The sequence below is a fragment of the Gouania willdenowi genome, chromosome 7 (assembly GCF_900634775.1).
Source record: "Gouania willdenowi chromosome 7, fGouWil2.1, whole genome shotgun sequence".
Classification (NCBI taxonomy): domain Eukaryota; kingdom Metazoa; phylum Chordata; class Actinopteri; order Blenniiformes; family Gobiesocidae; genus Gouania; species Gouania willdenowi.
The window spans coordinates 18,717,195-18,982,952 of NC_041050.1; the positions used below are offsets into that span (position 1 = coordinate 18,717,195).

The 265,758-nt window shown below is 38.8% G+C and overlaps 2 protein-coding genes across 2 annotated transcripts; one reads left to right on the top strand and one right to left on the bottom strand.

The window, feature by feature from the left end:
* Positions 1-27,520: 27,520 nt before the first annotated feature.
* On the bottom strand, positions 27,521-170,012 carry cpne9 (copine family member IX). The gene is made up of 21 exons (XM_028453402.1): positions 169,933-170,012; positions 162,034-162,074; positions 119,798-119,844; positions 115,568-115,671; positions 113,905-113,944; positions 113,770-113,772; positions 112,496-112,572; positions 74,152-74,215; positions 73,436-73,539; positions 73,016-73,120; positions 69,625-69,666; positions 69,095-69,170; positions 67,282-67,335; positions 67,003-67,064; positions 66,666-66,712; positions 60,743-60,924; positions 59,165-59,292; positions 47,807-47,909; positions 45,038-45,095; positions 41,007-41,080; positions 27,521-29,293 (listed from the first exon to the last, which is right to left on the bottom strand). Exons 1-21 carry the CDS (start codon positions 170,010-170,012, stop codon positions 29,111-29,113), a joined length of 1,674 nt encoding a protein of 557 aa, XP_028309203.1. The 3' UTR covers positions 27,521-29,110.
* Positions 170,013-213,169: 43,157 nt separating this feature from the next.
* On the top strand, positions 213,170-259,453 carry lhfpl4a (LHFPL tetraspan subfamily member 4a). The gene is made up of 4 exons (XM_028453932.1): positions 213,170-214,346; positions 248,070-248,306; positions 255,515-255,531; positions 255,951-259,453. Exons 1-4 carry the CDS (start codon positions 213,938-213,940, stop codon positions 256,002-256,004), a joined length of 717 nt encoding a protein of 238 aa, XP_028309733.1. The 5' UTR covers positions 213,170-213,937; the 3' UTR covers positions 256,005-259,453.
* The last annotated feature ends 6,305 nt before the right edge of the window (positions 259,454-265,758 follow it).

Genomic DNA, 265,758 nt, shown 5'->3' on the forward strand with positions numbered 1-265,758 from the left:
TTAACTGAATGTCTACTGACAGAAGTGTTTCCTTTTAGTGGGTGAATATTCCTGACACACATTGATGGTGTTGGTGTTATGACCGCCGCCGCTTCCTTTCTGACAAGATAGTCCCTCTAAATTGGTCCTTAATTTTTGCCACTAAAGGACACATTTTTCCCCATTATAAGAGATGTAAAAAATACAATATCTCATCTACCTATATCTACCTATAAAAGCAAGAATGTTCTGTGTGCATGCGCGTGTGTGTGTGTGTGTGTGTATGGAGCGAATATCTCCCCGACCTCAAACTTTGTCAACGGCTTCCAAATACCCCAAGTTTTTCGTGATCCCAAACTTCCTTTAAATCGCGGGTCACGTAGTTCACTTCCTTTTTCGTCTCCATCACTGTGCCATACTATCGTCAGCGTGTCAAACACGGGGGGTCTCTAAATAGATCATTTGAAACCGTCAGCCACTGGTGAGTCTTTTGCCGATAAGTTTCCCATTGTTTAAACCATTAAACTGTTTGTGTAAGTTTTCACTAATGCGCTGTTTCACTAGAGTCCATATTGAACTCAACCCATTCAATACTCCATCTGGAAAACTGCGGATTCTCTGTGGTGCCGCACATGGAAGCTAAGGTCTGACCACTCGATTTGAAAGGTAAACAATAGTTTTTGTTTTTTTGAAAAAAAGACAGCCAACTTGTAGATAATACTTTAATTTTCTCACTCATTCATGTAGTTTGGAGCTTTACATTTTGTTTTGCACAGTTTTGTTACTTTTCTGATTGGCGCTAATGGCTATGGAGTTTGGTCATCAGCGTCTCAAACATTTAATGGGAGCAAGCACACATACACGCACACACGCCCTCACCATACATTAGGTATTTATAATAAACATATACTAAATGAGTCAAATTTAAAAAAAAAAAAAAAAAAAAACTACACAATATTTATACAAAAAGTACACAAAACGACAACAGAAATGTACAAATATATACAAAAGGCTCCAAAAACACACAACGTGGCACCAAAAAAACATACATCACAGAAAAATACACCAAATAACAACAAAAATATGAAATTGACTCAAAATACACAAAATTAAATATTTATACAAAAAACACACAAAATGACAACAGAAATGCACAAAACCACACAAAAAAAAAAATACAAAAATACACATAATTACTCCAAAAAACATACATTACAGAAAAATACACAAAACGAAAAATATTTAAAAATGAGTAAAAAACAACAAACACATTTATCATGCTCATGTCCCATAGAATTAAACCAGGGAAATTGCTGCACGCTATTTTACCTTGCACCCGCAAATATACACCTTTATAACACTACAGAGTATGTACACCTTTTTTGCACATCCAACCTTCAAACACATAATCATATTGCCATAATTGACAACTCTATTTAAGCTCCATGCACGTGAATACATACTTAAGACAGGCACTGGACTAGTTTATCTAAATATCTAAAAGAAGATTCCACGAAACTTAAAAATGTTAAGACAGCCGTTTACCGTAATCATTAGAGGTGAACAATCAAAATGAACATAACGATAATGATATTTAGGGCATCTTCAATAAACAAGATGTTATGGTGCTATAGTTATGGTAATAGGAAACAGTATTGACTCAATGGCCTAATCAAGCTGTTACTGATAACCCCCTACCCAAATTTAAGATCATGCGGTTTTTTGTTTTTTTTTCTTTTCAAATGATTAAAGAAGCTGATTAGATTTTTTAAACAAAGATGTTTTGTGCTTGAATAAATGCAGGAATTTGCACTTAACATTTGATTGAAGGCAAAACAAAAAACCTGGAAAACCTCAACCTTTTAGTCATCATGAAATGTCATCATAAAATAAAGCAATAAATCACATTGTACATTTTAGTTTTCTGGAATTTTTTTTACACCCTAAAACTTAAATTGTAAAATAATTAATGATAAAATTATCAACTTTTTCATAATAAACAAAAATCAGGATAGACTGTCACGTGGAATAAAAATAGAATAAACCCATATCACTTTTAAAGCGATAAGCCACCATCACAATTATGCACTTTAGATCAGTGGTTTCCAAACGTCTTATGCTGTCCCCCTTTGAAGAATGAAAAATTCTCAGCCCACACCCATTAAAAACAAAATTTCAAAAAAATGGGGAAATAAAGTGTAACCTTTCTTGAAAAAAACAAAAACTTGGACTATTCTTCTTCAGCGCTCATAAAAATAACAAGGGTTAGGGTGAGGTGTTAGGGCTAACCCTGACCACACAACAATAGAAATAAACCAACTCTGAATAATAATATCCAACTCCAAATAAATAAACAAATAAATGAATAAACAAATAAATAATTAAATAAACAAACAAACAAACAAACAAACAAACAAACAAACAAACAAACAAACAAACAAATAAATAAATAAATAAATAAATAAATAAATAAATAAATAAATAAATAAATAAATAAATAAATAAATACCCTATACTAGCTTTATTGTGACTAAATACTGATTAAGAGGTCTATTCTCCCGTCTGGACTTAAGCACTTTTTTGGGCTTGCAGTTACGCACTTCTCTTCTACGCGTATTCTCCGGTCCAGGCTGCTGACATGCCCACCACGCGTAAGGAGCCAAAAAGCGCGTATGTGTGAATGAAGGCGGGCTGAAGGAAAGGCGGCCATGATGTCACTTTTCTGGGGCTGTCTAGAAATCACGGAACATGGAGTTTTCCCAACGCTTCTAAATGTCAGTGAAATCCGTGAAAATGATAAAGTTCACTTTTAATTTGAAACGCCTTCATTAATAAGCAATATAACAGGTTGATTTGATCAGATCATTGATCAGATTATTGCAGTGTGATTGAGTCACAGTTAAAATCTCTCTCCTTGATCATCATCATCATCATCATCACTGTAAAGCATGACTAAGTTTGATGCGCTGGAGATATGAGGAAATAACGTGGCCTCAGAGCGTCCTGCTTTAATACAGAGGGATGTTTGCAGTCAAACAGAACTATTGGCTTCCATAATACGCAGTTTTAAATATCAATAGTTTAAAGCGACCTGAGCTGAGCCTCATTAAAATATGTGTTAACTGTATATATATATATATATATATGTGTGTGTGTGTGTAGGTATATACTTATGTAAATATACAGTGTATATAAATGATGTAGATATATGTTTATAATTGCCCCCTGTACTGATACCTGTGTGTATATGTATGTTCGTAAATGCTCCCTGTACAGACATCTGTATGTAAATATTTCCAGCAATCAATGAATAGTAAAATGATTAATCAAAATCAAACAAATGTAAATGTTTGTCATTTTTATTCAGAAAATACACCTGTCACATTCACGCTCCAGGATCAAGTTATATATTCATATAACCAGATTGTTTCCAGAATAAATAATGTTAATTTTTCAATATTTATCCACACAATAAGTGATACATACATTGGTAGCTGTAAAATCTCTTAAAAACATTAGAAAATGACATCAAATATAATCATCAAATTCAAAGTTACATACATTGTTTTGATGCCCATTTGTTTCACAAATATATGAATGTGTGTGTGAATGGGTTAATAAAAAATAATCACTCTTATGTCTTTGGAGAAAAAGCACTTTATTAACTTTGGTCTGTTCACTTGCATTAGTTTACAGGACAGCTTTGCCTTTACCAATATGGCGGACACGCTGACGTGTCGGAGCAACGGACCAACCCGCTCAATGAGGAGTCAATGTATTCATGTCTTCGGCTTATGCCCCAAGGTGTGTAATTGTTCTAAAAAGTCATTTTAATGTGATGAAGTGTGTTTGTTCTTGGGGTTCTTTAACCAGCGACGGATTCGTTTCAAGAATGATTTCTGTTTTGAAGCTTCCTTCTCATGCACTTGTTGTTGCAAGTTATGTAAGGCGTCTTGTGTTTGAGTGAGGGTGGCATTCAGGGCGGATATGTTAATATTTTTGGCCTGAAGTTTCCTCTTTGCTTTATCCAGTTCTGTCTGTAATTGCACCAGCTTTTGTTGGGTCTCGCTGTTATTATTGGAGTGAGTTTCCACTAATTTTTCATTCTCCTCCACCAGTTGGTTGCATCGCTCTTTCTGGGTTTTTAAGTCACTTTCTGTCTTCTTGAAAGTGTCCTTCATTTCTAAAATGTGAAGATGCATCCGTTTTAATTCATGATTATTGTCGCTGATGATCTTCACTTTATTGTTGATCATTTCAGACAAATCAGCTTTTTCTGTAGCCCACTGCGTCTTCTGAGCCTGGAATTTGTCATGTAGCTCCTCCAGTGAAAGTTGGAGGCTGGTTTTTTCTTGACTCTGGCTCAGAAGTTTGGTGTTGATTTGTGCTTCTCGAAGCAGGTTGTCCTCCAACTGCTTGTTTGTCTCCTCTAATTGTTTTTTTGACTCCTCCTGTAAAAGTTTGAGGTTGGAGATTTTCTTGTTCTGCTCTTTAATGATCCAGTTGGTTTCCTTTTCAGTGTTTAGCATCTTTTCCAGTTTCTTTTTATTGATGCTGTCGGTTTCATTTTTTGCCTGATCCACTAAATCTTGAAGGTCATTGATTTGATTCTTCAAGTCTTGAATCATGGAATTTGATTCTTTCTCCCGATTAAGCATCATTTTTCGCTCTTTTTCCCATTGGTCGTTTTGTTTTTGATCCTGTTTTGAAAGAGCAAGTTTAAGGTTGGTGATTTCCTTATCTTTATCTTCCACTATGGACATGTGACGCTGCTGTACACATCGGATACAGCCTGGATAAGCTCGGTCCAAAATTTGTTTGCATTTAGCCATGTTTGGTTTTTTCTTCCAGCATGGTGAAGCTTTCAGAGCCACTTGAGCAGCAGCAGCAGCAGCAGAATGTTTTCCACTGGCTGGTTTCTTTGTGTTAAGCTTCTGAGGAGGCTTGCAGTAGGCTGAAGCCCTCTTGTCTCTGTTGTATGAGGGCTCAGGTTCATCCAATTTGGGACGACCCCTATTCCCCAAAGCTTGGTTTGGTTTAGCCATATGGTGGAATGTAGCCTCGATGTTTTCGTCAGATGAGGAGGATCCATCACTGTCAAAATCATCAGCAAAAGTAACTTTCTTTGTTTTTTTCTCCATTTCTAATGATCCACTGCTAAGTAGATTATTTGAAGCAAAGAACTCAAGTATTTCAAGCTTTAGAAGTCTGTGTCTGCAGTGAATAGAATCCAAGTTCACAGTGAAAGGAAGTGGCTTTGAACTCCTGTTTTAGAATGTGACCTGTGACATCATTGCCTTTCATCATCTTTGGGTTGTCACATTTTAGAACCCAGTATTTTATTCATTGCAATAAAAAAAAAGGGCTGATGACGTCATCGGGAGCTGGTGACACATCAAAGGACTCAGTAGCACACTAAGTGTGCCATGGTAACGCGGTATTGCTAACTACCATACTTACATTTTTTTTTTTTTTTTTTTTAATATTATTAATTTTTTTATTTTACATTTTTTGTAATCTGAAGTAGATGGTACCAAGATTCCCACCCTCCAGTACAGTAGGTGGTGATATGCACCTATTCAAGTTCCTTGTGACACGCCATGAACCAAGAAAGAAACAAACATTTATTAAACTAATTTTATCATTATAATGTTGTGGGAAAGAGCACAAGCAGAACCAAACCACCAGAGATCACATTCATTTTCACCAGAAATGACCAAAAACATGTCAGGCTGTCATTAGAAAGGCTTATTTATTGAAACATAAAAGTGAAAAAACACTCCATCATCACTTTTTATATTCACAGTTAACAAATGTTGGGAACTTAGGAAACAGAGAAAACTCAACACTTTAGACTAACCGTGTCTGTTTCATAGTGTTGTGGTGGTCAAGACTTGTCTTGGTCTCGAGACCATATTTTAAAGGTCTTGGTCTTGTCTCGGTCTCTGAAGCATTTTGACTCGGTCTTGTCTCGGACTCGGGATTTTCCGTCAAGACCGTTCGAGACCAGCACTAATTCCTGCTATTTTTAAACTTTTTGATAATGTGATAGTAACACGGAGAAGAACGGGATAAAACAATACTTTATTCTTTATTTAATCCACCCCGTATAATGACCACAACCTTCCTTAATGTGACTGAGTGACGTGTGTGACACTCATACGTGTGTGGCTACGTGTCAGTTTGGACCGCGGAGCGCAAGGGAGATATGAACTAATCACCGGTAAAAATCCCAGTAAAACTCCAGAAAACAATCACCAGTAATAAATATTATCTCCCTGGTAAAGACAGTAGCTCTAACAACAGGTAAAATGATAAACTGATGATATTACAGCCTGTGAAGTACGGGGGACGCACTTACTCCGCCTCTGGGTCCTAGTGCCAGCCGACGGTAAGCCTGTTCCGTTTACCGTGTTTACTGAGGTCCGTGTGTGTTTAATAAATCCGTGTGTGTCCGTGTGAAAGTCCGCATGTTTATGCATCTGTCCATCCACTCTTTTCATTTTATCCATGTCTTTTAAGGCTTTATTACATAATGTCGGCTCTAGTCCGGGCCGCCGCCATCTTGGATTATGTCGTCACCAGCGCGTCATCGCCGCAGAGTTGCACAAGCCAGAATGAGTCAAATAACTGTAAAGAGGTCTTATATTAGTCTATTTTCTTTTTAAAGTGGTGTTTTTTTTTGTGGCTTTAGACTCCAATTACATATATGTATATAATATGTTCCCCACAATATAAACAGGTTCACAATATAATTATTTTTATAGTTTCTGTTTCCACTGTATCCAGAATAATAATAATAATTCTCAACAATAACTATTGATTAATTTGTTACATGACTGTTCCAGGGTTTGAGTTTGTTTTATTTAGTTTCACATCTACCTGTAGCTCTATGTTTTTTACACTGATGACAACTTGTTTGTAGTTTTATTTCAGAAAGTTTCACTTTTACAGTTACAGTTGGAAACCTTTGTTAATTAAATATCCTAGTTATATTACAGCAACCAAATTAAACTATATCAACTAAGTGAATTAATAAAAATAACCTGTGTAAAGGCTTTTTCAAATAAAAAAAATATCTTATGAAATCTGTGACCTGTTGACCTGCACAACTGAAAGAATCAGAATCAAGAATCATTATTTCTTGGCAGAAATACTTTTAAACACTTGCTGTACATTCAGCTGACATAAAAATATTGTTTTCAAATATGTAGAATAATTGTGAATTTATCAGTAGCAGTAGTAGTTTTAATATTTTAGTTAATTTTTTGCAGGCACCTTTTTTGTCCGTCAAATGTATTTAAAATAAACTAAAATTAAAGAGAGATGTTATTTAACTGTTGAACCTTGTCATAATTTTATTTATTTATATATTTTTTTAAATTGAAAAAAAATAATGTTTATGGTCTTGGTCTTGACTCGGTCTCGGCTCCCGAAAGTCTTGGTCTTGTCTTGGTCTCGGTGCATTCTGGTCTCGGGCAAGTCTTGGTCTCGGATAGTGCGGTCTTGAACACAACACTACTGTTTCACATCACTACTCACTTAGTTTAGTCTCTGCGAAAGTACAACACACTTGTTTCTTTGGAGAAGGTTTTTATGTAGTTTTTCATCATGTGTGTGAATGGCTTTCAGTCACAGCTTCTTGTAAATCATGGATGTGGTTCCACACGGTGCTACACACCCTGCTTACAAAAACTAAAACACAGCACTAAACACTTGAGGCTTGGATAAAACATGCATCATGTTTAAAGACTCCAGATTTTAGCTCTTTCAACCCAATCATATTGCACTTATCAAAGTTTGGAGGTGCAGGGACCAACCTGACCACAGCTATGTGCTTGTTTACTCAGCACCAGCAGCATCTATTCACCCAAAGAGACACATCCTAATGACACGAGGGTGAGACTTTTTCTGGAAATTATATTTAAGTTGCTCTGAAAACTTGTGACAAGTCCTGGAAGTCATGTGTGAGATGATCCCTAAAGGAAGGGAAAATCTCCACACATTGAATAAAAATCATGTTGAGCCTGAATCCTATGGAGGACGAGGAGTGCCACAAATAAATACCTCCAAAACCAAGCAGACTGTCCTTGCCATCGCCACACTGCTGGCCAGGTGTCTCATTCTGCTTAACTGGAAACTATCTCACCCTCCATTCCATCAGAGGTGGGTTAAAGATCTCTTACTGTCAATTAAACTGGAGAAACTAAGATTATTTTTTTTTTTTTTTTTTTTAAAAACATTGTTATTTATGTTATTTTTTTATCTACTGTGTATTGTTTATATGCTCTTTGTATTATTGATATGTCTTTGACCGTTACGCACTAATAACTGCTCTCCGAGGGATGTTACAGGAGGGTGGGAAGATGGAGGGAAGGAATGATTTGTGGCGAAAAACCAAAAACCAAAAGAAAGTTCTTTCTCTTTTTAACGTTTGCATTACACCTTATTGTATTGTTATCTGTGAAACTGCTTCCAATAAAAAGAGTCATTACAAAAGAAAACAGTGCGAGGGGTTTTCTGTCCGTCATCCATACTCTGCAGTGAGAACTTCAGACAGGAGAACTTTGACAGGACAGGTCAGACAGTCTGGATCAGATCTGGAGCTGTTCCCTCAGTCTTTAGTTTCCCACCTCATCTCCACAGATGTGTGAAACGTATGTTATGTGTGTAACATATTTATTGTGTTTGACATGGGTTAGGGTTATAGGGTTACCCCTAACCCATATAACAGTTTGTGGCCCATTCTTATCTGCATATGACAGCTTATTTAACTCTGTAGTGGATCAAACTGTGACTTTACGTTGGACATAGTGTGAAAATAATTGAATCACTGTGACCAACGTGGACAGAGTTTTAATTAATCACGCAGCTGCTGCTACGTGACGCAAGAGTCTGTGTGGCCTCAAATGTAACTAAGTCCATATTTCTAGTGCAATATAATGTTTCACCTTATCGGGGCGCTGCACTTATTCCAGGGTTAGAAGCGCGTAAGAGGAATAGGACTTACGCACACCGGAGAATGCGCGTAAAGCCAGATTTGAATGGAAACGCCCACATTTCAGGGACGCCCACAGTGCGTAACTGGGATGAAGGCGCGCAGTGACTGACTTAAGTACAGGGGGAGAATAGCACGCAGCCAAAAACAGCATCGCAGCGTGGCTTTTTGGACTTACGCACATGGGAGAATAGAGCCATTAGACATTTGTCACCACAGGCTTGTGCTGTCCTTAAAATGCATGCTTCCTGACTTTCATTGAAGCAAAGACATTTAAGATCCTCATAGAACGGTGCTTTCCCACTTCATAATAATTACAGGTAAAAGCAAGTCCAGAGTGACCATCTTGCCCAATGGATGACCTACAGCAGGTTTCGATAAGTTCTGCTGAGGAAACAGTGACAAGAAGCCGTAGGCCATTCTCAAAGCCATCCACATAATATGGGGCACAGTTCCTCTGAATGCTTTTTGTGGATGAAGCATCATTTCTCCTGTCTACAGTCATATCATCAGAAGGAAAAGCAAGGCAAATGTTTTATTTCTTCATTATGACCATTAATGTCACTTTTGTCTCCAGTGCTTAATGTTGTTGCATTGGCTCAGAGTCCTGATATTTCCTGGAGGTTCTGAAGAGGCCTCAGATTTGATGTCTGGAGCTACACAATTTTTTAAAATTGTGACTGCAAAGACAAAATAAATCATGGTGACTATATTTTGGCTAATGCAGAAATTCATGATCTATTTTTTAATCATTTAACTCTTTGTGCAGTGTTCATTTAAAGCATACTGTGCCAAATGATTAAACCAATGCACTGCAGTACATAAAAAAATGTTAATGAGGGAGAGCAATTAGAGGAAAACGCCACTGTACAATAACAGAACAGACATCTGCACAACACCAACATGACGCACCCAGTTTTACCGGTTTAATCATAACAAAATGTTTCTGATGTCACTCACTTCAGAAGGTCAGTCCTATTACATGCTACATAGTTATTTCGTTTTGGCCAACTTTCAGAAGCAAACACTAAAGCGTATGGAAATACCAGCTAACTAGCCTCCGAGGCTAGCTGAGCTAACTTGCGGGACAGCATTTTTTTCTGATAATTGCTCTGTATTTGCTCTTTATTTCTCTCCAAATCCCAAGGTAAACATCTTACCTTTATCTTTAGACAATCTTTTTCACTCAGTCTTCTTTTACCTGTATTTTTTTTACTCCACGTGGATAACTCCACAGTATTGCCTCATGACAGGGCTTTGGGATGTTATTAAACCTTTATTTAAAGCATATTAATGATACAAATAAGTAGGTGTCATTTCCCTCAGATGAGGCTCTATTCTCTATGACATTTTTTATCTACAGTTTGACTATAGAGAGAAAGGCCTATGTCCAGGACAGAGGCTTTAGTGTCTAACTCTGCTGTTATGGCCATGCCAAGCTCTGCAGAAAATATCATGCCTCCAGTCCTGCATCTGTTGTACTAATCCAAACCATTAACAGACACAGAGAACAAAGCACTGCCTTGATTCAAACTCCAAAACAGGAGTATTATGTATCCCCTCCGTTTGCTGTCTGCTCCGATTTAAAAAAAAAAAATGGTCTGCTTCAGGTTGAAGGAGCCAAGTTGTAATTTCAAGGACCTGAAAATTTGTCTCAGTCTATTTAGAGATTCCAGTAACGAGAGGAGACGAGAGATTATTGAATGAGTACACAGAGTATTTTTCAACTTTTTTGGAGATTTGATTGAGTTAAAGAGAATGGACTGAATTGAGGGACATTACAATGTATTCAGGAGGCCTGCACTGGCAGCAGTAAAACTACTTATGAGGCTTTTTGTTGAAGATTTCAAATGATGCAAAACAGGTTTGGTTAAGTCTTGTAGAAAGTACATTTAAAAAGTTAAATAATTTGGAACATTGACATTATAAAACAGTATTCTGACTTGGCTTCGAACAATACATAAAACATTAGAACCAAGACATTTCTATAGATATTTCAGAGTATTTCATTCATATAATTCCTTTATTTTTATTTAAGATTTTGTTTAGACATAGGCCTGATATGTAATTTAGAAAGTCTTGCTGAAATACTGAGAAATTGGTTAGTGTAAAATAAGGCCTAATATAAAGCCGTTGAATAAGTTGTGGATGATGTTCTTAGATCACCATGTTCTATTCCAGTAAAAATATTTATTTCTAGGTCTGTCTCTCTAAAGTGTTTATTAAACTGGTTTTAAAGTTGTTAAACCGATTATTAAAGTGTCACTCTTCAGCCCTGGCTCAAGTTTGTTGGGCTCTTCAGTTGCCAATTGACACAAATGAATTGAGATGAAGAAAACTCAACAGTAAAGTGTCTTTTTCAATACCCTCCTATGTTGTTTTGTGCTAAATTGTGGAAAAAAGTAATAGCCTAATTGAGATGCCTGTAAACCCTTGCATTTGTGTTCATTCATAACTCCTAGCTTCAATTGTTACCTGAGTGTTTTCAAATTGAAGAGTATATTAAAGGATTGTATGCAAACCTTATGCCCAAGCACAAAAATAGTTAGGAATTTGTCTATTGATACTAATCTATGTTCAGATTGTGTGCTAATCTATGGTAAATGGTGTGTTAAGTTAAGGTTTCATTTATTCAGACAAGGTTTTTCAGGAATTTTTTTATCTTATGAAATATTTCAACTGTCAACTGCCAGTCCTTCGTCAGAGGAGTTTTACTGATCGCCTTTGAAGATTCCTTTGAAGTTTCACTTAGCTTTCTATCTAATAGTTTCAAGCAAGGTTCATTTTGTCTTCTTTTTTAACAGTATGTTAAAATTAGGTTCGTTTATTCAGACAAGGATTTTCAGGTAATGTTAATCTCCTGACATGTTTCGACTGTCAACTGCCAGTCTTCGTCAGAGGAGTTCTGCTGATTGCCTTTGATGGTTCCTTTGAAGTTTCACTTGACTTCCATGTAATAGTTCGAGCAAGATTCATTTTGTCTCCTTTTTTAATAGTATGTTAAGATGAGGTTTTGTTTATTCAGACAAGGTTTTTCAGGTAATGTTTATCTCCTGACATGTTTCGACTGTTAACTGCCAGTCTTCGTCAGAGGAGTTCTGCTGATCGCCTTTGATGGTTAACATACTGTTAAAAGAAGACAAATGAATCTTGCTGGAACTATGGTAATGGTCTGGCACAACCTAGGTAATTTGTTTTACAAAGCATCATTTGACTTGTAAGAAAATAGTCCTTTACAAAAGGAGTCTCACCTAAACTGTTAATTTTCATGACTTTAGTTTAACCAGACTTTCGTGTTTTTTAGCTGCTAAAGGGCAGCGTTAAGCTAACTAGGCTCCAGCTATCAGCTACTCAGCATACAAACTGGGCAACAAGATTTAATTTTCCTCTAAAGCCATAAACAAAGAATCACATCTGATACTCGCTAAAACTTTCCCTTCACAGGTGTGTGAGTCATCCCCTCAAGAGAGTGACATGACGCTGGTGTACACAGCCTGTGATTGTGCTGAAGTTGGCCATGTTTCTTTTTGGTTCATGTCTCACTCGACAGCACCTCTCAGCTGTGGCTGCATAAAATCAACACAAATCGGTTTTATGAAGCTGTACAGTGGCGAGGAAAGTGGAAAAACAGAAAGCCTGTTATGTTTTTGGCCATATGTGCCTGTTTTTGTCTCCCTCTTGTGGCTCTTTGTTTTTTCTTTTAGGCTTGGTCCTGGTGGGGCGTGGACTCCGAGCAGGCACACCTGGTTCCAATTTACTCATCACTGCAATACAAAAGCCTCAGACTCACCTCCACTCATCGTTGGATTGTTCGTCTATCTGGCGGTACTTCTGCTCTAGAGATATCCTGAAGTCTAATGCCTTTTGCCAAGTTTTATTTTTTTGATTCTGGACTTTATATCCTCTAGTACCTGAGCCTGCTCTGGAGCCACTCCCAGGATCAAGCAAGCCAAGACGACACTTTTTGTTAAATAAATTCACGTCGACCCACACTTTGGGTGTTGTTTGTTTATGGTCCAACTTAACAACCCTAACAAAGGCTACATTTTGTTTGGTGCTTTACAGAGTATTTTATGTTGACATAATTAAGTCTTAGTTATTTACTTAGCATTTGTTGTGCTATAGTGCTTTGAATGGAGGACTGTCATCATATTACTCCATCACTCTTGCTAAGCCACTGAGCCAGGTTTTACTTCAAATTTAAGGAAACTACTTTGAATCGAGCTCAAAAGCCACTTAGGCTTTGTCCAAAACCAGCACTTAAAGCAATTTTTCACACAAAGAAAATTACACACAATCTCTCAATGTCTTGTTAGAGTGAACCAGGTTGCTAAAATGTCAAGTTTTTGTTGATTTTTTTTTCCCTTGAAACTTGAAGGCTTCATTTATATTTGCCGTAAGTTTCCCTGAGCTCAGCCTCTTTGACCTATTACCCAAAGTTCCACAAAACCGGGTTTGTTCAAGTCCCTTTAAAAAGCACACGTCGTTGCCAGATGTTCCTTGTTCCTTTCCACATAGTCATAAAAAAACATGTTAAGAAAAAGAAAGTCAAATGACATCAAAATCTGCTGTTGATGTCCAGAGCTGCTGTAGAGTGAGGGGGTGGTGTTTCTTTAAACTGAAATCATCATTAGGAGAAAGCTGGCTAAAGCGATTCGTGTTTTTTTTTAAAATTGTGTCACTTTCTGAACTGCTCTCAGTCCTACTTTTTTCCTGTTTATAAATTACGCCTTCCTGCTGAAAGAAAGTCCTCAGACTGTTGTGTTTACAGTTCGAGCAGAGCTTTTTAGGCAATTTATATTAGCAAATAATTTATTGTTCTAAGCGACCCCATCATTCTGCAGTGGTTATGCAACTCTTCAATACATAATTATTCATTTTAAGAACTTTATTTGTACACAAAGAGTTTACAGTACCCTGTCCATTTCAAACAGTAATAAAGTACATTTACCTAAGTACTGTATGTACTACTTTTGAGTTGGGGTGTGATTTTTTGGGTGCCGATTTTAAATCGATTTTTTATTTTAAAAAGATAAAAATAATAAATATATATATATAATCAATATTTTTGTGTATTTGTGCAATATTTCAGTGGTTACAATGCTTACATTGTGTTGTAACGGTTATTTGATGCACTTGATTTTATGATGGCGGTGTGAAATGCCTGCAACATTTATGTATGTACAGGTACAGGTATTCTCACTTACAGTTGTTACAACACCGTCATTATGTTGTTATGGGTTACTTTGAGACTTCTACACTGTAGTTTCAGTGAAAATAAACTTGTTGCACTTTATTTTATGATGGCACTGTGTAACACTGCATTTTCTTTTTTCAGTTAAAATGTGCAAAAACACTAGTGATAAATAATAAATAGGATGTTTTTGAAGCAAGTAGTTTTGACTCAATTTGTCCTCTGAATGATCAATATCTTCTGATGAACATATACAAGCAACTTCATTTTTCTTTTCTAACGTTTATTTTGACATTACTGGGTAGAATATCGCAATAAAGCAATATATCATGATAGTATCGTATTGTGATACGTAACGTAATGCAACATCCTTGCCAATACTCAGCCCTACTTTTGAGTATCTATACTTTACTTGAGTATTTGTTTTTTTAATCACTTTCACTCTACTACAGTTGAAAGAAAACATTGTACTTTTGACAATCATTTCAGCAGAAATGGAACCTGAGCAGGACAAAGATACTCTGCCTAAGCATCGTGAACCTTGACTAAGGTCCATGTTTGAATTTGTTTTAATACAAAACATTGATTTATATTATAAAACAAGCATTTAATAATTCTTGCAAACATCAAGTCTGGGTAGTTAAACACTCTGAACAGTGTATTTTTAGTCACATACTGTTTACAAATAGCTCTTGATGCTCAAATATGACTACAAAAAAAAACAAAAATTTGTTTTTTTGTGATACTATTACAGTTGTTGGTTAGATTGTTACTTGTATAAATCTCTTATGTTTAATTTTGAGGATATTGAACCATCCTTCTCTCATTCTGTGAATAATTGTGACTTGGTTGGTTTGATGTGATTTCTAAACAAAAACCTAAACATACTGTATATGGTATTTAAAGCTGCTGGGGACAATAACCAAACTGGACCTGTACCTTGTCTAGGAAAGAAACGGAAGAAATCATGGCAAGAATGAAGTAAAAACACTTCTGAAAGAAGTTTTTTTTATTTCTTATATATTTTCCTTCAAAGTTTAAAGTTAAATCAGTGTATTCTTGATGGAAATTGTGATGACGAAAATTTTGTTCGAGAATACTTTCCATTTTCATGAAACATTTATGTAAATACTTCACTACTTTAACTTATGTTATATTTTAACAGATGCTGGAGTTTTTGACAAGGGAGTATCTGTATTTCCAGTGAAGTAATAATGTTTTGAGTTCTTCTTCCATCTCTGCCCAAATCAGCTAAATATTTACTCTAACGCTGATTGACATAAACAACACAACCACATGGAAAGGTAAAGTTAGCTGTGGCAGAAAGCTTTGAGTGTGAGGAACAGAAAGACAGACACAGCATGGATGGAGTTAATGAGCCAGGAAAAAATGCTGATGAATGCAAAACAACAGAGAAGCAAGACAAATTCCTTCTTTGACCTTATTTAAAATTTATATGGAGAGTTTAAATCATTATAGAAATTACATTTATATTTGATGTTACTGAAAATACAAAGTAATCTAAATTGGTGACCACCAATCTGATTTTATTTTCTTTTTTCCGATGGGCTCTATGTGGCGGTACAAACGACCAGACATAGGCAACTGGCGGCCCAGGGGCCACATGTGGCCCTTGGTCTAATTTGGTTCGGCCCCATAAAAAACAAATCCCCAAAAATTGTGTTTCAAGAAGTTGGAAGGAATAAAATGCCTAACATAATAGACAAAATAACTCTCAAAACAACATAATGTATTCATGAAATACACAAAATGACTCAAAACACAAAATTACTGTAATGCTCAGATCAATCATTATTCTAAATGCTGACAAAAATGTTCATAATGTAGCCCTCAGATCAGATACAATCACGTTTTTGTGGAAACAGAGAGAACATCACTCCCATTCACTCCTTCAGGCAGTAAATAAATTCAATTTAACTTAACAACAGTACATGCTCAGAAAACATGCAAATTCCACACAGAGGACTATAGTGTTTCATTTTCTCTTTTAATTGCCGCTCCCTTTCTAGTTTAAAGGTAAAATTATGCAGCTGATATCTATTATAATGTGGATATATTTTACACTTAAAGCAGTTCTAGCCCATTTAATTTAAGAACATTCTGAGGCCACTTGAATTACCCGAGACAACTTCATCCAGCTAAAAGATGCCAGAGTCATCAGTAAATATAGGTTTGACAAAAAAGTGATTAGTACATATGGCATGTCCAGCAAAACACCTCCATCACACTGCCTCTGGCCTCTTGTCTTCCAGCTTTAGTGTTTCTGCATGGTTTTTGTTTCTGCATGGCCTCCCATTTGCAGATAAAAGCAGCAATAAACAACATGTAGGAATTAATTTGACTACAGATCACCCTGTGTGGCCTAGAATGTGGCTTCTGAAGCTAAGTAGCCTACTGTGAAATAATAACCTTTGTCAGCAGTTTCAGACACTTCAGCTCACCTGTTAGTTAAACTGTTAACCTAATAATGGAGCTTTAACTTTACTTTATTTCATTTTATATAGTGCTAAATAGGTGCATTGTACACTTGTTGACAAAAAGGACTATTTAGATAACTTCCTTCAAATGATGCAGGTGTTGACTAAATATTATTGCTAAATAATCACATTAAGACAGTGGAGATGATAGCAGACTTCAGGAAGAACCCAGCCCCCCTCACCCCCCTCACCCTGGGAGACTCTACAGTGAGCTCTGTGGAGTACTTCTGCTTCCTGGGGACCATCATCACTCAGGACCTCAAGTGGGAGCTGATGTTCAGCTCCCACATCAAAAAAGCTCAGCAGAGGATGTACTTCATGCGCAGCTGAAGAAGTTCAGTCTGCCAACAAAGATGATGGTGAACTTCTACAGCTCCATCATCCAGTCCATCCTCTGCTCCTCCATCACCATCTGGTACACTGAAGCTACGGCCAAGGACAAGGCCAGACTGCAGCGTATCATCCACTCTGCAGAGAAGGTCATCGGCTGCAATCTGCCCTCCCTCCAGGACCTGTACGCCTCCAGGCTTTTGAGTCGTGCAGGAAAGATTGTGGCCGACCCCTCCAACCCCGGTCATAAACTGTTTCAATCTCTCCCTTCTGGAAGGAGGTTTCGGTCCATCAGGACCAGAACCTCCAGACACAAAAACAGCTTCTTTCCCTCTGCCACCATCCACATGAACACACACCCCAGGGCACCCACTGAACCCCCCCCCCCACACCACCCGATCACCACCTCCATGATGACATTATCTGCTGCACTGTATATATATATATATATATATATATATATATATATATATATACACTGTATATTTATATTCATCCTATATTCTCTATCTATCCTTTATTTATCCCTCATCCTTTATATTTATCATCATTATTATTATTATTGTTGCTGGGTTGTTCTTTGTTTTTTTTATTTTTTTTTTGTTGTTTGTTTTGTGCACCAACTACCAAGACAAATTCCTTGTACTGTCCTTAAAACGTACATGGCCATTAAAAACATTTCTGATCTGATTCTGATTATTAATCGCAAACCAAGAACGTAACAACAAACATCTCTCTAGTCATTGTACCCACCACAGCACAGTGGTTTAAAGCTTCAAGGTTAATAAGCTTCCATGCTTTAAAATAATTATTTTTTTCCCTAATTAAACCAACAGTTTAAAGAATAGCTGCTGTTAGTGTTGTATAGGTTTTTGATGTGCATATTACAAAATAAAAACTGCCAATAATAATATGATTAAAAACTGTCAGCAGCATTATTCTGATTAATCATTATTATTGTTTTTGCTATAAGTCTAGTATAATGGTATGAAGTATTCAATTGACCCTATTCTTAAATGTATTAATTGTTGTTTATATACTGTATATATAACTAACTAAAGCAATGTCAAAGCATTCAGAATTCCAAATGTCTTTACAAACAAAATGTCTGGTCACATTATGACATTACAAAGATAATGAGGTTTGATTGTATTCATGTTGTGTGAACATTTGGATTACATGTTACTTACCCCTGTGATATTCCATCTACTAGTTCTAACAAACCCTTTTGGTGCAACTTAGACACAACCATCAGTGTTGTAATCCTGGGTTTATTGGGTGTTTTGTGTCTCACAACAGACACCCCTCGCCCAGGTGACCCAGTCGGGGTTGATCAGGGCCCCGGCTTGTGTCTAGGTAGCTTATATGTCCCACTTATCCCCCCGCATGATCCACAGCCCTCTTAACGCCTTTCGGTCTTCTGCCGCGTCAGTAATGTCTCTGATTCTTTCCTGTTTCTGCAGTCCCTTCACTCCCAACATCTTGAGTGCCTTGATGAGAGACTGGCCGACAACCCTCTGCACCCGACCTCGAGGGTTGCATCGTGTCCTCCATTCCCATGCTTCAGCATTTGTCTGCCAGCTCCTCATATTTGGCCCCTCTAACTCTTGAAGGTCTCCTCCATCCCAGGGAACAGTCAGCTCCAGCAGGACCACTTGCCTCGTTGTTTCAGACACCAGGACTATGTCTGGCCTGAGTGTGGTCACCGCAATGTTCTCTGGGAACTTGAGCTGTTTAATAATAATAATAATAATAATAATAATAATAATAATAATAATAATAATAATAATAATAATAATAATAATAATAATAATAATACATTACATTACATTACAACTAGTAAAACAGTTTAAAACCAAAAGAAATGAGGCATAAAAAGGCTACGGAAAGGCCTTTGTAAAAAGGTGAGTCTTTAGGCTACGTTTAAAAGAATCCACAGTCTGTGGAGCTCTCAGATGGCCAGGGAGAGCATTCCACAGACTGGGAGCAGAAGGCTCGAGCACCCATGCTGTACAGCTTGGTTCTGGGATCTTCAGGAGGAGAGCTTTGCTGGAACGAAGGTTGCATGAGGAGGTCTGGGGGATAAGAAGTTCCTTTAGGAAGGCTGGGGCATTTTCGTATACACACTGGTGGGTGAGGATGGAGATCTTATATTCAATCCTTTGTTCCAGAGGAAGCCAGTGCAATGATTTCAGATGGGGGTGATATGATATTACATTTGCGGCACCCCATCAGGATCCTAGCAGCACTGTTCTGGATGTATTAAGTTTGCAAATGCTCTTGCTAGGGATCCCAATGAGGAGAGCATTACAATAGTCCTAGCCTGGAGGAGACAAAGGCGTGTACCAGTTTTTCAGCGATGGGCAGAGAAGTGTGGGCGGAGTTTAGCGAGGGTTCCTCAGGTGGTAGAAGGAGTTTTTGCACAGCTGCTTGATGGTGTCAAGAGTGGAATTTCCTGACCAACAAAGGTGATAGAGGTTATGGGGATGTTTGAACCTGATGTGGTGTGCTGACCAGCATGGCTGGTGATGAAGATGATGAAAGGGCTGTAGGGGGTGATGGCTCCACCCTGATGTAGAGTTGCGTGTCATTGGCATAGCAATGGAATGACATGCCATGCCTGCTGATTACATGGCTAGGGGAGCATGTATAAGGTGAGTAAAAGCGAGCCAAGGACAGATCCCTGGGGGAACACCACAGGTGGCCGGCAGGGGTAGAGGATTTATGGGCCACCAAGGGAGACACACTCAGTCTGACCAGCCAGATCTGACTGGAACCAGCTCAGGATCAGGTCGCGAAAACCAACGTGGATTGCAGATGATCCAGGAGGATGGCATGATCCACTGTGTCAAATGCTGCTGATAGGTCAAGGAAGACAAGAAGGGATGAACATCCAGCATCCGCCACCATCAGCAGGTTGTTGGTGACCCTTACTAGGGCTGTCTCGCTGTTGTGAGCTGACCGAAACCCAGACTGAAACTTCTCAAAAAAGTAGCTGTCTTTGAGGTGGGTTTGGAGTTGTGCAGCAACTACCTTCTCGAGGACCTTGGAGAGGAACAGGAGGTTGGAGATGGGCCTGTAGCTACTGAGGGCTTCTGGGTCCAGAGTGGGTTTTGTCAGGAGGGGAGTGATGATAGCAGTTTTGAGAGCTGATGGAACAAAGCCAGCCTGTAAGGAGAGTTTTATGACACTGGTGATGAGGGGAGCAATGGCACGGATGTTAGCCTTCACCAGGGTTGTGGGAAAAGGATCCAGGGCACAGGTAGAGCTCTTCATCCTTCCAATGATACGCTCAACCTCGTGCTGTGTGGTGATACAAAAACCACTGAGAGGCTGGAGGACTTCGACCTGTGGAACGACAGCTGGAGCAGAAGAAGTATGAGAGTCATGGAGGAGAGAGTGAATGCATCAACCTTAGCTCTGAAAAAAGACATTAAGTCATTGCACTGCTTCTCTGTGGTCTCTTCGCATGCCTGTGTTTGGGGTTTCAGGAGGTTGTGTATAGTTGAGAAGAGCTGTTTGAAATTGTCAGGGTTGTTACTGATGAGATTGGAACTGAACAGGGACCGTGAGTCCTTAAGGGCTTTGGAGTGGCCTTTTGGTGTTCTCTGTAGGCTACTCTGTGCACGGTGAGTCCTGAAGCCAAGAGACGCCGCTCCAGGACACGACCGGCCACTTCATTTTCCTCAGCTCACTGGTGAACCGGGGGGCAGAGCGTGAAAATGTTACCGTCTTGGTCTTCACAGGGGCATGGACATCCAGGAGGCCGCTCAGGGTTGTGTTGTAGAAGCTTACTGAGTCACTGGTTGTTGAGAGGGTCGAAGGGGAGAGTTGTTGGAGGTCCAAGGCCAAATGCATCCTAGTTGATGTTCTTGATGTTCCTGGAGCAGATTTGGCGCTTGGGTTTTGAATGGGGGGAAGGAAATGCATCTCCATAGACACAGCCATATGGTCCGACATGCCCAGGTCGTACACCAGGAGGTTGGTAATAGGGGCAGCAGAGTCAGTAATGACTAGGTTGAGGGTGTGCCCCCTGGAGTTTGTAGGGACGTCCACATGTGTTAAGTTGACAGTACTGCCCAGCAATTCCCTAGGTCGACCTTTAGCTAGCCCTAACCCTAACCCATTGCTGGTACCAGATCTTTAATATTATTTACCCTTGTGGTATTCCCATTACCACTGTTGGTGTTTGAAAATCAGTGTTACCTGTGGTAATATTTGTATAATATGAGTCAGTATGTTTGTGTGGTTTTGCACGTGTAACTATAATCTATTTCGTAATTAGGTATTTTTGAGAAAAATGAATAGGAAGCAGCTATTTTGTTAATATTAATTCTTAGATAGATTGGGGGTGGGGTTCAATAAGTTTTACTTCTCCCCACTCCATTTCAAGAATCAGTGTATACGGGATATTATTGTGCAGCCTATCCTTTGTTTTTTTCTTGGCACCATATTTGCTTGAAATAAAAAATGAAATGAATGAATGAATATATAGGCCCACACAACTTTGAATAAATCCTTTCGAGCTTGTATCCATCTGCAACCTATTTTTTGCACATATAAATGAATCAAAGTGTGGTGACTTATTATTTTCCGGGTTTTCGGTTATTTTGTCAGGTCACAGTAGAAGTTGCAGTTTTGATATTGTTAATTGGAATGTTTGTATTTTTATATTAGTGTCCCTCTTTGATATGTCCTCCTTATTTCCTCTGTGTTACACCTCACAGAAGCGTAAACTAGAGCAGCCTGTGCGGTACGCCATTAATTATTTGAAACCAATATTAATCATGCACAAAACTCTCCATTTGTTGAAACGTATTAAGGGGAAATGGCTGTATTTAAGCTTTTGCTGTTTTTATAAGAATCTGGTCACTTTATTTTTTTTCTACCTGGACTGTACATCAAGGAGGAAAACCATAACTACTTGACTAGACTTGCTCTTACTGGAAGTCTGACTCTTTCCCCAAATATAACCTGTTATTTACAGAGGTAATGGAATTTTCTCCCCTTACAAATTAAACATGAAAACAGTGGGTGTGCTTTCAACCATATTAAACTTATTCCTACTATTATGGCGTGTTAGCACAGCATTAACATCTGTGGTAAGATGGTAGGATAGTTTTTTGTACTTGGCATCGTTTTTAATATTTTGTGTACCTTCAGTTTAACACATACTACTGGATGGATGGAAGGATGGATGGATGGATGGATGGATCACTTCAAACAGATAAAGCTAGGTGTGTATATGTATTTATACAGGTCCACTGTTGGAAACTATGCCATAAATGAACTACAGTAGCATTAATAACCAATTTTTGCTTTGTTTTTTTTTTTTTCATTTTGTTAACTTACTTTTTACAATGATTTTGTAATTCACTGTCGGCTGCACACAATAATACAACAGGACATTTTCCATGTTGAACAGGTAGGCCTAGCCCACATATTAACATAATTTTAGTGAAGAGGTAAATATTTTTGCACTGTTGGCTCTAGAATATCTGATTTCAATTGAAACAAAAGAAATACAGTATATACATTTGGTTAAACATGGGTTTTTATTTTATTTTATATTATTTTATATTCAACAAAACAACATTGCCCATTTAGTTTTTCTGTGCTTCCTACATGTAAACTATTGTTTCAGTAGTAATCTGTAATACTGATTACTATTGGTACAGATATTGGTGGTGGTAGTAGTAATAATGTATAATAAAAATGTATATATAAAAGTCAAAGTCATCATAGATTACCTTGAACGTCCAAGGTCCAACATTTTGGATTTCAAAACATGGTAATCCTAGTTAGTTAAACAAATGGTCAACATTCCATTTTATATAATTGCTATTTTAAAAGTTTAATTTCACTTTGCTAGATAATATTTATTTAGCTCCACAGCTGAGCCATTTTATATGATCTGTGTATGACGACTGCACAGATGTATATAGTCCTGTAGCCAGCAGGGGGCAGAATAATATCAAGTTATATTTGCTTCCCTTGGTTTCTGCAGTTCCAATTTATATCCCATTATGAACAAAAACAGATCCAGAAAAATACAGGGAAGACAGTGTTTTTCGAGAAATCTTAGAACTTCTGATGATGTGCGATTATGTTGTCTGTCTTGTGTTGGCCATGAGGGCCATCGACCATTATGTGAACGCGTTTTTTAAAATTTATGATTAATCTATCTTGCTTTTCTTTTGGAATGTAACAGATTGTTGACTCACCTCAGATCATCGTAATCAACCTGGTGCTTGATCAAACTTTGGCAAGGCATAGGTCCATATGAGTCATATGGACCCATGGACTGTTCTAGTTTGAAGTAATGGAAAGTCCACGCACAAAGACAATTTTTCTTTGAAAAATATAATGATGATGATGACGGTTTAATTTTAGACTGCCAGAAGATGTTCGTCTCTGTGCTCTTGAATAGGAAATATTGTTCTTTATTATGTTATTGTTCATTTTATTTTTATTCCTATTGAGTTGAATATATATATATATATATATCTATATATAATATATATATTATATATATTATAATAAGACAGAAAAACAGACAGACCCACTCACTCTAGGAAGTGCACTTGAAAGCAAAAGGTCTATGGATCGAATCCACCATGGACCACCTTTCTAATTTCGTCCTTTTAAGTATGTCTAGAAAGTTGTAAAAATGTTCATTCTGCACCCGCCAGAGACGTCATCTCAACTTCAGGCCATCACGTCATTTCAACATTGGCTTGGTATTCCAGACATCCCAAAAAAATTTCAAACATTGACAAAATACAGTATTAAAATACAATTTAATAACAGCATTGCACTGTTATGTTAGGAGTTTACTGTGATGGGGAGCTCGTCCACCTGCCATGACCGCGCACTCGATCTCCGTTGCCGGGAGAGAACCAGCCATACGTATCACCCAGGCAGGCATCGGTGAAGAGGTGGGTGGGAGCGGCTGCGTGTGTCTCTTGTGTATTGGTTGAGGTTACAAGGGGCAGGGTCATTTAGCATATGTGCGAAACATTTAGGTCAACATTTAGATTTAACATTTAGATTTGATATTTAGATTTAACATTTAGATATAAGATTAAGCATTTAGATATGATATATAACATTTAGATTTAGATTTAAACATTTAGATTTAACAAATAATATTTACATTTAGATTTTAACATTTAGATTTAGATTTAATATTTAGATTTAGATTCAACATTTTGATTAAAGATTTAGCATTTAGATATGATATACTGTATAACATTTTGACTTAGATTTAAACTTTTAGATTTAACATATATTTACATTTAGATTTAAACAATTAGATTTAGATTTAAAATTTAGATTTCGATTAAATATTTAGATATAGATTTAACATTTAAATATAACATATACCATTTCGATTTAATGCTTCTTTTTTTACCTCTATATATGTAGTTAAATGTTGTGTTAAATGTAGGAAAATGTGCTAAATATGAGAAAAGTGAGCTGATGATAATGAAAATGTGTTAGCTAAAACTTTTATACTAAATTTTTACACTTGGCACCCCATATGTTCTGAGCCATTTCTAATCAATGCCCAGCCACTTTTTTGGGGCTCAGGGTGGGGTTTATACCTATTATGTTGTTTTCCATATGGCACTTTAGAGTTCATAAATATAGCTATACTTAGAGCCTGATCATTTTTTTTTTATTTTGAATTTAATTCATTGGTGTTTTTTTTTTTTTTATTAAAAAAAATAGTTTTACATTTTGACAAACCTTTTATTTTATGCAAAAGTTACAAATGAAGTTCCAATTGTGCAAGATTTCATCTCTTCTTTTTAAAGTTCATACATGATATGTTTACCATATGTAAGGGAACCGTGGCAAGATTTATTACCAAAAATAAATGTGGGGGGTGAAAGTAACTTGTAACTTATACTTTGAGCACTATTTAATTGAGTTACTTTTTACTTGTACTTGAGTATTTTATGTCTGACTTACTTATACTTGAGTACAATTTCAATTAAGTAACAGTACTTCTACTTGAGTAAAATATATGTACTCTTTACACCTATGAATATAACCCACAAGTTTGCAAAACGTAAGAAATGCTGCATGTTTAACAAAGATAGGTCTTCATTGGGTAAAGAATAGGCTGAAGCATCATTCCTAGTGTCTTACCTTAAGTAATGTAGTTGTGATTATGGTACACATCTAACAACTGTCCTAAGCACAAAACTGAAAAATCTTTATACGCTTCTTTTGCAGGATAAAAAAAATATATGTTTCATCTATTTTTATTTTGTTCCTTGCATTGGATAATAATCTTTTTGTTACGTAGTGGACTGGAAGATAAATTATCAGAGAGAAAATTAGAGGATGATTCAGTGTGTTTAGACAGTTCTCATGTGCTGAAACACATTTACAGTGCTTGTATTAGCATAGTCAGATCCTTGCCCACGTATGCTCTAGCTCAGATTCAAGACAAACATGTCATTAATATGCATTAAAGCTTAGATTAGTCTGCTGATTCCTCCAAACTCAAGCTCATTTGGAGCGTTGTTCTGAATAATGAATCACTACTGCATACAGTATTCAGACTGCCTCATTTTATGGTAGGAGTAGTACGAGTTTCTTCGGAGTAAAACACAAACATAATTCAACTTTATATCAAAACACAACAAATATCTGTCCTCTACAATCGACTTATTGGACATGAAAGTTCAACATACAGGCAGTACACACAAGATATTAGCAACACAATGCAAAGGCCTTTGTAGTTCTACTAGTTTGACTGATATGTTGTAGTGTTTGTACAGTTCAATCTAATATTTAAGTAATTGTTCATACAACTGTACCATAGGAGGCAAAAAATCCCCCCAAAAAATTGTCACAACAGAGGATTCAAAGGTATTGTCTGGGATTCAGTTTACGAAAGTCGCTCAATATTCCAGCCAATCAGCAATAAAGTGGCTAACTTCAGCATTGACACATGACATTAGATCTGTGTAGGGCAGTAAATAGCGTTTCATTTTCAAACTTTTTCTTAATATGTCTAAATATTCAATAAATTAAACTTTTTGTGTCATTATTAATTGCAAAAACCCTATTAGGGAGGTTTTAATGGCAGTTTATTGCTGGTAACAACAAGAAAACAATAAAAACTGAAAACACAGAATATTTTTTTCCCCCCATAGATAGCTCTAGATATTCTCTATTATTTTTGGAAGAATGCAGAAATGCCGGGGGTGAATTTCTTCACTAATATCAGGTTAATCCTCAGGCAACTACGGAAAAAAAAAATATATATATATATATATACACCCCCAATGGATAATTTTATAATCAGATGCAATTAGAACAGAATGCAATGGAAAATTTGGACCAACTTGCCTAAAAATTAGGTGGTTATACATGATTTTTTAACCAAAATAATAGCATACTTCATTAATTACAACCTTATCTTTGTGCTCCAGAAACTGGCAATTTAAGGGATCTCTCTTGGAAAGACTGGGCCACATCAGGATTGCATTTTTTTTTTTTTGTTGCTGTTCCTGGTACATCTACACATCTGGGGCCAGGGGACTTCCAAATCAGATGCCAGAACCACATTTAAGTAGCTCATCTCAATACAGAGGAGTAGCAGATTTGACTTTGAACCATCCACTCTGTGTATTGTCAAAACCCGACACTCTTTGGGGAAATCTCATTCTTGGCTCCTCGTTCACAAAGGGAGATTCATGTGTTTATCTGAGCTGGCTATGGGTAATGAAAGTTTAATATTTTCTTATTCTAAAAATAGCTTGTAGTATTATTTCTTCAGATGGAAAAATATGCAGTTAATAATTCAACCACCCGGCAAAATTATTAAATATTACTTTAAATAGTACTTTTTTTCTCCTGTTTTTTTTGGCTTTGCCTCTAGTCTTTGTGAAACAAGTACACAGAAAAAAGAAGAAAAAAAAGATTTGTCTGTGTTGGAAAACACTATAGCTGAATATTTACTTTCAGATGTGAAAAGGGAGCTACATTAAACTCATGCCTAGGGAGCCTCAATATTAATGGAATACACAATTTTTAAGTAAAAGTAATGGTGTCAAACAACTTTGTCTGGTAAACTCAGTACATAAAACTCTAGAGGATTACCCACAAATGTCTGCTTTTTTGGAATGTCCTCAAATTTGACCTCAAAGGGCCCAGGATGTGAGAGCATCTGTCTGTTATAAAAGGTGTGACCTTATTACATGTTGAGTTTTCAATGAAATAGGGTTTTTATTGTGTTTTAGTTATAACCAGATAGCATGTAAGATTGCTGTGTCATTCCAACTCTAATCCTATCATTTGAAGGAGTTTTAAGGGGTTTTGTTTTTTTTGTTTGAACAAAATTCCAGACTCCACCCTGAAGGTATCCCCATTAGACAATCCAGTCAGTGTTTACAGAAACCGTTTCATAACTTCTTGTTAATACCTATAGAAATATAGTATATATATATATATATATATATTATATAGATATATATATATATATATATATATATATCTATAAAGATAATCATAATAAAATAAAAAAAACATAATTTCACAGGGTTCTGCAAGACACATGAGTCACCAAATCCTGCAATGTACAAGTGGCAGTGACAGAGTGGTTAATGCATGTTATAATAATCAGCTGCAAATACAACAAGCTAAAGACCACTTGGATTCTGCAACATGCAAAAAGAAAATGACAAAACATTATGCTTTTAGAAAAAGCCAATACACATACACAATCACATTGAAAACTCCTCTACACCACCACTGTCACACACGTGACACTGACTTCACATAGATGCATGTAATACAGAATACAGTCCTGTGTTGGTTTCCCAGGCTCACACAGGCATTTCATGATCATAATGTCATCAGCAATTGTCCATGCATGCGTACTGTTAAGTATTGATAGAAATGTACAGTAGTCATGCATAATAAAACCCTGCTATCCAAAGGGTGACCACTACGTGGCAGACTTTGCTGACTTTCACACAGCTCCAGTCTGCTCTATGAATAAAATGTCAAGTCGTAGCAGGGGGTGGAGGGCCATGCATAGGGCAAACATTACAAGGGCTGCGGAGTATTGCTTTTAGGAGATTGTGCATTTCTCCCTCACAGAAATACGAAGACTTCTCAAGTGAACTCAAAACATCACACAGCTGCTCTCTCTCCGTCAACCTCAGCCTTCATCTTTGAAAGCAACAATCTGAGGATGATGTGTTTTTATTTATATTTAATTTATTTTCCCGTCTTCCGCCTCTTTCCTTTTAACTCCCACCTTCGTACCCACCTTCCTTCCTCCTTTCCTCCTCATCTCTGCAGGGGTATCAGAGAGACTGGCATTTCTCTAACAGCGGGGGAGGGGGGATCTACACCCAGCCTCTGCAAACACTGAATAAAAGACAGGATGGGTGTGGTTATGCAGACAAGAGGAGTGTGTGCATGTGTGTGTTGAACTGGATACATTGCATATTAACCTGGTTTAACTCATCCAGATCACATCACCTAATATTCCTTTATTCCTTTACAAGAACTCTGTTAAAATAAATTCAATGGTACAGCTACATGAAAGGTGCATCCTAAACATGGGTCCTTGTGGTGATGAACAACTTCAACCAATTAATTAAAGCCTTATCTTGGCCTGAAACAGCCCAACAGCGCCTGATACAAGCTACTGTTTAATCCTCATCAAAATATGTTTTTATGTGTTTAGCTTCAAATCAATTTAGAGTGGGTAACACTCTGTTATCCTAGCAACATGCAGGACTTGTGTCAACATTGCTTGGGGGCATTGTAATGAGTATTTGTGTGTGAGATGTACAGAAAAAGGAAAAGTAGAGTTGAGGGGAAATGGAGGGGATGGAGAGGTTTTTTGTTCCACTGTCCTTTCATTTAGTAAATGACAAGTAACAATATAGAAGTGGGTGGATCAGGGACAAACGCTCGCCCTTTTACATGTCGCTCTATGTACATGAGGAGGAAGAGGAAGCCAGGAGTCGGCAAATCAACTATGATGAATTCTAAGTTTTGAGGAAGGGGAGCAAGTAAAAGCAGAGAGCTAGAAAGAGGGGAGAGAGTGAGGGAAGATATTTGGATGGAATTGGGTCAGATGTTCCGGTGTAGCTCTGGTAACGGGGAGGAGGAGAGGGAGGGTCGTGGCTCGACTCCCCGGCTCTTCATGAATGACAGCAGCTGGTCGGGGATCTCAGCGAGGACATCTTTAGCCAGCCTCGCCATGCTCAGCACATGGTTGCCAGATCTGTCAATGTAGTCCCTGAAGGGAACAAACTAGGAGAAAAAGGCTTGGATCAGATAAAAAATGCTGCATTTACTCATGGATTAACACAAATCGATATGTGGACATTTTCAGGTGAATCCTGAATATAAATCATTAAACCAGGGGTAGTAATAGTGTTATACCTTTATAACAAGGCCTGTGTTTTCTTATGAACCCCAGGGTTTTTTATTAAACAGTAACTAGGAAAAAGGTTGCAGAAAAAGACACAAGAAATGAAAGCTAACATGAACCTTTGTAGAAAGAAAACTTGCTCTGTGGAAAACTCGGGAAGCATTGCTTAAGATGTGGAGCATGTCATCTGTCATGCCCACATGCCTTTAAATAATAAGACACTAGAGTCCAAGCAAGGTCGGCGGTCTAATGCCTAGCATCGCAGCTCTGTGCATTAATAAATATTGTTAAACTTATACATTATGTAATGTGGCAGGATATAGCAATTCTAAAACTTAATTAGATGTATCCTCAAGAGTACCAGGTTGTTATGGCTTCTTTTAAACTTTTATATTCAGTTAAAAAGGTGATACTTAAAGCTGCAGTATGTAGAATTATGAGACACTCCACTCCCCCCCTCCCACTTCCCCTCCTGAACTCAAAACTCCCCTTACCGGTCTTATTGTGAACGCTTGCTTGAACACATATACTGTGGAAACTTTTTGGGCGACTTTTTTCTCAATAGAGACTAAGGACAATGTAAGAACTTTATCTTGTGTTATTGGAGAGTATTCTGATGTTTTAGAGACATGAAACCACGTATCACTACTCGCTGCTGTGAGTACAGTTAGATGCTCACAGCCGCTGCTCGACAAGCAGCCGTGCTGGCAACGAGATCAGCTGATCAGAGCAAAACACACTCCATGTCCGACTCCAAATGAATTGCGTCTGTTCTCTCACCTTAAATAATGTTTCTCTTAGGTTTAAAAGTGATTTATCCCATCTGTTATCACTCTTCCTCTGACTCGGTATGTGGGGCAGAGTGCGCACCAACTGAAAGCGGATCGCCTACGTACCGATTCAGAGAGACCTCCACGGAGTCTGTTTCTCCTGAACACGTTTGTGCCTTTATTCCGTTGCTTCTCCACGTCGATCTGCCTTTTTTCTCTTGCTTTGCTGTGTAACCGTTGTGCCAAAAGCCGCGATGGAGACTTCTACTGCAACATCTGCCATTTCACTTTCCCTATAAATCATGAACGCGCATAGACTTTTGACGAGCAGCTCGAACAGCCAATAGTAACGCCCAAAACCGCTCATGGATTGCTCTGTTGGTAGAAAGATCTCTGATTGGCCGAAGTCCAGCGTCACGCTCCTGGATTTCTAAAGTTTCATTTACAGGGCCAAAAGAAGGAGCAGCAGCGATTTGCTGTCCACTCAGAACACTTTGTATTACAATATGCTCAAATATGATTATGGATTTTGGACCAAATGATGCAAAAAAAAAAAATGTACACATTGCAGCTTTAGGTATGTTAGTAATGTCCAGAGTCATAATTAAATAAAAGTATACTTATTTTTTCAACTGCAACTTCAACTTTCAACTTTTTTGTCTTTTTCCTTTCCCATTATCGTCTATCGTATCGTGAACTCAGAGTTTCATATACCGTCCCTATTGAATATGGCTGACAGAATAATCTTTCAAGGTAAACATTTCCAACTATATGTCCCATAATCACATGTAAACATAAGAGCTTTTTATGGCTAAGAAAAAGGGTTGGCTAAAAATGGGTCCATGACCCACTATTAGGTTTTGAACCTTTACTGGAGGACTCTGCAGGGACGAACATACAGAACTGGCAGGAAATTAACACTCAGGTAAAGTGAAAACCCAGCCAAGAATAGAATCATTGCATGGGATCAATTCCCCAACCTCCCACATATAACTCAAGTGCTTGGAGCCCTCAGACACAAAGACAATCCTTCGTAACCTGTGGTGAAGTAATGAGATGTGCCTCAGGTCAGCTGACAGCAAAAAGTTAGAGCCTCTCAGACTCCCATCACCTTTGTATGGAAGTAGAACACAGTAACAATGACGTTCAGTTAATTACGGGATGACAGACAGGTAAGGGGTGCAAGTGGGTATTGAGCTTACACTCTGCTCTGAAAGGCACTAACTCAGAATTTTGTCTTGGAAAAAAAAATCCCAGAGGAAATATGATCAACAAATCAAAGGTCAATTGAATCTGCCAAAAAGGGAAAAGATAAAAAAAAAAAACACAAAGGCAACCCAAAATATAATCTGCAGGTCATCACAGTTTTTAGTAACGGAATGAAACTGTCAAAATCAAAACCGTGTTAAAGGGGGCAGCAGATAAAACCAGACAGCTTCTCTTTTAGGAATGTTCAGTAAGCTTGTTTTAGACATGAAATATGTATCATTGCCTGCTACATCTGTCGAGTGCATTCTCCCCAACGCTATTGAGATATTTAGCACCTGGTGCTGTATGGAGCGAGGAGCTGGGAAATAATTATACAGAGAAAAGGAAAGGAACTCGACCGCATCGCTGATGGATTTTAAAGATGCCCTTAATTAAAGACCTCTGCATGAAATACACGACTAGCCTTCTCACAGAATTCCCATCAGCTGCAGCTTTTATTAGATAATGGGATCAAGGGCACATGGGAGCCTCTCACAGAGTATGAAAGTTGAAATTGACAGAGCGGAAAAACTGTGTTCAAATCCTCCATTCACATTTTTTTTTCCAAGTTTTACTGATTGTATCAGCCTTGGACATGACTTTCTTTAAAAACACTATTTCAGCTAACATTAGTAGAATTCTTACTCATAAATGTATACATTTTAGATATGGCATGAAATATTCTCTATGCCACAAAGTCAAACCGCACAACTGATTTGTGGTACACACAGAGATGGTAATGAGGGGATAAACAGCAGGTGGACTGGGTGTGTTAGTACCTGAAATGACTGGACTGTTTACTGACAAAGAGCAAACAGGATCCAGGTGATTAAAACAAAAAGCAGCAGGGGTGATCATTAACTAAAAGTCTGCCTGCATTTAGATGACAAATGCATTGGGTTGATAAAACACACAAGGTATGAGTTTGTTAGGCTTTTTGTTTTGTATATTGATTCTCCATCTTTGTTGTATACTTGTTGGTTTTAGATTAAATAGAGCATGTTTGATTATAATTAAATATGATTGAATATACTCCCTCCTTTATAAGTCACTACTGATGTGCACTATTTTAGACAAGCACCGTGCTATGGTTTTATCTCAGAAAACATGAATTTAACAAGCAAATACTCCTGAGCCAATTGAATGGATTGAAGTAAACATTTGCTATCTTATATACTTGCCATCTTTGGCTCAGCCCAGGTTATTATTCTGAGTGGCCATTTATCATTGCACCCTGTGGTCTGACTGCTGATTGGCCACCTCTTTCCGCTCCCCTCCAAACAATCAGCGGTGCAGTGTTGTCAGGCATTGTACATTCTTTCTATTTATATTTTCATATCTGTAAAAGGCTGAGTGAAAATACTGCTTTGTCACGCTTTGATGGTTTCTCTTTGCTCACAGCTAATCAGGCTTTCAAAGGGCTGTGCTTTATGCTGAGTGGGGTAAGTCATAATACTTGTATTTGAAATTAGATGCAAGAGCATTTTTGTGTGTTTTTTTTTTTTTGTGAATCATAAAACCATTAACATTCATAATACTGTACATGTCAATAAATCCATTCATAAGGGCAGAGTTTGGGAATGAGCCATGATGGACTGTAAATAAGATTGAATAGACACTTGCTAGGCTTCCAATACCCTTGGAGATGTGCAAAATCTAAATAGTGCAATTAAAACTGATGATGGAAGCACCTACATTTCGGAAAAAAAAAACACAAAAAAGTTTTTTATGCTTTCATTTCAATATTGAAATGTGTCCCTAAAGCTCTATGAAAACACTTTTTTCCACAAATACATGTCACAGAACGTGAGGTAACCTGGTCACATGACCACTTCTCTCCGAGAATACTGTTGTCCCTTACTATAACGGGTTCACCTTTCGCGGCTTCGGTGTTTCGCAGAATTTTTTACAGTGCAGTTTTGCATGAATTTTTTTACACACGTATGAACACTCATTGTGTTCTGCATCCTGATTGGCTTAGGGAGAACCCACACATTGTGTTCTGCGTCCTGATTGGCAAATGCTGCGTTCACACCGATGCATCAAAAAATGTTTGTGCGACCAGATTACATACAGATTCAATGGATAGATGCGGCCCAGATGCGAAATCGTTCCTGTGCGGCGGAGTGGTCCGATCTGCACGTCAAGAGTGTTGGCAGTTTGAGTGCGCTCCCGAGTTTTCGTCGTATTCGCACATTCGCAGGAATTGAAAATATTGAACTCCTCCGACTGTTTTTCATGAAAAAGCCAATCAGTCTTTGTTGATGATGACGTCAGGCCGTCAACACGGACACCAGCTGTTCACCCATTCAACCATGGAGTAGAAGCTGTGTGTGACCACCTGGAGCTGTATGACACGGCCTTTATAACAGGGACCGGAAAAAATTAGGGTATATTTTTCCCGATTTGTTTTCTTTTAATATCTTCCTATTAATTTAAAAAAGCTCTTAAATGATGTTTGTGTTGAGTGGTCATTGCATTTTTTCTCTCATTATATATATATGTATTGTTTTGTTTTATTTACATGTTCATTGAATTTTTGTCAATGAAATGAAATGGCATTTTATTTGAAAAACAATGTGCAGGAGAGAGCCTGTGGGCAGGAAGATGGCTCCCTAAAGTCCCTGGTCTAGAACAGTGCCCCGCTGCATCTGGTCAGCGTGATTAGGTTCCCCAGCTGCCAGAGGAATCTCCACCTGCAGTCACACAAAAACCCTGCCTGCAACCTCACAGGACGCCTGGAACACACAATCCAAAAAAAAAAAAAAACAATATATCAAGAACATGGAATGTTTTTTCAATGTGTGAATTTATTTTTAGGTTTGTTTGTTTGTTTATTTATTTATTTTTTTATACATTTTCTTGTTTGTTTATGTAGTTTTCAGTTACACTTTTTTTTTCAGTGTTGGATTTGTTTGGAGTTGACACCATTGTGTCAATACATTTTTATTGACTTCTCCAAATAACCTTCCTCAGAATTCCCCCTTCAGTTGAAGCCGAACAGGCATCCACCCCTCCGTGAGACACAGCCAAAAAGCTCTAAAGGATGTTCAACAGAAACTAAAAATGGAAAAGATTGAAACAACTTTGGTGAAGAACAACTTTTTACTACAGAAGATTACTAAAGTATATATTTCAATTCTAAGCTATTTTAAAGGTCCCATGTCATGCTATTTTTCACCGATCTCCATTTGTTCTAAGAACCCCAAAAACATAGTATTTGTGGTTTATTTTCGCAAACTCACCTGTTTTCCTGAGTTTTTAGCCTCTGAAAAGTCACCGTCTGAGTAACTCTACACAAACAGGCTGATTTGCATCATACTTATGCATATTCATGAGTAGGCGTGTCTATAGACGGGACACTGACTTCCTCCTTCCCGCACGGTGGCGTAGGGCCAGAAGACGGCCCGCCCTCCCTCCTCCCACTCATGAGCCGAGCACATGCTGCTTTATAAACACAAGGCAAGCGTGGGGGCGGAGCATCCTGGCTTCTCCAACTCAGTGCCGCGTCAAATTTGTCATCAAAGTGGGAACACTTCATCAAATTGGAGCGAGGTGTTTGGGCTCGCCCTGCAGTAAGAAAGGAGCAAATCACCCTCTAACTAACGATTGAGGGAATCAATGAAAAAAACACTTTGGGCATGTGTATGAAGCCCATATAACACTTTTATGATGTTTAAAGCACAAAAAAGCTTAACATGGGCCCTTTAAGCCCTATTCGCACAGGATTAGTTTTACCTAGCGACCACATGCAATAAATAAATGACCCCCCAACATCTGCTTTTTATGTGGCGCATTCACACGGGATAAGCCTGAGATTTTGCAGAAATTTGCAGACATCTAAAAACGTGAAACACTGTGAGAGTTGATGTTAAAACAACTTTGCAGGCTTTTGACCACAGCTCAGTGCTGTGTTTCAACGAGCTCTAGCCATCTACGTATATTAAATAGAAGGCTACAAATAGAAAAAAAATATTCTTACCACACAGTGCAAAGCACAACCTGATCCACAATTTGCTTCTGATATCGCTCCTTCTCTTTTTTGTTGCCGTACGTTATGAGCCGATAAGGTTTTGCTGGCCCGGGACCCAACAGGTTTTCTAAACACTCCATTGTTTGCCAAAAGTAAATAAACATGTGTCCCTGTGTCACTGTCTGAGTTTGTCTCGTACCGAGATCGATTATGAGCATATATGCCCATCAGATCCCGCCCAATTCTGTCTAAATCACAGAGATGCCGATTCGCATTGGAATAATATTATCACAGCAGGGATTTTCAGATATCCACTTGTTACTTTTCAGTCATATTACCCAAAGCATGGAGTAAAATGTTAGTAGACTCTGGTTGTCTTTTAAAAAAGAGGAGATTGTGTGTGCTGGGATGAGAACAACACCAGTCTGATAATGGAGGTGTTTTATGCAGATGCAGCTGATGCTTAAAAGGCCAAAGTGTAAGAAGTGTGAAGGACCCCTTTTAGTATGCTTAATGATACTGTGTTTACCTCTGTTCCCTGCTGGGGAGCAGACAGCAAAGTAAAGGAAGAAAAAGACCCTCTATAAACTTGAAGGAACCTAATGTGTCCCCTGATCTTAATTAAGAGTAGGTAGGAACAGAACCATTGGCCGAGTGGAGATATATCATGGACAATATCTCATCCCCTAAAGGCTCAAACATACTTAGGCGTACATCACTCCAGCGGAGTACGCGCGGACTCCGCGTGAAGTGCGCCAGGCCAATTATCTGCAAAGCTCAGATTTTACAGCCGCCTGGAAGTTGTGCGCGTACATGGTGTCACACAAAACACTGCTCGGCATGTATCAACCCACATTAAATGTAACACCAGCCTGTATTTGAAGTGGAGATGGGGCGAATGCAGCTGGCATTTTCATGGCTTGACTGCTTCGTGAAATGCCGAGAGACGGAGTGTATTGTTCCCCGTGAGGTAAGTTATATATGATACTAGCAAAATCCAACAATGTTTGTAATTTGTGTGTTACCTGTATCTCCATTTGGAGATACACAAATGTAAACATTAGATAGACGTGGATTGAACTGCACATCAAAACAATCTTTTGTTGAAAAACTCTTAAAAAATGCACAAAAACTACTACATGAGCTTGTGATTATTTGACGTCCGGGTTGCTGACGTAACCTAAAAACACGCTATGAGTTTGTTTTTGTTATAGTTGTTAAAAAGCTGGGTTTGATTGTCACAGCGTCATTTATCCTACAGAAATATGTTTCACATTTAATTACACATTGTGCTTTATGAATGTACTGTGTACTTGTAACTAATTAGTGTGTTGTTCTTTGGTATTTGACGGTAGTTCCAGTTTGCCTGCCATCCAGTCGCCTTCACCAGCCTGCTCTATATCTTATATAATAATAATAATAATAATAATAATAATAATAATAATAATAATAATAATAATAATAATAATAATAATAATAATAATAATAATACATTTTATTTGTGGGCGCCTATCAAAAAAACCCAAGGACACCTTACAAGCAGAGTTAAAAATAGCAACAATAAAAACATAGAATTACAAAGCAGTAAATATAAAACATAAAAATTTGAGATTTAATAAGGAAGTAGGTAAGTTGTTTTACAAACCACTAATTTTAAAAATAAGTTTGCAGTGTGGTGGATGGAATTCAGAGTGAGTAGGCTTGTTTGAACATGTGGGTTTTGAGACGTGATTTGAAGATGGTCAGAGTGTCAATGTTTCGGACATCAGGTGGGAGGGAGTTCCAGAGGTGGGGGGCAGAGCGGCTGAAGGCTCTGGACCCCATGGTGATCATATGGACAGGAGGGATGAGAAGGCTGAGAGAGGAAGATGATCTGAAGGTTCGATTGGGTGTGTTTATGTGGAGGAGTTCAGTGAGATACGGAGAGGCGAGATTATGGAGGGCCTTGAATGTTAGGAGGAGAATTTTGTAAGCAATGCGATGTGTGATTGGGAGTCAGTGGAGTTGTTGTTGAGAGACCTGACAGAAGGGAGTTACAGTAATCCAAACGGGAGGTGTCCAGAGAATGGACCAGGATGGCAGTGCTGGACAGGGTGAGGGAGTGACTGAGGTGGTTGATGTTTCGAAGATGGAAGTATGGAGACCGAGTTATGTTATTGATGTGGGTTTGGAATGACAAAGTGCCGTCGAGGACGACACCCAGACTCTTAACCTGAGGGGAGGGGAAAACGGAAGAGTTGTTGATGGTGATGGTGAAGCTTTTTGATTTTGTGAGAGTAGATTTGCAACCAATGAGGAGAACCTCGGGTTTGTCACTGTTGAGTTTGAGAAAGTTGGAAGAGAACCAGGATTTGATTTCCTGTAGACAGAGGGAGGTTGGAGGAAGGGTGGAGGTGGGTTTGGTGGAGAGGTAGAGCTGGGTGTCATCCGCATAACAATGAAAATTAATGTTGTGTTTCCGCAATATATGGCCGAGGGGAAGAAGATAGATGATGAAGAGGATTGAACCAAGGACAGAGCCTTGGGGAACGCCGGAAGAGAGTGGAGAAGGCTGGGATGTGAATGTTTTTAACTGAATGAACTGGGTGAGGCCGGAGAGATATGATGAAAACCAGTCCAGGGGTCTGCCCGATAAACCAATGGATGCCAGTCTATGGAGGAGGATGGAATGGGAGATGGTGTCAAAAGCTGCACTCAGGTCAAGGAGGATGAAGATGGATAGGAGTCCAGAGTCTGCTGACACAACGAGGTCTTTGGTTATTTTGAGTAGTGCAGTTTCAGTGCTGTGATGGGGGCGGAAACCGGACTGGAACTGCTCATACAGGTTGTTATTGGAGAGGTGGGAGTGGACTTGTGATGCAACTGTTTTTTCCAGGACTTTTGAAAGGAATGGTAGATTGGAAAGGGGACAAAGGTTATTGAAGTTGCTGGGGTCTGAACCAGGTTTTTTGAGAATGGGAGTTATTGCAGCAGAGAGCTTAGGGGACAGAACCAGATTTAAGGTAGGAGTGGATGATAGAGGTAACCAAAGGTGACAGGGAGGGGAGACAGGCTTTGATCAGGGGTGTCGGGAGCGGGCCAAGTTGACAGGTGGATGGTTTGGAATTTCTAATGAGTTCAGATATGTCAGCAGAGGAGAGAAGGTGAAAACATGAGATTGGCTGACACGAGGGAGCTGAGGGACCAGGAGGGAGTGGACTGCAGGAGGTGTGACAGGTCAGTTTCTGATGAATATGATCAGTTTTTGTATTGAAAAAGTTCATGAGTGAATTACAGTGGTCAATGGAGTAGAAGTGTGAGGGGAGACAGTCTGGTGGACGCAGGGAGTTGTTAATTAAAGAAAACAGAGTCTGGGTGTTCCCATCATCCTATGAGACTTTAGTGTCTTTCAGTCGGTATGTTAGCAACAGAATGTAGTACTACCATAAAGTCTGGATCCTACGTTTAACACTAACTTGTACATTGTGTGAAATGCATATGTCATTGTGTTGTAGATTGTTGAAAAGCACACTTGACAATAAGCTGTTGTAGTCCTTTCTCATATTGGAGGCTAGCTTCCTTCATGTTTCCTGGCATCTTTGATATCTGTCTGTCTGTCTGTCTGTCTGGGCCAGGGTTGTTTACTATAGCATCAACTTTTATGGAGTCACTACAGTTTTTTAATCAAATGCACACAAAGTAAAATCTTCTCCTGTGCCTCAAAGTGTAAACACAGTCTCTCGAAATTCAAGAAAGGAGCTAAAAGTTTGATATCGAGAGGACTTTGACATGTCAGTGAATATTTGTAGAAATTCACAAATTTTACAGTCTAAAAACTGTTGTTGTCCCGGGAAGGGTGGTGTCCAGTTGAACTACTGGAGGGGAAAAATGTTGGAATTAGTCCAGCTATCTAAAAAAATGCAATCATTTTTAAGTTTTTAATATCTTAATATAGTATTTTTGAATAGCATCAACAGTAGACTGCGCTATAAGGAAATAAAAAAAATACCCTTAATCAAAGCAAGCCTTCAGGCCTGTGTCAGGCTCAATGTTGGTCTGCATAGGATGTCACAACCACCTTTTTTCAATAGTTAATGGTCGTTTCAATTTACCGTATTAACAAAGTTTGGGTTCTATTTCTATCAGAGAGTAGAGTAGAGTAAAATAAAATAAAATAGAGTAGAGTAGAGTAGAGTAGAGTAGAGTAGAGTAGAGTAGAGTAGAGTAGAGTAGAGTAGAGTAAAATAAATAAATAAAAATAAAATAAACTAAAATAGAGTAGCGTAGAAGTAGAGTAGAGTAGAGTAGAGTAGAGTAGAGTAGAGTAGAGTAGAGTAGTAAAATAAAATAAAATAAAATAAAATAAATAACCCTAAATAAAATCAACATAGCGTAGAGTAGAGTAGAGTAGAGTAGAGTAAAATAAAATAAAATAAATAAAATAAAATTAAATTAAATTAAATTAAATTAAATTAAATTAAATTAAATAAAATTAAATTAAATTAAATTAAATTAAATTAAATTAATAGAGTAGAATCTACTCTATCAGAACCAGCAACACCTGCTTTTGAACCATTACCAGTCACCACGGGTACTGCTTCTCCTTCTTTAAAACCACTTTTGTAGATGCTAATCTTTGCTAACTTTGAAGAAAAAAGGTTCCTTTGGAGCTACTTTCAGGTGGGTCATACATCCACTTGTTCGAGTCCTGTAAAATGTCCTCTTGTTTTGTGTTATTGAAATGGCCACCCTATACGACTCACTAAAATAAGCATCTTTGATTATCGCTTGAATCCCTACAACAGAGTTTTTTAAACTGAAACAGACCCCCTACTGTATTTATTAGTACCAATTCCATCACTATTTTTTTTAGATGAAATAAAATTGTTCAGCCAAACTCTTCTTAAGGCGATTAACTTGTATTATTTAATGAATAAGAGATGCATTTTGATAAAAGAAAGAAAGGTGTGTCTGGCTTGACATTAATATGATCATTAAAGGTTATTTATTTATTTTTTTTAATCATTTGCATTTGTAAAACAATTCTTCTGACATCCTTCATCAGATAATCTTAAACTGCATTTATAAAAAAAAGTAATGGTAAGAGTACTTTTTGTCACAGCCACTAAAATTAAACAATTTATTTATGGAACAGTTTCATGTGAATAGATTTTAGGTAGTTTTGGAGTGAGAATAATTGTTAAGTACTATAATATCAAGGTTACATTACAGCTACAGAATTAAATGGTTTGATTTAGGGCTCATGGTAACACTAGGGCTACAGTATAAAATGATGAAGAAATTGACAAACTTTGGAGCAATTTCAGTGGCTGTGATGAAAGAAACTTCTTCCAATGCAATAAAGTATCGTCATCATCCTTCTTTATGGTTGAACGCAACCTCATGCAACAGAACATTTGACAATGACATTTATGTCAGCCTGCACTGCAGCTCACTGAAGACGAGTCCTTCGGCTCTTTATGAAGAGAGTCCCCGGTGTGTGTTTGAGTATGCGTTACAAATATAAGGCATCTTCCTCCAGGGACTTTCGCATCATGATGTGACAGTTAACATAAACACTCAAGTCATTTCTGCAAAGTTAAATAGAAACATAAAGAGTACCTGAACAATGTCTCTCTCAGCAAGACGTCCTCTAGAGGATACCCTCACCTCATCTCCATCCAGTTCCTCCATAGCTACAAGAAAAGAAAGCAAATTAGAAGGATCTGCACAAGGTAATATTCTCAACAAAGTGCAAGACTTGCTTATGAATTTTCATTTTGTGAAGAAAAACAACTATTGAGGTAAAGGGAATGGTTGTATTCTAAAATGAAAAATGGTCAAATTAATCCTGATACTCTTTAAGGGAAAGCTCAAAAACTGAAAAATGTGGCTTAAGGTGTGATTTCACATAGCTGTTCCAAAGACTGCCAAATATAGTGAGTGGTGATTGCTCTAAAATTACACCCAGCTGTTTTTTTTACCACAAACAAGCACGACATCTAGTAAAACTAAAAATAAGCCTGTAATAACCATATTTTGACAAAATGGGATACAAACCAAGAATGGCACGAGGTGAAATACTGTCAAAATGTCTAAAAAAAATGTCAGCACACAAACTCCAGACGACAACTAGCAACTCAAACGCAGTTCGTCCTTGTCCTAATTTGCAGGCTTTCACAATCTGAACTAACACTTCCGAACCCACCACACCAATGCTTAAAAAGGCACAAAATGATGTGCCAGCCAACACAATGATGAGGTGTTAGTCATCACACTCTGATCGGCATTAGCAGGTTGTGCACAACCAGCATTAGCTGAAAGGGAATCCATTGATCTGTAGCATGCGTGGGGTGACTGCAAGCATGACTTCATTGACTTTCCTCAGCATCTCTCCTATGTAGGTGAGTGGAATCCTAGTGAACAATAAGGAATCCATTATAATACAGCTGCTGCAGTGTTTTACGTTTCAAGACTTACCACTATGGGTAAAAGTCGAGGACAATGGGTGAGTGTGGCCTTTCAAATGAAACGTTGCATGTTTGTGTCTTAGTGATGTCAAGGTTATTGAATGCAATTAAAGCAGTTTAAATCTTGAATTTATGCTGTGCGTGTTTCTTGTTGGTGTGACATGAAGGTGTGCTCAGCATGCTGATTTACTTTGTGCTCAAATGGTAGTCATCAAATGGTATCCAAACATTGCCATATGTATTGTCTCAGATCCAAATCTTGAAAAACCTTAAGAAAAATAGAGTAATTTACAGCTCAGAGTAATTATGTTGAACACTGACCAAACACATTTTGATGAATTGAGCTTTATGAAAGATGATATAACTATATATATATATATATATATATATATATATATATATATATATATATATATATATATATATATATATATATATATATATATTATGTTTTGTAATATATAAAGGGCATATGTTAAACATCTAATAAATTATTTTTATAGTTGGGCTTTCATTTTTGTCTGTTAGTCATGGTTTTTTGGCCTTTTGGTTGGCAATGTGTTTTCTTCATTATTAGCTCTTAGTTTGGTCTTTGTCTGTGGTTCATGGGCCATGCTTTTTTACGCACTTCATGTTTCATCAGTGTGTAAGTGCAGGTACATTCAGGATTCCCAATTTGTCTTGTTTCCACAGAGGTGTACCTAGAATCCGTATTGCCTTCTTTCACAAATTAAGGTGTTGCTGCTCCATCGTATTGTCACCCCCACCCGTTTGTGTCAAGGTTCTAATTTTTTGATTTTTCTGTTGGTCAGTATTTTATCATTATCAGTGTGTTTTTATTTACTTGTTTCTTTCTATTTGTACTTTGTTGGGTTTAGTTTTTTTAATAGACTTTATATTCTGCAACTGTGTCCTCCTTAACCCCCCTTACAAGGTTATTGGCTGATTGACAGATACAACTTCATTTCCTATTTATTATGAAATAGTTCTAGTAATAGTTAATACTGTACATTATTAAAGGCAGGTTTGTGAAAAACAATAATATTCAGTGACTTTAGAATGCTAACTGCTAATTCTGGTGGTACGATGTACAAAGTTCATGAGATTATACAATATCCAATGCTGGGCTCATGATAATAATGTGGGATGATGTTTTTGTAAAGGAAAAAAAAACCAAAAAAATGCAGTATAACAATTTCAACTCAAGTGAATATAAAATTAACAATCCACATTTTTCCCCATTTAAATTGCATAAAGTGCAGCTTTGCAAACAGAGACTGACATTCATGCCAGTCTAAAATAAAAACATAAAACTCAGATTAAGATATGGACTTCTTCCGATGATATTAGCTTGTCTACATTGCTTCAACAACCTCACCATTCACAAAATCATCATTTGTACCATTAACGATATGCAATCTTATTGTACAGTACATCGTCCCAAGTTAAGAGCTTTTACCATATTTACTACCGTAGAGCTCTCAGAATTAAAGTGGATATGTACATCAACCACCGAGGCATGCAGACTACTTCTACAAACATTTGTGAAGCAATAGGTTGCTCTCAGGAACTCTCAAAGCTTCAACATACTAAGACATTTTCATTCTTCCATCTTTGTGGAAACAGTTTTGAAATTGGCTCCTTTCTGTTCTAACATGACTGCGCACAATCAGAATTAGAATTCCTTCCCAGGGGGAAAAGCAAGGTCTATAAGATGGATAAGTGAAATTGATGTTGAAACACCCTTAGGACGAATTAGAGCAGAGACTGGGCGCCAGGCCTTCTTATCCCACATCAATGTCTAACATCACAAATGCCCTTCTGGAACAATAATCAAACAATCCTATAAACAACATTCCTAAACATTATGGAAAGACTTTCCAGAAGAGTTGAAGCTGTTACGTATTATTACGGCCCTGGCACGTTTTCTACTGTTTTCTCTGTGTTTCTTCCCCTGCCTGTTGGTGCCTGTGGGATGTGGCCCATCAACTTTTGGACCACCCACCTCTCCTTGGTTCCAGCCCCAATCCCAACTGGTTCCTCAGATGCCTCCCATCTTCTATCGACACCTGATGCCTACGAGAACCCCTGGCTTCTCTTCTATCAGCTGCCAGATTGTCTGCTTATCGATGCGGTATCTAGTGTCTAGTTGGCTGATTATTTTCTAAAGATTTCTGAGAATGCGGAAAGCTATTTGTTCTCCTTTCTTCCAGTTTTGTGCCTGTCTGCCCGCCTGCCACCTCATAGGGACTCACTCCCTCACATACCAGCTCTATCACTCAATAAACTGTTTGGAACTCAGTTTGGTCATCTGTTGTGTAGTTTTTGGGTTCACTTGGGAATACTGCAACAGTAGAATCTGGCCAGGAGTCCAATGATTATTACATGCAAAGGAAAACTAAATAGATGGAGACCCACAGAATTCCCATAAAAAATCAGAAGAAGACAAATCTATATGTTAGTTATTGCTGCAAAGGATGGGCTGACATCATATTAAATGCTATGATGTAAAGCGAGTGAACACTTTTGGCAAGATGGTGTATATTAATGAATGCATCCAATCAACCTTTTGTGTCCCGTACAAACTGGTACTTGCTGATGAAGCTCACATTCGACCATCGGAAGTGCCAAGAGAAAACCCACATAGGCTTTATTTTAGTTGGTGCACAATTTATTTTGGAATAAAGCCCAAGCTTAAACAAATATTCTATTTAAATATAATTTGCACCAGTCAATCATATTGCATGACACCCATAAACCTTCCAATGCATTTCCTATTACGCTGTGTCCAAACAGTGAGTGCACATTTATTTTCATCAGGGAAAAGAAGACAAGGAGGAAATGGTAAAACAGCTGTCAATCAACTATTAAAGAGCTACGTAGTATTAAAAAATAAATAAAGATGAAGCCAAAATAAACCCAAAATGAAAGAATAGGACAACACACACAAAATAAAAACACACCAAAGGTTGTTTGATATTATAATAACAAAGGACAAGGACTTCATTTCTCCTCCCACATAAGACTCAGATTTCACATTTATTACATCATGTGAAACTTCAGATCCTTTCTGAAGGCAACTTTAAAGTCTGAAAACTATCAGAACTTGAAATCAAATAATTAAATCTATTCACAGGAGATTTCTGAAGTTGTTATCAATGAAAGCCTTCTTAATACACTCACCATCAAACTCAGCAGGCCCAACACCGACGATGATGATAGACAGAGGCAGTGCTGCTGCCTGTTCAGGACACAAAAGCATCAGAAATATTAGCATCATGTCAAGTTACTTAAATATAGAAACAAACGCTGAGATAAAGTCACTCACACTGCCCCTTGGCTATCGGAACTGAGTACATTTAGATACAAACTTAGAATAATAGCTGTTCATGTTGCTCCGCCTGCCCCGTCTGGGCACTTTAGCTTTTTTCCCTGGAGCGCACCGTCGCCAGAGATATTGCTAGCGCACCCCCCTCCCATGCGTTAGATGGACCCTGTGAGGCGCGCGCCGCATGCCGGTGTGGCAGTCTGCTTGGGCCCTTGGGGGGGTGGTGTGTGGGTGGACTTTAGCAATAACTAAGGTGCATCGCGCTGGTGATGTCAAAAAAAAGGTGACCTGGGGCGCTCTGGGGGGCTCGGTCAGTGCGCCTGGGGGCTGGCGGTGCGGCGTGCAGTGTCCCCTCGTTGCCCAGGGCGGCCGGGGTGTGGTCGTTGTCCTTGGGCGGGCTGTTCCCGGTGCTGCTTCTATTCCGGGTCCTTCTGGCCTGGGGTCCATTCCCTGCTGGCTTTGGGTCCGCTGGCGGGTGCCCGCTGGCTGCCCGTTCGGCCTTGGGGGGGGGGGCTCTCTGGGCCCTCCCCTCGGGGGATTGGGTGCAGGGGTGATGGAGTGGATGTTGGTGGGGGTCTTGGGGTTGGTGGTTGGGGTCGGTGGTGCACTGGGTCCTCGGCTCCTTGGTGCTTTCTCGGGTGTGTATGTGGGGGGCAGTGGCTGCCTCTCGGCTTGGTGTCTTAGTGGCGTCTGGAGGGCTGCTCGGCCGTGGGAGGGTTGCCTGGGCTCCCTGGCCCCCACTCTTTCTGCTGGCCTGGCTGCATCTTTGGGTCCAGGGCAGCGCTTGGGTTTTGCAGTGGCGGTTCTTGCACATACATCCGTCTACAATGCACTGGCATGCCTTGGACTGTGGGATAAAACTTGTAGTGGGCTTAACTTTAGACACGTTGATCCCAAATACCTGTTTCAGGTATTACCACTCACTCCTTCCCTCTATCCACAGCCACCACCATTATAGTTAAGCCTCACGCCTACAACTTCACATCTCACTCTCACTTTACAATAATCAACTCTTCCCCACCCTTCCATTTTCCTACCTTGAATCTCTCCTCCCTGCTCCCCCCCCCCCCCCCCCCCCCCACCCCCTCACCCAGGTGTAACACTGCCCTCATCTTTTATATTCTCCCTTTAATAAAATATTTCTTACCCTTCCATGGGGAGGGCTGTGATGGTCACAATTATGCAATAAAATGAATTAATTTATTCAATTGCAATTACAAAACATGCATTGCTGTCTAAAAAAGATTGCACTTCTTGTAGTGTTGACCTTTGACAGCATGTGCAGACAAAATTAAAAACAGAAAAAAGAAACCTAGACTTAAACATTGTTGAGTGTGGACACTTAAGTTGAATGCATTTCTTGTTAATTTATTTGTAAAGTTTGGCAAATAGTTTGTTTAATAGGAAATTCAAGTAATGTTTATTGAGTTTGATACTTGCTTATTTTAAAGATTTATTAAGCTTATTTCAGGGTGCCATGTTAACGGTGCAGTTAAAACTAGATTGGGTTAATGTGAAATACAAATAAGTTAAGATAAAATGGTTAAAAAAGTCCGTTGAATAAATAAATTGTTTAAAAATTATCTACAAATCGCTAAAAAAAAAAAGGCTGTGGTTGAAAATTGTTTAAAAAAACCTGAGTTACAGTCGTTTAAGTTGCTTTTGACAATCTGATATTGCTAAAAACTTGTGGTTAAAAAGAAAGATGATTATAAAAAAAAAAAATTTCTTTAGGACTTGACAAATAAATACTATATACATCATACTGCTAAAATGTGTTTGTTAAAATGCAAGTAAATATCAATTTAATATAATTGATTAAGATTGGAAGTGGAAAACCTTATTTTGAAAAAAATGGCACTGATTTAAAGGGGTAGTATTATGAAAAATCACTTTATAATAGATTTGTTCCTCTTCTAGTGTGTGTGTATGCTTCGTCGGCATAATGGTTTACATTTAGGGCCTGTTGTTACTTTCACATCGAATGAATGTTTATCACTTTATGTTGAAATGAACTTGTATCAAATGTGATTTAAGGAATATCTCAGCTCTATGCATTTTGCATTTGCCTTTTCAGCCATGAAATTAAGTTGTTATATTTACTTTGCTGAATTTTTGTCATTAAAATGATGAAGAAAAAGCGGTAAAGTGATGCAAAAAAAAAAAAAAGAGATAGCTGTTCCAAAAGCATTTTCTGTCAGTAATCACAAATGTATGGAATAACATGACACATACATTTAGCCAGATGTAATAAAAAAAAAAGAAGAGAATAAAATCAATCCATTTTTTGACCCACTTGCTTGGTTTTTTTTTTTTTTTCATGGTTGCAGGGGTCTGCTGGTGCCTATCTAGAGCTCTAATTAGGCAGGGGTACACCCTGGACAGGGCACCAGTCCATCATAAGGCATTCACTCCTACGGGTAATGTAGAGATCCCGATCAACTATAACTGTCATGTTTTTGGATTGTAGAAGGAAGCTGGAGTACTCGGAGAAAACACATGCTAGTACGGGGAGAACATGCAAATTCCACACAGAAAGGACCCAAGTGTCCACCCCATGGCTTGAACTCAGGACCTTCCTGCTGTGAGGCGGGCGTGCTAACCACTACTGTGTGTTTACTTACATTGACCACGGCTTCTTTAGTTTGAACCATGTCTGATATCACTCCATCCGTTATCATCAACAGGACAAAGTACTGAGAGCCATCTGTAATCTCTGCTGCACAACTGCAGAATGAGAACACACACCACATACACACAGAAGAGAGCAAATGTGAGAGAAAGAAATTAAAACAAACTACTAACTAAACTATACTTATCGCGATTTGTTGTGACAATAAGAATCGATATTTCTCCCCGGAATCAATTTCATTCATTTATTTATTCATGTATTTATTGTTTAATCTTCATCCAATGTCTTTGGTTGTGTATAGATTAACACTACATGGTTGTACTGCACTCATATGTTGTTTCTACGAGAAAAATAACAAAATTACAATATGAAATCACAATACTTAATAAATTTGAATTGCATAATAAAGAGAATTGGCCCCCAATTATTGCGCTAAAATAAATTTGGGTCAAAAGTGCATTGTCCCAGCCCTACACATAGGCACAGCCAGTGGTTTTGAGCTGCTAGCAACTGTAGAATTCAAACATGTACAATTATAGGAGAAACATTGAGATTATGCATGTTATCTTATTACAAATAAAGCAATGATTAGGTAATGCATTGTTTCCAGAGTCAGAGGAGGTTAAACGGATTGATCAAGGTGTTAAGTGTGTTGGTGGGTGAGATATGTCTGCTTTTGTATTTTAAGACGTTGATGATAATGATTGAATTCAACTGGGACTAAAGTGTGACCAGGGTAAACACTGTACATCCGAAGATCCTCAAAGTGAACATAGGAATGAAGAAGGAATCAAGCAACATTTTTTAAGAAAATACCATTCCCATCAAATGTATTATTAATCTCATTTATTGTGAGTGATGATACATCATCAATCACGTCCCAGGGGCTGGCGGTGCAGCTCACAGCAAACTCAATTAATCATTATGTATTGTTTTCATTTTTCATGTGTTGTTTTTTTGTTGTTGTTGCAAAGTTTGAATTTTTTATGTCTGTCTATAACTGTACAATTTCTTATTTCTTCTTTTTACAAGTCCAACATAAGCTACTACTGCAAATACGCATTATTAATAAAAGTATGGATTATAAATAGACTGACTTGCAAATAAAACTCAAGTTTTCTAAAGACTGAATAAAAGAAAGTGGTCAAATTTGAAAGGATAATAGTGTAAGATTTAAAACTACCTTTACAAAAAACAAAAACACCTTTGCTCCAGAAGAAGACTGAGATAAATGAAAGTAATTAAATTACTAAATTCAAAAAGAGGGAAGAGTGAATGAATAGTTTCTTTGTGAAGAAGTATGATGACAACACACGATGCTCACATTAAACGCATACAGTAGCTGAAGGTATTCCTGTGTTACAGGTCACACACTCAATCAGGTTAAATCACTTTGTTAGAATTCTGCAGTGGTCTTTGATTGCCCATGGAGTCTTACTAGCCAGAAAGATAGTAGAATAATAGGAGAAGAGAAAAACCTTTAATCAGCGTGAATAATTGGACAGACAGTATATGTTGCTCTGAACAGAGAAGAACAAGATAGACATTATTCACCATTAAAATCTGTGATCTATAAGATATTGAAAAATGTTACATTAGGGCCTCTTTGTATGAAGCTGCTTCACTGCTAATGCTTATTTTGAAATAGGAACTTATGATAGCCTTCTGTGGATCGTCCTGTACATTAATACTTAAAGGCACACAGTGAACTTTTTGACCCAAAGAGTTGACCCATATGAGTTCCTTTAAATGATTCCTCAGGCCAATATACAGCGCTTGACAGTATCAATGCTCCGAGCGGGGCTTCCCTCTTGAAATACCAACTATGTAAGTTTGGAGGAGACGGACCGTCTTTCAACAGGTCACGTGACCTGGAGAATGCCTGGAGAATGTCTCACTTTAGTGCAGTCACGTGACCTGGAGAATGCCTGGAGAACGTTTCACTTTAGGGCAGTCACGTGACTGCAGGCTCGGATATACTGTATATAGTTCCCACGTGACGTCACAACATATGGGTATTTCCTGACTCGCTATTGCTGTGGACAGCTGAAACGATTTAGCCTCTGTTCACAGCCAAAAGAGCAAAAAATGGTAGTTCTGTGTTGGGTTAATGGTGCTCTAATAGCCGTGATAGTTCAGTTAAATGTGAATTCTTTATTAAAGGAAGTCAGCAACTCAGATCCATAACTTTGGGATAAGAATTGGCTCTCAGGGCTAGGGTGCGAAGCGGGGCTATAGTCTATGGGCTGGAGGAGCAGCCGCCACCGCCGCACTCTTCTCCCCACCGCCAGAGAGCCGGTGCTCAGCCCGTCTCGTCGCCAACCGGGGGACGAAGACTGCGGCGAGGCCAGGGAGTGGGGGGGAGCGCCACCGACGTGTCGATGAGGGCCGAGCGGCAGAGTGAGTAATCAAAACTCCAATTTGTTTAAAGGAGCATAGGGCAGGATTTGTGAAAAAATTTACATTAATTTTACCTCTTTTAAAAGGATCCTTCACTGTTTTTACAATTATTTGAAATGTCATCATTAGAAGATTTATGCCAAACAAAAACATATTAACTTTTAAAAATGGGACTACTTTACCGTTTTAGAGCTTGTATTCCGCCATCTTGAAATCACATGATTGAAGACGTCACACAGCCCCATTGCCTTTAAACATCCCATTGTTTTCTATTGGAGTGAATCATTCAGTCTGCTTTTTAGATTATTTTGAAACTTTTTCGGTCAAAATGACAATTTGTGCTGCTTTTGGTTGATCTAAATAATCAGGAAAAGTTAAAGATGTTGATTCGGTCTACCAAAAGAGGACAAAAACAAGAAGACAATTATATCACTGATTTTTGCCTACAGTCCCCAAAATGTAAACATCAAAATAACTTCTATCTTCAATCGTGCAGTGGTTAATTCGATAGCTTGTGCTCTACTGCTAAACTTCTCGCTAATGCAGGAGGATATTTGTCAAATTGCAACGTACCCTCTGACAAACGGTAATGAGACGTGATTGTAACTACGTGTATCTAGTCTGCAGCTAGGACCAAATGACGGTATGACCCTTGGCTCAAGGCTCATAAAACCACTCAGGAGAAATGAGAATACATTAAGTGAATATAAAAGTATTATGCGAAAAAAACCAAATATGAAAAACACTGAATATTTTTGTTAATTTGTTTTAGTATGTTTATTGGTCATGAATTACTTTGAATGTATTTACTGAATTATTTGGAATTATTTGTTTGTTTAACTGAGATAATGCAGAAATTGAAATCTGACTGTAGAAGAACTGAGCGTAAATGGAGATCAACAAAACTCCAAATTCATCTAGAACTATACAAAATAAATCTGCGAAAATTCAATGATGGCTTGTTCAAAGCAAGACAGCAATACTTTTCTGAAATTATTGCCAAAAATGTCAACAACTCTCGCACGTTGTTTTCTGTAATTGAAAAACTCACACCCTCCCAGATCAGATAGCCCCTGAATTACTGTCAGCTGGAAAATGCAATGAATTTGCTGTATATTTCAATGAAAAAATACAATCAATAAGGTCAAACATCAGAACAAACCAGCAAAATAACAAAAAGCTTGAACAGCTTCAACCACTGAGGGATGAATCAACTGCAATTTTAGAGTTTATTACAGTGAACCCAAAAACAATAGAGGAAACTGTTCAGCAGCTGAATCCATCAATGTGTTGCCTTGACACAATACCCTCAAACTCGTCACTAAGGTGTGTCAGATAATTAACTGCTCATTCCAATCAGGCACCGTACCAAAATCCCTGAAAGTAGCTGCTGTGAAACCTCTGTTAAAAAAGAGAACACTGGATGCCTCTATACTGGCTAACTATAGACCACCAGCAACCTTCCATTCATGGCCAAGATCATTGAGAAGATGGTCTTCAACCAACTGAGTCAATTCTTAACATTCAACAAAATATTTGATAAATTTCAGTCAGGTTTTCGTTCTCATCACAGCACTGAAACTGCTCTGATCAAAGTGATCAATGACATAAGGTTGAACACTGATTCCAGAAAAGTATCTGTTCTCATTCTATTGGATCTAAGTGCTGCATTTGACAATGTAGATCAAACAATTTTGTTGCACAGATTGCAAACATGGGTTGGACTAAATGGAAAAGGAATGCAATGGTTTAAGTCCGACTTGGAGGAGCAAAGTTTTTTTGTAAGCATTGGAAACTTTGAATCTGACAGATTACCAGTGTCCTGTGGGGTTCCTCAGGGCTCTGTTCTTGGACCCCTTCTGTTTAGCCTCTATATGCTTCCTTTAGGACACATTTTACAGAACTGTAAGGTTGATTATCAAAGCTACACAGATGACACACAATTATATCCTCACTGAACCCAGATGGCTATGGTCCCATTGAGGTGTTGTGTGACTGCTTAGAAAAAGTAAACTGCTGGATGAGTGAAAACTTCCTTCAACTAAACCATGACAAGACGGAGGTGATTGTCTTTGGTAACAAGGAAAAGAGGACTGCTGTCAGCAAGTATCTTGAGTCTCGATCTTTAAAAGCTAAAGACCAAGTCAAAAACCTTGGTGTTCTGATTGACTCAGATCTTACATTCAGCAATCAGATCAAGTCTATCACAAAAACAGCCTCCTACCACCTAAAGAACATCTCCAGAGTGAAAGGTTTAATGACTCAGAAAGATCAGGAAAAACTGGTCCATGCTTTTATCTCCAGCAAACTGGACGATTGTAATGGTCTTCTGACAGGAATCCCCCAAAAGAGCATCAAACAGCTACAGCTGGTTCAGAACGCTGCAGCTCGGGTCTTAACCAGAACAAAGAGGTCAGAGCACATTACTCCAGTTTTAAAGTCTTTACACTGGCTCCCAGTCAGCCTCAGAATAGACTTTAAAGTTCTGCTGCTGGTGTATAAATTTGTGAATGGGTTTGGTCCAGAATACATCAGTGACATGTTAGTCAGGTATGAACCCAGCAGGTCTCTCAGATCTATGGACACAGGTCAGATAGTGGAGCCCAGAGTTCACAGTACACATGGTGATGCTGCGTTTAGTTGTTATGCTGCAAAGAAGTGGAAGAAACTGCCAGCAGAGCTGAAGTCAGCATCTAATGTGAACATTTTTAAATCAAAGTTAAAGGCACTTTTTTCTCTACTGCGTATTATTGAGAGAGAGACTTTTGGTCATGTTGTTGATGCAATGTGTTTGTTGATGATTTTAATTGATTTTACTGTTGATTTTAATTGATTTTACTGTTGATTTTAATTGATTTTACTGTTGATTTTAATTGATTTTACTGATGATTTTAAATGTTCTTATTGATTTTAAACAATTGAATGTTTTATCAATTAAAGCACATTGAGTTGCCTTGTGTATGAAATGCGCTATACAAATAAATTTGCCTTGCCTTGCCTTGTATTTGAATTACTTGGAATTATTTGATACTGTTATTATGTATTTACATTTAAAAAGTAACATCTAAAAAGCCCTTAATATGAGTTGATAATGATAGTTTAATATCAAGGTTAAATCAGTATATGTTGAGGGATATTTAGGGACATTACTTGCACATTACACTTAGCTTCAGATAAAGCAAGTCACGTAACTCCGCGGCACACCCGTTCCATACACATTGATCAATGACGCAGGTTAGGGAGGTGGGAGCGTCCGGCGGAAGAGGAGGGACGAAGCAGATAAAACCAGAGGAGGCTAAGACGACGGTCTCTTTTGACTTCCGGAACCAACCAGGGAAGGAATGCAACTGAGCCAGCACTGAAATACTGTAGTCTTGTCCTCACTTATAAACCATGTCTGTAATAAATAGCGTCAACTCTACTCCTTGACTGCAGTTTCATCATAAATATAAAGTTATGTATGTGTTTTCTCCTCATACATGAAAGAACCGGGTGAGTCTTACAGCTCTGGTAGACTGTGTTACCTCCGGGACCGGACCGGAGCACATGTAAGATAATAACTCAACAACGTGAACTCTTCAAGGCTGAGAGAGGAGCCGCAGGCCGAGTGGATACAAAATGCAGCGCAAGTTGAACTTTGCATGGCCTGGAGGATAGTGAATGAGGAACACCTGTGGACACGATGTGCACAAGGATAGAAGATGCTGAGTTGCAGAAGAAGAGCTGAGCCAGCACCAGGTTGGGGGTCTATTCCAACCAATGAGAAGAAGACAAATGGCCAAAGGGGGGCTACAGAAGGACTATAAATAAGTCAAGATTTTGGGACCCCGAAGTCTCTCTCTCATTCGAGGGGAGAGACCCAGTGTTTGTTATTATTTACATTACAATAAAACACTGTTGCTTGGACATCCATGATTTATGTGTTGGTCTTGACCAGATGGTGATTTTGAAGCAGTATATGTAGGGTGTTCTAAGGGTTGATTTCATTGTCTCGGAGATGTCTAAATCAAGCCAAGGCCTTCAATCTGCACCAGAACAATTTTATCCATGTCACTAATGACGAGTTCAGTACATCTGAATGTACAGTATGTACGTACCATTTTTATTTCTACTACCCAAATGTTCCTGTTTATACTCAATGCATAAACATGTATTGTATATTGAATTTGCTTTTTATTGTGATAATTATAGATACTGTATGTTGTACCTGTTTTAGAAATGTCAAACGTGTTTTTAAAAAGTTAAAACATCTTAATCACTCCTTCCCCTGTTTTTTTCCTCAATGCTTTATACAAACAAAAGAATAAACAAGATTGCCTTTATACTCCAGTTGTACAAAGTAAAAACAGTATACAATCCCAGGGGTGCAACTTTGCATGAAATCATAATAAACTTAATCATAAAATAAATGTGTCATCAATGAAGAACTTATACATGATCCATCTACTGTTCTGTTTTTTTTCAGTGATAAATAGATTTGATGTATTCTTACTTGTGTCTTACAAATAAAAAGTTTGAAGGTTTTACCGATATATTGAAATTGACAAGAGTTATGATTAAGATGAAAATGTGAAAATATTTAATCTGCAAGGATGAATGAGAGACAAAACCTAAACAGCACATAAACATATCACAGGGAACTATCTAAATTAATATTCAAATTATTAGAGGAGCAGATGTCTTTTCAAAAAGCCAAAGAGTGTGTCCATGTCCAAAAAACATGAAAAATATAAAATAGTCGAGTCATTGATTATTCAACTATAAGACTCTGAAAAAGTGGAGAGCCCATAACTCCAACCTTCAAGCTGAATGTCAATTCCTTTAACCTTCAGCATCAAATGTAAAAGTTTGCACTCACAGCTGATATTGACAATAAAAACTTACATTCTGTGAATCAGTGTGAAGTCAACAATGGCTGTGACGTCTTTTTTTTGTAATGAAATATATATTTTTGCCATCTGTAAATCAAAAGGAAAGGTAAATACACAGAGCTTAGTTTCTGCTGCAACTTTAATCCTGAATGATTCTACTCTTAGTAAGGATCAGGTGCCCTTAGGCTAAAAGACAAACAAAACTAAAGATTTGGTCAAAACAAGACTATTCGCATACAGAGGATTAAATGGCACATCGGCCCCAGAATGCAGATTACAGATCAGCATTAGCTCTAAAACTCAAGGATAATGAGGAGATTTCCACATCCCCAGGGTAGGAGCTGATGAACGAATAAACAAACAAACTAAAGTGCAGAGAATCAAGCCTGCATACCTAGGGAATACTCAGAAAAAGACAATTATTTGGTGGAAATGAAGACAATGTCGAAGATTTTACTAATGTTTAATACACAGTGCATGCTAATTAGTTCAAATAGCAATGATACATTATTGGGAGATACTGTAGATTGCAATGGCAAATAAGTCAATCCAGTTGACAGGTCACACTAACAAGTTGCTCATTATTATCAGCATAGACAAGAATATATTTTCTTCCTTTTTTTTGTTTTAGAATAATGAATACACATTTGAATGTGTAACATTTTGGTTGCATCACTTTGTGTAGCATCTGTGTGCTGTCCTTCATTAAAGTGAGGGGAAAACAGTTTAAAATGAAACTTTGCTGAGCCACAACGATAAAAAAAAAAAAAAAAAAAAAAAAAAAAAAAAAAAAAAAATGCAGCTCTTTACATATACATATTGAATACATAAACACTTTGGCTCTGTGAGGAAGTCAAAATTACAGAAAACATGAAACCTGAGGCTTTTTTTTATAATAATTGGTATCAGGCGTTTTTTCCAACAATAGCTGATAAAATATATTTATTTTTAAACGTGCTCTTTGCCTCTCGTGTAGTGTTTCTCTCTGCCTGAAGTCACCACACATTGACGACAGCATGTGACAGCCAATCAACGCTGAAGCTATTTTCATTACTGTATCATATGCAGGTCAGTTTTTATTTTGATTTTATAAACATTCAGGGAGCCATTTTATGTTTCCCGATTGCAGTAAAAGTGAAAAGTTTTTTTTTACCTAAAATAGGTTTCAGATTTTTATGCTTCGGCTCATTTGAGATAATACCGGGTCACCTTGTTCTAATCAAAAGTTCAATTTCAGGCTATAGCCTGTCAACACGTCAGTGTCCTTCAGACAGACACTGACACTGAACTCCAAATTGCATTGGATGAAGGGCAAGCACTTTGCATAACAGCTCAGTCACCATTAGAGTGAAGTGTAAAGTGATTCAATGCTACACAACTAGTGGGAATCACTAGAAAGTGTAGAATCAATTCAATAAACTGTGATTAAACCAGTTTACTTGTTATTTAAGTACCGTATTTTTCGGACTATAGGGCGCACCGGATTATAAGGCGCGCTGTCAATGAATGGGTCTGACTGGGTCTATTTTCATACATAAGGCGCACCGGTTTGTTATTATTATTATTATTATTATTATTATTATTATTATTATTATTATTATTATTATTATTATTATTATTAAGCGAAACAAAATAGTCATATAAGTCAAACTTTATTCAACTCATTAACAATAACTCTCAACATTGTTCAGGTTTAACATATAAAATACAGAACATTACACTCACTTTTTCAGTTCAGTATGTTGAAGTACAGTACTGGTACATATCACTCCACAAGGCGCCTGTCTACGGTAGCCCTAAAGCGCCAAAAATCCATCAAGCAGTGCAGCTTCATAGTTTACCAAAGTTGTACTAAAACATTTTGACATATTCATTTCATACATAAGGCGCACCTGATTATAAGGCGCACTGTCGATTTTTGAGAAAATTAAAAGATTTTAAGTGCGCCTTATAGTCCGAAAAATACGGTAATAACCCTTTTAGTTTCTCAAATGTGTTGCTATCAAATATTGAAATACACAATCATTCCTGGCAAGAATGTGACCAAATGTTTCCTTTGTTATTATGGGTCAAAGTTCCTCTATTAAAGCAACAGCTTTTGTTGTACTTTTTTAAAACAAAATGATAATAAAAATATATATATATATATATATTTAATTTTTTTAATATACATTAATTCTAGTTTAAAAATGTGGCTTAATGGTTGTGGAGAATTGGGAATGGAAATCTAGGCTGGAAATAGAATTGAGCAGCCATTGTTTTGTGGCTCCTCAAAACACCATATGGGCATTTTAGAGACAATCTACAATTGAGTAGAATTTAGAGTTCATAGCCTGTGGGAGAAACCTGAAGAGGAAAACTAAAGCACAGAATAAACATGCAAACTAAACACACAAAAGTCCCAGGTCCACTGCAGGAGTTGAACTCATGGCCTTCTAGCTTTGAGGCAGTAGTGTGTAAATACGTCCTGTTCACGTATTAGATTTTTAGTTCTAAAAATATGTCTTTTAAACCATTTAAGTATTACATAAAAAGAGGATTGAGGTTAAAAACACGATTACAGCTAATAATCTTTATTTCACACCCACCATGATCTCCCCTATTTCAGACACCGTGTGTTTATACCAGTAATTTTTCCCACCCGTCAACACAAAATGGCATCAATTGGAAAAAAGCAATAATGATGCATAACTGTACGTGAAGCTTTGTAAGAAGTCAACACTATACATGTTAATCCCAGACAATTTTTGCCTGTACTTTAATTGAAAATTCTTATTTTCTGTATAAAACCTTCACTAAAATGTTGAGTATTTCCAAACTGATAACTAAATATCTAAACACACTAGGATTACTAGTAATGACTCGATATACTGTAGCTCAGAAGAGGATTGACATTTTAATGTAGAGACAAAAGCACAGTGTTACAGTCAGATGTCTAAAGGAAAACAGCAACCTGTTAAATGATGAGCTGATGAGAATCTAACACATACTGGAGCTGACAATGTCTATAAGTAATTATAATAATATATTTTAAAAAAAAAAGATAATTATCATTTAAATCAAACATAAAATAAAATGCCATTTCATTTTTGACATCAATTTCAATTATTATTAAAATAAAACAACACATTCGGATCAGGGTTCAGGACCCCTGAACTAGACTATGACTTATTTTATTTAAATACATGTTTACAAAAACTGTGTTATAAAATTTTCATATTTTTGTCGACTAATACAAACTAGTGCCGTCAAACAATTCCATTTTTAATCGCGATAATCGCACGGTTTTTCTAAGTTAATTTTTTTTCAAGTTGTTTTTTTTGTGCTGAAATTCTGTGTACAGTATTTTGTCATGGCAATATGAATGGAACGCAAAAGCAACTCTGTCCCAGCAAATGTAATGTGCCAAATTCCAACTACAGTTCAAAGTGCTTCTTTGAAAAAAAAAAGAAGAAAATTGCGATAATTGTGCGTTAAATTTATTATCAGCATTTAGAAGATAATGTGTTGATAAAATAATAACGTGTTAACTTTGACTTAAGAAGTTAACACACTGATCACATCAAATCTGTCTGTGTGTACTTACAACATTGTCACCAACCAGGGTATTTATCAGGTTGATTAATGGTAATTGAATCTTAAAACTGCATAAACTCATATGGTGTATAGTTTAATCGACTATTTCTGTAACATATGTCATCGACAAACCTCCTAATGGTATTTACTTGACTAAAACTAGACTACAATTGAAATAGTCCTGATGACAAAATTTTGACTAAAACTACAATAAAAACTATGACTAAAACTAAATCAAAATCCAATCAAGAGAACAACAGTTATGTAAAGTACCTCTAATGCCACAAAAATAGTGGGTGTAACCTTAGATATGCTGCATTTCCCTCTACACAAACTTTAATTAATTAATTCCTAAATCTGTCATCTTTAATCTTCCAAAGAAGCTTCTTACAGGATCTTTGGATTACTGATGCTAAGACAAAATATACACCCATGGTTTTGGTGATGAACAACTTATATAGTACATCCAATAAATAAGATAAAGTGACACTTTTCCAACTTACTTCGCCACCTTGTTAATGACAGGCGCAAAGTTTGTGGGTCCATAAAGCTGCACCGTCCTCAGGCTCTGGAAATACGCCTCCAGCACTCCTTCTATTCCCAGACAGTTTGGATTTTCAGCATCTCCGCCCTGCAACAAGCAACGCAGGAACTGGATGTTACAAGAAAAAAACTGAGGGCCACAGCTACAGTCTTTAATCAAACATATCAAGGTTCTCTGAGTTGTTACAATACAATTTACTATTATGTTCTATGCAGGTTGTGGCTCCACGAGCTTCACACATCATACACTATCATGGAATCCACTATATATTCAGCCCTGCTTACAGTACTTCACAATTCCATTCATTTAAAAAGCTTTTGTCTATTAGAAACTCATTATTAGCATTATTTCTAGACAACAAAAACACTCTACATAACTATTGTTCAGTCATCTGAGGAAAAAGGCTTTGTTTTGATTAAATGTTTATTCCCTTCCACAAAGGACCTTGGGGTGAACTGATAGACTTGAAGTGGTTAATCAACACCATATCCTCCTGATGATGCCCATTGGAGGCTCAGGTATGAGGTACCCTCACTGTCTCTATCACCACCTGGTACTGAACCTGCTCTGCTGCGGGTAAGGTGATGAAAAACATCTTGAAGATGATATCAAGGACATGGTGGTGCAGTCCCATGGGCTTTTTGAACCCCTCCCCTCAGGCAGGAGTCTGCAGAGCATTAGGACAACAGCAGCTGGACTTCAGCACAGCTTCCACCCAGAGGCTGTCAGACTGATGAGCTGCAGGTCTCAGCTGCTTGTTTTTTAAATCCCTGTCCTACCTATTTCGATGCCTGCTTAGCTTTTGGTCACAACACCTGAACTCACAGCTATTCATAAAGGTATTTATCCTATTTGTTGTAGACACAAAAAATTGAAGATTGTCTATTCTTTATCAGTAATTCCTAACCAGAGGTTTGGTGAGCACATGGCAGTGGGGTAGGTAGGAACATTTGTTATTCCATTTCTAGTAATAAGACGTGTTTCTTCAATTCTAAAAAGCTCTTTTTGAATAATGTACACGAGCACTGGATCATTTCTTTATCAGGCCAACATCCATTTATTTAAGACTTACAAGACACAGAATGGATTACAATGACAATTAATTTAAGGAGTTTTTACGAAACCAAACTGCTAAAGCACCTACAAATGTGGGGAATACAAACATAACCATCTATGCAGGGGTTGCCATCACTAGTTCTGTTTTCAGGCCCTTCAAATCAATGTCTTTATACAAACGGGTACATGGTTACAGCTACACACACAAACAAGCAGAAAGCACAAGTAAACACTTGGCATGACTTCAGATTAGTACCCAGCAGTTTTTGACTGGTTGCCCTTATCTCTTGGGGGGGCAAGAGGAGGAAGTGAAGGGGATTCTTGGAGAGACCCGCTGGCAAGCAGATGAGTCAACTTTTACATTTGTGCAGCAGCTACATCACCTGCTCTGTGCCACACCCTGTCAAAGTTCTATTGTGCCTGCATTGCCTTATTATTAGGAATGTGTGTTTGTATGTGTGTCAGTCTGTTTGCTTCTCACCAGTGGAAACGCGTGGGAGATTTTGCCATCAGGGGGCAGTTTAGCTCCAAAGCCGTAGGCAGGAAAGAGCTTGTCACTGTCATAGTCCTGGATAATCTCTCCAACTGCCCTCAGGGCCATGGCGTAAGAATTCATCTGGTAAGGACTCATGTAGTGAAGGGACGTGGGCTGGGATGGGTTACCTGGAAAAAAAATTCAATCAGGAAGATGGTAATAGGTTTTCTGTTGTATGATTCATTGAAATTGAATTTAAGAAAAAAAAAAAAAGAAAAAGGATCCAACTATGCTACTATTTTTCATAACATTAAAATGACTGCTTTTTCACTCTTGGCATTAGGTCTGCCCTCTTTCCTCCACTCTGTATGGAGTGCCTCCTTTTCAAAGGGATGACAGGAGGGAAGGAAGGGAAGAAGAGATTTGATTAACCACGACAGCCTCCATGCTCCCAACACACAGCCCGTTAATGTATTCGCCTCCTAATCCCTTCAAGCTTCCAACCGTAACGCAGGTGCACCATGTGTCTCTGGCCATAAAAACACCATCCAGCATGTGCATCTCACCTGTTTGACAAGCCCGTTCCACCATGTGACAATAAGACCTTAAATGTAACACATACAATTTTGGAGCAGCATGGCAGTTACATTTGCTGCATTCATTAAAATTGAGGGTTCAGACCTACGTAATGATACGTACCCACATTTATTACAAGTGGGTACAAAGCATTTTACTGCATTACAGAACATAAGAGTAAAAATGATTCCAGAAACAGTGGTGTACCAGTGTAGTGACAAAGCATCCTAATGCTTGGACACAATAAAGATGAGAGTGAAAGGAGGGATAGAGACACAGTGAGTGTCTGCTTTTAAGTGTGACAGAGCTTTTTATTTGAAGCAAACAGCCAACTCGCCCAGTATAGCTAATGGGGATCAAAATAAAACAAACATACAAAAGCTGAGAAAACCCATGGGACCAAAGGCCTAGCCCAACCCCGACACCCACCACCTCCCCCCACAGGCTATGTGGGGGGGAATTCATAATGCTTTGAATTTATACTGCATATTTGAGATTTCTAAACAGCAATTTTTTAAGCTTTGAGTTTCTTCTGGCTGTGAATATAGTGCATAAACTCAGCTAATTATGATCAAATATTATGTAAATATGTATTCATGTATATATAGTGTTATGAAGGGCAGGGTTGCATACAAATTGTAAACAGAAAGATTAAGTTAAATGTATTTGCAATACAGCATCAAAGTCAAAGATTACATTAAATCATTACACAGGCCCTTAACTACCATGGGATTACTGAAACGGAAGAAAATATACTAGTTTGAATTTTTAAACAGCCCCCATTCAAAATAGAAGTTGGTTGTTTGCATAAAAGTTTTATGGATATTAATATGTCAAACATTGAAATGTGATTGCTCTTAATACCATCCAAGTTTAAGAAAATTCAAAGCAATACATCCTGTATACAATACATATTAACACATGTTTTTTTAACCAAATTAATGTTGGCCCTAACTTTGTCAAAAAAGCAGGTGAGCAAGCTGTTTATACTAATCTTTAAAATTAATTTACATTAGGGGTAAAAAAAACAAATTCATGGGACTACAAAAACATATATTGTATATACACATACATGTGATGGTGTACTGTATAAATATTGTCAATAATGCAGTTATTGATGCCAAATTACCAATAAGTCCAGTGATGTCAATTGATTTGAATAGGTCGCCAGTGGCGTCCGGGGTACGAATTCAGTCTTACGTGAATTACGTGACAGTGAAAGATTTTGGACTTCCATTGTTGCAACTCTCTCTCTATACAGTACGTCACTGGCTATAACTAACCAAATCTGTATAACTATCAAAACAAAAATCTATTAGACTTAGATTAGGTTTAGTGGAAAGCAGGACATGTTTTTTCGATTCTGTTCTTTACTCAGATATATTGAACTTGACACCCCTTTTATTATTTACTTATTGAACGTTAACTCAGCATAGTTGCTGGCTAATATCTCCTCCGCCTCCCTGCTGGAACACACCTGAATCTAATGCATGTACCGTCATGCAGCTGTACTGAAAGCTCCTCCAATTAATGTTTTACAAGCAGGAAAGAGGTTCTCCAGGATTAGGAATGAAGAATCTGGTATAAACTGAGTGAAATCTTATGTCTTTGCTATTCTATTGTCTTACATTGCGCTAAACAGTATTTGTAGGGGACACCAGACATATTATTGAAGACTTGCTAATGAAGTAGGATCAAATAATGATTTCTTTTATTGAGTGTGACATTACTGCGGTGGAATTGGCTCAAACACAACACACATTTACTCCATGACCATGTGGTAGCGGTGTGATCGATACATACTGATCTACTGGTCGAATGCTTGGAGCCTAATTGGCCCCCTCAGTTAAGAAGTTTGGCAGTATTTACGCTATTAAAATTACTTCTGACTTCTGAGCGTTCAATTGATTGATGCATCCTCAATGTTTATGTGTTTTTAGCAATGATGTTTAAGTGTTTCCGACCACGGTCCAAAAGCACGTTTTTCATGTCAATTAGAGAATCAATACTTAATTATAGCTGTTGTGCAGCAATGGTTGGGGCCAGCATATGCGGAGTTTGCGGGGGGCAGAGGGGGCATTGCCCCTCCAAGTGATGAAAAGTTTTTTTTAAGTTTTCCCAAATTCATTTGAAAAAATTAAATTTTTAATATAATGTACATAATTTACACATATGTTAAGTGCCAAAAACACAGTGACTAGGAAATGATAAAAATGGCAATATAAAATAAAAAAGGTTTACAAAATAAAACCAAGTAAAAAAGTTTTAAAGGACCAGCAGTTGATGACATTTGACCCTCCTGCTTCCCGTAGCAGCTCAGAGCTTTGTTTGTTTACATAATGGGGGATACCGCGGGTGATCTGTAGACCCATATGTCTGTTGTTTGCAATGATACACCGAGAAAACAAGTGGCTGGAACAGAGAACGAGCAAACCCTGCGCTCAGTGCGCACTTGTCTGAATATAAAGCGGTGGATTGAGCGGTTGTTGTGATAATCTACTCGCCCTCCTCCCCCGCAACAAAATCGGCATCCACGGGACCACATAGAAAATAAGCAAAGGTGGAGATACGTTGTTAGAGACTTCAAATGCCATAATCTACATTGTTGGCCTTTTAAATGCTTTTTATCCATATGGATCCTTTAATTCTCTCCTACCTGTTGTTTAACGTAGTGATTTACAACTGACAGCAAGTCTCTCCCTCCATGTTAAAGTGTATCTCCAATATTAAAGCACATCTTGTATAAATAATAACACTGCTTAATTTGAGCAACTTTACTCTATCATTATTTAAGTTACAGTGGGTGCTGAACATTTCAAGGTGCATTTTTTTATTTATTTTGGTAGGTCCATAATACAGCTGTTATGTCACATAAATAAAATAATAATAATAAACAGTTAGATTGATAGATTTGTTTTCATTCCTTATTCGTGAAGCGAAACTCGAGACGTTCTATATATTTAAAGTTTTTTTTTGTTTTGTTTTGTTTTTTTTGCTGCCCCCCGGTAAGAATCACAAACTCCACCTGTGGGGGCCAGGCAAATTTAGGCAATTCTGAGTAAATGGCAAATATTGAAATAGACCTGAATTATATAGTACTTTTATGACAAAGTAGTACCCAAGCGCTTTATGATATCAACTCATTCACACGTCAATGAGACAGAGTTTCCATGCAAAACACAAGTCGACCATTTTGAGCAACCGAGAGTTCAGTGTTTTGGCCAAGGACACTTCAGCACATAGCCAGGTATCGCCTTGAGACTGAACCCACAACCTCTTGGTGAGAAAATGACTCCTCTACCACCTGAGCCACGGGCGACTGTGGCTCAGGTGGTAGAGTTAAGGAAGAAGAAAAAAAAGGTGGCATGCTAATCAGAATCACAATCATAAGTTTTAATGTGCATTTTATTAAAGCTCATTTAAAAAAAAACAAAAAAGAGACAACGCTCTATGCTACAGAGTTAATTAGCAAAAAACAACTCTAAACTTCTTCTAGCTCATTATAGGAATTTTACAGCTGAAATAATTAGCCAATAAATAATAAGTCAAACTTAATAATACAAAACTATTGTATTTCATGAGGGAACATCCTTATGTCACTGAGTTAATTAGCACATGGAAATTTCACCTGTAGCTTCACTAATTGACTAAGCCAATCACCTGTGTGCAAGACAGCAGCTGTTAGCGTTTAGAGGCAGATTTCAAATGGCTGTCAAACATTCTGCTAAGACAAGAAGACATCGTCATCAACATCCCCCGCCAGATTGGTTCTCATTGTAACTCACAACCTTTCCCTAAATGTCCTAAATCTAAGAACTACTGTATATACATAAAACAAATATTATCACATCAGAATATAAAACTACTAACTATTATAAACGGTTTCTAAGAAAAGCTTTCCCCTCTGAAGAATCCACAAACATAGTACAGAAAAACGAGACAAGGGCAATAACTCAGAAAAAAAGTTATTGCTCACTTCTCATTTTCGAACTCCATCAAGGTATTGATGCCCTGAAGCCACACACCAAATTTGGTTATCCTATCTTTAACTCGGACGGACGAACGGACAGTGCTCAAACCTATATCCTCCTTCCACGGGGGATAAAAATACACATATTGCATCTAGATGCTGGTTATTTTTATTATTATTTTTTTTTAACAATGATTTAATGGCTCCTTAAGGTAAATCTTTACACTTAAAAATGGCATTTTTGCATTGACTCCAATTCTGATATTTTCCACACATAATCTACAATCATTCCAAGATGTTTGGATGAACATTGAGAATGTATTTAGCAAGAATTTGAAAATATGTGTTAACATCACCATTTACTGTAAAACATGTTGTGGCACTGTAGGCTCAATTTTTGATCAATTAAAAATCTGTGTGGGTTGTTTGAGTAGGATCTGTGCTCAAGCAAGTTTGATGTCAATTGATCAGGATAGACAGATTTAATATATTTGACAACTTTTCAAAGAAACAGTGATTTACTTTAAATTAAATAAACAAAAACATATTGAGTTTGTGTCTGTATTTTGGGGAAAGCTGCAAATCTTTGGCACATATGGCTGATTTGTCGTGAACATTCAAAATCTTGAACTTTAGAGGATGTCACCTTTAGGACAATTGCATAGGACTGGAACTTTGTGTGAAATTTGGTGATTCTTTGTGCATGGGAAGTAGGATTTCCTCTAAAGAGAGAAAGAAAGTTTCTCTTCTTCCTGTACACCTCAAACATGTTGTATTAGATATAGGTGCACTGCAGACAGATACCTTTTAGGCACTTTTTTCTTTTTCCTTTGCATGGGTACACACGTGTTTCTTTATTGTGTTACATGTCTGGAACGATGTGATAAAATAAAAAAAGAAATGATACCAATGGGTCCTTACCTGGTCTCAAATAATTGAATGTTTGTTTTGACTTTATTTCATTTTTATCTGCATTTCAACTCAATGATAGGCTACCGCCAGGTCTCTGGTTTACTCTGTCTGGAATTCATGACAATATCTCAAACCTTTATGAAAATCTTTTTTTTCTATTTAAAACAGATAACCCAAACCTAAAATTTTAACATCTTTGTTAAAAATGCATTTAATTTATTAATGCAAATAACAAACGTGATTTTGTGACACTTTGTATTCATCCACAGACATTAATCCAATGGGAAGCATTTACATCGGTACAAACCTACATCCCCTATTCTACAGCCAAGTGCTTGATCGTACCGGTACATGACGAAATGCCATTATATGGCTTTATTAAACACAAGCTTAAAGCTATCATGAAAAAACAACATAAAAAATTAGGCCGAGGAGTTAAAGTCATGTATTTAAAACACACTTGTGACTTACCATTGGATGCTGTGAAGTCTATAGCCACAGTGAAGTTCAGTTGTGTTCTGTAGCAAGAAAAGTGAGAATCAAAGAGAGAGACAACAAGGAGCTGTTTGAACTTTAGTGTAACAGTGCTGGTTAGTGACTAACTAGGGTAGTATTAGAATAGTGGGACGATACTCCCATCACTGGCTTGAAACAAGGAATTTAATTTAAATTAAACTACCTACACTTCAATAACTCATTTAGGCTCAATAAGAATTCTCTGTAACACACAGAGAGAGACATGGACACACACGCAAAGCATATATGCTGACATTCCTATTGACAGCTGGCTAATTTAGATTCCACTCACCCTCCTCGGATGAAATCCACAAACGTATACTCGGACTCCACTTTGAAGGACAGCAGAGTTACCTAGTGAAGACACACACACACACACACACATATATCAAGTGATAAACAGAGCATGGCAGTAGAAAATGGACACAGTCCAAGTACACAGAGAGGTAAAAAGACAAACAGGTGGCCAACCAGTAAAACAGATAAAAGGAGAGGTGATGGTATTTATGTTATATGATGGTAGATTTAATATGAAATATGAAAGTTATTTATGGAACATATACCCACTCACAGTGCCAGAGTTGACGTATTTCTTCTTTTTGCCTTTCTTCTTAGGGTTTAAAACCTGTCATGGATAAAAGAGAAGGAAATGATTGATGGAGAGGTTGCATGTAAAAAAAAAGTCTCCCTCATAGATATGAATAATTCATTAGATATTTGATGCCAGCCCACAAATTAAATATAATATTGCCTTTAACTGTGTACACTGACAGCTAATAAAAATCCATCCATCCGTGCATTGTCGCCACAAATCTGATTTGCAAACGTTATCCCGCAGTCAAAGCTGATTATCAGAGATCCTGTGATGTCTTTATTCATAAGTCTGGAAAAACATGATACTAACTCATTTAATAGGATCGAGGGATCCCTTTGCTTTGCTTGCTTTAATAAGCCTGTGCACTAATGGCCAATCTTGTGCATAGGTCTATTAGCTAATGAAGTAAATGTGTGGGCCTATTTCTCTCATAGAACAGAAATGAACTTTCTAGTAGATAAGGCTAATTTATAACTATCACATATTCCCAGCTCACCTTCAAAACTTTGCACAGATGTTGGAGTGGATGGTTTTCTGTTGCCTATTATCCAGAAATGATCAAAAGGATTTTTAATGCTGTGATTCAGAATGCAGTCAGAGTTGCAGTGACTAAACTTTTCAAATGTAAGCTAGGTAATGCTGAATTTGGAGAGAAATTAATTAAAATCTCTTTGGAGTTAACTGTGTTGTGATGGTGCTTTATCAATAGTCCATTGGTTTGGAACAAAAACTCAAGTTATGACAGTAGGCTCCACCTCAGCCAAACACTGGAAGATCTGCAAGCAAAGATTCATCTTAGAAAAACGTTTATATTGGCAGCGACAAAGGACTTTGTGTCATTTCAGCTGAAAAAGTAACTAAACCCCAAAACCACCTTCTTTTTCTAATGAAAACAAATGTTTTTTGGTAGTGTTGTTGATTGATTCTTGTCCCACGTTTGACACAATGATTGATGTACTTAGTCATTTTGACTTTCTCTCGAGGGCTACATCTGATCATTTGAAGGGACAGATTTGGCTGCGGGGCATTGAGTCTGACAGATGCAAGTCATTGGAGCAACACGGGAAAATGTTAGGTTAAATACCTAAGTATCCTCCTGAGCCTATGCAACAAAACTCAGTTCTGATTAAAATGTGTTTGTATAACAATAGTTTAAAATGTAATCTTAGGTTTGAACATCACTTTTTAGATTGTGAGGTGAAGCAGCCATTTTTAGATGCTTGCGGAAACACAGAAATAGCGAGAATCATGTTTCACAGGCAGTGGGAGGTTTCCAACAAAATCAGGAAATCCTTGGAAATCCTTTTCTAATCCAGGGATTTTCTAATTGAAAAAATCAGGAGCAAAAGTTTTCAGGACAGGAAAGATGACAGCCAGACAACACTGGTGCTTTCCCAGTGGTTTTCAGGTACATTTGTTAGTATTTAGGGATTTTTTGTTACGTATTTTTAAAGATGCCTACCAATGACTCACAGACATCCAGGGGTTTCTGGAAAAGTGAGACTTTACACTGAGAAACTGTTTTTTGTAAAGCTATTATGAATGCCAGCGGGTTCAGAAACTCAAAATTCAAGAAGGCAAAAAATTTTATCTAACTCCAAAAATCTGTATATGCTTCTCCCCTTTGATATCAGAACCCAACTTTGGCAAAATAGAACAGGCCACAAGAGTTTTCTTTGTTATACAAGAACTTGCTGACTGGAATACTAGCACCAGGTAATCTTTTAGTCAGGGAAATGACAATGGTATTGTAAAATGAAGGTGATAAGAAACACAGGACATGGCTCACCTCGTAGACATTGAACTGGTTCTGACCCCGAGACAGCTCTCTGTAGCTGGTGGTAAACTCGCCAATGAAATCATGGCTGTGTGAGAAACAGCCACACAAGCAAATTAGTAGAAAGAAATGGTTTATGAATAACAAAACTATTTTTACAGTTTGCAATACTGTAAAGCAGACATAGCCAATTGGTGGACTTTGGTCTAATTTTGTATGGCTCAAACAGAAATTCCCCAAACATCAGTAAGAAATATGAAAACCAATGCAATACACAAAAAATGTCAACAAAAATTCACAAAATAACAACAAAAACATTAAAAAAGGATAGACAAATACACAACACGACAGAAAAAAGATTAAGAATTACATCAAAAATGCACAAAAACACAACGACAACAAAAGACAAAACCCTTCTAAATATTGACATAAATGTTGATAATGTGGCCCTCAGATCAGAAAAACCTAGTTTTGTGGCCCCCACTGTGATAGAAGTTGCCCATCCCTGCCGTAAAGCATGAGCCTATAATGAGTGCATTTACCTTCCATCTCGGTCCCAGTCGAACACATCTACTTTAACCGTTCTGGAAAAACACAAAGACAATTTTATTCTACAGGATCTACATATTTAAACCCCAATCATATAACATCAACTTCTGAGTACCGTAACTATAAATAAAGATTTAGGCCTAATTCATTCCACCAAGATCAGTGCAGGTTTCAAACAACACCTGAACCAACCCAGCTGTGGAGAAAGAGGCTGAAACCCTCATTAACATCTGAAGGGAGGCTGTCACCAACGCCTTTTCTCTTTCTTATTCTGTTTTGAGTAATAATGGTTACCGTGATTTATTCTGGGGGATTTGCTTCCATATTGCTCGCTGCTCCACCCCCCAAACTCTGGCACTCCACGTGTGCCCTATACTTTGAAAACCACTGAGATAGAGCAATTCCACTCACTTTAGTTTTAATGGTGTCACCCTGAGCAGGTTTATTGGCCCAATGGGTATTGCAGAGGTAGATATGTGCTTATAAGGATTCCTGGGCAGGATTGATCAATTTCACTCGACGGAGAGGAAAATGACAAAAACATACCATGCATTATCATTAATGCGCATATACATTCACAATCAGATTTAACATGTCTGAAACTAAATCTGCACTTTGGGGTAGTGATGTTACACTTTTTGACACTTCCTGAAAGAGACTCCAAACACTGCTGGATATTTCCAGTCTGTGCACATTGGAAGCAGAATTGGGAACAAATAGAAACCTAAACAATGGCAACTAAGAGTCACAGACTGTTCTTAGTTACTGACTGATGAAGGATCACAGACGACAACCAACAGTACTTGACGGATTCCATCTACTGTAACTCTTGGGAAACTTGCATGTGCATCGTCTTTCTACAGCTCCAGTGCAAGGGACAGTGGCTGGGTGACCACTGGCTATGGTGAAGTGCTACTTTTAAATGAGGCTGATGTGTAAGCCTTTATTTGGAGCCTGTCTTGTGTTTGGCATCGAGTAGATGTATAGCTAGATGTGGGAAAATGGACAGTGCACTGCAAGTGCAATTATGTGATGTGAAGCGCAACGCCTTCAATGACTGCTTGCTCAAATTAGTGTCCCTAAAAATCTGGCATAGTGTAGAGGTTTTGCAGCACAGTCCAATTAGATGACACACCATATGCTACTGAAAAAGGATTAGAAAATTAATTTGTCAAGAAAGATGGCGTTTAACATCAATGGAAGGCCTTGCGCTAATCACAGACACGTTGATAGTTTTCACCTGCATAAACAGATATCAATGATCTGCGTTTTTACCAGAGGGTGGAACAGCACGGTTCCAAAAGAACCGGTGACTGTCCAAGGCACAATGGTTGCCTGTCCTATCAGGAAAGTTTATCTCACTGAATCATGCCCCTGAAGAATGAGGAAGTTTGTTCCAGCTGAATAAAGTGAGCGTAATCCTGAATAAAATAGTGCCCATACACAAAAGCGGCCTCAAGGTTTTTTGTGCTTGCTGCGCTGTCCATAATAGGAGTCCAAATTTAACACCTCGGGCAAAGTAGGGAAGCCATACATCCAGCTTTGCACCAGAAAGACCTTTCTTTAAACTCCAGTCAGTCCTTTAGTGCAGCCTTGTATCAGGTGCTCATTTGTCCTTGTTTTGATAAAATGTCTGTTTTTCATGTTATCGACTTATGAAACAAATAAATGGGCTTTAAAAAGTAAATCAGTAAACAATAAATAAATGTGTCTTAATTCCCCTTCAAAGAGAGAAAGGAGAATCAACAGAGGCTGCGTTGCCAGGTTGGGTTAGTTTCAGAAGGAGGCAATGTAGGCAACATTTTTGAGAGGTTATATGTGGAATTACCAGCTCCATCTGGCAATGCCAAGCAGATGGATTCATACAGGAGATTCCTCACATACTGACACATTGTTGAATAGAAAAGGTAAATAAACAGGACAGATCGAGAAGACAGTGGCCGCTCATTCATGAAATGCTTAAATATTTTATTTAGCAGGGTCAGCAAGCTCTGTTTTGAAAGCTTAAGTAGCACAGGCTACATACCTGAGCTAACATCAGTAAGCTCTATTAAAACTATATCATCAATAAAACACAGGCGACCAAATGTGTTTACATGTTACATAGAGTGTTTTCTATTTAAATAGTACATTTTTGCAGAAAATTACTGCTTTGTTTATGAAAAATGATAAAAACTGAAATGAGGAGATTATATTTTGGGATCCATGTTTTCAGCAAAGCAGATTATATGATCACTCCAAAATATTGTATACCTGAGACACCGATTGTAATTTAGCTGTATTCAATTCCAGAGACTCCAACTGATAATTTATCTCTATGCTATTATTTTAGTTTTTATCCTGACTTTGTCGAGACCTGAAAAATGTCCTCTTTTATAATTTAACAAAATGACCACCTTTGGAGAAAGTCCTTTTTCATTGCTTGCTAATCCTGTTAGCCTTGAGTTTTGTTATTTATCCTGTTTAAAGACTTTTTCAACCGTGATGTGTGTGAAGTAACATTTCCTATCAACTGTGTGTGTACAGAGCTGAGATATCCTGCGGGTAAACATCTACCATTATCCTCTGTGTGCTCTGAGAACACCTTCCACTCTGCTTATTGTGATCACCACATTCCAAAAAATACTTGGTTTCCAGATGTGATGAACAATAATTGGATATTATCTCAAGGTTTATGGAGGTATGAGTTTCCTCAATGGCATTTGCTTTGCTCTTATGATAACCTTATGTCTGAGGCTTTTTGAGAGCCTTCTTCCTGTATCTTGAATGTCAGGTGTTTATTGTTGTTGTTTTTTGACATCTTGGGTTGATAAGTAACCTATGTGTTAAAAGGTGTATTTTTTCTTCTGATAGAGTCAGGAATCTTAATAGCGAGCCTTTAAAAAATGATGTATTGAAAAATGTGTCAGTGGTCGTCAGTTATACTGGGAATGAGTTTTGGGGTGGCTGAATGTTAAGTATCAAGGACACTTAAAAGTCTCTGTTAGCATGTGTCATTAGGGTTCTATGGGTGCACCTAACCTTTACTGTCTGGGACCCATGGAAGTATGCATAAGTTGCTTGGTGCTCACTTTTTTTAAATACATGTTTTCTGGTAACAATTTTTTCCCAATCTAATGGTAAAGCCTCCACTAAAAGAGAAACAATAGTACACAACATAACCTAGCATGCTAAATTAAGAAATATCATCCCTTTAAAAGCTGAGTTAAACTGAGTAAGTCTCAATAACACCAGTGCTGGTCTTTTGACATCATGACCGACTGCTGGCATTATTCTGACCTCCTCAGCAACAATGGTTCCCATTCCAAAAAAAAAAGTTCCTCACAAGTGTTTAGACATTTTGGATTTTTACAGAATAGTTTGATGCAAAGAGTATTTTCTGACCTGTCGTAGTCACCATTACAAAGAGCTCTAACAGGGATAGTGAAGGACTGCCAAACCGGGTTTAGTGTGTTCTTGATCACTTCGGTCTTATGACAAATGGTGAACCTGTCAATGAAATACCAAACATGACAACCTGAAGGTAAAAAACCCAAAACTATAACTGTCAATAATCAACGAACTCAATCTGATTCATGTCACATTTTGTCATTTGCAATCTGTTATGAAAGTCGAGCAAGCTTTTTTACACGTGTCCGTAAATATCTTCTATCCTAATGAGTCAGGGCTAGGAGACGCTACCAAAGGCATACATGCAAACCTATCAGGATATTATTTCATTCAAATATCATCAATACTGTGGCTAGCAGTTTAATAGCACAGATAGGAAGCAACTGTCTCGTTGCTATAGCAGCAGTGACTCACGTTCCATCCTCATTGCTACGGTAGAACACCAGGAAGGGATCGGACTTTCCAAAAAAGTCTTTCTTATCCAGCTTGTTGGCACACAGCTGCATGGTAGCAATATCCTAACAGAACAACAAAAAGTTTTCAACATTATTATCCAGATATTATTTCATTTACAAACCAAGAACTGACTTTCTTAGTGTATTTTCCTACGGTAGTGAAGTGAAAATTCTTGCATGAAAGTTTTAAATGAAAAATATGCTTGTAATGTCAATGACAGAAAAAAAAACCTTCATTTTTAATGGCAAAGAAAATGCCAAGCAGGCTCACGCTGAATAATTAGATGACGGATGCTTGCATGAAGCACAGTGATTGTGATGTTTTGTTTATTTATATTCAACATTTTATTACAGGTTGTGTGGAATATTGCAGGGGGGGGTGATAATGGAACAGCTATAGATAATCTGTTTAGATGTACAATTTAGAGTGAGAATGAACCAAAGGACATTAAAGGGGATTAGGTGGTCAGGGTGGTCCAAAATGTAATGCCGGTATATCTATATTGGTCTGTGAATGTTCTCACTCAAGATGAATGTGTGTGTGTGTGTGTGTGTGTGTGTGTGTGTGTGTGTGTGTGTGTGTGTGTGTGTGTGTGTGTGTGTGTGTGTGTGTGTGTGTGTGTGTGTGTGTGTTTGTGTGTGTGTGTGTGTGTGTGTGTGTGCAGGCAAACTGACCCTGCAGTTACTGAGCTCTTCTGCAGTAAAGATAATGACTCCACACTTCTTTCCTGGGATCCCTCTGAGAATGGAAAGATGGGGAGAGAAGGACATGGAAGGAAAAGTGTAAATGTGGATAAATGTAGAATAGCATGAATAATACAGGTGCCATGCACATGCCATTCATCTCTATAAGGTGTTATTGTGCTGGGTGATAGCCCAGCACGCAGATTTCATATTTCAAAGATTAGCCCACGCATAGACCTGCGGTTTCTGTCTAATGGGCGTGCTGGTTGGAAAAATAGGTTACAAGTGGCAATTAGCCAACAGTAGCTAGTGTGAGCTGCTTGTCAGGCAATAACAAGTAAAGCTGCAGCTTTAAAATCTCAGAGCGTGCTGATATTAAAATTACATGAGGCTTTTGCCAATCTGAGCTCTTCTTTGTGCTTGTGTTCTTGTAGAGTTGAAGTATTGCCAGTGATTTAACTCTACAAAGTGTTGCTCCAATTCTAAGCCTGCCTTTGCCTGCGTGCAGATTAGATAACCACAAGTGTCCCTGCTTTGCCTCTTATGTCAGGAACTCTTTAGGATCTGACTGGAGTAGATTTGGGTTGATCAATTTAAAACTACCACATTTGTTTGTTCAGTTACTCAAAATGGGAACAAAACAAAAAAATACAATACAAGTTTAAAAGACGTACCAACACAAGTCCATACCTTTGCTTTATGAACAGAGATTACTTTTCCTCTCAATAATAAAAATTGTCAATTTGTAATTATAATGTAGTATAATTACAATTGTATGCCTGTGTGTTAGAACTTTGAAAAAACAGTAATCTTCATTTTCCCCCTAAACCCATTTTGTATCTTCGTAATCAAAGCACATCTTTAAAGGATGAACAATGAACTGCTAAAACTACACCATTCAAATTCAAAGCACGTAGACATGTACCTACATATCTATATAATGTTAACTTTTCACACAAAGTTTTAATGTTGGTGAGGATAGCAGGCCGATGCTGCCAAGAGAATGTAGAGTGTGATGTATTCAGATCCAACAGGAAAACAAATAAGGCAAGGTAGGGCAAGGCAAATTTATTTGTACAGTACATTTCATACACAAGGCAACTCAATGTGCTTTTACATGATCAAAAAGTGCAACAGAAAACATTAAACAACTTAAAAATCAATAAAAACATTAAAATCTGTAGCAAAAACTTAAAAAAATTATCAGTAAAAACTTTTAAAATCATCAACAAACACATTACATCAAAAACTTGACCAAAAATCTCCCTCTAAATTATACGCAGTAGAGAAAAAGAGTGCCTTTAACTTTGATTTAAAAATGGTCAGTTGTGATGCTGACTTCAGCTCTGCTGGCAGTTTGTTCCACTTCTTTGCAGCATAACAACTAAAAGCAGCATCACCATGTTTGCTTTGAACAGTGGGCTCCACTATCTGACCTGTGTCCATAGATCTGAGAGACCTGCTGGGTTCATATCTGACTAACATCTCACTGATGTATTCTGGACCAAACCTATTCACAGATTTATACACCAGAAGCAGAACTTCAAAGTCTATTCTCAGTCTGACTGGGAGCCAGTGTAAAGACTTTAAAACTGGAGTAATGTGTTCTGACCTCTTTGCTCTGGTTCAGACCCGAGCTGCAGCGTTCTGAACCAGCTGTAGCTGTTTGATGCTCTTTTGGGGGATTCCTGTCAGAAGACCATTACAATAGTCCAGTCTGCTGGATATAAAAGCATGGACCAGTTTCTCCTGATCTTTCTGAGTCATTAAACCTTTCACTCTGGAGATGTTCTTTAGAAGGCTGTTTTTGTGATAGATTTGATCTGATTGCTGAATGTAAGATCTGAGACAATCAGAACAACAAGGTTTTTGACTTGGTCTTTAGCTTTTAAAGATCGAGACTCAAGATACTTGCTGACAGCAGTCCTCTATTCCTTGTTACCAAAGACAATCACCTCCATCTTGTCATGGTTTAGTTGAAGGAAGTTTTCACTCATCCAGCAGTTTACTTTTTCTAAGCATTCACACAACACCTCAATGGGACCATAGTCATCTGGGTTCAGTGATAGATATAGTTGTGTGTCATCTGTGTAGCTCTGATAATCAACTTTACAGTTCTGTAAAGTTTTGTCCTAAAAAGGAAGCATATAAAGGCTAAACAGAAGGGGTCCAAGATCAGAGCCCTGAGGAACCCCACATGACACTGGTAATATGTCAGATTCAAAGTTTCCAATGCTTACAATATAACTTCCCTCCTTAGGACTTAAACCATTTCATTTATTTTCCATTTAGTCCAACCCACATTCACAACCTGTGCAACAAAATTCTGGGGTCCACAGTGTCAAATGCAGCACTGAGATCCAATAGAATGAGAACAGATACTTTTCCTGAATCAGTGTTCAACCGTATGTCATTGATCACTTTGATAAGAGCAGTTTCAGTGCTGTGATGAGAACGAAAACCTGACTGAAATTGATCAAATATTTTGTTGAATGTTAAGAATTGACTCAGTTGGTTGAAGACCACCTTCTCAATAATCTTGGCCATGAATGAAAGGTTGCTGATTGGTCTATAGTTAGCCAGTATAGAGGCATCCAGTGTTCTCTTTTTTAACAGGTTTCACAGCAGCTACTTTCAGGGATTTTGGTATGGTGCCTGATTGGAATGAGCAGTTCATTATCTGATACAAATCAGTGACAATTGACTTTGTAACAGTTTTAAAGAACTTTAAGGGTATTGTGTCAAGGCAACACGTTGATGGATTCAGTTGCTGAACATTTTCCTTTATTGTTTTAAACGCTTTTTGTTATTTGGCTGGTTTGTTATGATGTTTGACCTTATTGTTTGTATTTTTTCATTGAAATATACAGCAAATTCATTGCATTTTCCAGTTGAAAGTAATTTAGGGTCTATCTGATTTGGGGGGGTTGTGAGCTATTCAATTGACTTTTGTACAGTTCTAGATGAATTTGGAGTTTTGTTGTTCTCCATTTATGCACAACTCTTCTACAGATTTCAAATTCTACATTATCTCAGTCTTCCTCCAAGGTGTTTTCTGTGTGTTTGGTTTTCTTTTAGTTTTGATTGGAGCAACCACATCTATGACATTACAGACTTTTGTATTAATCTAAGAGATTATCAACTGTCTCAGCACTCAAGTTTGGTGTCATGGCTTCGAGAAAACATGAACCGGTACGTGTAGACAGAAGGAGCCCAAGGCATTTCATACCATTATTTCTTAAAATTATTGCTGCCACATTAGACATGAAACAACAAAGGAATACCGAGTGTTATAAGGAGGTTCTGAGCGTCCATCTTCCTGCAGCGAAGTCTCGTGGGTTGAGATTTCACGGGAGTTACGAGGCTCATAACTTTCATGAAACTTTTGCGAAAATCCGTAATGGAAATCCAGCTAGTATGTACAAATAAAATGTATTTGCTGATTTGCTTCAATTCTACAAACACTGACACCTCACTACAAAAAGACCCAGAGACAGCACAGCAGCAGCTCAGCTAAGACGCAACATCCATGGTTGTATTTTTGATCTGAATTTGTGTGCTTGATCTTACACAATCACAAAAACAAAAGGAGACACTATATTAACAGAAGAAAAGTTAAGGAGAAATGTGATAGAAATGAAGCAGATAACTAGAACAGTCGTAATTCATATTTGGGTTGCGCCAATGGAAGTTAAGATAGCTGTTTTTGCTTAAACAAACTGAATAGAATAGTTCTGTGGTAGTGGAAAATATGGTATATACTGTATATATATAGTTATTATATCAGATTACACATGTTTTATATTTATTTTGAGAATTTAAAGAAATACTAATTATTGTGCATATTGGGGATGACCAAAATGTGTGTGAAGTTGCATCATGTTTTGCTAATAATCACAAAAACTGATGCAACAATATGCAATTATTTATTTATTAAAGACTAACTAATTGGCAAAAATGAATTTCAAATACTTTTTCTAGTTCTGAATTCACACGCTAATTATAATGATTGCATATTTTGTGTTTGAAGCTTCTTTTTCATTGCAAATCCAAAAAACTTACTTTTACATACTTTTTTTTACCCTTTTTTAAATACACTGTGCCATAAATTCATTGAGAAACGTAAAGCTGCCATGGACAATAAAGTTCACAAAAATAAAATTGTAGGACTCATAGGTCAATAAATGGAAAATCATTCACTCAAGAAACCCTTATAATTGCTGCAATAGATGCAAATAAAAGTTTTTACTTCATTCTTGCTGTGATATCTTGTGTTTGCCCTCAAAACTGCCAAAGTGACTTCCGAAAACTCTTCTGGTGTTTTCACAGAATGAAAGTTGTGGCAAAAGAGATGGCAGATATTTTTGAGGGTTTTATATAGAAAGATCCAAATCCAGCCAACATTGAATGTCTTACTGAGTGAGATGATATCACGGGGAATACCAGGAACAAACTGGAACAAAAATGGTGTTGAGTGAATCACTGTCCTCATTGTCTGGCAGGCTCTGAGGCTCCGCTGCTTCACAGGCTGCTGGGTGTAGCCGGCATAGCAATCCGAACCTACGTAGTAGGTCCATAGTTGTCGCATCTACTGGACTATAACTGTTTGATTTACCTAAATCTAAGATTGCCAGACGGTGGTATACTATTTTAGAGTAATTATGCTGCAGGTTCACTGAGAATTTATCAGAACTGACTGAGTTATCTGCTGTTTTATATCCGTTGCTAAGGCGAGCCTCTGTAGCCGCAGCCGACAGGGATGCATATGGCAATAAATCAAGGCCAGCAAACTTGTCGAGTTCATTTTCATTTATCATCCAGTTAATTGATTTATTAATTATTGGCCCAATCTTAAACAAAGAGACCGTTATCTTAATATTCGACACACGACCACAAAACCTAAAAAATCCCAGGCCGTGAAAGTTTCTGAATAATTCAACCATTTTGTGAACTTTTTATACCTTATTTGCAACAACACATTTACACATCAACTACCACTTGGGATCTTTGAAAATACTTGCAGAAGTCTTGCAGGAGAAAGCTCCCTCATGTATGCCTCTATTAAATATTGTGTTTATGGTTAATGCTTGCACAGAAAGTTCTAACTTTAACTCTAAAAGTTGCATAAAAAGTGTTTTAAGCGTGGAACTGAACTGATTGCTGTATATGGATATTCTCTAAAATGTCAGAAAATGAAAAAAAAAAAAAAAAAAAAAAAAGGAAAAATATAGCTAATTTCTGTGAAAGAATCTTTTAGGAGAGCAACATAGGAGTGGTTTTGGAGTCAGGGAAAAAAGGGAGGATTAAGAAAATTGAGATAACTATGACTGGGACACATTGGCCGAAGCACAAATTTGGCTTTGATATTACTTTTTGAAGTGGAGAATTGAGGAGTGGGTGGCGTATAAAAATGGAAAGGGAAATTGTAGAAAGAACACATCTTATTTTTATACTACTATTTTTTTTGATTGATACTTCTTATTTGACAAATCTAAACAAGATATACTGATGCCTGTGGAGAGTGCAGAAGAAAAATCCACACACCTGTAACATGTGCAAACGTCAATCCACACGCTAATAAGGAGTACAAAAGGCAGGGAATCAGGAGTGCGCGTGAGCTGCACTTACCAATGCGCCCTCAATTAATTTAACGCCCTCTAATGAATATTCATAGTAGGCAGATCTCCAAGGGTGAGCAAAAATGTGGAAGGGGGAAATGCTAATGAAGTTATGCAAGGAGAGCAATGCAATTCATGAAATCTGGAGCAGTTTGCGATGAATGTTTTACTGTACTGAAAAATAGTACAACTGAGAAGGAGGTGCAGACACACACGTAGAGATCATCGCTGCAATAAATGTGGACAGGAAACACAGCGGAGATTGACAAAAGGCTCCAGTTGTGTGTGTGTGCGTGCGCGCGTGCGTGTGTGTGTGTGTGTGTGTGTGTGAGAGAGAAAAAGAGGTTCGCTGTGGGCAGAGATGGATATATGGATATATGGCTATGACCATGGATTGTTAATGCTTCGAACTCACTGCTCCAGTCTGTGTCTTTCTTTCCATGTTTTGACCATCAAAGTCTCATGTCGTATCGATGTCAGGCCAGAATCAGCAGATCAGATGCGTAATTTAAGCATGACCGCTGATGGCACAATGGTGACATATGAGAGTATGTGTGACACAGCGCTGCTCAGACCTTTGCTGGATGATGGTCAGTAGTTCATCTTCAAAGAATGCAGACTGATTGACAGACTGTGTTGCTGTATTAACTGATAGATCAATAGGACGGTTTTTGTCCAAATCTGCCTATTGTGTATGCACTGATCAGAGCAAAGTTTCAGGACCAGACAGAGCCCCCACATTAAATGAGGGGGGGAAAATATCATTAGGTTTTAAAAAAAACAAAAACAAAACCTTTTCATTTGTTTATTTAGTTTTCTACATTATTAAATGTTTGTGCAGCAGACAGAGAAGTCCATGTGCCTCAAATTTAACTTCCTCCAATGTCAGTGTGCTTGTGCGCACTGACGTCTCCACATTATACGATCAAAACATTATTTAAATAGGGGCGGTCTGAACCAGTTCTGCTCGTGCACTAATGATTGCTGCAATCTTAGTAAATTCCGCACAGCAGGTGAGGAAACTGCGTCACTAAAGGATTTAGGGACGCAACTGAATTACTACCCTTTATTTCAGATCTTTGTTAATCCTGCCCTTATACTGTAGAACTTCACAATTAATTGGTTTTCAAGTCATTGGTTTTAAAGGAAATAACAAACCACTTGTCATCTGATGGTTCTGACGTGGAAAAGCATAGCATCTTCTGTTCTGCTACTCGACAAAGGCGGTCGCACTTTTTTTTGCTTCCTCTCTTCCCACCCGTATCTGTCCTTGCTGCTGCTTTTGTTTTGTCTGGTCTTGTGAATCCAATAGGAGCCTCTCTTTGCATATCATCCAGGACTGCAATTGTGGAATTGATCAGTTGGTCTCTCAATGCAATTGATCAAATTTTTTTGACAAAAAGATCTGGCAGTGGTGAGCTCGCGTGTCCAAGCGGTCAAGACGTTTGCGACTGGATATGCACTGGACACCTGGAACAAGTGGCGAGTTGTGTGTCTGTCGATATTTTCTGTGGAAGACATCTACTGTACATGATTGGAATTAAGGTAGCAGGCATGCTGCTGATTGGGGCTGGCAGCTTTCTAACCTATTGTAAAGTCCGTATTATGTTGGCAACTGTTTTGGGAAGACTGCCAGTCATTTGAAGGAAGGGACAAAGCTTTCAACTCTCAGACTCATCTGATGAATGATCTCAAAAGCAAGCAGGAGCTGCTTTTGAATTGTTTACTTGGAATTGAAACCAACTTGGAGAAGTTGAGTGCTCGGCTTGCAATTTAAAAAGGCCACCTTGTTGGATTAATGCAGAGAGACACGGGACACAAAAAGCTACTGAAATTGACCTAGTCTGAATCAAAAACATATCGCTTATCTTCTTTTGGCTCCCAAAGCCAGCCAGCCAAGGCTGTCTCATCTATCACCTGGTGTTATGCAGTCTTAAATGAACTATTTCTGTGGTCAGAAGAGGTAAGGATGACAAGACAGCAGCTCATGTGAGTGTCACAATCAGTTCCATTTTTAGTAGCCATTATGACGCCTTGTATCGCTTTTATGAGATGATCTGACATGTTTGTGACCCAATGTGATGCAGCAATTGGACAAAACAATGGAGCAGTTAAGACACGCCCATACTACAAAATCCCTGTATCATTGTTTTTTATTATGTAACAAAAACAAAAAAAACACTAATGTGTTTCCAAAACCAAAATGAAAAAATCGAAAACTCCTTTGCTTTAGTACGGAATACGGAAAACGAACACCTTTATCCGTTTTCTCCATTACCAATTGGCCAAGGTACGTGACCTGGAAGTGAAGCATTATGCATTCCGAGATATCTTTAGCTGCAACACTTAGGTGTGTCTAAATCCTCCGCAATGTTCGTGAGGAGGTTCTGTGCCCAGCATCAGCTAAAGCGAAAAGGACACGTTTCGGATGCACAGTTGGAAGCAGTGATCTTTTTATGCCGAACTGCCATTAGTATAGCCATTAGCGTCGGATGAGAATACACTTCCGGGTTGCTACTCTGCCTCTGTTCCCATTGTGTGTTTTTATGTGATGACAACCATTTACGTCCAAAGGCATCTCTCTACCAGCAGAAACATATGAAATTGTCATTGGTGTTGACATTGGTGGTTTCGATTTGGAACGGCCTGCCTACCCAACCCTGGTGCTCACGGCACGTCACTGATCGTGACCCATAATAAACTTCACTTAGCGTAGCTGGGATAATGACTACAAACATGTTGGAAGCAGGCGACAACAAACTCATACCTGTTCAGCAGTCATGCTACAATCCCCTGTTTGTTCAGAAAATAATACATTTAAACATTAGTTGAAGATCAGTTTTGATTTTGAGGGGATTTGGTAGCTTCTACACAGCTCCTGAGCAGAAAACCATCAGTTGTTAGTGGGAACACTTGTCAGGGAGTGTGTGCTATATATATATATTTAATTACATCCCTATTCAAACAAAATATGGCTTTGCTGTCTGCGCAAACAGGGTGAAGCAGCATTATTAGATTTTCACACTCTACAGTCTGTTCTCACAGATCAACTTTTTATGGCACCTAAAAGACAACAGTATGAAAGCAAAGCCTTAATGCGAAGGACGAACAGAAACCTTGAAATTAACTTTTTCTCTCCTTAACCGCTGTGGCAGCAGGATTTATTTTTATTTATTTTTAAACCACCAAACAGTTTTACTAGCCGAATCATTGTTTTAAATAAGGGTGCACATAAGTGGTGCACAGCTGTGCATGCGCAACCATTGGTAACCAATATGCACTGAATCAAATGTAATGCACATTTGCAGAGCTAAGGTTTTGGGATCGATAGAAGTAAACAAAGGGTGTCAGCTCCTGATTTGGAGCTGATTTGATTTAGTTTTTCAGACACACTTGTGTGCCTGCTTCTGGTTGTGTCTGGGAAAGAGGCGGGGCTATGGACACGGACTGCTGCACACTAAAGAGGGAGAGAGACCAAAAAGGAGAGGACAGAGATAATCAGACATAGAACGTAGCCTGCATGGTGGAAGTGAGTAAAATGGGTGAAAGAAGAAAAGATCAAAGTTTGGACACATTATATTGTGATGGACAGTTCCAGAGCAGAGTGTCATGAGTCAAAAACAAATACATGATATAACGTGTTTTTTAAATTATATATATATAAATAATCGGAGGCTTTGGGGACCAAAATCCTCTACTGTTTTTGAAATAGTGGAAGAAGAATAGTAATGATGATGATGATGATAATTATGACGTTCAGTTGGAGAACAGAACATTCAGTGCTTTAAAGTAATAACTGTTATCAATGTTTAAAAAGCTGTAATTTTCATAGAAAGCTTCATATTATGAGGCTTTAGAGAACAGATGTGCTCTTTCTAATAAATTTGATTTTGAATTAAAGCGCAGCGTTATTCCTGTAACCTTCCATTCAGTTTCTCCTTAGTGGTGGTTACAGAAAACGTGTATTAAAAAAAGGGAGAAAATGCAAATGAGCCGGCCGATTTTTGCATATTTTACGTGTATCGGCATCGGCCGATGTGCGCTGCTGCGTTCGCATAAAATAAAGTAAATAAAAAAAATAATAAGTAAAGAAAAAGAGGAGAAAAGTTTTTCCCAAAAAATAATGATGAATAAATGATATAGCGCCGCAACACACACACACACAACCACCCCCCTCTCCATGGTCCAGGTAGTCTTGACCCTCATGTTTTATTCCACATCTATCTCCTCCATCATGACGATATCCACAGAGATAGTATATATATATATATATATATATATATATATATATATATATATATATATATTATTATCATCAAAATATACAGGTGAGGTAACCATATGAATATATTATTGATTAAATACTGTAAGTGCAGAACATAAAGAAGATGACTTTTACAACATGTAATATTTTACCTATTTTTCATTGTAATTACAAAGTGATTCATTATTGTCAATTTCACGTGGAAGTTAAACTGAGATGTAGTCATGTTAAAACACTTTTTTTACAGCCAATTTAAGATCCAACAGGTCCGTAGGTGGCCCTGAACTATAATGAGTGCAAACATCCCAGTTTACAAATCTCAGATATCTTGAAGTGAACAAAATTGTGGTGAGATATTGTGATATTTTTCTTCCTTGTAAATTTTACCCTTGCCCAGTTTCGTGATCCTCTTCTCAAAACTGGGGCTGAAGATGAAATTATTTAAATTATTATTTTGCTCAGAAAAAACTTATCTCCCTCTACATTATGTAACAAGTCCTTTTGTTTATTCCCATAAGGCGTCTTTGGATGTTTTTAGGGTAGTTATTAAGTTCTAAATTTACCTGCATCTAGTTCTAAAGATTTTTCACAAACAATTGGCTCAAGGCATAACCAGAGGAAATGGAGCCACTGTTCACTGATCTTGAATAATTCTATTTTGGCATCTCAATAAAGCAAGAAGCACAACATCTTTTTGAAAACACCTCTGACTCAACATAAACTCTAATATTAAAGAAGACGAGCCGACACAAACTGAAGGGGAAATAACTAAAGGGAATGACACAATAAGGAAATGTTATTAAAAACTCAATCCTTCAGAGGACAAAGGAGAGCAACAGAGAAAAATGGCAGACAGAAAAAAAAGTCGTAGTCCCTGTCAGAAACCAATTGCGGCCCTTCATAGCATATTTTTTTTTAAAACTCAGTGGAATCTCTCACTCACACTGCCTGCCAGCTGGAGCTAAAGGCAGGGAATTATTTATGAATTTATCTACAGAGCTTGTTGAACAGCAGACTCTCCTGCATGCTCACCAAAGCCACAGAGACTCAGGAGTGAGCCGTGCAAGCGTTGACCCAGCATGATGAGGAGATCCTGATACCTCAGCTCTACATTACCTCAAACCTTGAGCTGCTTCGCTTTCATCATTAAGTGATGCATTCAAGGTCACAGATGACTAATACTGGGCTATTTTTATTTATCACAGAGTGCTTGGTGAGTGTCTATTAAGACATTTATTGCGCGTTCTCGTTCATGTAGTAACACTGTTCAACACTCATCGTTCATTAAATCCTCCTCTCTACCTGCTTATCCTCTTCATGCTGAAGCAATTACATAGTCAAGAATAAAGGTTTCTGTCAACAACTTGATTTTTACCTAGAAAAATAAAGCATGCATCACTATTTTTTTCTAGTTTGGATGTACTTGAAAACCAGAAATGGGTAGTAGCAGTCAGAGGTGAACGTAGCGGATTTCAAGTACTCATGTTGCTGTAATTGAGTTGCTTTCTTGTACTTTTTTAAGTACATTTTTAAATCTGTCATTTTAATTGTACTTAAGTACATTTTAAAAGAATTAAAGTAATTTGTTACATTTCTACACCCAACCTTTACAGAGTAAATTCATATTTGTTGTGATAATTTTTTTTTCTTGAACATTGAACATATCCATATATACTTAGTCGTGCCATTTCTGATCAACTCCCACTCGCTTTCTTCGGTTCAGGTTGGGGTTTCTACCTGTTATGTTGTTACCCACATGGCACATTTGGCAGAAAAGTAGAGGCGTGGCTTCTGGTAGATTGGCAGAAGCAGTAAAGGAGGACGTGAGGCTGTTCAGGGCGGGACATCGAGACGTTTCGCAGAAACTCCGGATATCAGCTTTAATATAATGTGCATAATATACAAATACTTTAAGTGCCATGTAACATTTACAACATTAAACGACTCGTCGACGCAAATCGTCACCATTATCAATCATGTTATTAATCATTTTTGCATTATTGTATATGTTACACACTGTGGTTGGCGTTGAGATGATCTATATATTTAATTCTATTTTTCTTTACCCCCACTGGCAAGAATCTCATACTCCACCTACGAACAAACCCTTGCTGTTCGATCCAACTCAGGTTAAGAACCACTGATTTTAGTGACTTCAAGCAACTATGGGACTATCTTTACTGAGAAGATGGCCACACTTGTTGCCTAATGGAGCAGTATTTAGCCATGCTGCTACCCAGCTAACAGGTGATGACTCTGAGCTCTACTTCAGTGCATTTGTGGATCTATACCATTTATCAGCATCTTATTTAACAGCACGTGTCTCTACAAAAAATAATTTGGTTTAGTAAGTGACGTGCCATGAGCACTAGGGTTGGGTAAGAAGTGCGTTGCAAATCGAGACCACCAATGTCAACACCAACGACAATCCCATATGTTTCTGCCAGCAAGTGTTAATTCAATTCAATTTAATTTTATTTGTATAGCATCATTTCCAACAAAGTCATCTCAATGAGCTTATCAAATTATAAAATTCATAATTAGAACTGAAAAAGCCAACAAGATCCACATGAACAAGTATTTATCCATCTAACAAAATCAACATCGTAAAACACCATTAAAGAAACAAACAGTTATTCAATAGCAGCCTCCATACTCTCCCAAAAAATATATATCTCATGACAGAGCAGCACATATGTTGTTTGTGTTGGAAACACAGAAACATGGAGAAAATTACAACAACAACAACTCCGAACAGCCTCAGTGAGGCTGTTCTGAGTTGTTGTTGTTGTTGTTGTTGTTGTTGTTGTAATTTTCTGAGTTCTGTCGTTTTTCTATCATATCTAGCGCTGTCATCCTGCCTGTAGTGTTACTCCGCCCACTCACTAGAGAACATAGCAGCTGCAGTAGCCACGCTAGATCAATTCAAGGCAGCGAAGAGAGCTGCCTTTTTACGTAAATAGTTTTCATCCTGGGGAACTGACTGCGCATGCGCAAACACATAACAACACGCTATGGAAACAGAGGCAGCGCAGCAATGTGCTTCTGGGAGAGGGTGTGGCCTGCTCCTGGCTCCTCCTCCTGCCTTACAGCAGAGTGAGACTGTGCAGCTTCTCTGCCATACCAGGAAATAGCAATGTTTAGTCATGCTGACACTTTCAAAATTTTAGGTACTGTAGTTACCTTGCCTACCTTGCCTACATTGCCAACCCAGACTGCACGTCACTGGGTTTAGTAGAAAATAAGGAACAAAACAAACACCCTAAATATGTGAGGAGCTTGAATAAAGTTATTTCTCAATTTATTTCTTATAGTGATTTATTTGACAGGGTCAGGATATGGGACCATGTTCCACTACGCTAGATGATTCCATCCATATTTTCTTTATTTGGCTGAACAAAATGGAACAGATGAAGCTTCAACCCGGTAATTTGGAAACTGCTCTTCACGCATGTTGAGTTGACGCTGTAATATGTTTCTCTGTGCAGTATGTGCTTTGTTCTCAGTTGTCTCTTCCTTTCTCCATCCTTTTTTCTAGGTATCTAGATATTGGAGCTGATGGTTCCTGATCTGTGCTTTATTATTTAATGAGTGCCTTGCATTGACTCTGTTGCATTTTGAAGCTAAATAAATAAAGTTGAATTTAAATGAATAACTTAGTGGCTCTGTGATTTTTCAATGACTACAAAGGTAAATCAAATGTTGTATGTTGGTTTCAGCAAAAGTGTAATTGAATTTAAAAGCGGACCATGAGTCTTTACCTGTCCAACCTCTTTGTGGTTTTATTTTTAGTGTGATTTCATTGAAGTGATCAGCTCTATAACAAACAGTTCTGGGGTCTTCACACTCCATAGGGGAATTCTAATAGTTGCTACAGACCGTTGGGCATAGCAACGATCCCACTGAGCCACAGCATCCGCCGAGTCAGAGTGCTGAAACCATATGAAGTCATTGTTTCATGGCATTTCAGAAAGCACATCAGGGGACCACAGCCATCACCATTCATCTTCTATGTGCATTTCTTTATAGTGGAGCCCCTAAGAGATTACAGTATGCACTTTCCAGCACAATATATGTCCTTTGGGGAAATAGTGGAAGCCTCTAAAAGGCAATCAAATGTCATCCTGGAAGAACAAGCATCTCAGCCACACAAAGTGAAATATTAAACACGGAAAGGCCTACAGATGCATCTTAGAATCATATCATTTTTACCATCAACGCACAAGACGCCTAAAGAACAACTCTTCTTAAAGGACCTATGTTTTGTTAAATCAACTTTTCTTTGCTTTAAACATCATAAAAGTGCTTTTTGGGCTTCATACACATGCCCAAAGTGTTTTTTTTTCATTGATTCCCTCAATCGTTAGTTAGAGGGTGATTTGCTCCTTTCTTACTGCAGGGTGAGCCCAAACACCTCCCTCCAATTTGATGACGCGTTCCCACTTTGATGACAAATATGACGCGGCACTGAGCTGGAGAAGCCACGCCTCAGGGAAGCGCTCTGCCGTGATTGACATGTAAACAGACACGCCCACGAAGATGAGCATTTCAGCGTCCTTCACACAGTGCTATGTATGTATTTTCTACAGTCTATGTATGTACCGGCAAACGCCCCACCCCCACACTCTGTCATGAGTTTATAAAGCAGCATAAGCTTGGCTACGGAGTGGGTGGGACGAGGGCGGGCCGTCCTCTGGCCCTACGTCACCATGCGGGGAGGAGGAAGTCAGTGACCCGTCTATAGACACGCCCACTCATGAATATGCATAAGTAGGGCACAAATCAGCCTGTTTGTGTAGAGTTGCTCAGAAAGTGACTTTTTAGAGGCTAAAACTCTGGAAAACAGGCAAGTTTGGGAAAATAAACCTAAAATACTATGTTCTTAGAGTTCCTAGAACAAATGGAGATGGAGGTGAAAAATAGCATGATATGGAACCTTTAAATAGTACATTTCATTTTAAATATGGTTTGTCTCATTACATTACACAGTATGAATGGGAAGTCCACGTTGAAGCCTCTTGTGACCTGTGCCAGCTTGGGCATGCTCCTGTAGACCTGTACAGGTTAAATAGGGATATAGGAGGTATTAATAAATATTTAAGGACATAACTTATTGATATAAATGTTTGAAACATTATAACCTTTTTAAATTCACATGTCCTCATGTGTGCGGTTTATAGAATATTTAATGCTGCATAGTCGTGGTCTTGCATGAATGGGTGAAGAAAAGCTGACAATCATAACAGATTGAATTAGAGTGGTTGGCTTTCACACTGTGCTTTTCCAAGCCCTCAAAACTGACAGCAAACGTTAACTAAAATTAACTCAAATCTTACAGTGTTGATATGAACATGAATGAAAGACTTTATCCCCTGCTTCGCCTCAGCGAGTAAAGAACCATTACTTGTATTTGTTACAGTTTCATGTGTTTGTGTGGCTGTGTTCCCTAACATGGTAAATTCAGCTACCATCAGCCCACTAAACAAGTTTAAAATCTCAATATTCCTGTGGTTTTCTACAAACATCTAAACATGCCTGCTTCTCCTTACTGCTCCTTGTCATTTGAGCTTTTTATGGTTGTTTTTTACTTGAAATGTGCTGTCAGCGCTAATTTGAGTACATGAGGGAAAAGAACAATCGCCATACGTTCAAGTTTAAGGTATCTGGAATTGCCTTACACCTTTGAAAATGGTTTATTTTCTTTATATTTGTATGCATGTGATATAATTTGTTCTAAACCCCAGTTCAATTAAAAAAAAAACAGTTTTCCTTCTTGGATTAAGTTTATATACACTTGCTCATATTGTTTTATACTGTTTTTACTGCCTTCATATTGCCTAGCTTTAAAATGAGAAGCTCAAATAGAACATGTTTATATCTTCACAAATGTATGGACGAGGGTAGAAATGAAGAAAACACTTGCAATTGTTTTATAAAGTCTTGTCCTACTTGCTGTAACTTTTGCATTTAAATGAGGTAGATGGTGACAGTATAGGGTATCTGTGTGCTGCATGAGTGCATAATTATCATAGTTTTAGAGCCTCCTGGAACCTTCATTAAATAGTTATTACTTAGAACAAACTTTGCAGTTGAGTGCACTCTAAAAGCCAATCCCAAAGTGAACAAACAAAAGACACAAGTGCAGCTACAGTATATGGCTTGATATTTTGGTCTGCTTAAAATAGTGCTGAGAGAAAAGCAAAGTGTTGCATTTCTATTCAGGTGTGTTTTTACATTAGGGAAATTAAACGGGCGACCATGGCTCAGGTGGTAGAGGGTTGTCTTCTGATCGAGAGGTTGGGGGTTCGATCCCAGTACCTGACTATGTGTCGAAGTGTCCTTGGGCAAGACACTGAACCCTAAGTTGCTCCCAGTGGTCGACTAGCGCCTTGCATGGCAGTCCTGTCCCACTGGTGTGTGAATGTGAGAGTGATTGGGTGAATGAGCTGATATGTAAAGCACTTTGAGACTGCTTCAGTGTGGTGATAAAGTGCTATATAAATATTAGTCCATTAGTCCATTTAAAGGGCTGATTAAAAATAGTTAAATCCAAACTCAGTTTTACATTAGCTGAGGATTTCTATAACTTGGCCATTTAAGGGTTAACTGTGAGTCAAACAATTGAGCTCCATTAGTTTAACCTGTTTTTTTTTTAGTTTGTTTAAAATGAGCTTTAACACTTTTTTAATTACATATTAACAAGCGCTTTTGAACGTATACTACGGATGATGAGGATGATACTGACAACCAATGCCTGTCAACCATTTTATAATTTTGCAAAAAAGAGTTAAAAAAAAAAGCTTTTAACATTTTAAAGAGTAACTAAACCCCAAACCCACTTTTTTCTGCTGAATACATATGTATTTGGGTATTAAGTAGAGCTGTTGATTAATCCTAGTCCCACTCTTCACATTTTAGTAAAAGTGTTTTAATTTTACGTATTTAGTTGTAAAATGTCAGCTATACTGGCCTCTAAGGGTTGAACGCCGGGTATTACAGCTGAATGTTGCTATTGGCTGAAACAGATTCTTTAAGATTCCCCTGCGTCATCAACTTTCACTGTTGGCCCCGCCCTTCCTATAAAAGCTGAGAGGAGGGAGGATTGATTGACAGCCTCACTAAGGAAATCTAATGCTGCGTGCGTTCCAGCTGTGATGTTTTTGATTCTCTGCTTCTATAAAGAGCAGATTCTGCGCTAACCAGAGGGTTCATCAAGCTATGTGTGTATTTACAGACACATCTATGCTATGTGTGTATTCCCGACTTTCTCTGCGTGTGCGCGGACGTGTGTGCACGTCTTATCGTTTGTGCGCGGGGTGGTGGGAGAGCAGGGCTACTTCTTTGCATGTTTTTTTAAGCTTTTTTAAGCTTTTTCTATACATAGGCTTCTTCTGGATTATATTTTCAGTTTTCCGACTGTTTGTTTATTCATTTTATGCATTTATAAGTTTTGCATATATGATTAAGTTGGAATGGAAAAGAAAAAGAATACATACATTAGTACGTGTACTTCAAATTAAGGCTATCCAAAGTTAAATGTTGTGTTACACCTATCTCAGCTGGGGAAGGTTTGGGTCCTGCTTGTTTAAAGGTTTATTATAGCCATATCAAATGTACAGGATTGACTTCAATTTATGATGTTATTTATTCATGTCCCAAAGGTTTTCAGATATCCAGGTCAACGTAAATCTGCTATATTTAGTAAATTAAAGAGAACTTGTTTGCATTTCTTCTTTGAAGATGTTCCACCTCTGATCTAAGAGGCTTCATCACTTCACAAGTTGACTAATTGGAAGTTTGGTGTTTACACTGTAAGAGTCGTTGATATGTTGAGTGTTGTCCGATGAGAGTTTCTTAAGATCATGAGGGTCATTCAGCTGAATGTCTTAGATGAAGTTATCATATTAAAGTAAAGCTAAATCACCTATGTTACCAAGTTAAAGTCACTCTTTTTCTCTATTGCGTATGATTGAGAAGGAGATTTTTAATGACGTCATTTTTAATTTAATGTTTTTACTGCTGATTGTAAATGTTTTTTTACTAGGGTTGTCCCGATTCAATATCAATATCCAATATCATCCTGAAAATGAATATCGGATTCAAATTTCCATTTTTTTATTTTTTGCAATTCATTTTTTTTATTTATTCTATTCAATTGTAGAATACTGTAGATATTATGTTGAAGGTTAAAATGTATGGTTAATAAGAAATGGGTGAGTTTTTCTCATATCTACTACATTACACACTACAAAATAAGTAATAATTAATTTTTTTATTTAAGGAAAAAAAAGTACTAAAAGTATGTATGATTCATGCTGATATCGAATCAATATCGATATCGGCCGATACGCAAGGCTGCAATATCGGTATCATCCTTAGTTTTTACTGCTGATTTTTTTTAGTGTTCTTGTTGATTTTTAAGCTGTTGGATGATTTTCTGTTGCACTTTTTGATGTAACTGTGTATGAAATGTGCTATACAAAAAAAAGGATAACCTTGCCTTACGTAGTTATCTCACAGTTAAGTGAAAACATTTTTGGTCGTCTCGATCTGATCCTGGCTTTACTCTCAGAACAATAAAATGGAGGTCTATCGTTGTGACTGACAATGACAGAGAGATGTGAATTAAAACTCCAAAATTCTGGCCAAGACAAACAGCTCATGAGATTAAATGTAAATAATCTAAAAACAACTATCTCACTGAATTTTGTGACATTGTTACAAAATAGAATGTATTGTTTTATGTGTTCCATAACAATTACGTCATATTTTTTGTGCTGCAATGCGCAATTTGTTTTTTGGTGCTGCTTGGCACAAAAATACACTTCGGTTGGACAGGTTCAGGTCGAACAGAGATTTGAACCTGGGACATTGGCTTGACGCTACAGGTAATGAAAAGGAGGTGGTTAGGTTTAGTGCTGGGAGACATGGTATACGTTGTAGGTTATGGTTAGGGAAATAACTTCTGATTTGCATACATCAGCTTGAATCTACATCCAAGCAGCACAAAAACAATTGGTGTGTTTCAACATGAAAGATGCTCAAAACAGAAGTCAGTCTTTGACCTCATCAGAGACTGATGATTTAAAATGTTTCTGGGTTGACGGCAACTATCACTCACTCACTATCACTAAATAAATATGTTTATAAATACACAATATACAATCGTGTATTCATTTTGTGTTTTCATTTATTTGTTTGTTTTCGAGCATGGAGAAGAAAGAAAAACAAAAGGAACAAATACACTGTATACAAGGAAACTCCAACTTCAAACTAATTTACATCATCTATGTACACAAGAAGAAAGACTTAATGAATCCCACCCCCATTTCTTAATTTTACAATTTTCACCATATTGCTTCCATCTGTTTGGATTTCTACAAATACACAAACAAATACTATTCTAACAGAATAGGAAAAAACTGCCTATAGGTATAACAGGCCCATTAGTTGGCTTAAGCCTCATCCTCACTCTGTACTGCAACCATTACAGAAGTGACTTAAAATGCTCTCTCTCTCGCTCTCTCTCTCTCTCATATATATATATATATATATATATATATATGGTAAAACATTTCATCCTTTACTTTTTTTCATTTCTCAAACAATGTGATCTCTCTATCTAAAACCAGCATTCTCTTCTGCAAAATCTTTGTTGTTCCAACAAGTGGTGCCACTAGCAGATTGGAGGTGTTTCTATGTATCTGAAACTGTTACAGAACAATATTGTCGCTTTATTTGCCAAAAAGCTCAAGGCTGGCAAGCATGAAACTATAGCTGAAACTGATTTCCGCTTTTTCGAACACAGCCATTTACAAACATATCTTTGGTCCATAAGATAAAGTAACATCACTTTCAGGCCAGCTGGAGAACACAGAAGAAGCTCAGCTGACTCATCGCTTGCTGCTTGTAATTGGACATATGGCTCTAAACACAAAGATTTGGCGTCCTGTTGTCTACAGTCCCTATCTACTACAAATCGGTGCTTTGTGGCAGAGACACAATTAAATATCTCATATTTGATTTCAGGCTTGATGGAGTTCAGTGATCCCTTTCAGAGGAAAAGCAGTAGTAGCTGCGCAGGCAGGGGTGCTTGGTCCTCCTGACTCTCACAGCAGAGCAGATGATTCCTGAAACACTGTGCCAGATGGCAGGTGACGGTTTATCAGGGCATCGACCACGGGGGACAGACAATAAGGGTAGGGAGAGTGTGTGAGGAGGGAAAGGAATGAGCAAAATAATAACAGTGACGGATTGAGCAGGAGTTTAATTGCCTGTGGTGTGATTGAGAGTATCTAACGAGAAGAACTGATTGGAGCTGTTTAGCACGGATGTGAAATTAAGATGTCAGCAGGTTTGACAGCTTCTTTCCACGGCAGAGAGGAGACGAGCTTGTAAAGATGTTGTACAGAGCAGCTCTGTGTCCTTTTCCACCCTCAACACTGAAGGTACTTGATGAGTTATTTAGATTCATCCCAGAATAGCAAAGCTAACACCAATCACTGTTTGGCACCTCAAATCATTTCTCTCCATGATACAAATGAGGAAACACAAAGAAAACAAAGCATTACACGAGTCTCTGCGAGGTTTAGTGGTTCACACTTCTCATTCACAACTAGAAGGGCATTATTACGACTATACCAGAGTGAAGATTTCCTGGCCTCAGGCCTATCAGTGGAGATTGCATGTTCTTCTTTTGCTTGTAATGGTTTTTTTCCTGGTACTCACAGTCCATACAAAAAAAACACAGTTGAAATTAGCAGTAGGAGAAAATAATGTGGAACTAATGATCTTTTTCAGTAACCACATAACTTTTCCTTTCAGTGGAATAAAGGAACAACAGCTTTTAAGTTTCTGAATCAAGCATAATTCTGCATAGTGACTCTAGCAGCATTCAAAATGAATCATTAGATGATCATACTTCCGAGTGTGTTTGCTCAAGGTGTTTCACTTTGTTCGTTCATATAATTTTTTCTCCTGTTTTTGACAAAAAAATTTGAAAGCCTTTTTTAAAGCAAAAAGAAGACAAAAAGCCTTATGAAGCACATTTAGATATTTCAAAAAAAATTAATTAATTAAAAAAAAAGTAAATCCCAAGCCAAGCATTTTCCATTGTACCTTTTACACAAGACTGACATAATATCTGAAGTTAAACTGTACACAAAACCAAAATTATCAGGCATTGCTATACTTTAAAGTTGCCATGTGGCAATATTGGTTTAATTTAGGCCTTCTATGCAGGGGTTATTGGTGTTTTTAGTCTGTTGGACCATCGTTTACTTTATTTCAGGGGTGTTGAACTCAAATCCAGCCCACTAAATTATCCATTTATGCCCAAGGGGTTGTTTGATTTTAAGGAGAAAATTCAGGCACTGCACTATTCCTCAGGTAAAAATGAATGTTTTAGATTTTAGGCATTATAAGTGATTACTATATTGCCATGTACACATGGAAGTGCTCCATATAGAGTCCACAATAAGATCATATTCAATTTTTTGAGGAACAAATGCTTGGATTTTTTTTTTGTCTGACCCATTTGAGATCAAACTGGTCCATATGACCCTGAACTAAAATGATTCAGACACCCCTGCTTTAGTTGATATTATTTCAGTCTAGTTGGATTATATTTTTGTCAGTGGGTATTGTGTAAGTGTTTAGTTTGCTTTTTGATTCCCCCCTGTTCCATTCAGGTGTGCCTCATCTCCTGTCTGCCCATTGTTTCTATGATGTCTCCTCTCACCAGTGGCCTCAATTATGAAGCGTTGTGTAAATTCCGTACTAAAAAAGTGCGGGCTTTGAAAAAATGTGCCGCGCCAAAACATATTCAGATTTATAACACTGTCCTGCATGCATTTTTCCTATTATAAGTCACGGCCCATCTGAAAGTTGTGCAGGTGAATTCACTTCATATTCTGCCCTCGACACACATACATTTTACCATAAAGAGCCAATGCAAAGGGGCTCATGATGGTCTTTGAATTGGAACACGCCTGCTGACATTAATTACTGCTTCCCCCAGAATATACTTATTGAATCATGTTATGATTGCAAATGTTGGAGGGACAGACAATGCACATATAATCCATCCCAGTGCACATTCAGCTGCTCTCTGCACCTCCAAGCAGGAGCTGCTGAGGATGTCTAATTGATTGCTAAGTGTTACGATGCTAACCCGAGGACCCCACAGTAGCAGCTCTACAACTGGGCTGCACGCGCATTCAAGAAGCTTCAACAAATGAACAATAGTCCTGTTTAAAGGTCGACGGCTGTGCCTGTGTAACCGAAGAGAGTCTGCACATCCTGTTGGCTTGCTGCATGGAATCCCTCAGAGCAGAAAAGCTAAAGCCTCACATAGAGCTGGTTCCACCTCGTAATGCTGCTGCCATTCAAACAAGACAGAGATTCATAGCGAGATTTTAGGGAAGTCTGACTGCCAGCTGTCTATAAAAAGTGACAATGTTTGGATTTGTACAGGATGTTTATCAGTGTTCCTTTATTTATGGCTTTGGTCGTGCCAAAAATCCACTGTTCATGCATTCCTAAAGGGATTTCAGCTGGGATAACAGGTGGGATTTATCTACACTGCTGCACATACGAATGGTTTATAAATACATTTTTTTGTTTTGTTTTGTTTTGGGGTTTTTTTGCAGTGTTTATGCTTTGTTTAATGTTTTCTCTTGCACTTTTAAATAACATTGAATTGAATTGTGTGTGTGTTTCTCTATTGTTGAAAGATCAGGACCACAGACTTCTTCTACTACAAAGACATGCCGTTGTAATAGCTGCAGTGTGTGATTTTGTCCTGCTGAAATTCACAAGGCTGTCCCTGGAATAAATGTTTCTGGAGGGGAGCTTATATTGCTCTAAAACAGGGGTCACCAACACGGTGCCCGCGGGCACCAGGTAGCCCTCAATGACCATGTGAGGGGCCCTCAAGAGCTCTAGTTACCAATGAGCTCCATCTAAAATCTGATTTACTTTCCAAGATTCAAACTCACAAAGATAAATACATATAAGAGATGTAGTTATTACAAAGTAGAGTTAAATACTACTAAATATAATAAACATTTAAAAAGTTTTAGTTTTAAATAAACCATCTTTAAATGTTTATTTTAACTGGAACATCATCACAAATGCTTTTACATGTTGCAGATTTGGTGTATGTGTTGTTATATATAATAGGATATATATATAAGATTATTTAAAAAAAAATGCAATGTGGATTTTTGTAAAATATGACAATTGTTACATTTTACAAATGTTACGTTATACGAATAGGTAAAAGTTGTTTGTTTTCTACAAAATGTCATGAAAATGAAACGATTGCATACATTAAGATTTCTTACATTTTTAAATTACTTCTGGCTTTCCTTATTATCTTACCCTCTAATAAAGGGACAAAATATAGTATTAAAGACATGCTTTTCTAACTGGTAGCCCTTTGGACTATACAGTACCTATGAAGTAGCTCACAGTTTCAGAAAGGTTGGTGACCCCTGCTCTAAAACCTTTATATACCTTTCAGCTTCATGGCAGGGGCAGAGGACCATGGGAACCCCCTGTCCCTCACCAATAGGCCCAGATCATGGAAGCTGTAAACAACTTGGGCTGATCTGATGACTTTCTAATCACAAATAGGAAGAGCACTGGATATCAATGGGTTTATAAAGATTGCCCCAGTCAGCATGAGTTTACAAGACTAAACACAGTAGTAGGTATTGCGTACTTTGTCACACAGTGAGGTTTTCATTTTTGACTCTTTTTGTCACCGTTGCAACCACCGAGTCCTCATTCTCCAAATTAAAACACTTTAAAAATCACTTGCACTGTGGGACAGAAGAGACTGAGTGGACATGCCATTTTGTCCATAAAGAATGATAGTGCAAATAAAATGGACATACAGCACATCATGGACGAGTTAGCCGAGTGAAAGACTTGTTGTATGCCCTTCAAATAGTTGTGAGTAGCCCTATTAGTTCATATTGATATATTGTTTGTATGTGGACATGTGGGCCGCTGTGTCAATATTATAACGTTGCATTATTAGTATTTAAAGCATATGGCTGTGCTCTCATTAGATGAAATAGTTAAAGTGGGAGTCAGAATGTTGTTGTCACTTTCCATGGTGCTGAACTTTGAATTTTGCCATTTTATTATTAGGAGCCATGTAGCCAAATGTTTTAGTTTTTCTCTTTGTTTGTTAGACTTCATGTCAAAGTATAGTATAGTAGAACAGTGGTTCCCAACCAGGGGTATGTGTACCCTTGAACACATCTTGGTAGATAAACAAAAACGTTTGTCTATGTAATTTCTAACATTGTGAGACAATTATTCCCTGCACATAGATTTTCCTCATCAATTGGTAAGAAAAGTGAAAGACATCAAAGAGGGAAGTTCAAGTGAATAAACATATTAGCTCACTGATCTGAAAGTCATTGCATTTTATTCACAATTTACACTTTGACCTATTATAAGGACCAATAAAATAACAAAGTCATCTAAAAAACACACAAGATGACAACAAAGTAACTCACATATCCTTTGAAATTCCACCGCACACAACGGCTAAATCTTTGTCTGTCCACCACAAATCCAAAGTAATTCTAAAAAAAATTGATATCCTCGCGGAAGAAGGGAAAAGATCCAAGTTTTGTACTACAATCCACAGCAAAATATTGATACGTGATCTCGGCATGTCGCTGTTCGCTATCCAGTGCGGAGACAAACTCCTGCTCGCTAATCACGCAGCAAATCTGAATCTGTATTAGCACTCGGAAAGCGCAGACCTCCACCAAGTACAGTACAGGTACCGGGCGGGACATATACACAATACACTCCCCTACCACTACAACATTACCCATAAGCCACCGCGCATTACCTATAAGCCACTCAGTCACAGCTCCTATTTTCCTGTATTTTTGGTATTTTCTAATTTTTGGTAATCCAAAATGTAATCACCTGTTCCTTGTCCATTCAAGTTATCTGGCTAACAGACAGACAGACAAACGTAGGCTAAAACATAACGTTCCGCTGTGTGCTTTGTGTAATAAAGTACTGTAGATCTAGGAATTTAATCCTGCAAAAAGCTAAAAAAAAATCTCTTCCGTAAGTCTTTATTTTGTCTGTGCTATTATCTATGTCTCACTAGAGTTCAATACCAGCCAGTCAAGCTCTTTAGCAGCACTACTGGTAAAGTTTTGAATCCTACCTTAAAAATGAAAACATAACTCACTACTTTCCAGTATATCTTCTATGGACCACACAGTTAATGGCAGAGAGCAAAAGTTCCTGTCCAAATATCCATGGCTGTGCAAGCTTGCAAGGATCTGTTCTTGTTTTGGTTTTCTAACATAGTTAACATGCTGCATGTGATGTTCATGTCAGTGTCCCAGTTTGGTGACTTGTAATGTGTTCTGAGTAGACTGGAATAGGCTTCAGTCCTCTGTGACCCTATCAGGACAAAAAAGATACAGAAGCTAGATGGGTAGAAGGAAATTCTATAGGACCAACACCTCATTACACCTGAAGGACACAAGAGGACACAAGAGGAACATCAACTGCCATAGGGACCTCTGTCGTCATGGTTACATGGATGAATATGTCCACAATATTCTAACACTGCTGCTACTTAGTTTAGTTGAGGCACTGGAAGGATTTGTTTTGAGCCGTAATGTTGCGTTTCTAACTTGAAAATTAAAGTTGAAGCTCATTGATCAACGTCGCTTGGGAAATAGTCCAGTGCTTGATCCCTATTAAAACTTCCATCTTGCTGTCATAGTAATTGATTTTCTTACCTATTTATTCTAACAAGCATGATGCACCGTCTTTTTCACCTGCGTTTCATTAATGACAAGACTACTAAATGTCAGTATGTATTAGAACTTGTATCATTTCAAGAGCTTACAAAGCAGACCTATACCTGCATTTCTGAATCGCAGGTTTTAGTCAGAAATATCTCTTTATGAATAGTGTTACAACATTAGTTCCCCATCAATCAGGTTAGAGGCATTCATGTATATACCCTTTTGGGGAGTAGTGTGTTTATATTATATCCTATTATATAATAAGATACATACTGTATCTACTATATTATAAATTTGCAATGCATGATCAAAAGTTTGTTTTGTATTTGAAAAATGTATTTAGCAACGTTTTCTTTTTCTCAATAAAGAGGAGCAGTGGCTCTGCTACGAGCCCTTCCGTAAAATTTAGCTTCTCACCCTTTCTCAAAGGAAGAGCCCAACCACCATACGGACTAAGCTAATTTAAGACATTTGTACTGGTCATCTTGATCTTTTGGTCATGACCCAAAGTTCATGACCATAGGTGGGGGTAGGAATGAAGTTCGACCAGCAAATTGAGACCTTTGCCTTTCCGCACCAATCCTGTTGACCACTAGCTCAGTCCATCCCTCACTTGTGAACAAGACTCCTAGGTTCACTTTGGGCAGGATCTCATCCCTGACATGGAGAAGGCACCCCACCTATTTTGGGTGCAGGTTAATGGACTCGGATTTGGAGGTGCAGATTCGCATCCCGGCCTCTTCACACATGGCTATGCATTGATTCAGTGAGAGCTGAAGGTCATTGCCTGATGGAGCCAACAGGACCACATCATCTGAAAAAAGCAGCAAACTGGACCCCCTCAATGCCCTGGATATGCCTAGAAATTCTGTCCATAAAAGCTATAAATTGAATTGTTGACAAAAGACAACCACAACAGAGTCTAACTCTCACTGTTTGACTTCCTCACAATCAATCCTCTCCAGGTCTCACTGTTCTTGCCACCGTAAGCATTGATGTGAGCATTGATGTTCCAAACAAGGGAATCTCAGGAAGGAGCAATCTCCAGTTCTCCCTAACAAGTCCAAGAAGGGTGGATACTATGAACTGCTGTTGGGCCGAGGATCCATTTCCTCCACCCGCAGGTGCAGGGTGGCTACCCTCTCATCTACCAGAGTAAACTCTAACGTACCCCTTCCTGGCGCCTGGCAACTCCAGAGTCAAAAAGTCCAACCCTGCTTGAAAAGACTGGTTCCGGAGCCCTTGCTACAGTATGTGTTGAGGAGAGGCCAACTATCTTTAGTTGGAACTTCTCAACCTCACACACCAGGTCATCAGAGAGATTACGATCCATGTCCCTAGGACTGGCTTCTGAAGCTGAAGAACAGATCGCCAAGGCTCCAGCCATGAACTGCTGCCCAATCCACACTGTACCAGTCCCATGTGATCCTCCTGTGGTGGTGAGCCTAAGGCAGGGGCACTCGCCCTGGCCTCAACTCAAAAACTGCTGTTAAGTACCAGTCTGATCTATTTTCTAAATCCTTTTGTTCAGCCTGTATCAAATGACTACTTCAATCTAATTCTGGATTTTATACATCAGGTGATGGATGTTATGAATAATTATTTTAATAAGGTTGTGCTGACAATAATTAAAAATGTATTCATTTTCATGATTTCCCAGAAGACTATTTCTGGAACATTAAAATAACTGAATTATTAAATGAAATAAAATAAAAAATTATTGACTATAATTTACTTTGCATAGTGGCCAATTGGAGAAACTCAACCTGCCGGTAAAAGCAGATACATTGTCTCAACTGATGTTATTGACATCCACATGTTTGCCTCCCACCTACTTCCACAAATGGCCCTCTGATACACTGCACCAGTGAAATCACAACAATCACAAACTCAATATATAAAACAGGATTAAGAAAAGATTTATCTTCCCTCATCCATCATCAATCACAGAACCATCAGTGTCTGGGTGTTCATTTAGCCTAATATCCACCACATCAATCTACATTTGTTAATGTTGCAGGCTCAATTTCATCAGATTACATTTACAAATGTCTGCCTTCTGTCTCAGCTGACAGCTACAAGTGATGATGATGTGAAGTTTTGAAGTAATAGCTCACCACACATTTGTGTTAAATATGCAGGGGAAGTTTTATTATTCTTATACTTGTGGAGATGTATCACAAGTAGCAAAATAACCACTTTACCAGATCGTAGCACTTTAAAAATACCACTCTTTCAATAGCATAGAACACATATATTTTGGACCATTGTTATACTTTCACCACCTCAACTAATAGCCCCCTTGGTTGTCATAGCAACACACAGGTAAGTGGAAAGGAGTGCTTAGTGCGTGACACAGCATGAAGCCTGTTTCTAAAACTGTTGACCTATAAAAAAAAAAATGTACACCCACCTACAGGAGGGGGCTGGTGGATTCATCTATGATCTGGACTCCTTCATGGTTTTGACAGCAACAGTCTCAACCTTCTAATACTACTCAGGAGTGAGTTTTACGTGTACATGAAACTTCAATGTGCAATGGTGCATATGTCTATATTGTCTGAACGCATGAGGGCCAATGCAAATGAGTCTTCCTCTGTACAAACTCTCTGATTCCTACTTATCTTTCCTGTTTCTCAATTTTCATTCTTCTCTACCAATTTCCTCTACATATTTTCTTCCCCTGCTCCCACCTCTCCCCCTGACAGCCTTGTCTGTCACTCTTCACACACCCTCCCTTGCGGCTCTCCCCTTTGCCTCCGGTACCCCCCCTCCCCCCAAATCCCCTGCACCGCAGTGTCTTTGCTGTGTCTGATCTATCAAAAGCTGCACACAGCTGTCTATTCCTTGCAGGTGTCTTTCAAATATGCTGACCAATATAGGAGGTTTGTCTTTCTTTCCCATTGCTTATTTTTAGCCCTTATCCCAACACTGCTGTGTTGCTTTAGGATCCCTAACTTTGTTTCGTACTGAATGTTTCCTGCTGTCAGGAGCCAAAAATGGTTAAGTGTTTTGTAGGAAGTAGGAGGGAGTGGGCGCTTTTTATGGCGGATGTGGTGGTGTTAAGAAGGAGGGAGTATTTTATGTGAGAAAACAAAACGACAAGAGGTGCACAGGGAAACCATTAGGGAATAAGTTGACAGTTATGTTCTGATGCATTATTGTTCTTGGTCGGATATTTTTTCTTCAATCCAAACATTTATTGTTAATAAGAATTGAGGCCAGGAGGTATTTTGGTCTCTGATATTTTAGGATTTAGCTTAGAGTTTGATTAGAGAAAAAAAAAAAGGTCTGCTTTAGTTTGATGTTGATTCATCACTAGTTCAAGGACTCATGTATTCTTTATTTAAACAGGAAAATGATTGTGTCTTTGCAAGCAAAAACCTGCCATAGAGATTGTTGACTGGGGGCAGCTAGGGATAATTGGGCCAATGAGGTAATAGGAAAAGATGTGGAAGAAGGAGACAAAACATTTAAATTGATGCAAAAGTTCTGCTCTATATTGCATTTTTATTGCAAAAATGTGGATCTAAATACAATTAGTAAGGTGGCAACTTTTCAGTGCTTGATTTTCAAACAATGAATGATAAAGTACAATATGTGTCTTAGCTTAGTTTGAGTGTAAAGTGTAGGGAGGTTCTGTATCAACTTTAAATACAGCACACCAGTATTGTACATTTGTTTAACTCATTCAGTGCCAGCCATTTTCAAAAAGCCTTTTTAGAGCATTTTTACTATTTTTTAAAGACCCAGAGAATATTTAGTCCTATGACAATCTGACAGATTAGACACTCTACTTTCATTAAAAAAAAGAATTTTGTTTCAAGCTTGTTTCATTCTTCAGTAATCAGCAGTTGAATAGAGGCAAGTTTCACACAAATTGCCAGTTTGTGACAAAAAGCTGAGAAAAATGGCTTTTTCTGAAAAAAACCTATTAGTTTTTTTTTATTTTGCTTTAGTGACATCTCAACATTGATTTTCTACTATACAACTACAAAAACAACTCCTTTCCTCTCCCTCTGAGCTCTGCCCATCACGGCTAATCTCTCATCCAAAGGTGCGCTGCTGCCACCTACATGTCACCAGTTGGTCACTACATCATGGTACAAGTTAGATATTCACCGGAGTGCTTCGTCACACTGTCTCCAAGCAACCCCAGCCGAAAAACACAATTCACGTCTATAGACGTGAATGGCACTCAATGAGTTAATGTTAAGTTTGGCAGATGAACAGAGCTTCAAATGTGCAACATAAAAAGTTTTTTTAACTGCATCCTACTCAAAGATACTGTAAAACTATAAAACATGTTTGCTAACTTAACAATCATTATTATCAACATAATACAGCTGTAAAAATCTTAATTTTAACTTGGAATGAGAAAGCTCTTTGTCAAGTAAAATGTCACACGTGCATGAAGACGATCAACATTACATATTCTATATATTCACTCAATATACTGTAATATTGAGTGATTAGGCTTTTTGACAATCATGAATTTAACAATTTTGTGAAAAACTGGGATAGGACTTTACCTGTACAACAATCATTGTAACTCTGTGCAGATTCCAATACAGAGAACTGATGGGAATCATTTGACCAGTGTCTGCTACAATAGAAACTGCAACAACACATCATACTGCAGAAACACACATGAACAGCATGTGTATGCACTTTCAGGCATATATTTCTGTACCTCTTTCATGGCAGTCAGAGTCACTAGCACAGATTCAAAGAGTTCATTTGTAACACTCTACATGAACAGTGATATAGGACATCAACAATGTAGTATCATGAGTTGCCAGAGCATGGAAGAACGGTTAAAACACTAACACAGATATGAACCCATATTACATTGTCATGCTAATAGCAGCTCGATCATCACCAGTTCTAATGTTTAATAACCATTCTTAATAACCTGTTTGCCTAACGTGTTTTATTATTACACTAGGGAAAGCAGCAGTGCTCTGAACTAACCATTACTGATGCTGTTAGAAAATTCTAACACCAAAGAGAAAGACTTGAATTCTTTGTTCTTCTTTTTGATTTGTCATACTGTGAGCCAACATTCCAAACCCTTTTATCATTATGCCACCCACAATGGGTACTCCAACAAAGGTTGGTAATGCACAGAAGAGATAAAAGATATGAGCAGACAGAAAAGCAACCACTAAACCAAATGAGGCATAAAGAAAGTAAGTGAGTTTTCGTTGAATATTCAGGCAAAAGAGAGGAATACACAGGGAATCACTGAGCTGACCACCATGCACTGGTGTGGATGTGTCTCTGATGACTGATGATGCTGGTATTGTGCAAATAAAGAAACCAGGCTATTTGGGAAGTACTCTATGACAGTTGCTCGACTGCCTCTGAGGACTGCCAAGCCTGGCTACAAAAATAATTAAAAACATTGGATATTGAGTTTGTATAACTTCAAAGGCAACAAAGAAACCCAATTTGAAAGCACATATCAAAAATAATAAAGCAAGGAACCTCTGTCTGAGTGTGTGTGTGTGTGTCTGTTCCTCAAATATCTCTGCGAATCAGGCTCAGACTGACCTGAGACTTTCAACATGGCTGCTGCTTGGTTCAGAATTCTGCTGAAAAACGACATTATGAAATAAAAAAGCGGAAACGGACATTCTGAAATAAAAAGGCCATTATGGAAAATGACATTATGAAATAAAAAGGTAGTTGTGAAAAAGGACATTATGAAATAAAAAAGATCATTGTGGAAATAGATATTTAAGAATAATAATTTCATAATAATATTACCATATTTAACAATTTAATGGCCATATTAAATATTTGTCTGTTATTTATCAAAATCGTATTTATTTCAAAATGTTGTTTTTATTCATTTAATTATGACTCTTTTGGGCTTCCATATATATATGCTATTGACAGTGCTAAATATTATGCTCTGCACAGTTCATTTGGTCGACGAGCTACAAGTTAGTCTGTTTATACTGCCAGATTTCATCCTATTTGAGATGATGTTAGCTTTGTATGCTGCAAATTTGTATGCACTAACTATGATGATGACATGAATAATAGGCATAATCAGAACTGTAAGGCCTTCTGTTGCCTTCTCATTTCCAATTCACCAAATCCTTCTGAGCTGTGACTGTTAACACCTCATTCCCTTTCAATGCGGCATTCAGGGCATGTTTTGGCCTGGAAAGTGTGTGTGTGTGTCACAAAGTAGTCATTTTTACACTGAACAGCAGGTATGGGCACTGCTTGGCAAATGTTACAATTTCCTGTCCTGCCTTTGTGAAACCAAGGAGGTTTATTGCCTGTTCTAAAAAGCCTAATCCCCTCGGCAAACTGAGTAGACATAAACATGTCAATCACACTTAAAGGAATAGTCAATCAGATTGTCTCAGATCAGGTATGCTTACTTTACATTTTGTCATGTATAAAAAACTTTACTAATCTGTAACTGTAACTTACCTAGAATATGTTCAAAACTCGGTAAAGGTAAGGAATTAGTTTGTGTTTTGGCTGTCTTTAAAAATACCCACATTTCTATAGCAATACATACTTCCTACGGGCACTGCACTAGTACTATTAATTGAGGTTAATTTTTAGTTACAAATGAGCAGCCCATTACTGAGCTCCCATTCACGTAGCTGAGCTCAAGTCGTGCTGCTTCAGTCAAATTCAATGCTTTGTAAAGTTACTTCACAAGTATGTGGTGGAGTATGTTGTCTTCTAAGAAGAAGATTGAAGGTTCAATCCTGACCTAGGTTTTTCTATGTACAAGTCACTTCAATGTAGTGCTAGTGCGTTTAAATGGATTCTGTCATCCCTGATGTGTGAGCGTGTGTAAATGGGTGAACATGGAGGACATAAATAAAGCGCTATCTGACTGTACAAGTACTTAACCGTCGTGGTGCAAACATCTGCCCTCCCCGGTGGCCCGCTGGCTTGGGGGCCAAGCACACACGATGGACCTCCAAATTCACGCACACACCACCTCACGCCCAGCTGGTCTGGCCTACCACTTCTTAAAAACACAAATATACATCTAACCCTTAGGGGGCTGGATAGCGGGGCGGTTGGGTGTAAAGTCAAACACTCATTCTACCAGGAAGTTGTGTAAGTGCAGGGTCCATCTGCCTCACTGATCCTTCAAATTTTAAACACACCTCAACACTACGCCAGAAACAATGGCCCAAACCCTCTGCTCTCTACTGCACTACATACACCCATACTCAGAGACAGGATGAGGGCTTCCCACCACCCACTGCCCTCCATCATTTTAACTGCACCTCATACATTCACCTACAACACTCTTCATTGGGGAATGATAAGACACCATAATAGGGTGATATGTGGGTCTGCAGAAACTTTGGTCAATCACGTGGGAACCCTGCATGGGCTTTTACTCGTCTGTTGGCGAGCAGGTGGGTGCTGGGCTGGCAGTGGGTAGGTAGTTCTGCTCAGGGCCCTCTCGGCTGGACTCAGCTGGTGTTCCTGGGTCTGGGTAGGGTGGCTTGCAACGTCTTACAGTACTTTGCTTCCTGGGTCACCTAGAAAGTGTCTGCTGCCCTTGGGGGTTTGCCCCCAGGGCCGCCTCGTGTCTGGCTCCCTCCCATCTGGTCTGGTCTCTGCTGCTGCTTGGCAGGGTCACTGGCGGGCACCCGTAGGCTGCCTTGCTGGTGCGGTGCTGGATCCTTTTTGGGTTGGGTGGGGTCCTTGGGTGGTGGGGTAGCCATTGGCCCTCCCCTGGAGGCTTCAGTGGTGGGCAAGAGATCCCCACTTTCTATTTAGGACTGTAATCCGGCTTACCAAAGGTCAAACTCTGTAGGACATTTATTCCTGTTTACCTGAGCAGTGACAATTTCATGAACTTCTCAACAAATAAGATTTCAATAATTAGATATGACGCTAATGTGCCTGCAATTGATCAAAAATGTATTGAAACCAGCAGCTTCATAAATAAGCTTTACATGCAGCTACACAGTTTAAACTCCATTGGTTTATCACAGCTGACCTCAAAAGTTTTAGACACCTATTAAACCCCAAAATAAACCTTGCAGAGAAACCAATAAACTGACTCACTTGCTCACACGACCATATAAACTATACTCAAACAAAAACTTGCATGGAGGGATCAAGTTGATATAATTTGTAAAAAACATTGTAAACATGTGCAAACACAACATCATTCAGTTGTGCTATTCTCCGTTTATCCTTCTAAGGTTTCACAAAGGAGGTCTCTTTTTTCTCATTTTACCAAAGCTTTTACTTAGTCCACTTTTCTCACTTCTCTCCTCAAGGTGAATCTCAAACATTACAGCCAATAAATAATAAATCACATAGAACTTGTGACAGGTCAGTGATGAATACGAGTAAAGGTTCCCATTCTTTAACTCACGTTTAATTTGATAAAATGTGTGTGAGTGTGTTTGAAAATGTTTTGGGGATGGAGGTCTAATGAATCTATAACTCTTTTTGATGTTTTGTTTTTTTTCTGTTAGGCAAAATAGTTTGTGCATACTTTGTTTTAGATTTATTGATCCATTTGCTGGCTGTTTACTCTCTGTGTTCTGGCATCATTTCCTGTTTATAGTTTCACTTTGTGCCCAATGCCACCGGGCATTGGTTGGGCAGAGAACAAAGTGATCCGCAGCCGTTTGATTGTTTGGTCTGTCTGAGCATGATAAGCTTTCTAAAACAAGTCAATAGTGTTACTAGCAGAGTCCCCAAACTGCCCCCCAGATGGTTTGACTCATCACCACCTCCAGCTCAAGTCAGTGACAGTGATTCATCCCCCGCATGGCCATTCCAGGAAAAGACAAGCCTCTCCGACCCCACACAGAGCTGGTAGGACAGATTGGCATTTAGCAAAACCAGCTGACTGGCCAAATTAGACAACAGGAATATTGTAAACAAAGAACAGAGTTGTATTGTTAAATAAATAAATAAATAAAAAGGTAAACAGTGATCATTTTTGTAAGACCGATGTATGAAATATTTTTTTCCCTGCAGTCTTTGGACTCTTTGTTTAAGTACATTTGCATCTAGCATGATAAAAATCTTGTAGGTAAGTAGGTAGGTAGGTGTAAGAAAAGGACTTTAGGAATGAGTTGCATAGAGACACACAAAGGATGATGAGCTGATCAAGGAGATTTGTTCTAACAAAGGGCCTAAACTACAAAGCTAGATTTCCTCTTATTGCGCTAACTTCAGGGATTTATTCAGTGTGTGCTGGTCTACAAAGCTGGCTAACGTATTACGGATCTAAATCACCATGGTTACTTAGGCTGAACAACTAACCTGGTCAGGACCAGGTTTTGTTCTGGATAAGATCTGAGTGAGTACTAAAGTCCCACCTCCTGACCAATCAGTTCTCTTGAAAAATGACCAGCCCATTAAAAGGAGGATCATTCTGTGAACACGTCACTGTGTGGATCTGATGTGATGCTGACAGGAGAGAGAATATTTAGTCATCGATGCAATCATTTCATTTACCGATGACATCCAATAGGAAATATAGAGATTTATATCTGATGGACTGATAAAGGAAAATAAGTCGGCTGGTGCTTTCGGACCATTAAATTAATTAATTCATGTATTCTAGGGTAATGCAAAGAGCCTCAGTCCTGTTAGTTAATTTTAAATATTAAGGGTGTGCCAAAATATTGATATGACAATATATCGCGAGGTTTCGTCTCGCGGTACGTTATTGATTCACTGACACCAAATATTGATATTTATTTTTTTCCTTATTACACAAGTTAAGTATAGGGCCCTATAAAATCCACATTAACGGAATCGCGAAAGGAATCAAATGGAAAAAATCGGCATGAAATGCGTCACCGTGAGACAAGGAACATATTTTTACGGAGAAATGTTTCCAGGGAGCGCTCATTACGTGTACCGCCCTCTTCTCTTCCATCCTGGCTGCTTCAAACTGCAACTAAACCACCCGAAACACTGTCTAAACTGCCAAAAAACTACACAAATCATCACTGACTCCTAAATCCAGAGCCGACCAGTGCCTGCTTAACTTTGCTGTGCCTGTGAAACAACGTCCGTTTCTTGTCTAGCGCTGCAGCTCTCCGTGAAAACATGATCAGAGCTACAGAAGATCTGTAGGAAAAGTTGCGTGTTGTGGACAATACCATCGATGCCAGGGTAGTGCACTGACTAAAATGTTTTTATATGCAGTGAAATTTTCCAGTTTTCATACAACAAGTTAATTCTGCTTGTTAAGCAGCACTGATATGTGTCTATGTTTACAAAGAAGTTGATAATACCAGCACTGAAATTAGTATTTTCTGCATTCATTTTGTTTTTAATGATTTATAGTTAATTCGTACAAACATCACAACAATATTTTGGTGAAGCATTATTTTGTATCAGTCTTCCTTACAGACTGAAACATAACACAAGGCCATTGGACTAATTGTGGTCAGTGTGTGTTAAGCCACTGTGCAGTATACACTTTATTTTTACTTGACTGTCATTCATGTGAAATTGATTGACAATGTTTAGTAATTCCTGTGAAATGGATTCAGGGCAGTCATTAAATTCTGATTTTTTTTCAGGGACACAAATTGTAATGTATCGTGGATGATATTTCTTGTGATTCACCGATTATTGCAGAATCGCTGAATCGTGATAATATCGTTATCTTGAGCAAAACTATCACATTATATTGTATCGTGAGGTACATGGCGATACCCAGCCCTATAAAATATAGATATATTCCACCTTATGATATATGCTGAGCTGTATGAACACAGCATCAGAGCCACAGACAAGGTAAAAGTGAAACTGAAAGTGATCAGAGTGTCTGTTTATACTCTGTTTATAATCTCACTAATTTCTAATTTCATCAATTCTTGCATTCATCCCTTGCTGCTTTTACTGCAGCAACAGTGTTGAGTGTTTAGTCCAAATTATGGATTTTATTTCTTCATATTTTTAAATAATTTTCATCTATTGTGAAGTAAATTGCTCTCTACAGTTTCTCTGTGTCTGTGATTGGTCTGACGCTGTAATCTCCACCTCTGTCACAAGAGCACACACGTAGCCAGGCTGAAATCAACACGCTTAACTTAGCGAGTTGAAAGGAGATTTGCGGAACAGCTTCTGTCCAGGATATAATAATCTAGTTTTGTAGTATAGGCCCAAAAAGTCAACCCAACTGGAAAAAGCATAGACAAAATTGTAAACTAAGCAGAAACATGCTGTGACATGGCATGGCTGGGGGACACAACAAATCATCCAACAGCTTCTCTTTTCAGAGTGCGGGTATCAAGCAAGGAAACGCCTGCAGATAGGGTAGGGTGACCTTATTATTACATCACACACAAACAACAAACTAAACACAACTGGGGTCAGTCAGGCCCCACAGACCAGGGCAGAGTTACTGTATGTGGGCCACATTGGCCTGCACAGGTCACCTAAAGATCAGGATGCTGGTGCATTGTTGCTGCGGCAGGCATGTAATTCAACACCACCATCCATTGGAGTCCTAGCAAGCATAGGGTCAACAACACCATCATTACCGTGGTTGGGGTAAAGGTTGGACTGTGACAATATCTTGATGCGGCGATATATCTCAATATTTTTTTGCACGATCGATAATCGATATGCTCGTGCTAAGTATACATTTTTTTTTTTTTTAAAACTTTCTGCTTTTTCACTAAAATGTGCAGGTAGGTCTTCACAGAAATGTTGTCACTGTTTGTTGAAGGAACCAATATATTGTTTACTGGAATATTGCACTATAATATAATATAACCCTATTTACATAAAGCACTATTGGAGATACGTATTTGTTTACATTGGTTTACATGTTGACACTCAGAGATATAAAATACAAATTGTATTTTTTCACTTAATCTTTTTTTTTCTTGTAATGTCATAGATTATCGTAGATTGATTTCTGACCAATGTATCAATAAATGCAGTATCGTCATATAGTGAGATAATCGTTATAGTGAGCTTTGTATCACGTATTGTATCGTATCGTGAGGTACCCAGAGGTTCCCACCCTTAGGTAAAAGGCAGCAACCATCTTGTTGTCTTGATTATCAGGGTTAAATTGTTGAGGTTTGCTCTAAGACTGAAGAAATGTACCGTGTTGACATTTCTCACGTGATTTGAAGAAAAGAGTGTCACTTAAACATTGCGGACAATTTCACCCATGCACTATAAAACAAAGACCGTTGCTTCAGAAGTACAACTACAACAAAAATGAGGAATTTTTATAATCAACTTCTTTATCTCAGGCAAGATAAGTTTTTGCTCAAAATGGCTCCAATGAAAAATTACCAGCTTGCAATTTATAATCTGCTCTCACATATACAGTATATCACAGAGGTGTCTAAAATGAAGAATTACTTCCCTGCATGCTGGATGATAAACTGCAGTGGATAGATGAAGTAAGATACTTTGTTCCAGCAATAAAAAAGGTTCACGTTTGGCTTGTGACCCCTATGACCCAACACATCTTTGTCTGACCAGCTTCTCTTATATATATAACACAACCTTGTACACAGCAGTACTCAATATACTGTATATGTAACATAGGAGAGTGTGTTCGGGGCATATAATCATTGTACATATGTAATTGGTTTAACTACACAAACAAAGCTAAGAACAGTATGGGCAAAATAGCAAAGACTCACGAGAGCGTCTTCTCCACTCGTCCTCCAGTAGAGCTGATAATCTCACCAAGGGTGCAGAAGGTCTGTCCAAGAAAGTCCTGAGTGAAAAGATAAAAGATAGAACTTTTATTTTAGGGAAGAAAACTGCAGCATGTCTCTTTTGTGCATCACTGAAGATTTCAACAGTGAATTATGAAAAAGAGGTTTTCTTTCAAGTTGTCTGGAGGTTTCAGTCATTTGACAATAAATATGAATGTAGGCAACATGGAAAATGTTATAAATTGTCATTATAATAGTTTTGTATTTGTAAAATAACTTCTAAATATACAAGGAAATTAAATGTCTATTTACCGCACTTCTTTAAAATCTCTGACAGTGCAGTTTTGGTCACTGGAGGCATATCTCTCTTTGTGTATATACCACCAGGAGTAGGGGAAATAGAAGATGATATAAATACAACAGTAATTTCAGTGGCATATGCTCAGATCAAGGAAGAATGGTGGTGGGTGGGGATTTCAGCATTCGCATTGTACCATTAAATTGCTCTGGTTGGGTAGGATGGATATTAAAGTCATTAAAGTTCGATTATAATTCAATCTCATTTAACCGAAGTGATGTTCTGAATTAAATATTGAACTCACATTTTAATTCCAGCATTTACATAAGCATTCATTGACCCTCCCAGGTCAAGTCCGGGAAGTCGTGCAGGATTTCATGATTCAGCTCCTGTCGACCCATCGACTATTCTATAAAGTGTGTCAGGATGCAATGAGTGGTTGTGCCTATCCTTTCTTGCAGTCATTTTATTCAACAACACATCCAAAAGCTCTAATCCTGTCCACATGTACAGACAATAAACCAACATATGGCAACATTAAAAAAAACACTGTGCAACAACAAAGGCAAGAGTTTATGCGTGTTGTGGGTGTGAGCATGTGTCGGTGTGAGCCCCCCTGTGAGTTTAAGTACAGTGCCTGTACGTGCCCTGACATGTACAATCTGCTGTAGTTTGCAGACTGAAAGAAAAAGAGCAACAGCAGCTGCTTTTGCTTTGAAGTGAACTTCTGAAAGTTGTTTTTACCTGAGTGAACGGGAAAACACGCAGACAAAATGAGGAACAAAACTACAGGAGGAAGCTCACTGGGTGGGAGAGCTGGTGGTTGCCCTTGATGGAACAAGATGAAGGAAAAAAAAAAAAAACAATGAAGATCAGAATGAATGAATCACACACAGAGCAAAACAAAAATGAGTAAATGACACAAGGATACAAGAGCTGACTAAAGGGGAACACTCACCTTCTGCTCCCCAAAGGGTTCAATTTGTCAAGGAGAAAGAAAAGAAGAAATTCCATTAGAAATCTATTAAGAACATATGTGACACATTTACAAGCTCTTCAATCCAAGCACTTCAGGTCATCATACTGTACTTACGTATTTGGATATGTTACAGCTCCGAGAGTCCACGTTGTACCTGAAAGCATCATCAGTCATCAGGGTCACAGCAATGAAAAAGGATGTGTTTGAAGAGACTGAGTTGTTAAGCTTTCCTGTAGTAATGATTGTCACACTTCATAGTTTTACCCACAGAATAAGAACTTCAGACTTGGATCATTAAATAATCATTAAAAGTATGGCTGTGTTTAAATGACTAAAAAATATAAACATATCAAAAGTCTATTCCTATTTATTAATAGTTACTCCAGCCTTAAGGGGGAGCTGCAGAAGTACCACACCCCTTGTTTTACAGGTAAGTTTTATAAAAGGTATCAATTGCATAATAAACAGACTAAGAGACATACTGCAAACAGAAGTTGATGTACATACATAAGGATGCATTTAGGAAATTTGCTCTAGTGCTACGTTTTCATATCTTTAATCGACAAACCTTTATAATTAACATTGTGTTGATTAAATCAACTCATTCATGTTATTGTTCACAACAAATACATGAAAAATAACATTTACTATTGTATAAGAAAACCACAATATAAAAGACAAGGAAAATACAAACAAAAGAAGGCAACTGAATGTTATAAGGTTTTAAAGTTGAGTAACAAAAAGAGAAAAAAAAACACTCAATATTGGGTTCAGGGTGAAACATGCCCATGGACACAGCTACACACTATATTCCCATTATGTATCAACACCTACTTAGATATTCTCTTTTTTTTTTTTGGTGCAGTTTCTAACAGTCTGGTAATATGGGTTTGGTTTATAAGACTGAAGTTGGTACATTGTAAACTATTCACTGTCAAAGCGCTCCCCTTCAAAACAGTATGAAGATTTATATATAGACATCAATGTTTATTATCTGACTGATCATACAGTCTATCCTCCTAAAAGTAAGAAATACTAATAAATCAGATTTAATTGGATTTTTAAGGCCATTAAAAAATACACGTGAACAATAATCTATTTGTATGCACAAATGCTTAATCACAGTCAATGAATGTCATCCATTTTCATCATCCCTCCCTGTGGAGGAAGCTACAACCCCATGACCAGTATGTCTGTACTTTAATTAAGGCAGCAAAGGCATGAAAGTCATATTTCACTGCGGTGATTAAGGATAATGAAAGCAACAGCAAAGAGAGCGTCAGTAAGGGATCTTTTTTTGAAATCAGTACGTCATAGATTAACATCCCAGACTATCATTCTAATCTCATTCTAAGATCGATTGTTGTTAAATTCTCCCATTGTGGGAAAAATGAGCTCTCTGCCACATTGGGACTTAACGCAGAGAGAAACTCTGTGATTGTAATGGAAGGCTATGCTGACTTTGAGGATGACAAAACTAGAACTGGGTAGTGATCAAATTCTTTTTTTCTGCTTTGTCACTCTGCTCTGTTGTCCTGAGCTAATGAACTCAGTCACCAAACTAGAAGTGACTTAAAGTGAACTCAACACAGTTGCTTGAAAGTGCCCTAAAATGGCTTCTTGCACCAAAACACCAGAATTAAGGTGTCCTCATGCAGCTCTGCAGAAAGTCTAATAAGGTGATTGGGTGTGGGGAAAAGCAAGGAAATATCTAAAACATAGTACTTCCCAAAAAATAAAAATAAACTATTTTCATCTAAATTGTGTCTATACTTACACATCAAACCTCAGGTTCTGCTTCTCTTCAAAAAAGAAATCCAGGACAAACTTTCTGACAAAGTCGGGATTTCGGGTATTATCGATCACCTCCGTCCTGCCAAACTGTACCAAAATAAAAAAAAAATAGTCATAATTAGTGGCATACAACTTGGTCAAAAATAAACACACTGGAAACAAGTGATCTACCAGCAATTAGTATTAACATTGCACCTTAGTATAAAACCAAAAAAAAAAAATTCACAAATTATTTGTTTTAAAAAATAAACCTGTATTATTTTACACTGGCTTGTTTTGTGCTAAATCCAGCATCCCTAGAGCAATAACACGGCTATAATTAGAGCCAGCGCTTCTTGCAGTGAGCCTACAGAGGCCCAGTACCAACTGCTCTGGCTGGCCGAACCGTCTCTCCATCATCCTGACAATCACAGAGGTAATCCCCTGGTGCGCTGTCGTCCTCGCCTCCCTGGCCTGGTCCTACAGCGTCGTGTAATGAGCTATTGATCTTGGCACTGCCCCACCATAGCCTTAATACCCCGACTCATGTCTTTAGTGCCTGGTGCACATAATCTACGTCCCCAGCCTATCTATTACAGAGGCGCAGAAGGGGAGTGTATTGAGCCTTAGAAACTACCAGCCACTTAAACTTCAAGGGGAAAATCCAGTGATACTTCTTGGCTGTGTTTCTACTATTGGGGCTATGGGCCTTTTGCTCATAATCCCTCCCAGAGATGTTAGCTTAATAGTTGCTGGAGCAATAAGGGTGAAGGTAAGTGAATAGCTCTGTGGCTCGTAGAGATGTTCTCGGATGGGGCTCAAGCTGTGCAACTCTCGTTTGAGTCTATTACAGATGCGGCTCATTTGGTACACCTCAGTAAACCGCTGACAGAGTGGCATTTTTCTGTGTCAGGGGATGCACAGAGTCAAGAAAACACAGCTCAAAGCTAAAAAAAAAACATTTGAAGTAAGAAAACAAAGCAACAATAGTTGGTGTATGCACTGTAAAACATGCTTTTTATATCCACGAGAGTGCAACACTTGACTGAGGTAAAAACATTTAGTACCAGTTCACAGTTTACAGTAAATCAGTAGCATTTTCATTATAGTTCCTGCTTTAGTTTACTGTTCATTCATTCTCTGGTTTAGGTTCCCTGTCTTTGTCTTCAGGTTTTGGCTTCCATGTTGCAGGGATTGAGAACTTGTAACTTGAAAGCAAAAAAAAATGTTTGAAATACACAGTGGTTAAGCAGTGGGGCAGGAGAGGCAGCATTTCTTTTCATTCAAAAGTTACACTAACTCACAGGTTCTGTTTCTAAATGAAGATTATCATCCTAATAATCCCACATTTTAAAAATCCTGTGCTGTTTATTTTAAAGAAAGTAAATTGACTTTAATTGTCCACTGTTCATTTTGTATTTCACCATAAACTGAATAAAAGTCAATAAAGGTCCATAAAGGTGTTTGATTTCACACCAGATATCCTTACTAATACACTGAAGCATCTTAATGCATGTTTCTTATCTTTTTTGGCCTTAGGTCCGGTGTCACGGTCTGAGTTTACCTCCGTACTGAGATTATCTTACAATCTCAGTATATGACCGCTACGTAGTGAGATGCACAGAAATTGTTGTACTCATTTTAAAAAAATGCTTAAAACATCACATCAGTCGACCATCAATTAAAAAATCGACCAATGAAAAAAAAATTTGATTGTCATGATCAGATTTATATGAATACACTAGCTTATTATTGTAAAGATACATTAGGTTAACTGTTATTTATTGAAATCTATATTATATCCATGTTTTTTTTTTTTTTTTAAATAAATTATTACTTTTCATATAGAATTTTATTATAATCACGTTTTTTTGGAGAATAAACTATTCCTATTCATACTGAGATTGCTGAATGAGACACTATTACTTACTCAAGTAGTTGACTGAGATTGTCACTCAGATTGCCGTACTGAGCTTGCCGTGGGAAATTAGTGAAAGGAAGTATATTCCAACATGTGCTTTATTTTTATCCAAACAGAATACATATAATAATAAAATAACTGCATAGAATAAATCATAAAACATGTATTTTCTTTTGTACAAACACATGATCTCAGCACAGCGGATGTAGCAAAACTCACAGTGGAACTCGCAAAAATGCATTTTCCGGTAGTGGACATGCTCATAATCGATCTCAGTACGAGGTAAACTCAGACCGTGACACCGGGCTACCGGACTCAAAACACCACTCACTTTGTTCTTCTTCTTCTTGTTCTTCTTCTTGTTGTGTACAGAAGTTAAAATCACTATTCTTCTGTTATTCGTGAACGGGTCGGGCTGAAATTTGGTAGGTATAACCTATGGATGTGTACGCATCAACCCTTTCAGCCCAATTTTTGATTGAGGCCCAGGAGGGTCTCAAAAGAAAAAAAAACGGAAGTCAATTTTTTGTTAGATCGGAATGCAGTTTGGTATGAATACTCTATGAATGAATATGATGAGATGCTCAAAGCCATTTTTTTTTAAATGGGGCCCAGGGGCCCACACCCCATATCTGGTCATTTCCAAATGTATAGGAACATAGTCGTGTGATATTAAATTTCAAAGCTAATTCAACGTAGATTGCGATTATGCCTCGCACAATTCCATTAGGGGCCACCCTTTTTTAGGCAAATTCCATTAAAGTCATTTTCTCGTTTATTTGTGAGTCAATTATTGCGACAGTTGGTGGTACCGAATCATTGACACATACCAATATATGAATGGGGCCCATTACTCCGTATGTGCCACGGGGGCGCCTTTTCCAATGACTACTCCTCGGTTAATGCTCGTTGAATCGGGTTGTAATTTGACATAGACATTCTATGAGCGGATGTCAAGAGCCTCTCGGAGACCTTTTTGAAAAAGGGGAGGGGGATGGTCATTTCTAAATCTATCAGAACTTAGTCGTGTGATATATCGTTTCAAAGGCAATTCAACGTAGATTATTATTTCACATCGCACAATTTCATTTGTTTTACTCGGTAGAACCGAGCAATTTCACTTAATTTTTGGGAACACGGTATGTGCTATTTGGCGTGGAGACGTTCCGCAGGCCCGGCCATAGTTCATCACAACTTGTTTAAACGGTTTTTAAGAAGTGGTACGTCAAGTGCAAAAAATTTGACAAAAACTACAAGTAGACTATAATAACCAAAAATTCGTGCCTATTTCTTGAAGGACAAATGGATGGATGATTTACTGTCTTAAAATCAAATAAGACTTACCGCATCATTGGTCATTTGAGATATTAATAAATATGTTTTTGATTTCCAAATGAATGCATCAAGGTTTGAATACCAAAAATACAAATAAAGAAAATTTGGATTAATAGTTGATTCATAAATGCATTTACAAATTGTAAATTTGACCATTTACATAATGACAGTTTTGATGTTAAAAGCAAACACAATATTGAGCAGATTTCAATACAATTCAAATATCTGCAATAGGTGTCAATATGTTGGGCTGCCAGCAAGATGTTTACTTTGCTGATTGCAGCACAATACACGCTGTGTTTGTGATTAAACCCCCCCATACAAAACAGAAATGTGTGCGGTACAGAGTAGGAAGGGGATCATTGCTCACTGGGACATCAGGACTGACTTTGGATTTTGATAGGAGTAAATAACGTGATTGAAGACAGCATGTCAATGGGAAATTAAATGAGAGCAATATCGCTGAGAGTCGCGATGTGAACACACGTAGGCTAGAGAGAGACATTCACGGGGAAGCTCATGGAAGTAGAAATGAGAGGAATGTCAAGTACCCTTGCTTTAAAAACAGCAAAGGAGGATGAGACAGGGAGAAGTCGAAGGGGAGCAGGTGGTGCATTTTTAATAAGATTAAAAAAGAGTGAAACTTTTTTCTACTCTGAGTCATGAAGTTGTTTTAGCTGCATCACAAAGCCATTACAAATTTTCAAAAGAAAAGACCTTTAGCCTCTTTTATTAATTCTTCTGACTGGGTCAGCTGGGAGATTCTTCTTCTCCATGCCTGGGTTCATTTGACACACATGGTTACACTCTCTGAGCGATTGGGGCGGTTGGCACGAGCAGAATTTTCTACAAGATGTTTTTTCTTGCATTTTTTCTGGATTTCATTTCAATAATGTGCCTTCTCCAGGCCTTAATAAAAGTCCACCCCTTCAGGAGAACACATGCAAAGTTATGAAGGAAAAACGTTTCTCAGCTTACCTCCCTCCACTCTTTGGTTCCCACAGCCTGCACATACAACACGACCACTAGGGTGGAAAGCAGAGAACATAAAAACATTATTAATAAGTAAGCCTGATGGTTTTTACATACAGTATAAGCAGCTGGTGGATAGTGAAATGTCATGTTCACATCCAGTTCCATTAAATTTAACACCATTAAAGTCAACACATTTAGATTGTAATTGGGTCAGTTAGCCTTGAATAAGTCAAAAGTGCATAATTATATAATAAAATGAATAAATATTATATTTGTAATTCATTCTTTGGTGAGCCTGTCTAACAGATAAGAACTAATCACTCCATTAATGATCAGAAAAACACACGCAATTTTATAATAATTTATTGATTAATTAATTCTATTTATTCATCATAGGTTTTTTTTTAATTCCTAAAAAAAAATTTGGTGAATTTGGTTAATGCAGTAACCACTGACCACTAGAGCACTCCAACATAATATACATAGATTATATACTATCGATCAGAGGTTCTAAACCAATGGGCCAGGCACCATAAAATATGCCAAAAAAAATTATTGAAAAATATTCATGCTTAATGGAAATATAGTTATACCACTGGTAAGTAGTTAGATTTGTCAGTATATACAGTAACTATTGATAATCACCATCAAAATACATTTCAAATGTTTTCATTTTTAGTTGCTTTATTGATGCAGATGAAAAGTGATACAGTCTTCAGTTATTTATTACAGGCAGGTCCATGAGAGTAAATCATTATTACCTGCAAGATTTTCAAACTGGACTTTTTTTTTTTTTTTTTTAACTTCGTCTCAAGTGATAATTTCATAAATTTTAGTTTCCAACTTTTCCATCTCTTGGAATATTTTGTTCCGCAGAGAAGCTGCCGTTCAGCATAGAGCTTTATTTCACGTTTGCATAACTTCATGCGTCGTGCAGCAGAGCATAGGGCATTTCAGCATTGGACATTCTCATTTGCATTTTCAGCAGGTTATGCAGATTTTTTTAGTCACATGAATTATATTAAGTATTTTTGATCTTGTGAGCCCTGGCCTTAAAACTGAAAGGGAAGTGTGTTAATCGTGTGACAATATGATAGGTTTGCTACATTGCAAGGTTTGGTTCATTAGTTGTAAAAAAACGAACTGAACATCCTTGAGGAAAATATCACTGCACAGAAATCTCTCAAAACCACTGTGACCTGTCAATGCTTTCAGGGTCAATAACTGCACAGCACTCTGAGCCAACGAAGGCAGTAACTCTAATGAGAGCAAAAAATGATCCACAACACAGTTGCACACAGCCAGACAGTTTTACCTGCACTACTGGCTTTCAATGTTGAGGTATTGACCATTTTTTACTTTGTCTTTTCTTTGTTTTTGCACTGTAAAATTCACCAAAGGCTAAAGTAAATTAGTATCACATATATGCCAACAATATTGTTGAGCTAATATTGCAGATTGGGAATTTCCAAATTTAGATTGCATTATTCAATGCACAGATAGTGGTGGTAAGCTATTATTGTATCAAGCCAGCCATAATGTGTCATTTGCCCCTCCGACCACCACCAACCCTCACGCACACACCATATTCATATGATGCAATGTGGGTGAAGTGACAGATACCACTATAGAGTGGCTACCACCCCACTGCAGCACCTGGGATTCTCAGTGGTCTCCCATCCAAGTTCTAACCAGGCCCATCCTGGCTTATCTTCTGAGATCTGGCGAGATACGAAAATGACAGGCAGTTATGGCAAACTATCCTTGGACCATATATTGGAATCAGCAGGTGTTGATGAAACACTGGAGCTCATCATATTGTGCTGAGGTAGGTGCTATCTCAAATTATTCTCCAGGAAATCTTTTTTTCTCAAATCTAGAATAGTATATTGGATCAAAGGAAAAAAATACCAGAATAAAACAATAAGTGTACTTTAGTTCAAAGGTGAACAAACTTTTTGTCTTGCAATACAGTATGTACCAACATTAAATAGTTAAATTGTTTACTTAATTGCTTTAACAGTTGACAGACTTGTTATACGATTAATCTAAAGAAGTTATAAATCCTTTTTCTGTTACATTATGCAAGACTGCTGGTCGTGTATAGATACACACACTAGTGTTGTGTTCAAGACCACACTATCCGAGACCAAGACTTGCCGAGACCGAGTCAAGACGACATAATCCAAGATGGCGGTGGCCCGGACTACAGCCAACACTATTTAATAAAAGCCTTAAAAGACATCTATACTATAATTCAAGGGAGGTCTGTGTGTGTGGATGTGTGTGAGTGTGTGAGTGTGTGTGGAGCAAATATCTCCCGGACGCGGTGCCAGTTCAACGTCAAACTCGGTCGACGGGTTCAAAATACCCCGAGTGTGTGTATCTGTTATTTTGGAGTAATTTGGTAATTTCAAAATGTTTATTTTAATTGTATTTCACTTCTGGACAGCCCCGAAATGAAACCTGTTCAACTTTTGACCTCAGGGTGTGAGGGGGCGCTAGCGCACCATCTATATCTATTTCACTACACAGCTCACTTCCGGTGAGTGCGTGAGCTCCCGTGGACTTCTCTTTTCTCTTTTGAGGAAAAATACTTTTTTTTGGTGATGACATTTTAAAAGCAAGGGGAGAACATGCAAACTCCACACAGAAAGGACCCAAGTCCACCCCAGGGCTTGAACCCCGGACCTTCTTGCTGTGGGGCGGACGTGCTAACCACTAAGCCACCGTGCACCCTTCCAAGTATATTCTCACACAAAAATCTTTACATAATGTTTAAAAAGTACCTCTATGGTTGTTAAACTCTACATTTATCTTCTAAACAGTGCTTTAAATATATCAGCAAAAAAGATGCAGTAAAACAAAGGCATCCCAATTATAATGCCCATATCTATCATGTTGTCTAGTTTCGTGCAGGCCCACACGTTCTTACACTAGCAAATATACAACAACTGCTAAAGGCTCTCATGAGATGAAAGATATAATTGGCCAAGTGTTGCTCTTTGTGTCTAGCTGAGTGCCATAAGATATTTTTTGCCCCTTTAAGGTTTAGACATTTGCTAATGAACTTCAAACTGAATGTGCACATGATAAAAAGCACATAATCTGCCCCCACCCCCCCCCCCCACCCCCACCCTATAAGCCATTAATACAAATACGATGAGGAGAGCAGTAGGCAGGGAGTGCAGCATGGTTTAGATTTGACTTACATTTTCACATTCATAACTGAAACATATTTTTTGGTGTAAAGTAAGAAGTGGAAATTAAAATCCATCTTTCCACACAAACAAAAGTTCATGTGTTGTTAGTATGAGGTGAAAAAAAAAAAAGTCTTCAAATTAAAAGTTTGCTTTATTATTTCCACGGATTTCAATGACATTTACATGTGTTAGGAAAACTCAATGTTCTGCGATTTCAGGACAGCCTACTCCACCTCGTTTGCTTCAGACCGCCTTCATTGACAGACTTACTCCCACCTCACGTACTGTAAATTGACCCAATGCGCAGTGAACGTATCAGGAGCCTGGACCCGAGCATACGTGGAAGAGATACGCGAGTAACATCGGGTGAGTAAAAAACAAATATGGCCCATTATATTTTAAGTTAAGAATAATAACTCAATTTAATTTTGTCAGCTGCTTAAGAATAAGCCTTTTCACACCCTCGGAAATCTCGTTCTCATTCAGTTATCGCGCATGAGGTCAAAGGTCAAGAGGTATAAACTCTCCATAGCTGACGGTGTTGGCAGCGAGTGTTAGAATATTTATCCCGTTGGAGCGTTGATTCCTTGAAAGATTTTTGGTGGAAACGTGGTATCGTTCTCCAAGGCAGAAAGGCAGAGTTAGCTGCTAAAGCTAGCTGAAAATTCTGTTTCTTCCTGACTTTTCAAACTGACCAATCATCTGATCAGTGCTGTTTCACTTATCGCCCTGTCAATCTTGTGCACTTCCTTAAAATTTGTAAATTGAATCGAAATAGTAGCTTATAAAAAATAACCATGGACCTGGTTAGTGAATAGTGTACAGTAGTCCCTCGCTATATCGCGGTTTACCTTTCACGGCCTCGGTGTTTCGCGGATTTTTTTTACAGTGCAATTTTGCATGCATTTTTTTACAGCATATGAACGCGCATTGTGTTCTGCGTCCTGATTGGCTAATGCTGCGTTCACCCATTATCGACATATCCAACTCGGTGAGTTTCACTGCCTGCTGAAGTGAGGAGTTGCGCTCCTTTTTATCCCCTCATAAACATAAACCACCAGTGAAAAAAGCCGGTTTGATTAGCGGCTAATGCTATCCTAGCTCAGTGCCGACTTTCAAAGAGGAAAACTGCAGAGAGAACTTTTACCCTGCTACTACCACCTCCTCGCTGATTCTCTTCCATGTCAAATCCTTTAAAGTCCGGTCCCGGTAATAAAGGACGTGTCATACAGCTCCAGGTGGTCACACACAGCTTCTACTCCATGATTGAATGGGTGAACAGACCGGTGTCCGTGTTGACGGCCTGACGCCATCGTCAACAAAGACTCTGAAACACATGTTTGTGTTTTAAAATCTCTGAAGGTTTGAACTTTGAGAGTGTTTTTACAAGAGAGAAATGTTAATACCTGTCTGAGAAAAGTGTATATAGTGTGTGGTGAGGGGTTTTACAGCCTTAAAACATGTATAATAATTGTAAAAATAAAGCTGACTACTTAGTGGATTTTGCCTATTGTGGGTTATTTTAACAACATAACCCCCGCGATAAACGACGGACTACTGTACTCGTAAATTTACCTTTTCAAAGTGAAAACTCATACTGTCCTTTTCACACTCGGAAATCACGCTTGTCTCATCAATAATAATAATAATAATACATTTTATTAATAAGCGCTTTTCAAAAACTCAAAGACAAAAGTCAAAAAAGAAGTGAACAACAGTAAAAGGTAAATACAGATATTCCAAAACAATCACAAGTTAAAAGCTTGGGAGAGGAGTGTGGACGCAGAGGAGGTCTGTCGCTTTGATACTTATTCTCTCATCAGTTTTACAAAAGTGCTCGGACATGTGCATCATTCCCGGGTAGAGTCCAAATCCCGCCCGCTGGAGACCCAGGTAGTTGGTGTTTTCATCCACCAGGGGTCACCTGTGTAAAAGCGAGGGGCCAGCCTTGCTTCAATACTGCTGCTGAGCAGCTCCCATCATTTTTAAAAGTGCTATCAGCAGAAAGCCCTGGTCCCCCCCTTAATATGTGTTATAAGGAATAATATAAACACTATTAAAGCACTAAAGATCTCTGGACTTAAGTGACCAACACTGTTATGTTGGAGCTTGTTGACAAACACCTCGCTCTATTTTGATGACGCGTTCCCACTTTGATGACGAATTTGACACGGCACCTAGCTGTCGAAGCCGCACCGCCAGGAAACTCTCTGCCGTGATTGACATGTAAACAGACACGCCCACAAAGGTGAGCATTTCAGCATCCTTCACACAGTGCTATTTATGTATTTTCTACAGTCTATGTAAATACCAGCGAACGTCCCGCCTCCACACTCTCTCATGTGTATAAAGCAGCATGAGCTTGGCTACCGAGTGGGTGGGAGGGGGCCGGGCCATCCTTTGGCCCTAGGTCACCGTGCGGGTAGGAGGAAGTCAGAGTCCCGTCTATAGACACGCCCACTCGTGAATATGCATAACTAAGCCGCAAATCAGTCTGTTTGTGTAGAGTTGCTCAGAAAGTGACTTTTCAGAAACTAAAACTCTGGAAAACAGGCGAGTTTGGGAAAATAAAACTCAAATACTATGTTTTTGGGGTTCTTAGAACAAATGAAGATTTGTTGAAAAATAGCATGATATGGGACCTTTAAGAAAACCAGTTTTGGTTCAGAATAGAAGAAACGTGTGCCTATCAGTGGGTTGAAGGCATTTTAGGCTTTAAAATAAGGTTTCTGTAAGGTTGTGTTTGTCTCACAAATAAAACCTGAGTCTAGAGTAGAGTCTGACCTTGCAGCTCACCTGATACTGTATCTAAAAGGCAAATCCATCATAGAGTCCCAAGAGTGTCGGCTGTAACAGGAAGACCTGACGGATTGCCTGTTTCATGGAAAGTGAGTCTGACAAAAGGAAGAACCGTCTGGTCGGCCACAAACCACCCACTGATTCTTCATGATAGCGGCCATTAAATATAAGTTAGAATAAACATTTAAAACATCTTTTAAATTGTGACCAAAGTCAAGTATAGAACTTTCTGAAGAACTGGGTCCATTTTATAAAATGCCCATCACATGAAAAACTTTTTAAATACAGTACAACTAAATATCTGACAGATTAATATACTATCAAAACATGTGTAAGGCTTTATGTGAGTTCAGCAGGAGCCAAAGTTAGACTCAATCACAAATCTAGAATCCTGATGAGTACGGGCAGTATCAATAATAATAATGGGGGGTTGGGTTGTTGTTATGCACATTGTAGGAGTAAGTATGGTAGCACGATGTAAAACATTCATCTTCAACTGAAAAAGTGAGAGGGACTCGTTTTCCCAACAGAGGTCTGAGCAATAAAAAAGCTCAAATTCTTGCAACATTTCGTATGGAACATAAATGTTGAGGTCAAGGCTGAATTTTTTCCTAGACTTTTATTTTGAAACATGAAACTTACAATGATTGGGTAACAGTCATGGGACCGTGACGGTCCTGTGCTGCTCATGTGTCACTGCTATTTCAGGGCTACTTTTGTAGACCACGTAAACACTATTATAGTGAAGCAATTCCATAATAGAAGTGACCTGGTAATCCAGCTTGCCACACCCATCGATGAGGAATATTTTGAGGAACAACATTGAACAGACTGCCCTCTTTTTCTCAAATCTGATTTCTGAATAGAACATGTGCAGTCTGTGCTCCAAATTTATAGATGTTGATCTACATCTTAACAGAACTTAACGGACCTCCTACTGATATTGATGATGCTAGTTTGGCAATTCCATAAAAGGAAGAAGTTGGTGCATATATTCAGTAGGTTTTTTAATAACCTTTCTGCAACTTTACTGAAATGGACACAAACAAACATTAAGGTTTCTATTATGGTGTATGGTTTTATTCTATACAGTATTTGTTTTAAACATGTTGGTTTTCCAGCTCTGCACTCATTTAGTTTGCAGTGAGTGGACCATTGATTTTCCTATGCTGTGCTCCATCTTCATCTCATGCCATCGAACTAAACAAACATCTGTTATTACTGGCTCCAACATGACATTAGCTGGCTGCACTTTCTCCTATTTTCGTCAGGAACTGTGTTTACAACTCTGTTGTAATAACTTTGGTTCACTCACTGTTTTAAAAATAATACTGTGCTCAATGGAAAAGCAGATATTATTATGAGATGATGGTTTACCATTTTAGCAGTTGGTCATCCTAGTATAATCTAGTGGTTGGTTGTTTAATCATGGGTCGAACGTGAGACAAATTTTCCGTTTTCATCTTTGAAAAGTCAAATATGTTTATGAAATTGATCAAATAAACACATGTGTGGTAGTACTGGGATGACTTAAGCCAGTCAAGTCTTGCACCTCCCAGGAAAGATGTTTCTTCAGCTCACAGTTTTTTTTTTTTATATCTTACACACACTCTTAAAAGTAATCTTGAGGACTGGAGTGTCACAAGGCCCAGCATATGTATCTGGATACAGTCCTCTGCTGCCATCATTATAAAATAGCTATCCCATCATTGAGTAGACTGTAAGTGGAAATGGCAGAGCACATCTTTGAACTATCTTGACTGAATAAGAGCAAGCTGACAGTAACCCAGGTGACTCCCATCGACCAGGGATTTCTTACTGCCTCCTGGTTTTGCACTCCAGCAAAATATAATCAGAGTGCAGACAGACATAGACAAGATGCCACGCTCGGTTACAGGGTGAGGGCACAAGCTGCTCACTGTAAGGTAAAACAGAGGGGAAAGCTGGCTGCTGAGACTGGAAATCTAAGGCTTTCGCAGGAAATCATATACACATACAGTGCTACAAGGCAATTTGGGCAAGGAAGGGTGGTCATTCCATCCCATGAATCACTGATGAGCTGCCAGGAGAGGGATAATACTGAAATCCTTGGGAATTATTTGTTCATTTATCTGTTTGCTACACCAGCTTTAGCTGGAGTTGGATCCCTGGAAGCAGCAGCTTATTCTCAGCTGATACAAGGACAAAAGCAATGTGCTTACTGGATTCTGGTGTGCTGATGCACAGGCACATGAACTTGGGATGCACAGGTCTGCTTTTTAAAATGAGAACAACAATAATTTTTAGACCCCCATGAATTAAGATTTTCCTCATTTAAGGTATATTTAACCAATTCCTGTACATAATCCCAAGGCAGATTTCAGAATAAATGGAGCTTTAATTCCTCTTTAAATCAGAAGAAAAGTTAATTCCTCTTTAAACTGACCTTGTAAACACTTAATCCATACTGCAAATTTAATTCCGAATTAAACTTAAATCGGAATTAGGTGGCTGGTTTATTCAGATTTTAATTTTGATTTAAATAATTCCTCTTTCTTATAAACACTTAATTCCTCTTTAAATTAATTTGGGTCGTTCTGCGCATGCGTGACTTGCCGCGATGATGCACTGGTGACGACTTAGTCTAAGACAGCCGCCTGGACTCCAGCCGAAACTATTTATTTAATAACAGCCTTGAAAGAGATAGATATAATGAAAAAAGTGGATGGACGGAAGCATAAACATGCAGACTTCACACGGGCACACAGATTTATTACACACACATGGAATTCGGCAAACGGAACGGCTTCATTGGGGCATGAAGCACCAAAGTTTCACTAATGACCCACGGATCATTATAAAGCTATTATTATTATTATTTCACTCAACGTCCTGTATAGTGGAGTAGGAACAGCTGTTGCTGGCTTTGATTGACCAAAGTATGAACTTCTATCTCTCTTCCCCGCTGCTCTATGTCTCTTCTGCTCCGCGGAGCAAAGCAAAAAAAGAGTGTGTCAATGTTGAGCTGTTGCTTCAAAGCTACAATCAAAATAAAAGTGAAAACAGTTCATGTGGTCATCTGTGTTGTAGCTGAAAAGAAAAGTTTTATCCCGATAGACGTGATACGTCTCGTTTGCCCTCTGTCCAGTCAGAACCCTTCCTAACCCCCAGACCTAAAGCGGAATTGAATAAAGCCAAATGCTCGCTGTTACTTCTGTGATCTCTCCACGCGCGATGATGTTGAGTTTTGGCACTTTGTTGACGGGCATTGCATAGACAGTCCCTCTTTTCTGATTGGTCACTTTAAACGTCGCTTGAAAAAAGAGCCAATCAGAGGCACAGTAGGGAGGGTCTTCACAAAACCCATGTATTTATTCAGGCCTTAATGTAATCTACTGTTACATAATTGTATGGTTGTAGTATTGAAATATATATTCATATATTATTCTTTCTTAGACATTATTCTTTTTTAATTGTATTTTGTTTTATCAACATTTGACTCTTGATAATCATTCCATATTTTATTCAATTTTTTATTATCATATTACTGTTTTACTATAATCACATCCTTTTTTATTAATATTTAATTATTCTATGATTATTGTTATTGTTATTATTGATTGATATTATATTTTACTATTTTACCTACCCAACATTTATTTTTGTGTTATTCAGTTCAGATATTTTCTAAATTCTTTTTTTTTTTTTTTTGCATCCTATATTTTGTCCTTCACTTCTACTTTAAATTGTATTTGATTTGTTGGAAATTGCAATATAAATTAAAATTTGATTGGTTAGCTGCTTGTCATGTTTGACTAAACCAATAAATTTGATTGCAGCCTATTTGTGTATTTCAAATGATACAAATGATTAGCTGTCCTAACATGGAAAACCACAGGTAAGTGGTCTATTTGAATATTTTGATATTTAAATATACCAGATGTCAAAATATGTGTCACATGAAATAGATAGCAGCAGCTACCAAAAAATGTGACCCAAGTTCCCTCAGTCCAACTGTGGTACAGAGTGATAAAAGTCTGTGGTTATAGATGTGAAGAGCAATTAAGTCACCTGAAATAGTTTATTTGGTATGTCACACATTTCATCCATAGCTACAGTGAGGACACATATTTTAACAATTGGTTTATTTAAATATCAAAATATTCAAATAGACCAGTCACCTGTAGTCTCACGATTCTGCATACTGCAGCTTTAAGGTATTTAACAGCTCCTACAATAGTTTGTCTGAAACAAGAAAACCAAGTAGCCTATATTAGACACAGTGCTTGTTTTCACCAGCACAAACCGGTTTATTTACATATGCGTTTTAACCAGACAGAGGGCTGGTGGCACCGTGCGGCGCAGTAATGCCATCTGTGACGCAGCAACAGGTGTCGGCGAGTAGAATCAAAACAAAGAGGCTTTTTTTGCCTTCTAATCTTTCAGATGATGATTTGTTTGGTTTAGCACATATGGCAACAAAACTTCAATTTTGCCATGTAAAATATACTTTTCATAGCATTTTTAGGATATCGACAAACACAGAAACCTCTCCATAACAACCACACTGTACCAAATTATTTAAATAACCACATGGATTGTATGAAATTTTGATTTTACACAGTTTAAAATTCTGACAAACTAATACTTTTCTTAGGATTTGCTCAAATTGTTGGCATTAATCAAACTAACACGACGTGGTCCATGTTTGAGGCTTTAAATAGATAATTTAGCACATGCAATGTGATTTACTAAAACTGCTACTGATTCACATGCACTATTTTGGGAATTTATTGAGCACCAGTGCTGTTAACTGTCAGCTTTACGCACACAACTGCAGGCTTTCATGAGAGAATGCATTCAAATAAAAGGGCGAGATCCTTGCTGCTTGCGTCAACATTTTTGAATGAATGAAATGAAAGATTATTAGGACCATTTCTTCCCTTTCTTCTTTTTATGTTTGTCCATCGTTTGTTAAATGGTGTTTGTTTTGGTTTTCCCCCAATGACTTTCACATAGAGCATCGATTCTCCAGAAATGGTGCTTTGTTTGAGCTAAGGTGAACACGAAAAGCCAATTCCACTTCGTTAAAAAAACATCCACCTCGAAGTGGTTGCAGTCGTATTCACACCTCTGACAGAGAGCTGTGTGGCAGTCAGAGTAAAACCTGTCTGTCAAAGTAAAAAATAAAACTTTAAAAACACCTCATACACAGACATGAAATAGCAAGGAAAGGCAGGAAAATGTTTGGAAACTCAACGCAAAAACAAGTTTTAAGGTGTATTCAGGGTGTATTCCCGCCTCGAGAGCTGGAGATAGGCACGAGCAGACCCCCGCGATCCTGAAAGAAGGAGCAAGCAGGTCAGAAAATTGATGTATGGATTGAATATGAGGTTTAAGAGTAGAGACAGGTACTTTCAACGGATCAAAAATTGAAATCTTCTGGGTGAAAGTATCACGTGTGAAGTTTGAGGCTTGCCGAAGGCCTAAAACAAACACTGGACATCATAAAATTGTATCATGTATAGGGGTGTGAAGAAAAAAAATCGATTTCTCATATCGCAATTTTTTGGGGGCCGATTATAAATAGATTTTTTATTTTTTTCTAATATTTAATCAATGTTTTTCACATTTTTGTGGACGTGTGTTTTCTACTGCTGGAGACATTGTCACTTCTCAGCAGAGGCTGCACAGCAACCTAACTACTGGGCATGTTGACCAGCTCCTATTCCTACATAAAAACCTTGTTTTTTTGTGCCACTTTTATTTTTTATTTTTTATTTACTCAGTTTATTTCCGACATGGTTACATTCACTTTTTTTTTTTTTTTTTTGTACATGCCGAAAAAGGAGACGAGAGAAGCAGTTTGCTTATCTGGGTCCCGTCCCCTGTTTTACCATCGCAAATTTACATGGGTTTACATGTCTCTCTGGTCAAACATTCTTGAGTTGTTCTCAACAGTCCTTTTTTGTGTATTCTCATCTGTAGTCAGTGATGTCTTTTTTTTTTTTTTTCCTCCTCCTCTCTATCGTTGTTCGTGTTGGCCTTGTTCCCTGCCAGACGTTGTTAGCATTCCTCCAGTTCAAGAATAGTTCCTCTTTCGAAGGTGTTCGGAAGTTTTTTTTCCCTTTTCATCCATAATGTCACCACTCGGGAATGTCTCTTTTGGACACACAAGTTTGCAGCTTGTTTTGTCTCTACATCAAGGTTAATCCAGCTGTTGTTAGTTCTATTGGCAGTGTTGTATTTTCCACTGTTAGATTTAACTTGTATAAACACTTTATTATATCTTAGTTCATAAGCAAGGTAGTAATTTCATTGTACAGGAAAACGTGTTTCTAACTGCACATATGACAATAAACACTTTGAATTTAAATTTAATGTAATCCTTAATCACCCCACCACCTAGCAATTGAAATGAATAAATGACAGACCTTTTTTACTCTTGGTTTCCACATTTAATTCAGTCTCCGTAAAATAATCACAGTCTGAGTTTTGTTTCAGTGTTTATATAGATCTGGGTCCATATCCATGATTACCATCAGTAGTGTTGTTGTTTAGGTGGATCCTTCGTATTTTCCCAAGTCTTCCATCGTTTTGATGAGGAATGGTTTTCCGTTCTCTTCTCCCAGTGGTGTGATGTAAATTCTGCAGTTCCTTGTCCACGTCTTTAAAATCTTTCCTCCTTTTTTTATTTGGCGTGCCTTCCATGCGATGCTTGCATTTTTTTTTGTCAGCTTTCTTCTTTGCTTCAGTAGTTCTCCTTTGAATTTCATATTCGTGAAGGTTATTTTTACAGCTCTGTTATCATTTTTCTTTGGCAGGAGATGGCAGGAGTTGATGTTGTCAGGGTTCAGGACAATGTCCTTCGACTCCAGGTAGTCAATGACCTGTTGTTCAATCGATTTTGTTTCTTCGTCACTCGCGTAACTCCTGGATTTTATCTTTTGGCCTGTGATGACATCTTTCTCTCTTTCCTTTTGTTCCAGCTGTTCAACCCTGGCGTTCAACAATTTTATCTCTTCAGCATTTCTTTCATTCTTTTCTTTCAGTACCTTTGCTTCGCTTTGTAGGTTTTCCAGTGAGTTTTCCAGCGTCTTTTCCAACGACTTTATCTCGGCAGATAGGTTTCGTAGACCCTCGCGTATCATCTCCTTGACCTCTTCCAAACCCGAATTGGGTTCCGAAGGGCCTCCCTGTGGTTTCAGGCTGTTCAGCTGTAGCCAGCTGTAGCCAAGGTCGTGTTATCGGAGCGAATGAAAACACGTCTGCTCTCTCCAAAGACCAGAGATATTTGCACCTCCACTTCCATAGATGGCGCCATTGGGCGACTTTGCTGTGCGGCGCAGCATCATTTCTGTAGTAGAGGCAGTCACAGTGGCAGAAACGGACTGACTTAAATCCCAAACAACATGGCTAACAAAAATTAGTTTCAGCAGTGACGTGCCGTGACCACTAGGGTTGGGTAGGCACGTTGCAAATCGAGACCAGTTTCTGCTGTCAAGTGTTAATTCAATTCAAATCAATTTTATTTGTATAGCAATTTCCAACAAAGTCATCTCAATGCACTTATCAAAATATAAAATTAATAATAAGAAAGAAAAAACCCAATAAGATCCACATGAACAAGTATTTAGCTATCTAACAAAATCAACATCATAAACACCATTAAAGAAACATAAACCATTATTTAATATAGCCTCCATACTCTCCAACATGATATACTGTATCTCATGACACAACAGCACATCTGTTGTTTGTGTTGGAAACACAGAAACACAGAGAAAATGACAGCTTAGAACAGCCTCAGTGAGGAGCATCCACAAAGTCAATCGTTCCTTTTGTACCATTCACTGTGAAAAGTATGAAACATGTTCTGACCTTACCTTTGCTGAAGCTCTGGTAACTCAGGTGTTGGTCTCCATCTTTTAAAAGATGTCGTTTTTCCTCAAAACAAAGTTTCTCTATCATCTCTAGCGCTGTCATCCGCCCACTAGCTAGAGAACATAGCAGCAGCAGTCACGTGTCATCTATTCACTAATGTGCTGTGAACGTACGTATAGCATTTAGCATAGCACGGTTACGTGCAAACGCAGCTCTCTACGCTGCCTTTACGCGTAAATTGATGTCACATTGGGGACCTGACTGCGCATGCGCAAACACGTAAAATCACGCAATGGGAACGGAGGCAGAGGAGCGACGTGCCTTTGGGAGGGGGCGTGGCCTCCCTCTGCCTTACAGCGGAGCGAAAAAAAAAAAAAAAAGACTGTGCAGGCATTCCAGGAAATAGCGCTGTTTAGTAATTTGGGCTATGAAACGCACAAAATGCGGACACTTTCACAGTTATAGGTACTGTAGGCTATTGGAAATGGAAAAATAAATAATTTATAATTAAAAAAAAAAAAAAAAATTATAATTAAATAATCAAAATATCAATTCACCCTTGGGTAGGCACTGCCTACCTTGCCTACCCTGACGGCACGTCACTGAGTTTCAGTGAAAAGAAACTTGTTGCACTTTATTTTATGATGGCAGTATGTAACATTGCATTTTCTTTTTTAAAGTGAAAATGGTCAAAAACGTTTTGAAGCAAATCATTTTGACTCAATGTTTCCTCTGAATGATCAACAACTTCTGATGAACATATACAGCAACTTGATTTTTCATCTCTACGTTTAATTTTGATATTAACTGGGTAGAATATTGTGATATCGTGATAATATTGTATCGTGACCCAAGTATCGTGATACGTATCGTATTGCAGCATCCTTGCCAATACTCACCCCAAATCATGTGAAGGGCTTTTTAAAGACTGGGAATTTCAAACTAAGAACAATGATAAATATTTTACAGAAGTAATAAGGAAGGCACTGAGGTTAATTGGAAATCAGTGACATTTATTTAGTGTGACTGAGTGTTTGCTTTGATTAATTCATGCCACAAAGCCTCCATTAAAGTACAAATGTCTGAAAAAGAATAAGGGTTGGAAAGTTTGGAATCCCATACATGTAATTTTTTCTGTTTCTCTTTGTCATCCTGATTGGCTGTTTTGACATTTGCCCTTATGCTGTAACAGTTAAAATGATTATAAGGATTTTGGCCTGAATAACTGGAATCATTCCCCAATACAACTTTTTTTTTAAATTTTAATATACTTTGTTTTTATTAGACATTTTTACACAAAACAAACAACAAACCACGATATAACAATTAGGATAGCAGACCAAGTTCAACGTGCATTAATTCCTGAGTTTGATCATTTTGAAAGTGTAAATCAGAAGCTGAGAGCCAGAAACACATCAATCTGTACATCATATTCATCAATATCCTCTGCAAACGCAGGAAGAAGAAAAAAAAAAGATATTAATTCTACAAATTATAGAGTAAGACATTTGTACAGGACAGAACAAGCACTTTCATTGTTTCAGATTCGTGTAAGATTTCCATGGTTCCCAGAACCTCTGAAAGTTAGCACTGGTATATCTCAGAGAGAAGGTCAGACGCTCCATAGTATAAATCTCGCCAATGATCTCTTTCCATTCTGAAGTAGACCTGAGTGTTTTGACATTTTGGCCTGAATAACTTGATTTTTTTTTCTTCTTCTAGCTCCTTCTTTTCTCCCTTTTTTTTTTTTTTTTTTTTTAAACATTTTTTTCTACTTAAAAGAATGCAGCTCAGACCTTTGCTTTACAATATTGAAGGTTATGGGTCAAAAGGTTAAGGCACAAATGGGAACCGAGGCTGGTGGTGAGTTTAGGGATGCTAAACACCACCAGATGTTTGAACCTGAGGGTGAAGTGGTACGTGTGGCTGAAATTGTAAAGTGCTTTGGGGCTACTTTGTTGGTAATTAAATTGTTATTCAAGTAACAAGTAACTAAACTCAGACGTTTTGGCGTGCCTCTAGGCTACAATTTAAAAAAAATAAATAAATATGGGTGGGGCTCCTGGAGCATTTGAGACATGCAAAGTCTATACTATAAAATCTCCAAAAAACATTACTATCTATTACTCAATACTCACTATACCTCCACTATACCACCATTCTCAGTCAATACTATAGCAATGCCCAAATTATCATACCCAGAAATATTTGTTTTCAGCAGAACAAAAACTTTTTCTGGGTTAGTTTAACTTTAATGTCTCTTCTACTAGTTCAGATTCCACTTAGGGTGGAGTGAGAAGAACTTCTGGCAAAATAGGGTGTAATCAAGTTACATTTAATTGCACAGCATGGAAAAATATGAGCTTATATTATCTTGATAGTTTGAAATTAAATTCTTCTTTAGAATTTCTGCTCTTGACCAAAATAAAACAGCAGTCTGTGTAACGTTTTTAATCAGACACTTCACCACTTCTTTCTGGAGGCAGGAGTCACACAACGCTTACGTACAAACAAAAATTTAAATGGATCATAGCAATTAATAAACACCATTTTTTCACTCTCAAAGTGCCATAGAGTTGACATAGAGTTTATGCCCTGACATTGTAAAAAGTGACTAGGTTGGCCTGATTAAAATGATAGCAATTAGACTGGCACTTCAGTGCTCGAATGCCGTTACAACATCAAGAAGTTGGTGACTCAATTCTTGGCAATACCTATGACTTGAGGTGTCCTTGGAAAAATGTTTAGTAAGGTAATGCCAAGAACGTAGAGTATGGCAGAGTTTTTCAACTCCTGGAGGGCTTCAAACCAACATGTTTAAAGTCTCTCCTACCTACGTTATTATTTCACTCAGCCAGCTCTGCTTTAAGAAGGTCCTCCTTATAATCAAATCTTTTGGAGCATGAAGACAATTGCTTTGGATAATGATCTTATAGGATGTCCTGTTGTGGTGCAGACATTAGAGGAGGCAACTATTAGCTCACCCAGTCCCATACACAGTTCCATACAATCGACTTGAGTTTTGTTTTGTTTTGTTTGTACCTTTACTTTGACCCTAAGTATGACCATCAATGAACTAAATAAACTATCACGTGTCTGTTTACAACACTGACAGATGCATTAGAGAGTACCTGCACTAGTAATGTTTACATCATTGTGTTTATTTAATTTAATTTTTTAGTTAAAAAAAAAAAAAAAAAAACTCCTAATAGTTCTTTTCTGAACAATTTCATTCAATGAGGAAGAAAATACCACTTGATATGTGACGGCAGATCAAAAGTGGTAATCACACTGTGCAAATGTGAGACCTAACATGGAGCTTTGTTGTAATATATGTCATATTTTGAAAATGTATTATCATTTATTTGTATTAATTATTACATTCTGATGAATATAATAAGATCTTGTTCTCAGTCAGCTCCAGAATTATTTTGAGATTAAATACTCAGACAAAACAATGACTGAGTTACAACCAGTCTATGAAGGATCCAACAAGACTTTTAACCGGAGAGTAGTTCCTATCTCCCTCATTACAAACCTCACCTGACTAACTCTCTAGTATTATACACAATAAGGACTGAAAGTGATAAGGGTTACTACTTGGTTTGTCAATGAAATATCTGCTAGTGGTCCATAGTTGACTCTATTGCTATGTTTGTCCACATAGGCCATGGTCCTCAACTAATCAATGATTTTGTGTCTCCAGCATCTGCTGTGTTCGAGCAAAATATTACCTCCTACCTGCTGATGAGTCACAGGACACAAGGTTAAAGCACAATTGATTTCGAAGAAAGTATCACAAAGGGTTGGGATTATAAAACACCTGCCTTGCCATACTTTAACGCAGAGCCATATGAACAATTCTAAATCATTAAATAGCTGATTTTGTTTTTAAATGCTCCTAGTAAGGCTGTCTCGGCTTCAAACTGTAACGAGTGAAACACTGATGCAAGTGAACGGAAACCGTCTGCACTCAAATGGAGAGTGGTGTTACATAAGAGAAGTGGGATGTTGGATATGGAAGACTGGCAGCAGTTTAGATGTTGTTGAATAAAAAAAAAAAAACTGTCACAGGAGCTGTGTACACATTCTTTATAGCTGAACAATGAGAACAAAAAAGACCTTCAAAAATATTGAAATTAATAAGCTTATGAAGTGAGTCTAATATGAATGTCAGAAGAAATTCTTCTAAGTAATTGACAATTCAAACAATCTCACTGCACCATCTAATTTGACAAGGAAATGGTGTGTTTTGATGTCCAAGAAGGTCATTTGACTGATTGAACAGTGAACAGCCATGCAAAAAAAAAAACAGTGTGCACACTGATATGTGCTTCATTGTTACCGGAATAGGAAGAAACATATCTTATGAATGCCATTGTTGTTATCTGGGTTTAAAAAAAAAAAGAAGAAGAATCATATAGATGTCTCTTTGACCAATTGACAGAATTTTCTTTCATTTCCTTGTGCCTGTAATCTCTCCAGGGATTTCATTTCTTCTTGCCTGCTGTAGTTCAAATGGAGAAGAAGAATTTTTAATCGCTTGGGAAATGCATGAGAGCCAGATGCATCTCTCCAAGGACGCCTGCCTGGTTGAGGTCACACATGCTTGGAATATGTTAAAATCCAGTCGACTAGAAAAGGAATGAAGTAAGTATCAAAGCAATTGCATTGAGGTGGCTTGATTTAAGTCGAAACTGGCCCTAGGGCCACATGTGGTCCACGAAGTAATTTTATGCAGCCCCTGAAATAAACTCACAAAATGACTCTATACTGTATACACGTGAAAGTTTACACAAAATGCAGAAAGAGAAAAATCATTTTTAAAATTTCCCAGAATTTTTAAAGATGAATAGAAAAATATTAAAATCGACACAATGACTTATGCAAAGCTGTAACAAAAATACACAAAATGACTCCAAAACACACAAACCACTTTGTTCTTTCCTGTATTAATGAGCGACCCTCAGATCAGACAATAGCTGGGTTTCCATTACAGATTTTCACAAAAAAAAGCGATATTTCTAAATTTCGGCAAAGTATAATTGCTCTTTGAAAGTGTTTCCATTGAAGGTTGTTTTGGAGCCTGGTAACTATGGTGAAATCTCATCCCGCGAGACTTCTCTGCAGAAAGACGGACGCTCAAACCTCCTTATAACACTCTGCATTCCTTTGCTGTTTCAAGTCTAATGTGGCACTAATAATGTTTAAGTCTAATACTTAGAAATGTTTGGGTCTCCTCTTCTGTCTACACGTACCGCACCATGTATTCCCGGAGAGCAGTGGTCATGTGACCATGTACGTCACGTTCTGTGATGTGTATCTATGGAAAAAGTGTTTCCATTGAGCTTTTGTGACACACTTCAGTATAGAAACGCCTGAAAAACCTCCTCATGAAAGCGTAAAAATAACTGTATCTCTGTCTGTTTACTATTATAACTTTATAAAATCGGTTATCTTTGTTTTCACACTCATCGAGCGCATCTTTGTGAAAAAGCGAGTAGCGACAAATTCGATTTAAGTTTTTGCAGACTTGATGATGAAAGCACATATCATTACTCAGCCAGCGCGCTGTGAGCTGCTGAGTCTGTCAACATAAATGTCTGATGATATGTTGGTGCTTCTGCATTTATTCAACTGGCATTTTGATTTTATCTTACATAGAGAAGCAGTGCTTGAGATAAGTGTAATGAATATAAAGCTGTAAAGCTTCTGTAAATTGATTTTTTTATGATGTTAATGTAAATTTGTCATTAGTTTGCATATCTAAAAAAATTGAAAAATATCAGATTAGGAAAAGTTGACATCAACAGAATAAAAAACCTGAAAAATTGAATTAGAAGCAAAAAATGGTGATTGAGACGTCGCTGATATACACGGTAGAGCTTTGACTTTATCATCCCAATGTTAATCATTATAATAAACGTTTTTGGATCTTAGGATGAGAATAGACCATTCACACAATAACCGAAAATGTCAACACAGCAGAAAGCCGGGCAATTTAAGATGGATCAGAGAGTCTACACAACTTCCCTCAAGTATTTGCCAAAAATGAGCTTTGCCGACATGGCAAGAGTCCTAATTACAGAAGTCTCCAAGCGTGTAGCCATGAATAATCATTATTTCCCCCATTTGCATTGCATAGACTTTACTTTTCAGTCCAGCCATGGGTTACATGAAATGGTTAACTTGATGAGGAATGTTAATAACAGGTTCCTTTAACAAGCAGGAGGGGTAGGCTAGCATTAATAAATAGGCTACAACACAACAACATAGCTAGGGAATTTGGCACAGCGATATGAGGCAAGGAATGCTGTTTACACTTTTAACTTAGTTGTGGCAAAAAACTGAAAAACTGTGATTGAAGAAGACAACACACCACTCTACCATGAAGACATAACGTTAACATTAAGTAGGTCAAGTTTCTTATTTCCGGGGAGCAGCGCCGCATAATCATGGTCCAGTTTCAAAGCTTTCTTTGTGATTTAATTTACCTTGACGTTAACGGCTGCCGTTTTTGGCACCGCTCATAGACAGACTCCCTTTTTCCTTTAGAGGTGTTAATGTTCCAAGAAAAAAGGTTAAAGACAGACTGGTTTCAAGCGGCCGACATCGATCCCCAGGACATAGTCTTCTGGTGTGAAGTGTCTTCTGCAGACATAAGTACCCCCCCTTTTTAATTGTAAACGTTGGTCCTTCATCCCGCCAAATAGCCTGAACCCATTCTTGTTAAACTTCACTGTGAACAGGAAAAGAGTGGAACGATAGATACGGCTGATTTTGGGCATTACAAGAACGGCCCGATACGCTACAAGAACTCTTGCTCATTGCTTGTGCCATCTGTGTTGTTTACCCGTTTCGCTGACCACAACAGAAAGTAGATTTTCACAACAAGTGCGTATTTCCGGTACAAAATACGGAAGTTGTGTGAAAGTTCTGTTGGGACCCGTGCTAAGACCAAAAATAATTTAGTTAAATACATTTGATAAATGTATTTAACAAAAAATGCATTTAATGTATTACCAATAAAGTATGTGCACCTTTTTATTACTTTTCATTATTCTTTATATACCTTTGGGCATAAACTATGGAGAGTCGCCATTTTGGTTAGGATATGATGCACTTTTCATTGATTCATGTTAGCTGTTGCTAGGCAACAGTGTTCCGTTGGTCTACAACAACGGCGGAGTGTTAAGCTAACGGTTGCTATAACAACAAAAGAAAAACCCCAAAAAAACAATTATTTTGCATCTCTAAGCCAAATAACACTAAGGTATGGGATACACATGTAAAACGTTTACGTTCTGGCGAAATTCGGTGGCAAGCGAACATCTGAAACATGCGGTCCCGAGAGAATTTCTTCACAGAAAGCCTCAATGCAGCTTGTAAACGTACTTGTTTGGAGCACTACTACGTTTCTGCTTACAGGGGATACTATGGATGGCTGTCATGTCATTAACTGCACCATCACCAGATTGTTCCTTATATTTCCTTGTGGCTAAATGATCAGCTGTCAGGAGAACTTACCTGTTCGTTAGGGCGCCGTTCTAATCCTGCATGATGAGTGGGCGGAGGGCCGCATAGAAGAAGCAGGTAGTTACTGAGAAAGGTGACATTTAATCCTCTTGTAACATACAACCTGGATGCTGCACTTTTATTACTGAAGGAGTGGATACACACGACTGCTTAGCACCGAGAGCCAACAGATAATCTACACTTCCCACGATGTAAACAGACCTGTTGCGCCTCTACCTCCCACAATGCGCCATTTATTTAAAGCGACAGGCCCGGCCAATCAATGAAAGTGCGTCATATCCTGTCCAAAATGGCGGCTCTTCATAGTTCATGCCAAAAGATGTTTTATCTTCTAGCATAAACTATGAGGAGCCGCCTCAAGAGTTGTAAATAAAATATGTGCATCTTTTCTTTATAAAAAAAGATGCACATATTTTGTTTATTGGTAATACATTAAACACCTTTTTTGTTATATACATTTTCACTACAGGTACCCTTTAACTGAAAGGAATGCACAGACATGTAAACTGAACTGTAGTGAATTTAGTTTGATATTTTGAATTCTGACATTTGGCTGAAAATTCCCCATAGGTTACACATTTTACAAGTGTTTCAATTATTAGGATGTTTAATGTCTAATCCCACTGCCAAACCAACCATCAATGAAGTATGAAGATATTCAAACCCATCCATCCATCCATCCATTTTCTGACCAGCTTTTTCCGGTTTTTAGGGTCGCAGGGATCTGCTGGTGCCTATCTCCAGCTCTCAACGGACATTAGGCAGGGGTACACCCTGGACAGGGCACCAGTCCATTACAGGGCAACACACAGACAGGCACACACACATTCACTCCTACGGGCAATTTCGAGACTCCAATAAACCTAACAGTCATGTTTTTGGATTGTGGGAGGAAGCCGGAGGACCCACGCAGCATATAAACTCCACACAGAAAGGACCCAAGTGTTCACCGTTGGGCTTGAACCCAGGACCTTCTTGCTGTTAGGTGGATATGCTAACCACTAAGCCACTAAGCCTGATATTCAAACCAATTTGCTAAAGAAATTCCAATGTTTTGCCAAATATATGTTGAAAGCCAATTTCAACATAATGTCACTGTGTTGAAAAAATTGAGCTCGTGAACAAATGTGAAGTTGGAGTTATCTATAATAACATAAAAGACTGCTGACCAGGTAATGGTTGGACACATGGCAGTTCTGTTAGCTCGGCTCATCTCTGCCTTCAGCACCAGCTCGGTAGCTCTCCTGCAACATCTTACCATGAATCACCTCCCCCTGATCCTCTCTACTTATAACACGCAAACATGCATCGCAGCATAGCATCATGAATACATTTAATTACCTTTTATATCCCCGTTCGATGTTTTTCAGGAACTGGTCTTTCGGTGGGGAATATATACAATCTAAACTGTGGATCAAAGATGCACCGCAAAGTACCGTAATTACAGTCGTAGCATTTCTCCTATTTCCATTTCCCATGTACATTAGTACTGTTTGTGCAGTCCTTCTTGGCATAATGTGCACCAGGCATTATGATTGAAGGCGTTTTAAAGACTAAAGAAGCTTTAGTCATTATGTAAACACAGTGTTGTTGGTTGTAGTGACTAAATATGATGCATAGGTGAAATGTTAGAAAAGTATATATTAATAAATGAAACGTAAACTCTCAAATAGGTTATATGCTATAAAAAATGCCTAACTGACACCTCACCACAGTGATAGCACAAAATTTCAACGTGCTCCTTTGCAGAATATAAAGTTCCATGTAAGAGCACTAAATAAAGACTTATAACATCCGTACTTTCTGTGGTAATTCATGTAATCTTCTATGCAACTACAGAATAAGCCCCCACTTTGCTACTTATGTATCTCATGATAAAAAAGTGTGTATTATCTTGTACGGGTAAATTTAATTTGTTCCCCTCTCCCAGTCCTGAACCAAGATTGTTTCAGTCTTTAGTGGGTCTGTTGGGTTGTTCGTCCATTTAGGACCTTTAATGGTGTTTCCAGGATTGCATCAGTGAATCAATTTAACTGAATCCTTTAAACTCCCATGTTTATGATGAGTTTGTCACCTTTACATAATTTGTGTGATTAGCAGCAGCATATCAGAGCACTCCAGGATAATTTTATTAGCTCCCATTCAGTAAAAAAAATTATCTTTGACGAATTCAGTATAGTGTTATCTTTCAAAATGTGTGTTGTGGTGTTTGGCATGATAACATTCATCCTTTTTTATTTATTATTTGTTTATTGATGAGTAGATTGTCTCTGCAGCAAATTCTGCTTCAACCAAATGTCTTCCAAAGGAAACAAACCAAAGGCTTTAACGTTGTCACTTAGCTGTGTGGAGTTTGGCAGCATTTCATCATATATCCCTGAAAAAGAAATCTAAGGCTAACACAGTGCGTTTCATTGCATCATTGAACATCTTATAGCAAATGATTCACACCACTGCAATGAGTTTATGATTCAGTGGTCCATTGAATAGGACACTGCTGTTGTATCAGCCTTACAGTGCAACTTGTGGGCAGTGTCAATTTTGACAACAAATGTTGTAGTTTTGGTCATGGTCTTTTGACTGAAATGCAACTCAGTTTCATGCAAATCACCTGGACTATATCAGTTATAGTTCAATTACGTTGAGATTTTACTTTAAAGTTGACTAAAAGATAAAACATAATAGTTTGTCGTTTTTAAAAAGGCAATTTATCAATCAAATATGGGACGGTTTGATGGTATTTAAATACACACAGAAATATTGATCATATTTACTTTTCTTTTGTACAACAGGATATAAACAATTTTAACAACTAAGTTATTGTCAAGACAGTCGGGCTATCATTGCAGTATGCCTGCACTTTCTCAAAAAGTATGTATTGTTAACAAATAATAAGAATGCACTATAAAACCAATAGTGCAATTAGGGCAAAAAACAAACCCAATATAACATGTGAACTATCAATAATTTAGCATGATTTTTATTAATAGTTTTACAGACATAAGCATGATATATGGTTCTGCGTAAAATCACCGTAACCTTTTCACAGGTAAAAACCACAAAGTGCTGTACAAACCACAAACAAACAACCACTAACACTCCCATGGACAATTTAAAGACTACAATCAACAGTCATGTGGTTTTTATTTTTTTGGATTGTGGGAGGAAGCCCACGCCCCATTGGGAAAACATGCAAACTCCAGACAGAAAGGACTGAAGTGTCCACCCCAGGGCTTGAACCTAGAACCTTCTTGCTGTGAGGCGGACACGCTAACCACTGATCTACTATGTGACTGCATTATAACTAAGAATCCCCATTATGGTAAAAGAAAAACACCTATAAAACCATTAAGGAATTTCAAAACAATATAATGAACAGTTGGCAGGTTTTATAAAACCTTATCAGTTAGCAGTGACAATAACTTGTTCTACCTGCAGATGTGGCTTCAGGTTTGTTCCTGAAGAGCCATTTGTGGCATCACACAATCTTGCCTTCAAATGTAAACTTTGTCAACACATCTGTTCATCTTTCTTGTTGAGAGTTTGGCAGTTTTGCCTTACATGGGATTGGATCACTTACCAGCTTGTCAAGCGTTCCCACAACAGATGTTGCTTTGATTTGATAGCTTTCTAACTAGTTGGAAGTTTCCAAAAAAGCAACCCCCCTTTTGATTGGTTTCGTCTCATGTGAATATTAGAGTTACATGTTATTTGCTAATGAAAATATCTATTCATTTTGATATAGATTTTGTTCACGTGCATTTCTTTTAATTCCAGTTATTGCCTTGTTTTCGTCACATGAAAAAAAAATAAAAAATTGTCACTGCTTGCGAGGCATTACAAAAGACCATAAAACACCTTGTATTATTGTTTTGTAAGTTTGGTATTGTCACCTTCACAGAGACATTTATTCATTTAATTTGACCTTCAGTACAGAAACATGGTGAGAATGTGCAAATTCCACATAAACAAACGTCAACCCAAGAATTCCAAACTAGTCCAAATGTTTTGTTGATCATCTGTCAAACTGTTCTAGTTATGTGAACCATAAGTCATCCTCTGGGGTGAGATAGCTAAACAATCGACAAGCTTTACCTAGATGAGAAAATAACACAACTACCCTCGACTTTATCCTTTTAAGTTTTGATTCAAAAACGTTTCCACTAGCAAAAAAAGATAAGTGCAAAAATGTGTCTCATACTTAACTACTACTTTTAATTCAAGATCAACTCTTAGCCAGTCAACTTAATAGCATTTCACATTTCAGTGTAGCAACATAATATGTCCTTCCGTGTGTGTGTAGGTGGATGCCAGCATCGGGTCGGTAAATGGTTGGTAAAAAAAAAAAACTTAATTCAATTTACACAATGAATAGACAACATGACACAACATCCCCAAGGACAAACTCTGAATCATCAATGAATTAGGTAAGCAGTGGTTGGGGAGATGTGTCCTGCTTTGGCATACCTTGGCACATCCTCTTACAAAGCAGACATACAAGTGTGTGCAACAACCACACACTCAAAGATACACAAATTCCAAGATTAAAACTTGCTGCCAAGGATGAGGAGAAGAGGAAGGCAAGAGGGTGGGGGGCATGACACTTATCTCACATATTCATGAGAAAAATCTAATCAGTCTCAAATTTCTAACAACCTTAGATGGAGGGGAAAAGTCATTCAGCACAGCCGAAATGCGAGGGAATATCAATACCTGGATCAGCGGGTATCATCAAGTATCATTTGATATGAAGTGGCATCAAAGTGAAAAAAGCTTTTGGTTAGTTCCATCTCTAATTTGCTTGTTCTATTTTTGTCCACACTGTGCAGTACAGTGCTCCTACATCTGGGCTGTTATCTCTCTTGTGGTCCCCATACTCTAGATCTGTAACCGACCACTAACTTTGATCCCTCAGAAAAAGTGCATAATGATAGGATATTTCACTGCCGCTCCATTTAGCTATTCCCGGATTTATAGACATTTCCATGAAGTAGATTTTACATATTCATACATCTCATATGCTCATGTGCATTCATGAATTTGGTTTTGTTCTTGATATTAATAATGAGACATAGCTGAAAAGAACAAGTTTAAAACAATACTGGGTTCTGGGATATCGGGGTAAATGAAGAGGCTAATCATAATTTCACAAAGTAAGGCAAGGCAAGGCAAATTTATTTGTATAACGCATTTCATACTCAAGGCAACTCAATGTGCTTTACATGATAAAACATTCAATTGTTTAAAATCAATAAGAACATTTAAAATCATCAGTAAAATCAATTAAAATCATCAGTAAAATCAATTAAAATCATCAGTAAAATCAATTAAAATCATCAGTAAAATCAATTAAAATCATCAGTAAAAATCAATTAAAATCATCAGTAAAATCAATTAAAATCATCAGTAAAATCAATTAAAATCATCAGTAGAATCATCATGACATCAACAACATGACTAAAAATCTCTCAATCATATGCAGTAGAGAGAAAAAGTGCCTTTAACTTGGATTTAAAAATGTTCACATTAGATGCTGACTTCAGCTCTGCTGGCAGTTTGTTCCACTTCTTTGCAGCATAACAACTAAAAGCAGCATCACCATGTTTACTGTGAGCTCTGGGCTCCACTATCTGACCTGTGTCCATAGATCTGAGAGACCTGCTGGGTTCATACCTGACTAACATGTCAGGTATGAACATGAAGTAATATCTCTATAGAGCATAAGATTAAAGAAAAAATGATGCGGACGTCACAGAATTGTGTCAAAAATCAGATGTCACAATCTTTTCTTAAAATTGCAAAAAATTAAATACACTTTGATATTTTTCTGAACAAAATCTTGGCAGATAAAACAATTCTAAGACAATGTCGCTGGTATCAGTTAGCTGCAGAATATCAACATGTTGCGCCACTTTTGGCTTTTTCTCTGTTTAGAAAGAACACGTGTGAGTGATTCCTGTAGCGTTTCTTGTCTCAGGGCAGGAGAGATTTGATTTGATTAACTTTGAAATCAAAATGATCTAAGTAAACGTCAATTCGTTTTTATTATATACAGTGTACATACACAAAACAAACAACTTCCTCTACAACTGTTTCACAAAAAGAGCATTACATGCATAATCAAGTGTCCTCATTTAAGAGAAGTGGCTAAAACATAGATGCTTAATGTAAATGTGTGTGTGTGTGTGTGTGTGTGTGTGTGCGCGCACGTGTATGCATACCTTCATGAGTATGCTATGCCTTGTTCGTTTTCCATCACCCTCTTTCTTCTACAAAGTGATTGCAATAAATTAAGAAAAGGATGGATTACCTCGCATGATTGAATACAATCTTTTTTACATGCTTCCCTCTATAGTTGACCTACTTTCTAAAGGTACCTATTCGCTCAGAATAAAATTAAATTGATTGCATCACCTGCAGGTATCAAGGCTGGGATGGTTTATATGTTAAATATATATAATAATGTTAAAACAATGAAATCCACAACAGTGGTTTTAATAGAGGAACCAACAGTCAGAGTCAAACCTTGTGAACATCGCTCAATTACCAACAGAGATGTGAATGTTTGTTCTTTTGCCTGTGACAATCTGTGACAGAGGAACCAACTCTACATTTATGAGTTAAATGTATTGAACATTGGTACATTTTGAACCTCGAGGTGAATTTTTGAGATTTTTGCCAATGATGAGTTTTGAATTTTTAAAAGTGATCCAGACTTGGGATCTTGATCTCGATCATCCTCAAAATCTATTCACGTTTTCCTTTCCCCATTTGGTATATTTCCTTGATCAAAATCCATCCATTAGTTTATGAGTTTGTAGCGAAACAAACAAAAAAATATACATATGAGAATGAATAAAGTGAAGACACTGTGTGTTACTTTGGTCCAAGTGTGTATCTTGCTAAATAACTATCATGACTTGCAATCTTTGTCATTAAAAGCAGGTTATATAAGAGATCAATGTGTAATCCTCTTTTAAAGGGTGTTAGAGCAGTTTATCAATGATTCCAGACATTTTTCCCATTTTGGTGTTTTTGTCGTTTATGAGCTATATAAGAGCTTTCTAAAAGTTTTATTTAGGCCAGTTTGGAAACATTCATAGATATGAATAATAGATCTATTGGGCCTGTACTGTGAAGCTGGATAAGTATATCAATCCGTTAGCGGGCTTCACCTAACCAAACATTCTCCGTCAGAGAGCCCCTGTGCTACGAAGCAGAATGTGAACATGTTCACTTAAGCAAGGTGCAGAAAAGGATAAATGCACGCTTCTGTGACAGGGGGTGCAGATTGCAGCGTCAGACCAATCACAAACACGGAGAAATGTGTAGAGCAATTTACGTCACAATTGTTAATTCTTTAAAAATATGAAGAAATAATCAGGAAGAAAAGAACACAGACAGGAAGCTGCTGACACTGTTAATGTGTACAAGCATGAGATTATACAATATTAATCCATCGGACAATATACGGACAGCGTTTTGATCAGCCACTTTCACTTTATTAAGGCACAGACGTGTTTCTATTCAGGTAATCCTCCTTAATTTATCACACACACTAAGATAAGAGCGCATTGTTTAAGTGTAGCATGTTTCTGGTGAGACTGTCTGTGGTATTATAATGCATGAATGAAAGAATGAATGACTTAATCCATCCACGATACGGAGAGCGCCCAACACAGGCTCCATCAGCTGACTGTAGATCAGTTCATCAGATGTAAATCTTATATCGGTAAATTATAGGATTGTATTTATAGATTAATATTCTTTCTTTCCTATTCTTTCTTTCAAATACACGTACCAACCAGGATCTTTTAACAGTTTTTCAAGAAACTGATGGTTCAGGAGGCGGGGCTTTTGTATTCGCTCATATCTTATCCACTTCATAACCTGGTTTAGTGTTCAGCCTAAGTTACCATGGTGATTTAGCTCGGAAAGAAGTTAGCCAGCGTTGTAGTGCAGGATGCACACCGATTAAATTAAGGAAAGTAGTGCACAGTAGTCCAAAGTGACTGCGAAAAATATCTCAACTTAATTTTTCTTCTCTTATATCCCTTACCATACTCTCCAGTACCACTATGAAGAAACTCACCACAAAGGTTTAAAACAGATTATACAGCACTATGGTTTAGTCAGTGGCACTTTGGTGTCAACCCATCGATTTAATTGCATGTTTTGCCTGAGTTTTACTTGGTGTACTCTGGATTTTTCTACCGTTAAATCACATTGCTGCTGTGTTTTTTTATTTTTTATTTTTTTATTTCAGGTTGAACAATGGCCAGCCTAAAGGCAAACCTGTGCAGCCAATAATCATGCTGTCTTAATCAGCATCTTGAGAAGCCACACCTGTGAGGTGGATGGTTTATCTCAGCACAGGAAAAGTGTTCATTAACATGGATTTTGACCCATTTGACAACAATATTTGAGAGAAATAGGCATGTAATGTACATTGAAAAAGTTGTAGATCTTTGAGGTCGGCTCATGATAAATAGGAGCAAAAACAGTTGCATTAATATTTTTTGTTAAACGTAGTAGTGCACACAGTCAGCGCCTTAGTAATAAAGTGGTGGTGATCAATAAGAGCTGAAAATGATGTAACAAAGTTTAATAATTAATTTCTATCAGCTTTAGGAATACCAATGGTCGCTGTGATCTGCAGCCTTTGCCAACCATCATAGAGTGAATGGTCAATATTTCATGACAGGGCTAACACGCTGTGGGACTAATTGTCAGCCTTCACCCTGGAAATGTACAGCCAATTTAGCTTTATCTATGAATTTATTCTTTTTTTGACAGAAGATGGAAATAAATCCCAGGAGAAAACCCACATAGGCAATGGAAGAAAAAGTAAATGCACATAGATTGGATCTGACCTAGATATGAGTGTCTGTTTTTTCTGTCAGGCGTTCTCACAAGCTTCCGCACAATTTAGGGATGTATTAGCATTGAAACAACAGAGCAGAGGGATGCCCAGCAGCTTATATCCCATATGTGCATATAGATTTTATGTTGATTGTATAGTTTGGTTGTTTTGTTGGTTCCTAATATGTAGCCCAAAGTTTATTTTCAAATTGATTGATTAGAGAAAAAAAAAACATTCATATATATAAATATTTGCTTATCCATTTCATCCTTATATTATGAGAACTGTTGACTGTACTATAGCGGTTTAGGGCATATAGGTCATTGGTAGGGAGACCATAGATGAAATCCCACCAGTAGCCTCACAAGCATTTGTAGATAATTTTATGTAAATGCATCTTATATTAAGGAGAAAAAGTTTTGCAATCGCACCTGGAAAAGGAGAGCAGCTGAGCACATTCATATCACTGTTAAATATTCATTTAAAAGGGACGCAATCACATTTTCCCACCACCTCTTTAACACTTCAAAGAAAATGCATCTAAATGATAACATGCGGAGGAAACTCAACTTAAAAACGACCAAAAAATGCATTATAGACTATATAAATTCAACGGATATACAGTAAATGGTGTCAGCTTTGGCATCATTAGCGGTGTCATCCTTCTATTGTGTACTACTATTGATCAGAGTCATTGGGTGCTGAAACCATCATAGCTAGGTGTGGGACGATACACCATACGATACGATAGACAATAAAGGGCTCGCGATAATTATACAATCTGATATTTTTAGAAAGGAAAAGAAATGCAGTTCGAAAAATAACCAATTGTTATCTTTAACGGTAGACATGCTTTTATACTTAGTCTGGGTTTGACCTTTTCAGTCAATCGGAATATAATAAAATGAAAACAACCTTTTATTTTCTAAACTCCTTAGCGATACATTTTGTGACATTTTATAATTGCCATATCTTGTCCCACAATATAGCATCCTGCATTTAATCACAGCCGTAACAGGTCTATAATAGAAAATCCTTCCTGAACATATTGCATGTGCATGGATTAAACACCTCAAAGTTAGTATTAATAACATGTGTGCCAAGCTTTATTATTTGTAGATGTCCAAAATAGTGGGTTTGTTTTATTTATTTATTTATTCATTTATTTATTGTTTGATTATGTTATTTTTGTATTTGTTGGATGTAATAATCAAAATTGTAATCGAATTTCGATTAATTGAGCGGCCCTATCATCTAGAAAACCACACATCAGAACTTACAAATAATGTCCCATGGATAAAAAATAATGACTTTTGGTTTACATTGCGGAGCCCTATCTACTGCACAATTATTATTATTCAGTGGACTACGACACTGACCAAACCCATAATCTCTTAACTTCAAGGCAGAAGCTACATTTCCGTTAACCTTGGAAATGTGCAAAATCTAAATAGCACAATAAAATTTGGTAATGGAAACACCTGAATTTCAAAAAAACACTAAAATATCGCTAAAAAGTTTTGATGCTTTCAGACGTTTCAATATTGAAATGTGTTGCAAAAGCGCAATAGAAACAACTTTTCCGTAAATACACGTCACAGAACATGACATACCTATACCTACATTAGACATGAAACAACAAAGGAATACGGAGTGTTATAAGGAAGTTTGGAGCGTCCATCTTCCTGTGGCAAAGTCTCGCGACATGAGATTTCACAGGAGCTGCGAGGCTGCTGCCCAAAACAACCTTCAATGGAAACACATTCAAAGAGCAATTGTACTTTGTTGATATTTAGAAATATCACATTTATTTTGCAAAAATCTGTAACAAAAACTCAGCTACTGTTGCAAACAATCCCAGGGAGCAATACTTTTTAGAATGCAAGATATTAGCATTTTAGTATGGTAATGTATTTATCAGTTAGCAGCAATTATCATTTGCAGTTCGTGTTTTCATAGGTGCCCAATAAATGCTTACTGATGATTACTGTTGGAAAGTTATTGCAGCAGCAGGCTTGAGCCAAGACAAAAAACAAAAAACAAAAAAAACAGGCCAGAATCACGATCTCCCTTCAGCACAAATGTAGCACCCTTTAGCTACTGCTTTGAAAAAGATAGAAGAAAAGAAAAATAGCTAATCTGCCTTTGAGATCACCCTTCCTGCTTCCTGTTTACGTCAAACAATAAGGAATTAGATGGTGACCCTTCAGCGCATCCTGTCATCAGGCCCCACTCACCAATGAATAAGATCATCAAAGACAAGGACACACTTGCAAATAACAGTGTCTCTCAAGTTCTCTTTGTGTTTTCTGACGTATTCTGTGATTTCGTGCATTTTCAGGGTGAGTCATATGATCATTATAATGTCTTTGATCTGCGTCAGTACTGTCATTTAGCTCACCATTTGGTAAATCAGCTGTGCAAGAGTTGATCTGAAAATCCTGTTCTATTTTTGAGTAATTTACCCAAGAAGCTGAAATGAAAGGTAACAAGCTGCTGAAAGCTTTGCACCATGGTGTTCAGATTCAAGGTAACAGGAAAGGACTGAGTAAATGATAGTAATTTAGGTAGAAAAAATGTATTTCACATGTAGTGTTGCACATAAATGGCTTCATTTTGTCACATTTTCTCTATAGAGGGCAACAGGTACAGATTTTTTAAAATAATTATGTGCATTGAAAGATTTGTACCCACTGAATTATTCTTACTTGGCTTAATATTCGTTCCCCTAAAACACACTTTTTTAACAACGGGAAAATAAAATCTTCTATTAATATTTCTGAAATGTCAAGAGCTACTTTCAATTTTCAGTCTTTTACTTCCACTCTCCCTCTGACTGTCTCTCCTTAGCTATGCAGTAATAACAGTTAAAAATAGGTCAGAACAAATGTTATATCACACTTGAAAGCATGTTCTTGACCAGATTAACATATGTCTATATAGGATCCATTCAACCTCCTGACTGGAACCAAAGTCACCTGAACATCTGTGACTTCTGTAGCAGGGGAAAACATACATTAATAGCCCCAGGGTTTAGAAAGGAATGTCATTAATATATTAATTTTTCCACGGGTTCTATTCTTTTTCTGGAAATGGAACAAAATGTAATTATCATGGCTCGTGTCATATAGAAACGCACAGGCAGAGAGCTGCCGAATGAACAACTATTGTTTAAACTCCTTTTGCTATCAGTGACTGTACAGCTACCAATCAGCTCATTATGTCTCATACAATGTACGTGACACACACAAAACGCTCACCAGCAGCATCTTCCTATCACCACCAGAACTAATTCAAATTATTCTTTTCCTTATGGCACAGGAAATCTATCCCTATCCTCTGCAGGGCTGGGGTCAATTATAATTGTAATTGCATGATGGTAATTAATTACAATTATGAAGTAACTATGCTTGTAATGGTAATTGAAAAAAACATGTTGCTGTTGTAATTGTAATTTAATTGTAATTGAGTTGCAATCATTTACTTTGTAAGTGTAATCGACATGAACATTCGATAGAAACTGTCAGTTACAATGTCAACACAAATCCCTTGTTATATACTTAGTTAACAATTATTAAAAAATCATGTTTGCCTGTTGTTTCTCTTGAGGATCATTTTACTATTTAAAAATAATTTGAAATGGAGGGTTATACTGACACAAAAAAGAGGCTTAGACTCTCACACCAAAAATATTAATACCAATAAATTCATTGATTTGAGGATAAATCATTGTTTTAGTAATAATAAATAATAATGCATTGGTTTTTATATAGCACTTTATCATAGACAATCAAAGCACTTTATATTGATGTGCAATAGTCTTTCACTCTACACACACAGTGCTGCCCCTCCGACCACCATCCAACACTTACTCACATACCACATTCATATACTCGGCAATGTGGGTAAAGTGCCTTACCCAAGGACACAACAACAATGATATCCAGCTGGATTTGGACCTCAGACCCTTCAGTTATTGAACAAACCACTCTACCACTGAGCCACAGTGTATTTTACAGCTGACATGACTAAGAGATCATAAGAGGTGCTAACAGAAAGCTACAATGAGAGGAAGGTTACATTTTATGCACTTATTTATTAAAGGCTTAGTAATAGTGATGAATTGTATTTGACTTTCAGGGGATAATAATAATAATATGTAATTGTAAATGTAATTGGAAAAAAGGCAGGTCAACGTAATCGGAATTGAGTTGTAATGGAACATGGATAATTGAAGACATAATTGTAATTTAAAAAATGTAATTGACCCCAACTCTGATCTTCTGCATCTCTAGCCCTCCTGCCTAACAGTCCCAACCTCAGCATCCTTATTCCTCTATACATGTCCAAACCATCTCAGTTGGGCCTCTCTGACTTTATCTCCAAAACATCTAACATGTGCCGTCTCTCTGAAGGACTCATTCCTGATCCTATCTGTCCACAGCGCTCCCAAAGAGAACCTCAACATCTTCATCTCTGCTCCTTCCAGCTCTGCCTCCTGTCTTTTCCTCAGTGCCACTGATTCTAAACCATACAACATGGCTGGTGCTGTTTTGCACACCTGTCCTGTCATTCTCGCTGATACTCTCTTACCTCACATCAAACCTGCACTTTCCTCTACCCATTCCAGCCTGCTTGCACACGCGTCCTCTCAGTGTCCCACTTCTTCATAGCTACCATCTTTCTCCGTTTCCTCGTTCCACCAAGAAGTCTCTGTTTCCACTTTCCTTCCAGATGAGACACAGAGCACTCTCCTACGAGTCTCCCTGATCACAATAGCTGCAGTTGCTCAGTCTTCTGGAAATACCTCCTGACCACATAGAGCCTGCCTCACCCCCTCCCTGAAAACCACGCAACACTCTTCATTTTTCAGCTTCCACCACTTGTTCCTCTGCTCTGCTTTTGTCCTCTTCGTCTTCCTCACTACCAGAGTCATCCTACACACCACTATCCTATGCTGTCTGGCTATGCTCCCGCCTACCACATCACTTGTTGTTCATGTCCATTAAAATCTGCACCAATCACTTCATTTAACTAACGCCAGAATTTCTCCTTCTCTTCTAGCTCACACCCTACCTGTGGGGCAATAACCACGAACAACATTGAGCATCACACCTTCAATTTCTAGCTTCAAACTCATCACTCTGTCTGACACTCTTTTTACCTCCAGAACATTCCTATACCATACTCCTCCTCCAAAATAGCTCATGACTCAAATTAATAATAACTGACAGATGTGTGACTGCCAATTCATGTTGATGGCCCCTCTGACCAACACCATCATTCATGTTCATATACCCATTTATACGACGCCATGTAGGTAAAGTACACAACAATGACTTGGATAAACGAGGATGATAAACTAAAACACGTCATAAAGTTTTTTAAAAATAAAGAAGAATACAAGGTTGCAAGGTTCTCTTGGTAAACAAGCTTTATTGCCACTGTGTGATTTAAATAAAAAACACACATGTTCATTGTTTCATCAAATTATAGTACAGATTGTAAATTATAAAATATGAACAAGCAACACAAACGTGCAAAAACACGTCATTTCCTGTTTACAACAGCCACAATGAGTTTACTTTGCATCAAAAAGTCCGGTGTTGTCCATGTGATGCGTCTGTACACACAGAGCTACATACACTGACTTATTAACACTTTTAACGGTTGACTGCATGTGCCGTTGCTAGAGCAACAAGTCGCTAACTACCAGGAACGTAGTATTTTGTGGCCACGAATTAGTATTTCGTGCACACAACTTGGTATTTCGTGACTATGAATTAGTATTTTATGGCCACAAATTACTATTTTTTTATCATGTCATGTCTGGGCCTCCGTAATTTAGCACAAGCGATGTGACATAATGAAAATGCAACTGAATAGCAAGGCCTGTTAAGCAAATTTATTGAGTACGTTTGACAGGTCGGTGTCAACTGTCAGACACTATGGCTGCAGGCATTAATGACAGGAGGAGAATTGCCAAAAAAAGAGGAAAAATCTGCTCGATCAACATTTCTTGAATAAATAAATGCATTTAAAATTGTTGAAACATTTTTTTGTGATCATTCTTTCTCTTTGTTGTTGATTTTATTTATGTAATTTTATCTTCTGTTTTGTTTTGCTTTCCTTCATTGACTTTCTCACAGACGGTCTTAAATAATGTGTTCCTACTGCTTACATTAATATTTGTTTTCTGTATTTTAAGAATATGTCTATTCGCCTTTTCCACTAACACATATTGCACAAATGGTGGTCCCTCCCCTGCGTGAATCCCTAATTGAAACATCTGTCATTCCCAGTCTACTGAATGTGTGATATTTAGACTTTTGTCAAAAATATTTATTATGTTATTTATGTTTTTGTTTAAATTACCATCATCATCATTGAAGTCTGTGTAAAGCAGAAATAAATTTGTGTTATGAGTTTGTCACACCACATAAACATGTGTCATTGACCACTGAGCCAAATCTGAAAGATGAAAAAAAAATTGCGAAGTATATGAATTTAGGTCTCAAAATTATAGAAGAACAAGCACGTCTCTCAGCTCTTAAATGCTGGGTACGTGTCAGTTAGAGGCGCTGGAACCACGCCCACGTGCAGGAAGGGCACCGCCTCCGTGTATTAACCCTTACCCTATCGGAGAGAGCAGTGTAAAAGTGGCTCCATCGTCAATAGTGTTTCCAAAAGTGCTTGGATCAGCGGAAAGGTCATCTCCCTCCCCCCGTTCCGAATATGTGCATATGTGCTGCTGGGTAGAGTCAACACCATGCCCGCTAGAGGCAAAAAACAAAACTGCGTTATTAAGTTATTTTTTAATATTTGTTGCATTTTCCAAACAATTTGGAATAGCATAAATATTTGAGTATGCCCAGCCCTAGTAGGAATGTTCACAGCATTTCAATGTTAATAAAGGTCGACCTACCAAATTCTAATCACATAATTGTATTTACAGTAGTAAGTGGTTGACAAGTGGGTATTTTAGGTTTCTTGTACACCTATCTTAAATAATAAGAGATACTGGAGCTTGGTTGGGCGGGTGGAACGGCTCGTAGTGGGCGCCAGAAAATTTCCCTTATTTTCAAATCCAAAACTTGACAGGTATGATCAAAATTATAACTATAAGGCATGAGTGATGAATGCTTGATTCTCATCTGTTTTTAAATGAATCACCTTTTGATGTGTCACAAATTGAGGGCGAAACATCTTTAATAAAGGTTGGCTAAAGACTAACTTAGTAAGAATACTGGGAGCCAGACGTAACACACGATTGCCCTCTTCTCAAGGCAATAACATAGAAAAATAAAAGCACCTGTACAGCTATATCACTGCTGTCAGTAGCATGACAGCAACATCTAAAAAGACAGACGATGCTTCACAGGATGCAGACCAACCACAGTGCATCCTTGGGTTGTTGAAGCTACGAGTGATAAGCACAATTGATGCTTGTATGTTTTCAACCTGCAATCATGGATATTATTGCAAGGAAAGAACAAAAAGATTACTCATAAAAACCCGAAGATATTGCCTCCTGTTGTTCCCAGATCACAAGATTTAATATTTGTCAACCTTTCTGTGCGCAATAAGTAAACCAGTGCTTAAATCCCTGCTTATAGCAGTCCGAGGAATGATGTGAAACTTAAAAAACACATATCCACAAAGTCTCCTTTAATTTGTTTTCATGACAACACAAAGGAAGAATAAAATTCATAACCCTGTAAAATTAGAAAAAAGTCTGTTTTTAGTTAAAACCTACACGTCTCTTCATCCCAACAGACAAATATAATACCTTTCTGAACTCTGTCGTTTCCGCATCTCCCCTTGTTGTAATAAAAGAAAGATCTGTGCTGCGTATTTTCCAGCCTGCAAATCTGTAATGAGTCACAGGCACATTATCACCCAAAAGCCCTGGGACCAGGACTTAGACAGCTGTGCTTACCAGCTGCGATATTCAAAACTCATTTAATGTTCGGCCGTCTGGGTCGATCTGGGCTCTGGTTTTGTCTGACAGTGTCGCGCCTTATTAGCTCTCAAATGTAGTACTGCTGTTCTGCTCAAGTGCAACAACTTGTTTGTGTAACATTTTGGTGTCAGAAATACGAGAGGAATGAAGACGTGTATGCAGAAGAGAGTCATTTAAACTGGAAGCTAAAGTCAATTTATTCTTAAAGTATTTTTTAATCAGTTTGAACTTATTATATTCACAATGTAAGCTTTACTATTTAAACCAAGACTGAAAAATGGATTCTAGTGTGTTGCAAGTCTATGCAATCATTTCTCTCTTACCTGCTAAAGTGGGATAAAACCCATCCATACAAAAAAGTAAGGCATAAACCTATTTACCAGGTTGTCTATTTCACAAGCACAGACTCACTTCAACAATCAGCTAAACTGACTATTTTCCACTCACAGGAGTTTAAAACATCCATCCAACCAACAGTAACCCAATATAGAACAGATGGGAAAAGTTGCTTGCTCAGGACTAACTGTCAGCATTATATACTACATAATACTGCAGCTTTAAGCCCAACGGGCAATTGGTTACACACGTTTACATGGATATAGGTCAAGACTCCTGTTAGCATGATTCACCTAAAATACCCGAAAAGGCACCAAAAATAACCAACAGTGTAACGATAGACAGAAAAATGGCATTCCATCGATACATACTAAAAACACAGCAGGTTATAGATGAACAAATGTATACACTAGCCAATGTAGCCATTACATTGTAAAATAGAGGAAATGTATGTACACTTAAGTTGTGTGGTAGATTATTTAGCTTCTTCTGTCTCCTGGTACTATTATTATCTTTGGTTCTTTAATGTAGTGTGAGTGGTCGTAGATGCAATACGGTTACTGAACACATAAGAGGTGTTCAGTCAATTCAGACAATTTGTAATTGTGCAATATATTTATGTTCGTTGTTCTCACTATGTATTTGTTTATTTTATCTTAGTGGATCCTCTTGTAAATACACTTATCTATCTGTCTTTTTATTTTCTCTGTATCGTGCAAGAGTTCTCTTCATTTTGCTGTACCTTGTGTATAATCATTCTCTATAAAAGCAAGGAATGTGTCTGTCTGTCTGTGTGTGTGTGTGTGTGCGTGCGTGCGTGCGTGCGTGCATGTGTGTCTGTGTTCCTCAAATATCTCTGCGGATCAGGATCAGACTGACCTGAGAGTTTCAACATGGCTGCTGCTTGATTCAAGGGTGTGCAACGTCGGATTGGTTTGGACGCCCCACCCCGACGCCCCACCTCCTGAGTCGACGGGCATAGTGATGAGGTCATCAGTCCTACCTCTACAGTGATGATGTCATCAGTTGGCACTGCACTAGTAACAATAAAAGCATTCTATTCTACTCTTTGTTGTGTTGCATGTTTTTTTCTGTGTTGTGCGTTTTTATCAATCACCTTGTGATGAATGCAGTGACCGCATCCTAGCGAAGCACGGCCTCTGCTGTTTGCATGTTGTCTGTGTCAGAATGTTTTACCCTGCTTCAGTGATTTAGCAAACCAAATCTCATTAAAATGCATTGGAATACCGACGGCTGTTAATGTACTAAGAACAATGACAGTGATACACAATAGTGATAGTAAAACTATCACTATTGTGTATTGACTGATGCCTGTGGAGTTAATTAAAGAAAATGCCAACTACAATTTTGTTTAAGTCTTAACTAATCAGAAACTTGAGCTAAACATTAGGAATGTATCATATATTTAAAAATATTTCTTTTACAACATGCATTCAGTTTAATTGTTTAGGGTCTTCCATATTTTACTAATATCATAAATAAATATTCAAGTGGTTAGTACTTCTGTCTGCCTAACAGCAAGAAAATCTTGGGTTTGATTTCCAGGCAGGTTGTCATCTGGGACCTCTGTGTGAAGTTTGCATGTTCTCCCTTTGAGAGCATCGGTTTTCTATGAGTACTTCTGCTTCTTCCCACAGTCCTAAAGCATGTATTATACATTAACTGGATTCTCGGAATCAGGTGTGTGAATGTGTTAGTCTGTGTTGGCCCTGTGACATACTGTCCTGTCCAGGGTGTTGACTCAACCTTGCACACCATATGAGTTGGAATAAACTCCAGCAGACCCCTGCAAGGTCAACATGAATGAACAGTGAAGTGGAAGTGTCAAATACATGGAATGTTTAAAATCTATAATACTAGATTATAGAATTAGCTTCCTCTGCAATTAGTATGTTAGAGTCAGAATTCTGTTACCTGTTAGTCCACCATCTTTACTTCACTTTTAATAAGTACCGACCATGCCGACTGGGCACATCCAAAAAAAAATGCGGTATTTCAATGCCAGCGTCTAGCCGTCATATTTAGCCCTTGTCAGATTCATTCAAATCTGTCCGCTCGGCCATTTTTCATATTTCTAACACTTCAAAGCTTAAATTTTTCATTTCTTTGTTGCCTCATGAATCCCTCACACTAAGGGTACACATTATGGGATATTCAACTTTTTTCACCATGTCTGCCTTGTTGTCTGAGTATAAACACTATAAGAAGTGCAATCTTTTTGCACCATCTATGTATGTCTTGTGTGGGGTTAGTGTTACACCCGTATGATACCGTGAAAATAAAAGGGATATTCATCAGTGTAAACATGAAGTTTAAGCTGTCTCAATGTTTTGGCTGGTTACAGTATAAAGTCCCTGAGTTGTTTTGCTATTTGCATCACATTGAATTCATGCAATAATTGATCATTTCCTTGTTTAAATCCGTGTTGTGTGACAGTAGAGTAATGTTGTTTGATTTAATTTCTAGGCTTTTTTTAAGCTGACGAGAATTGTTGTGTTGTATCCATCTTAAGTTATAAGATTGTTAAACTTGCTGCTTAACCTCTGTATCCGTATCATATACAGAGGCACAATGTTTTCACAGTCTGCTAATGTCAGCTATAGCAATCAATTTTTCATACACACGCACACTGGGAGTCACTTTTGTGTCTAGACAGCTAATTATTCAATTATAGTCTAAATTCATACTTTAGATACAATTAATTCACAGTTAGACTCAGCTTTGTTCTGTAAAAACTGGAAACCATCACTTTATACAAAAATGCAGCCTTTATGGTTCACTCACAAATGTTACATTACAATTTTTTAGGAGTAATTAAATGTGTGTGCTTATTTTTTTTCATTTCAGATCTCATCAATACACCGAAGCAGGGGATGGGCTTGGTAACATTCCTTCTCCTGCAGCTCGACGAGTGATGTCAATCCTAGGCTCGCAACAAGTCATGGTGCTACGACGCAGCAAACATGAAGGTTGCATGTTCATCATTCCTTCCTCTCACCTTATGATTTGTTTTTGAAGAAAATCCTTCAATACAGGAACCTTTCACCATCTAATGTTGACAAGACCCAACGCAGAGCCATCAGGGAACAGCAACAAACAAGGTAAAAATGACTAATTTGCTGTAACTTACTTCCAACGAACAGGTGCACTCTCAGAACAAGTCTAATAAGAAGCCCTTGAATCTCGGGTTTATCACCAATGACCTTGTGACCCCTGACGTCAGCAGCCAGAGAGTGCAGTTACAAAAGGTTTAATAGAGCTTGCTTTTGATAAATTTTTCATATGTTCAACCTTGTCAACTTTGACAGCCTCTTCCTTTTAATTCTCGTCTTTCCTCACACCTCAACTGCCAACATGCTGAGGCTCGACTGGGCTATCACCCCCACCTGTGTTCAACCTTCACTTTTCCGACCCTCTTGTCATGTCTTTGTCCTCTATCTTCCGTCCTCACTTTTGTATTACATTAGCCATGTTGTCACCCATTGAGAGCTCTGACCTTTAAGGTTATTTACTATGGCTAGAGCAATCGGATGGTGAGCACCATTAGCACTGTTGTGAAATTGCATGGAAAAGGACATAGCTTGTACAGATCGCGGGAAAGTAAAAGTCAAGGTAAAGAATTAAGAACTTTTGTGTTTATAATGTTGGTACATACCAGGATCCAATTTGGAGAAAGTATCCACTTCCAGGAGGCTCCTGTGGAAACAGGATAAGAGCAGGTGAAAATATATTCCCACAGCTCTCTTCATTGTTTCAGTTTAATAGTGCATAGAAAATCCCTGTTTAATCTATTTTGTTCCCATGTTCCCTTTGAATTTGTTCAAATTGAACTGATTTGTTCAGCTGGGCTCTGAAAAATGACTTGCCCTAACCATCCTGTGGTAGATTAAATTACCCTGTGTATGAAATGCGCTATACAAAAAATATACTTTGCCTTGCCTTACTAATGATCAGAAACCCTTTCTCTGCAATAAAACCCACAGGAGACTTCAAATTTAGTTACCTCTAAAAAACTCACATCGACCATTGAGCTTGAATGAGAGATGAAGAGTTAGTGAGAGGAAGAGATTTAGTTTGATGGGATTACACACTTGAGAAAAGTGTGGCAGAGCTTTATTTATTGTAGAAGTAGCGAAAGCCTTCAGATATGCATTCAACAACTATTAGTAAAAATACCTCACAGTGTGTATGTGTGTATGTTCTGGACTGAACCCTGAACTCAACTAGACCTAAGAAAAGGTTTTTTGTGGTTTCTGTTATAGCACATGAGCAAAACCAACATGTGTTGTACATCAACAAGTGAAGCCTACATAAAGGTGTTGAATTAGATTGAGATATGGTCATTATTTAATGTAAACTCATGGTGTGTATTTACAAAACGAGACATCTGCACAACTGGTTTTCCATTGTTTTACAGCATCACAGTGTAGTCTTTCCTTCCTTCTTGTGCATCCTGCTGCTTTCTTAGCGACCCCCGCCATTGTCACTTGTAGTAGTAACACCAGATTTTTCATTGGATGCGTGACGGTTACTGAACGGCTCCGCTGCAGAACTTCCCCATGCTACACCTTCCATCAATGTGTTTGTGATGTGCACGTTTGCGGCTTCGTTGGACAGTGGGAATCGCAAAGACTCAGGATATCTCGTTAATTTATGCGTAATCGCATGATATAGCGAGTTGTAGTCTAATAAAGACCACAAAACCATATAAACAGTTTGTTATGTCCTTCGAGAGGAGCAGCAGGAAATCAATCAAATCCGTCTTGCCCTGTAGATCTTCTGATTTTGTGGAGATTATTGTAATTCAACAATGGGTAAGTGCAAATATTTATACGTGAAATACAACCCAAAGCCACCCTGTTCAGGGTGTCGCCCAGCCTAGCAACCCTAAATAGGAGCAAACAGGTTGGAAAATGGATGGATAGTTCGAAATACGATCCGTGTTGAACAAGGAGTATTTTATTTTGAAAATAAACCAGATTTTACATTTTGTGTATGCACGCCTTCCTGTCCAGCACGAGCTGATCTCTGCTACATTTATGTGCCGTGCGCCGGCGTCCGGCCAAAATAGAATCTCTACATATGCGTTGCTGAGACCTCCGAACTGCCAGTCTCTGTTCGGGGCTCTGATGCAGCGCATTCACAGGTGGTGGAAAGTGACACATTGACTAGAATGGAAACGTACCGGCTCTACCGCTGTGCCAGAGCAGAGCTGCAGCCGTTACACATTCAGTGGTAATTGGGGGAAAGCAGATGTAAGCATGAGCATCCTGACTAGAATTGCCACCTTTTAAAAAAGAAAAAAAAAGGATGCATAAGGCAGCGCCTATAGGCAGGGACCCACACGGACCCGACTCATGCCCCCAGCAGTGTTGTGTTTTAGTAAAAGGGGTGGTCAAGAAAACACTTAAAATTTTATTACTCAGAAATATGGACTTAGAATACACAGAAAGCTTTAAAGACATTTTGATAAAGAATGTGTATATACTAGGGATGTTCAATATTAGCTTTTTGAAGATCAAAAATGCCAATATTGTCCATTACCAAATTTACGATATTAACCGATGCCAATATATACAAACCCCCAAATAACAATACTTATTCAACTTCAGTAATGGAAAAAGTGCCATATTCTTTGTTAAATGTCTCAAACAACAACACATCACTTTTTCAATATCGCTGTAAAATCCAATAGGATACTGTCATCAACCAATATTACATTTTATGGCAAATATTGGCCGATAATGTCGGTCGACTGAAAATGTTACCCATCGCTAACATACTGTATAGAAAATGGAACATTTTCTTTTAACAATATTTATTATTTGTTTAGTTAATAACTATGATTTGTTCTTTATATGGCCATAACATATTTATATTGGCTAATATTACTGTGTATTAAATAAACAATCGTTCATTTGAAATTAAAAACCTCTACATCCTAAACAATCAAACCACAATTGTCACAATTGCTAAAATAAGCTCTGTCCGTGCACTGACATCTTCTGGCAAAAACACAGCCAGATAGGAAACTGAATCATTCATAACATAATCAGCCTCAGGAGAGAACTGTGATTCTGACTCACCAACACGTTTTACAGTTTGCCTTGTAATCACCTCCACTAACGCTGTCAATCCAAGGATGGACCTTTTCACACTCGCGTCTGTACTTTTGCAGGACGCATTCGGGGACGGGTGTAGTGGACATTTTTTAAAAGTATCGCTGTGCGACATGTGTTGCTAAGCAACCATAACAGCAGCACATGCTGGTAGATACGGGATTCCTACGTATCCAGCCACGAAAAGTCTACTGGCCTCAGCATTTCCCGTGTTTTATTTTCTTCATTAGTGTCATAATTAGTGTGGGACAAACGTGTTTTTGACATATATTAAAATACAGAACAAATCGTGCCCCATATTGGTTTGTAATGGAATGCAACATTTAATGGTCAAATAAAGGACAATTTCGCTTTCTCTGGGATGGGTGGAAACCCTAATCCTGACTGATCTGCAGCTATGAATCTTTGTGCTCAACAAACTGTAAAAAAAAAATATTCTGAGACCATTCCATCAAAACCAGCCACAACTTTGTCGACACTTTGAGCTGCATTATGTCATCAGTTGGCCTTCACTTCCAATGTGCATCAATGAGTGTTAGATGCTATGGAAACTGAATACCTGTGATGCTTTTATTTTCTATTTTGGGGAAATAAACTGCTAAAAGTTAAAGTCACTAAGTCAACAAATAGATACGGTCTGTCCTTCTTTAGCAATAACTGTATGTAATATGAAACCTTGACATGCTATAAAAGCAGATGGAGATCCAGTCTATACTTTTATGGGTTTTATTGCTGCATCGATGTTTATCATAAAACACTAATATGTTTCATAAAGTATACAGCTATCTATAGCCTATCCATTCTCAAGGTTTTATACAGCAAAGTGCTATGTTACTAATGTGTCACTACTTAAATTACTATATTCTTTCACGTGTTCCCCACAACGCCACCAGTGACAACACAGCAGACATGAAAGGTGCTCATTCTCCTCCTCGTGTTTTGCCCAAGGACAAATTAGCACATAAACAGACAGAGTCAGGTACTGAACAACAGTTGCAATTCGAACATCTCTCTTTACCAGTTGACCCCAGTGAAATGCTTTCAATTTCAGCTTGGTTCTTTCCTCATGTGTTGAACTGTCAACGTTAACAAAGAAAATTTCATCTCCTCTGAAATGATTCATCGATTAAATCAACTTAACGTATTAAAAAAATGAGTGGATGCATTTGTGATGCACTGCGCTCTGCCCGGATTGATTTTCTTGAGGCACTGCTGCCCTTATTTCTACTAACTGTTACCACAGTTATCAAAAGAAGCATTGCAGTTAGCAAAGCATGGCAAAATTAGCTGCAAAGGTTTACCAAAAACAAAAAGACAGCGAGTGTCTAAGGCTGCTTTCACACCAGGATAGTCCTGGACTAGGGCCGAAACAGCGATAATTATATCACCTTGATTTGACTTGGTTTATATTCACAGCAGTCTTCTTGATCCGCTCCAAACAACCTCTGATGCAGTTGCATGAGCTGGGGTTGTGGTTACTGGGGTAGAGACTTCTTTCAGCAGAATATTCCTTCACAACATTCAACAATGGAGCAGCAACAAATGGTTGCGCTTTCGTTGTTTTGTTTCATGCCGTAGCCGACTCCTGTCCGCCCACATTGACGTGCACTCAACGTCGACTTCGACACTTCCTGTTTGCTCCCAGTGGAGAGTGTTTGTGTTCGCTGTGCACCAGAAGTGCTATCGGCTTCGATTGGAAGGGCTCTGAGTCCGACCAAAAACAATCGCTCTAGAATTAACTTGGCTGATCTGCTCTAGACTTTGTTTGACTCAATCTACAGTACAGGCGGGTAAGGTTTATTTTCTCAGCAAAACATGTTCAATCTAAATCGGTGTTTATCAGAAAGTGTTGAAATATTGGTTAAAATATACAGTAGCTACAAGCATTGGACATTGTCACGGCGACAAAATGTCAAATTTCTGTTGTTATGTTTTACTTTTAAAGTATCATTACGAAACTTTTAACCACGAAAGAGGACATGGGCTCATCCGTCAACGGTCGCATTACTGGTTTAATAAACGGGAACAATTTTTAATTCTGATGTAACTGGTAATGATTTACAGAATCTTAACTTAAACTAACCACTAAAACGGCTTGTCTGTAAACGGTTACAGACCTTGGAGTCGCTATTAGCTTACCAACAAACGGGAAGAGATTTGTCACCTTTATAACAAGTGTTGCCCAGGCGACAGGGAGTGAGGCCCAAGGGATCAAGGCAGGCTGACCTGCTAAAAGTGTATCATGTTTTTCTGCAGTCAGTGCCTTCTCCTCGCCCTTCTCTCTCTTCTCCGTTTCAGGTGTCGTGAAGCTGATGATGGCAGTTCCTGATCTGTGGTTCACGGCTCAACTAGCCTGGACTCTATATGATGTTCTATATCTCTATCCTGTTCTGTTCGTCCTTCTTTCCACTAACCCCAACCAGTCTAGTGGTTAAGGACGCTGGGCTTGTAATCGGAGGGTTGCCGGTTCAAGCCTCACCTGGGCCATCACTGTGGGATGTTGAGCAAGTCCCTAAACCCCGAACTGCTCCCCAGGCCCACTGCTCCTCAGGGATGGGTTAAATGCAGAGGACAAATTCCATTAATGTAGTAACATTACATGGCCAATTAAAGGCGAAAGCCCCGATTTAATCTTTAATCTTAATCTAACAGCTTGTTCATATGGATTTTGTTGGGTTTTTACCTTATAATTATGAATTTTATATTTTGATAGCGCTATAAGATTATCTTTGTTGTAATTTGCACTATATGAATAAAGATTGATTGATTGATTGATTGATTGATTGATTGATTGAATTTTTTGTGTTAAAAAAAAAGGGGCTTCCAACAATTTTTGTGTCACATAAATCTGTTAGTTTTAGAATTAGAATATCTAGAAGCATCAAGACGGCAAAATGTGTGATTTCTCTAGTATGATTGACTAATTAATCAGGTAAAAAAAAAAAAAATGGAAAGATTAATCAATTAGTAAAATATTAATTTACTGCTGTTCTACACTGTGTAAAATTACAAATCCCTTCATCAGAAAAAAAGACGTGGGTAATTGTGAGTTCAAAGAAATTTAAAGAACCTTAATAATTTTTGTTGGACAGTATTAATCTGATTATATATAATATATTTTTTGGGGGGGAAATACAAAAAATACAAAACTTTGTTGTGTAATGCAATCCTAAAATGTAGGTTTGTGTGTTATTCTTGCATCCATCTGACACACATTCACTCTCACTTTAAATAAAGAAGCACTTTTGTGGTCATTTTTCCTGAAGAATATCTTTCACATTAGAGTAGTCTGATTTAGGATTAACCCTCTGTCGCTGGCCCTACCCTCTGGAACTCCCTCCCAAGTCATATTCATAACTGCACCAACCTCCCATCTTTCGAATCACTTCTGAAAACTCACCTGTTTCACTCAGCTTTTAACATTTAACCATCCACTCATTCACACCTGTTTCCTGCCTTTCTTTTTATTGATGTTCTTTCTTTTTTCTGATTTACTTTTCTTTCTTTTAATCACTGTTTTTGCTATTGTTGTTTTAACTTGTAAAGTGTCTTTGAGTTTCTTAAAAAGTGTTTTTAAATAAACTGGATTATTATTATTTATTTATTTATTTATTTATTTACAAAGTGTATCAGTTCAGACTGGAGCACCCATGAAAGCCTGAATAATTTCAAAAGATATCAAAAATCAAGGGTTTCAAATGTTTCTTCAATTTGGTACCAAGCAGTCGTTTATAGGCAAAGTGTGTGACTGGCTGTTCATCCATCACAGCAAATGTTATGTTTCTCATAGCTGACTGTATTTCCTGTTACGTGAACCTAAATAAACCAGTTTCATCCCATGTGTAAATGTGTTGACGATCTCATACTATTGTAATGTCACAATGACTGCATTAAGTCAATGTGACCGTAGCTCACAGGAAACAAGAGTGTATCGATACACTATACAGGGAGAGGGGGGATTCCCCCCCCCAGCAGGCGACCATGGTTGTTGGTGGCAACACACTGTACATGCTAAAAGATGGGGATGGGCTCGACAGATCGGTTCATCATGTCTTCATTGCACACAATGGTGTGTACAAGCCTGAAGGTATTCTTAATACATCTGCATTTATTATAACACGTACAAGGGCTCCTCATATAATAATATAATAATATAATAATAATATAAAAAGCAATAATAATCATTTAAAAATCTGGGTTTAAAAAATGAAATAACTTGTTAAGAAGACTCAGTGACTAAATATTTATCAGAAAACCACTGATGAGATCTAAAATTAGTCAAACGTAATACTTTAAGGATTTACATAAATTAACATTGATATTTTATTATTATTATTATCATTAGTGAAAGGATTTTTCTTCTTTACATTCCAATACACGTCGTATTTCATTTTTTTTCTGAATTTCAGCCTGACTACAAATAATGTGGGATTTAAGAAATGTGTGCATCAATTATGAATCGGCTCCCAAAGGTTCCTAAGCTGAGGCTGTGTGCATACTTAGACGTGCAGCTTTTGTACAGAATGAAAAAGAATGAAGAGGTTGCTCAGACACAACTGAAAACTGTCGTCCTAGAAAAACCTAAATGGAAAGAGGGGCATAATACAGATTAGTCTAGAAAGCGACTTTCCTTTCTTTCCTAATCTCAGATGGTTTTTCAACCTTAGGTGTGCAGCCGCTTGAAGTCTGGCTGATTTTTCAGTTATTCATTATTCAGGAAAGGATTTGAAAGACAGTAAACCCACCACCAAGCAATCAGGCAGGAAGGCATCCTGTCAGTCTCTCTGAGCTTTCTGCTTGGTGGGTCACTCCATCCCCTTCAGCTATAAGTCAGACCCCAAACAGCACACACATGTGCCATGTTCAAGGGTTAGACATCAGATCTCAATGCATAGCCTTGAGTTCTGTCAGTACAGTTTATGCACATTGCTGCTTAAGGTTGTCAATAGTTTTTTTTTTTTTTTTTTTTTACATAAAAATGAATCACTATTATTTGTGTGAATGTCAGTGGTGATGTATGGAACAGTCTACTAGAGGTTTGATGTTGACCGGAGGCAGCTGATAAGATTAACCCCTTCCATCATGAGGAAAGGGCTTCGGAAAGGAAAAGGTCATGAAGAGGAGAACAAACAGTGTTGGATCTAAAAATAGAACTGAGATCTACACCTATCAACGCCAAAAATACTAGAATCTGTCATAGGTAGCCTGCATTAGGACCTGTTGGAATTATTTGGATATACCTGTAATGTTGTTGGAGGTTGGTCGTTTTCTCAAAAAAAAAAAAAAAAACATAATCAAAAAAAAAAAAAAAAAACTTGACAGATAATCATCTTTCTGCTGGGAGGTACATTTAAATTTTACGGCAGAAATGTTTTAATAAAAGTGAAGAAAATCACATTCCACATGCAGAAACAGGAAGCTATTTAAGTGTTTACCTGCACGACACAGTAACTTCTATTTTAGTGGCTGGGACTCTGGTGTTGAGAGGGTCGAAATCCCCGATTGATGCCATCATCTCGACCCACCGCGCAGATCAACATCCACCAAGTCAGGAACGGGAGACGAGAGGAAAACAGCTGCGATCACTCAGTGGAAGACTGTGATCGCGGTAGATCCATAGTAGGAAGGATGCTCGGAGGCTGTTTGGTTGTGGAGCGGAGCACGGAGAGGCAGCGCGGGGAGGGAGGGAGAGAGAGAGGCGGTGAAAGTTGGAAGAACTTCATTCATCCTCACGGTGCGGTGCGTTCACGGTCAGCGGAAGGGAAGGGGAAGCAGAGCGCAGCCAACCGGACAAACACCTGTCATAGCAATGATCTCCTCCAGCCATTTACCTGTGTGCATGACAAAATTATCCAACCCAATAATATTCCCTTTTCAGGCTGGAACCATGGACTACTTTCTTATTATGGATGTAACGAATAATTAAACAAAGTCCAGAGAAGATAATAGACTTTGTTCTGGTGCTTAACCTGTAAATGGAACACAGACTTATTGTTATCAGCCCTTCAAAACGAGTCAATCTGTTTTTTTTGTTTTTGTTTTTTTGTTTTTTTAATTGAATGTTATGCACAGTACAGTACATTCATGCTTCTCAGTAAAAAAAATAAAATAAAATAATAATAATAATAATAAGTGCATAGAACAGGGGTCTGCAACCTGCGACTCTGGAGCCTCATTTGGCTCTTTGACTCTATTGCAATGACTCCCTATAGCTTTAAAAGGTATATTGCAATAAAGAATTGTTGTTTTCTTACAGAGTGTTATTAATGATTAATGACATTGACACCAAATAAAATCATGATATAACAATTTGTCAACCTAAAAAATAAATCACATTGTGCAATAACTCAACCACCTTCCTACTTCACCTCCTACATCTATAGACCATCCACTTTCCTTGCACCTGTGGTTACCCAACTAAAAGACTATTCTGGAAAAAAATAAATATTTTAATTGGGTGGGGGACAGATTCATTTATTTTTTTGAAGCCCTTCAAATACATTAACTTTATGCCATAGAACATGACACCATAGTCAACACTATAGAAAGAAGAAAAAAAAAAGTTGTATAAAGGAAATAAAAATAAGGTAGATCAGTCTAGATTAAAGAGGTTACAAAGCAGTCAGAATTCTAATCTTTCAATAAATCTTTTATCAAATTGAATGTGTGAATATACTTTATCTTATTGATTAATTATATGGATTCTATGTAATATTTACACTCAATGCTGAATGATGAGTGGGTTAGTTTTCTGGAATTTAGACTTATGGATCTGGAATTTACCAAGTAAAATCATCAGATTAATTGTTTGTTGTAGCTTTTTGTTTTTGTTTTTGTAGAACAAAATTATATAATTTGCTGTCAGATTTACTGTAACTGTCAAACCTAAAAAAATGTTCCATATCCTTTCAGAAACTTTCAATTGGACATTCGTAAAATGCAACAATTTTATTTCATTTTTATTTTACCATGTCATGTTTGGGTCTGTGTATTTCTGCTATATTTTTAAGCTTGACATTATTACTTTCTTTGTGTTTAGGCATTTTGGTCAGTGTTAAAGATGTATATCGTCAATGAAAAAAGACATTTAAAGTCCGTGTACAGCGGTGTTTTGAGTTTTTCACACCACAGAAACGTGTCAGTGACCACTGAGTCAAAAATGAAAACATTTGCTAAGTAAATAAAATTGGGTCTCAAAATCATAAAAAAACAAGCACTTTTTTGACGCTCCGAGACGCTGGGGGCGTGTCAATTAGAGGCGCTGGAACAACGCCCATGCGCGGAAAGGGTGCCGCCTTCGTGTACTAACCCTATGGGAGTCAGTGTTGCCAACTTGGCGACTTTCTCGCTATATCTGGTGACTTTTCAGATCTTCTTGGCGACTGTTTTTGTCAAAAGCTACTAGCTACAAATCTAGCTACTTTTCCCGGTGTTATTTGAGACTTTTTTGATGTTTTTCAGACTCTGACGTGACGTGAAAGCACATATTGCTAGGAATTACTGTCCTCAACGAGCAGTGGGTGCTGCCGTGAGCGCCTCCCCCGTCAGTCTCACAGGAGCGTCACCCAGCACTCCCAGCTGCAGTCAGAGCAGAGGAGATCTTGACCCACACCACTTCGCGTCGAGATCTGCTTTCAGTGTCTTGCGATAACACAAGTTATGAATTGGCGCTACACAAATAAAGATCGATTGATTATTGAAGGTATTTTGAACGTAATGACCTCTTTCAATGGCAAAATAAAAAACAAGAATCAACAAAGGAAAGTTCATTTGTAGTTATAAACATATTTACAGTGTTTTTTTACTCACTTTTCATCTGTCCCACAATGTTATTCTTCTCCCACAGCATCCATTACAATTACATGCAAATAGCCAATTATGCAAACTAGGCGATGAAGTCATTTAGCGATTTCTAGCACCTTTTGAGACTGCCAATAGCTACTTTTCTGTACTGCGTCTATGGGAGAGAGCAGTGTGAAAGCAGTTCCAGCATCAATAGTGCTTCCAAAAGTGCTCGGCTGAAAGGTTTGCTCTGCCCGAGTCCGAATATGTGCATCCCTCCCGGATAGAGTCAAAACTGTGCCCGCTAGAAGCGAAAAACAAAATTGCGATGTAAAAATCGGGATTATGCTAATGATGGCTCCGTTAAATAACGCGGCTATGATTTCTGACTTGCCCGTTAAATCCTGAACTCAGAAATTTGAAACACAGTTTGTGAAGCCTAGCTCCACAATTAAATCCTAAATGGTTGAATGGCTTTGTACATGTTTTAAGGAATAAATTTATGACCTATTTAAAGGTGCAATAGGTAACTTATAAAAGTGACCTTTTGTCATATTTGCTAAAACTGTCACTATGTAAAGACAGCATTACATGAAACTAGTAAACTGTAAAAAAAAAAAAAAAAAACAGACTCATTAAGTCCTGCCTACTGCTCCTAATGCAAATTGCCAAAATCAATCACGACCAAACAAAAAAGAAACAATCAGACCCACTTTCGCCTCAGCTAGCGTGAGCATCAACAGCTTACACGGCAAAGGTGCTTTCACACCAAACGCAACTGTAGCGACTGCAGTGACTGCAGTTACTTCAAACGCCCCTGATGAGTCGCTTGAACATAGTGGTACTTTTTGGTCACTCCATCACTTCATCGCTCCAGTGACGCGATGACCAGGGAACAGTGTGTGTGTGGGTGTGTGTAGAGCCGGTAACAGGGGAGAGAGAGGGTTGATCACTTCTTCTCCGGCCGTATGTTTACAGCACTTATCATAGACAGCTCCGCTTTTACGGTTTAATTTATCAACTTACAGAGTTATTAAAGGATGAATTCACTCAGAATGTAGGCTTTTTCAAGAGGTTAACCGCTTTAATTTTGCCCCGGTAAGTTGAGGAAGTGTGGTACAGCCCTCCGCTGCAGTCGTCTCACTGTAGCGGGAGTGAGAAGTTGCTGCCTCAGCTCTACAGACAGTGAAGGATGGGGGAGTTGTCGCTTAAAGTGGCTTGAAAAGTTCACACTTTTCAACTTTGAGCGACTAGGTCACGCTTGACCTTGTCGCTCAAATCACGCAAGTCACGTCACTTGAGGGGCGATAACTTGAGGTCGCATCATTTACATTAATTTTAATGTAATAGTCGCTTGAGTCACTTCAGTCGTGTTAGATGTGAACGCACCTTTATCAGTTTTGTTGTGTGGTTTACTGGCCATTTTGCAATATTGACGCCAGCCTCCTCTGGGGGAAGAACTTTGGAGGCAGGGCAGGAGAGCATTGGAGAGGGAGGGGGAGGGATCTAAAAGTTGTACTTGTTCAAACGTAATGCTAAGTCCTCTCTCTCCTCCAAGTTACTGACTGCACCTTTAATGTGTTTAGAAGAAAATGGCTGAATTTGCTTTACACCGACTGTTGAAAATTAAAAAGTCCTTCTTGAAATATATTATTTAGATTTTTGCTACATACTGCCATGTTATCTCTAAAGACCAGTTGCATGTTAGCTGCTTGTCACTATGACTCAACACCCACACACCCACATTTTGTTGATATCACATAAAGGCTCAGAAATCGCAGTTGCAGAAGTTGGCCTGTGATGTGACTGATAACTGGCCCGAACGTCTTGCACCAACCAAACTATTGTACAGGGCATGCCAAGCCCAAGAAGATAAAATGTCTACTCCCAAGTCTCTGGACACACTCTCTGTGCACTGTTTGATTTAACGGGTTTGTTGAAAACGAAGTTTTTTTTAAAGAAAGACTGTGACATAATCACTACTAATACCAGTAATTGTACAGCAGCAGCAGATTTCAACCAGTAATTTAGCTTTCAAAAATGACATAGAGACAATGGCTCTTCATGCAACATGTGGATGTTTGCAATTTATTACCGTGAGGTAAAAAGCCTGTGCACTACTACAGTGAGAAGAGCACAGTGCACAGCTTTTAGAAAGGCTGATTATGAATGTGTTCGATAAAGTCCCTATTTTTTTTTTAAATAGAAATGCTCCTGAGCTATCATGGTGCTTTATGAACGTATGCAAGAGGCTGTGAACATCCATTCATAAATAGAACTGAAGAAGATGCAGTGATCACAATAATGACTTGATTATTTGGTCAAGAAGAGTTTGAATAACTCACTCGACAAATCCTTCATTTGTTCCAGTTAACGTACCTGGATAGAAATGACTTAACAGTTCAAGTCAGTTCAATCAGACTAATATTAATACATTCAAAGGTATTGTCAAAATTCTTAAAGTTGTTAATTACAATGTGCTGTTCGAAATCCATGGGAGAAAAATCATATTTCAGATATAAAACAAACATTATTTATTCTACAATATTCCAAAACAAGTGCATACTTGAGGTTTGGTTTGAACCAACAAATTAAATACTTAAAGAAAAAGCATTATACATTTACTTGTGTCCAAGTGTTTTTTTTTAATCAATATGGAAGATTAGTGACGTCCGCAATGGCTCTCCCTTAACCTGATGGCAGATCCAATGCAACTTTGAGGCTTTACTGTCAGCTTGTGACAGAGAAAAGTTGTGAAAACGTTGCCTTCCTGAGGAGTGGTTATTTATGTGGCTATTGAACAAAATGACTTAACTAAACTTTTAGTATTATACTGTGCATGATTTTATAAGAAATTGTTAATCACAGGTACCACAGGTTTAATTACAAATGTAGAGATGTACATAAACTCTCCTTCACTTTGTATTCACTCATCTGCTGCTTAGTTTTTGTGGGAAAACACCAGGTTGCGATTAAGTGTTGATAATATGTGACACGCCTTCTTATCACAGCTTCACCTTGAAAAAAAAAAATAAACAGTATATATATATATGTATATATATATATATATATATATATATATATATATACTGTTTATTTTTTTTTATTTTATGTAATACATGTAATGCATTACTGTAACCTGACTACTTTTCCCAATGAACAAGTAAAGTAACGGATTATAATTGAAAAAATAAAAATATTACAGTTATTTTCCCGCAAGCAGGCTGTGTTTCTGCTTTACTAAATGAAACAGTCTCACTACTGTTTGTTGGGCATCTCACATTTTATAACGCATTATAATGCTGCGTTCACACTGAATGCGTCACAAAATGTTTGAACAACCAGATTACAAAGTCAAGGATAGATGCGTCCCAGATGTAAAATCACTCCTGTGCGACGGTGCGGTCCGATCTGTGGGTCAAGAGCGTTGACCGTGCGAGCGAGCTCCCGATTTTTTGTCACATTCACAAGAGTTGAAAATACTGAACTCCTGTGGCTGTTTTGCATGACGAAAGCCAATCAGAGTCTTTGTTGACGATGACATCAGGCCTTCAACACGTACACCGGTCTGTTCACCCATTCAACCATGGAGTAGAAGCTGTGTGTGACCACCTGGAGCTGTATGACACGGCCTTTATAACCGGGACCGGACTATAAAGGATTTGGCGTGGAGGAGAATCAGCGAGGAGGTGGTTGTAGCAGGTAAAAGTTCTCTCTGTAGTTTTCATCTTTGAAAGTCGGCACTGAGCTAGGATAGCATTAGCCGCTAATCACACCGGCTTTTTTCACTGGTGGTTTATGTTTATAAGAGGAGAAAAAGGAGCGCAGCAGGCAGTGAAACTCACCAATTTGGGTGGTGCTTCACTTCAAACGCGCATATGAAGCGAATGGGGACATTTGCGGAGCGTTTCGTGCGGCAGATACGTCCGGTGCCGCAGAAGACGCATTCGGTGTGATCGCAGCATTATCCAGTCAGCCACCATAGTCTCAAGCCAATGATGTAAGCGGCGCAACATCATTGGTAAACAACACACACAGAAATGGAGCGCGAGAGAGAGAATTTCCAATCAGCTTTGAATTCTTGGAACAACCAACATTACTTTGAGTTTGACTACGTAAAAATCAGCTGTGAACTCTGAATGGGACGAAAACTTGTATCTCCATTGAAGAATTCCAACTCAAGTCTGAGCAAGCGCCCAGTAAGTCGACACAGGAAAGTAAAAGTCATTGAGAAAGCACCAGATCCCGCTGCTAGTACAACATCCACTTCCACCGAGCCTAACTCTGAGAGCCTATATCCTGCTAAACAGGTGAAAATAGATTTAAGAGTGACAGGAGTTAGTGCTGCTGAAATGTCAAAGCTCGTCGCTGGCTATATTGTCAAGGATGTGTTGCCAATGTCACCATAAACTCTGAATCATTCCGACGCATCGTAGAAATAATATCGGACAAAAATGGCGTCAAGCTGCCACAGAGAAAGTCAGAAATATAAGTTAATAAAAGAAATAGTTGTTTTTATTTCATCAAAAATAGTTGGAATGTGCAGGAAACAAGTTTAAATCATTAAATGTTCAGCCAGAAACAGTTGCATTTTATTTCATTTTTGCTTGATGCAATGTGCATAGTGTTAAAAAATGTAATAAAACAAGATTTAAAAAAGTTTAATTTGATTCAAATTTTAATGTGGAACATGCCAAAAGAAAAGAATTAGGCTGAAAGGTCTACTTGAAAAGTAACTTCATTACATTCAGTAAAGTAATTCAAGTATGAAGTTACTTTTGAAAATAAGTAATCAGTAAGGGGTTTATTTTCCCATCTGGACTTAAGAGCTTTTTTGCGCGCCCACAGTAATGCGTATTCTCTGGTCCAGGGTATGGCGTCAATTTAGTGCCAAAAACCCACGCGCATAAAAACTGTAATCGTGCACAGTTAGATCATTTTCTGCGTGCGCGGTGCCTTTATGCGCGTTCGCGGCCAATGTATGAAGCTAGTTTATTTTTATTTATCTTATTTTTTATTTTTAACTGTTAGCTAAACTGACTTCTGGTCTACGACTAGTTTTCCTTAATCTGAGTTGATTGCAGAAACGTAAATCCATTTTTTTAAAGTAATATTAAAACCCTATTTATGTATTCTATTGATAGTCTGTCATTCATTATAATTCTACTAAAGTGACTGTACTTGCAACTATAACATCAATAATTAGGCCCATATGATAATCCTGTGGTCCTGATATGAAATATGCATAGATAAGTGGGTTCAGGTGGACACTGGTGTAAAGGAGCACAACAGCAGATGAAGCAGAGATAATAAATAGTTCCACATTGCAGCATACATATGCAAATGTTAAATAAAAATAGTTTTTGAACATCACGTAGTTAATGAAGTGTGAAGATCAATGTCACATACAACCAGCCGACAGATGTCAGTCAATGATGGAAATAGTTTTTTTTTTTTTTTTTTTTTTGTCTGTTTAAAAAAAACAAAAAAAAAAACAATAGCTTCATACATTGGTCCCAGCATAAAATCAAATGAAATCTGAGAAATAACAGCCGCGGACTTTATACTGTGATGACCCGCCCTCCTCTACCTCTGATTGGCTCTGATCGTTTTTCAAGTGACCAATCAGACAGGAGGTGCCGTCTATGCAATGCCCGCCCCCAAAGTGCCAAAACTCAATATCACCGCGCGCAGAGAGATCACCGCGAGCGCACAGACCGAGACGGCAAGCGCGCAGAAAGGCACCGCACGTGCATAAAGGCATCACGCGCGCGCAGAAAGTGATCTAACTGTGCGCGATTACAGTTTTTATGCGCTTGGGTTTTTGCCACTAAATTAATGCCATAAAAGCGCGTTTCTGTGAATGAAATCGGGCTGAAGGAAAGGAGGCGGTGATGTCATTTTTTTGGGGCTGTCTAGAAATCACTGAACATGGTGTTTTCCCAACGCTTGTAAATGTCATTGAAATCTGTGAAAATGATGAAGTTCATTTTAATTTGAAACACCTTCATTGATAAACAACATAACAGGTTGATTTGATCAGATTATTGCAGTGTGACATTCTGTCTGAGTCACAGTTAAAATCTCTCTCCTTCATCTTCATCATCATCATCATCATTGTAAAGCATGACTAAGTTAGATGTGCTGGAGATATGAGGAAATAACGTGCCCTCAGAGCGTCCTGCTTTAATACAGAGGGATGTTTGCAGTCAAACAGAACTATTGGCTTCCATAATATGCAGTTTTAAATATAAATAGTTTCAAGCGACCTGAGCTGAGCCTCATTAAAATATGTGTGGGAACAGTTTGTGGTCCATCCTCATCTGCATATGACAGCTTATTTCACTCTGTAGTGGATCAAACTGTGATTTTGCGTTGGACAAAGTATGAAAATAGTTGAATCACTGTGACCAACATGGACAGAAGTCTGCGTCTGTCAGATTTTTAATTAATTGTGTCGTGACGCACAAGTCTGTGTGGCTTCAAATGTAACTAAGTCCATATTTCTAGTGCAATATAATGTTTCACCTTATCGGGGCGCTGCACTTATTCCAGGGTTAGAAGCGCGTAAGAGGAAAAGGATTTACGCACACCGGAGAATGTGCGTAAAGCCAGATTTGAATGGGAACGCCCACATTTCAGGGCTGCTCCACCCACAGTGCGTAACTGGGATGAAGGTGCGCAACGACTGACTTAACTACAGGGGGAGAAAAGCACGCAGCCAAAAACAGCGCAGCTGCGCGGCTTTTTGGATTCACGCACATGGGAGAATAGAGCCTTAAATTAACTGGATTATTTCCTTGGAGGAGTAACCTCTAATCACTAGCTAATTACTATTTCCAAGTAACATGACCGTGCTCATCAGTGCTCATCGCGTGCCTCTGTTCCCTTAAAGAGTAACTAAACTCCTGCTTTCTGCTGACCTGGCACTCGGAGGGAATTTTAAAAAATGTCTTGATTATGGGCTTTACTGCTGTAACAGTAAGACACGCCCAGTCAGATAGCTGGTCAGAGCTGCGTGAAGAGACAGACGGTAATACACACACACACACACACACACACACACATACACACAACTCTGACATTTTACAATTAAATACGCAAAATTAAACTACTTTCACTAAAATGTGAAGAGTGGGACTAGGATTCATAAACTGCACTACTTAATACCCAAATACATATGTAATCAGCAGAAAAAAGTGGGTTTGGGGTTTAGTTACTCTTTAAATATCTAATATATTCCTTAGCAGACCTTTGAACCATGGAGACAAATGAGGCATCTGAAGGATGCTGATGCAGAGGTTGCTGTATTTCTGTGAGACAGTTAATTATTTGTGTTGTTTCAGGGAGATTTGTTATTTTTTATATATATATCAGATGTACACTCAAGGTTGGGGGGGGTGGGGCGAATGGCTTTAGACGGAGCACTGACAGGCGAGGGAGGAGGTCTTGTTATCTCAAATCTTGCTAGGCTTCCAACACTGTGGATTGCAACTTTATAAACCAAGTTTATTTTGGAATTCAGAGTATTAGTAATAAAAAACATCCTTGTCAGAGAGTTGTTGTAGCCTTAAAGGAATGTGTGCTCCACCTCATTCCTTTCACTGCTGATCCTGACATTAAAGCTTTCCTCTCTGTGTAATAGCAACACAAAACATGACAAAGTGTGCATATCTATTGCAGCAAGTAATCAGACAGTCAGGCATGCACACCCACGGCCATTTACTCTAACAGTAGGCACAAGCAGTCGTCTTCTAATGAGACCTCTAAATCAGGAAGATGCTTCTTAGTAATTTTCCATTACCACTTCTCCTGAAAGCAGTACAATGCTCTCCTTACAGCCACCCACTGTGACCTCATCATCTCGTCCTCGGCACACTCAAAGATCTATGTTGTATTTTTGGAAAACAAAGAAGTCACAAAGGTGTCTGAGGAACCTACGAAGAGAAGCGGTGACTGTTTTTGCAAAAACACAAAGGAAACATACAAAGCAAATGTGAACATTTAGCATAACACCCTAAGTGACAGGAGCACATCAACATGAAAGGATGGAAACATGAAAGTGAAAGTTAGAGGCTGCCGCTGGTGAAAGTGGCAGGTTGAATCCTCATTATGTTGAAACTAGACTCATCTTTGGGATCTGTTCACGGGTAATGGATGTTGAGCGTGGCTGTAACAATCCTGCTGTGGTCTTTTCACACACCTAATGACAAATATAGTTTATTCCCAGCCCTGCATGTACTCTTTTGCTCTGTGTGTGCACAAGTCTTTCAGACCCTTCAATTTTGCAGTTGATCAGGTAGAATTTGAAAATGTCCATGAACTGTGACAAAGACGCTGAGAGAAATGGGCTGCAAAGACTGGCTGATGGAAGGGAATGAAGAGTGGGGCAAGAAGGAATGATGAGAAAGTCTAAGTTATTTACCCAATTTCCGACACTGCTGTCTCTGGGTGATCTATAACAGGATGTATAATCGCATGGGACTCGGTGTGTCTGTGCATGTGTGTGTGTGTGTGTGTGCAGTGCCTGCTAATTATCCAAGGAGAAATCCTGTTTGGTTTCCGTCTCACTGTGCAGAGCAAAGAGGAATCTTAAAGGGTACCTGGAGTGAAATTTAACGGCAAGCTCTATCAAAATATCCTATACAATACTAAAGGTCTACTCAGGTAACTTTCTTTAAAGGTATTCACAGAGCAATCAGAAGCACAAAAATAAAACTGGTCACACAGGGTCGCCACTGTTTTGCTCACTTCAGACACTTGTATTGACATCACAACATTGCATTAGCAGGTGCCTGGTGGGCAATGATTACTTCTCTAGCGCTTAGGTACATAATTTGTCATAAGGAGGACAATAATGAAAAATAATTAAATGGAAACCAGAATATAAAACAACTAGCAGTCAAGAGCCTCCATGCATTGCCACAAATTACACATTGGCCGACTGCCCATAATTACAAATTATTGTTTATCATTACTATTATTACTAATTAGGGGCTCGTGGCATCGCATCGAGCCACTCACTACACTCCATTACATGGAGTGCTCTTCCGTTATTATCTTACGTTACTAAAACTCTTCCGTTCGCGTCTTATAATTAGGGGCTCGGATTTCCACTATTCAAACTTTGACATGTTCAGCTGTTTGTTCACTTTCAGGTCATACTGGGATTTTTAAACACACTACTGTGTGAACTGGACTTCTAACTGGTTACACTGCTTTTTCCCTTCATACTGGGGTTTGTACACATACTACTGTATAAACTGGACTTCTAACTGGTGGTACTGGTTTTTCAAGGTTTACTGGTTTTACTGTTTACTGGGCTAATGTTACTGGTAGTGTAATGCTAATGCTAGGGTAATGGTAATACAAGGCTATTGCTAATGCTAGGCTAATGCTAATGCTAAGTTTATGCTAATACTAGGATAATGCTAAAGCTAGCACAATACTAATGCTAGCGCAATGCTAATGCTAGCACAATGCTGACACAATGCCAATGTTAGTGCAATGCTAATGCCAGCGCAATGCTAATGCTAGCACAATGTTAATGCTAGCGCAATGATAACGCTAGCGCAATGCTAATGCTAACGCAATGCTAGCGCAATGCTAATGCTAGCACAATGCTAATGCTAGCACAATGCTAATGTTAGCGCAATGCTAATGTTAACGCAATGCAAATGCTAGCGTAATGCTAATGTTAATGTTAGCGCAATGCTAGTGCTAGCGCAATGCTAATGCTAGCACAATGCTAATGCTAGCGCAATGCTAATGTTCAAGCGATGTTAACGCAATGCTAATGCTAGCACAATGCTAATGTTAGCGCAATGCTAGCACAATGCTAATGCTAGCGCAATGCTAATGCTAATGCTAGCGTAATGCTAACATTAGCGCAATGCCAATGTTAGCGCAATGCTAACGCTAGCGCAATGCTAATGCTAACATAATGCTAGTGCTAGTGCAATGCTAATGCTAGCGCAATGCTAATGCTAGCGCAATGCTAACCTTGGGGTCACGACCCCAAGGTTGAAAAAGACAGCATTCAATTATTGTGTTTTTTCAGTGTGCAGCGAGGGTACATGGCATCAGGTTAAATGTCTGAAGGGGTACGGGACTGTGAAAAGTTTGGTAACCACTGCTCAAGCGTATTTTCGCCAAATCCCTTAATTGTCCTCCCAGATTCATCCCCAGAGGGGTATTTCATCAAACCCAATTCAGGGTTAAATCCAGGTTTAACCTGAGAGTCCGGCTCCGTTAAGCCGGGTTCTAACTGGAATGGCGGTTTCATCAACGAGAAAACACTTTAGTTGCCATAGTAACACAGTCCGTGGTGAAAACCTGCTTCCCACCAGGTTTAAGCAGCAGGTTTGCCTTAAGCTGCAGACGCACTCTGATGGAACCACGTCATCGTTTTGAAAGAAGTTATTTAGTGATGCTTTAAAACACTCAACAAAGATCTACAAAATGAAAAAGAAGTCAATTTTCTTTTACGCTTTGACATGGTATTTTAAAAGGAAATTCAACAGAATATCATGGTAAATGTTTAAATATAATTATAAATGTAAAATATGAAATCGATACAAGTGACAATAGAATCATTGTCTTATTCAGAGGGCGGAGTTTGAGAGGGCAGCAAAAAAATGTTTTTTAAATATATAGAACCTCTCGAGTTTCGCTTAACAAATAAGGAATGACAACAAATGTAGCAATTTAACTGTTTTTATTATTATTATTATTATTTATTTCTGTAACATAAGTTTTGAAAGCTGTATTATAGACCTCCAAAAATAAATCCAAAATGCAGCTTGAAATGTTCAGCCCCCACTGTACCATAAAGAATGAGTGAGTAAAGTTGCTCAAATTAAGCAGTGTTATTATTTATTATGTTCTCCATGATATATCATACAACACTCGATACATGTGCTTTAATATGGGAGATACACATTAACATGGAGGGAGAGACTTGCTGTCAGTTGTAAATCACTATGTTAAACAACAGGTAGGAGAGAATAAAAGGATCTATATGGATTAAAAGCATTTAAAAGTCCAACAACGTAGATTATGGCAATTAAAAACTCAGCGAATGGTCTTATTACTTGTTTAATGTGTACCATATTTTTTAATGAGATGATCACAGTCTCCACATGTTTAAACTATCAGTAATAATTTGTCTATATAAGGATACGTGCGTATCCATCGCCTCTGTTTAGCACACAGTATAAATGTGTCCATTCATTGAGGATCCAGAGATTAATAAGGAGAAAGCTGTGAATATACATAGAGGGAGAAGCTGTTCAGGGACAGTCACAGAGCAGAGTAAAGGCTTTCCAATGCCAAAAATACACTTTCGCTTTCACGCTTCTCACCTGCACCGGGAGCGTCTTCAGTGTTGAACGTGTCATCCAGCGGCGCACACAGCACTGCTGCTCCCTCTATTCATTTGAATTTAATGTTTAGTGCTTAGCTAAACAAACTATTCATCAAACACTCACAAGTCTCATAAATTACACATTACTTAATTGTGAGTTACAGCATCGTCTTTTATTAAACACTGACAGGTATTAAAAATAACTCACATGATCAGTGTGTGATCACATGCTTCAGTTGTTTTCTGTGATACATTGACTAAATAACACCATCTTTAAATCTTTACTATTAAAATGTTCAAACCGCAGACACTTCTTAAACGTGTCCGTCCTTTATTCTCACTGCTCAGTAATAGGTGATGTCATGTCCTGTTAGTCTCCGCAGTGGTTTCTGTTGGCTGTTTAATCAGAGTAAAAGCTGCAGCGCATGCGCCATCATGTGTCGGATCACTAAATCTGTGATCGATCTTGTGGGTCTGATGAAGACGAGCACTTAAGCTCAACATTGTCAGCTGGCTTGGCTCAGCTGGGGAGCTCCAAGCTGAGAAGAGTTTGATGGAATGGGAAAAGCCAGCATGGTCATGGACGGCTTGGGTAAACTAGGTATAAACCGTAGGCCTGGCTCTCTTAAGAACACCCCCTGGTAAGTCTTCTCTCTCTCCTACACGTGTCATGCAGATCGATCTACGTCACATCTCATAAGTATAACTCTTCAGCAGTTTTAGCTATTACCACTTCCTTCTGTTCATGGCCACTATCATTATACTAAAGCAGGGTGCAGTGTAACCCACTTCAATTTCTCCACACTTGTTTCCAGACTGGCTTAACTGATTACACAACACAATACGCACAATATGCACAACTGTAACATCACATTTCAACCTCACCTTAAAACAGTCCTTCTTTTGAATGATGCCTTTACGGATCAGGCCTAGGTAAACTATCCGACAGTCTTTGGGAATATTGCAGTGAAAAATCTCGTTAAGAGTCTGAATAACTTTGTCCCAGAAAGTTTGTATCTTTGTGCAGAGCCAGAAAATATGAGTGGTTAGCATTCAGAGTTGTACATTGCCTCCAACAGGTTTGAGGTGAACTTAAAAGTGTGTTTTTAATCTGTGGAGTAACGAAAAAATGCATCAAATTCTTCCACCCAAATTCTATCCACCTTCTGGAGCTTGTAGATGTTTGTTGTGTTTTACACATAGAATACCAATCACTCTCTGACACAGTTATATCGAGTTCAAATTCCCACTTGGCTTTTACAGAGAGTGAATTGCAACCATTCTGTTTCTGTAAACTGTCGTAAAATTTTGACACAACTCTTGAGGGGGTATTTTTATATGCACCAATCATAATCGTGATCACTTCACGCACATCTGATGAGATACCCTGTTTAATTTCTGTTAAAAAATTGCTTGATTTGTAGGTATCTAAATAGATCTCCATTAGCGACTTTAAATCCTTCTTTAAGTTTTCAAAGGTTATGTTATTTCCTTTTCTTTCCACCTGCTGAAGGTATTATCCATTAAACCAGGTTTGAATCTAGGAGTCTGTGAGGGCCAAATTAAAAGTTCAGATAATACTTCTTAACAACTCCATACCAAAATTTAAACGTGTCCTCCAAAATGCTACTCACTTCATTTATTCCTCTAGTTTCTTTTCCTCCTAATCTTATCTGGGGTTGAAATGGTAATAATTTTAACTTGATTTGTTTCTATTTTGCTTGGAACTTTGGGGAGCACCAATAGACAATATATCTCATTTGTGCAGCAAGATAATCTAAAAAATTTGGGAATGCTAAACCACCCCGCTCCTTGTCAATTTGGAGAGTCTTTTTTTACCGTTGGTCTTGCACCGGCCCATATGAACCGGGATATCTGTTTATCCCAGAAAATTGAGTTTCTGGGCCCCTGACTGGTAGTGATGAGAAGAGGTATAAGTATTTAGGTAGTACCTTCAATTTCACAATTTCCATTCTTGAAGTAAATTAGTGCTGACCATTAGTGCTGACCATTTCATCATATCTTTCTGTACATTATTGTTTATGATGTTATAATTCACTTCATATAGTTTACTCAAGTCTTGTGTGAGAACCACTCCCAGATATAGTATAGATTGTGCTTCCCACTTAATTTTTTTTTTTAAATGTCTATTCTTTACTGACTTTATAATTAATAGGAAGGATTTGTGTCTTGTAAACGTTCACTTAATAACCGGACATATTGCCGTAGTCATCTAAAATTGACATCAGTAGTTGGAAAGCTGTGTCTGGATTTTGGAGGAAAGTAACAATATGATCTGCAAAAAGTCCTATGACGTGTTAATTGTTGGCCATAACAATACCTCTCAATTCTTCATTTTTTCTAATAGCTTGTGCTAGTGGCTCTATAAACAAAGCAAAAAGGGAAGGGCTGAGGCAGCAACCCTGACGTGTGCCTCTGGAGAGATTAAACTTTGTAGATAAATGGTTGTTGATTTTTATCCGAGCTATGGGGTCTTTTTATAATGATTGAATAAACTTGAAGAATTTATTGTTGACGCCAAACCTCTCCAATACTCTATACAGAAAGGGCCAACTCACTCTGTCAAAGGCCTTCTCCGTATCAAGGCTTACGAGGGCCGCCGACAGGTGTTGTTTATTTGTTTGGTCAATAATATGAAGGGTCTTTATTTATTAAGTCTAATAAGATAGATTCCAGTCGTCTTGAAATTATAGATGTGAATAATTTGTAGTCTACATTTAGTATAGAAATAGGACAATAGGATCTACAGCATTATTTTTGCCTTCTTTTGGGATGACGGATGCCACAGCCTCTTTCCAAGATGGTGGTGTTACAGCTTTGTTAAGCGACCAGTTAAAGGAATCGAGCATAACAGAAGCATTGTCCTCTCTAAAGATTCTATACCATTCATTAGGCATTTATTCATTTTCAATTTTCCTATTGCAAAATCCAATTCATTCTTTGTTATATGTGCTGCTAAAATGCTGTTTTGTGTTGATCCTATAGATGGAAGATCTAGTGGTAATAATTACTCTTTAATTCTTTCATCCTCAACCGTTTCGGGTTGTGAGTGTAATGATTCATAATAGTCTGTAAATGTTTCATGAATTTCATCAGGATTTTGGGTTAATCTGTTGAATAGAGAGCTTCTAATACTGTGTATTGCATGTTTATTTTGATGAGACCTCAAGCGTTAATATTTTATTGCTTTCGGTCCTGACTCGTAAAATGTTTGTTTAGCAAATCTCAGTTTCTTTTCTAATTCATCTTTTAAGTTGTTATCCATTTGCTCTCTCAGCTCCCCTAACTGTCCAAGCAATCCTTTATCCATGTGCTTTTGGTAGCATTAATCTAGATTTCTTATTTTTTCCCACAATTTCTCATAATTCGCCCTCTTCTCGCAATTTAAATACGCTGTTCTGGATATAAGTTTGCCTCTCGTTATCGCTTTGAGAGTGTCCCACAATATTGTCGGTTTTACTTGGCCATCATCATTGTCCTTTATACAGTCATGAATTTCTCTCTTAACCTCCTTTAGCACAGATTCGTCTTTTACAAAAACAATGTTAAGTTTTTATAACGTTTGTTTGGGTCTGTTGCTCAAACTGAATGTGATATAAATTGCATTATGGTCTGAGATGTCTGCAGTTCCTACTGAACACTCCTTTACTCTGTCTCCATCTATGTTGTTCATTAAAATAGTCTATTCTTGAGTGCACCTGGTGAACAGCTGAGTAACGAGTAAAATATTTTTCTCTTGTATGGAGGTTTCGCCAAACATCAAACGAACCTGTTTCTTTAATTAACACATTGAGATCTTTTGATTTAACGGGTCTCTGTTTTTTGAACTTGTTGTGTCAACGGAGTAGTTTAGAACTGTGTTCCAGTCACCCGCACACACCAAGATCTCTGATGTTACTGTGTCAAATAATTCTCTAAAGAAACTCCTCCCACTCTCTGGTGGAGCATAATACATTTACAAATGTGACCATTGTATTGTCTATCTTGCCTTTTGTAATTATATATCTGCCCTTTATCTCCCTTCCCCTTAATAAAGTCAAAGTTAACAGAGTTAGAAATAAGAATGGGAACTCCTCTTTTACGACTGTTCTTGCAGGAACTGAAATAGGAGTTAGAATACCCACATTTACTGTTCTTGACAAGACATATGTCTCCTGTAAACATATGCAGTGCTTTTTTTTTGTCATTTTTGCTAACACTTTACTCCTCTTTACTGGATTGCTAAGACCATTCACATTTAAGGAAACAATTTTTAAATGATGTGAGCCTATTATATTTATTTAAGGATGCCATTGTGAGAGTAAACTACTGAACCAGTATCTATTTGCTTAAAATCCTGATTCTTGGAACTGGCTGAGAAGTGACCCCCCCTACAGCAGCAAACTGGTCGGTTGTAGTAGAAGAGATTATTTCTATGGAAAAAATGACTCAATATTTAAGGAACAAAGCAAAAACTTACTTACTTTACTTGAAAATTAATTTTAAAAAGTACTTCAAATGTGTGTTTACAAAAATATATGTGCACATATTTTGTTTATTAATATATTATTAAACACGTTTTACATTATATACATGACCAGCATGCCCTTTAACAGGAAAAGGAATATAGGGGAACATTAGCCATAGGGACACACAAGGGTTCTCACCAGCAATTTTTCACAGCATAGGGGGATGCGCTAGCAAGCACACCACGCAATTTTGAAATGTATAACTCTTTGAAGGCCAAATTTAGTGAAGTAAAGCTAAAGTTGTTTTTTTGGGGGGGGTTTATTTTATCTTTATTATTGCCTTACTTTACAGCCAAAAGTTATTTGCAAGAGGGAAGGATCAAATAACTTTATACTTCTACTCCTTTTCAAACATGTACAGGCTTCATGTGCAGGATTTTGTAACCATTTATTCTTACTTTGCTTTATTTGATTTTTTTAATTACGATTATTATTATAATTTTCATTGTGATAAATACACTGCTGTTGTGTTCATAATCAAAATAAAAATTAAATCAAATCAATTGGTGAAGGGTCATAATGAATGTAGTGAGTTACTCATGCCTGGTTGAGGTCCTCCACTCATAAATACTCACAGACACTGTTTAGACAAGAAATAACATTTTATTACGATTACTTAAGCTGAGGATGCACACAGGCAGCATCGAGGGCAGCTAAAGGGCTGCAGGGGTCCTCAGATAAAGACGGGAGCATCCGAACAAACTACCTGTATTAAATAGATGGTGTGGCAGATGTAGGTGTTTCTCGGTTATGCAGATTAAAAAGAGAGTTTAAACAACTCGTGTACGCCTGGAAGTCCCTTTTGTGTCCAAGTGTGCAACAGTAATTATGGCGGTAATATGTAATTTTGTGTCGCCCCCTACGCTGCTAAAAACGCACCTTAGGGGGCGACATTACTCAGTAGGGGAGCAAAATTACAATGTTGGGGGCCTCTACACTCAACAGCGCTGGCAGAACCATGCACAAGTAAAAAAGTTCTTAAAATGGGATTTTACACATTTTATCTTATATACAGTACATGAGGAGTACAGGTGCCTTTTAACACTGAAGTGTTAAAATAAAATAAAATGAAAAAAAATTGGAGATGTTTGTCTTGTTAAATAAAATATGTTTTTTGATGTTTTGCTATTTTTCTTCCATGATTCAGAGCTATTAATAAGTAATGCTATTAAAAAATGGAACTTTGGTCCTCTTTTCCTCAAAAAGGCTTTCACATCTTGTTGAACTCAAAATGACTTTATATTTTCTCAAAAGTCAATATGAAAACAGGAGGGACTGAGTCAGAGTGCGTCTTTGTTCCTTTCCTGAAAATCTCCTTGATTAAGGATCAGGGTGGTCATGCTCGTTGTTGCAGGACGTCTTGCTCTTCTTAAGGATAAAAACCGATTGCTGTTTTTCTGTTGTTTATGCTTGTTGTCATGCTACAGAAGGAACTAATTGGACGTCTTCTAAGTCTATTGACTTTGTCACTTCCTCCCGTGGAGTAACCAGTCTGCTGACATTTTACTTTATCATTGAAGTTCCTCCCTGGAGGCTGGATGGTATCTCAGTGGTAAGAAGATGTTCTTGGTGAAACAAAGGAGACCACTTTACATATTGGAAACAGGGGTTCAAGTTCATATTTTTTCTTGCCATCAGTGTTTGGATGAAACTTACCACCACACATAGCCACAGAAGAACCAATCAAATACATATATTTAATGCACACTTTTTTGACTTTTTGAGTTATTCCATTTAACCTCCAACATTCTCTCAAAAACAAAGAGAAATTAAGTATTAGAGCAACCTTATGCAGTGATTCTCAGGTAATGGTAGTGTTGTGTTCAAGACCGCACTATCCGAGACCAAGACTTGCCCGAGACCAGAATGCACCGAGACCAAGACAAGACCAAGACTTTCGGGAGCCGAGACCGAGTCAAGACCAAGACCGAGACAAGCCGAGACCAAGACCAAGACCAAGACCAAGACCATAAACATTTTTTTTTCAATTTAAAAAAATCTATAAATAAATAAAATTATGGCAAGGTTCAACAGTTAAATAACATTCTCTCTTTAATTTTAGTTTATTTTAAATACATTTGACGGACAAAAAAGGTGCCTGCAAAAAATTAACTAAAATATTAAAACTACTACTGCTACTGATAAATTCACAATTATTCTACATATTTGAAAACAAGATTTTTATGTCAGCTGAATGTACAGCAAGTGTTTAAAAGTATTTCTGCCAAGAAATAATGATTCTTGATTCTGATTCTTTCAGTTGTTCAGGTTTAACAGGTCACAGATTTCACAAGATATTTTTTTAGTTTGAAAAAGCCTTTACACGGGTTATTTTTATTAATTCACTTAGTTGATATAGTTTAATTTGGTTGCTGTAATGTAACTAGGATATTCAATTAACAAAGGTTTCAAGCTGTAACTGTAAAAGTGAAACTTTCTGAAATAAAACTACAAACAAGTTGTCAGCAGTCTAAAAAACATAGAGCTACAGGTAGATGTGAAACTAAATAAAACAAACTCAAACCCTGGAAAAGTCATGTGACAAATTAATCAATAGTTCTTGTTGAGAATTATTATTATTATTCTGGAAACAGAAACTATAAAAATAATTATATTGTGAACCTGTTTATATTGTGGGGAACATATTGTATACATACATGTAATTGGAGTCTAAAGACACAAAAAAAACACCACTTTAAAAAGATAATAGACTAATATAAGACCTCTTTACAGTTATTTGACTCATTCTGTGATGCGCGGCGATGACGCGCTGGTGACGACATAATCCAAGATGGCGGCGGCCCGGACTACAGCCGACATTATGTAATAAAGCCTTAAAAGACATGGATATAATGAAAAGAGTGAATGGACAGATGCATAAACATGCAGACTTTCACACGGACACACAAGGACTTATTATACACACACGGACTTATTAAACACACACAAACTTATTAAACACACAAGGACCTTAGTATACACGGTAAAAGGAACAGGCTTCACCGCTCGGCAGGCACTAGGACCCAGAAGCAGAGTAAGTGCGTCACCTATCCAGCCTTCACAGGCTGTAATATCATCAGTTTATCATTTTACCAGTTATTAGAGCTACTGTCTTTATCAGGGAGATAATATTTATTACTGGTGATTGTTTTCTGGAGTTTTACTGGGATTTTTACCGGTGATTAGTTCATTTCTCCCTTGCGCTCCGCGGTCCAAACTGACACCGCAGCCACACACACACACACATACACACACACACACACAGTCACATTAAGGAAGGTTGTGGTCATTATACGGGGTGGATTAAATAATGAATAAAGGATTGTTTTATCCCGTTCTTCTCCGTGTTATTATCACATTATAAAAAAGGTTAAAAATAGCAGGAATTAGTGCTGGTCTCGAACGGTCTTGACGGAAAATCCCGAGTCCGGGCAGCCCGAGTCCGAGACAAGACCGAGTCAAAATGCTTCAGAGTCCGAGACAAGACCAAGACCTTTAAAATTTGGTCTCGAGACCGGTCTCGAGACCAAGACCGGTCTTGACCACCCCAACACTAGGTAATGGCATGCTGATTTTTGGTCTGCAGATACAAGACTGCAATGGATACTAACAAATTGTCGAATCTGTCAATACCTGGGATTTATACTTTTCAAAGTGTCAGTAAAACCTAGAAACACAATTTCTGGTCCTTTATGAGTTTTAAGTGTGAAAACCAACTTGACTCATCAATGACCAGTAAACCAACTGCTGGTCAGCACACTCTATATGGCGCCTCAGTAAAATGTGGTGAGAATGAATGGGCTGGCTCTGTTTAGCCTCTGCAGAAAATGCAGGTGACTATAGACCTTTGTCACACTGGAGGACATGTAAAGGGACTGCGCAGCCTTGGGCGGGGCGGGGCTGGTGGCCTGGGGCCCGCTGTCGTCCGGGGTGTGCTGGCGTCGGGGGGGTGTCTCGCGCCGGTGCGTGGGTCGTCGGGGATCGCCTCCGTGGGGGGGGGGGGGGCTCTACTGGCGCCGTTGGTGTGGGATGGCGGTACCGGGCTGGGGGTGCTTCGGTACTCGGGCTTGCCGGTCCGTGGCTGGCGGGGTGGCCCTGCTTGGCGGTAGATGGTGTCCTCTTTCGTCGGGGGGGCCGGGGCCGCCTCCCGGTGGAGAGTGTTATATCGTGGCGCCGGGTGGGCCTGTGCTGGCCCTGGTGCGGGCACGGGCCTCCCCCCTGCTCGGCCGCCCTCCTTGGCGGCGGGGGGGCGTCGCTCTGGGCCGGCGTGCGGCGGGGGTCGCCCCCTGGAGCACCGGGGGATGGGGTTGGTGCCTGGCTGTGCCCGGGGGTGGGGGGTGCCGCCGTGCTCCGCGGGGCCGTCGCGGTCTGGGGGGGTGCCGTGGGGGGGGGGTCTCCGGCCTTGCTGCTCCGGGGCCCGCAGTGCCGCTTGCCCGTCTGCACCATCTACCCTCTCGCGTGGCCCGCCATGCGGACGGGCCCGGCTCACACCAGACAGGCCTCCTACATGTACACTTCACCTCACTCCCAGCTGGTCTGGCTCATTCACAGAATGCACCACACACCCATACCCAACCCTTGGGGGGCTGGATGGTGGGACTGGGGGTGGAGGGGGCCGCCACCTGTGTCACTATGTAGTGGCGTGGGGGCGGCACTCCCACCTCTAGTTACCATACTAATCCCTCCAATTTTAATCGCACCTCAACATGCCACCCCCCGGAGGGTGTACTCACCTACACCCTCCGGCCTATTACACCACATACACATATATCCACAGAGGCAGGATGGGGAGCACCGCTCCCCTCCTTCCCCCTTCTTTTAATTACACCCCATACATTCACTAAACACACACATTCACACAGGGGATAGGGAAGTGCCTCTCCATTGGGGAATGGAGAGGCACCATAACAGGGTGGTGGGTTGGTTCACATATTTGGGCCTCTCCGGTGGGGGCCTGGCTCCTCTGTTGGTGGCCGGGCCACTGCTTAGAGTAAAAATACATCAGGATGGTGCGGTCGGGCGTGGCGGTGGGTCTCGGGGGGGCTTTGCTGGGGTCTCTCCTTGCGGGGTCTTTCCGGGCGGTGTCGGCCTGGTGGGGCGCGGGGGTGCTTCCTCCCCTTGGGTGTGGCTGGGTGCTTGTTTTGTCTCCTGGTGGCCTTGGGGGCGGGCCCCGCGGTGTGCGGACCCGGGGCGGCCTGCCTCGCCGGTTTGGGGGGTGGGTGTGCTGGGGGTGTGCTGGTGTCCTCGCCGGGGTTGGGGCGGGGTTGCTTGGCGCCTCGGAGTGATGCTGTTTACTGGGGGGGCGGCGCTAGCTGTTCCGGTGGTGGAGGTTGCTGTCGGCCGCCTGGTGGGTCTGTCCTGCCGTTTGCGGACTGGTGGGTGGGTCCGGGGCATCTTTGGCTGGGGGCTGCTGTCCCGCACTTGATGTGTGCCATTGGGGTGCCTCTGTCCCCGCGGTGGGGGTCGCCGGTTGCTCACGGGCCGGTGGGGGGCGCTGCTCCGTGGCTGGCGCTGTCCGGGGGGCGGCGGGCCCTGGGCTGCTGGCCTTGGGCTGTCCGGGGCTGTGCGGTCCTGCTGGGCCGTGGCTGGGTCCTGGGCAGGGGTGGGGGGTGCGTCCCGGGGGGCTTGGCCCGGGGGCTTGCCCTTGGGGGGTCCTGGTCCCGGGGGGTGCTCATGCCGAGTTAGCGCCGCTAGCTCGTTCATTTTATTGGGGGTAGATCTAACATTCCACATGATGACGGACGGGAGGACAGGCTGATCCTTGCTCAGTACTTTGACCCATTGCTCGCCACATCACAGCCATTTCCTCTTCAGTTCACAAGGGATGTCGGGTCTCGCGGCATAGCATTAGGACGGAGTGCTAACAGCTGATGGGTGTAAACAATGGGGCCGTGGCTCTGAGCAGTGACTCCCGAAACAATTGCAGAAACAAGCAGCAGATTACGTAGTGCAGTTTGGGCGTCCAGTAGTGCAGTTTCCATTTACATACCTGTATATGGCAATAATGTATAAAATATATTCTGTATTTAACTGCGGTGTTTGTTTTAGCTGTAAGATAGTTTGAGAGGGAGGAGCATACATTCTAGGAGGTGTGTATTATGTACATGGTAGGAGGAGAGAGGATTGTCAGGAGGAGGAGTTTCTGGCAGGTGACGTCACACACCAGGCAAAATCTTACTTGCCCGTTTGGAGCTGATGTTTTACAAAATGAAAAACAAACTTTTTCAACTTTGGTCCTCTGAATGAGGCTAAAGGGATGTACATCACTGTAGCAAAACCATTAGAAAGTGATTTTTTCATCATATCTCCCCTTTAAGGATAGAGATAGTGGGGGTTTTTTTTGGTTTTTAACTTGGAAGATGGCTGACAACTTGTAGCAGGATGGATCAACCTACCTGATGCAAGGTGTTGAAACTGTTCTGGACACTGTTTAAGTATGCAGTAAGCATTTAAAGTATGTCTGGACCAGCAGCCTTTTGTAGGTGAATCTTCCCCAGGGAGTAGCGAATGTCGAGTGCGTCCATTCTCAGCACCTGCTCCTCACGATGCTCAATACAGGTGTGTTATTCAGTGCATCAAACCATCCAAAGTAGGTGTTGGAACTCTGTTAAGGTATTAAAAGACTATCAAATGGACTTTTAGTCTTTGACTGTTTTAAGAGTGCATTGACTGTTTCCCATTTGCTCTGATTTTGATGCGTTTATGGGTTTGTGTGTGTGTGTGTGTGTGTGTGTATGTGTGTTTGTTGTGGGATCGTGGGGGGAGGGGGGTTTTCCACTGACCCATTAATCACACTCCCTTAGTGCAACAATGACCTAATTAACGCTGGGTATTTGTGTTTCAATGATGTAGTGTCAGCCCCCATTCCAGCCATGCCAGATATTTCATTATGTTTATGACTTCCTTAGATTTGTTCTGCACCTGTCTCTTGTGTCCATATACTGCCAGAGACCTGAAACTGTCTACTCTACCTCTACTGTATGTAATTCAAATGTAAATTGACCTTTGAGTCTCCCCTACCTTTTGTTTGGTGAACACCATTACCTTTGGTTATTTTTAAACACTCCTCTACCTGCTGAACTACTTCCTCTAGTTTTTTAATGCAATGCATATTGTTTGATAGCTATGTACAGTTCCTCATTCAAACACCTCTTCTCTCTCTCATGCACATCTCATGTTTTTGATCAGCTTAACTGTCCACAGGTGGATATTTGGTTTCCAGTCGACGGACACTGGTAAGTATAGACGCATTGCATGAACCACAACAGATAAGAAGCAACCAGCGCATATCTTGCTCTGCTTGGTTAAGTGCTCCTTCGTTAACAGGTAAGTGACCCTCAGAGCCCGAGCTCCAGCTGTCGGCTCTCCTCCAACGCTGTTGCTTCGACGCGCGTTGGTCCTCGAGCGGCTCTCTCTCTCCGGTGACCGCCAGCCGCTTCGAGCTCTGCACCGAGCCCGGCCAAAAGCTCCATACCACCGATATTGGAACCTCCAGAAAACAGTAAGCCAACTGCTGTCTCAGACCAATATGCTGTCCTCGGCGTCTGACGCTCCAGCACGCGTAGACCTCCATTCCTGCTAGCACCTGCTGTGGTAGTCCAGGCTAATTCCACCTGTTCTTCAGTCTGCGTCAAGCACATCCATGGAGACCAAGGCTCCTCCCAAGGAGGGAACAGGATGCTCTCAGGCTCGCCTTTGTCAGTGCGGGAAGAAAATCTCAGCCAAGGACAAACACACGGTCTGCTTAGACTGTCTCGATCTGGAACACGCCCGACTGGCGGTCAAATCCCCCGGCTTGTGTCTGCACTGCACAATGTTGAACGCACGCAGCCTCCACCGGAGGCTGGCGCATCTGATGTCTGTCCAAGACGCCTTTCCTCCTCCTCACGGCGCTTCTGACGCAGCGACGGAAGAGGACACGGTCCTTATGAACTCTGCTGCTGCCCATGGCTCCAGGTGGGGCTCCCAGCTGCCTGCCGCCTCTGTCGCCTCTTGGGGTAGGAGGAGGTTTCCACACCTGTCTCGTTTCTCCCAAGCCTGGACACTGTGGAGCTGTGCAGACGCGCCTCGCCATCCCGTGTCCCGTTGTTGTGACGGAGGCCACCAGGTCCCGCTATGAGGGTAAGAAGCGTCCCACCTCCAAGGACAGGCCGAGACAAGGTCCTCCTCATTTTCCCGGAGCAGGTGATGCAAGTAGCGCATCCATGGAAGGACCGCCCTTTCAGTGGAAAGACTCATGTGGCAGGCGCCTCCACCTTTGACTGCAAGGCTATGGAGAGCCTCGGACTGCTCAGAATGCATCTGGTGGAGCCACTGGTTGTAACTCATCTGTTGCCATGCCAGCCTGCTCTGTCTTCCCAGAGACCCATGCTACCGGCCAGGTCAGACCATCTTCAGTCAGATCTGACAGGCAAGATGTTCACTGACGCTGCGCTCTCAGTAAAAACTCTGAATGTCTTTTCCCTCTTCACGGCTTACCAAACTGAATTGTGTGAGGATTTCGCTCAGTCTCAGTGCCCAGTGACAATGGAGGAAATTTCAGCCATAACAGGTGTGTGTATCCGCACCCAGCGCTGCACCGACGCAGAAAATACCCACATCCTTGATGCGCCGGTGGTCCCTGACGGGATATTCTGCCTGGCGCTGGCTTTTATGCAGCGGTGCTGCAAAGAAAAAAAGACGGATGATGAAACTCTCTGCCTGTTTCTTCAACAGATGCCTCCGGTCCCGTCTCCGTCTACAAGGAAGAGACAGTCTCAAACATCCCCTCAGGGTCCGCCGTTCAAGTCACTCAGCCCGTGTATTACAGGAGGAAATCGGCTAAGCAGAGGAGCAGTCTCAATTGTTCCGCCCGCACTGTCCCAGAGCAGATTTGACTCCAGGCATTTTTTGGTCCCAAACTGGGGGGGTCGGGCATTCGCACCAAACTGGATTTAAGGGCTCCAAATAGGTTTCTCATGAGATACAAGTTCAGGATGCTTACGCAAGCCTCCCTTTTGCACCTGGTGCGTCACGATTGGTTCATGTCTGTCGACCTGAAGGATGCGTATTTTCACATTCCGATAAATCCCCTCACAGAAAGTACCTATTTGGATGATTGGCTGCTTTTGGCACAATCGATATCGAAAGGTCGCTGTTACGTCCGATCTAGGATTTCTGATAAACGCGAAAAAATGCATGTCGACCCCTACACAGGAAACTGTCTTTCTGGGACTGTCCCTGCGCTCAGTGCCTCTCACCGCACACCTGTTGTCACAGCGGGTGGAGATGTTCAAGACATGCCTCGCACTGTTTTGACTGGGCAAATCTGTTTGGCTCAGATTGTGAGGCGTGGTACCGCCTCATATGGCGGCGGTACCACGTCGACCGCCTTGGCCGCCTCCATATGAGGGAATTCCAGCTGTGGGTGGCCTCTTATGGGCTCAGCCCTGTGCGTCATGCCGCACGGAGGATGCTGGTTATGCCGGAGTGCAGCGCAGCTCTGTACCACTGGCAGACCTCAAATTTCCTGATGCGCGGTGTCTCCAAGGAGACCATGACGTCGAGGAAGGTGATCTCCACAGACACCAGCCTGACGAGCTGGGGTGGAGTGTGTGTAGGCATGTCAGTGAGGGGCTGCTGGGACACAGACCTCCGACGGTGTCACATAAATTATTTGGAGATATCAGGGGTGTTCCTCTCGCTGATCCACTTCCTCCCGTCTCTCAGGGGACATCGTGTCCTGGTGAGAATGGACAGAACCACGGTGGTAGCGTATATCAACCACCACTTACGCTCCCATCGGCTGCTGTTGCTGGCACGCAGACTGTTCCTGTGAAGTTACAATCATCTCCTCTCTCTGAGAGCTACGCACGTTCCCGGGATCCTGACCGTAGGTGTGGACCTGCTGTCCAGTAGACGCACTAGCGCACGTCTGGCCTCGTGCGCTGCTTTATGCGTTCTCCCCGTTGGCCCTCATACCCCTCACTCAGTCCAGGGTGAGGGAGCAGGGTCGTGCGCTGATCCTGGTAGCTCCATATTGGCCAACCATGCACTGGCTGGCAGAAATTTACTAGCTGCTGTGCGCTCGTCCGTGGTGGCTCCTGCTGAACAGGGATCTGCAGTCACAGGCGGAGGGAACGATCTTCCATCCACACCCAGAGCAAGTGGAGCTGTGGGCTTGGCACCTGAATGGCTCCGTTTGTCAGAGGTGGGACTCTCACAGAGTGTGTTCTCCATCATACAGAGTGCCTGGACCTCTTCCACTATATCTTTGTATTATTGCAAGTGGATGGTTCTATTTCATAATATGAGTGAGACATCTTTCTTATAGAACCACGGTTATGTGTATAACCTAAAGTTTTTCGAGGACTGGTGTCTCCAGGGGTGTCACATCCTTTTTCAGTGCCTGGTGGGAGTGATCTTATAATTCCTGCACGGCCTGATTGACAATCGCAAAGCTTTCACTGTGAAAGTGTATTTGGCGGCAGTCACAGCCTGCCATGTGCAGGTTTTGGGGATAAACCGGTGAGTCAGCACCCGCTGATCGGCCATTTTAGGAAGGGAGCACACAGGCTCTCCCCCGTGTCCAGATCACTTGTTCTACCGTGGGATCTGGTGTTGGTTCTCATTAATACTTCATAATAATTAATATTATTAGTTAATTATTATTATTGACTCTTCATCTCCCATTGACCTGTAGGCTTTCCTGCCTCACAGGATGAGCAGCGGCCTCTTTTGTTGTGTCCAGTCTATGCATTACGCACATACGTGGACATGAAGAGGAGCATCAGAGTGTCAGGGTCTGCGGCCACCTGAGGGTCTGCATGCGCACTCGACTCGAGGTCTCGCCACGTCTTGGTCTTGTTGAGGGGAGTGTCTGTTCAGGACATTTGTGCAGCAATGTGTTGGAGCTCGCCCCTCACATTTGTGCGGTTTTACATGCTGGACTTTTCTACTGTCCTGATGTATAACAGACTCTGTCTTGCGGGCTGGTATTTGCTCGATAAGCATGTCTGCATTACGGGAGCTGCTATATCCCACTCATATTACTCATAGAACTTTAGGTTATATATATAACCTAAAGTTCTATTTCATAATATTTTGTGAGATGTCTCATCAGACAACCGTTCTTGCTTGAATAAGTGAGAAGAGGTGCTTATTTTGAATGAGGAACTGTACATCTGCCCCCTCCTCTTATAGAGAGTGAGAGTGTTCCAGGCGGATGAACAGTTCTTTCCAGCCAATCAGGGCTTGGCAGATTGAGAAAAGTGCTTCTAAGGGCTACAGGGAATGTGTATCCCATAGTGAGACATCTCACTCATGTTACTCATGGAACCACCTAAAGTTCACTCCTTTAGGAAGTCTCTCCTTTACTCCATTCCTGTGTAGTCTTGTTATAAGCCTCCTCATCATGTTCTGAGCTTACGTTTACTTTTTAAGAGCAAACTGAAAACCTGTTTGTTTCAGAAAGCGTTTTAATTCCAGTGGATTAAGGGTTGTTTTATGACCATCGTGTTTTGTGACTGTAAATGTACTTTGTATTTCTATTGTAATTCTGTGAAGCACCTTGTGACTTTTCTGTCTGTGAAAGGTGCTATACAAATAAACATTACTTACTTACTTACTTATTTACTTATAAATCAGAAACTACTACCTCCCTGTTGACTTTTACTTACTTTACTACTCTGATATGTAACCACCACACTCCTTTAATCTAGATAAAACACCAGCCTCTCAATGACCAGCTTTTCCATTACCTTACACAGAGCCCAAGCTGCTTGGGGTCCAGTGTGAAATATCCACAGTCAGTCATGATTTGGAGTGCAATGTTCTTTTCTGTTCCTCACCCGTCTTCCTCCAAACCCTTGGACCTTGATTCCCGAATGAAAGGCACACTTTACGTTCATCAGAAAAGAGGACCATGGACCACTGGCCAACAGTCCAGTCCTTCTTCTCCTATTTTTTTCTGCAAAAATGGAAAAGTAAATGGTGATTTCTTCACAGTATTCTAATTTTTTGAAATCCTGTTTTTGTGGGTTTTATGAGCTGGAAATCCCAATTATGTAAAAATAAATAAATAAATACTTGAAATTGTTAAAATTGTCCACCCTGAATCTATAATCTATGAAAGTTTAACTTTTTGAATGGAATTATGGAAATTAAACAACTTTTCCATGATATTCTAATTTTTGGAAAGGGTCTGTACTTGGGTATGTGTGGATAAATGACCGTATAATGAATCACATGAATTTTATAATTAAATAGATATATATCAATGAATTATGTGTATGTATATATGTATATTTATAGTGTAAATAGGTGTATATTATAAGAAGAATACACGTATAGTGCTAGACATTACAAGGGGTATATACTTTCTCCTACTTCTTTTCGAACATATAGAGGCTTCATGAGCAGGACTTCTGTACTATTTCTTCTCTCTTTGCCTTGTTTGATTTTTATCTTTTATTTTTTTAAATATTATTATTATTATTATTATTATTATTATTATTTCTCATTGAGAGATACACTGCTGTTGTGTCGATATAAAATTAAATCAAATCAAATCAAAAAAAAGAAAAAAGCCTACCAGAGCTTGAACCCATGATTTCCATCACAAAGAAAGAAACTTACTCAGTACAGTATTGAGCATGCAAATGAAATTCAAAAGATTCCTTGACGCAGACTGTGACTAAGTTTGTTGTTTGGCCTTCTCAATTATCTGTTCTTGGCTGTGCAAGCCCTTTTTAATGTGTATTTCAGTAAATCATTTTTCTTTTCATAACCCTGATTGCTTTTTATTTGCTTTAAACATGATTTGTGCAAACTGTTTAGTGACTCATGTGACTAATGTGTTCGGAGGAATATATCAAATATACAGCCTGATGAATGACACAAATTGTTAATCAGTGATTGTCTATCATTGTGTGTTTGCAAAAGGATTGACTGTCCAGAATGTTCCTTGTCTTCTTTCCTCCATGAAGTAGAACAGGCTGCAGCAAATATTGAAGATAGAAGAGTAGATTGAAGGTTATTTTACAGAGGAAAATAAATGTAATGTAAATAAAACTTTGCATTCCAGTAGTTAATGAGGCATGCACCGATTAAAGCCCTTGTTCCATGCTACAGAGAGCTTAGTTGTCACTCTATTACACTCCACTCATTGAGTTTTCAAAAACATTTTGATTAACAGAACTGGTTTTGATATTTCTTTCAAACACTTTCAAATTGAACCAGGCAGAATGACAGACCTGTAAATCATGTTGTGCCTTGTTCACATTGACAATTTCCTTCTGATTAAAACATGACAAGCCCGTCTGAGTGCCCCAAATGAGCGGCTTGTTGAGGATAACCACCTTCAAATACACACAAGCACAATGTGATTACAGACTGGGAGGCAATTACACACACAGTATTTTTGTGTGAGTCAATCCAAACAGTCCTAAAGAGAAGATGACCAGACTGTAAATGTAGAAGAAGAAAAAGAAAAATTAGTACAGATTGAGACATTCCGACAGCACTATGAATGACTGGACCTCAGCTGTTTTTGTAGCGTCCAATCATTTTCAAATTCGAGCCCAAATCACAGCTTGAAATACCTTTGATGATGTGACAGCAGAGTTGATTTGGAAGGCTTGTGTGTAAAAGCCTCAAACTCAGCTCAACCTCTGCCAACAGGCAGCCTGTGACACAACTGGAACAACAGCAGTGCTCAGTGCTGGATGGGGCGTGGAGCCCCTCAAACACTGAGGAACCATGACATACTCCAGCTTTGGTTTCAGGGTCAGCAGTCCAGGGAGAGGTGAAAACTGGTCATTAATAAGGAGCAGTTTAACTCTTGGTAGTGCTTGTGTGCTCAACTGGACAACAGATTACTAACACTATGGTGCAGATTCACTAAAGATTTAGGGGTATTAAAACGTGTGCAAACGTCACTTCATGCGCTAATAAGGGGTACAAAAATGCTCCAGTTAAACTTTCTAGTATAAGAAAAGAATTAGAATAAAACAATAGTCAATATTAACACCCACTGAAATGCAGAGAAATATGTGTGTGTGAGGGAGAGAAAAAGCTGGACACGGCAGCACGTGTGGAGTTAATTTTTTAAATTGACTCCTGTGTTAGTCTTGAGCCCTAAATTACATGACAAAGCTTCCCTGTGACCCCTAAACCATGATCAGCATGAGGAAGCAGGAATAAAACAGGGATTGTGTCCATACTAAACATCCCACTGCATTTCTCTCTGATCGGAAAATTTACATCTGAACTGTCTTTAATGAAACACATTGACATGCACAAGTACTAAGCTATAAAAAAAAAAAAAAAAACACACATATAGTCCAATCATTGACCCTGTTATGTTTTCAAATGACTTAAAAATAAAGTCATTTAAAAAAACACACACAAAACACAGAAACAAAAAAAGAAGAAAAAAAAAGGAAACAATAAGAAATATTTTACGGAATAAAACAAAACAAAAAAAGTGTGTAAATGAAATAGACATTTCTCATGCTGTGTGGATTGCTACTGTAGGTTCCTAAAAGGTCTGACAAAATGCTGTCACCTAGTGCTCAGTAGGCTCCAATACACCCTCTTTTCAACAAAATAAATCAATTTATTTCTTCTTCAACTTCATAGAAAATTCTAGTAATTTGTGCAGGAACCCTTGTGACACTAAATTAGTTTAAAGCTCTAATGAAATCATTGCAATCTACCTTATCAGTGTGTAAATGTTTTATGTGAGAGTTTTTATGTTGTCAATATTATGTTGTCTGCTGCTGCTCTCTTGGCCAGGTCTTTCTTGCAAAGCAAAATTTTAATCTCAATGGTTGAATTTAAAAAAAAAAAAAACATGTGACCACATATTTTGTCCAATATTTTGTACTTTAAAGTTAACATTAAAATTATTACAAGCAAAATTTCCAGAAATGGTGGGACAGCCATGTAAGTTAAGCACGTTTAGGTTGAATCCGAGGGTTCCATCTGATTTGTCATTGTCGCTTTAAGACACCTGACTGGACTCTGCAAGGCAAAGCAACTATAGAACGTCAATCAATTATTTAATCAATTATTTTAAAAAGACAACAAGGAAATAGTCCATAAAGATGATCATTTTTAACAGAACCATGTTTTACAATGATTAAAATGTTCATTATAATACGATTTGTGCAATTTCTGATTTGTGTTTTAAATTATTGACAGCCATTTGAAATCTGCGATTAAACACCAACAGCTTGTTTAGCCTAAAACTGCCTGGCCCTGACCATTGATGCACAGCAGCTATAATTAACTTTAGTGTTAGGCAGGTCATGTTTAAGAATACATGTACTGTATGAATATATATGAATAGGAGAAGCTAATGTCAATTTGTCCCCACTCAGATTTTTTTTTTTTTTTTTTTTTTTATTGCGAAGAAACTAAAACCTCCCTCCACTCATAAAACAAACTGTGTGTGTTTGCAGCAGCTGGGCTTTTCCTTTCTTTTTGTTAAACTGAGCTTTCCTGTCATCGTGCTGTTACTAAAATACATAATCACTGCATTAATGAATGAGAGGAGTCTTGCCTTGACTCTTTGTTATGGGTGTTAATTGTAGTGTTGACCTTGGACACCATGTGCAGACAAAAAATAAATAAATAAATAAATAAAAATTAAAAGCTAAAAAATAAATTAAATGAAATTAAAAAAATTTAAAAAAAAATTGTATTGATTTTAGACACATTCTTCAGACACACTAATAATCCCATACTGAAATGCTGTTATTTTTGCATCACCTTTGACGTCAAGCCATTAAACAAATAGGAGGTATTATTATTTTTCTTTACAGAAGAAAAATCATAAATTAATGTCAACATTTTCCTCATCTAATTATACTATTCATATACTTACATGACAAAAAAATAAATGTAAATGGACTTGATTTATATAATGCACATGCCACAATGACAACATCAGTTAATTCACCAATTCACCCTCCAATGGGACAGAGCTGCCACTCAAGGCGCTAGTCGACCATGTCCTAAAAGTATAGAGGACGAATCTCCCGAAGTTTAGAAAATATGCACGCATGTGCGTTCCCTGCTCAAGAGGGAACGCCTACGTGTGCAAGAGAGCGTGCACGAGCCCAGTTTTCCTCGTGCACAGCTCTGTTTACAGTTTGGAGTCAGCATCGGTCATGCAGGCTTACCTTCCAAAAGAAGCACAAGTACGTACGACGGCTTTACGTAAACATATCATCAGAATGATTGACATTTAGGAGGACCAATAGTCTTGATGATCTACCCGAAAGTTGAAGCCAGAATAACATTGTCCACTATACCATTAATTACATCATTAGATTTTTTGCTAAATGTTAAGTAGCGAAGTCCTGGGTTCAAGCCCTGGGGTGGACACTTGGGTCCTTTCTGTGTGGAGTTTGCATGTACTCCCTGTGCTGTGTGGGTTTTCACCAGGTACTCCCGCTTCCTCCCACAATCCAAAAACATGACTGTAAGGTTGATTGGAATCTCTAATTTGCCCGTCGGCGTGAATGTGAGTGTAGGTGTTGTTTTTCGGACTGTGTGTTGCACTGCGATGGACTGCCCCCCTGTCCAGGGTGTACCCCCACCTAACGCCCTGTGTGAGCCAGAAATAGGCACCGGCAGACCCCCACGACACAGAACTACTACAAAGTGGGTCTGAAAATGGATGGATGGATGTTAAGCAGCTTAAATTTTTTAAACAGATTTTGGCCTAGTTGTGGTTTGCATGGCTCTTGTAAGAATGTATGTATTATAGCAACATTTTGCATAGTGCAAAATTTTAATAAATTCATGATGAAGTATGTTCACATTTGTCTTGTTTTATGTTGTCTTTTAAAATTACTGACACAGCGTCATGAACTCTTATTCACAGGAAACCAGGAAATGCTTAGAATAAGGTCGTATACAGTAAAGTTACAGTTTAAGTGTTCCTAATGAATATCTCCTAGTAACAGTGCAAGCAGTATAAGGTGTTTAGTGTTAAACTGACCAGAAAAATATTATTTCTGCTCTCATCTTGCTTTGAAGGTTATAATATAACTGTGTTCTGAATTATTTTCAAATTTCTTTTCCAAAGAAGTTTTCATCCACTCATGAACACACCCATGAACAAGCCCACAAGTCACCCAAAGCAATCTGATTGGCTGCCGCAAAAACGTCAATCAATGGTAATTGTTTAAACCCAGATACATATGTCATCACCATTATAAGACCAGGCGCAAAATTAAAAAATTTTAGATTTGATAGGCGCTGGTCGCTGAGTCACCCCATCACGACAGTATTTTGATTTATTGGACTTTTTCTAAATTTGCGCGCTCGAGAAGAAAACCTCTGGTTCCCGGTGCTGCTGAGTAGAGCTGTGAACCAACACAAGAACAAAACCTGCATGTGCTGACCAAGGACGAGGCCCCCCAAGGCCTCTCACAAGCCAGAACCAGGTGAAACCTGCTGGCTCGGAACGAGCTGTGAAACCTGCTGCGAAACCAGCAAAAGGCTGACCAAGTCCAGAACCGGACACTTTGGACGCAATCCATGGTCCATAACTGCGCCTTGTGGCCTCAGACTCTCTTCACCAACCCGTCTGCCAAAGAGACGGGTGACATCAGAATTATAGGTACTCTGGATCTCAAATTCCAATTAGACCTAAAAGTACTTACAGTCCCATCGTCCTCATCTCCATACTGATCTCATCATAGTTCACACAGTTTCATTTCTTTCTTTCTTTCTTCTACTAAGCTTTTTATTTTAAAATCATATATACTCAAGCGTTTATCCTTAGCTTAGTGAGCGCAATGCGCATTAGTTTTTTGTGTCAATAGGTTTAACTTGTTTGATTAATAATTGTTTAACCTACTATTTGTCTGTGGTTCATGTAATACAATATGGATTGTTATTTGAAAGTCGCAGTTTGACAAGAATTCACACCCTGAATGACAAGGTATTAATAACTATTTAAAGTGATCTAAGACACTATAAACTCTATCTTGGATGGCACCTCAGGCAAATCAATGTAATGTAATATTATCATTGTTATCACTCCTTGTTAAGCCTTGTTAAGAGATGACATCCTTTTTCAACCTCCACCAACCATCCAGCGATCCCTCACACTGTCTATGAACTGTAACATTGTCATATCTTCCAGTTGCCCTCAGGATACAACTCTTCTGTCAGAGCAACTTTGCAATGATTTGCTGTGACCTCGGCTGAGGAGGACAGTCAGCCGACCAAAATCAAAGCGGAAGAAACCTCTCGATAGTAAACCTGTGTGAGTTACGAGCAATAACTCAGCAATACGAGCTTTCTTTGCTCTACGTGTGGCAAGAAAATGTGTCCTTGAATCCGTCACAATAAAATACACCCTCTGTGGTGTAATGTCCAACATGACACGTATGAGTATGAGTTTACATCTCATACATATAACGCTCAGGCCTGATGTACAGATCTTATGCTGAGAAATGTATTAAAGAACACTCATCAATAACTTTTTTTTTGCATCTTTAGATTTGTTTTTTTCCTGTTATTTTACCCACTTTATTTTTTTTTATTTATTTTTTTTTAATGAAAGAATCATCATTCTTGCAGAGTGTTCTGATATATAGTTTTTTGTCTTTTTCCAGCCATCAGATTTCTGTTGCAGTACTAGTCTGGCTTAATTAAAAAAAACAAAATAAACAACATAAAATTAAACTATTGTAAAATATGTAGTTGATAGATTAGGGTTAGGTTAACCTAATAGCATTATGTGACATCATCCCTGTGAGAATAATAATTGATTGGCAATTCAATGCAGTTATTAGAAACGCCTCTGCATTTACAGTCACCCACCGATGTGCCAATTTATGACAACAAATATTGATGTTTTTCTATTGAGAAGCAACATTGTTTTGGTGATAGGTCAGAAATGTAAATGTCTTTCAATAGTCTGACACAATGTTGGAGGACAAATTTTAAAGCATGTATGTAGATGCAGTTCTTTCCGACTGAGACAGATGGCATCCTCGCACAGTCACTGCGACTGTAGAACACCAGCCTGGAGACCCTGTGTGAGATAGACACATCCCACCCTCACCATGAGTGCTTTAAGGTTACCCCTTAAATAATAACTTCATCATCGGTACTGTGGTATGGAACTCCGACCTCAGCCAGCAACAATAAAACACGCCACACACACTTTAACACAATCACATCACACACAGTCACTCAAAATACACAAAACAAAAAAAACACTAAGTCACGTACACATTAATCTACATTCACATAATGATTCCTTGGAGGTTATTATCATGGGAATCAAGCCAACTTTGTGAAAGTCAATCTGTCTATGCCATTAACTTAGGGATCAAGGGAAAAATTTGCTGCTCAACACAGCCATGTGTTTTTTTCCTAATATTTTAGCGGATTTATCCACTTTTAGGTTAGCAAACAAACATTTATGTGACTTTGTGTTTGTATGTAATCATCCCCGATTCTCCCTGTTAACATGAAAATGCTAATACATACTAAGTACAGTTTTTTTTATTTATATATTTATTTTGAGTCCGTGAGAGTGGAGAGAGATTTCTAGGATTCTCAACAGAGCAGCTTTCTCTGACAAAGCATGCATGTACACCCTTAAGTTTCATGCAAGAGGTGACGTCCTGATACTATGAGATGATCTCCAGGTCAAATGAGCTAACAACCTGGAGGCCAAGAACACGCCTGAGCAACAAAGCTAAAAACCACAGAGACCCAAAAGCCTAAAGGGCATTCACCTTTCCCCATGCAGTTCACAGCCATGTTAGACAGGTGGAGGATGATGGCCCACTCTTCACAAATCACACACGACCAACTCCCCCACAACCAGCCTCCTCCATGTGACCCCACCCTACTGAGGGGCCTGCATTGCACAAACTAACAGGCAGAGCAGTTCATAGTATGACAGAATCTAAAACTTAACCCTGTAAAGCCTGAATCATTAAATAATTGACCAAAACCGCCAATGTTTTGAAACTATAGCCTTTATTGGTATCTCTGAACAACAACAACAAAAAAAAAACATAATAAATAACCAACATGTCAACAAATTGGTAATTCCATACATACATAAGAACATTTTTAGTGCTATTTTCATGCAACAATGAGATATTCACCAATGAAACTGGAATGGTAAAGTCTGTAACAGAACATTGAACTTGTTTTCCTGATTTGGTGGATCACAAACTTTATTTTGCATGGTGGTAGGCCGGAAAACAGTTCCTGTCCTTGTTCAGATAGAGATTTGGCATTTCTCACAGTTCACATGGGAAAAGTAGCCTGCACAGTGCAGTCTTTTTCCCATGTTGGTTACCAAATTATGCAATTTAAACATGAATTTAGTTTACTTGAAAAAAACAGAAAAGACTTTTGTTTCTGGATGATATGTAAAATGCATGAAATGCTATAAAATGACATTTGATTTAGAGTTACATGACCTTATAAACCTGCCGTATCAAACTTGATACACCATTTTCAACACGGTTTTACTAAAACAGAGATTATGAAATATGAACTAATATCACACTGCATCAACCCAGTAACTCTTCCTATTGATGTTTCTGTAAAAATGCTGAATGTTTTTCTTACCTTAATCTTTTCAAAAGGGGAAAAGTTCTTCTTTTAAAACAACCTTTGCAACGTACCTCATAAATGACAATATTGTCAAGTTATTGGAAAGTCCCCTGCTGAACTAATTACTGCCTTATGGTGAATTATTCGTATTGCATGTATATAATCATTCAGGTTTTTCAATAAAAACCATCACACTGATCATGTAAATCGTTCCAAAACTCATGTATCAAATATGATATGTTTGACGTTATAGGGTTAATTGTAATGCATTATTGAAAGTTGACCAGTTTTGGATAAAAATACCTATTTTATTTTTCTTTGTTATGCAGATAGTTTCTCCATCAATATGAGATCTGACAGTAACCTTAGCTATTGATTATTATTCTTATTATTATTCTTATTATTATTATTAGTAGTAGTAGTAGTAGTAGTAGTAGTAGTAATAATAATAATAATAATAATAATACATTTTATTTGAACATCAGCGCCTTGTCACTTGACAGTACATGATAAAACCACAACAGCAGAGTATAAAACTACAATAAAAATTTAAGCTAAAAAACAACAGTAAAAATGAAGCTAAAACACAGGGACAGAGTGGGGGGGGGTCTAGTAAGAAATGCTGTTTTAAATAAGTGGGTTTTGAGTACAAATACTTAAACTGTAAGTACACCTCAGGTTTTAAATGACCTGCCACTATGAGAGAAATATAAAAAAAAATGCCTTGATTATGGACGTTGTTCCTAGAGTAGTGAAGACACACCCAGTCACAGCAGCCCCGCCCCCACAGCACTGCACAGGGAGCTGTCAATCAATGCCCAATGAGAGCTGTGAGGGAAGGAAACCTAGTCCCTCGTCCCATCTTTTGTAGGAGGGGCGGGGCAAACAGGGACTGTTAGTGAGGTGACTGATCCAAAAAGACGTCACTAATCTAAACTCAGGCAATAGTAAAATTCAATTCAATAGCCGGCGTTCAACCCACAGAGGGAGGTTAATGACATTTAACAACTAAAAATGCTAAATTGAATACTTAGACTGAAATGTGAAGAGTGGGACTAAGATCAATGATTACATTACTTCATACCCAATCATATAAGTATGTATTCGGCAGAAAAAAAAAGTGGTATTAGGATGTACTTGCATATTAAGTTTACGGTTACTAAATTATGCAGGGTTTGGGGGAAGTGCAATCCTGCAGTCCTAAATGCGTGAGTCTTTCTGTGATAGTGATTTTAAAATGCTTTACATGTGTGTAGCGTGGAGTGCTTTTACAGTGTAGTGAATGTGCTACAATAAGATCCAATACAATTTTGTGAATGATGGTAGCAATGTATCAAACAATTGCTTTTCTCTTCCTCACAGCTTTGTCATCCAGTTGTGTATGGAGCGGTGCTTTGACTGAAGAGTTTAATTCGTTCCATGACAGCGGTCGTCACTCAAATTACTCAAATGTCAAATAAATTTTCCGCAAATGAGATCAATTTAAATACCCAAAATAACTGCAAACACAATTAGGAGCACAACACTGATGCTTCTGTAACCTGAAACGACTGCAGTATATTATTACCCGTCTAGCTAATGGTCCACTAATGCACATGTTTGTCTAACTATTGATTTACTAAGGATCTTCATACTTGATGGCAGATGTCCATCTAGCTATTAAGTGAGACATGGAATGCTGGGCAGATGTTATAGCATTTCTCACGCCAACTAGCCGTTTCTGAAGCTAGTTAGCATCCTGAATTTTTGCTCGCAACTCAAAGCAAATTATCTTCCTAGAGACAGCTCACATCTAGAAAAATGCAGCTTTCAGTCAGTAGTTAAGGGTGCAGTTTGCAATGTTAAAAAGCTAACAAGATTTGAGCTAGCAAGATCTCCTCTAAGCTCCACCTCCTCCGCTCCTTCCCGTATGTTCCCATCAGGGCTCATTTCCAAAGCCACGCCCTCACAAGCTTGAACGTGCATTGAACTCGCAGGGGAGACGATACGGCCAAACAGTCAAGGCAGCCATCTGCCTTGACTGGTTGGGGTTAATGGACAGGAGGACCAACAGAACAGGATAGAAAGATAGAACATCAGAGTGCCGTGAATTAAAGATCAGGAACTTCCATCATCAGCTTCACAACACCTGAAACAGAGAAGAGAGAGAAGGGCGAGGAGAAGGCACTGACTGCAGAAAAATATGATACAGTATTATCAAGTCAGCTTTTTACAGGATCCCAGCTGCTAGAGATGCTACTTTTTCTGAATACATAATGTATTGACTACTCTCAGAGGATGAATTGACCATTTCACCCAGTATAACAAAAAGTGTTTCTGAACAGGTTTACGGAAAATGCAATTAAAAGCTGCTTTCCTCTTCAAAACAGCAACAAATCAAAAGGAGCATCAAAAGTTGTACAAGTTGGCACTTGTACAGCACCATCTTGTACAGCAATTCCTCTGGCATGGTACTATAACATGATCATTTTTTCATCCTCAAGAAGGGGAAAAACACTTTATAACTTATATTTGTGTTTTTGGCAGCGAGAGGAAATGAGAAGCCAGAGGAAACCCACACAGAACCAGTGAGAACATGCACCACATAGAAAAGCTGTGTCACACTTCCACCCACCACTTTGGAAGTGTAATTGATTCAAGGACATTAATTCAAGCTGCAGGAGGATGAACCGCACCTACTCTCAGGAGGTGTTCCACGCATGCATCAGGGTGTCCTCACATCGGCTCGCACATCTACGGTGGTTCCTGTAACACATTCACACAGAGAATTCAAAGATCACCTCTCATTCCTCAGGAGACATCTACTTCCTACGTATGAGTCTATTTTCTGCTGCTGACATGTCTTCACTTCAACAGCTCCACAACACCTTTTGCTCTCACTCCACTAATTTTAGCACACACACACCCACACATTGTACGCACAAACACACACATAGTGGTTGTCTACTTCCTTGATGTGAACACATGACAGAAGATCTGAGGATGAGACAAATGGAATGTGGAATCCGAGGGTGATAACATGTTTGGTTGGAAAGTATCCAGATGTGCTGCTATGGGCTGCAAAACATCTAAAGTTTCTTATTCCAATGCATGCCATGCAGTTGTTGTAAGATGCTCTTTTTTCTGCAATCCTTGAAGTTAGAATTTGGGTTCAGTATCATCCAAACACCAACCACCTCCCTCCTCACACACGACACAACCACAGCCTTGGCCTAGTTCATCATGAATATGCTCGCTTGAGGCCAGATGCATTTCTCCCCGGAGTGAGTAACAGAGCTCTTAATGGACGGAGGAGGAAGGCTTCAATAGTTCAGGCAACATCTGGTCCCGAAGAGAACTGCTGAATAAAGAAGAAGCAGGAAGTGAATGCACTCAGCCGTGGAATAGTCATTAATGTTTTTTCATGTGGAAGTATTTTGCAATGGTTGCTCATTGCCCATTGGAAAAACACTACTGAATGTGTTATTTCAGGTGTATTCAAAAACCAGGGCTTTCTACTGTAAGAGAAGTTGATACATTTTCTCTCCTATGCGGAAAGCAACACTAAACATCCTGAACATGGAAGGATGGATATAAATATATATAGATATAAATGTGACCTTATTACTTCAGCCAAGGAGGTTATGTAGTTGTCCCCAGGCGATACGTACAGTATGTGATAATAAAGGTGATCTATCAACCTTGCTTGTGAACAGTCTAACTCAAAAACTAAAAGATGGATTTTGATTAACTTTCCAGGAAAAATCTGAAAAATGATAAGGAAAAATGGATTAGATTTTGGGGATGATCCAGGTGAATCCGCTCATTCAGCTGGTTCTACTATTCCTGCTGGTGACTTTGCACATTTTATGATTTAATATTATTATTATATTGTTTTGATCACAAAGCCAGTACATGGAAACAAAGTTAATCATCGGTTGTTGGTTATTAATGCACCATTCTGTGTTAATGCAACAACATGCACTGTTACTCACACATTCACAGTATAAACAGCTGGCTGGTTTGTCTATGGACACCACTGCAGTATACCGTTGTCAAGAAAAAAAAAAAAAAAAAAAAAAAATAGGCTGTCGTGCAGACAGACAGTGACCCTATCCTGTGCATCTGGACTATTACTGAGTCAACATGTTTCTCTAACGCATGCACAGCTCAACAGACTGTTTCCTTTGAAAGGTGTGAGAAAAGCCTGTTTGTTGGTGTGATCTCCATCTGAAGGAGAAGAGAAGGAGCACGTGAGCACGCGACGAGAGCGCGCTCTCATCAGTTTAGACTGCTACAACATCAGCATCTTCCGGGAGCGCGCAGAGAGAGAGAGAGAGAGAGAGAGAGAGAGAGAGAGAGAGAGAGAGAGAGAGAGAGAGAGAGAGAGAGAGAGAGAGCGGGGGAGAGAGAGAGAGAGAGAGACTACGGCTGAAAGCACGGTGATAATGGAGTCGAGGCGGTGGAGGATGTGGAATTTACGCAAAAGGACTGTTGAAATTTGACGGCTATAGTCTCCATTTTTATTTTGTTTTGCTCTCATTGCCTTTTCCTCCTCTTCATTGCACGGGGACTACAGCGACAGCGGCAGCGGACACACCGGGAGCCCCCACGGATGCCGCCGTTCACGGTAGAAACGCGATCCACCACTGGCGCTACAGGCATCTGATCTCCCGGATGGCAATAAAGGACATCCTGACTGACCAGTGCGGGTTGATGGATGAGGACAAACCCAGTTTGAAACCCCTTGCGCCCATTGACTGTGAATTAAAAAACAAAGAAATCCCATTTGGTGGATTTTTTGTGTGAATCATTCATGGTGTAGCCCTGAGGAAACCACAGCGATGTTGAATCACTGGTGGTGATAAATTATTCATTAAAGAAAATAGGTAGGCTAGGATTTGCATTGCATTTATGTAGCATTTTTTTTTTTAATTTTTTTTTTTATTGTACGTTTTATAATGTTTGATCTTGTCGGATCACTCCCACATCTGCTGGTTTTGCTTTTTTGTGCTTGTGTAGGCCTGTTTAATAGCATTTAACAGTGAAAGATGAGCAGATATTTTATTTAGAGATCAGACACTGATCAGTGTGTTATTCTCTGTTAAATTGTACTACATTTCTGTGAGGGGAGAAGAGAATAGCAGGACTGTAGTGGGTTAGTCATTTTTGAGGGGAAAAAAGGAAAACCGACCAAACATGTTGCCTTCCCAAGAAGCCTCCAAGATCTACCATGACAACTACATGCGCAACTCCCGAGCCATCGGAGTGCTTTGGGCCATCTTCACCATCTGCTTCGCCATCGTCAACGTGGTGGTGTTCATCCAGCCCTACTGGATCGGAGACAGCATCAGCACGCCGCAGGCCGGCTACTTCGGCCTCTTCCACTACTGCGTGGGCACCGGGCCGTCGCCCAGCCGGGAGCTCACCTGCGTGGGCAGCTTCTCCGACTTCAGCTCCATCCCGTCCGGAGCCTTCAAGGCGGCCTCTGTGTTCGTGCTGCTGTCCATGGTGCTGACACTCAGCTGCATCGCCTGCATGGCGCTCTTTTTCTTCTGCAACACCTCCACCGTTTACAAGACCTGCGCCTGGATGCAGCTGCTGTGCGGTAAGCATCACGATCTCTGTTCCTACCACCTTCTAATAATATAAACACTTAGTTTTATACAATTGTAGACCTTAATAGCTCAAAAACCTTTCACCAGTTGTATTTCCTGTTGCAAATCTATAATAAGGCTACTTGATACATTCCATGAAACACTAAAGATCATGCATGGTTCTTGAAAACACGCTCGTGAATGCTGTGGTCATCTTGGGACTTTGGGTAGAATAAGGTTAAATACATTGATTCAGCAGTTTATTGTCTTACTTTGCACAGAAATGTGTCAATATGCTGGAGTCTTGGTGGAAGCCTAAATGCAGAGTCTGTCTTTTTACAGCTAATTAGTTGTGTTGCAGATCCTTTAGTTTACAGGGCTGAGGTTGTAGAAAGAAACCCACAGGAGCAAAATGCACCGACAGCAATACCTGATCTGTAGTCCCATATCTTACCATTGGCTTTCCTGACAATACTGCATCTCTGGATCACTGCTTTATGCTGATCAAATGCAAATTCATTAATTCATCCATGCATTGGTTCAGGGCACAGAGTGATGTGATGTGTAGCTCCAGTACAGCAGAGCTATGACAGCTTAGGCGCTTTTGCTATTTCGAGTGATGATTCCAGGTCGATTGGATTACTGTTCTCACAGAGGTGATGCCCTGTTTCCTGCTTGTCTGGGTGTAGATAACAGTGTTTGGAGGGGATTGTGAACCCATGATGGGATGTTTGTGAAGAAGTGCTGTTACTACGTCAGCTAAAAACCTTTTAAAATGAGGAGGATATGAAGATGGGCCTCGGGTTACTTTAATTTGAGCGTCCCAAAGCTTTAAATAAAGACAGATTACAGGTTTTCAGAAATATTAACTGGAGTTAGATTAAAAAAAAAAAAAAAAAAAAAAAAAAAAAAAAACACAGAGGGAGAGCAATAAAACTCAACTAAGAAAGGCCTCCACTTGCATGGAGTCAAACTCCAATCAGCTTATTCTGATGTCCCTCCTGTTTCATCAGCCATATAATGTGAAGTGATACTTTAGGCCAAGAATTAAAAGCTTTTCATAGTAAATGATCTATCTATGTGAACTTGATTCATTGAGATTAGGGTCTCAGAGTGTCAGAGCTTATCATTGTACAGAAAGCGTTGGGCATGATCTAACACCCTGACATCACAGGCATAAATATATTCACCTCTACAACCAATTCACAGCCTTTCCCCCTGCATATTATACTGTATAAATACTGTATGCCCTGCCAAACATTATTTTTTTGTTGTTCCGTACTATCATGAGAAGTAATGTGGAAATGGAATATACTATAGAGTACTACACATTTGGTGCTAAAGTTTGGCTCAGGAATAGAATTGTTCAATTCAAGGTAAGTGTTCTGCAGTCAGATCCAGGTCTAGTAAATGCTTCAGACCAACCTTCTAGCACAAACTTCTAGTCTAGCCATGGGCAGTAGTGGCCTAGTCTAGTGGTTAAGTGTGTAACCGGAGAGTCACTTGTTCAAATTCACTGTGGAATGTTGAGCAAGTCCCTTAACCCTAACAGATTACTGCTCCCTAGTTACAGATAATAAATTATCATTATTATTGTCAAAGGGCATTAAACATTCGCACACCAAAAGCAATATATATGATAGGCTATGACCTTGTATTCCATTGGGAATTAATTATGAGATAGGATAAATGGCCAAGGACAACAGGGAATAGAACTATCAGCCTCACTTGTTCCATAGTCACTCAGTGGCAAATTGCATGTACTATACATTAGACTAAAGAAACAAAAGTACAAGGTGGCAATCTAAATATTTGCAAAAATAAATATTGTCCCCTCATACTGTGAACATTGATTCTAATTTTGCTGTTCAATGTATAATATAGACCAGAGTGAATAACATGGGAGTTGGTTTTCAGTGCAGAAATAGCCATCATGCCATATAAAAGGAAATGAGGAAGAAAGGGAGACGAAGGAGAACATCACTGTGTTGATTTACTCTTCTCATCTCCATCTGCCCACTCTGCTTTGTTTTTCTGAATGCGTTGAAAGGGTTATTATTCTACAATTGTTACAAAGGACAGAATGCAACAATTTTACTTTTTACAACCAAGCTATCATAAGAGGAATGTGATTAATTATTTAAGCAAACCATTGGTAAAAAGCACCTCCTGTTTGCTGGCAGCAGCCTCATCTAATCTCCTCAACAATTGACAGGGTTATTTGAGGTCATTCTGGGTGTAACATGTATTAAAACCAAAAACAGAGCTCTTATTCCCTGTTGAAGTGGCACTTGATGTGTTTCTAATTTCATGAGGCAAAGCACAGCAGTCAACACTTTTAAAGCTGAATGTGTTACCATGGTGATGCAGGTCTTAATACAGGAGGTAAAGGTAAAAGAGAACCAAATAGGTTTATATGGTCAAAGTACTACTTCTTATCGTGATTACGAGATGTTTAGGAAGATCAATTCCAGTTTTGCTCTGATTGAACAAGTTTGTATTCTTAAGCAGCAACTGGCACTTTCAGTTTGTATTAATAATGTTTTCTCAATTTATATAATTTATACGCATTAAAATGCTATCATGGTCACCACCCAGTTTGTTTATTGTTAACTTTTACATTGACGTCAAGGCAAAATCTGACCTTTAGTGAAAGTTGCTATAAACAATCACCACAGAGACACATTGGTAGTAGAAGGCTTATGACTGCACTTATTTAATGCTAAAGACATTCACATCTTAGTTTAATTCACTGTCTATTACCTACTTGAACTATCAGTCAAAAACTTGACCATAGGAATGAAGGTTTGTGTTGTTTTTCCATTGACTTGTGAGGTATTTGCCTACTTTCAATCTGAAGTGAGAGGGGAGAAGATTAAGATTAAACTAAAAATTAAAAAACATTATAACATTTTCTGACACCGGGCCCACAGTTATACAAGTTCAGTTATGATGTACCAATAAGATTAAATAGAAAAAGAGGAATGTAGACAGGAACATGCAGGTTGGAAAACGGATGGAGGGATGGATAGGCTACAGTATGTTTGGTTACTACTGCACTGGTCTACCTATACTGATACACATTAAATGATTAGACAAAGATGGTGAGCTAAGGAGTCCAACCTTTACACCACCTAAGAGCAGTTTACGTTCAGTATTGTTTGATTACTCCATCTGGCTCCATCCAGGGGTCGTCTTCTGATCGAGAGGCTGGGGTTCGATCCCCAACACCTGTCTATGTGTCGAAGTGTCCTTGAGCAAGACACTGAACCCTAAGTTGCTCCCAGTGGTTGACTAGCGCCTTGCATGGTAGCTTTGTCCCATTGCCGTGTGAATGAGCTGATGTTGTAAAGCACTTTGAGACAACCTCGGTGGGGATAAAGCGCTATTTAAATCAAGTTCATTTACCATTTATGTGGCCTATAATATAGGGCTGGGTGATATGGCTTTTTTGATATCTCGATATTTTCAAGCTATATCATGATATACGATATTTATCTCAATATTTTGCCCTTGCCTTGAGATGATGCTTTGATGCATTCAATTGAACCAGAATGGCGTTACTCAATATCTATTGATGTTTTCACTGTGATGTAATTAGGGTTTTCCCCTAACTATTATAGCATAGTGTACCTGTTTGTTTCTTTTTTCAGAAGCAAATCCCACAGTAAATCTTAAAAGTTATTAATTTAATTAACCATTTAGCTATTATTTTACAATATTTCAGGTAAGTCAGTTAAAGCCACATGCCAAATGTCACACAGGGACCTTTGTTAACATAAGTGTAGAGAACAATATCATCTTTTATAAAACTATTTATGTGCATTTATGTACATTTTTAAAAAAAACTTCAGCTGACCAAAGTGCTGTATTGTGCTTATTACAATTATCTATCAATTATTTATGAAAGTGTCTGGAGGTACGTTAAATGTAACCGTAGCCCCCGGGACTATAGCTATGTTTCCGGAGCTTCTCTACATAAGCGCAATGTGCCTCTGTTACCACTGTTCCAGAATAGTCTAGTGGTCTAAGGCTCTGCGCTCACCGCTATTGTGGGTATGGACACGTTTAACGTACCCGTAACCACGGCCATTATTTATTTATTATTACTGACAATTGTGAATTTATCAGATACTATTATCCAAAGTATGATAATATAACAATTACCACTACTAACACATGCACACGCATAATGATCACCTTCTGAGGACTGTCCCTTTAAGGGTCCCATGGTAACGTAAGGTCAGAGTTGAGTCAGACCTGTCTACTTCCTGGCTTGCACTGAGCGCATGGACGGAGTTTTATGTTACCACCCCGTCTGAAACGACATATACAGTAAGCAGTGTTTGAGCTTCCCTTGTATACATTAAACGTGCAGTGTGACAGTAATGAGTTGTTTTCAGTCCTTTTTCTAATGTTTTCGACCCACGGAGACCTCTGGATCTCTACAGCGGATCTCTACAGCGCGCACACACTCCCGCACGCACTCATTGACTCGCACACAGTGACACTCTGAAGCCAAACCATTTCCAAATGATTTAACCATTATCATTATTATTATTATTATTTTTTTCTACTAACTAACTCTTCGTTCGACTCTGTCTCAATGTTGTCGCTGCAGAAGTGAGTGAGTGGAACGTGGTGTTTCGTCAGCGCGTGTGTTGAGTTTCACTCAGAGGGACAGAGCGGGAGAGAGGCGGGGCGGGGTTAAAATAGACAGTAAGAGGAGAAAAAGGATTACTGACAGCTCTACGGAAGATGTTACGTGAATTATATCGATATTACGATATAGTCCTATCCTATATCTCGTCAATAAATATATCGATATTTAATAAAACTCGACATATCGTCCAGCCCTACTTTTATATGTTTTTAGCCACTGTTTTGTATTTATTTAATGCTCGTTTTACCTCTAAATTAAAATCTAAACATACTGTACATTTCAGAGTTCCCTTTCATGACCTTTCGAAAATATTTGCATTTGTACCTCATTTAATGTGTCTTTTACATACACTTAGCTTAGGTTAGCTCAGTTTAGTTTAGCTTAATTCACTTGTCTTATTAGCCATTGATTTATGTTCCTTTAATGCTGATTGTAGCTAAAATCTAGTCACTTTCTGTTGAAAAGCTATAAAAAAAAAAAACATACATTATCTTCTTAGTCTTTTTACCAAAGGGTGTTTCTGTCCTTCCAGTGGATGATTTGATGGATGGAGGTGTTGGCTTGTCTAATAAGCTTGGCTGACAGCCTAATGCTATTCATCACCTCAGAGAGCTTTGTTTAATAATTTCCTATGCCCTGCTGGTTGTAAGGACAGGTCATTTGGCACCGTATTGAAAAAGATTGTAGCACAAACATGCTCTAATAGACCTAAAGCTGCAGAAAACGAAACAGAAACAAACCCAGATGCGGACGTTGGCTGATATTTTCAGTATGACAAACAAAACATGGTCATATTTTAATAATATTACATTATACTTTAGCTGCTTACCACAATTTGTTTGGAGTTTGCATGATCTCATTGATTGTGATTCGAAAAAAACCTTTGCAACAAGTTTGGTTCATTGCATTATTTATTCACCTGCAGTTTTTAATTCAACCTGTCCAGGGGGTCCCCTGTCTTTTATTTTGATCAACTGGTATTGGCAACAATGTAGAACAGGAAAAAAAAAGGCTTAAAACACTTATGAATGAATAGATGGTTCAACAATTTTCTTTTGTCGCAAACAGAATACTGTAAAGTCAACCACAAGGATATCACAATATTTAACATGCCTTTTGCACTAAATGATCACAGTGCAACAGTAGGGAACAATCAGGAATGTTGTATAAGTATTCTTTGTTTTAACTGAAAATTATAAGTCTGACTTTGATTCAAAGATTGCCGTTCCTGGTGCAGCATGTAGTAGGAAGGATGGTGGTAATGATTTTGTCAGGTCAGGTGGAGGGACATGTGATGTTTTGGCATTTTGTGCTTCTGTCACCACGCAGAGCTCCTGAATGCAGACATCATGGTGAGCCCGGGGGCCGTCTACAATCACTTTCAAAGGGCTCACAGGCAGACCCACCTACATGCAGCCCACCTGGCACAATGAGGCGTCTGAATTCTTTACATTCAGTTTGCAGCAAAGCCAGTTCCCAGGAGATCAATGCTCTGCATTATTGCAGACGCAGAGCAGTTGCCTTTACATCAAACAAAAACTCTTCTCATTCTTTTCCTTCAAATAAAACAATGCACTTAATTTGTTTTGCATGTAAAACTCTTAAAAGTGCAAGTATCAGTGCTTTCCTTTGAGCGAGCCGTCTTCTACCTGGCTTATCAAAGCTGAATATTGAATGGAACTACCGGTAGTTGTGTAGTCTTCTCATCACCCACTGTAAGTTACACAAGACAATGTGCTTATAAGATGTTGTCTCCTTTAATTGTTAAAATTTATTAACTCGAAACATGAGCAAAGATGTCATGTTGCTGTTCTGATGTCAAGTAAATATTGATGCATCCAATCAATGTGGGGATAATTTAAACACCACATTTCAATTGAGTCTTTGTCGAGATTGGATTTTATACAGCAACAAATTAGCCTTTTGATTAATATTCAGTTTTAGTTTTGGAGGTTAATTGTTGGTAATTATTTATTTTGGCAACTTTCTGTAAAATATTTTGTTTTACAAAGTTCTTTGTTCATGCTTTGTAAATGTCCTCAAAATAACACACAGTACAAGAAAGCACATACTGGCTGTACAATTGGAGAGCGTTTCCATGTTTTATTTTTGAATGTAAAAATGCAGGTTGTATCTAGCCTTACTTTTCTAACAGTTAAATTGTTCATCTGTGTCCTCTTCCCAAAGCCAATTGACAATGTTTTCCAGCTGCACAGTCGAATGTATGACCCTGACCAAATCAGATCTTGGGATATTTGGTAAAGACACACAAATAAAACACTTGGGAGTTATGCACAGTGATGGCCCTGAAAGAACAACATGGCCATAAACCCCCTCCCCAAATGACAATATGGGTTCATTTACAACCAACAGTGAATCAAAAACTGTCTCGTAATGGGAGACTTTCCTCCCATCTTCCTGCGGTTACGTAAAAACTCAGTGGGGAGTGAGTAATGGGGTTATTTTGGTGTCAGAATCAGCCCAAAAACGCTGTTCAGGGACGATTTTCCTCTCCCTGACCGACCAGAATGAGGACTCTTTCTAAAAAGCAGTGGGTTTAATTATAATAATTTTTTTCTTCAAAGGTCTTTTTTTTATTGAAAGATAACAAAAAAAATAGCTTTCACTGTACAGGGAAGTATTTTTTTCTTTTTTTTCCCCCACCCTAAACAAAAACAATAATAATAATAATAATAATAATAATAATAATAATAATAATAATAATAATAATAATAATAATAATAATGATAAAATAAGTAAGTAAAAAAATAAAGAAAATTAAAGAAAAGAAGAAAAAAAAAGGCTCCTCAAATATGACCGTAGTTGGTCTCAAAGAATTTCAGACAGGGGTCCCACAATTTATGAAATTGACTTTTCGTTCCCTGGGTAGTGTAGCGGATTTTCTCTAGATTCAAGCAGGTCATTGTATCTCTTATCCAATGCAAGATGGTCGGCGGGACAGGGTTTCTCCACTTAAGTGAAATTGCTCGCCGGGCCAGCAAGGACGTTAAGGCCAGGACATTAAGTTTTGCTTTTGGCCGGTCCAGATCTGGGGTTATGCCACAGATAGCGGTCAAAGGGTTTGGCTGAAGTTGGTGGTGAAGTATCTCTGACATAGATTGGAAGAATAATGTCCAAAACTGAGCTAAAGTGGGACAAGACCAATACATGTGAATGAGTGAGCCAGGAGCACCTTTACATTTATCACAAGTAGGGTCCACATCAGGATACATCCAATTTGATTTTAGATATATGAATGCGATGGACTACTTTAAACTGCAAGAGAGCGTGACGGGCACATAAGGAAGAGGAGTGCACTCGTTTAAGGGTTAAATCCCATACATTATCCAAAAAGGTAACGCCTAGATCCTGTTCCCAAGCTATTCTAATAGCAGCCATAGAGGGACAGTATAGTTATTATTTTTTTTAATATAGATTTTGCATAAAAGCTCTAAGGAAATATAAACAAGTCTTGCCGTTGCAGCATTGTTGATGGGGCCTCCCTGTTCCATTGCTTCATCGCTCTTCTGTCCTAATCGTTCCCTCTCATGCCTCTAGCAGAAATTAGGTTGTGAGGCAGAGCTCACTATCATGCTAATGATTGCAGGCTGATAGCTCCCATGCTCCCTCCTTTCCTTCATCAGCTCATGCCTCCATCCCTATCTCATGTCTGACCCTGTCTGTTGCAATATTAAACAGAACTAAGAAGGACATGGGCCGCAACGCTGGGGAAAAGCTGTCCTGGGGAAAAAACTGACTGTCAGCGACTGTTCAGCGTGTGTATGAATGAGTGTGGAAAATGTGGAAAAGCCAGCCAGAGTGTAGGAGCTTGAGCATAAATGAAACATTTCCCAAAAGTCAATGTGAGTGATGAGTGTTCCTGTAGATTTTAAGTCCTCATGAGTGGTTCTTGTTCTTTGATGGTCAGAATAAAAAGACAAAGTAAAAACCTTGAACTATCAAAACTCATTGATACAGAACCCACCAACTCAGCTACTGAAGCTCAAACTGCCAAAGAAGCCAATACAGTTTATTCTTTGACTCACAGAAAGCCAGTGTAGTGATTTGAGGTCCATCTTCTTATGCTGCGTTCACACCGAATGCATCTTCTGTGGGACCGGATGCATCTGCCGCACGAAACGTACTGCAGGGTCCGCAGGATCAAAAAATTTTCCCATTCGCAACATACGTGCATCTGAAGCGAAGCCCCGCCCACCAGCGACACATCCAACTCGATGAGTTTCACTGCCTGCTGAAGGGAGGAGCTGCGCTCCTTTTTCTCCTCTCATAAACATAAACCACCAGTGAAAAAACCCGGTGTGATTAGCGGCTAATGCTATCCTAGCTCAGTGCCGACTTTCAAAGATGAAAACTACACGAGAGAACTTTTACCTGCTACTACCACCTCCTCGCTGATTCTCTTCCATGTCAAATCTTTCCTAGTCCGGTCCCGGTTATAAAGGCCGTGTCATTCAGCTGCACGTGGTCACACACAGCTTCTACTCCATATTTGAATAGGTGAACAGACCGGTGTTTGTGTTGACGGCCTGACATCATCGTCAACAAAGACTCTGATTGGCTTTCGTCATGCGAAACAGTCGCAGGAGTTCAATATTGTCAACTCTTGCGAATGTGCAAATATGACGAAAAATTGGGAGCGCACTCACACGGCCAATGCTCTTGACGCGCGGGTCCGACCGCACCGCCGCATAGGAAAGATTTTGCATCTGGGACGCATCTACTCATTGCCTTTGTATGTAATCTGGTCGCACGGACATTTTGTGACGCATTCGGTGTGAACGCAGCATTACTGTTATGGAAGACTCTGGTTGCAGCATGGACCAGCTGCAGCTGTCTGAACGATTTCTTGTTTAGACCTGCAAACACACCATACGTTAAACGCTTGGCCACAGCTCTGGATTCTCATCTCCACATAGCGTTAACCTAAATATAAACAAGGAGAAGCACTCTCCATGACTATTTTATTTCATAAATGACTCTAACAACCTTTTTCAAACAATCTGTGGAGGAAAATTTCAGCATCCTGCCTTTACAGTGAAGAAAAATTACTTTGTTTCGGTCATATCACCGGCTGTTGCGCTAAAAAGACACACCCCACTGTCTCTAAATCCTCGCTTCTGATTGGTCAATCCCACTCACGGGGGAGCGGGGAGGGGAGGGGCCATTTCTTCGAGCATAAATCAGTTTTGCTACAGACGTCTCGCAAAATGTGTTGCAAAACTGAAGCAGCGCAGATTCACACGAGAAAAGTAGTTTATGCATCTGTAGCGGCAGATTTGAGAAGTTGTAACCGGAGAGTTGTGGCTGTAAACGACCATTTGCAGCTGTAACTTTATGTTTTGTGACATTACATTTATTTCACGTTTGGGGATTTTTTATGCACAAGCTCAAATCACATTCTACCAGCTCTCACATCACATTTTACAAGCGCTCACATTTTGCAACATATCTACCTTCATAAGTACAGTACAGAATAAAAAGGCTACAATAGTTGCTGACTCAAAGAGCTCATGAGCTGATATTTTATGGAATATATTAGTGCATTTGGGTGACTCTATTGGTATTAGTGTTTTTACTGCTGCTGAATCTTGTTTCATTCATCTGAAAATGAGATACATAAAGTTATGATTGATAAATAACTTTCCTATAATTAAACCAGAACAAGCTGATTATTTAATCATTCAGTATGTTTTGGTGTAATAATCTCAATAGTTACATTAGACTTATGGGACCAGCTTTGTTTGTGATCACGTGAAATATAATTAAAAAATAGTGAATAGTGACATTAGCATTTGTGCTAACATTGATTTCACACATGTGACATGTTTAGCTTTTATCGTTTCATACAAGTGTTAAATCTGATCATAAACAAATCGGTGGCTCTCTGTGGCTTTATGACAGTCAGACGTGTTCTTTCAACCTTTTTACTTGATCTATTCTTTATATGGAGTGGTTAGCATTAGCTCTAAGCCCAGTCTGTGTGTCGGTGGGTTAGCTTAGCATATTAGCATTAGTTGAGTTTCCAGTTCATAATCGTTGCTGCGGGTTCATCTCTGTCCCCGTGTTTGTGGAACTTTGGGTGGATCTGACGGAGGAACTTGGATAGGTTCACTTTGTTGTATGGTTGTCTGGTTGTAACCAAGTAGCGGACCATGATGTATCGCAGCACAGCAGCTTCAGGTAGCCGTGACGAGCACCGCCGTCCGTGTGTCTGTGAGGGCTGGGGGCGGGAGCGGCAGTGGTGCACACTGTGGAGGCTTCGCTGCGTAGCTGCCGTGAACAGCGCTCCACTCCAGAGAACAATACGTTGTTGAAAACAAACTTGTGAGCAATTTTGGCCTCTGAAACAAGGTTTTTAGGGGCATTCTTGGCTAAATTGAGGGACAAATAGCCCGTGGCCCTCGCTAATTTCCGACATGAACATGGGCACGATAACGTTTCTATCGTGGGATGACATTTTCTTACCAGTGAGAATGTTTTTGATGATATATTGCACATTCTTACCGTTCACTTCATCTCTGCACTGTTCTCACAGCACCACCAGCAGAGCTCTGCAACCTGGAAAATGGATGAATGGATGGATGTTGCTGATGCAAGATGGAAGTCCTTTAGGACTAATGAGCTCATTCTAAATATTGTTTTGCTTCATAAAAGTGTGAATTTGTTGATAAAAAAAAACCCTTTAAGAGATTTTTCCTAGAAATGGGAGGTTTGATATGGGCCTGTAGTTACCTATTATATCCTAGTTGCATTTTAGGTTTGATAACTGCAGTTTTAAAGGCCTGAGGAAACTGTCTTTACCGTTATCTATCTGGAGCTAGGCAGTAAAAGATGCTTAAAAAAAAAAAAAAAAATGGCAGTATGCCAAAGCAACAAGTTACGGATTTTAAACCGATAACTGTTTTACCCCCTCCAGCACTGTAGAGTGTAAAATGTTAGCATTGGAGAGATTAACTTGAGGACAAGCAGGGGAATGGGACAGTACTTTTCTTGAGCGAGTTACATACTGTTTGTGGGATCCTCAGTATTTTATCTGTAAAAAAAGCTGCAAAATCACTGCACAACTTTTTATATAGCAATTCTGGTGGTACTATCTGTGTGCACAACAAAAACCAATGACCATGCATTGTTACTGTTTTTATTGATAATCTCCAAGAAAAAGGATTGTCTTGCAGTTTTTAGCTTCAGGTCAGGTTATAGATTTAAAGCCTCTTTTTATAGATGTTGTATACCTAGAGTTTGTTTTTTGCCTGCCTGCGTACTCCTTTTTGATCTTTAACCAGTTTGGCATCTCTCCAGGGCGACTTCCTTTTCCCTGATAAAGCTTTCATCTTCACTGGAGCTACAGAGTCGATAACAGTCACAACTTTGGAACTGAACTCATTTACAAGGTTGCCAAGATGAATCAAAGTCAGGGTTGGTGATGACACAAAAGCCTGGGTGCACACTGTACAAGTTTTCATCTATGTAACGCATTATCATCACTTTTGCTACACCTTTATTGGGAGAGATAGGAGTGCAACACTGGTCCGAAAAAGCCACGTCTCACCAAAACCTCTGAAATATTTGGACTTTTGGAAATGACAAGATCTGTTGTGTGTCATTTGGTATGAGTTGAATCTGATACATGCTTAGAGAGTTCATATCCAGAAGGCAAACTTATCCATAAAATATTATATTGTATTTTTGTGGTATTCAAATGATTATAACTGCTGGAGGATCTAAACCAGGGGTCTGTAACCTTTACTCTGAAAGGAGCCATTTTGCCTCATCTCACCTGGATTAAAGTCCTCCTGGAGTCAAATAATACCTTCTCAATGAAGACAATACAGTGTATTAAATTCCATATTGTTAAAATTATATAGAATAATGTTTGATTTATATTGATCATGTAAATGGAAACTTAAAACAGTTTAAAATACAATAAAATTGACATCAAGAAATAAAACAGTATATTGCATCTTCAAATTCCTACACATCTCCGTTTACATGAACTCAATGTTATATAAAGAAGTGTTTTTTTTAGTTAATGTATTGGAAAGGCTACAAAAAGTAACTTGAATTTGATAACATATGATCATGTGATCAACACATGCTAATTGCTTATTCCTTACCACACATAAAACATGCATATTTAACCGGCAAATTGGTGGTTAAATGAATCTGTTCCCACACAATTAAAATCTCTATTTTCTTCCCAAATAGTGTTTTTGTTTTTTGAATTATCTTACCAGGGATTTAAAACTTAAGATTAACCACAGGTGTAGGAAAGTTGATGGTCTGTAGATGTTGCAGGAGGTGAAGTAGGAAGGTGCTGAGTCTTTGCACAATGTGATTTATTTTAAGTTAACAAATTATTATATCATGATTTTACTTGTCATTAATCATTAATAGCATCTGTAAAAAATGACTTTATTTCAATAGTTTTTTTTTTAAGCTATAGGGAGCCATTGCAAAAGAGTCAAAGAGCCACATTAGGCTCCAGAGCTGCAGGTTGCAGACCCCTGATCTAAACTGAAGTGGGATTTATCCAAAAAGTTGTGATATCCGACATTTTATAATCTTTAGCAAAGGAGATCAAAACAAACAGAATAGCAACCCCCCACCCCCTTCTCTGAATAATACCTCAGTGTCAGCTTCCAACACATTGGGCTCCAAGCTCTTCATTGTGAAAAATAGCCCCTCCGTTAATGATAAAAAGCTGACACCAACCGCTGGCAACACAGTAGAAGAAGAAGTCCCACTCCTTTTTTTTTTTTTTTTTTTTTTACAGTGGATGAAAAAGAAGATGCTTTTGCACCCAGCAGGGCCAGTGGTAGATATGGGCAATGTGGGCAGCTGCAAAGGGAAGGGCGCCCATGTGCTGAAAGGAACATCATATCATTACCTCTTTTTCCATGGTAAAGCTTCCCCCCTCCCTGTTTCGAAACTTATTGTCCCTTACCGATATCCTCGTGAATGCGCATAACTGTGCCCATAGAGACGGCTGGAGTGATCTCAGCTACTGCCTCGAGCTAAGTGACAACCACAGCTCACGGATCCAGACTGTAAATGAATTGTGTCGGCTCTCTCCACCTTGAAAATGCTTTTCTTAGGTTTATGTATCTCGTCTATTCTCACTCTCCCGCTGAAGCCAGTATGTGGGGCAGACCTGCACAGTCGCAGGGATCTGCGAGAATTCAAAGCAGACCTCTGAAAAATCTGTTCCTCCGGAACATGTTTGGAAGTTTGGACTGTTGCTTCTCCACTTCGGTCTTCCCTTTTTCCTCTTGGCTTACATGTAACTGCTGTGCCTGATGCTGCGATGGGGACTTCTCCTGCTGGAATGTCCGCCATTGCACTTTTGAATGTGCATCGACTTTACTTATGCAGCTAATAGTAACACCCCCAAACAGCTCCTGGAGCACTGTATTTGTAAAAAATATCCCTGGAAATGTTTATCTCCTGACATGTTTTTGAATTTCAACTGCCAGTCTTTGTCAGAGATAAAATTTCAGGAGATAAACATTTCCAGAAAAACCTTGTCTGAATAACAGAAATCTCAACTTAACATACAATTCAAAAATAGTTATTAATTATCATATACATACAGGTATATCTACATAATTTGTTCTCTGCTTTTGACCCATCTCTGGAGAGCAGTGGGTGGTCACAGTATGGCACCTGCTCAGGATCCCACAGTGAGACTTGAACCAGCAACCCTCCAATTACAAACCCAGCATCCTTAACTACTAGGCCACCACTCTGACTGATGTGGAGGTCATATGCTTGAACTTACATACTGCAACTTTAAGTTAATGGTGTGAGTGCCGGACCACTCCTGTTTTCTTGCCAGTCTAAGAGAAGAAGGGCAAGAAAAAGGGGGGCTGGGATATACCCCATGGATCCCATGCCACAAACAGCTGTTTCCTATCTAGTGTTGCCAACTTAGTGAATTTCTCGCTATATACTGTAGCAACTTTTCAGATCCCTCTAGTGCCAGTTAGATAGTTTAAACTGTCAAAATAGGATTCCAGCATGGGCGTTACGCCCCGAACCAAAATTAGTTTAAGATATTTAGATATGCTCAGGTTTACTTTCTGAAGTGTGATACAAATAACCTATAATGACAACTAGAGCTGAAATGCATGGTAATAATTGAGACACTGAGATTCAATGCATTTGTAATAAGAAAGTTAATGGATATATACATTGCTAAAAGTATCTTCACTTGCAGATTTAAGAATAACTTCATATCTAAATGTCATTTTTGATTAGGAGGAAGAAACTGCAGATATTTCGAGTAAATATCAATTCTAGCTCGTAAAGGTTAGAACGGTAAATGTTCAATTTGTAGTGTGTTAGGAAGCATTTGGTGACATATAAATCATGAGTTTTCTGCCTATTAATTGTAGAAAGTGCTGTATTACCACTGAACCTCAGCAATGGAGGGGAATCATTAGGTGTGAGGACATTCAGTACAAATGTCACCTCTGGGAATGCAGTCCTGGGGTTGAGTTGCTAATAATGCCAGTGTATAAGGGTTCTGACAAACAAATGAACAATGCAGTCCTATTCTGAGTCTGTTTGTTGGCTTTGTTTTTACCTTTTTTTCTTCTTTTAAAAGTGTGTGAAGGCGGGAAGCACAGAACAATTTCCTCCTGTATGCATGTTATGTGCACGTGTCCATTCAGCTTGTGAAATAGTGGGTGAATATGTACATGGGGTGTGAGAGTTGAATTATTAATGAGGTTGTTTCCCCTCTCTTCCTTGGTACCAGTGTGTTGGGGTTCCTCTCTTTTTATTTGGTGCTTTAGTAATTGTGTAATGTACCTGTACATGATGTGTCTTACTATGTGTATACATACATAAAGCCTCATATGCTGAGGATGAATATGCCCATGTGGATGGGTTTCCAGCATGAGTTAAATAGATGCTGCAGTGGTTGAGTTATATATAGATTCACAGGGAGGGAGTAGAGATTCCCTCGGGGATTTCCCTGCCTCTCGCTTACTCTCTCCCTCCCGCGCACAGGCTTTGAGTCGACTTTCCCATCCAAACGTACATGTTTTAATTATCAGGCACTTACTAAATAATTCCAAAGTCACTGGGGTGTTTCTAAAAATATAGTAACAGTTGAATAATAGATTTTCTAACCTTCACCATTGTCTGTGTGTGTGTGTGTGCGTGTGTGCGTGTGTGCGTGTTGATGAGATGTATACATATGCAGGGAAGACAATTAATTAGACCTTCATTCTCCTTCAGAACACTCAGCTTCTTTGGCAATGCAATAATTTAATCAGCAATAATTTAGGCTTTAACTACAGTGGCTGGGAAGTGTCAGGTGAATGCATTTACAGAAACGAACACAAATGCAAAATGGCCACAACGGAAGTGTTTCCGACGGACCGGTATTACAGACGGACACGTTTCTGGCAAGTGAAAGTTGATTAGGATACTCTTATATTTTTCATATCAGGCTATCATATCATAATACCCGTCCGTCGAAAACACTTCCGTTGCGGAAACACTTCCCTTGTGGCCGGTTTGCATTTGTGTTCGTTTCTGTAAATGCATTCACTTGACACTTCCCAGCCATCGTATTTAACATATACTGAACAAAAATATAAACGCAACACTTTTGTTTTTGTTCCCATTTTTCATGAGATGAACTCAAAGATCTAAAACATTTTCTATACACGCAAAAGACATATTTCTCTCAAATATTGTTCACAAATCTGTCTAAACCTGTGTTAGTGAGCACTTCTCCTTTGCAGAGATAATCCATCCCACCTCACAGGCGTGGCATATCAAGATGCTGATTAGACAGCATGATTATTGCACAGGTGTGCCACCAATTGTCTCACGCAGCGCAACACATTGTCTTGGCATAGAATTGATCCGGTTGTTGATTGTGGAATGTTGGTCCACTCCTCTTCAATGGCTGTGCCAAGTTGCTGGATATTGGCAGGAACTGGAACACGCTGTCGTACACGCCGATCCAGAGTATTCCAAACAGTGGGTGACATGTCCGGTGAGTGTGCTGGCCATTCAAGAACTGGGATGTTTTCAGCTTCCAGGAATTGTGTACAGATCCTTGCAACATGGGGCCGTGCATTATCATGCTGCAACATGAGGTGTTGGTCGCGGATGAATGGCACAACAATGGGCCTCAGGATCTTGTCACGATATCTCTGTGCATTCAAAATGCCATCAATAAAATGCACCTGTGTTCATTGTACATAACATACGCCTGCCCATACCATAACCCCACCGCCACCATGGGCCACTCGATCCACAATGTTGACATCGGCAAATCACTCACCCACATGACGCCACACACGCCGTCTGCCGTCTGCCCTGAACAGTGAAAACTGGGATTCATCCATGAAGAGAACTCTCCAACGTGCCAGACGCCATCGAATATGAGCATTTGCCCACTCAAGTTGGTTACGACGACAAACTGCAGTCAGGTCGAGAATCCGATGAGCAGGAGGAGCATGCAGATGAGCTTCGCTGAGACGTTTTCTGACAGTTTGCGCAGAAATTCTGAGGTTATGCAAACCGCTTGTTGCAGCAGCTCTCTGGCTGGCTGGTCTCAGACGATCATGAAGGTGAACATGCTGGATGTGGAGGTCCTGGGCTGGTGTGGTTACACGTGATTTGCGGTTGTGAGGCCGGTTTGATGTACTGCGAAATTCTCTGAAACGCCTTTGGAGACATCTTATGGTAGAGAAATGAACTTTCAGTTCATGAGCAACAGCTCTGGTGGACATTCCTGCAGTCAGCATGCCAATTGCAAGCTCCCTCAGAACATGCAACATCTGTGACATTGTGTTGTGTGATTAAACTGAACATTTTTAGAGTGGCCTTTTATTGTGGCCCGCCTAAGGCACACCTGTGCAATAATCAGCATCTTGATATGACACACACCTGTGAGGTGGGATGGATTAACTTTGCAAAGGAGAAGTGCTCACTAACACAGATTTAAATAAATTTGTGAACAATATTTAAAAGAAATAGGTATTTTGTGTATGTAGAAAATGTTTTAGATCTTTGAGTTCAGCTCATGAAAAATTTGAGCAAAAACAAAAGTGTTAATTTAAAATTTTTGGTCAGTGTATTTAAAGGTACTATTAATATTATGAGATTCATCTGCTGAGGACAGTCATACAGAAGTTCAGCTTTTTTTTGTATTGGCGTCTCATTTGGGTAGCACTGGTTTATTGTATTGTTTGACTCATTGGGTAGACCTTAACCCTTTCTGTGCATGAGTTTGCATCTTCTTATTGTGCTTGCATCAATATTTTTCTCGTACTCTCTGATTTCATCTCAAAGACCAAATACAGTTAAAGGAGTCTCTTTATTGCCTATATTTGTACAACAATGACTTACTTTAACAGCGAGACTAGCTGAGAGATTAAAACATTGTTTTGTTTTTGCTGATGTACATGAGAGAGAAGAACGTTATCTGTTCTACTAAAGTTTGTAGAAAGCTTCAAGTAAAATATACTCTGTGGTTCAGACCCGAGGCTTGCTGCACTGTAGACTACTGAAATAATATGGAAATTAATGATATAAGGCCCTTCTGATAAAATTTGTGGTATAAATGTTCATTGTGAAGGGTGGCCTGCTACATCTCTCACATAGAGCAGTTACTGAAAAGAGTCAGTGATTTAGCTTGGTTTACATCTCCTGTCACAATCTAGCCGCTAAACGGTGATTTTTAATATCAAAATATATATTCATATACATTTTTTGTTCAAAATTCAAAAAAGAAAAAAACAGAGATATCGAGGTTTTTTTCTGATCAATACAGTAGTTCTTTTTGAACAGTGATGTTTAAAGACATCGTCAACATTCAATGTCACACTTGATATGACTTTTGTCATTATGAATGATTGTGAGTATGCAGTTGTGGGTACAAGCTGATAATGCAGAAAATGCAAAAAAAAAAAATATAGAAGGGACATTGAGACGAATCTCAAAAAAGCATCAACGCAAACGTGTTCATTCGTGAACATCTTGGTTCAGAGTAATGCTGAAATCTAATCTGTGTATTTTTCTACATTTAGACCTGATTATTGTAACTTCTTACTGTCAGGATGTCCCAGCAACTCAATAGGAGAGAGCATATTTTTATTTCTCAAGATTTGGCATCCCTTCATTGGATTCCTGTAAAATTAAAATACAATGTTAAACCCTGCTGTTAGCATACGATGCTCGTAATACAAGCTCCAGTATATCTTAAAGACCTATTAGTGCCCTACTCTGCAGGTAGAACACTTTGCTAGTTTACTCCTTATTTATAGCATATCTAAAAGTAGAATAGGAACCACCTCTCAGTTTTGGTGGTGGATGCTCCACCTGTAAGGTTATACTTACAAACCTACTTAATTAAAAAGTGTTATTTCATTTCTCCACCTGCTGGCTCTGTCTTCTACCACTAGGGTGGGTTGTGGTGTGTGATTTATTCTCATTGGCCACTTCTTTGGCCCAACACTGGCTCCCTAACCATAGCCTTAACCTAAGTGTAACTAAACCCCCAAGTTTTTGCTGACCCACCAGGGTGAAATTTAAAAAATGCCTTTATTATGGGCGTTACTCCTGGAGCAGATAAGACACAGTCACGACAGCCTGACCCCACAGCATTGTACAGCCCATAGCTGAGCTCTGCTCAACTTCTACAATCACAGGCAAACACAATCCCGACGTGAAGCTCACACACACAACCCTACAGACATGCACAGGCAAACAGCCCCTGCTCCCCAGTCATGAGCCCCAAAACACCACCTCACACACGCAGAGACAGACAGGGAAACGCACGCGATGTGCCCATACATTTTTATTTAGCAGGAGAGTTCTTGTTGTTTCTGTACTTCAGAATAATCCATTCATATTTTCACTAACTGGCAGACCAAAATTGATTTATCTGGAGTCGGTGCTTTCTCCTCTCCCCCCTTACCCACTCTATCAATTTCTCTAAAAGTGTCCTGGTATTGGAGCTGTTTCTGATTTGTAGTTCCTGGTTTAACCATGTTTTTTTACTATGATGTTCTTTTTCTCTATCCTGTTCTGTTCTCTTTCTCTCCACTAACCTCAATCAGTCCGGCAGATGGCTTCCATCTTTGAGTCTGCTAGAGGTTTTTTCCTTCTTTGTCCTTCTTTGGTGGGTGGTTCTATAATTTGTGATAAGTGCATTGAGAAGACTTTTTATATATGATCCTATCAATTTATATCAATAAAGTTGAATTGAAATGAATTTATGATACCATTAAAGATGTTTTTAGGCACAAGGAGTATTATTCCCCTAAATTCCCCAAAAAGATGGAAAGCAGACCTAAAGGCAGAGAAAAAGTGAAGACAAATGCTGCTCAATGCCAAGTGGGCCAGTAAACCCCGGCGGCCAGTGTCCTCTCAGCAACCCACAGTCTTACACATACACACAACTAATCCCAATAAAAGCCCTGTATATCAGCAAGGTGGTGGTCCATTAGATAGATGGAGGAGTGAAGGCCAAGATCTGGACAGTAGCAGAGTGGAGGATAGACCCCACACAGCTTTATGACATTATGAACAGGAGGTGGTGATTTCTTAATGCAGTTAAGGTATGGGATTTCACTTCTGCTCTTAGACCTCAGGATGGAACTACATTCCGAGTGGTCACTGACCTGGCTTTATATAGCGTATGTAACCTTCACGGTCATGTACAGTCTTAAAAGGGAAATACAATTCATTCAATAGATAAAGGGATGTTACTTTTTGGCTTGCAAGCTACTAGGGATGTAACGATTAATCGTAAGGCAGTTAAAAATCGATTCATAGGTATCACGGTTGATATCGATTTTCTGACAATTGAATCGCAGTACTTTTTTAACCAGCAGAGGGTGCTATCTGGAAGTGTTGGCGGCGGGCGTAGTCTGCTAATACTTTCTTTCTAGCTGCCTTCTACTCTTAAATATGTTATTAAATGATTCTTTACCCCTTTAGCACCGAAAGAATATCTGTAATATTACTTGAATATCTGTAAAAGTCACGTTTTTCTATTAGCTCTGTCTGCTAGCATAGCATCTCTTCTTCACTGCACAGATTAGCTGCATGCCAACCGACCACTGGGTTACCAGCGCCCTCTGCTGGTCCAAACAAATATGACGTAAATCAGTGCAATGACGGGTTTTTTTTTTAAAGTCCAATTTTTAAGGCACAAAATACATTTTCAGTTGCACTTTTAAAAGATAAAGAACTATTATGCAGTTTTGAATTGTTTATTATAGAGCCATAATTTAAATTAATAGGCTTCATTTTCATTTGTATTATTCCTTTATTTATTTAATTCAAGATTTATTTTTAGATAAATTGCATTGTTTGGAATAGTTTATCAAGGAATTCTTTTGACAATGAAAAATAAAAGGAAAATAATACAGTATTTTCTAGTTTTTTTTCCAAAAAAAAAAATTGTCTACAGTCCCATTTTGTAAATGAAAAAAATTGTGAGAGAATCGTATCATGAACCCAGTATCGTGAATCGAATCGTATCGGGAGTTGAGTGAATGGTTACATCCCTACAAGCTACTATTTCAATTGATCGATCATCACGATCAGCCTACAGTGGATGGATTTTGATGTTACACTTACCAGAAAATGAGAAACCAAACTTTGGAAAATGCTGGCCTGCAAAGCATTTGGTTGGTACAACCTGCCAGATCAATTGTTTAACTACAGATTCACACACGCCTTTCTGCTGAACAAGCCAGAACATTGAAAAACAATGGTTGACAGATCGTGGTCTACACGCGTTGGAAATTGGTCACTTTTGCTTTTGCTTGAACTCTCCATGGCACAGATAGACTCTATGTTTGGATCTAGGAAATTGGTTGAGGTTCCCTTTAACCTTGGAAAAACAACGGAAGTTATGTATTCAGCCAAGCTTTCTTGAGTAGTCACTCTATCACAGTTTCAATCCAATCTAATCCACTTTATTTATATAGCACATTGAAACAACAAAGTGCTTCCAAAGTGCTGCACATGAAATCACAAAAAACAATAAAACCAAAACAATACAAATGAGCTCCACCACTAAATGAGTATAAAACAATAAATAGAAATAAAAGCACATTAAAAACAATAAATAGAAATAAAAGCACATTAAAAACAATAAATAGAAATAAAAGCACATTAAAAACAATAAATAGAAATACAACCGATTAAAAAAACAAAACAAAAAAAACCAATAAAATACATGAAAAGACAGCGGACCACACAACTTACGCAGTGCTAAAATCCAGAGAATAAAAGTGGGTGTTAAGACGAGATTTAAAACACTCCACGGTGGGGGCTGTTCGGCCGTGGAGGAGCAAAGCGTTCCACAGCTTAGGGTCAACATCAGAGAACGCGCTGTCCCTGGTTTTACGGTTCATCTTAAGAACCCCAATTTGGATTAGGTCTGCAATGCACTGAGGGGCCAATCCATTAAAAGCTTTAAAAACAAACAACAAAATGTTAAAATCAATTCTAAAATTGACAGGGAGCCAGTGCAAAGACACACGGATTGGGGTGATATGTTCACGTTTTTTAGTCTCTGTTAAAAGTTGTGCTGCAGCGTTCTGGGCTAACTGCAAGCGAGAAAGTGCTTCATGGCTGATGACCGAGTAAAGGGCATTGCAGTAGTCCAGACGACTTGAAATAAAAGCATGGACCACTGGCTCGAAAAGATTAAAAGATAAAAATGGCTTAATTTTGAATAAAAGATGAAGATGATAAAAGCCCGATTTTAAAATGCCATTGATCTGTTTATCAAGTTTAAAATCAAGTTTGTCAAACATTTCGACCTCTAAAGGGCTTTTTGGTGCAGATGCAGCTACTAAAGTGCCTGTCATTCCTTCTAGTAAAGTATACAAAAATAGTCTTTCAGTTGAGCCATTTTTGTAATTAACTTTGAGTATCACTTTAAAAAGGGCGGTCTTCACCATACTGAAAGTAAAAAGTAAGAATAATATGTACAATATGTCTTTAAAATGCACTTAAATAAGCAGTCGGCATGAAATGAAATCCATCGACTCAACTGGAACTAAAATTGCCAGAGGTAATTTATTTTTGAATGGCTACTATTGAGATTGTGTGAAGTCTCACTCACAGCTGCAGACTCCTGATTATGCAGAATTGAAATTGTGGGTAAAATCGAGCAGAAAGTTTTATTTTATTTAGATTCAGCATTTGACAACTCTGATCCTAACATGATTGATAAGGCAAAAAATTAGATGCTGAATAAGACCACAAAACTTTGCATGACTCAAGCAGCTAAAGAGACAGTGTGCAATCTGGAGTTAAAATACTTAAGACAGACACTCTCTGACACACACTCAAATATAGCACATGGGGGGTATTTTTAGAGATGTTATGTAAAAAAAAAATGTGGATCTCTGTAGACATGTAGAGAAGACAAAGTAGTTATGTAACAGGTCTATAAATATCATTTGGGGGCTATAAATATTTTGATTCATAGGTTTTTAACAAGCTCAGTCTCAAGTGTAGCGTTGTACTTACTGATGTTTGTATGGGTTTAATCTGGTTTGATGCCTCCTTTGTAACAGCAAAAAAAGGAAGGAAATAAATAGCTCAAAGTGATGAATCAAGGGGTTTAGACATGATGGAGATGAGCTGCTTCCCACCTCATCCTTGTTTGTTCAACTACTTTTACCACCTTTCAATCTTCATCTGTGTTTATCCTTCCTCATTTCTTTACCATCCTCTGCACCATTCCTCCTTTGAAGTCCCTCCCTGCCAGGTTCAGTTGTCTTGAGAGGGCGGGGGGGCGGAAGGAAGAAGAGGAAACCCCCTCGCACCCCAACCCCTACTCCAACAGCTTCAAAGAGCTCTCTCTGGGTTGAAGGAAAGTTGGAGTTATTTTTAGCTCTCGGGTTCCCATCGAAATCCCTGAACTGTAGATGGTGGAGAAGCATAAATGGAGGGAGAGGGTGGGGTGGGCAGAAACCCCAACACTTGGTAAATGCTGTCAGGCTGCTCAAATGGGGATTTCCTAACTTTAATTTAAAATAGTTGAATTTTTCAATTGCTTCATAAGAGTACTTCAATCAAAATCAAGTCAGCGACAACAAGTGATCTGTCTCTGTCTATTTTTTCATCTATTCATCATCAATCCATTATCAAATAGATCATCATAGTTGTGTTTTAATTCATATCTTAATAAATCTGTAAGTTGACACCTGCTTTACCTCTATGTCAGCTGATGCCGTTGCTTAAATAGAAATCATATGGAAATCTGTGATTTATCTTTAATGTTTCCCCATGCTGAGTTATTTCATTCTATGAACACTGTATTTTTGTAAACAACAACCAAAGCAATAGGTAGCAGACATTGTAAGTCATTCATTAATTCAGAGCATTTCTTCTTAGTTGCTAACACCATAAAAAACTCTGTAATTAAAAACAAAAATGACACAGTTGAAAGAATGCTGGGACAAAGATACTGTATCTGTAAATGCTATTTGCGTATTTTAGAAAGTCCCTCCCTTAACAAAGTTAGTAAAGCTTCATATTAGACATCCAAGCTAATATCCTGTACAAATCATAAAAGAAGCTCATAATGGGGTGATTTCCCATGATGATTACTTCCAACGGCCTTCTATCCTCTTATTACTTCAACTATTATCGTCATCATGTTGGTTCTTATTACTTTCCTTTATTACAGCTTCAGTCATTTAGTCATGGGGGGGGGGGGGGGGGGGGGGGTTACATTTTTTAAATGTTTTTGTTGCTTTGAATATTATTCACCCAGAGATATGTTGGCCAGCATCATATCCTCCCTAATCTGTAACCTCCACCCACCGCTCTTCATAATGATTGGTTGCTATGGGAGACTTGGGGTCTTCCGTGTCACTGATCAGACATGAGGGTAAAGCCGCGCAGAGCTCATTGCTTGTTAATAACTTTTTCTCCAACATGCAACTGTTGTTAGTGTGTTCATTAGCAACATAGCTACACTTTTGAGATATTTTATATGATGATCATTTCATTGTCATAAACTGGTATATACATGGAATTTAGCCCATCCCTATAGTGCAGTGAGCAACCACAATATAGTGCTCGGAGACCAGTTGAGGTAATGACCTTGCTCTGCTGATCGACAGCAGATTTAAACTCCTGACCCTCAAGTTTCGGGTCTTCTTTTAACCATTAGGCCACAGGTCAATGTAAACTGTAAATAAAATGCATGGTCGCAATTATTTATGGAGCTTTAATTGGTGGCACCAAGCTGCTGTAACCAAAGTTGCCTGTGTTAATGTACTATCTCTGAGATAGACTAGCAAGAGACAAGCTAAGATAAGGTATAAACACGCCTATTTATTGGAAGCATATTCCTTCAGTGCTTAATATCGTGTGAGGAGCATCCTAAAAATATATACAATAAATGTCTGTAGATTTGACAAATTGGTTCAACTGAAACATAGTTTAGAAGGCGTTCAATAGGCTAACTGAGTTGACAGGCACAATGTAACTAGAAACAGGGGTGGAGCAGCAATTTTAAAAGTGCTGGTGTTCGTATTGTAACTTTTTAACCCCATTTTACCTTTTTCTTTGGCCATTTTGTAACTTCCTTGGTCCTATTTTTGCCCTTTTTTCCAAAAAACTGAGTTTTTTTTTTTTTTTTTTTTTTTTATCTTGTCTGCACATTCTGTTGAAGGTTAACACTACAAGAAGTGCAATCTTTTAACAGCAATGCATATTTTGTTATTGCAATTAAATAAATTTATTTATTTCATTGCATAATTGTGACCATCACCAACTGACACTGTTTTTTTTAAATCTTTTGCCAAAAACTTTTTAATTATTTCATTTAAGCTTTCATCCGATTTTTGTTGATTCTTGCCACTTTTCATCCAAATAAGCTAACTTTTGCCCAATAAATAACACTTGTTTCCTTTTTTCACTACATTATGCCACTTTTTATTCCACATTTTGCCCTTTTTCACGATTGATTGCCACATTCTGCTCATTTAAGCTACCTTTTGCCATTACATACCACCTGTTTCCTTTTTTTTGCAAAAAAAAAAAAATACTAGCCTTGACCGCTTTTGGCCCATTTTACCCAATTTTCAATTTTCACTCTTTTCTTGCCAGATTTCTTCCACTTTTGGACCATTTTTGTTACCTGTTACTCATTGTTTGTCACTTTACTTCAGTGACTTGCAGTCAGAGTAGGCAAGGTAGGCAGTGCCTACCCAAGGGTGAATTGATATCAGTGACGTGCCGTGACCACTAGGGTTGGGCGTTGAAAAATCGAGGCCACCAATGACAATTTCATATGTTTCTGCTGGCAAGTGTTAATTCAGTTCAATTCAACTTTATTTGTATAATTTACAACAAAGTCAACTCAATGCGTTTATCAAAATATGAAATTCATCATAAGAAAGAAAAAACCCAACAAGATCCACATGAACAAGCATTTAGCCATCTAACAAAATCAACATTGTAAAACACCATTAAAGAAACATAAACAATGATTTAATATAGACTCCATACTCTCCCAACAAGTTATATCTCATGACACAGCAGCGCATCCGTTGTTTGTGTTGGAAACACAGAAACACGGAGAAAAATGAACAACATCAACAACAACAACAACTCAGAACAGCATCAGTGAGGCGCATCCACATAGCCAATCCTTCCTTTTGTACAGTTCACTGTGAAAAGTACGAACAATGTTCTGATCTTACCTTTGCTGAAGGTCTGGTAACTCAGGTGTTGGTCTCCATCTTTTAAAAGCTGTCGTTTTTCCTCAAAAGAAAGTTTCTCTATCATCTCTAGCTCTGTCATCCTGACTGTAATGTTATCCCGCCCACTAGCTAGAGAACGTAGCAGCGGCCACGTGACATCAATTCACTAATGCACTGTGAACGTACGTATAGCATTTAGCATAGGGCGGTTACATCCAAAAGCTGCCTTTGGACGTAAATGGTTGTCATCTTGGGGATCTGACTGCGCATGCGCAAACACATAAAAACACGCTATGGGAACAGAGGCAGAGCAGCAATGTGCTTTTGGGAGGGGGTGTGGCCTCCTCTTGCCTTACAGCGGAGTGTGTGCAGCCGTTCCAGGAAATAGCGCTGTTTAGTAATTTGGGCTATGAAACGCACAAATTGCTGACACTTTTAAACTCATAGGTACTGTAATAAATAAATAATTTTCAAATTATATTATAATTAAAACAAATAATCAAAATATCAATTCACCCTTGGGTAGGCACTGTCTACCTTGCCTACCCTGACTGCACGTCACTGATTGATATTTTGATTATCAGGCATCAATATAGCAATAGGATTACTATGACAACAACACATCATCAGTAGGGTAAAACTAACCTGTCTCACGGCGGTCTAATCCCAGCTCACGTTCCCTATTATTACTCATTGCTGTAACTCTTTGTTTACCTTCTCGGAACGGCGGCTTTGTCAAATGGACCAATACGTTTTCAACAATGAATCCCTCCATAAAAAGTGAGGGGGGATGGATGATTTTTTGTTTCTATAAAAGTGTGGGTGTCGCATTCCCCGCACCACCCATGGGTGAGATGAGCTTGTCAAAAATGAATAGTTTGAAGCCAAAAGGCAGAAATGGCTGCCAACATTATCCCACTGTCCATGGCTTCCCATTTTAGCCAGTGTTCAGCCTCGCTCCACATACTATCTTCAGTATCTGAACATTGCCCACTTCCCTCACTGAACACAACAGTACAATGAATATTCACTAAGGCACCCTAATCAAGCTCCAAAACATTATCTTTTGAACTTGCATTCAACTGATGCACAATAATCACAGACTCTGCCAAATGTGTCTGACTTTTCATGTGTATAGTAAGTGATGTTATCTGTGGAAAAGAAATGCCTGTTTTTGATTGTAGATTGGATGTGACGTCTGCCATGTATGTTCGCCATCTCTCAGTGGAGCTCACTGCTTTACTTACAGCCCCTCAGGCACAGGCTGACTGCTATTTAAACAGTCTTGGTGAGCAAGGAATACGGCACAATCAGCTCCCCAGCGATGCTCATTTTGATGAATGAGCAAAGGTGTAAAGTATAGATTACCTTTTTTGTTGCAGTGTTGATACCTTATGTATGGATTTCCCCAGAGACCTTTGAACTGTGTATGCTCACTTTTGTTTTGCACGCAGCTTGGTGTGCGCGCCTTATGGTTTATGATACTCTCCGTTGCCTCAAGGTTGAATAATATACACTTGCTATATACACAACGTTTCAGTTTGAATGCTAAAACCAATTACCATGTTGTTGTTCTGACAGCTTATGCTAACAGTGGTTAGCTTGTCTCATCAAATATGTTTAGCTCTGACTGTTTTTTTTTTTTTTTTTTTGTAAGTTTGTGTCATGGGCTTTTGAAATTAAAGCAATGGCTAGTTTTAGTAATTAGCATCAACCGATATATTTGTCTTACACAAATAATTAAACGTGTTAAACGTTTATTCAGCCATAGCCTATTTGTGGGTCACCGTTTATTTACAACTATATAAAAGAGTCTCTGAGAACTGCAATCTCCAAAGACCAAAATCTTTGCCTTCAAAGCAGTAGTTCTCTTTTACATAGATCAGAATTGTTGCCTACATAGCAGGCATTTAACTCATTCACTGCCAGCCATTTTCAGAACAGCCAAACCTGTATTCCAAGGCGTTTTAGATGATTTTCACTGGTTTTTCAAGATCCACAGAATATTTTGAACTCCGACAATCTGAAATTTGAAACCAGCTTCTGAAAGATTTGACTCTACTTTCATCAGGAAAACATGATTTTGTTTCTATCGTGTTTCGTTCTTCCGTAATCAGCAGTTGAATAGAGGCAAGTTTCACACAAATCGTCACTTTGTGAGCAAAAAGCTGAGAAAAATGGTTCCCACTCTTGTAGCCATTTTCTGTCTTGAAAACTCCTATTCTCTTCCTTTGAGCTCTGCCCATCACGGGTGATCTCTCATCCAAAGGTGTGCTGCTGTCACCTACAAGTCACCAGTTGGTCACTACATCATAGTACAAGCTCGATATTCATGGGAGACCTTTGTCACACTGTCTCCTAGCAACCCCAGCCGAAAAAACACAATTAACGTTGAGGTGTATTGACTGCTTAATATGATAATAATTTATGCTATATACCTTTTCACTTAAAAGCTGAGCATAGGCCTTCAACAGGTGGCCTTAAACATATGGGGTTTGCAATCCCAGCCAGTTATTTCTGTAGCTCTGCTGTTGGGATGTTTATTGCCTGTCAATCGCGGAATTTGCCTATTCTTGTGCTATTCTGCTGTGCATGAGGTTTTACCACCGTATTGAACATTTGTTGCCTTCCTTCTTTGCCTTAAAAGCTAAGGCTTGGGGTCCACCTGTTGGGTTTCAAATTTATCGTCAGTCCATATATGTGATTACCGAGCTGGATTTCTTCAGAGCATGATCTGACCCCGTTTGCGCTCACTGAATTGATATCTCCAGTTCTCCTTGTTTTGACCTCCTTTGTTCCCCAGGGATTCTGTCTCTGCCCTGGTTTTTGATTTTGCTTGTTTTAATCAACTTTGTATTATTTTGCAAGTCAGCTTCAATGAAGACTTTTTTTTCCACACTACACCTCTTTTTTACCATCCACATCATCACCTGGAGAGACACGACAATGTCTATAGACATGAATGGCACTCAATGAGTTAAAAGCACTTAGGAACTTAAGAGTAGAGATGGTTGACTTTAGTTTTTTGCCAATATCTTATATGCGGACGTTGTCCAATGCTAAATTCCCATCCATCCATCCATCCATTTTCATACCAGTTTACTCCCGTTTATCAGGGTCGCGGGGGTCTGCCGGTGCCAATCTCCGGCTCTCATAAGGTGATGGGCAGGGGTACACCCTGGACAGGGCGCCAGTCCATCACAGGGCAACAAAGACAGACACCCACTCACTCACTCATTCACTCCTACGGGCAATTTAGAGACTCCAATCAACCTTACAGTCATGTTTTTGGATTGTGGGAGGAAGCCGGAGTACCCGGAGGAAACCCACGCTAAATTCCCAATTTCTGATATTAGAGGTTTGCAATATATGCATTGACCCCATCTTCCCTAACATAATTTTAGGTCACATATTTTCATATCTGGAAATAACACATTAAACCTACTTTTAACGCAATGGCGCTTTGTTGCTTTTTAAAAATGGGCTCCAGAGTGGAAGTTTTTGAAAACACTTCCCCCTCCTTCTCTGTGTAAACTGGGAAACAACACTTTCTGTGTCACAAGCATGCACACTGCGGCTGCAGTGACTCAAAGACTAGCTTTAATCGGACTTACAAAGTTAGACTCGACTCAGCCGTTGCCGTCAGAAAATGGCCCGAACCCGAATATAAGCCGATCTCTCTCTAAGCCCTGAACCAATTGCTGCTACACTATTCAAATCCATAAATGGCGTGCACATAAAGGCAAGTTTCTTTAACAACTCAGCTTTATTTAATAGCCACTCGTTCTGCATAAAACTGTAAACATGACAAGCAGCTTCATGTGATGCTACACGCTACATACTACTTACTGCTGCAACACACACGTCATCTTTCAAATTAAGAAATTACGCCCAACCCTGAATTTGGTCAAATAGCTCTCAGTAGGAGTGCAGTACTGTGATTGTAGACTGAATCTGGTGCAGGCATGAAATACGTTTTCACTGATCCAAGTGACGGTAAAGTAAATCAACACTTTGTTGGAGAGATTCAGTTAAATTCCAAAGAGTGATGCACAGGAGCACTCTTCTTTGTGTTTGGCGGAAGCGTCTCTGCGCATGCGCTTATTTTGGTTTATTACAAAATTATACTGCCATCTATTGGCCTGGCATGTTTACTACATCATTTTTTTATGCTTTCCGCAGTCTCGTGTAAATAGAAATCATTTTGAAAATGTCGCTGTGTGAATGGGCAGCTTTTTGGAGAAAAACAAAAATGGAAACAGAAGCAACACGTTATGTAAACAGGGCCTTAGACTTCCTTTCCTTTGTAGTGTACTCCATGGAGATATCCACAGAGGAGGGAAAGATGGCCCTGAACCGAGAGGTGTTAGATCTAGTAGCCTATTGTTACCATTGTGATTGTAAAAACACATCTAACCAAAAAGAACAGCAGTTAAAGTCAACGTCGACTAGTCGATGACGTTACCAAGAGCCGAAGCCGAGCCAAGTGGCAACCGAGTGCCGGTGTTGTGCCAAAATCTTCGACCCAGGAACACTGCTGCTTTGCCTACCGTGAGTCTACGGTAACTGTTAAGCCCCGAGGCTTCCTCAGAGCTGAGCGTCTAGACTTTGTTTCGGCTGTTTTTACGGTAGCTTCGGCTTCCTTCACCGAAGCCGGTGTTGTACCTCTGGTCACAGATTTTTTTAGGTCACAGACTTTCGCAGAACAGCGGTCTTCCCCCGCTACCTGAGCCTCCGTCCTGCGCTGCTGATGTTTTCCAGATCTGCTTAATACACAGACATGTTACCACTACAGCTAACGTTAGCATGTTTATTAGCCGTAGTATCTGCCTACCAGCTGCAGTTTGAGGAGAAACGCTTGATGTTGTGCTGCCTTGCCATGCAGAGGTACTTGGACCCTCGTTTGCTGTGTTGCACCGCCATCTTGGGCAAAAGTCAGGTACTGCGACTCCTCAACGTCACGTAGACAGACTCGCGAGACAACACTGCAGCCAGAGCTGCACTTTGCTCTTCTGGAATCAGCAAAATCTCATCTTTTTTTTCAGCACAGCTTTATTTGTGCATATACCATCGATTGAGATGATATAAATCGATATACTGTGCTTCTGCATGTTTAATAAATGGTGTGATACAACACACACTGTTGTTGTATCTGAAATGACTGGTCAACATTCTGAAGTACTTCAAATGCATTTCTTTATCCACTTTTACATCTGCCTGACCAAGAAATTAAAGAAGTAATCTCTCAGCTCAATGTTTGTTGTGCTTGTGCCTTGTTTACGGTTTAACTCATGGTGTGTTATGTGGTGGCTGGTGTTTATCTGTAGTGCTGATTACTGTGGCAAATGTTTCAAATAGACAAAAAAATGATCTGTTTTGGAATGTCAATTGTTCTGGATTAAGAAACATTACGGATTAATGTGATCACTGTGACTGCATGAAAGTTTCATCTCAGCAGTGACTCATTATTTAAAATGATCCCTACTTTAATCAGATCACCAATCTGTAAACCACTCTTTGCAGGTGCATTGTTTCTCTCGTACTCCATTAAATGAAAAACTGCTCTGTTCCCTGATGTTCTTATTGTTTATACTTGACAGAGAAATAGGGAGACAAACCGCTGTCACTACGGACCTGCTTCAGCAATTACAAATGTCACAAACTTATACTCAGAACACAGTTTGAAGTTACATCAATCTCTCATATAATCTCGGCCTTTTGACCCAAGTATTAGCTTTATGTGTCACATTTTCTTATTCATGCATATACTGAAAAATAATTTTAAGAAATATTCAGAAATGTATAAAACCCATTTAACCCATTAGAGTAGACAGTGAATGTTTCCCAGAATTCCTAAAGCAATACCTTTATAATCCGCTTATATTTACCGGTAATTAAAAACTACATTACAGCATCAAGCGCTTTGTCCTAATGTCGTAAATGCTTCCCAGTATTCACATTTTATACTAACAATGAACAAACAACAGACAAATAAACAAGATAATTATATGAAATATAAATTGTGTTATTTTGTTTTCCCCTTTAGATGATAAGTCTCTTTAACAAATAAGACCAGGTAAAAGTAGCTGCTGCTGAAAAAAAGAACAAAGTCAAGTGAAGATACATGAACAATAAACAGTCAAGGACGAGACAAGTTTATTTGCATATTTCAAGAATAAAACAGATTTTTAAGGACAGTGTTGTCATGTTTTTAGTAGCGCTATGCAAAACATTTCTTTAAGATTCTGAATTTGTGAAAAGCAATATGTTGAGTGGTGGCGTAAAACCACATCCCAACAGATGTGAAGCTCCCGTCCCTGGTTTGGCTCAAGAGCATAGAATGAGGTGATGTAGTGGTTTCAAATTGCCAAACCATTTATTTCCTCCAGTCCAGGAAATAAAACCAATGACCTCCCAAAACCAGGCTACGTGGGTGACCACAAGACCACTTCCACTTCACACAGTGACACAATACAGCGCACTAAGGGCTCTATTCTCCCATGTGCGTAAGTAAAAAAAAAAAAGGTGCAGCAACGCTGGTTTTGGCTGAGCGCTGTTCTGACGCTGTACTTAAGTCACTCACTGCGCACCTTTATCCTAGTTACACACTCTGGGTGGAGCGGCCCTGAAATGTGGGCATTCCCATTCGAATCTGGCCTTACTTATTCTCCCATCTGCTTAAGTTCTTTTCATCTTACGTGCTTCTGAACCTGGAATAAGTGCAGCGCCCTGGGAAGGTGAAACATTATATTGCACAAGAAATGTAGACTTAGTTACAATTAAAGCCACACACACACATAATATTGCAGAAGACACTCCCGAAAATAATCTATCCAAAGCGACACTGTCGCACTGTCATGGAGGTGGTCCGGCAAATGAATGGCCATCAGCATTTCTCAGACGCCTTCATTCACTGACTTCGTGCTTTTGGGTATTTACGCGCGGTGGGCGTGTCAGGAACCTGGACCGGAGAATATGCGCAGCAGAGAGGTGCCTAACTGCAGGGGCGTAAAAAAGCACTTAATTCAAAAGCGGAGATTAGGGCACTAACTAAATATTGGAACATCAAGGTTATGGTTCATAAAGGGTTAGATTGGAAGGTTTGAAACCAGGACCAAAGCTAGGAAGAGCTTTAAAAGTAATTAATAAAACAATTTAATAAACTGTAAACTCACTAAAATGGGCTATTGTGCTTTTACTTCTTAAATCCTGTTAAAAGCTTACTAACTGAGTTCTGGACACCCATGGCACATTTTTCATATAGCGGCATTTCACATGTTCACAGATGAAAACACACAAACTCTCACCTTCTTCCCTTCTCTGATCTCCCCCTGCAGGAGTGTGTCTAGTACTGGGTTGCATGATCTTCCCTGATGGATGGGATGCCGAGGTTGTCCGGGACATGTGTGGTGAGCAGACTGCGAAATACTCCTTGGGTGACTGCTCTGTGCGCTGGGCCTACATGCTGGCCATCATGGGTATCCTCGACGCCCTCATCCTGTCCTTCCTGGCCTTCGTCCTGGGCAACCGGCAGACAGACTTCTACCTTGATGAACTGCAGACGGACAACAAAGGTTTGTTACCAAAAAGATATTGGATAATAGAAATGTATGACAAGTACTTTCACAGGACTGTCTGGAGGTGAAGTACAGTGACAAGACCTTAACCATATGATCGATGGACTGCAATGATGATGATGACACTATTTTTTGCCTTTAACTTTGAGGGTGCAGCCAATGTGGTGGTGCGCTTTATGTGTGTATTTTTTAAGTCAACCACACTGAAAGCAGGTGTCGGGAGGCAGAGTATTACTGACAGTCCCCCCTACAGCGGAATGACTGAACTATAACAACCACTGAACATCACGGGGAACTGAACCTTTAGAAACGAGCTTCGGATAATGTGGGGTGAAAGTACTCAAAGCTTTAATAACAGGACAAATGCGTCATGGTCTGCAGGATGGTGTCTGATTGTTGAGGGAAATTGCGTGGGAGCAAATGACAGCAGAAGTCATACTTCTGCTGAATAATTTTGTTTATTTAAATATGAAATAAGATTTCTGATTGTTTAAATATAAATAAAATACCGGTAATAAATTAAAGTTTGTGGAGCGGGGAGTGTATGCATTTACGATGGGAAGAGTGGATAAAAAATACACCAAGGTTTAAAATGTAAGACATCTCAGCCAGTTTTTAATAGTTGTTAATAATAAACAGCATGAAGTTGCGTTACGTTTATCAGGAACAATCGTACACAGGACTGAGGCTGACAGCTGACATATCTGACACACACACACACACACAAAGAGAGAGAGAGTGTGCTGAAACACTCCGGATAAAGTAAGAATCAGCCACGTAATGATAGAAAGAAACAATAAACAGCATAAAGTTGCCAAATAACCACATTACATTTGTTCAGAAGCAATCGTGTCAACGTGATCGCTGCATAGGCGATGGTGCAAGGGTGCAGACAGAGCGGTATATCAGTCTGGTCCCAGTAAAAAGTGAGTATAAAAAGCTATCAATTTACGGTGGCCCAGAAGGCCCACACAACACAACACGGCAACAAAAGTCACAACACGGCAACAAAAGACACAACACACACCAACAAAAGACACAACACGCATAAACAAAAGTCACAACACGCACCAACAAACGCCACAACACGCACCAACAAAAGTCACAACACGCACCAACAAAAGACACAACACGCACCAATAAAAGACACAACACGCACCAATAAAAGCCACAACACGCACCAATAAAAGCCACAACACGCACCAACAAAAGTCACAACACGCACCAACAAAAGCCACAACACGCACCAACAAAAGCCACAACACACACCAACAAAAGCCACAACACGCACCAACAAACGCCACAACACGCACCAACAAAAGACACAACACGCACCAACAAAAGTCACAACACGCACCAACAAAAGACACAACACGCACCAACAAAAGTCACAACACGCACCAACAAACGCCACAACACGCACCAATAAAAGTCACAACACGCACCAATAAAAGTCACAACACGCACCAACAAAAGTCACAACACGCACCAACAAAAGTCACAACACACCAACAAAAGTCACAACACGCACCAATAAAAGTCACAACACGCACCAATAAAAGCCACAACTCACACCAACAAAAGCCACAACACACTAACAAAAGTCACAACACGCACCAACAAAAGTCACAACACACCAACAAAAGTCACAACACGCACCAATAAAAGCCACAACTCACACCAACAAAAGTCACAACAAGGCAAAGCAAATTTATTTGTATAGTGCATTTCATACTCAAGGCAACTCAATGTGCTTTACATGATAAAACATTCAATTGTTTAAAATCAATAAGAACATTTAAAATCATCATTAAAATCAATTAAAATCATCAGTAAAATCAATTAAAATCATCAGTAAAATCATCATGACATCAACAACATGACTAAAAATCTCTCTCTCAATCATATGCAGTAGAGAAAAAAAGTGCCTTTAACTTTGATTTAAAAATGTTCACATTAGATGCTGACTTCAGCTCTGCTGGCAGTTTGTTCCACTTCTTTGCAGCATAGCAACTAAAAGCAGCATCACCATGTTTACTGTGAGCTCTGGGCTCCACTATCTGACCTGTGTCCATAGATCTGAGAGACACCAACAAAAGCCACAACACGCCCACAAAAGCCACAACACACGCCAACAAAAGTCACAACACACCAACAAAAGTCACAACACACCAACAAAAGTCACAACACACCAACAAAAGACACAACACACCAACAAAAGTCACAACACACGCCAACAAAAGTCAAGCCCGAAAATTGTGCGCAGGCGCAATTCGGACACTACCCAAAAACCAAGCACTTATTTGGACTTGGGAGGACCAGACTTTTACGTTGATAGCACACATGGCACAATCCGAGTACTTTCACATATAAATATTGCATTTATTCATGGTTGAACTACATAGAGTATATGGCGGTCAGGGCCGGCCCATGACATCTTGAGGCCCTAAGCGGGATACCTTTTGGGGGCCCACACTGCCAATTATAGACAGTTAGGGAACACAAAAGCATTAAAAACCAAATGAATTAAATGTTTCCCTTCATGAACATGATTTATGTAGTTTACTAACTGCTCCTCTGTCTGAATGCTCCTCAGCGTCGAACATTTTAAATGACAATAACTCTGATGAATCGCTCTCACCTTGAGGGTAAAATAAAATGTATGTAAAGCCACAAATGGAAGATAAATAAACATAACAAAGGTTAAAGCTTGATTCTACATTTATTCATAAATTATTATTTTCAATAAGCCAATAATAATTTATTTGCAAAAGGCAGTCCTTCAACTACACTTTTAACTCTGAACTATTTTACTGAGCAGAAACACAATGGAAAAGGTAATAACTGCAAAAAGACAGTTTTCTTTAAAAAAAAATAAATTAAAAAAAACAAGTAAATTTAAAGTTAACATTATTATAAATAGAAAAAAATAAAAGCAATCATTGCAACGAGATTAATATGAATAGTATTTATAAAGTTGTCAATGTAATTGTTAATAAAAAAGGAGCCTCAAAAGAAATGTTGACAAAGTCTAAACATCCAAATGAAAAACTTAATTTAAATATTGTGTGGAACTTAAAAGAAAAACATTCAGACAGTAGAGGAGCAGTTAGTAAACTATGGAAATCATGTTCATGGAAGGAAACATTTAATTAATTTGGTTTTTAATAGAATATGGTATCTGCTTTTGTGGTCCTTAACTGTTCATAAATGGCAGTGTGGGGCCCCCAAAAGTATCCCGCTTATGGGCCCAAGATGTCACGGGCGGGCCCTGACCAACATATACTGTATGTGATTCCACCAGACAAATGCAATATTTATATGTAAAACCCGAAATTTGGATCTGACCATGCGTGGTATCAACGGATAGGTCTGGTTTTCGAATAGAATCTAAAATAGGCTCGCTGGAGGCCCCGGAAGGTTGCTTTTCAGGGTCAGGGGTAACCTCCGTCAAAGGATGGAATCACGATCCGCCTTGAACACGGAGTATTTTATTTTGAAAATAGTCCCCCCTCTTTTTTGTTGTGACATTTGCTGTTGTGTTGTGACCATTGTTGGTGTATTGTGTTGTGTGGCCCTTCTGGGTCACCGTAGTAAATGGACTGATATGCAGATGCAGGGCAGTGAGGTTATGATTTCATGTAGAGATGAAAACTCATCCGTTGGAACCAGAAACGGCTAAGCGGGAGAAGATGGATGGATGGAGGAGTATAGCAGCCCGCCTACCTGCCTGTTCTGATTGGCCGCGTTGTTTGAAGGGCACCCTCATCAACCAATAGGGTGCGGCCTACGTCACGGAGTGGCCTTTCTGTGGTTTTTTTTTTTTTTTTAGAAAAGTGACTCCTACTCATCCCCACCTTGTGGGTGACCTTAGACTACTCATCCCCACCTTGTGGGGATGAGTAGTCTAAGGTCACCTTTGGTGACGTTGCTGAGTAAGTTGTGCCAGCATCATCAAATGCCACATCCTCCAGTTGTAGCCCTGCAGTGGATGTCCTAAGCATGTGTACGTTGTAGTCTGCAGCCTGCTGCTGAGTTACAAGGAGGACCCATAGCTTTTTGTGTTTATGTATTTGTCACCTTTGCTCTTGTATGAGATCCCGTTGAGACATTTCCCCTGTTGTTTGAATGTGTTTATTTGGGATCTTCAACAACAACAACAAAAACAAAAGCATAAATGCTGCTTCATTCCTTCAACAACACTCAATTGAATTTTATTGGATGAGGCCTGATCGGAGTCTGAACTGTTCAGGGGTGTCCAAATGTGGTCCTGGAGGCCACTAGTCAATCAGGTTTTTGATCTGTCTTGTGAGCAGACTTACTGCAGAGCTGCTTTAGGAGTTCAGGAGTGTTGGAGCAGGGAGATGTCTAAAACATGTGGAGTCGTGGCCCTCCAGAAACCTGTTTGGACACCCCTGGTAGTGCATCTTCTACCAAAGAGGAAAAACATTTGGACTCTTTGAGGTATACAGTCAAACAGTGATCTTGTGTACGATCTATGTGTACAAACACTTCACAACAGTCATTCACTACATCCATCCATCCGTTTTCTGACCCACTTGCTCCTTTTCAGGATTGCAGGGGTCTGCTGGACAGGGTGCCAGTCCACTGCAGGCCAACACACACATAATCAGACAGCCACTCACACTTCCATTCACTCCTATGAGCAATTTAGAGACTCATCAGCATAACAGTCATGTAATTTGATTGTGGGAGGAAGCCCGAGTACCCAGAGGAAACCGAGCAAGCGAGGACAGAACATTTAGACTCCACACAGAAAGGACCCAAGTGTCCACTCCAGGGCTTAAACCCAGGACCTTAGGCAACCTACAATACCAGTCAAATGATGATATAATTACTATACTATAATATTTTCAAGTGAGAATCTGAAAAAAAGACTAAATAACTATGCCATATTTATAGCCTAGCATATATTATTGGAAACTTCATCACTAACCAAGAGGGAATGATCTCCTCTGTGTTGTGTAAACATTTACTGCAGCAGATCTCTGCGTGTGTGTTTGCACATGCTTGTCAGTCGTACTATTTTCCTGTGCTGAAACAATCACCGGAAAACAGTTCCATATTTGATGAATTGCATTGTGCCCACTGCATTAATTTATTTGCATGTCCTCCTCCCTTTTTTTTGCTTCTGAGCTCCGCCTACTATACATATTCATCAGAGGGAAACACGCTAAATGGAATGAGGGTGCATTGCGAAGTGCAGCAGCCATGCAGTCCTGAGTCCCTGGGGTTTGGACGTTTGCACACGAGTGAATCCACTCCTCAGTGTGAGGTCATTCAAAGAAATTATCAACCAAGCTAGTTGAAATATTCACTTTGTCCTGACCTTCTCCAGCTGAATGTCTTTTCGGGAGCAGGAGAAAGGCCTCCTGAGGATTTCTGGCAGTTTGCATAATATTGCATCAGAACAGTTAAATCGCATTGTTTCAGCACTATCAAATGAAGGCGATGCAAAGAGGGGGAACGGCAAAGGGCAGAGAAAAAGATATACAGCAAAGTCAAATAAAGTCTTCTTCTATGAGGATTCCTGTGTTTGATGTGCTTCTATAAATCTAAAGTATGAACTGAGACAAACTATGAAGAACAAAGCAAGGCAAAATGAGGATTATATTGAGATGGGAGATCAAAAATGAGTGAGAGAGCATGGCAGCTCCAGAGATGAAGACAGAGTATAATGACAAGTTGTCTCTGTTCTCCGACGATCTATCTCCAGGATGGTTTCCATAGTAACTGGAGATATTCCAGTGCGTGGGTGTGTCTATCCACTTTTATCTCTTTAACCTCACCAACAGATTCTACACTTCTAACACAGCAATATTTATTTTGCTAATAAACATTTTGGTTCCATTTTTCCTAATTTGAGTCTTTCAGTGGACTTTAACCAAACTGGGGGGAGAATATAAGAGTACTGCAGATGCTGAATGCAGGCACACATCTTTCAATAACACAACCGTACCTATCATTATCTTTGCAATGATACAGTACATGTGTAACCAGAGCTTAATTTGGGCCGATCTTTCCGCAGCAGGATGCAGCACCTCCCAGCACCTCATTAAAAAATATATATATATATGAATAAATTCCAACCCCTTTTTCACTTTTAGGTGTTATGGAATATTATATTTGTTCAGTTGTGTCTTTTTTGAGTTGAAATCACTGGAAATTCCATTGTAAACACATAATTGAATGTAGACACACTGCACGAATGTGAGGAAGAGAGAGGAAAGTCAAGCCACGCCCCTACACTACGAGAGCAAATATAGTTTCTCCATCAGCGCTGAAGACGGTAGAAATCGGCTAAAAAAAGGAGTTGCTAAGCAGTTAGCTTAGCAATTAGCAGCACCTGTCCTGCACCTATCCAGTAGACATGAGAAGGACTCTTGGCCTATGAATGACAAGGCAGGCCTCGGCTGTTAAATATTTTAAAAAGTATTTGTGAGTTTTTGTGTTATGAAAGTTTAGTGACCTTTGTGACTAAATTAGCGGTGATTTTATGATGTCCTTGTTGCTGAAACACGGCAGATTTTGACAGCTGTCACCCAGAGAGTGAGAGACGGATGCTCTGTAACGGGCGATTGTCCGTGCTTCTTTAACGCTGGTTGGTTGTTTGTGTTCACGTGATATTATTGGCTCATTTAGTTAGCAAAAGGAGCTTTAAAAAATGTATTCCGTGACATTTGTGTCTTATAGTGCCTGAACAACACCCGGCATTTGCTCCGGGACCTGATAATTTACAAATTAAGCACTGATGGTAACACGTGCGCATGCGTGCTAACAATTTCAAACTAACACAATGCAATAGCACACATTAAGGGTGTGAAACCCTTGCATATTCCTTCATACAACTTTTTTTTTTTTACTTTTGTACAATAATTGAACATTATTCAATTATATTAGGTTTATTACAATGTCACTAAATATGATATTATATATAGTATTTTATTATATTTCTTAGTTCCATTTGTAGCAAATAGCTGGATTTTCTGTTGATTAATCACTAAAAAACATTGCACTAATTGACGATGTTCTCAGATTATGTAACTTTACTCCTCAACAGACAAGCAAGCACCTAAATACTTGAGTCGTGCTTGCATAAGAACTTTTGTGTTTTGTAAGGATTTGCACATTTTCAGCTCTGACTGTGTAAATGCCAACACCTTTGTTCTTTTCTGTCCTTGCAGATTTTGCTGTGTCTAGGGTAAGCTGACTTCTGCTTTTTACACATTTGCACATAATTTGTTAAATGAGAAATGTGTATGTGATTGTGGGTAACAGAAAGTGAGGTTGCTCTAAACTGGGAAAATTGTATTCATTAGTTTAATTTCTCCTAGGCGGAGTGTGGACATAAATGTAAGAGATGCATCATTTATGTCCTTTCAATCCTCTGCCTCCATGTGTTGCAAATACACCATCCACAACAATATGAAGATTGTACCTCCTACTACAGCCATTAAACTGACCTCACTCTGCACTTCACATTTCAAACATATATTCAAATATCCAGAAGCTGTAACCATTCTGTATATCTGATCATTTACAAAGTTAGATTTTATATTTACCTTTCAAATTTTCACCAGTGCTAGGTATTCTCATGGTTTGTTTATTTTGTTTTTTCAGATTGAGGTTCGAGATAGACGAGAGCCGCGGTACGGAGTGCAGCGCCTCCACTGAGGGCAGCTTGGCCACTGGACACATTCTTCTTTCTATTCTCTTTCTCTTTCTCCCCTTCAACTACTCTTCCTATTCTCTCTTCAATGATCAGGATATCACCTAATCTTAATGCAGACACAATGTGTACAAGATTCTGTAAGATAGAAAGAAAAAAACACAAAAACAAAACACACTGGGATATACTATATTTTGAACAAAAATATATATAAAAGGCTGTACAGTGCATTTAAACAAACAACTTTCTTAAAGATTACCTTTATGATAAAAGATTGACTGTATTTAAAGTCTTGAGTGAGAAAAAAAACCCAATCCTTAAGATAAAGAACCATGATGGCTGTATTTTTACTATTTCGTTACACTCTTGCAACTTTGATTTTGCGTGCTGCGTGTTCAACATCCTTATCAGTACTCTTTGTACAGTTACAAGTCCAGACTCGCAATGCTGCTACAAGCACACCATGAAACATTTGAAACACTTCAACAGGGACTTGTTCGGCTCTTTAACAAAGGACTTTCACATGTGAGACATTATAAAGGAGTGCCCCTTTGCAGCTTTACAGAATATCTCTGGGAGATCCTCTTCTGTACATACAAAACAATGTAAATAACATTACCACTGACAAGGAAACCTCATTTGTCTGCAATGGATTTTAGTATTTCTTCTCTTGGTTCCAGTTCCTTGTGCCAGCAGAGCATCAGATTGCAGATTCTTTACGTTTTTGAGACTCCTCACTTCATTTCTGGTGGGAGGGCACAGATGGATATTTAAGCAGTGTATTTCACAGAGAAAGGAAGCACCATAAATCAAAGTGATAGTGCAGGATCGTAATTTTTGGAGGTAAATCTCTCCTTGCATCAGCATGGCCTCAAAAGAGCCCTTTGCGGTTCAGCTTTGATACATTAGAAGACGTACCGCTGACTTCATCTGCAGCTGCCAAGTCAAATCAAAATCTTGGTTTTGTTTAAGCCCACACCTTCACTATCCCACAATCCCCATCTCCAGAGAGTTCACTTCGGTACATGGCCACAGCATACAACATCTAATTTACTCTACTGGGATATTAAGAGTGTGTGAACGTGGCTGTAGGAGTCACTTATGTCACATTAGGAGTTAGCAGCTTGAAATGGTTAAAATAAGTAGGACACACTCTGCAATGCTACTGTGAAAAGAAGAAAACAAAAGCCTTCCCAGCATAGTAAATAAAAGCAAAAATAATATTACTTTATACATCATTAAACAAGTAACAACTCTAAATTTAGAACGTGTTGAGTTATATCACATTGTATTGAGTGGCATTTGTCCACATATCCTTCTTGTACGTTGTAGATATGTAATCACATTGTCCCAAGTAACACTGTGGTAGTTACTGTGGTTTTCGGGTAAGAGACTTCACATCTGGTGACAGACAGATATCGCAGGTGTTGGAGTCATAGTCATAGTGTTAAGTGGTTATGATGGTGGTGCCGATAGAGCAAGTGTCCCCAGAAATGTACTGCTGTCTAGAACTGTAGTGCTGAAAAATTTTGGCTTGATTACAAGGCGATTGGCTGCCCTACCACCAACACATAGTAGGCCTTAGATTTAAATTACGGTATATTTATGATGGAGCAAAGTTCCACCAGTTAAAAGAACTAGTTGAGTGTTCAAGCCAATCATAATTACAACTGCTTCAATTTTTAAATTTCCTTTTCAGGACACCCAAAGAGCTCTTTAGATTCCATTAGTTCTTAAAACCACAGATTACTTTTATCCAGAGAACATCATGACCAGTTAGGGTCAAGGGACTTGTTCAACATCCCACAGTAGCAGCCCAGGTTGAATTCAAACCAGTGACCCTTTGATTACAAGCCTGCTAGTTTCAAATGTAGGCACAACCGTTTCTGAAGTCAGGCATTGTTTCATGTTAATGAGGCGAAGTGAGTAAATTGTCTCAGGACACGTCTCTGCATCAAGTATAACTCTTCATATGGTATAGTAGGCTAGGAACTGCTGTACCAGCTCGAAATAACATGTCAGATTAAGTTCTCCGAGGCTCTGCAGAACGTTAATGTTAGGACTTAACTTAGCACTTGAACTGATAAGGTAGCATGATAACATAACAGCAATACAATGCTGTTCCTGACTCAATGTAAGTATAAGTGACACTCTTGAATCATTGATAGATAGTCATACATAAACAAATTCTACTGTTAGACAAGCACATTCTTCAACATGGTATCAGCAGTTTTACGATAAAAACAAAAACAGCTTCCTGCTTTACCACACCTTACTATGAGCTTTCCTAACAGTGAACTTCTGAACTCGATTGTGGTAATATTCAGCTCGAGACTATTTCTCATCAAATGGCAGCGGAAACCTAACCTACAGGTATTACCCAACTAAAGACTAAACTGCTGTAGTTCAGGGCACGATGACGCTCCAAACCCCGTCAAAATTGAGGCGTCCACACTGTAGCTGTAGCTTATGAAACTTGGAGCACGTTTATCAAGATACCAAGAAATGTAGCTTGTTATGAAAAACTGGCTTGGTGTACATACTAAAAGGTAAAAGAACAAAATCCTGTGAACTAACTGATATTTACTTTTAAATAAGGCAATGGCCACTTTATAAAAACATCTTAAAGACAAACTACTACATTGTGTTCTGTTCGGTAGCGCTGGCAAAAACAATCATTGTGGACTTAGGTTGAAAACAAGCGAGCCTTTCATCTACTTCAGGACTTTTAATAAATCGGTGGTTCAACATGAGAGCCTTGATATCTGTTGTTGCAGTGGTTCATCCTAATTGGGTTCGTAGTGCATCCCTACACTGTAGACAAATGAGCAGCTAGCTAGACATGCAGCGTGTGTGTTAGAATGGTAGCTAGCTAACTCTCAGGAAGCTGTGCACACAGTAGTGTATCGAAGGCTCATTACAAAAAGGATCAAAGGCAAAGGAGGCAAACATGCCAACAGGACTTTTGGGTTAGTCTGGAAGCATCTGAATGAAGTGTCGCTTTACAAATCCTTTGCCTACAACAGCACTACTCTGCTTTTCTAAGCTGGGCCTTTAAGACAATACAAACGCAGCCCTTACGCTAAATCTAAGGATGCTGACCATGCAAATACTGCTGCACAAACTGCTGGTAAATATATGTCTTATAGAACAGGCTGGGCCTCATGTAGAAAAACAAAATATTTTTAGTTGAACTTCCAAGTAACTGGAGAAGCATTCAAAGAGCAACATAGAAATGATTATGTTTAGTGTTTAGTATGTTTCTGATCATTTAAAAAGTAAATGTTATTTTATTGAGTGTTGAATAAAGTAGGCAGTATGTCTCTCACACAGGATGCCTATATTTGTACTGTACATACAGATTTAATTTACTTCTGCAGTGAGAATCTCTCATTTGGGAGCACTGCACTGAACCAGAACAGATTTGAAACTAAGTTTCTAAAGGGAGAAAAAAGCCCAGAGGTTTGAAGCATTCTTGTCAGGCTTCCAAGCATCATTGCCTGTGTAGTCATCGTAGTATTATACTTTAAGGGGTCTTCAATCCCCCAGGAAGTGACAATGAACTGAAAATACCTTAAACCTGATGAGCACATATTTGTACCACTACAGGTGCCTCTAAGAACTCTTGATATCATTCAGAAGTGGTGCAGAACCAGCAAAACAAGTAGTGACTACTGTAGTTTTTTTTCTACTGAAGACTACGGACTGAGCTCTGAAGAGAGATCGTTTTCACTGCAGCTATGACATCCATTCAGTTTCAAGTCCGAGATTTACAACAATTAAGGCTCGTTCCCTGGTTTATTTACATTACATTGGAGGAACTTTTTGATATTTAGTCAGACACAATGACATTTCTGTGTTTTTTGTGGTTTAGCTGGGCCGTAAAGCTGAACTCATTGTTGAAATTTGAAGTAAAAGTTTGTCTAAGGATGTTAAAAAAGAATGGAAAGTGAATAAATGAATCATTAGGAAGTCATGATAGATCTCAAGACACAAGCAGACTGTTTGTGGGCTTTTGGATAGGCCATTTTTTTATCATGCAGTTGTGTATGTAAAGACATTGTTGGGCGGGGATGGGTTGGGGGTATAGATAAATACTGTTCAGTGACTTATGTTATGGTAATGGTTGAATTTCTGTTAATTTTATCAAATACACATTTTCAAAATACTCATGTGTTACCGTGGAAATGATCAGATTGGGACTTGTAAAAGCAAAGAATGATAACCGATAACTGTCACGTGTTATGATGAAATCTTTGTTTTATGTGCAAACGACAGACTCTTTCCTTTGTGTTTACTTTCTATGTATTTTTGGTATGATGTATGACGACCGCCGTTCGTTCATGTCAAACCTAACATCTCGGATTCTGTTTTAACTCACAAATGATTGATTGTTTGTTGAAAATGTGAAACACCCTCAATTGTACAAAAGTTTATATATGCTAGGAAGTGGGTAAGAGGACTGAAAGAGGTTTGTTGTTGCTTTTCATCAATGCAAAATAAATGCTGGTTTTGGTTTAAAAACAGTATAAAAAAAATCATTCCTGTTTGTGAACAATATTCCACCTTACCATGATGACAACTTTTGTTCTTGAAAAACATTTTGAAAAGTCGAATAAAGATATTTTACATTCTCCGCGTCTAATTTTGTGAATTTCAAAAATGAGGTAAACCACCTCTGTGGGGCATTTAAAAAATACCATACATGTCCCCGAGGCTTGCATTCATGTATCTGCAAAAACTGTAAGCTGAGGTAGGACTATTTATGTAATTAACAGCCAAGCAAGATCACCCACTTCTGCTGTAGTGCTGCGGGTGAGTCACTCAACCCAAAATATCAGCTCACACGGATGCAGCAGCACACTAACAGGGTGGCAGAGACTGAGATGGTGTGTGACTGGAGAATCCACATCCTGTCACAGTAAGTACCTTCCATTCACCAGCGTACTATCCCTCTGTGTGGTCTGCTTTTAGCATCTACCCTGCCAGTTACCCAGCACTATTATTTATAACTTTTTGTTGTACTCATTTGCTGAAGCGCAATGAGACTTGGATGCTGTGCAGCTGACTCCACGACAGTGCTAGTCTTTACTCTTAAAGGCTTTTAATGTTTAGCTGGAGCTAAAATTTGAAGATAAAAGAGTTTGCAACTAAGAAACACAGAGCATATTTTTGCAACAATCACAAACATGTATATGAGCTAAACTCACCTCTTTAATAGAAAGAGTGTGTTCTTGTGGTTGTGTTACTCTAAATTAGATGCAGAGCCATATTCCTTTACTTACAACTGAGGCATCAGTGGGAAGCCCAACCTGCGCTTTCAGCGTATGCTATCGTGTGAAAGAATCTCCTAACCCGGTGAGAACGGCGAGCTTCAATGAATGGCTGAAACTGTAGTTGACGAGACACATGAACACTTGAAAGTGCGCATGCGCAGCAAGCCTAAACTAGCAAGGGGCGTGCAAGTATGACGTCCTTACGTAAACATATCACCAGAATGATTGACAATTAGGAAGACCAATAGTCTTGATGATCCACCCGGAATTAGAAGCCAAAAAAACATCCTCCACAACATGTTCAGTGGCCATGTAAAGCTAGGTTTAAGCTCAAATAGAGCAAAGCAGGAAGACCCTATAATGTATTCAAGTCTAAAGTACACGGTTGAAACATCTGCTCTATTATGAATGAGGCAACTGAAAAAGGGAAATAAAAATCAACCAAATTTATTGACAATAACTTAGAAAAGCAAATCTACTTCCTACATTTTCAGTATAATAGTGCAAGATTAGTTTTAAGAGCATGTGAAATAATGCAGGGCTATTGAATGGCTTTGAATAGGTTTAAACTCAATGCTGTCAGAAAAAAATCGGTTTTTTATATAATTAGTAGAGTAGTAAATTATAAAGATGGATTTTATTTGATTCATAGGGTTAATAGCAACATCTAAACCCTGTCACATGCACACACAGACCTGTGAAAACAAACATTTCCATCCAAACATCGTCTTAAACTCTGTCACTGCTATATTGGACATTGTAGTGTGAGGCGTACAGTAGTTGGTGCAGGTATAGACTGCAGCTCTGTGATCATTTGGACCTTAGCACAAAGGGCAACATCAGCACTGTTTTTCCTTCCACGCTGTCAGCACTCTAAAGAAATAGGCTGAGCTTTAACAGTCAGCGTTTGTGTGGACCAGGAGGAAGACAAAATAATAAAATGTCCCAGTGATTGGCAAAATAGTCCAGCTGTGCAGAGGCCACCACTGAATCTGTTCTGTCATGTCGGAGCACAGGCCTGTCCCTCCACCCACGCAGCCCAGGATGGCCATGGGTAATATTTAGGCACGCTTGGGTTCACAGCCAAACTGCTAACACATCTTTCTCTGAAACTAAAGTTTGACGCCAGGGAGAAACCCATGAGAGTCTGAGGCCATAAATATAAGCCAGGTTCTCACAAAAGCTTCACTAGCGTTTACCTGGCAGCCCTGAGAGCTTTTACTGGGTAAAGCTAAGCATCTACTGCTCTGCACAAGGACTTTTTTTGTAAAATGGCAGCTCTAAAACTCAGCATTCATGAATGCTCTGTATTGATGGTGTTTGCATTATCTTTGTCACTCAATCTTCTATTTAGCTGCAGATGCTCAGAAGCTTCAGTTTACCACAAAAAAGGTAAGAACCGATTTTCAGTAGCTGTCAGGGACCTCTTCGGTCTTGCTTTACCTCCAAGGTGACATTATTATTATCTTTCCACATTCCACACTTGTGTTATGACACTGAAGCTGCTGAATCAACCTCAGCTGGTTGAAATGACCACAACCTCTACGTTCTCGACTCCGCTGACCCTGTCAGCCGCTATGGGCGTTTCACAGCACGTCAAGAGTTCATATTGATCCCCTTATGAAGGTGACGGAACAACCCATGAGGAATGTTCCACTGCAGCCTGTAGGAAGAGGAGAATATCATGGAGAATTAGCCAGTCATACTGTGTGTGCTGTGAAAGGATGACAGAAAACTACTTCCAAAGTGAAAATTGTGATTTTTAGCATAACCTGAGTTTGACTGCAAAGTGAATGTGAAGGATCACTGTAGTGTTTGTGTGTTCCTCAGGCATCTGTTCGTACAAGGAGAAATACTACAAACCAGGAGAGTCATTCCGGAGAGGCTGTGACAAGTGCTCCTGTCACAACTTAGGCTTCTTCTGCTTTACGTGAGTAAATAATTAACTGTATGTTATGTGAACATTGTATCTGAAGCATCTCTTCTCAGTATGAAGTCATTAGCAAAAACTTGCACAAAGTGAAATTAAAAGTCTATTCCAATGAGATGTATTATTTTCTCATTTTAAACATTAAAATTAGCATTGCATTACAACACTCTTTTCTTTAATCTCTGCAATCCTGCATGTTTTAGACTTTTTTTTAGATTTAGGACAGCCTATGTACAGGGCTCTTATTGTGAAAGGCTAGACGAAAAGTTATATTATGAGACAAAACCATAGTGTATGCCTCAGAGATCAATGAATCAAACTTCAATTACTCCAAAATGAAAGGGGAAAAAATTAAAAGTTTGTTTTTTTTTCATTTCCATTGTTAACAGTCCGTTTGTTGAAATTTTCCTGCATTGCATTGTGGGATGTGGAGTCGCAGCGATGGGTGTGTAGAAATACTCACTTTTTTTTTTTGCCAAGAACAAACTACACCAAAAATGAAGGCAAGTGAATCCCTGTCCTTCTTGCCTGGTTAGAAAAAAAACAAGAAATCATAGTAAGAATGAAGTAAAAAAAAAAACACTTCTATGCGTTCGTCTACTCCACTTCCCACAATGCAATGTGGGCAGATCAAAACAAACTTTTGACGGCAATTTCGACCTTTTACATCTTTAAATACCGCAAATGATCTTTGATTTGTTGATCTATGCAGCATACACTATGTCTTCATCTGTTAAAATAATTATCATCCCTATAGCTTTATAAGCTGCATGGTGGCTTAGTGGTTAGCACGTCTGCCTCACAGCAAGAAGCCCTGGGGTGAACAATTGGGTCCTTTCTTAGTAGAGTTTGCATGTTCTACCTGTGCTGCGTGGGTTTCCTCTGGGTACTCAGACTTCCTCCCACAGTCCAAAAACATGACTGTAAGGTTGATTGGAATACTGTATCTAAATTGGCTGTAGTGTGTCTGTGTTACCCTGTGATGGACTGGCGCCGTGTCCAGGGTGCACCCCCGCCTTGCGTCCAGTGTGAGCTGGAGACCCCTGCGACCCTGAAAAACAGGAACAAGCGAGTTTGAAAATGGATGGATGGATGGATGGATGGATGGATGGATGGCTTTATAAGCACACGTAGTTTGTATTAACTATCAAAGCACCCATGGACACCTATAAAGAACAATATATATGTATGTATAATGTTCTTAGTAGACAGTATAAATAAAAATGACTTACTGTAAATGTAGGAGATCTGGAATGATTTTCTCTGAGCAGTGCTTCTGATCCTCTGCAGGCCGATGAAGCCCACGTCCTGGCCCAGGAAGTGTCGCAGGCTGAGGACGGAGTGCGGTTACACAGTCGTTTATAAAGAGAACCCCAAGATGGAGTGTAGAGCTTACAGTTGGATAGGATGACCTGCAGGAAAACACTCTAAGTGCACACACAGTGAAGTCTGATAACAGCACAGAGCGCAACTGAATCAGTCTTAAATGTTCCTTTGATTAAAGATTGAATTTGGATTCATACTGTCTGACATCTTTCCAGTGGGGGAACACCACATTTTGGGCCCTGGGTACAAACCATTTTGTTGGGCCCCTACTGTAAGTTATGTACACTTTTTTTCCCCCACCGGGAAACTATACTAGTATTCATTATTCATTATTGTATAAGCTTTCTTTTTTCTTCACAATAACGCAGAAGTTCCCAACCGTTTTTGGGTCGTGACCCCATTTTGATATCACAAATGTCCTGCGACCCCAGAGACATTTTCTTTTCTAGAATTCGTTATTGATCATGTTTATTGAAGTGTGTTACAAATACAGAGTCGCCAGGATTAGTGCAAAAAGTGACGAATTTGCCACATTAGATATTTTTATACTGCATTTTATTTGAACTAGATTTATATTTGAGTATAGTATACAGTTATTTGATATTTATTGTGTGATTTTAATTCCAGGCGACCTCACATGGGGTCCTGACCCTGAAAAAAACAGCAATAACCTAATGACTCCATATCCATTGCTTTAATTTTACAGATCTGTTCTACTATATTTTAGTGGTTTATTGAATATTGTGTATTGCTAGAATTTAGGAGCGGCTAACACACACACTCACGCGCACCCACGCACGCACGCAAAGCAAACGTGTACAAAGGTGAATATAGAATGATTAGTATTTTAAAATAATTTTATTTCCAAGTAGGATTTCACGTGCAAAAGGAATGTTCCAACATTTAAATGTGCAAGAATGCACGTAGTTTATTTATTAAATGAAATAACATGTTGCCTAAAAAAAGATGTTAGTGTTTTAAAGCTCACTTCTGAAGAATTGAGTAAACAGTTGCTTTCCCTCATTTGACCTCATCGCCCTCTCCTTTCTTTCTTTATGTTTTTGGCCTGGTTTTCCTTTCATGAGGAAAGACATGGTGCTGACATGCTCCACGTCACAATGCACGGCGTGGACATGTGGGTTTTAAAGGAGGTGGTAGCTAGGGCCCTGGTGCAGCATTTAATGCAAAACTGTGCTTAACACAGGGCCATTTTCCAATATAAACAAT

Coding starts and splice junctions, on each gene's coding strand:
- cpne9 (XM_028453402.1), bottom strand. CDS start 170,012: ATGATGGCATCAATCGGGGATTTCGACCCTCTCAACACCAGAGTCCCA. Junction 113,945..115,567: donor CAGAACCTGAGGTTTGATGT/GTAAGTATAGAC, acceptor TGATGCTTTCAG/GTACAACGTGGACTCTCGGA. Junction 69,667..73,015: donor TGTAATGGTGACTACGACAG/GTCAGAAAATAC, acceptor GTGTTTTTCCAG/AACGGTTAAAGTAGATGTGT.
- lhfpl4a (XM_028453932.1), top strand. CDS start 213,938: ATGTTGCCTTCCCAAGAAGCCTCCAAGATCTACCATGACAACTACATG. Junction 214,347..248,069: donor CTGGATGCAGCTGCTGTGCG/GTAAGCATCACG, acceptor CTCCCCCTGCAG/GAGTGTGTCTAGTACTGGGT.